The sequence below is a fragment of the Sesamum indicum genome, linkage group LG6 (genome assembly GCF_026168435.1).
Source record: "Sesamum indicum cultivar Baizhima isolate 11 linkage group LG6, ASM2616843v1, whole genome shotgun sequence".
NCBI lineage: Eukaryota > Viridiplantae > Streptophyta > Magnoliopsida > Lamiales > Pedaliaceae > Sesamum > Sesamum indicum.
In genome coordinates, this window is record NC_142662.1 from 16873890 (window position 1) to 17162247 (window position 288358).

Consider the following 288358-nt stretch of genomic DNA (forward strand, 5'->3'; position numbering starts at 1 on the left):
GTAAATATCAATTTCATTCAAAGCCAACCCATATATCACGGGAGGTGAAGGCCGGGAGGAGGAAGTGCGGGTGGCTGACGATTTGGGGAAGACGACCCTTTTTTTCTTTTTCTTTTATTTTTTATTTATTATATTGTTTGTTTGTAAATTTTAATGTAATAAATTGATTTAGTTATGTACTTTTTATGCCTAAATATATTGTACTAAAAAAATTAAATTGTATTTACTGTAATTTATATAGTAATATAATTTCAAATAATATACAACACAAATTAAATTAACAAAAAAAAATATATCTTTTAATTTTTAAAACTTATAAATAATATTAAAAATTTGATACTTCCATGTGTAAAATATGTAGAATAATTTCATTTTGATGTAATAATATTTTCTACATATAAACATTGAACTAAAAATATTTTAGAAATAAAATTATATATTTTGATTTTAAAAACTTATAAATAACATCAAATAATCTTAAAATTTGATATTTTCATATTTAAAATATGTATAACAATTGAATTTGAGGTAATAATATTTTTTACATATAAACATTGATAAATACTATTTTTTTAGTACTTATCATACTTTTTTCAACAAAAAAATGGCAAATATAAACAATTAACCAAAAATAATAAAGAGGTAATTTAATCAGTTAAAAAAGGGATAAAAGCTGAAAATGCATTAAAAAGTTATCCCATTCGCATGTCAGACGTGCGTAAATAACTCTACATTTTTTTTTTACAGAGATGGTCTTTTGTGCAGAATTTATAATTATATGGGATTTTTTTTTACTATTTAATTAACACAGGTAAGTATTTAACAATTCTTTCATTTTACACGACGCAATATGCAATTCTCCTTAAATTTAATTATAAATCGTAGTTCATAAGAAATTTCAATAACCAATGCAATAAACATGAAATTGAGAATACAAAAAATAATTTAAATTGATATTAAGATCTAAAAAGAAATGTAATATTTTAAATAATATATACTATAAAGAAAAAATAAAAAAGTAAACCTAGTTTAGACCAATGGCCTCTTGACAGTCATCATCGGGAGACTGTCGTTTTGGGCCCTTTGCAGGGTTTTAACAAAGCATCAATTGGCGGCTCGTCCACCGCTCGGTGGTGCTAAAGTGGTGGTCGATGGTTGTGGGTCACGTCACCGTTTTTCAATTTAAGGGCCTCATTTAACTAACAATGTTGTGAATACGGAGTATCAATAGGGAGGATGTGTTGCACATAAAATTTTGGTATATGAACATTACGGTAAATATTATATTTGGTCTCTTAATTTTTTGTTTAAAATTATTTTAATTTTTTAAAGTCATTTTTTGACTTTAGCATTCTTAAACTTTAATTTTTGTCTCAGTTTGGTCCCGCTGACCATTTTTCGATAAAAATATGGCTGGAATTTGACTTTTTGGAGGGTAAAATGGTCAAATTAAGTTTAATTTTATCACTTTAGTCCCTTAAATTTATAAAATTATCAAATTAGTTCATTTAACAATTTTACATGTAAGAAAAGATTAATTTAACAATTCTGTTTTTTTTTTAACATATTCAAATCTAGGTAGTACTATTCATTACACAAGTAAAATTTGACTATGACACGTAGTCCATATTGACTTTCCGTATATTGGTACTAAGTAAAGAGCGTTTATCATACAAAACTCGTTAATAATGCAGAGTTATTCCTAGAAAATATTTAAAATTAAAAATAAAAGTGCATGAACCACAAATAGAGAGAAATGGACTCTCCACCACTTATACTTAACCTCCACTTGTCACACACTCACTTTCACTCCCCTCCCCTTACTCTTCAACTAATTCTCCCCCTCCCTCAGTCCAATCCCTCTCATCCACAAGCAACATATTTCAACTAAAAACTAGGACTTCCCCCCAACTCCCATTCTTACAAAGTACCCTGAAAACCCCCACATTACACTCACTACTGTCACACACTCTTTTATATAACCATCTCAACATAAATTATATATATTACACACATCAAACAATATGAAATTGTAGTAATTAAACAAAGTTTTTGTCTGAATTTTAAAATTATCTGTGGGATCCTGAGAGTGCAGAAAAACACACAGTAATGGGTGTGGAAGTGGTGGAGAATGGAGGAAAGGACAAGCCAGAAATGAGTCAAGTGATAAGACACTATTGCAAGGTATGTAATAGGGGTTTTAATTGTGCAGGAGCATTAGGGGGCCACATGAGAGCCCATGTCATAGGGGATGTTAGTCATCATAATAATGTTATTCCTCCACATGGTGATGAACACTTGAGGGGCAACAACAAGCACTCGTATTTTCTTCGGGCGAAAACGACTCGTTTCGTGGGCTATCATCAGCCAAGTAACGATGAGGATGGGGAGTTGAAGAAACCGTCATCGTTTGGTAGATTTGGTGTGGAGAAGGAGAGGGTGTTGCCGATGTTGTCGTCTCAGGGATCCAAATCCGAGCTTTTTGATCATGAGTACTCGGCTTCAAGCGAGGAAGAAGATCTGGCTAATTGTCTGGTCATGTTGTCCAACAAATCTTATGCCTTGTCTAGTGATAATAAGGAGGAAAACAAGGCTAAAGAAGTGGCTGAAAAGGGCCTGTTCCAATGCAAAGCTTGTAAGAAAGTGTTCAACTCCCACCAGGCTTTGGGGGGGCATAGAGCGAGTCACAAGAAGGTTAAGGGTTGTTTTGCAGCCAAATCGGATGGCCTAAACGAAGAGGAAAGCAGCAACAACAACAACAATAACAACAACAACGTCGATGAAGATTCGATCCAAGAAGATCATGAGTCGTTTACACAAACCGAGTCGGATGCAACCCGGCCAATGTCCACTCTTTCCTCCTCACGTAAACGGCCTAAAATGCATGAGTGCTCCGTCTGTCGACGTGTTTTCTCATCCGGACAGGCCTTGGGCGGGCATAAGCGGTGCCATTGGCTCACCACTTCGACAGACAATGCTTTCATCCCAAATTTCCAAGATTTTCAATATGATCATCAGAGCCAGCGACTCTACAAGAAGCCCATGCTCACAAAACCTCACCATGATCATCATGATCAAGATCAAGATCAAGACCATGATCACGACCACAATCACCAACTCGATCTCAATCTCAACCTGCCTGCTCCAGGGGATTCCGATCAGAACACAAGTAGGTTTCCGGCATCAACAAGATTGTATCTGAAACAATTGGCAGCCAGTGCCAATCACAGCTGCCAGCAGAAAATCGAAACCACGGTAGTCGTAGAAAAAGGTGACAAGCTAAGAAAGCTGAGTGATCTAAGAGATGTGAGCTTGGATGGAGGGTGGTTGCAGATGGGGATTGCTTCAACCACTGACATATACTAATCAAAGGTGATGCTGGCTTACAAGTTCGACGAAAATCATGAATCAATGTTACTTGATATACAAACTAATGAATTCATTGTAACTATACATATACACACTTTTATTACTCATTCATATAAAATGTCACTGTCAAAATCATAGCTTGTTTTACTTATACATCATATACAGGGTTATATACTTCTACATAAGTGTATGCAACAACATGAATAAGAGAGAGAATTTATATGGATTTCGTTTTGTATCTACGGATGTCGGATACTTATTTTCCACTTTCAGTTAGTTGATATATGTATACATATATTTTGATTCTGGGTGATAGCAATTCACCCCTGTGATTACGAAGAAAAAAGATAGCAATTTATCCCACCGTACGCTATAGATGCTTAATTCAATTGGGTTTGAACCCGGCTCGCCTTATGCGTGGACTTAATAATTGGTTCTACTGAATAATAGATATTGATTAGATTTCGTTTATTTGATATTATTGATCAAAGTATGATTGGTGTAATGATTGATATGCGACATGAATAATTGTAATCATTTTGTTTTAATTGATAATAGTTCACCGCTCTTATTTCAAAAAAAACATTTACTCCCCGTGCTTTTTAAAATGAAGCAGATATGGAGGAAAATTGTTTCATTTTAAAAAAGGGTTAAATGCAATTTAACCCCCTGTGATATGTGAAATGAGCATATAACTCCCTATGAAAAAAAAATTAACAAATTATCTCCCTGTGTTTCAAAAATAAAGCAAATTACCCCCTATTTATGCTTTATATAGGGGGTAATTTGCTTATTTTTTTAAAACACAGGGAGTAATTTGCTATTTTATTTTTCACAAGAGTTCTTTTTTCTGATTTCTCAAATCACAAGGAGGTAAATTGCAATTTTCCCTTTTAAAAAATATAGGGAGGTAAATTATGTATTTTAAAAAATACAGAGAGATAAATTTACTATTTTTTTATAGGAGAATTTATTCATTTGTGATATTACATGATCATCAAATTATAGATTATGGGTTATTAACAGTTCTTAAATATTAAGAAAAAAATACTGGAGCTCCCTTAAAATACTTTTTTATATCTATAAAATCTATAAAAACACTTTTAAAATGAAACTCATGCCATCAACTTTTTATTTTAATAGATCGAACTACTAATTTTACCCTAATTATTAATAAAATTACTCCTGATCTAATTCCATTATGAGGTATTTAACTTCTTGTATTCGATTTAAATCTTTTTTTTTTCGTTTAATTATCTCTATTTATTTTTTAAAACTTTTTCAAAATATTATTTTGAACATTGAGATTTTTCAATCTTTTTGGTCAGTTAATTGGTTTCAAATTTTAAAATTGTTTGTACTGAATTTATGCTCCAAATTATGCAAAGAAGTAACTTTTTTTTTTTCCATAATTTTTGTTTAGGCAGTTGAAATTGGTTTTGATTTTTCTTGAAATAGTTAACATTTTTTCAAAAATAAAATTAAATTTCGTATTAATATTGACAATAAATATTAAATTTTTAACTGAATTATGACACCCCCTATTTTTGAGACATTGGCAGCCCAAGACCCATTGTCACGTCTTTCCAGATGTGTCCCAGGAGGGCAAGATCAGGCCCACTATAAGGTCCAGTAGCAGGAAGGGGTCATGTTTTTCCATAGGAATATTACATAGTGTTTGGATTTATTTTTTGAGTGTTTTGTGGAGATAGAAAAAGAAAAATAAAAATAAATAAGTGTGTGTTAGAGGTAGTATGTATGTTTGAATTTTTTTTGGAGATAATTTAAAATAAGTATTGTATGTTTAATATTGCGTTTTGGGACAAGAATTACTGTTCATTATCAAGTCATGTCTTTTTAATATATATTTATATATATGTGTGTAATATATGTGTATGTATTTATACTCAAACAACTAAAAACACCTAGATAAGGTATTTCTATATGATGGCAAACACTGACATATATTTTGACTCATCTAGGAGATTACTTGAAAATGAAAACAAACATAGCATTAGTACTTTGTAACTTGGCAAGGGGTTTAACTTTAGCCCGCCTGTTGAAATAGTCCACGCTATCAGTAAGAATTTGCGTTGTCCTTGTACGGCTGAAAAATGGACCTGTTATGTCAATCCCCACTCAGCAAAGGGACAAGTGTTGAAAGTTCCTGGAAGAGTTCAACAGGTACATGGATGAGTGGGCACTAGAAGAATTATAATATTTAACTACGATTAGTTGTCATGATTAATAACAAATAGTTATTTACCACAATCATGCAACGGCTGTTGGTCGAGATTTTTGCGAGGGTCTCTAAAACATTTGTCATGGCTAAAAAGCCATGACAAATATTTTGATCATAGCTCTTAGCCGTGCCAAATATTTTTTTCATGGTAGAAAAATTAGTTTTTTGCATTGATTTTATTTAACCATAATTAATAATAGTCATTTACCAAAATTTTTAGCCATAACCACTAATATCGTAGTCAATAGTAATTCTTTTTCTAGTCGGAGCATACTTCTCGTATTTCTTGCATTTTCTTTCCCAGTCTATTGCATCTTTCTTGAGAGTATGTAAGAAATATCCTACTCGTAAAGCTTTGCCAGCAAGACCATCCTTTAAATAGAAGTGGAGTCCTACTTAGGAGTTGGGAAAAGAGTTGGAATTATGTTCCCACTTCGACTCCTTTCCTAACTCTAAATTAACGTCTATTAATTTATTTCTCTCAAATATATTTTCCAAAATAATAATATTTTGTCCTATAAAATATATAGAGTTTGGTATATAGAAATATTAAATCTCATTTAATTTATTGTAATCGAGTTTCAAAAACTTTACTAATTAATTTTGTCCTACAAAATTAATCAACGATCAAATTAATTAAAAAAATACTATGTTGGTCCCTATACTTAATTACTTATGTTGTTTTAGTCTGCAAACTTTTTTGATTAACACTTTTAGTCCTCATATATTTATTGTCCGTGCATCTAATATATAGGTTGTTAGAGTTGATGGTTATGCACTTGAGGCATCAATGTAGGCCAAAAATCTCCGTTTCTCGCCTTGAACTTGGTCTTCTTCAATTATCGGTTGGAAAATCCATTTCCATCAGTTTCTTCAAGCTCCGATTGTTTATTTGAGAAAGAATTGACCAAAAATAAGTTCAAGCTCTAAGAACAAATTTCCTTCTCAGTCTCAAGCAAATTCAGAAGCTCATTCTCTGTTCTTCCGCAATCGTGGATTTGAGCTTCCATTGTTAACCTCGTAGATTCTTCGCAACCCGAATAGAAGATATCATGTTGGAGAATGGAGGGTTTTTTTTTTTTTTTTCCCCTCCATTGCTGCCTCACGTGCTCTAGAAATGAGGTCTTCCGTCAACTCAAGGCCCAATAGATGGCAAGAACCACAACTTTAAAAAAGTTGACAGTTTAAGGATTAAAAGTGTTAAACCGAAAAGTTTGAGAACCAAAACTGTCTAAGTGGTTAAGTATAGGAAACAAACTCGTAATTCTTAAAATTAATTGATCCTATTAATTAATTTTACACTCCTTATTGAGCTTGTTTAATCCAATTAAACATGTCCGATCGAATTTAATCTAGTTAAATTCTTCAACAATTATTTTAATCCTATTAAATTAATTGAGTTCAAGAACTATGAACTACTTTAGTTAATTTTCTACAACTTTAATTCAACACTGAATTAGTTGGTTTTAGAATTAATTCAAAATTAATTAGACCAATGAATTAATCGAAATTAAGAAGGTGAGTTTTTCTAAATAAATGTGTAACCCCTTAGATTCACCCTAGTGATAGTCATGAGCTCACAACTATTACGACTTATCAAATTCAATTAATCTTTTTAATCAAATAGTCATGGAATTAACTTCTTAATTCCAAAAATCCATTAATCATGATTAACATCTAACTAAAAGCCATGAAGCTCTATCTTTAAATAAAGGTGGCGAACCTTTAGATAGTGAGTAACATGCAAGTAAGGTCCCATTATTAATTATCTCCTAATTGAGTCCAAGACATGAATAATGAGTCCAGACCATGTTGACTTAATAGCTATACGCCAATTCCTTCTAGTTCTTGATTAAGAACGATCAACCTAGGAAATCCTCCTCCTAGTTGCCATAATACCTTGACCAAGAGTTTTATTTAATAAAAATAGTAAAGAGCACATGAAATCTCCTACCTTAAAGGTCAGGTTTTTGATTTCTTGACGTGCCACTCATTACCCTTCATATTAGATGGATTTGTGGCCAAAATATCTCCTTTATGATCACCTAGATGACAATAAAATAAATTAAAGTATAAGTTATCTAATATAAGGTCACTACGGTGCCTTAGGTCATAAAGACTAAGTTTACATTGTCATGTGAGGAAATTATAAGTTTGAGTATTGTCAATCGAATGAATAATTTTCGACTGAGCCATTTAGTGCACTAGTTCCCTAAAGAGCACCCTCTCACACACACATTAGTATCTCCTTACCAATGTTCATAAAACTAGACCTATCCTTCAAAGAGCATGTGTCATGTGAACAAGCCTTTACGGAATCAATAATGTCCTAATCTCGTTGATCCTTGCTTAGAACTTTTAAAGTTAAGACCTTGGACCCATAGTTCATGATTACCATCAAATGCACAACCATACGCCATAGATATATAGATGGCCTAAGGACTTCATTTTTCATGCATATAATTAAATTGACAAATGTCTATTGAAGAATGCCTATGTTATTATTTATGTGAAATAAAAAAGACTATCTTATAAAATTTATCAGCTAGATAGAGATAGGGATAGAAGAGAATCTAGGTTTCCCTCTAGATTTAAAGATTTTCATCTTGCTTTAAATACTAAAAGTTTTGAACCTAATTCTTATAAAGAAGCTTTAAAATATGTTAATTTAAACTATTGTCACTCCAAGCTAACAAAACTTGGATTCTTGTCCCAAAATCAAGTGGTTGTTTTGTTGTTGATTGCAAATGAGTTTTCAAAACAAAACAAGAAAATGATTCAAATCGTTTTAAAGCAAGATTAGTAGCCAAAGGCTTTACTCAAAAAGAAAGAACTAATTATACAGAAAATTTCTTTTCTATTGTGAAATATGCTACTATTAGAATTATGCTCTTGCCGCTCATTATGATTGGGAATTAAAACAAATAGATGTTAAAACTGTTTTTCTTGCATGATGACCTAGGTAAACATATTTATATGAAACAACCTAGTGGTTTTGTTAATAAACAAAAATCTTATTGTGTTTGTTTGCTAAATAATTTTTTGTATGGGCTAAAACAATCACCTAGGCAATAGAACAAAAAATTTGATCTGTTCATGCATTCTTTAAATTTTAAAATAAGTGACTATGATCATTGTGTTGGGAGGTGAGCCCTATTTACTATTACAAACCAAATAGGGTATTGAATCCTTTAATACAGAAATAATATAAGAATTAAAAGCTTTTAAGCAAAAATTACAGCAATATTAAAAGCGACAAAAGTAATCGGTCAAACGAAGGCTCAGAGAGCCAGATCCGTTTCTTGACTTTACTCACGATCACTTAGATCGGCAGCCTTAAGAAACTATCCACGGCTGCACACAGTTTTGGCACAAAGCCCTTGCCATAAAAGGCTATATCTCTAGATCACACGGATCCTCACTGTTAGGTTCACAAAGAACCGAATAGTATGCTCGGATTTAGAAGAGAGGAAGAGAGAAGCACTTTTTCGATAACCCACAACCAAGGATCGACCACCATTATATAGATGGCTTCTTGGAAGTAGAATGGAAGAAGGCGGCCAAGGCAAAGTTCCAAGACCATGGGAAAACCGCATCCATTAATGAGATGAAGAAGAGGTGGAGAAGAAGAGCTTTAATCGGCTGCAATAGAGAGAGAGAGAGAGAGAGAGAGAGAGAAGAGAGAGATATGATATATGAGATATGAGAGATTGAGGGTTTGGTAGAAAATAAGTAATCAATCCGGGTAGGGTCGGGTCGGGTTGTGGGTCGATGGGTCATGGGCTTGGGCCAAAACAATTGCCATCCAAGTGAGCAAAAAGCCTACCATTATTATTATTGGTCATGGGCCAAATAATTATCCAACACATTGCTTGTATTTTAAATATGATCATTATGTTCCTGTGTTTCATCTGTTATATATTGATGATATGCTAATTGCTAGCCCTATTTTAAAATTAATTAAAGAACTACAATATAACTTAAGTAGAAAATTTGAAATGAAAGATTTGGGTCATGCCAAGAAAATATTAGGAATGTCTATTGATAGAAATAGGAATAATTTCATAATTTATCTGAATAAAAAATCCTATGTTAAATCTCTATTGGAAAAAATCTCAATGATTGATTCAAAACCCTCCTTTGTTCATTTGGCTGCACATTTTCAGTTAAATAAACACCAGAGCCCTAATATTGAATCTGAAAAAGAACAAATAAAAAAGGTTTCATACTCCAGTGCGATAGGATCTGTTATGTATCTTATGGTTAGCACTCGCCCAAACATAGCTTATGCTGTAAGTTGCCTTAGTAGATACATGTATAATGTTGGGTTACCTCATTAGGATGCTCTTAAATGGTTACTAAGGTACTTAAATGATTCTATGAATACCGGTATAACATTCTCTAAGTGTGGTAATGGTGCTAATTTAGTAGGATATGTGGATTTTAACTATGCTAATGATAGAGATAGTAAGAAATCAACTATATTTTATGTGTTCACTTTGTGTGGTGCTTGCATAAACTGGAATTCACAACTCCAGCACATTGTTGCCTTGTCTACAATTGAAGCTTTGCAACTACCAAAGCTTTTAAAGAAGTAATTTGGCTAGAAAGATTGTGAAAAGAAATTGGTTTCTAAAAGACAAAGTCATAGTATTTTCTGTCAGTCAATCTGGAATTCAACTTTGCAAAAATCCCGACTTTCATGTAAAACTAAACACATCGATGTTAGGTATCATTCTATCAGAAACATAGTTGGAAAGAAAATTATTAATTTGAAAAAAATTGATTCTGAATCTAATCCTGCAAATATGGAAACTAAGTGCTTACAAATAGAAAAATTTAAGGCTTGCTTTAAAATCTTGAACTTAGGATAATAAAATTTCTTCAATATTCTTTGCACTTCTAACCCAAATATACAAGTGTCTTTATCTGTTTTGCAGGAACTATCTTGGTACCTAAGCGAATGGCGATGATGAAGTTAGTTTCGGATCCTGAATTGAGTCCTTTTAGGATCCATGGTCCAAGGTGGAAGCCCATGACCTAAAAGGTAGGCCCAGCCCAAATCCGCCCCAAATCCTTACTAGAAGGCTTGGCCATACCCATCACCCAGCCCACTCCTCTCCCGACCCGGTTTTCTATAAATAAAAAGCTCTCTCTTTTTCTTTCTGCAGATCAAACTCTAAACCTAATTTCTCTCTCGTCTCCTCGTCTCTCCCTTCTTCTTCTCTTTGGTTTCTCCAAAGTTGTCTTCCTCTCTCCCCAATATCAATCTCTCTCTCTCTCTCTCTCTCTCTCTCTCTCATATCAATGTTTTACCCTCTATTTAAGTTGCTGAAGTTTTCTGGTGTTGTACGACAGAACAGGGAAAAACTTCTGTCCCCCCCTCTCTCTCTCACTTTCGATTAAAAGTTCTTTGTGAATAGTTTTCTTAGTGAAAATTTTGAGTGGTCCTTTGTGGTGTAAGCCAAGCAACCGTAAGTAGTTTTCGAAGTTTGGTGGGTTTGGACTCCCCTTTACCGGATGTGACCCTGAGCCAATTTTCTTTTTGTTCTTGTTGCTTTTTTACTGTTTTCTTCAGATCTGTCTTTTATTCATTGATTAATTTCTCTTTTATAATATTAGTTTGCGTAAGGATTTTCCAAACCTATAATATTTTGTAATAGCTAAATAGGTTTTATATTTTCTAGGCTCACTACTGTGGGCTACATCCAACATAACACGCTTTCTAATTTATTTCTATCAATTAGTTGGCATGCGGGACAGTACCCTAATAGTATTAACACCTGATTTGATACCACTATATGGATAACCAATTATCTTGTCAATCTGTAAAATGCAAAACTACACCAATGCACACAATACAAAGATCCTCGTCAACAACATTACTTCACTTCCATGTTTGTCACCGTCAAATCAAAAAAATAAAAAAGAAAATCATTTTGGTTCCACAAAAAAAGTCACTGTAGCAGACAATTATTACCACAAATGCTTAAATACAAAACAATTACGTATCAACCCAACACTTATACACACGACGTCTCATAAACAGGCGGCGCAAAAAAATAGAAAAAAAAAAGAGTGTTAGGCCAAAATATTACTATTGTAATAATAAATTTAAAGTTAAAATTTCAGAAGAGTTTATAAGAAAGGGATAAAAAAAAAAAGTGTACTTCTCCATTACACAAGCAAAGCACAACAATTAAAAAGGATTATTACTTTTATAAAGTCTACATGTTTTTCCATTTTTATCTTTTATTCAAGAAATATACCATAAACTTTAGGAATAATTATACTTTCCTCCCCTAAAGTTTGGTATAATTACATCTAAACCTTCTATAGTTTAAAAAATTATATTTAGCACTCATAAGGTTTGATTCCATCTAAAAAATAAGTCCATCGTTAGTCAAACATCACTAAATTTGTTGACCTTAACAAAAAAAGAAGAACAAAAATTGATATTTGTTATTAATTGACTTAAAACTTTCTTATTACAGGTTAAACAATTCTTTGGATTAAAAAGACCCCTTTTAACGATAAAGATATACCTCCTCACATGAATTAATGCATGAAGATGTATGAAGGTAATTTGGTCATAAAAATATTTATTTGACCTGCTATAAGTCAGTAATAAGTCAATCTAGAGTAAATACATATATTCTTTTTTTAAGTTTTTTGTTAATATCAGCAAATTCGATGAATTTTGGCTAATGGGGGACTTATTTATGAGACAGAAGCAAACATTTAGGATGTTAGATGTAATTTCTCAAACTATAAAGGGTTTACACATAATTACATCAAACATCATAGGAGGGGAGTGTAATCATCCCTAAACTTTATTTAAGTTTTACTAGAATCTTAACTTAGAGATAATTATGAAATATATTTAAAAGATAATGGATTATAACTTACAGTAAAGATGAAAATAAATAATAAAAGTAATAACTAAATGGTTTGGCCTAAATTCCTCATTGTAAATGACAAAGACTAGCATGTGCTTATCCTCTTTTCACAATACAAACACAACCCTGAATTTAATTTCTGCTTCACTTCAATTCCAATTTCAGCTGCTAATAAATGAAAACCATTAAATCTATGTATTTTTTCTTCAAATTTGATATACAATACAAATAGATATTACAAAAATACATTTAAAATTTTTGTACTGTGAGATCACATTTTTGGCGCAGTCGCCAGTCAGTTCCTTTCGGTGGAGGAATTCTTGTCACCCACACCTCTCCTTTACTGCCCTCGCTTCCTCCCCTCTCTCACCTATATATCCCCATCGAAGCTTTCTTCTTGAGAGAGAAACACAACAGCAAACAACCCCCATTTATATGGGCTGCGTATATATATCGGTAAAAGTAACGTTTGGATCTTGATTTGCTTTTGCCTGGTTAATGGCGGGCATGGAGTGCAAGCTTTGTTCCAAGAGATTCTCCAATGGCAAGGCTTTGGGTGGTCACATGAGGTCCCATTACGCCGCATTGCCGCTCCCACCCAAGACACCCCAGAGACAAGAAGAGGAACCCAGTGATCCGCCCACCGAGTCGACTTCCTCGTTCTTCTCTTGTGATGAGCGAGAAGGTGATGAGAGAGAAAGAGAAAGCAGCGCCGAGAAATCCTCTCTCTCTTTTGGGTTGAGAGAGGATCCGAAGAAGCGGTTGCGGTTGGTAGATCCCGAGTTCTTCGAGACAGAGTCTAGATTCAAGAGGGCGAAGGGTGTGGATGACGGAGAGCCATTAATGGAAGAAGATGTTGCTTTGTGCCTGGTTATGCTTTCACGGGATGTGTGGAGAATTTCAGAGGATTCGAGAACGAGTGAGAAAGTCTACAAATGTGAGAGATGCGACAAGGTTTTCAAGTCATCTCAGGGGCTGGGCAGCCACAGGGCTAGTCATTTTAAGAAAATCAAGAGTTCATTTGATGGGTTCTCCGACACCGATCAGTTCTTCAGAAAACCAAAGGAGATTGTGGTTAAAGAGCAAGTTCATGAGTGCCCATTATGCGGTAAAATCTTCAGGTCAGCTCAGGCTCTTGGAGGGCACAAGAGATCACATCTTCTGGCCTCAAAATTTGTGGGCACAAACGTTTCTGATAAGCTTGAAGATGACGCCTCCATAGATCTTAATCTGCCTGCGGCTGCTGCTGCTGCAATCGAAGATGAGGATGAGGATCCTGAGGAGTTTGTTAGTGAAGAAAGATGTTTCGGTTTCTGATGCTGAATTTGTCAATCACATCAAATGCACAGCCACAGAAGTTGTTAAGAGGTTGAGACTCGTGACCCCATCTTGGTACCTTTTTCAATCCAAGACTCATTTCAGGCTCTGTTTTTGTATATTTTGTCAAATGGGGTTCACACAAAACTCAATCAAACTCTCATTTCACTTTATTGCATAAAGCCATCCATGGTTTCAGCCGCTTTTCTGCTATTTCCTGCTCTGGGTAGTTGATATCTCGCTTTAATTAGGATCTTGGAATGCAAAATGTTGAGGTTACTGTTCTTGTATTTTGACTCAATAACTGCAAACTTTCTGCAGGGATGGAGTGCGTGTTGTGTGTGTGTTTTACATGCATATGACTGATAACTGGCTTGAGGCACAAGAATCTTGAGTGTCCAGTTCTGCAAGCTTGTTCTGTTCCTGTTTCCAGCTGTTAATTGTTTGTGTTTCTGATCTGTTTTTGTGCTTTCTAATATTTGCGTTCAGTCTGCAAAAAAGAGCAGTAAAAGCTGCACTTGTTTTCTCTCTCATCACTCTCTACTGTGGCTTTGTCCCTTCACCTATACACAACTCTTTCTTGACACAGTCGAAACTTTTAGATGGATCAAGACTTGTTTATCATAATGTTTTTATTTAATTTTTTAATTGATATTTCAATTTGCACTATATTTTGTATACTATTTGTTAGTTGTATCAATTTGACTATTTCTTTTAGAGGGTATAAATCTCATTATCACGTATTTAATCAGACGAAAATTTTACTTTAGAGGTCATATCTCGTCACGGTGAAAGAAAGCGATAATTCATTTCAAAATTTTAAGTTCTATTTAATATATACTTGAAAATAAATTATACTTTAACATAGCAATACTTATTAAATATTATAATCAATAATCTTATATTTTTCTAAAAAGTATATTAATTAATTAAAAAATTAGTAGGTGAGTTCCGGGTCCAACTATGACAAAGGTGGACCGAGCCCGCTCGTGTTAGAGTGGATCACTGGTCTTTAAAATAAAGGGACGAGTACTGGTTCGATCAAATTCGCCTCGAACTCATCACACTCCGCTCCCTAGAAATATTAGACTGTGTTGGGATATATATCACTATATTAAGCTTATTATGTAATTGATTATTACATCCGTTATCAATAATTTTGTAATTATCACTATGTCCATCAATATATATCTAAAAAAATATTGATATATAAATTGTGTTATACTCGAATTCTTAATCACTCTTTTTTTTTTTTGAGATAATTTTAGGTAGCAATTCATTTGGTCATAATTGAGGAATATTGGAAGTTGAACCCTATGGAAAAGTAATGTGGGTACAATGAATAAGCTGTAGTAGAGGTTGGTACAGTCAACAACTAGTTTAACTTCCCTCCCATAGTTAATTAAGATCAAAGTTTTTGCACTTAGAAATTTCAACTTACTTCAATCTGTCAAAGTTTGATTTCAAGATTGTTCAACTTTTTTCAAATTCGTCCTGCAGACGTCTCGACTCAGCTAATAGTTTGGAATTATTCCAACATATTATAATTTGCGTGTTTTTATTCAATTTAAGTCGATTTGATGTATTAATATATTTATTTGATCGTCAATCTGTATTTACAGGCCTCATTCTTCACATTGCTTGATATGAGTGGTTCGAGTTTGAATATCAATTTAAATATTTGAATGGTAATGATCAAGCGTAGACTTTTTAGGTAAAAGAAAGAAAGAAAGGAATCACGAAGAAGCATGAGACTCTTATTGAATTTTCTAAAATAGTATTTAAACTCCATTGTTTTTTAATATAATAGAGGTAGGGAGTCGGAAAAGAAAACACGAGATTGAACTTAGGATTCTTTTTTTCGTTGAGTGGAGTGATGTTAATTCAATCAATTGGTTGTTAATTTGATTTTTGCATGGTCAATTCAAATGAGCTCTGAATGTGTATTGTGATTAGGGTTGGCAGCCGGGTGGGTTGGAGTTCCCAGGACTTGCCTTGCTAACTCCAGTTCGGACCCAAAATTTGTCCCACCCTAGCATTTTTTGGGCCCTTTCCCGCCCCACGTTGCTCCGCTGTCCAAAACTTGTTAGGGGCATGCTTGATCCGTGAATCAAATATTTTATAGTTGAACAGTAAAAATTATAAATTATGTAATTATTTTTTGAATCACCCAAATATGTTATTATTCATATGCTGCACAAACTATTTTAAAACAAGTTATTGATTCACCAGTTATAAATTCAAACAAAATTGATATTTCTGAACTATTGGGCACTAATAAGCAAATATAATTGAAGTGAAGCAAATATCATCTATACTTAAATTAAAATATTATTTTCAAATAAGTGAAGTGGGCAAAAAAAACTCAAAATTCAAAATTTTGAAACTTAAAAAATAGATTAATTATTATTGTGTCTGGTTCGAATTCGAGTCCCTAGAGGTTTGGGTTGGGGGCTGCAAAACTTGGGACTCACTCGAGACCTTGACGGATTCAACAAAATTTAATTCAAATCTATTTTAACACCAATTTAATTGGGTTCAAACTCGCTCCATTCGAGCGTGGCATCGATTTATCTCGACACAATACGTAATTGTGATTGCAAATCATAAGCTCTTTAGTCTTAGAGATGACGTCAAGAGAAATATTAGAGATATCATGCAATCAATTATCGGCCAGTATCACTTAACTATAATATAATTATTTCTGTTTATATGACTTGGGTGGTATTATCTTACATGGCTTGATTGAAATTCAAATAAATGAATAAGATTTACTTAGATTAAAGGACTGAATTTTAACCACAAAAAATTTACTGAAAGTAGGGACTGGATTGCAAAAAGAAGATTGTGTGGAAATTTTAACAAAACCCCTCAGGCTCAGACATAGTATCACCCATCATGTATGGCATTAGAGAGGCACAACAAGGTCCAGGAGTTTGTTGACTTCACCTTGAGTGGCCCCTCCTAGACACATTCCTTTTGCAATGAATATATTGGCGAAGCCCTTCCTATAAGAATAAAAATTTCCCACTTGTTTTAGTACAATAAGATGGAAGATCCACAGGATCACTTGGATAAGTTTCACGCAACTTATAGCATCTCTGATGAGGATTGCCCTTATTTTAGGATAAAAGAATAAAAAATGCCCTCTTTTAAGGGTAAAATGGACAAAATATAGCAGGACCTGCGTATCAGCTCGTGGGTCGGGTCGCTAGAGCTCCAACCCATAAACTGACCCGGAATGGCAGGATGGATTGTCCACCGTACAATGAAAAGTAAGGAATATCCAGATTACGACACGTGACGCTGTCAACAGTGTACATTTGGACCCTATAAATACCCGAACACAAATCATTTGAGGTAACTTGTATTTTTTACCTTTGATCATACGCCTTCTAATCGCATATTTCTATCTCGACTTGAACTAACTTGAGTGTCAGAGGGTTTTAGTTGGGGCCAAATCCGACGAGCCTAATGTGCTTGTTTCAATCCTCAGAGCCCATTAAGAGATTTGGGAAGATTACGTAGTTGATTTGGGTCCCCAAAAGGAGGCCGCATATTTCGAGCCAGATCAACCTCCTACAGCACTATACTTTAATACCACTAATTGTAATACACCCTCCGTAATTATAACCCATTTTATAAAAAATTTTTACTAAACCCAATCAAATAAATCCTATTTTTCTTTTACCAATATATTATATGGACGTCAGACAATTAAATACTTTGTTATAATTTGGTATTTAATACTCTACTATAGCATTTATGAACATATGAAAAGAAAAAAAGTGTAGTTCCAAATATTACAAAACTTAAAATACAAATTCACTGAAAATTTAGTGTCTAAGCAATTATAGCTAAAACTCCCAACTCAAAATGACACTGCTGACCCACCTAATAAAACTCGAAATATGAGTTATGATCCAATTCAATTAGTTACTGTGATTTATCTCCTGAAAAATGTGGGGCAAGGAGTGAGTTGTTTGCTCAATAAATATAGCTAATTAGCTTATATATATATATATATATATATATATAATCCATTGCAGTCAGACAAATTTTATGTAATGACACCAACTAGCAGATATCTGTTATGCAATTACAAGAAATTCATGAAGTAACCCACATCCACAATCATGCAACATTCCACAACATGTCCATGAGGTTATTGTTCATTTTCTTAGGGACAAGCTTACCCAAGTTAGAGTGCATCATTCAATGGTCTTTGTCGATTATTATCATCTCAATTATAATTTTTTTTTTGTTTTTTTATTGATATAACACAAAACACAGTTCGTATAATATCTCATTATCAATCATATCATATTACACACAACTCGTATGATATCACATTACCTCTGTGGTTCAATTGGTATTATTTCAATTTAAAACTTAACCTTTTATAAATAAAACACTTATATTAACGTTTATGATGCAGCGTTTTATTTTGAAGCACTTAGCCAAGGATTTTAAACTTTTATTTTTACTCATTTATTTATTATATTTATTATTTCTATATTAATGTATTTAACATTAATGAATTTTCTAATTGATTCAATTTTCTTATGTGCCATTATTAAAAAAAAAAATTCTAATATATAAATGTTACAAAAATTAAAATATATTTATAATTATTATATTTATATATAATAGCTATCACAAAAAATAATTTGCTAGCAATTTCAATAGTCAATAAAAGGTAATACAATTAATACCTTAATTCTTTTTTTTTTGAAGTAAAAGCAATGAACTATTATTTTTTTTTATAAATCGATTACAATAATCAATATCATATAATTCTATCTTATCAGTAACTACTATTCGGCCTCCTTTGCTTCGGGTGAGTTGATTAAATAATGATAGATTAGAATATGATTACCATTGTGGTAAATAAATTTATGCTAATTTTATTTATTTTTTACTTTTTGTTATTTTAAACCGTACGCTCCCTGATTGGTGTTGTCTTTTATTACCTAGTACGGTTAAATTGGATGACTAAACAGGAAAATGTCCTAAATAACCCCCTGATAGTCAATGTGGGGTTTGCATTCATGGCCTTATATCCATTGGGCCTCAACTTGGCTGATTGAGCTAGACTTTATCGGCGATATGTTACTATTAATTAGTTCGAACAAACTTAAATAGTCAGCTACGAAACTATTTTGTCAAGGTATTTCCATAACTTGCATAGGCTCTTCCTACAAGTATTAATTATTTACCTACTTGTAATAATTGACAAAGAAATTATTTAGTTAGTCTATAAAATAAAATTTATAAAATTCAAATATGTTATTTTTATAGTTGGTAAAGATTTAAATTAATTGTTTTATATTATTGAAAGTAAATAAAATTTTGGGCTTTCAATATTCTTTATAAAGTATAGTAAATGATGGGTAAAATTGAAATAAAAATTGTTACAAACTAATCAAGCATATAGTTGGAGGAAGTAAATTGAATCGCCTATTTATTCAATATATTATATATCTATTTTGTGTAAGTTTCATTATGACATTTTAATGATATATTTTTTTTTTGAAATGAGTCTATAAAGAAAAATGTAAATACATATTATTTTAAAGATAATAATGTAAAATTTATATATATATATATTTAATTTCTATCTGAATTTTCAATAAGATAGAAATTTCAATCACGTAAAATTATTAACAGGGTAAGAGTATGAACTCAGAAACATTGATGATCTCCGCGACAATCTTCTTGCATTTGCCTTGAAAACCATTGATCTCCTCGAATTTGGCTAAAAAGGATTTGTCTTGTACATCAGGACATTCTTGAATGCGGCTAAAGAGGATTTTGATTTTTTTCTCTTTGCCTTTATTTTCATTTGCTGAAAAATCCTTTGTAGGATGAAAAACTTTGTCATATTTATTTGACGAAGTGACACAATTTAATCAGTCCTTCATAATTGAATTCGCATTTCTTTCCGACAATGTATGATGTAATTATCAATTTTGGTCGAAGGGATCAAATTGAGATAAAAATTAAAGTTTAAGAATATCGAAGTAAAAAACTGAACTTGAGAGATTAAAGTAATTTTAAATAAAAATTTAAGGGACTAAATATAGTGTTTATATTGAAAAGATTTATTAGAATTAAAAATGATTTAAAATGAATTTTTTTTTCTTTGAAAGGGATTTAAAATGAATTTCTGGTAATATATGTATTGGGGGGTCGAAAACAAGTTTTCGGTGGGTAGTTGAGACCCTCCGGAGTGAGATCGAGGCCTTGTTTTTTGTTCTTACTGCTCACAGTCTCCCTCTCCCGCTCTCTCGATGTACGTACAAAAAGATGTAAGTTAAAGATTTTTCTGTATGAATCCTGAATTGATCTAAGGTGATATGTGTTGAATTAAATTACAAAATTGCAGAATTTTTAGGTGTTTGTGTTCTTGTTTTGGTTTTCAAATTGGGGTGAAGTCGTAAAACCCTTGATCTTGCTCGATTTGGTTTGTCTAGGGTCTTGTTGTTGAATTAGGTGGGTTTTAACCTTGGATCTGCGTGTTGTTAGCACGAATCAATTAGGGTTTTGAATTTCGCGGCTTTGGAAATTGTGGTGGAATGGCTTCGAATCCTCCTCCATTCGAGGTGGAGGATAATACGGATGAGGATTTTTTTGACAAATTAGTAAATGATGATGACGATATGGACTTTAAAGTCGCCAACTCCTCGGCATCTGGTGGCCCTAATTTGACGGATGGGAATGAATCCGACGAGGCTAAGGCCTTTGCGAATTTGAGTATCAATGAGCTTGAGAATAATGGTGAGGTTAATTTTGATAATATTAGCGGTAGTAACAATAAGAGAGTTGATGATCTAAGTGCGGAAGCGAAGACGGTTGAACAGATAAATGAAGTGAAAACCGTGGAGGAGATTGGAAAACCATTAGTGCCATCCAATTCATCTGACTTTGATAACTTGATTCTAAAACCGGGAGATGCCAATGCTAGTGGTGCTGAAGTTTTGTTTGACGGGGCAGTGGTGAGTACGAGTACCAGGGAGGGTTTCTCTGATGGGACTACTGAGAGTAAGAGTAGTGGTGGATCAAGGGCTCCTGGAGTTAAGGAAGTTGAATGGAATGCATTTCATGCTGATTTAGCTCAGAATGATAGCAATGGATTTGGATCATACTCAGACTTTCTCAGCGAATTTGGAGGGGACAATGCTGGTGATGCATCAGGGATTATGGCGGGGGAAAGTTTGAATAATGGGCCAGAGGTTGCTATTGGGAATGATGTACATGTATCCACTTCCCTGGGCAACTCGAACAACTATTGGCTGTACAGCGAGGCATATAATGATGGTATTGCAGCAGATCAGAGCTCAAATGTGCAGGATCTGAATAGCATTGAGTATTGGGAAAACCAGTACCCAGGTTGGAAGTATGATCCAAATACTGGAGAGTGGTATCAGGTTGATGGTTATGATGCAGCTGCAAGTGTGCAAGCAAATGTTGACTCTAATATAAATTCTACTTGGGGAGTGATAGACGGGCAGGCCGAGTTGTCTTATATGCAGCAAACTGCTCAATCCGTCGCTGGGTCTGTGGCTCAGGCTGGTAGAACAGGGAGTGTTACGAATTTGAATCAAGCGTCTCAGACGAGTTATGCTACAGAATCCGCTATTAACTGGAACCTGGTTTCAGAAATGAGTGGCGACAGCAATGCGATTCCATCAGACTGGAATCAAGCTTCTCATGACAATAATGGTTACCCACCTCATATGGTGTTTGATCCTCAGTACCCTGGCTGGTATTATGATACCATTGCCCAGGAATGGCGCCCTTTGGAGTCATACCCTGCATCCGACCAGTCTAACGCCCAAGTTCAGGACCAGATTAACCAGGATGGATATACATCACCTGATATATTTTCTGGGAACAATGATCAGAGAATATACAGTACACATAATCAAGGTAACAATTACATTCCTCAAGGCTTTGGTAGCCAAGGCCAAGATAAGAATGTCGGATCAGTCAGCAACTACAATCAACAGAGCTCAAGAATGTGGCTACCAGAAACTGTTTCCAGAAGTGATGCTACTTTACCATACAGTGAAAACCACGTAACGGAAAAACACTATGGAGAGAATGTTTCTGTTAGTGCTCATGGAAGTCAACAGAGTTCTGGAGTAAAAGGTTCATATTATGAGAATCTAAGTCAAGGTCAGAACAACTTTTCCGTGGCTTCACATTTGGTTGGTCAGAACCTGGGTCCACATTTTGGTGATTCCAAAACCAATCAAAATGACCAAAACCATTTTCTGAATGACTACTACAGCAATCAAAATCCGCTCAACTTTTCACAGATTCAGAGTGCTGAAATCTCCTATGCTGCTGCGTCTGCTTCTGGAAGGTCGTCTGCCGGTCGTCCTTCACATGCTTTAGTTGCTTTTGGTTTTGGTGGGAAGCTCATTGTGATGAAACACTATAACTCTTCTGAAAATTCGAATTTTGGAAGTCAGGTCAGTGTCTGAACCTTGTCTTGTAGGTTTCTTTATCAACTTTGCTTATACCACCTGCCTAAAATTTTCTGGTTTTTGTGAAGAATCCCGTCGGAGGCTCAATATCTGTCCTAAACTTAGTAGAAGTCATGAATGCCAAAATTGGTACTTCAACCCATGGAATGCGTGTCAGCAATTATTTCCAGGCTCTCTGTAGGCAATCCCTTCCAGGTCCTCTTACCAGTGGAAGTGTTGGCAGTAAGGAGTTGAACAAATGGATTGATGAGAGAATGACAGATCTCGAGTCTGCTGATATGGACTACAGAAAAGCTGAAGTTTTGAGATTGCTCCTTTCGCTGCTTAAAATAGCCTGTCAGTATTATGGGAAACTTCGATCTCCTTACGGCACGGATGCTGTTTTGAAGGTAGATCTTATATTTTTGGTGAATGAAGGATTTGTTCTTTATTATTTGGATTGTATCCCCTAGTGCATATTTCATAATAAGTTTCTGTTTTCTAGTTGTGCTTGTTTCTTTGCATATTCTCATGGTTACTTACAAGCAAGAAACTTGATTAACTGCTAATCTTGTGTAATTGTTATTGCAAGTTTATTATGTCATTTACTGTTTACAACTTTTGGCATGTGATCCGTCTGATCTTCTAATTTGAAATATGTTTTACGTGGAACAACACTGCAGGGAAAAAACATAAAAGATTTATCATGATCTTTAGCCTCTGCACTGACAACTACCATAACAGAACAACTATTGTTTTCCCTTTATTCCTCTACTGCTTTCGACAATGCAGTTTTAGGGAATGACCACTCTTGTGCATCCAAATGAACTTCAATGTGGGCAGTTCCCTAGACATGAAAATATTAGTGCAGTAATGTTCCTTTAGGTTGTAAAAAAATTATAGCGATTGGAAAAAGTCACCTTATACTTGCATGGTTTGAGGACTGGGTATATCACTTTCTTACAACTATTATGCCTTTTGTGAAATTGGGTGCTTATACAATTGCTGTCTTGGTCTAGGCCTGACAGATCTGGTTCTGTTTTTTCCTCATTTGTCATTCCAACAGGAAAGCGATGCTCCAGAATCAGCAGTTGCTAAACTGTTTGCATCTGCTAAAGGGAAAGGTTTGCAGTTTAGTCAGTATGGTGCTGTTGCCCAATGCTTGCAGCACCTGCCATCTGAAGAGCAAATGCGGGTATTCGATGGCGTACCCTACCAATTTATCGCAATTCTTATTGGCAACTTCTATCTATAAGAATGCATTTCATATTTTAGGTCACTGCTATGGAGGTCCAAAATCTTCTGGTTTCTGGAAGAAAGAAAGATGCCTTACAGTGTGCACAGGATGGTCAGTTGTGGGGTCCTGCCCTTGTCCTTGCTGCACAACTTGGCGATCAAGTTAGTTGCTAAAATGCCTCACCTCTCTGGTTAATGAAACAGATAGAGCCTTCTCATCACCTATTATATGCCTTTGTTATAACATTTTGCTAAAACAAACATATGCAGTTCTATGTTGAAACTGTCAAGCAAATGGCACTTCGCCAGTTGGTAGCAGGATCACCTTTGCGAACATTATGCCTTCTAATTGCTGGTCAACCAGCTGATGTGTTTTCAGCAGATAGCACGGCTATAACTAGCATGCCTGGTGCTTTAAATATGCCTCAGCAACCAGCGCAGGTATGAAGTTAATGTTTATTTGCAATAAAGGTCTTGCACTGCTACTGTACCTTTTAGTAAGCAAGCAATTGTCCCCTATAATACTTGTTCCTAAGAGGGTTTTAGTGAGTTTGTTGTGTTACATATCAGTAGAGGATTTACTTGGAAATTTTTTCCATGTATCTTCCTCTGTTCCCATTACTCTATGTTTTATGAAGGTTCTGCTGAAATTTTATTAGCTGCTATGTTTTTGTTGGTGATTTGCAGTTTGGTGCCAATGGTATGCTGGACGACTGGGAAGAAAATTTGGCGGTGATAACTGCAAATAGAACAAAGGATGATGAACTTGTGCTTATCCATCTTGGAGATTGTTTGTGGAAGGAAAGAAGTGATGTATGTTCTGGTTTATTCTTAGAAGTATTTCTTCCCTTATTCTTGTAAGTTCTTTCAATACTTACTAGCTTTTAAGTTTTTGGATATTCGGATGGTGGTTGTCAGATAATTGCTGCTCACATCTGCTATTTGGTTGCGGAAGCTAGCTTTGAGCCATATTCCGACACTGCAAGATTGTGTCTTGTTGGTGCAGATCACTGGAAATATCCACGGACTTATGCAAGTCCCGAAGCAATTCAGGTTTGGGCTAAGTTATCAATTTTTCAAGCATTCGTTTCTTCTAGTTTCTGAAACATCTAATCCACTTCCTAGGGCACTGGGATGTCACCCTGGCAGGAACTCTACATAATAAGGAAAGGGAAAAGAAGAACAAAATCTTATAAAGGCATAACGATAAGAATTATAAGTGTTTTCTCATGCTCTCTTTGACTCTCTATTTCACATCCTCTCTTGTTTCTGTTGAGTGCTTAGCATTACTCTTTAAGCATTCTCTGTTGCGCATCGCTTGTAATTTTAATGCTTCATAGGCAATAATTCTCCCTACAATTTTAGTACTTCTAGACTTGTATGCCTTAGTGCGTGAATTAAGTTTGCAGAGTGCTTGTTCTACTGAGTAATTGAGAACATTTGGAGAATATACTTTCTATCTGAGACTTTGAGTTAGTTTTGGTCCATGGACTGGGCTCAAGCCATTGTCCTTGGTAGGTGCCTCTGGCTACAGTTTCACTTTCAAAAGCATAAGATTGAAGCCTATAATTATTTGTATTAGTACACTGGTATCTGCGCCCAAGCACAAATCTGTTATAGTTCTATGTTGTATTCTGGTATGAGCCCAATCACATGATTGACCATTGTATATTTCGACAGAGGACGGAGATATATGAGTATTCAAAAACCCTTGGAAACTCTCAGTTTGTGCTGCTCCCGTTCCAACCATATAAGTTTGTATATGCACTCATGTTGGCAGAAGTTGGGAGGATGGCTGAGGCGTTAAAGTACTTATCCTCTACCTTGATTGTCTTTTTATGAATGCTAGAACTTTGTTTCCTGCTGAGCATAATAATTTGATGTAGGTACTGTCAAGCAGTATCAAAATCTCTTAAAGCTGGTCGAAAGCCAGAGATGGAGACTCTCAGACATTTAGTTTCATCTCTTGAGGAAAGGATCAAAGCTCATCAACAGGTATCTGTCTGTCTTCAGTTGAGTCTCTCTGATGATTCAGAGATTCCTGTAACTAAACTTCTCGCTATGCAGGGAGGATTCTCCACAAACTTAGCACCCAAGGAATTTATCGGTAAACTGCTCAACCTTTTCGACAGCACTGCACATCGTGTTGTCGGGGCCCTTCCACCACCTGTACCAACAGCAGGTGGCTCTTTGCATGGTAATGAGAATAATCACCAATCAATTGGACCTAGAGTATCAACTAGTCAATCAACAATGGCTATGTCGTCATTAGTGCCTTCTCAATCCATGGAGCCTATAACTGCGTGGTCGGCTGATGGCAACAGAATGGCTATGCATAGTAGAAGCGTTTCAGAACCCGACTTTGGAAGAAGTCCAATGCAGGTTTGCTTCAACCTATATGCTTCATTGCCTGAGAAGGAGACCTGTTTGTATTAGTTTATTAATGTTTCACGCTACCACAAACACTACATGTAGGCTCAGCCTGAGTTATTGAAGGAATCAAGTTCCACAGGCAAGCAAGAGAAAGCATCAGCAGGCAGTACATCCAGTATATCTCGCTTCGGTCGCCTTAGTTTTGGATCACAGCTATTTCAGAAGACTGTTGGTTTAGTACTCAAACCCCGTCAAGGGCGCCAGGTAATTTGATAAGCACCTTGTTTGACCCAAATATGACTTAATTATGCTTTGTAATTTGAATTTAGAAGTTTATTTGCTTGGTTGCTCATGGTTGCACTTTCTCTAGGCAAAACTGGGTGAAACAAATAAGTTTTACTACGATGAGAAGCTTAAGAGATGGGTGGAGGAAGGTGCTGAACCTCCAGCAGAAGAAGCAGCCCTTCCACCACCTCCGACGACTGGCGTTTTTCAGAATGGAACTTCAGATTACCACTTAAAGAGTGCATTGCAAAGTGAAGCTTCTCATAGCAATGGAAGTCCAGAATTCAAAACCCCAAGTTCTCAGGATAATAATTCAGGAATGCCACCCCTTCCTCCCATGACCAATCAATACTCAGCGCGTGGAAGGATGGGTGTCCGATCTAGGTAAATTCTAAATATCTCCTTTATGATTTATGGTCCCTGGCTAATGACATTTGCTGGCTAGATTTTGACATGATTATTGTATAATGATGCTGAAGTAAGAAGGGTTTATTTGGTACCTGACTTCGGGGATCCAACTATATTTTGTTTCACCTTTTGCCCTCTTTACTTTCGGCATTATTGGTGTAGTTTTGGCACGGGGGTCAGTTATTAGTGATCTTACAACCACATGGACCAGGATGATGTATTTCGGCATCCTTTCAAATTATTACGGTTTCAGGTGGCTTCCTGTGGAAATTGATCTACGGTTGTCTGATACAAAATGCAAAAGCATGATTTTGTACTGATACTTGCTGCACATCACATAGCACAACAAGCCATTTAATTTCCCTGTTTTTTGTGGCAGGTATGTTGATACCTTTAACCAAGGCAGTCGGAACACAACAACTGCATTCCAGTCACCTTCCGTTCCTTCCGTTAAACCAGCAACTGGAGTCAACCCAAAATTCTTTGTGCCCGCACCAATATCTACTGTCGAGCAGCCGGTTGACAGTCCTGTAAATAGCATGCAGAACACTCTGTCTAATAATGAAAATCCTTCTACCTCTCCTCAACATGATTCATTTGAGTCGTCTGCTCCTCCATCTTCCGTGACCATGCAAAGATTTGGGAGCATGAAAAATCTCTCGCATAAGGGGGTGGCAGATAGTGGTTCATTTCCTATACATTCCCGGCGCACTGCGTCATGGAGTGGAAGCTTTACTGATTCTTTAAGCCATCCTCCAAGTACAGCTGAATTAAAACCTCTGGGAGAGTTATTGAGTAGACAGCCCTCACCATCCGCGCCAAGTGACCCTTCTTCAGTTCACTCAGCAATGAATGGTGGCAGTTTTGGAGATGATCTACATGAAGTGGAACTGTGATATCCCGTGGGTTGTAAATAGCAAATTTTGCCATACTTCCACAATCCTGCTCTAATCTCAAAAATTGTCTGCAAGGAGAAAGGATATCCAGATCGTCTTTTCAGCTATTATCTTGTTCGTCCTGATTTGTCCCTTACATATAATTTTTCTCTTTTTACATTTGTACTTTAAATATCAGTTGGTACTTAGTATGCTGTATTTTATATAGGGATGCTTGGTCATCGTGCAAAATGAACAGCATTCTGATCGCTTAAAAGACGATAGTGCAAACTGTACAGTTAATTCGTTTATTTATTGAGAAACAGAATCAGAACATTACTGATAGAATAATGGTTGAATTAGAAGGTTTTCTCTTTTGGAATTGATTGAGAGATTGTGCGAGCAGATGGGTGAGGGCAATTCTCTTAGTTTGGCCAGCACCAGTTGCTGATTTGTGCCTTATCTTTATGGATTTTGTTGGGAATTGGGTAGGTAAACGAATTTGTGCTTTTGTGTGTCTATGTGAGAGTCAGGAAAGAATTCCATGTTTCCTCACGTGAGGTGAACAAACATCTGGTTGTTAGATTTCTGCTTGTTAATAAAAAAGGGATTTTAATGTGAAAAAGATGAAAGGGTGATTAACGAATTGAAGTATTATGATGTATTACTGATCCTAGGCTCATAATACAAAGATAATGGCTATAATAATTGATATTTAGTGAGGTGTGAAGCTGCCATTACATTTCCCCATCATAAAACCTGAAGAAGGAAATTTGCATCCTTGTACAAATAATTGATTTAGTATGTTAACTCTCTATTTTCTTGAAATTGTTTGCAGATTTGTAAGGTGATGGGAATCCTGGGAAAAGAAAATTGGTACCATTTTCATATGCTTCTGAGGCAAATATGGGACTTGAGAGGAAGTGTTGCAGAAATAATCGATGGTAGCTGTGCTGTAGAAAAAAACCATTGTCCTAAAAGCAGAATTTCAGTATGATCGTGATGCAATCATCACAACTAATTTGCTCCTTCAAGGTTAACACAACACTCTCTAACACGTTCTCTTGCGGTATAGAGTTGGAACAACTTAATAAACACTCAAAGAAGACTAGAATAGAAGCAGAGAAGAGAAAAAAGAGAGATTTCCATTTCTGTAGTGTGTAAAATAAAGAAGGAAAATTGGCTATTTATAGAGAAGAACCCCTCGGTTTTCAGCTTCTACTTGCTCTGATTTTCTCAACAACATTTAGCCAGGTTTTCCTCAACAAACATCCGATATTTAAAGCATATGGAAGATTTACAGTTGGGCTTGGTCAAAAGAGAACTCAGAAAGATTTCAAGAAAAATTCGTATAGGTAGTGGATTTTGATGGTGATTTTCTGCATAAAAATTATAACCGAGTGATTTTGTGATTTTTTCGCCAAAATCCACATTCCCACACTTCTTAACTCAAAGGCAATACGAGGACGAATATGAATAAGTTAAAAGTTTCATATGGAAGCAATGCGTGATAAGAAAAAATACTAGTTAGCTAGTCATTCCCGACATTCCCCTACAAATGTCCAACTAGTAGAAAAAATAAGTTTCCTGAGTGAAAGAATATACTTAAGTATTAACATCTTAAGATTTGATTAATGCATAGCAAGGTGAGGCAGCAACTCAGTGAATAAAAAGTGAAATAAATCTTTAACTTTCGATAGTTCAAATTGAGGCTCACATGAAGTTTGTTGTTCCGCGATATAACTTTAAGCGCTATTAATGGCCCTCCACTAGTATCTTGATTTCTGATGAGTGCTTTAGGAAGAACTCATTTTCTTTCATAGAAGGCGACCCCACCTTCACACTCATCTACATAGTTTTATCAAGTTCATATTACAATTGATCATTCAACAACTGAGCTATGAAACTAGTTTCCGAACCCAAACTTTGTCATGGACTATTGTTAGACAGTCACTCATGGTAATTAGCAATTTTAGCTATAGGATAATCGAAAATAATTAATTAAATTAGATTTATTAATTATGTTGGTCACACACTCAAGTCTTGCTGAGGTGGACCTAAAGAGTCACACAAATTATGAAAAGTGGTGGAATTTATTTGGAATTAGTTTCGAAAGAGGTGGATTAATTTAATTGGATTAAATTAATTCGAGAGCATAAATAATTAGATCATTTATGAGGAATAATCCATTGGATGGATAGTTCAAAATTTAATTAACTAGATTAATTGAATTTTGGGACTTAACTTTTAAATTAATTTGATTAATTTAAATGAGGCTTGAACTAATTAACTAGTTGGACTAATTAATTAGCAGGCTTGTCTAATTAATAAATTGGATTCATTAATTAGTAGATATGGGCTAGAAATAATTTATTAGATTAATTATGCTTTGGGTTTAATTAATTAAGTGGATTAGATTCATTAATTAACTAAGTTTATTTGGGCTTAAGAATATTCAATTGGATTTAATATTTACTTGAATTTCTTCTGTTGGGTATTTTATTTAATTAGATTACATAATAAGTGCAACAGGCCAAGGAGTTGGACTCTATTTGAATGCATTGAAGCCCTAACCCCACGCTGACTTTTTTAGGTCAAATGTTGAATTTTTTTTTTTCCATTGTAGGGAGGGGCTCAAATTCAGCCAATGAGGATTGAAAAGGGACAAAAGTTGTCCACATTCAATGAATGTAGTGGTGGAGAAATTGTGTTAAGTTATTGGAAGACATGGAATAAGTGGTTTAGAAGATTAGGTTTTCCTTCATGTGATCTATGTTCTCTGTTGTTAAATGGTTGTTTAACTCCTGGAGGGAAAGATATGATTATGGTATTCACTTTGGATAGGAAAATTTTTTCCAAAAGTACATTTGCTTGCAGAATTTCACACATTTTCGTACTTTCACTTAGCACGTCTACTTCCAAGTCTCGTATTCATGGACTTGGTCCATTATTGACTTGTCACCAACCATTTTGAATTGGAGCCATTTGTCAACTACGCACTTCTTTCTGCCTGCATCATCGCCTCCATACCTTGTCTCTAACATATCCCAAATTTCTTTTGCACTCTTTTGATTGACAAGTAATAAAACAAATGGTTGGTTATATATGATTAAGTAGGTGACCTCTAATCATTTTGTTGTCATTGTCATATTTTAGCTTGGCTTCCTCGCCTTTTGGTTTGAGGAGTTGTGACTGGTGTTATGGCCCCGATAGAGATCTCTTGAAGCACTTTAGGTTCTGGTGGATTCATGAATAGCACGTAGTCAACACCTAGTTGTTCAAAGAAGATAAGGAGCATCTATGACCAACCTTTATAATTGGTCCCGTCGAGTGGTGCAAATTTTGAGTGATGGGGCAATGCTCTAGGAACAGAAACAACCATTAGTATATTAGCATTTTATTTTTGCTTTCAGATTGTTAGAAAAATAATCGATGTAGTTGTGCCGTGAAAAAGAACCACTGGTTTAAAAAGAAAAATTCCAGTACGATTGTGGTGCAATCATCACAATCAATTTGCTTCCTAAGGTTAACACAATCTCCCTAACATGTGCGCTCATAGTAGAGAGCTGAAACAACTACTTAGAGGATGTGTGGCTAAGCTTATAAGCTTTTCAAAACATCTTATAAGATGTTTCAGAGCTTATAAGCACAATAAATATATTTGACAAGTTTTTTTTTAAAGAGCTTATAAGATCTCAAAATAAGATATTTTAGATCTTATAAACTCTTTTAAAAAGAGATACATTTTCTAACTTTTTTTCAGAATATCTTATAAGCTCTATAAGATTAATATGTAATTAGACAAAAATATCATTACACATACAACCACTCTCTCTCTCTCTCGCACACAAATGAGTTATAAGATAAGAAATATTTACAAATGAATCAAATCAACTTTGATTATATAGTTTTGTGGGTACAAAATCTTTAGTTGAAATCTCTTATGTTTGACTACAAGTATGCAATTTTTGATTTTGATAACTTCAAAAGCGAGTAACTTGACATTTTAATTTATTTCAAAGTTGACTTGTGCCTTTAGTAATATTGCTTCTTCAAGGGTCTTTCGACTTATTCTCAAATTAAACGTTGTAAACTTGCAAAATGATAACTTTTGATTGAGATTTTTTTGTGGAATTAATACTTCGATCTTTGGCAAAGATTGACTTGCACTTCAATAGTTTGTGAGTTTCGCACCACAATCACCAATTAAACATTGAAATTTGATGATCTCCATGACGGTCCTCTTGTATTTGCCTTGGAAACTGTTGATCTCCTCGAATTTGGCTAAAATGGATTTGTCTTGAACATCGGGATATCCTTGAATTCGGCTAAAAAGGATCTTGAAATTTTTTCTGATTGTATCTTAGTTTGTGTCTTTTTTCGCTTGTCGAAAACTCCTCATATTTATAGTTGTACGACAGAAGACTTTATCATATTTATTTGGAGTGGAACAATTTGATTGGCCCTTCATAATTTATTTGACATTTATTTTCTTTACAATGTATAATGTAATTACTAAATCACAAACTTGCACTTGCTTAATTTGAAATATATGATTTTACTTGGCAAAAATATAATAATTTGATGGAAAAATTGCATAACACCCCCCTATGTTATGCTAAAATTGTACAAAACTTAGCTATGCTAAATCAATCACCATAAAAGACCACGTGAATTTTGAAACCTTGCAAAAAGTACCCCCTCAGCCAAGCCTGATAGAAGTGTTACACATGCGATTGAATTGAGAAGATGGATGTTTCTTTACCCACTTTCAGTTTTAACCATTATTTGTTGGTCTCATTACATATATCACTTAACATCCTCCCACAAATACATTACACCAAAATAGGGTCGAGCTGCTGCAAAATTAATTTTTTCTTTCAGGTGAAAGATGCTTCAAATTAATTATTTAATATTTTTTTATTTCGTTCAATAGTCGTTTATGATTTTATTTGCAGTTACTTTTGTAGGATGTCATTTGATTCTAGAAAATTCGCCTCTAAAGATGAAAAAATTGATTTACGATATAGAAATCCAAAGTGTTACTGTCAAAACAATGCCGCAATTAGAGTTGCAGGTCTAAGCAAAGAAAGTGAAGAAAAATTGCTTTATAATTATAGAACAAACGAATGTAACTTGTTTTTGTTAGTTGGATCCTGTTAGTATTTCTGAAAAATTCTCACAGCCAATGTCAATGCAGTTTGCTAAATTCAAAGAAGAGTTTCAATCCAGGCAGGTGAAAATGGAGGACAATTTTGCATAAGTACTATCTACATACAAGGATTTGGCATCTAATATCAAGAGACTTGAAGCAAATGAAAGAATGATGGAGGCATTTTTTTATAGTTCTTGTTGTTTTGCTTGTTGCAGTATTATTGAAGTAGTAACCTGTTGTATCTACTAATATGTTGCAATTCCGATGTTCTATTTTATAGTTGATTCACTGTAATATATTTAAAAAACACAGAAGTAGAAAAACAATAAAAATCAATCATTTAATTCATCCAAAATGTCAAATATGACAGCTGCAGTTTGTTAATAATTTCCTCATACAAAAGACAAAAATACTACATAAAATCCTTCACTGTAACATATCCTCAGTAATGCTAAAAGACTTGTGAGCACGTTAGCTTACAAAACACTTAAATAATGCCATATCATTTACAAAAGCTTTTGCTAAAAAAAAAAAAAAAGAACACAACCCTAAATATCAATCTCTCTTCCATGATGTATCTTATGTCTTGGATGACTTGACACTGGGCCCAACCTATACGAGGCAGAAATGCTCTTTAACTGGGAAGTCAAAGTTGGCTTGGTGGATAAGCAATATTCTCTTTGGAAACTGCTACTTTTGCTTGAACATTCCATCATATTTTGCATTTTTGTTGTTTTAGAAACTAGGGCTGGTTGTTTTCTTGTTCTTGGAGCCTGAAGCACTGACCTCTGTGAAAGCTGTAGACTCTGATGCATCTATAGAGGGGTCTGCGACTAGGAGTTTTGCAATGAGGGAAATTTTACATACTGTGAAAAAATCATTAAATAAGAAATAATTTTCAATACTTGTGCATTGTTGGTGGATGGTAGTTGTGTAGCTGCAAGCCTTTGTGCAGGTCATAGGGGCATCTGAATCCACAAGGGTTGATTAATTAACCTGAAATGGACATCCGAATCCACAAAGGAAAAGTATTATACATTCACCTACCTAAAATGCTGAAGTGAACTGTGTAGACTTTGGTGGCACAAAACATGGCCTTGATGTTATTGGTTGAGTAAAGAAGATTTTCTTAACTTGTGAAAAATTAAAGGCATCTGCAATAAGATGAATTAGTAGTATGACTACATCTTTTGATACATGATAAATGTATTAACCTATTTCATTCGTCCTTTATTGGGAACCTTGACTTGATGTCATGAACTAAGAGACTTGTGGCATTTGCAATAAGATAAGTTAGTAGTTTGACTACAGTTTTTAATACATGATAAATGTAACTGATCTACCTCATTTGTTCATGATTGAGAACCTTGAGTTGATGCCATGAAATGAGAGACTTGTGGTATCTGCAGGAAATGAATTTCAATCACATGTGCAAATTGAAAGTATTGTTTACATGAATACATACCGCATCTAGGGGATATATGCTCATTTTGTGACAATCCAGTTTGACTATTGGGACCAGGGATTTACACAAAAGAAACTTGTTAAAACCAAATTCAATTTGTATAAATTTAGATTAAAAACTCTGAAAAATTACCTCATTCAGGTTAATGGCAACACTTGGTTGAGTACATAGTGGGAATTTCTGTTGCATGTAATATTCCTGCTCCATCAGTTGGAACATTTTAATGCTGAAAAAAGATATAAAACTATATTCAGTGTCCATACATGTGAGAATATAGTTATTAACTTAATATATAACATGTCAATACCTGTGTTTCTCTTGAATTTGGATGGGGGAGGAGGGGTTTGCACAGCTTCTTTTTGTTGTGCCTTTTTCTGAGATAGATGCCACATATGTGTCTCAAGCCTTTCCTCGACACTCTTTCAATTTCTCTGATATCATTTGAATCCCTTCTTCTGACTTTTTTGGGTTTACCAACCTTTGACTTCACTGAAGGAGGAACCACTTTTCCAAGTGTTGATTCCTCAAAATCATGCGAACCAGGTACGAGTTTTATCATGTGAATGTAAACTGCTAAGTATGCCTCCTTTTTAGAGAATGTGTTTCACATAGTCTTCTATATTGAGTGTGTGGTAGCTGATTGCTGCAATTGCATGACAGCATGGATGTCCCACCACTTGGCTTTATTATTTTTAGGTTCAGGGTTAAGTGATCAAATTCTTCATTATAAGGGAAATATTGAATATGTTCATCTTGAGAGAATATATTAACCTGTATATCAACAACTAATAATGGGCCATGTTTCTCTTCAAAGTAAATTGGAATTACACTCAGGCCCTTAAAAGTCATTAGTAATTCTCTGATACTCACTTCCCCTTTCAATATCCTAATCCCATTATCTAAAGTGTATCTAGATAAACAATGATATGCTATAACATACATATTCAATAAATCCCTAAAATACAATCTTTCTCTATATACATTAGGGAACCACACTCTAATACCGCCTACATACTTAATTCTAGGCACCCATTCAATGGCTCCATCAACCCACACATCAAAATTAGCAAAATCAGCCCACACCATTTTTATAATTAAATATATCAAACAAAAAATATTTCCAACATACACAACTGGGTACAAAAATATAACCAGTACCATATCTATTCATATTTAAATCAAAACATAATAACTTTACAAAACATTGGGTCTTATTATATTTACAAGGTGTGGGGACAGAAGAACAACCTGCCCCACACCCTTTATCACATACAAAAATAATAAATTATTTAAATAATACAATTGAAAACATGCTGTTAAATAACAAATAAGAAAAGGGGTTGGGTGTAGGGACCAACACTGAAAGAATCCACTGTTCTAGGCATTCACTACATATTTATCAAATAATAATCAGTTGTTTGACATACACTGTGTACAAAAGTAATATACATAATCAATTATTTAATCAATAGCACCATTCAATACACTTTAAAATAACAAATAACAAAAGAGATTGGGTGTGGGGACCAACAGTGACACAAACCACTGTTCTAGGCTTTCACTACGCATTTACCAAACAACAATCCGTTGTTCAATACACAATAACGGGGTTGGGGTGTGGGGACCAATTGAGAAAGAATTCACTATTTTAGGCAAGAATACACATTTTACAAAATAGATTAAATCAACAAAATTGAAAAACATACCTTTTTGTACTCTTGTATTGTCCCACTTGTTCTTGTCGCCTCACTTTCAAAGCCAAAACTACTTCTATTCGTTGATTTTCTCCAAGAACAAACAGAACCATATTAGGCAAACTTTTGTAAAAAAATAACAAAAAAAAAGAAAAAAAGATTCTTACCATATTATAACGCAGGTTCTCACACTATTTTCTTCAACAAACTGCTTCGCATCATTCAATAGAATTCATTCTTCATCCTTAACTATTTAAAACATTGAAACAATAAGGATTTTGCAAGAAGAAAATCAAGAACGAACAGAGCCTAATCGCCTAAACCATAATCTGAATTCTCTCTCTCTCTCTCTCTCTCTCTTTTCTTTTTCAGTCAAAGTGGAAGTTCACCCTTTGTTTTTTACAACAGTTAGCCATAAGTGTAAAATTGGGCTTTTTATTATAAGTTAACGCCATTAAATTGGTCTAACGACAGTGGAAAATGAGCAAAGTTTAAAATTTCACAGAGTTTTTTTACCTATTTAATTAATAAGGATTTTTTGCCGAGTTTCGAGAACATGAGCTGTTTTTCTTAATTTGACATTTGATTGATAAAAAAATATATATTAATAAGAATTAGTTAACTGTTTACTTTATAAATTAAATTTGATTATATTCCAAAACATATATAGAAATTGATTATTTAATATGATATTATTCATGTGTCATAATTTGATTGCGTATAAAATTTAATTTGTACTAATATTAAAAAAATATGTTTGGTTTCACCTCGTAAACTAATCAGATTAAGTTAACATACAATTTTAAATGTGATGACGAATTTAAAATTAATTCGAATAGTAATTTATTTATTTGGTAAATTAGAACTAAAAATAATTTAAAATGAATTTCTGGTAATATTTATATTGGGGTTGGAAAACAAGTTTTCTGTGGGTAGTTGAGAGCCTCCGGAGCGAAATCGAGGCCTTGTCTTGTGTTCTTAGTGCTCACTCTCTCTCTCTCTCTCCCCCCGGCTCTGTCTCTTCTCTCTTTCAATCTACATACAAAAAGATGTAAGTTAAGGATTCTTCTGTATGAATCCTGGATCGTTTTAAGGTCCTCTGTGTTGAATTAAAGTACAATTTTGCAGAATCATCGATGTCTGTGTTCTTGTCGTGGTTTGCAGATTGGGTAGAGTCGTAAAACCCTTGATGTTGCTCGATTTGGACTGTTGAGGGTCTCGTTGTTGAATTAGGTGAGTTTTATCCTTGGATCTGGGTGTTATTAGCACGAATCGATTAGGGTTTTGAATTTCGCGGCTTTCGGGTGGAAGTTTTATTAGAATTGAAAAGTTAGGGTTTGGGTGAATGGCTTCGAATCCTCTTCCATTCCAGGTGGAGGATAACACTGATGAGGATTTTTTTGACAAATTAGTGAATGATGATGATGATGATGTGGACTTTAAAGTCGCCAACTCATTGGCATCTTCTGGCCCTAATTTGACGGATGGGAATGAATCCGATGAGGTTAAGGCCTTTGCAAATTTGAGTATCAATGAGTTTGAGAATAATGGTGAAGTTAATTTTGACGATATCAGCGGTAGTAACAAGAGAGTTGATGATTTAAGTGCGGAAGTGGAAACGGTTGCACAGATTAATAAAGTGAAAACCGTGGAGGAGATTGGAAAACCATTAGTTCCATCCAATTCGTCCGGCTTCGATAATTTGACTCTAAAACCAGGAAATGCCAATCCCAATGGTGCTGAAGTTTTGTCTGAGGGGGCAGTCGTGAGTAAAAGTACCGGTGAGGGTTTGTCTGATGTGACTAGTGGTGGATCAATTGCTCCTGGAGTTAAGGAAGTTGAATGGAGTGCATTTCATGCTGATTCAGCTCAGAATGATAGCAATGGATTTGGATCATATTCAGACTTTCTCAGCGAATTTGGAGGGGACAATGCTGGTGATGCATCAGGGATTATGGTGAGGGGAAGTTTGAATAATGGGCCAGAGGTTTCTATTGGGAATGATGTATATGGATCCACTTCCGCTGGCTACTCGAACAACTATGGGCTGTATAATGAGGCATATAATGATATTGCAGCAGATCAGAGCTCAAATATGCAGGATCTGAATAGCACTCAGTATTGGGAGAACCAGTATCCGGGTTGGAAGTATGATCCAAATACTGGAGAGTGGTATCAGGTTGATGGTTATGATGCAGCTGCAAGTGTGCAAGCAAATGTTGACTCTAATATATCTTCTACTTGGGGAGTGACAGACGGGCAGGCCGAGTTGTCTTATATGCAGCAAACTGCACAATCTGTCGTTGGGTCTGTGGCTAAGGCTGGTACAACAGAGAGTGTCACTAATTTGAATCAAGCGTCTCAGGCGAGTGATGCTACAGAATCCGCGACTAACTGGAACCTGGTTTCAGAAATGAGTAGCAACAGCAATGCGGTTCCATCAGACTGGAATCAAGCTTCTCATGACAATAATGGTTACCCACCTCATATGGTTTTTGATCCTCAGTATCCTGGCTGGTATTATGATACCATTGCCCAGGAATGGCGCACTTTGGAGTCATACCCTGCATCAGATCAGTCTACTGCCCAAGTTCAGGACCAAATTAACCAGGATGGATATGGAACATCGGATATGTTTTCTGCGAACAATGATCAGAGAACATACAGTGCACATAATCAAGGTAATAATTACGTTTCTCAAGGCTTTGGTAGCCAAGGTCAAGATATGAATGCCGGATCAGTCAGCAACTACAATCAACAGAGCTCCAGAATGTGGCTACCAGAAACTGTTGCCAGTAGTGAAGCTACTTTACCATACAGTGAAAACCACATAACCGAAAATCACTATGGCGAAAATGTTTCTGTGAGTGCTCATGGAAGTCAACAGATATCTGGGGTAAAAGGTTCATATTATGAGAATCTAAGTCGAGGTCAGAACGACTTTTCCATGGCTTCACATTCGGTTGGTCGGAACTTGGGTCCACATTTCAGCGATTCACAAATCAATCAAAATGACCAAAACCATTTTCTGAATGACTACTACAGCAATCAAAATCCACTCAACTTTTCACAGATTCAGAGTGCTCAAATCTCCTATGCTTCTGCTTCTGGAAGGTCGTCTGCTGGTCGTCCTGCACATGCTTTAGCTGCTTTTGGTTTTGGTGGGAAGCTCATTGTGATGAAACACAATAACACTTCTGAAAATATGAATTTTGGAAGTCAGGTCAGTGTCTGCACCTTGTCTTGTAGGTTTCTTTATAAACTTTGCCTATATCACATGCTTAAAATTTTCTGTTCTTTTGTGAAGAATCATGGCGGAGGCTCAATATCTGTCCTAAACCTAGTAGAAGTCATGAATACCAATATTGATACTTCAAACCATGGAATGGGTGTCAGCAATTATTTCCAGGCTCTGTGTCGGCAATCCCTTCCTGGTCCTCTTACCAGTGGAAGTGTTGGCAGTAAGGAGTTGAACAAATGGATTGATGAGAAAATGACAAATCTCGAGTCTGCTGATATGGACTACAGAAAAGCTGAAATTTTGAGATTGCTCCTATCGCTGCTTAAAATAGCCTGTCAGTATTATGGAAAACTTCGATCTCCTTATGGCACAGATGATGTATTGAAGGTAGACTTATTTTTTAGGTGAATGTAGTATTGGTTTACTTTATTACATAGAACTATTTGGACCGTATCCTCTTGTGCATATTTCATAATAAGTTTTCTGCTTCATAGTTGTGCTTGTTTCTTTGCATATTCTCATGGTTACTTACAAGCACAAACTTGTTTAACTGCTAATCTTGTGTAATTGTTATTGCAAGTTTATTATGTCATTTAGTGTTTACAACTTTTGGCATGTGATCTATCTTCTAATTTGAAATATGTTTTCCATGGAACAACACTGCAGAGAAAAAAACATAAAAGATTTATCATGATCTTTAGCGTCTGCACTGACAACTATCATAACAGACCAACTATTGTTTTCGCTTTATTCCTCTACTAATTTCGACAATGCAGTTTTGCGGAATGACCACTGTTGTGCATCAAAATGAACTTTCCATGGGGGCAGTTCCCTAGACAATCTGAAAATTTTATTGCCTGATCCTTGAGGTTGTAAAAGAATATTGCTATTAGAAAAAGTCACCGTATACTTGCACAATTTCAGGAGTGGGTATCACTCTGTTCCTACAACTATTATGCTTTTTGTGGAATTGGGTGCTTATACAATTGCTGCTTGGTTTAGATGATTGACGGATCTGGTTCTGTGTTTCTTCATTTGTTGTTCCACCAGGAAAGCGATGCTCCAGAATCAGCAGTTGCTAAACTGTTTGCATCTGCTAAAGGGAAAGGTTCGCAGTTTAGTCAATATGATGCTGTTGCCCAATGCTTGCAGCACCTGCCATCCGAAGAACAAATGCGGGTATTTGATGGTGTACCCTACAAATTTATTGCAGTTCTTTTGGCAATGTATCCATCTATAAGAAATGCATTTCATATTTTAGGTCACTGCTGCGGAGGTCCAAAATCTTCTTGTTTCTGGAAGAAAGAAAGATGCCTTACAGTGTGCGCAGGATGGTCAGTTGTGGGGTCCTGCCCTTGTTCTTGCTGCACAACTTGGTGATCAAGTTAGTTCCTAAAAAATGCCTCACCTCTCTGGTTGATGAAACAGATAGAGCCTTCTCTTCACCTATTTATATGCCTTTGTTATAACATTTTGCTAAAACAAACATATGCAGTTCTATGTTGAAACTGTCAAGCAAATGGCACTTCGCCAGTTGGTAGCAGGATCACCTTTGCGAACATTATGCCTTCTAATTGCTGGTCAACCAGCTGATGTGTTTTCAGCAGATAGCACAGCTATAAGCAGCATGCCTGGTGCTTTAAATATGCCTCAGCAACCAGCGCAGGTATGAAGTTAATGTTCATTCTCAATAAAAGCCTCTTGTGCTGCTGCTGTGTCCTTTTCTATAAGCAAGCAATTGTCCTATAATACTTGTTCCTAAGAGGGTTTCAGTGAGTTTGTTTTGTTATATATCAGTAGAGGATTTACTTGGAAGTTTTTTTCCATGTATATTTCTCTGTTCCCAGTTTCTATGTTTTATGAAGGTGCTGCTGAAAGTTTTATTAAGCTTGACGTCACTAGCTGTATATGTTTTTGTTGCTGTTTCACAGTTTAGTGCCAATTGTATGCTGGACGACTGGGAAGAAAATTTGGCGGTGATAACTGCAAATAGAACAAAGGATGATGAACTTGTGCTTATCCATCTTGGAGATTGTTTGTGGAAGGAAAGAAGTGATGTATGTTCTGGTTTATTTTTAGAAGTATTTCTTCCCTTACTCTTGGAAGTTCTTTCAATACTTACTAGCTTTTAAGTTGTTGGATTTCTGCATGGTGGTTGTCAGATAATTGCTGCTCACATATGCTATTTGGTTGCGGAAGCTACCTTTGAGCCATATTCAGACACTGCAAGATTGTGTCTTGTTGGTGCAGATCACTGGAAATACCCACGGACTTATGCAAGTCCAGAAGCAATTCAGGTTTGGGCCGAGTTATCACTTTGTCAAGCATTCGTTCTTCTAGTTTTCAAAACATCTAATCCACTTCCTAGGGCACTGGACAGTCACCCTGGAGGGACTCTACATAAATAAGGAAAGGGAAATAGAAGAACCATTTCATATAAGGGGATGATATGAGAATTAGAAATGTTTTCTCATGCACTGTCCGACTCTGTATTTCACATTCTCTCTTGCTTTCTGTTGAGTGCTTAGTATTACTCTTTCAGCATTCTCTCTTATGCATCACTTGTAAATTTAATGCTTCAAAGGCAATAATTCTCACTATAACTTTTGTACTCTGTATGCCTTAGTGTGTGAATATATTTTCTGTTAATTTTGGTCCATGGACTGGGCTCAAGTCCATTGTCCTTGGTAGCTGCCTCTGGCTACAGTTTCACTTTCAGAGGCATAAGATTGAAGCCTGTCATTCGGTGGGCCGAGCTGGGCTAGCCCGGCCCAGGATTGGGTTGAACCAATTAATGAATGGGCTGGGTTGGCCCAGGCTTGCTTGGGACTAGGCCGGTCCCAGGAATTTGGGGACCAACCCAGCCTAGGCCCATGACCACCTGGTCCTGAGCTGGTCTTGCTGGGCCATTTTTGAAATAAAAATAATGCATGACATATAAGTTTCATATATTCTCCAAAACTAACTAATTTAGTAGCTTTTTTATACTATTGAAACTCTAAAAATTATTATCATTATTGTTCTTGTTTTGCTTCTCAATTTTCAGTACTTAAATTTATTAAAAAGTCTTTGTTTATTTTTTTTCAAAGTTTATTTTGAATCCTTTTTGAATTCATCAATCTCTAAGTTTATTATTGTAAGCTTATTCGTCAAATTATTATTTGAGTTCATTATATAACTTAACTATTATTTTTTCTAGTTATGATTTTTGGGTGATTTAATTTAATTTTATTTCATGATACAACCATAAAGTTAAGCAATTGTTCAAAAGAAAACCTCTATTTTTCATTAAAAAAAATTAAATGAAATAGGCTCATTCGGGCCTGGATCGAGCCTCAACCAAGCCGGTTCATGGGCTGGGCTTGGGTCCATTTTCAAGGCCCAGGACCATCCCAGGACAGGTCATGAACAGTAGTGGGTTGATCTTGGCTTGACTTTTTCGGGCTGGTCTGTGCCAGTCCTGAGCCGGTCTGGCCCATTGTGCAGCCGGCCCATTGTGCACCTTGACCTGTAATAATTTCTTTTTAGTACACTGGTATGCACTCCCAACCACAAGTCAGTCATAGTTTTATGTTGTACTCTCGTATGAGCCTAAGCACATGATTGACCGTTGTATATTTTGACAGAGGACGGAGCTATACGAGTACTCGAAAGTGCTTGGAAACTCTCAGTTTGTGCTGCTCCCATTTCAACCATATAAGTTTGTATATGCACTCATGTTGGCAGAAGTTGGGAGGATGTCTGAGGCGTTAAAGTACTTATATTTGACCTTGATTATCCTTTTATGAATGTCAGAACATTGTTTCCTGCTGAGCATAATATTTTGATGTAGGTACTGTCAGGCAGTATCAAAATCTCTTAAAACCGGTCGAACGCCGGAAGTTGAGACTCTCAGACATTTAGCTTCATCTCTTGAGGAAAGGATCAAAGCTCATCAACAGGTATCTGTCTGTCTTCAGTTGAGTTTCTCTGGTGATTCAAAGATTCCTGTGACTAAACTTCTTGCTATGCAGGGAGGATTCTCCACAAACTTAGCACCCAAGGAATTTATTGGCAAACTGCTCAACCTTTTCGATAGCACTGCACATCGTGTTGTTGGGGGCCTGCCACCATCTGTACCAACAGCTGGTGGCACTTTGCATGGTAATGAGAATAATCACCAATCAGTTGGGCCTAGAGTATCAACTAGTCAATCAACAATGGCTATGTCATCATTAGTGCCTTCTCAATCCATGGAGCCTATAAGTGCGTGGTCAGCTGATGGCAACAGAATGGCTATGCATAGTAGAAGCGTTTCAGAACCCGACTTTGGAAGAAGTCCAATGCAGGTTTGCTTCAACCTAAATGCTTCATTGCCTGAGAAGGAGACCTGTTTGTAATGGTTTATTAATGTTTCATGCTACCACAAACAAATAACTAAGGTTTTTAACACGTGTAGGCTCAGCCTGAGTCATTGAGGGAATCAAGTTCCACAGGAAAGCAAGAGAAAGCATCAGCAGGCAGTACATCTCGCTTTGGTCGTCTTAGTTTTGGATCGCAACTGTTTCAGAAGACTGTTGGTTTAGTACTCAAACCCCGTCAAGGGCGCCAGGTAATTTGATAAGCACCTTGTTTTGACCCAAATATGACTTAATTGTGCTTTGTAATTTGAATTTAAAAGTTTTATTGCTTGGTTTCTCTTGGTTGCACTTTCATCTAGGCAAAACTGGGTGAAACAAATAAGTTTTACTACGATGAGAAACTCAAGAGATGGGTGGAGGAGGGTGCTGAACCTCCAGCAGAAGAAGCAGCTCTTCCACCACCTCCGACAACCGGCGTCTTTCAGAATGGAACTTCAGATTACAACCTAAAGAGCGCATTGCAAAGTGAAGCTTCTCATAGCAATGGAAGTCCCGAGTTCAAAACCCCAAGTTCGCAGGATAATAATTCCGGAATGCCACCCCTTCCTCCCATGACCAATCAATACTCAGCGCGTGGAAGGATGGGTGTCCGGTCTAGGTAAATTCAAGTATCACCTTTATGATTTCATGGTCCCTGACTGGATCATCTTTAATTTACATTGGCTGGTTAGAATTGACATGATTATTATATAATGATTCTTAAGTAAGAAGGGTCTGTGGGATCCTACTATATTTTTTTTTTCACCTTTTGCACTATTTACTTTCGGCATTACTGGTGTAGTTTGGGGGGTCAGTTATTTGTGATATTACTAACGCATGGACCAGGAATGCATTTCGACATCCTTTCAAACTATTACTCTGTCAAATGGCTTCCTGTGCTAATTGATTTTTGGTTGTCTGATACAGAATGCAAAAGCATGATTTGGTGCGGATACTTGCTGCACATTACATAGCACTAGCCATTTAGAATTTCCCTGTTTTCTGTGGCAGGTATGTTGATACCTTTAACCAAGGTGGTCGGAACACAGCAACAGCATTCCAGTCGCCTTCTGTTCCTTCCGTTAAAACAGCAAGTGGAGTCAACCCAAAATTCTTTGTGCCCACACCAGTATCTACTATCGAGCAGCCGGTTGACGGTCCTGTAAATAGCATGCAGAACACTTCGTCTAGTAATGAAAATCCTTCTATCTCTCCTCTACATGATTCATTTGAGTCGCCTGCTCCTCCATCTTCCACGACCATGCAAAGATTTGGGAGCATGAACAATCTCTCGCACAAGGAGGTGACTGATAGTGGTTCATTTCCTATACATTCCCGGCGCACTGCGTCATGGAGTGGAAGCTTGACTGATTCTTTGAGCCATCGTCCAAATAAAGCTGAATTAAAACCTCTGGGAGAGTTATTGAGTAGACAGCCATTGTCATCCACGCTAAACAACCCTTCCTTAGTTCACTCGGCAATGAATGGTGGCAGTTTTGGAGATGATCTACATGAAGTGGAACTGTGATATCCCGTGGGATGTAAATAACAAATTTTGCCGTACTTCCATAATCCTGCTCTAATCTCACAAATTGTCTGCATGGAGAAAGGATATCCAGATCTTTTCCTCTATTATCTTCTTCGTCCTAATGTGTCCCTTACATATAATTTTTCTCTTTTTACATTTGTACTTTAAATCTCAGCTGGTACTTAGTATACTGTATTTTATATAGAGATGCTCTGGTCATTGTGCAAAATGAACAGCATTCTGATCGCTTAAATGACGATAGTGCAAACTGTACAGTTCATTTGTTTATTTATTGAGGAACAGAATCAGAACATTACTGATAGAATAACGGTTGAATAAGAAATTTCTCTTTTGGGATTGAATTGAGAGATTGTGCGAGCAGATGGGTGATGGCGATACTCTTCTGTTTCTGCCTTATTTTCAGTCTTTATGGATTTGAGAAAAACAACTGTTGAGGGTGGGTTTGGTAAAACTGGTGTTGGTGTGGTGCAGAAAAGATTGTGTGCTTGTGCGTGTGTATGTGCGACTCAGGAAATAATTGCATGTTTCCTCACGTGCAGGTAGCCATGCTGCTGTGTGCAGTGAGCTGAAGAATGATACATGTGATATGTTAGATTTCCTCGTCAATAAAAGGGATTTCAATGTGAAAAGAGGAAACAGCGACCAAAGGGTTCAACTATTATGTTGTACAACTGATCCTAGGCCGATTAGTGAGGGATGAAGCTGCCATTACATTCCCCATCATACATGCTGAAAAAACCTGAAGAAGGAAATTTGAATCCTCGTATAAATAAATGATTCAGTATGTCAACTCTCTAATTTCTTGGAATTCTTTGCAGACTTATAAGGTGATGGGAGTCCTGGGAAACCCAAGACCTAAAGAGGCTATCTCATTCGATGCAATGATGGATGTGTTTATAAAAAACTAAATTGATTAATATAGAGGAAATCGAAAAATAGCATTTCTCTTCAGCGACCACTCTTGAGGGGTTCAACTGTTGAACTCTCTCTGCCTCTGATTTGACAACAGGGGAAGTGGAGCGTCCAATCATGTATGATACAAATAATAATCAGAAAAAATTGAACTTTCTGTTCTTACATTGCATCTAGTTCCATGGTATACTGCATCCATAACATTATGAAAAAATGAACCACCACTCTTTATCCCGAATTCCAGTACGGAACTAATATGGTCCTCAAAGGCAAACCTTGCTTTTTCGCTTCTATAAAAAGGAACCACCTCTCTTTATCCCGAATTCTAAGTGTCTGAATTTTTAAGCAGAATAGGAATATCCAGTTAGGAAACGTAATTATCATATAAGTCGTTCTACTTGCACCTTGTCCTCTTCTGGAAGTCTACCATCAAAATTCAGCTGAGCCAGGTGCCCGAGGAAAAGGAATGGCGTCCCTTATATTATCTATTCCAGTTGCAAACTGTACAAGCCTTTCAAAGCCTAATCCAAATCCAGCGTGGGGAACTGGAAGAAAGAAAGTAAAGAGAAGTTGTTCAATTTTGACAAAAAGTTAATAATAACAAAAACAAATACAAATAAATGTTTTGGATGAGAAAACTTTCAACTTGTGTTTGGGACTCTATTTTGCAGGTTTCTACGTTTATTGTAAACAGTGAATAGAGGCAATATGAACACATTCAACAGCGCGTAAATAAAATGCACAATTGCGATGAGAGCAATTTTGAAACACTTGCATACATCTGCGACAAGTGAAAATTTGAATAAAGCAAATCCGTTACCTGAACCATATCGCCGCAGGTCAAGGTACCACCAATAGCTCTCTTTATTGAGCTTCAAATCATCCAAGCGTTGTTCCAAATATTCAAGGCGCTCTTCCCTTTGGCTTCCGCCAATAAGTTCACCAACCTTGACAAATAAAGCATGTTGAGTAGCCCAGAAAAGAAAAAAAAAACAGAGAATACTTACAATGTAGTAAAGGTGTCTGAGATCTGAAACAAAACTGATAATCAACCAAATCATAACCGAAAAGCAGAAAAAAGAATTAGTCCTTGCATGCAGTGTGATGACAACAAACCAGATTGAGGGAAAGATCAAACGTTAAAAACACATCATCTATTAAACAAGATTCTCATGATCCAATAAGCCCAATTGGAGCACACTAGATGCGTGCTAATGCCTTATTCCTGTATAAAGTAGACCTTGGAACTGTATTATAGCACACAATGGAAGACGAGAACCTAGCACAGAGCAACAACAATCAGGTTAACAAATTCTTTAAGGCTGAAGCAACCTAGATGCTATAGATTCATGCAAAACATCTCCCACTCTGCTTGCTAAATAGGTTTCAAGTTCAGGTACAGAATCTGATGTAAGAGAAAATCTAGAGGCAACTAGAGATGTACCCGAGGAACCAACATATCCATGGCTGCGACAGTCTTTCCATCATCATTTTGTCGCATGTAAAATGCTTTGATGTCCTGAGAGTTAATTAAGAAAGCAGATATTCAACAATCAGTTACGTAACAGTTTACAACAAATGTTACCCAGGAAACAGTAATCTTGCCTTCGGATAATCTCTTATGATTACAGGGCATCCACTGAACACCTCTTCAGTTATATAACGCTCATGCTCACTTTGCAAATCACATCCCCATGTTACCTATTAGAAAAGCATACACTGATAATAACTGGACTGGGTTCAATCTCCATATGGAGCAAATTTAGCAAATACTTGCAATCAATCTCCTAGATAATCTACTTATTGGAAGGCACTGAAGAATAGGAATAATCAGCAAATGATAAGAACTGATGCGGAAAATGACATAGACCAGTAAAGTTGTACTCTGTAATCTCTCACACTAGTTTTAGATGAGCATCCCAATCACCAATCCTAGTTTGGAAGCTAGAAAATACTAAAACAAAGTTTGAGGCAAGTGTACATCAATCGAGAGATTAGATTAGGTTTGATTATGTTCTTTTTCTCCTTTAATACTTATCTCTACTTTCCCAAGTGGAAACAGTTTATAATCCAATTAATCCAAAGTAGAGCTACTCAGATACTTGTTGGGCCGAGATTTTTTCATCTCTGCCCATCCCTCCTAATCAGGTTTGACTTATGAAAATTTTCAGAAAGAGATCTAGTAATAATATGCAAATGGAGATAAAGATCCACCCAAAGGGAGATATACTGCAAACACACTCTCTTTCAACTGTATAAACATTACAAATTCCTGTAAGATTATAAATAAACCAAGATATCTAAGGTCAGATGACCATTGAGTAAATTCACTATTTAACTATTTTTAACTTTAAACAAGGGAAAATTACCAGCTTACAAGTTCCCCTTGCATTTACTAGCATTTATTTCCATAGGGGCTGCAGCTGGATTTTGGAAGTTTGAGATTAGAGGTGTAATTAGCATCTTTGGGGGAGTGTAAGTGTAGTTAACTCTGTCAAGTTATCAAAGTAATATCCCGAAAAGACAATTAATGTAAGTATATCAAGACAGGAAAAATACCGGAAATTCAAATGTCTTCTTTGCTTTCAAGAGAATTTCAACTGCATCAGTGTATGACAATTGCACAAATCTTTTCTCAACAACATCCTGTGAAGAAAATGATTGAAGAAGAAACCAACATTCAGCTACATGCCCAAGCTTATGTGATATGAAGTAAGTCCTCAAGAATGACAGAGCTTAACATTTTTCTTTTCTTTTTAAAAGGACAAAAGGAAAGCCTGGTAAAATTATCAATGATGAAATATGGACCAATGCATGTCAAACATGAGCCAATAAATTCATACACTTAGTCGGGCAATGATTCCTTTCTCAATCCAAGTATTGAAGAAATCCATATCTTCCTTGCAGTTCTCCAGAATGTATTCTACCTTTCATTCAACAATTAGAAATCAAGTCAGCAGCCTAACAATCCAAATAGAGAGGCTAAGAAAAACATATTCAACAACACAATAAATGGATAGGTCTGCATAACATACTACATACTGGAGATAAGCAGTTGCACAAGCCATGTCGTCTTCCAAATCAGCAAACGCAAGTTCTGGTTCTATCATCTTGGAGAAAGAGAACTAGAAGTTAAGGGTTTTTCCATGCATCATAAAGCACTGTTCAAGACAACTGAAGAAAATTGTAAAAAGAAATGCCAACATATTGATGCAAGTTACTAGCTGTTTTACCCAAAATTCAGCTAAGTGTCGAGAAGTGTTGGAATTTTCTGCTCTGAATGTTGGACCAAAAGTATATACCTAGCAGAGAGCAAATAACTATAGAAGATCATGAAAAGAAAGAAACTGCAAGATAACTGTATGAGTTCTCATGAATAGTTTGGAACTAGCAAGCATATGCTAGAAAAGGCAAGCGCATATTAGATTGACAGGTACGAGAGAAGCACAATACATCAGTAAGAGCAGTAGCATATGTTTCAGCATTAAGCTGCCCAGATACTGTCAGAAATGCTGGTTTTCCAAAAAAGTCCTGCCAAATAAAACATGAACAAAGAAAACATCAATCACAATTCGTAACTACAAAACTGGCTCCATTTACAGAAAGCTACAGGCAGGATTTAAGCAATTTTTTTTCTGTCAGTAATGATTCAAGGCATCAAAGACAACACGTCATATAAATATGATATCCACTTTAAGAATGAAGAAAATGAAAATAGCCTTGATTGTTCTCAAATATGGCTGGCTAAAAGAGGCACATAGCTTTTCTGCATAGCACTATTTTAAGAAACTGTTTAAATTACTCTAACCCCACACACCAGCCCCACAGAAACCTAGCAGCTAACTCCATCTCCCTGAGAGAATTAAACATAACAAACATAAAATGGACCAGCAGAAACAAGCATTTACTCGGCTATTGATTAGAAGAAAGTTGTGCCAACAGTCATTGCAAATTATACAAGATGATTCCTACGAATAGCAAGGGCGACTCTGTCTCTCAACTGCTTCATATATTACACCAGACTGTGCATTGCATGAAGGTAGATGAAATGACAAGCATAGGTGTTTCTTCAACAAGTTTTTCCACTTTTTCCATCATCCTCCCTTTGGTTCTTTCCTTCCAACTCCAGTGGTTTATACTGTTATCAAATATTTGAATATTGAGTTCGCATGTCGACGGACAGTGGTGAAGATAGGATTTACTATATGGGGCAAGCTTAAGTTAAACCCAGAAATAGAAAAATTTCGAGAATTATTATACAGAATTAAACAAAAAAAAGGCATCTTGTTGAAAAAATTGGAGAAGTTATCATATACACTTGGAAGTCCTACCAAAAAAACGCAAAATGTGAAAAACATTAACGTTATGCATCAAATGACTTCTCTTAGTTAATCTCAGGCATACAGATTCTCATTGATTATGTGGTTTCCTAGGCTCAATGCGCAATTATTCAAACAACTCATGTTAAAGAGACACCATAAATCATTAAAAATCTAGATTTTGATTTTTAAAGTTGTAAAAACCTGCACCAAATTTTACAAATTTCATTTATAATCATGAAAGGATAAAAGAAGAAAAGTTAATTTGCTTATTATATCTTAACCCAAATGTTGCAAACAATAAGTATCCAGCTAATAAGCCGGAATCAAATTGATAAATAAAATCAAATAATGGGGTTAGCAAGAGAGGGCTCCACATTGGTTATTGATTCACATGTAAATATATATCACTTCCAAAAGCATTGTGAAGATCTACATAAATGATGAACAAGATCATACTAAACACCAGTATTAAAGTAATGAAAGTTGGGGTCTACACGTTTTTCTTTAACATTACTTGTTTGTAGCATTGTATATACAGAAGATACATACACAGAAAAGTACATGTACACATCTTATTAAAGATGGGATTGCTGCAATTCCCCCCCCACCCTTCCCTCAGTTCACAATTGTTGAAGGACACCTTTCAGGTGCCATTAGAACCCCAAAAGTTTTCACTTGCCCCTGATATTTCATCCAATTCAGAGAAAAACATCTTTGGGCCTACACATCTTTTGTATTCTAATTTTGCATCTATTTCCCAGTGCAGACCTAAGAGCTTTGAAGTTTTCTATGAAATCATGTGTTAAGAAATAATTGAGAACCAGGGGTTCTCAACCAGTACAAAAGGCTTCAGTTCGAATCACATGCAAAAGAATTCAGCATAATTCAAATAACTGTATACTGATTGCAAAGTATTACTCGTAGAGAAAGAACTCTTAAGGTGCTCGACAATAGACAAAATGGAAAACATGCTAATAATTAGTGATGCAAAATTGCATTACGAGGTAGTTAGCCCATTGAGACATCAGGCGGCAAGCTTGCACACTAGACTCGACAGCAGATATCACCAAGGTGTGGCACAGTCTTGGGGTGCGCTGTTGGTCCCATGACAGGGGCTGCTTGGCAGCACATGGCACACTGATTCAGAAACGTCACCCAGTCAAATTGCTCGGTAACCATAGCTTAGCCTACCATGCGGATAGTTTTGGCCTCACGTGGGCATTGTTAGCTTGATGCCTTGACAGCTCAAGGCATTTACACGGAAACGAAAACAGTATGCGCATGATGCAGGCGACGGTGGAAGGTGGCGATGCTGGACATCTATGTGCAAGCAGTTTGGTGCTGTACGTGCAGGTAGTACCTGATGTGCGGGATCTCTCGGCAGGACGCTAGGTGGTGCGCATGCTATGGGCACTTTCTGACATGTTGGCAAGGACAAGGCCTAGTGCTCAGCTTCGGGCTACGGCAAAAGAGTTTGACAGAGGCATGTATACACAGTTGATGCTGTCTAACCTAAGAAAATTCCTGTCACATGGCAGCCTATGGCTGCACACTGCTGCAAGAAAGTCTATAGCAGTTATAGTCAGTTTACTTGGCAGTTGGTGACGTCAACTGCTGCTTTTGTATTTAAGGCTCCGACTTGGACATTTTGTTATAGTTTGGACTGAATTGTGTGCAAGCTGTGCACCCTTGTATTTGGAATTAAGTAATAAAATGTAAGGTTTGGTGTTTGGTCGGTAAATTGTGTTCCTATTTCCATTTCAGTATTATATGCCTTAATTGCATGTTTTGTGGGATGAACTTCACGCAAACTCGTTAATTCAGAAGTGTGTATGTGTCCTGTGGAAAGGCTAATTCGTGTGCAGGAACGAGGCCATACAGCATGCAATAACTCTTTTTGCTGTGCAAGCCCCTGTGACAGTAGTCAAACTAACAGCAATTTCACACATGAAGTTGAATTATTGCATTAGAAGGAATAAGAGAAAGAGATTAAAACATATTTGTGAATAATTGTACAAGTATCATCAAGAGCTCTTGGAATATAGATGGACAAATAATAAAAAAGATGCTGCACCAGAGTATGCATAACTTCAGTTGGCTGACAGGCATGCATAATGGTTGGTTCTAGACAAAAGAAAAAATAGAGGGCGACAAATTACCTGGGACCAATCAATTAAACCATCCTTTGTTCTGGGGATGGCATTCACTGGAGAATCCGTAGCTTCCCTGGAGGTTGGAACCTGTTCTAGGGGCAACTTTGATCAGATGCACCAACATAAAAACAGAATATATTCACAATTCCATATTATCCAATGTAATCAGTAGAAGTTGTCTTGCAAAAATTAGCAGAGACCAAACCTGCAGTAGACCATTTATGACTCAGGCAAATAGGTTAAAAGATTGAGTACAAACAGCACATAAAAGGGATTAGCAATCATTTTACAGGAGAAAATTTTCATGACCATGTTTTGTATCTACCTCAGTATACCATATATGGTAGGGGCAAATTTCAGACTGTTAAAAAACTACGGATTAAAGGCAATTTTAGTCCCTTAACTTCAGGGAATTCTCATTTTAGTCCTGTAACTCACTAGGGTTCCATTTTAGTCCTTTATAACTTAAAAAAGCTCAATTTTGGTACATATTTGATTGGAAATTTGCCTCAATCACCGGAAAAAGTCACATGGCCTAACAGATTAAAGGCAATTTTAGTCCCCTAACTTCAGGCAATTCTCATTTTAGTCCCGTTACTTACTAGGGTTCCATTTTAGTCCTCTATAACTTAAAAAAGCTCAATTTTGGTACACGTTTTTTTTCCCACGTTGTCGCCACGTGAGCTTTTTAAGCCAATAAAAATGAAACCCCCAATTTAAAAAGTCACGTGAAGGCCATGTGACCTTTTCCGGTACAGAGGCAAATTTCCAACCAAATGTGTACCAAAATTGAGCTTTTTTAAGCGGAAATTATTTAAAAAATGTAGGAAAAAAAAATTAAGAAAGTGAGGTTTTTTTAAAACCTTTAGAAAAGTAAGTGGCACCGCGGTGATTAACCGCGGTGCCACAATTTTTATTTTAAAAAAAAAAAATTCTATGTCACCGCGGTTACATTGTTTTTTAAAAAAAAAAAATTTAATGAGCCACCGCGGTGGCTCAATATATTTAAAAAAAAAAAATTAATGAGCCACCGCGGTGACTGACCGCGATGGCTCCTATATTACCAAAACAGAAAAATTGTTTAGTTGTTAATTGCCAATTCACATTGAATTAAATGTGAATTGGCAATTAACATTTGTGAATTGGGCCAATTGGCCCAATTCACAAATGATTTATTATTTATTTTTCATAAATTAATTATATTTAATTAATTTTTAAAATTATATTAATTTTAAAAATATAATGAAACATAGAAATATAATAGTGTATATTTTTTTATACAATTTTAAAAAAATACAATGAACCATACTGATAAGTTTGTGACAGTGTTGGAACCCTTCGATTGAAACCCGAGGCGAGATTCAAAATTTAGAAAAAATGCAAGTAATTCTTGTGATACTCTAAATGTATAAATTATTATCTTATTAAAAAAATTAGTAATTTACTTGTAATTTATAAAGTAATAAATAAAGTAATTTATTTTATATTTAAAAATTAAATTATTTTATTTTAATAAATACAAAGAGATAAATAAATTGCTTCATGAATTGTTGTATTTTAAAAAATGAATGAAATAAAATAAATAAAAAAATGAGCAATTTACTTTCATTCATTTTTTAAAATACAACAATTCATGAAGCAATTTATTTTATTTATCTCTTTGTATTTTTTAAAATAAAATAATTTATTTTTTAAATATAAAATAAATTACTTTATTTATTACTTTATAAATTACAAGTAAATTGCTCATTTTTTTATTCATTTTATTTCATTCATCTTACTTTCGTTCATTTTTTGAAATACAACAATTCATGAAGCAATTTATTTTATATTTAAAATAAAAAAATTTTATTTATATCTTTGTATTTTTTAAAATAAAACAATTTATTTTTTAAATATAAAATAAATTACTTTATTTATTACTTTATAAATTACAAGTAAATTGCTAATTTTTTTAATAAGATAATAATTTATACATTTAGAGTATCACAAGAATTACTTGCATTTTTTCTAAATTTTGAATCTGGCCTTAGGTTTCAATCGAAGGGTTCCAACACTGTCGCAAACTTATCAGTATGGTTCATTGTATTTTTTTAAAATTGTATAAAAAAATATATACACTATTACATTTGTATGTTTCATTATATTTTTAAAATTAATATAATTTTAAAAATTAATTAAATATAATTAATTTATAAAAAATAAATAATAAATCATTTGTGAATTGGGCCAACAAATGTTAATTGCCAATTCACATTCAATTCAATGTGAATTGGCAATTAACAACTAAACAATTTTTTTGTTTTGGTAATATAGGAGCCACCGCGGTCAGTCACCGCGGTGGCTCATTAAATTTTTTTTTTTTTTTAAATATATTGAGCCACCGCGGTCATCCACCGCGGTGGCTCATTAAAAAAAATTTTTTTTTTAAAAACAATGTCACCCCGGTTAGCCAACCCGGTTAATCACCACGGTGCCACTTACTTTTCTAAAGGTTTTAAAAGAACCTCACTTTCTTAATTTTTTTTCCTACATTTTTTAAATAATTTCCCCCTTTTTTAAGTTATAGAGGACTAAAATGGAACCCTAGTAAGTTACGGGACTAAAATGAGAATTACCTGAAGTTAGGGGACCAAAATTGCCTTTAATCCAAAAACTACTCAAGTTCAAGTTATTGCAACTAAATGGGGTAGAGTTGCACGAGGTAGTGGAAATGGGAGTTGATGCATATAGGATGATTTGCAAAAGCTTCTATTGGGGCTATAGTGTTATAGACCTTATCTACGAACAACAGAAAATTCAAAATTATTGGGAAGAATGAAATGGAGCCATCATGAAAAAATTTAGCAATTAACAAATCTAAACATTCTAAAAGACGGCCATGGAATATGGATGTATTTTGGAAAATCACTGCACCCCTTCTCCACCTACACCTGATATAAAAATTAATTGAAGTGAAAGAACGAGATGGAAAAACAAGTGTTATATGATGATGCTTCGACAGGGAAGGGATACGGAGGAGGCAAATAATTCAAGTATGCAGCATCACAAGGTGGAGCACTTATAAGCATCAAATGCAAGCTTAAGAAAGAAACTTTTTTGAAAACTTGCTCTTCATAAACAACATACCAAGGTTGTTACGCAAAATTGTTCACCAGCTCCTTCACAATCTGAAGCAGTAATTATTGGGCTTGAGAGCCAAACGAAGCCATTTTCTTGAAAAAATTTGTGTGTTGCATATGCCAAAGCGTTCCTCACCCTTGAAACCTAAGCCAAATGTGGAAATAAATATCTATTAATTACTGACTAAAAGAAAGAACATCTTGAGGACAAATAGTGTCCATAGCAATGGAAGAAGAAAATTAATGTAAAAAGTTGGATAAATAGAGCAAGAAAAATAATACATATCAGAAAAAGGAGGATGTAAAATAAAAATATCATCTCACCTAGAGAATGAGGTTCACCAAGGTAATGTAAGTCAAAATTAACTGTCTACTAAGTATACCATAATGAACAAGTGATTAACAGCAAAATCTGTAGTGTCGAGGGTAAATTTTGAGAAGAGAAAAAGAAAGCACAAGCAGCCATACATTAGTAATTCCCTACATTTGAAGGGATATCATAAGTTTTCTGGAGTTGGGAGCTGAAGTTTGAAGGCTGGTACAGTAAAAAAGCGCAGATGATCTCACAAATATTTCAACTTTTCAACTGACAATCTTTCCCAGCCTAATGCAAATACAGCACCATAATTTACTACGTCAATTCTGACAAAGCCTGGGCTAATAGAAAAGGTCAAACATGGGGCTAGTAGTCTGGTTCCATTCTCAAAACACATTGATACTTAGAGGAACCGATGCATGAAGAGAGTTATATATTGGGAAGGGCCCAGAAAAAAAGAAAGATAAGAAATAATAAGAAAAAGAATCTATCATTCTCGATCCCCAATATGGATTCTTCATTTGTCCCCTTTAAAAGTGAAGATGTGTCCTACCGCACCAAAGGTATTTGTTCTTGGACGAAGATGAGCCTTAGTTCTTAGAAACTCTCTGCTGACCCTTTTCTTCTGGATAGGGAAAGAAGGATCACTTGTACCAACCTACATGAAAATGAATTAGTGAAACAAATAGTTCTATGATCATTAAAGATGTCGAAGGAAAGCAACAATACTGAACAATATATGACAAACTTTAAGGTAACTTGTACTTCACATAACCAGGTAGGATTACGCCTGTGTTAAATCTTGTGTTATGCACTTCCAGGGCACTTATAGAAGATTTGCTGGAAGTTTTTGCCTTATTTGTTAGACCATCTTGAATCTAGAATAATATTAGGTGATCTTAAGGTGTTCGTTTTTTTTTTCTTTTCACACATACCAATCAAAACAGCCAACAAAAATTGCTCAGAGAATTCTAGCTAACTTTGTTTATATACTTACTGATAGTCAATTTCTTCTTAAGAGTACAATGTTTCTACAAAATCATACTAAACAAGTTTCCAACCAACTGATAGAAACCATAATAAAAAAGAGAAGCAACTAAATGTTATGTTTGGTTTCAAATTTAGCACTTCAAGATGATATTAAAGAAAAAGGAATTACACAATAGTTGAAATTGTCTTGTATGTACGGTATTTAGGGGTTTAGTAAGTCCATAAACCCACAAACAACAAGGTAGAAACCCAAAACCCAATGTACACGCACAATATGCCAGGATCAGCCCCTACATCTTTATCAGAATAATATGTATTCTGAAGCCAAAAAATTTAGGTTACTTTGTCTAATCTTATAATATGCCATCGAAACAATGAACTTTGCTTTACAAATTAGCTATGTGCATTGACATGCAAAGCTAGATAAACAGCAAGCATAGCTATGCCTGTTGTCAGACATGGAAAGCTTGGTGATTTCCTTCCTGCACCAATATGAAAAGAATCTTGATGAAAGAACCTTTACAATTTCAAAACTGTGCAAAAGATGTTTGACTACATTACTATTATGATTCAGCTAAATCAAGAAATCAGAAATCGAGTATAAGAATTATTGCAAAGTGTAATTTAATGAAGAAAGAAGTTTTTACCGTTACAAGTTTGTCAACATTCAATTCTACTTTTTGCTTTGACCCTTGGCTGGCTACTATAGTACCTTGTACCCATACTGCGGCACCAGTTGAAATCAGACCACTCTCCACCTTAAGAGGGATTGACAGTTAGAATGATCAACTCCATTCATTATTATTTCAGACAGGAAAGTGGAAAAAAACAAATTAATAGTAGAAACCTAGAAGTAAGCAACCAGAACTAGGCATAACAATGAATGCCAAATACAAAATGTAGATCTCAAAGTAAGGCATACATCCAAGAGCAAATCGACAAGCGAAGTATGTTCACCAGACCTTGCATAATATTGCCAGTGTTCAGAATTGTATCAACAGGGGCAGAGAGGGCTAGTGCACAGTGGTCAATTGACCGGACCTGGGATGAAAGACTTCCACTAGTATGTGCTTTTATTTATTTTGAAAGGGAAATTTTACTCTTGCGACTAAAAAAGATTAAAAAAGAAAAGGAAAATAGCCTATTGATATCTTGCCTTAGAGAAATTAATAGCATAACTTATCTATACAATATCCAAAAGACTACTAGGGTGCTCCCAGTCCAAAATAATACTAGTTTTGTATACTTCAGTACTACCATCCAAGTCTTTTGAAGAAAAGAGACAAACTGATCCTTTACTCAAGAACAGCTCCACTTGCTTTAAAGGAAAGAGATAGCCTGCTCCTACACACACAGGTCAATCATAAGAACAGAACTCAAGCCAGTGTCTTTTGTAACATCACAGGATGTCAGAGGAAAAAAGAACTACATTTAGACCATTGTTCAAAGTCGCAGTCTCAGTGATAATCTCATTGGGGGTGTCACTCCAAACTGATCTCAGTGTATGTTGATATTTTCATTGCAAATAAATGCATTATAATACTCAAAAAAGTTCTTAAAAGTTAGTAAAGCTAAGCTAAAATAAACAACACAAATTATTACTTATTACTACATTTTAAACACATTACATAACTTTTTATCAAACATTTGCAATAGCAGTAATATGAACTCATTGTCCCTAAATCATTTACAACAGCAAGTACTCAGAAAGAAGCGTAAACTCCATTATGTGATGATCATCCAAGACAATCCAAACTTTACATAATTGATGATATTGTAATATCATGGTACTGACGATACATCAGAGTTACCGAATGTTATTGTTAATGTATTAAAACTTAGAAAATAATAAGTGTCGTCCAATATTGTGTTGCTGGCATACATATTGGTTAATACCTTGGACTATAATTTACAGACCATTGCTGAAGAAAATCTGCAGCACATATTGAACAATTAGCAGTACTAGTAACCAGCCTTATTTCAATTTTAAAAGGTAAGGCTTTGCACCAATTCGTTTCAATTATTGAAGAACAGCACAACGCAATAAATGGTAAGTTGCACCAAAAATTGCACAACAACAAAGAATGTAAATAAATTTTCTAGGACCATGAATAAATTTGTGGAAATGAATAGCAGTACCTGATCATAGCCTTCGGCATCAGAACTAATTACACATTGCATGTTTGAAAGGCAAGAACCATCGTTAACCTGCTCACCACACAAGAAACCTCCAGTCACCATAACTTTTTTTGTTTCTAAAACCTCAAAAAAGGTACGATCTTTCCGAGCCAACATACACTCAATAACCCACAAAAAAAGGAAAAAAAAAAAAAAAGTTTTACCTCAATAAACGTGACACTGCTCTGAACTCTAAGTGTCCTAACCCATCCCCTAACCACAAGATTCTCCCCCAATCTATTCAACCCCTGATCAGGCCCACCTTTGATGTCCGCAATCTTCAATTTCTTGCGAAACTCGCGGATTCTCACGCCTTTCTCCAGCTCAACAGGTTCGGGCTTCGTAGCCTCGCCAGATGCGACTGCCCCAGACACTACAGAGCAGAAGGCACGTTGTTGGGGGGAGAAACCAGCAGAAGAGAAGAAAAGCAATGGAGCGACGGAGCGAGTGAGCCTCGGATTGTTGAAGAGAGAGAAGAGAGGTGGGGAAGCGCCCGAGAAGGATTTAAGGAAGCGGAGAGCAGTGCCGGCGGCGGGCGGAGAGAAAGCAGCCGCCATTATAGTCCTGTCAGTGTGTGTTGTGTATGAGTGGGAAATTGGTAAGGTTTGGATATGAACCCCGAGAACTTGGCCACTCTCTTTTACTCCCTCTTTCGAAAGCCACCACTTTAAATATTCTCACTACTCATAGTTTCCTTTTATATTTTTAAAACTCAAGCAAACAAATTTATTTATATATATATTGAAAAAGGTAAACTGCATTGGGCAAAACATATGTATATATAGAGAACAGCTTTACAGCTCGTCAACCAATTCTTTAAATTCCATAGACTGCTGAAGTCAAGCAATACTCCAAATTCTATAGAGTACAAAAGATTGCAAGTTCTCTTGTAATTCTTTACTAAGGAATCTAATCAATAACAACTCTTGTTGTGGATAACGACATTGTGAACCTCAACTTATTCCTAGCTTGCTAGATATGGTAAAGAATGGTTGCAAGTGTGGCTCTATGTGAAATGCCTTCCTCTTCTCAACCTTCTCTTGCCTATGCAAATGAGGTAATTTGAATTGAATTTCCCGTTGAAGTACAACCAAACACCTATTGGAGTACCTACATTGGAAGAACAGGTGTTCGTGCATCACCAATTCATGTCCATCACAAATAACGTAGTCTTTAAAAGTGGTTTGCATCCAAGGTTTGTCTCCAATTGAGAGTTTCTAAATAATAAACATCCACAAGATAAACATGTTCCATGCATTTTTAACTAATGAATACCATTGCATTTTGCCTACTAAAGGTGGAAACATTGCATACATAGTAGTAGAGAAATGTCATGATGGTCGATCCTCTCCTCCATGAATACTTGGAAGAGAATATGCTATCTCTTCCACAAATGTCGCAAGCCATTGCCACTCCCCTTCAGCAATTATCGATCCAAAGCTGCATCCTCTAAAAGTTCTAAAGCTTGCGCTATTGGATAATGTTAAATTAATGACACCATAAGGTGCCATGAATCGTGCCATAGCCAAACAAAATCTCCATCACCAATCATGCATTCCACCATATTAATAAACATAACTCTAAGCTTGAGCAGCTTTCTCCAATCCTAAGAGCCCATACTACCACTCACCGTCCAAATTGACATGTTACGCAATTTATATTACATAATCCACTATATCTAGATTGAGCAACAATTAAGATGGATGATCTCCCACAAGTGCTTGCTCATGTGGGCCGCATTCATTGTTGAAACACATTGAATCCCCAGTCCTCCTTCTTCCTTGCAGGGGCAGGTTTGCTTCCAAAAAACCTTAAAGATAACACAAATTTTATCAACTAGGCCCTTGCCACATAAGACAAGCTCATGCACCCCCATCCACTAATTCTCTAATCGATCTTTCACAATAATGTTGCACAAGATGACTTTGTTAGTATGGAAGAACAAGTGGTATACCCAAGTACTTAAAAGGAAGACCTCTTGGAATCCAATATTTGTAATAGGGCATTCTTAACAAATATTACCGACCTTGAAAAAGATCACTTGACTCTTTAAAAGATTAGTTTGAAGGCCCCCACTGGTTTGAAAATTCAGCCAGCACTTCCTTCAAAAGGAGCACAAATTCAACATGTATTTTACAAAAGAAAAGCAAATCATGTGCAAAGCAAAGCATGACAAGCTGAAGTTCCTTACATTGCCAATGAAATTAAAATCCTTGTTTAAACAAAATTTGCGCGTTGACAGAAAGGTGAAGCACCTCCATCATCAACACAAAAAGGTAAGGGGATAAAGGGTCCCCTTGTCCTAACCTTTCGAACCCCTGTTAAAACTTATGTTGCTGCCCATTTATACATCGAGAGAATGAGGGTGTGGTCATACACTCCATGATCCAACTAATAAACTTGTCACAAATCTGAACAAACCCAAAGTTTCACGAAAGAAGTCCCACTCTACCAAATCACAAGTCTTCTTAAGGTCAATCTTAGTTACACATTGATGGATGATGATTCTAATTATAACCATGCAATAATTTTTTAGCCAATATAATATTATCGCTTATCATGCACCTGGGTACGAATGCATTTTGCATTGTATCCACTAGTTTATCCAAATTTCTCTTCATCATCCAAGCCGAAATCTTAGATATGGCTTTGTATGGGACATTGAAACAGGTTATAGGTCTCATTTCCACCATAGTGCTAGGGAGTTGTACCTTAAGGATTAATATCATCAACATTGTATTCACTTGCTTTACTAACCTCGTTTAGTGAAAAAATTCCTGGATAGCACCAATCACTTCGTCCCCTATAATTAGCCATGCTATTTTTAGAAATCCTGTAGAGTATCCATCCTAGGTATCTTAATCTCATCAATCCAAAAAAATGGCCTCTTTCACTTCATGCCTCTCAACCGGTGCGATTAGCTGCACTGCCTCATTACCGTCAATTACCAAGTTTAGCGCAGGGCTAAGGTGATTCAAAGAAATATCTCTTTGCATTATATTTTCCCCACATCCCCACCCCAATAACTTGCAAAAGAAATTCACAAACTCCTAGGTAATATGTGCATACTTTGTCAATTGGATGCCAAGTTCTGAATTAATCTAAACAATTTTTTGGAAGCCCTCCTTGCTACTACCTTCTTGAAGAAGATTTGAGTAAATTGATCTCTCTCCTTCAACCATTGAAGTTTGGCTTAAAGGTAATTTTCGTCCCCTAACTTTAGGCCATTCTCGAAGTTAGGGGACGAAAATTGCCTTTAATCCTTGAAGTTTTGCTCTTTGTTTTAATATCTGTTGATCTTGTTTAACAGCTAATGTATAGATTCCTTTACAAATTTTTTCTAGATCATGTAGAAACCCGTTATGCTTATATTGTTGGACGGACTCTTGTATTCTAGCAAGAAAACCTGTCACATTCTCAACATTTATAGCTAGATCATCCTTTTGCTTCCTCAACTCCCTAGATACCGGCTTGAGCAATTTAAGTTTGCGTACTAGAACATATAATTTTGTTCCATAGATATAATGTCTCTATTTATCCATCACATGACGTATGAATCTTAGGGCCTTAGCTAGAAAATTATCGACACGAAATATAGTGCACCACCTCATTGACCTCTCCCCTATAGACTATCATTGGACAGTGATCCAAAACATTCTTGGTGTGGTGCATTAATAGTATTTGTTTGTCCATTATGCAAGCTACACCTCCTTAGCTAAGGTCCTATCCTGTCTCTTACAAGGCCGCGTTCATCGTGACTACAATTGTGCCACAAAAAGAGAGACCATTACATTGAAAGTTTGCATAGTTCAATATGCAATATACATTCATTAAACTCTTCCATAACAGGCGCGTTCCCACTGTTTACCCGCTCACGTCACTTTGATAAAGCTTCTGTTAAAATCTCCCAATAAGCCACAAACTATCACTAAGCATTGGAGCTAGTCGCCGAATAATCCCCCACAACTCTTTTCTCTCAATTAACTCATTGCCCAGTAAATAAAAGAGATTGTACAAGTGTTGTATTCCCTCTTCAGTTCAACCCTACAATGAATCATCTGTCTGGAGACTTCAAACACCTCCACGCCAATCTACGTGTCATCCACAATAACCAGATTCTATTACTCGGACCATTATAATCCACAAACCCATTCCATCTACGATGAAAAATCGATTGGATGCTCGCAACATTTCTAATTGCTACCATCGTCTCTAATAGACCAACAAGTGATAATTTAAATTCAGTAATAAGTGTTGCAAAATCACATCGTTAAGACCCTAAAAAAACTTTGATTTTCTTCTTCACACATCCTGTGAAGAACGTCAAAATGATTATATATGCCAATCTCTTTTTCTTTACTCACTCTAGGAATATCAAATAATAAGGGACAACCAACTCCAGTCTACTAACTTTACACAGGAACTACATGTTCAGTAACAAGCCATTCAAGGCCGGCGCTAAGTCTTCTCCTTAGTATACTCTTGTGTATTTTTTGAATGAAAACATGTACACGTGGTGGCTGTTTTCTAATTGTTTTCTTCTTGGCAGGATAATTTTCCACCATGTGTCCGAGAGCTTGACAACTGGGGCTCGATTAGGCAACCACTCATACTCGACATCGATTGTGCACGGCTCTCCATGCCCTCCCTTCAATGTAGAAAATATTATGTTAAGATGTTTGGGCAGGATTGAGGAATAATTAAGCAACACACAAACCCTAGCATAGTCAAGGCCGGCACAGGACCTCGTTATCATGTCTTGATACATAGGGTTTCATACTCCATTACCGATGACACTAAGTCCATCCTCAGTCCAGTATTCAATAGGCAAGTGATGTAGTCGAATCCAAATCGATACCTCTGTATAAGTTGTTTCTTGAGTACCATGTTCCCACTTTTGCAATATGATCGGTTGCCCTTGTAAGAGCAACGCATCCCCCTTCGATCACCTCCTCCATTGAAGCAGTGGACTGGAACTTGAGAAAATAAAATCCATTAGTCCTATCATTGACATCTTGCACCCCTTGCCAATTATAACATACAAAAGCGTTAGTATGGTGGAAAAAGGGTTTTTTTTTTCCTAGAAAATACCCTACAGCCGTTGAATGCTACTTCCTTGTCCTCGTCTCCTCCATTATTTGCATTGCTCAAACACCTATTTCCCCATTATACTCAGACGAAACCAATCTTAGAGTTTTACGTATAGACTTGTTGAAACCCTCGACAGACCAATATACATGCATGTTAGCGTTCGGATTTGTATAACCCCAACATATACCTTAGGCTGACTCGTCTCCTTTGACTTGACCTCTCTTGTTGATCAATGAGGCTTACTTTCACTAAATCAAGATCAGGAACAATTCTTCTCGCCATTATATCCTACCAGGCTAAATTGCATTTATTGCCCCGTATATTGGGGGGGTAGCATTTCAGGGACTGTAGTTAAGGGTGTAGCAAATAACATCCCAAAATTAAATTTTTTTTGGCAATTTAAGGACTCCGGCAATCGGATTTTATAAATTTGCCGAAAACTGCTTACCTGGACACAAATTAGGGTTCCAATTTGGGGCTTTTGTTGACGTGGCCGGGGGTTAAAAAATTATTGCCAACTAAGCTAAAAAATTATTTCCAATTTGGGGCTTCATCATCTTCATCATCACCATCATCATCTTCATCATCACCATCATCATTTTCGTCTCTCTCTCTCTCTCCTCCCTTTCTTTCTTTACATTTCTTAGTTCTTGTTCTTCTTTCTCCAAAAAATCATGAAATTTTCTCATGAAATGCAACTCCTCTGATCTCCTTTTCACATATTTTGGAACCCCAACTTGCCCCCCCCTCTCTCTCTCAGCATATACATACAGCCCTTGTATCTATTCCCACAACCCACCTTCTCCCTCAACTTTTGTGTGCGGGTTCTTGTTCTTGGGTTTAAGTGTATAGATATATACACATATGCCGTTTTCTCAGTCGACTCAACTTCCTGCGACAATGAAGCCGACCGCCGCAACACGGGCACACGCCTTTATGGTGTTGACTGGGGCTCCGTCGACCTCTCCATCGTCGACACAGAGAACGAGGAGTCTCAGCAAAAGCTGGAAGATGATTTCGACACCTTCACCACTACGAAGGCATCCGATCTGGGGCAGTCGCTTGTGATTGCCAAATCCCCTTCAAAATCCACATCGTGAAGGATCGGGATATGAAGGAGCAGCATTTTGTTTTTGTTTTGGTTTTTGTTTTTTTTTCTTTTTGTTTTATGTTCTTTTCCACATCAACGAGGGACTTGGCAATTTTATCCTACACCACAGCCACATCAGCAGCTTAGTAGGCACTAATTTATAACCTCACGGCCACATCAGCAAAAATCCCAAATTTGAACCCTAATTTGTGTCCAGGTAAGCAGTTTCCGGCGCATTTGAAAAATTCGATTGCCGGAGTCCTTAAATTGCCAAAAAAAATTTAATTCTGGGATGTTATTTGCTACACCCTTAACTACAGTCCCTGAAATGCTACCCCCCCTAATATACGGGGCAGTAAATGCAATTTAGCCTATCCTACCATGTGCCGCCACAGTAATATTGTGCTTTACGTCGTCATCCTAAGTTCTGATCATGGAGCGGTGCGATAGGTCCACTTCCATACTTCTCATCCCATCTTAGTTTTAGGGTTTGTAATAGAGAACTAGATGGTACATCTCCATGTCCAAAACACATTCAGCTAATTGTAGGAATTCTGATAAGCAAAACAACTATTTAATCATCTCCACTTTCTCCTGATCTGCCTCATCAACCACCTCCTCCTCCTGGCCTTCGACACCAGGGTTCCGAAAAGAGAGAGGAGATAGGAAGGAGAGACACCATTGCTATACTAAGTTTTGGTTCTTGTCAAACAAATGCAAAATAATTCCATTTGATGTAACATTTTATTTTTATATAGTAAATCGATCTCAATTATATCATGAACGTTAGTTATTAACTTCAATTATTAACAATTAATATATCAATTATTAATATTAATTATTTTGAATTAATCAATAACTATTATTATAGTAAACTAACAACTACGGCTAAAACCAACACCCCCATATATACTGATGGAACTCGACACTGGAACTTCAATTTTCATCAACTAAACTAGCATCACATTTGATGTAATATTCACCTAATTTTAACTTTAAAATTTTGATCCATCAACTTAATACTTATCTAATAAAAAAAATATACATTTCATAGAAATTATTTGACAATAAAAATTCTTTTAATTCTCGTACATTCATTTTTCACCTGAAGCTTACATTCTCTAAACATCAGTTGATTTATGTTTATTGACTAATCTTCCTCAATAAAAAGAAATACTGTAGTTCACCAAGGATTTTGACCCCCAAAAAATATTAAAAATTAAAATAAATAGATAAATAAAATCTCAACTTCCTTTATATTAAAAATAAACAAAATATTTTTTTCCCTTATCTCTCACAATATAACAAAGATGCATTTGGGTTGACATATTTAAAATTATAAATTACAGATCCATAGAATCAAATCATTTAACTTAAGTTTGTTTGACTTATTCTGAATTTTGAAACATTTCAACCTTCCTCTTTTAATTTTGAATTATATTTTATTAAATACTTATGAATTTTAAATTCGCATTATATAGTCATTTGAAATCAAATTCAATCCCATTTATCCTAAAAAATCGAAATTTTCAATATATATATAGATACACATTGTTCCCCAGAATTTGCTATCCCTCTTCGTAACAACTCAACCGAGAAAACCACAATATTTTTCCTTACCAATAATATTTTTTTCGTTTCCTCACAAATAATGTGATGACAGAACCCCCATCTTCCAATTTGTGGACAATGATAAATGTAAAAACGTGAACCTCCCTCCCACGATTTTATTTGATTGTTATCTCCGATCACAAGACAATTTTCTTTGCCTCATTTAAGTATGAAGAAGAGCAAATGTTGCACAGTACCAGAACTAAATTCGTATTAAGAAAAATCTTCAAATCGTATACTTCCTCCGGGTTTTGGTGTAAACTGAAAGAAATTGCTTTCAATGATACTAACTCATTGCAAAATCGTTGCCAGAGAAGTACATGGCGATGCTGGGTACAATGATACAAGCATTATGGGTGCTAATATCTAACAAACTGTTGTATGTTGTCTTCGCCTTTCCTCCCGTAAGGGTGACTCTCACTGAACCCATGCCGACTTCCTTCAATTTTCCGTGTTTTCTTCCTGAACTTGGACGCATTGCTGTCTATGTTTAGGTTTACTTTGGGAGGAGAAGTAAAACAGAATGAAGCCGCCACAGCCTGCCAAACAATACAGATCAGTATCACCATAGAAAATGATGGAAAGTGAACAAAATTAATTGTATTTGTCAAGGATTTGTGGATAAACTAATAAAAGAGAAGGCGAATTAGGTTCAAGATGACTGTTTGTTAGGCACGGCAAACATTCATGATTTCATCACAATGTAAAGATTTGAGACGTGAAACTATTCTGGGTACGTCAGATAATTTGTGGAACTGCAAACACAAACACGGATAGATGCAACCTGAGCTACGCATGGGGCTAAAATGAAAGCAAATAATTAACCAAGTGGTTACAATCTCCATTGAAGATGCATACTTCACAGAATGTGCAAATCTTTGTGCTCAAGGGGGAAAAGTGATTCAACATGCTTAACTGTTTCCCCAGTGATGCAGGAAGTGTCAGAAGGGAGCAGAATTGAGGGAGAAGCAAAACCATCATCAATCAATTGCAGGTTACCGCATTTGATTTGATAGTGCTTCCATTACCCCCACTGATGTACACTTGCCTTTCAACTTGCTCTAATCTGGCTCAAGATTGTGGTATGTTTGATTAGAAAAGTAATTTCCAAAGGTTCACATTTCAAAGTGATTGGTCTACCCAAGTTTTTATTATTTTTTTCTCAACTGTCTTCGCTGTATAAAAGTTTGCATTATCTGGGAAAAGTTCAGGCTTCAGATTGTCAGTTGTGAGTCACATGCTTAACTATCTATCTATTTCTTTTAGCCTATCATCTGTGAAGGCGGCTTTTACTAGCTATCCTAGCACTACAGATTATATTCAAAAGAATAACTTCAGTCTTAGCTCAATAGAGGTGAGATAAAATAGATCAATAAAAGTAATTTAAAACAAGAATAGATATGTAAAATATTTAGGGATATAATTGGCCATCTCTATTGCCAAGCACGCCACTGGATTTGCCGATTTCTATCAGATTTCCTCAGCAAATTGTTATTGTACTTCACGCCTAATGGGAACGAGCCTCCAGCAAGATTCTAGTGCAACAGACTCAGCTAGCAACTATTTCCAGTTTTCATTTTTACCTTCTGATAATAGTTTTGCCAAGTTGCTAGAGAAGTCTGCTGCTCTCGTTGATAAAAAAAAATAAACAAATCAAATTATATCTCATAACCTATGTGGGATATTACAGAAATCTTTGATTAGACAGACCATGCACTTTATCACTCCAATTTAACATTTAGTAGAAGATACACTACTTTGGCTGGGAAATATAAAAGTTGAATGATGATATGTTACAGAACAACTAACATAAATACCTGGAGGTCAAGCCGGTGAACATTGAAGATGTCCTTCATAGAGTGCGAATTGTATGCTAGGATGTAAGATCTGTAAGCATCTTTAGCGGACTTATTCAAATAATAGTTGTTGGAAACCAACTTTTCCTGTATCATGTGAATAGTGAAAATTATGAGTTTCCTTCTAACTAAAGGACAATCAGATACCGGAGCACCACAGTATCTCAAGAAATGATGAGATTAAAGCCTTTCGAGCAAGAATTTACCAAGTGAGATTGAACATTTGCCAGCTTCTTCTGATCAAATTCATACTCTTTGACGGGCACTTTTGCAGCCTGAATTTTCAGTGAACATACTTTCAGGTAATAACAGAAAAAAAACCCAGCAAGATTTGTCAAGTGAAATAGCTAAAAAAGATTTTATTTTGTCTCTAATGCTACCAACACAAATCATATATCACATTCTAATAAGAGGACCCTCAACAAAATTTTCTCTATTAACTAATACACATTGAGAGATCTTCAGCCATATGAGACGTTAACTGCAATTGATTGAGGAAAGAAAACAGCAATTCCAGCTTCATCAACATAACAGTATTGCGACTGACAATGAGGTGGACAAATAGAACACAACTAGTGAGTGGTGACCTTACAAGGGTTCATGCCAACAAAATCAAAGACTTTCCTCAGTTTAAGGATTTCCAGCATCAAATAGAACCACAACAAAAACAGAGTAAAGATGCAAAAAATACCAAATTAGTTCTGTTATGACCAAACTTAAATCTGCGATTTGCTATTTCATGGAAACCAAGTAATTCAGACCTTAAGGTACTTTAGAAACTGTAACTCTTCTGGAATCAAGAAAAGCAGCGCATTTCCTTTTGCACCTTCCCCACGGGCTGTTCGACCAACTCTATGAATATATTCCTGAATGTATGGACATAAAACCACAGGTGAGGGAGCTCAGAAGTATATAGAATATGCAGCAAACTACTCCATCAAGAAAGTTGTCAATCACCTTAGGCTCATCTGGGGGGTCATATTGCACAATCCAATCCTAGAAAAACAGAAGAGATAAATCAATCAGTGCAAGCCCTATATGTGACACAAATCAAAGAAAGTGCAGATCTGTTGGATCTCACTTATTTCAGGAACAAGCAATCAACCATTTAGTGTTGGTCGTCAGTGAACTCAATAAATCGCGGTAAAGATTCCCAAATTATTTTGCATGGAAGAATCATTCAGAAAACACTGCAATAGGCCATGGAGAAACAGCGAGAAAAAGAGCAGCATATATGATAATGTAAGGAAACTGTCAAGCACCAGAAAAACCTTATGCAGCTCTCAGTGCAGTGGTTGCTTTCTACCTATTTCTCATCACACAATGTACACAATTCCTGTATTTCTGTAAAGATATATGAAAACACAAACCATTCACCATTTGGACCCGTAAGATGATCCAGTAAACAAGTGAACAAAAGGGTGGCCAGTTCACAGTCTTCAAGCTCATCTGAGTAAAGACTCTATCCACATTTTTAGAGCATGAATGTAGGCAATCCCTAAAGCCCCTTCCCCCCTTTGAAGTTAAATTCTTCCCATTCTCATTTACACATTAGGGCTGCATGTTAATCGTTTCTTCTGTATTCTTGTTCCTCGTCAGCTTCTTTTCCCTATCTGAGTCCTCTTTCCTTCTTTTTAAAATTTTTCTTATGAATTTGGGGGTTGTAAGGAAAGGGAGGTCGATGAAAGTGAAAAACCTACCACTGCCGGAATATCAAGACCACGTGCAGCTACATCTGTACATAACAAGATACCCTTCTCTGCTTTGCAGAAATCAAAGAAGGTAGAGGTTCGTTTCTGCTGCTTTTGCTTTCCGTGGATATCGAGACAATCAATCTGAATGTATCTAAGAAGTTCTGAATGGAATTTGACAGAATTGCAAGATGAGAAGAAAACCATCACTTTCTTTGACAGATTCCGTTTCAAGAAGGAATAGAGAAGAACAAATCTCTTGGCACTAGGTACAACGCAGTAGCCTTGCTGCAGTCCTTCATTTGTGACCTACATGGTTCAATCACAGGAATTAGAATTAGTATAAAAGAAATAGTTCTGGATACTAAATACCAACTAGGGAAAAAAAAACCAAATGGTTCTCATACCCTCTTTCTTCCATCATCCACATCAATATAGACAGGAGTTGTCTGAAATGATAAGCGAGCAAGATCTTCAACCTGAAATTGATAAATAGACATTCCTCTTGAGTTCTTCAATTAGCAATTAAAATCCTTTTGTTCGGTCCCAAAAGTCAAAGATCACTTTTGCCACCATACAACAAGATTCCAGAGTATAGGAGCATAACTTTCCAAGCTGAAAAGTCCTTTAAATACTGAAACTTCAGTAACATATTGATAATGTAATCTCATTATTTCTTTTGTTGTATTTTCTTTTCAATTTTTTCTTGTCTTTATTCCCAAAGACAACAGCAAATTTCTTCCCCATGCAGAGAGAAGTGTCAATACCTTTTTGGTTTGGGTAGCAGAGAAAAGAGCAGTTTGCCTCACCTGCATGATAGGTAGCATAGTCAGATAATTCAAAGATGAGTTGATATAGCTATATGTTTCACTAATAAGTTAATTGTATTTCTCACCAGGGCAATCGCATTAAGACAATTAAACCCACCAATTATCGCTTAATATAAAATCTAACACAAATTGTGTAACAACTACAGCAGCAGACACAGTTTTGGAACATCATTATTATTACTCCAATGATATTAAAACAGATTAAGACATAAATAAGTCTGCTTTGAGAAGTTAATTCTTTGCTAGAAGAACCACCAAGAGTATATAAATACAGCAATGCACTAGTTCTCAACAATAACGAGACGGGAGGGGCTGGTTTGAAATGCTTGAAACAATAACTGACACAGAAAAGCAATTTAACAACCAATCAAACCTTAGCTCTGGCTGTGCATACCTTAGGCAAGATTTTAATGATTTGCTTCATTTCTTCTTCAAAATTAGCTTCCAAGATCCTATCAGCTTCATCAATCATGAGGCACTGCACAAACAGTGAATGTAAAAGTTAACACAAGAGTCTCTCTGTGAACAAAGTTCTTGTTTCCAATAAAGGAAAAGGATGAAGATGTCTGGGTCTAACTCTGCATAAAAATTAAGTAATTTGAGAAGGGAATTATAACAAGACATAACTGTACAGAAAGAGCCTTGTGGAAAAGTTTTTATCACCTGGGGTGAATACAAGCTTGACATACTCCTTTCTCTCCTTCTAACCACTTAGTTTGATATAAATCAATTTTAAGGTCCATTACAACTGAAGATCTGATGGACAATGTTTAGGCTTGAAATTGTAAAATAGTGTCTGATTATCAACCCAAACCAGTCTCATTTGAAAAGAGAAAGATCTTGGTCTCAATTCACTAGTTCAAAGTGAAAAAAATATTAAACAAAAGAGTCCAATTTAAGCTAAGCCCATGAACTCAAGCAAAGAAAATGAATAAAAATATAAACCATATTGCTCTTAGCAGTTAACCGTTGAGAGTGTAGTTCCTTTTTCAGTAGAACCCTGAATTTGGAGACAAAACTTGGTCACTGTTATATTATGGGTTAGTAAGTCTATTGCTCTTTTCGCTCAAAATACCACTGTTGAGAAAGCAGGTATAATTCATTTCAACGATATTTTTTCCTAATCCCAGTTTATAGAATGATTATTTAAAGTTAGAGGCTCTACACAGGAAAGTCCTCATAATTTACAAGTTTTACAAGACATTTGAATTGTGAAATAGACAAGATCAAATCCAATGCTTAAACTTATTTAGAGTATGTGAAAGCTTCCCAGCTTTCGAGAGAATAAGGACACCAAAAAATGAACTTTGATGTGCTTGTAGCAGAAATATAGTTAACCATCATTAGGATAAATAATAATCAAATCAAAAAACTTAGGGGAAAAAGGTCATACTTTTAGGTTTTTATATATGAAGCCCTTAGTGTTCTGAAGATGGTCAAGAAGTCGACCAGGGGTTGCCACTAAAAGATTTACGCCTTTGGCAATTCGCTCAGCTTCTCCTCTTCGTGCCGCACCACCAATTACTAGTCCCAGTGTCTGTGAATGATACTTCAGAAGGTCCTTTGCCACAGCATGTGTCTGTTTGATTAAGTTGAAAATCAGTCTAAGAAATGCAAATATACATACATCCTAGCATACATAGTGGCACTGTCAACCAAAAGATGGTATATTCATCTGTTTTGGCTCAAGCTCGAATACACTGCAAATATATGTTGGCAAAATGTTTGTTATAATGGAAGCAATATCTAATATGAACACCTCTGTTCACTCTTCAATGTTGTACTGGAGATGGACAGGGACAATACATTCCATCATTTTTCTGCTATATTAGTAAACAGCTCAACACGAGAAGATTATGTTTTAAAGGAGGTGGCCAGGTATTCGAGCCAGGTCTATGATTTTCTGGAGTAATTATGGTTACTGTAAAAGAACGGAGTAAACATATCAAAATAAAATCAAAATAGAAGAATTAAAATACCTGTATGGCCAACTCCCTTGTTGGACAAATGACGATAACACCAGTCCCATTTCTAGGCGTAAAACGGATGTGATACAACAATTCCACCGCAGGTATCAAAAAAGCAAGGGTTTTTCCTGACCCCGTCCTTGCAGCTCCTAGAACATCTTTGCCTTCCAGAAGTGGTGGAATCGCTCTAGCTTGGATCTTCATCACCCAACACAAGAAAACATAAGTTTACTGATAAATGAACAAGTTTCAATCTTCAATTATCTCAGCTCAAGGTAAGCAGAAAACTTGGAGCTAACAAAAATGCTTCCAAATAATTTGGATACCCTTCAAAGAATTAAACATTCTAAACAATCCAAACCAAGCTTCCCAAAATAATACAAGGACAATCAATCAACACTATATGGATGAACTAAATAACATTATATTGTGTCATCTCCAGAACATGCACCAATCAACACCACGGAAATCATCAGTAACAACTTGTGTAATTACCAATATAAGATATTACCTGCGTCATGTACTGAAAACCCATGTCTTTGATGGCATTCATAGTGGGCTCGGATATCGGGAGCGCTGCAAAGGCTTCACTGCTCATAATCCCAGACTCAACCCTCTTCATCTCCTTCTTCAAGACAACCTTCTCCTCGTCCTCTCGCTCTTCTTCTTCCTCTTTTCCCTCCTCTTCGGCTGTCTTCTTCTTCTTCTTCTTCTTCCTCCCTACTTTCTCCTCCACATTTGAGACTTTCCCTTCTTCCTCTTCCTCTCCTTCGTGTTCTTCTCGTTTCAACTCTTCTCCTTTCTCTTCTTCCTCTTCTTCATGACGTCGTTGTGTCGTCTTCGTGTTCTTCCTGTCTCTCTTTCTCTTGCGCTTCTTCTTTGCGGACTCCATAGCCCCATTCTCACCGGATTCAAGATGTGGGTTATCTTCAATGACGGCCATCTCGGAGGCGGCGGAGGCAGAGAGTTATGGTGGAGAGGTCTTGCAGCAGAGAGTTGCGGCGGGGAGGTTTTGGAGAGCTCTGATTTGGGCCGCCTATTCTTATGCATGTTTGTCCCTTGTCTGGTGCATAACTGGGCCTGTTAATTCGGGTCACGACCCGATTCAAACCCACCAGCCAATTCTTGGATCATGACCCGATTCAAACCCATGAACCAATTCTAGGACAAGGGCCAAATTTTAATCTGAATTCATATGGATCTACCGGCATTAGCTTAAATTTATTCGAAACATCTTATAATTTTTTATATTTAAAAAAACATTTAAAGAATTTAAAAATATTAAATTATTATTTTAAGAATAAGTTCTGAAAACATTTGAATAAATAAAAATTAACTTATAAAATATTAAAGTATTTTGCATAATAATAAAAAAATAATTAAATTATTAGAATTTAAAATTATATAAATTAAAATTTTTGTTTCGGAACGGAAAACATCAAATATATGAAAGTTAAAGGTGAAACATTATCAAAATTGTGCGAGTATTTGATAAGATTAAAGAGTTTAAAATATACTGATAATTTGTGGCACATGTTTATGTTCGTGAAAATTCTATAGACTATTTGAAATAAAATATTATAAGATATTTATTATTTAATAAATTATATATAAAATAATAATTTAATATTAAATTTATAAGAACATTGCAAAGGAAAAGTGCAGGAAGATTTTAAAAAAAGTGTGAGATAAAGTTGAGATCTGACAATTCTACAACTATATATGAGATCATAAATTTTAATATCACAATATATAAATGTGTTTGTCTAATTTTTGTAAGTTTGTCATCATTTATTATTTTAATCATTATTTATTATGTGATAGTTTTTAAAAACATATATTAAATTATTAATTAATATCTTTTAAATATAGTGATTAATTTATAATAAATGGATTTTATAAAATTAAAAAAAAATCTTACAAGCTACATAAAATATTCTAGCTATGTTCCCTAACAAATATGTTGTTTTTATTTAGCATGTTGTTCTTGAATATAGTTATATGAAAATTTTACTATAAGTAGTAGTTTTTAATATTTATTTAAAACTATAAGTAGTAGTTTATAATTTTACTATATTTATTTTTTTCAGTATTTTGTAATTTTGATTTGACACATAAAAATCTATCAAATAATGACTTAATTTACGACCTATTGGAAAATTACTAGATTCCATTATAATCACTTTACTTTAAACTTAGCTTATTAATTTTTTATAATAGGTTAATTATAATGAGCTCTCTTCAGATTAGATATAATTATAAATATTTCTCATTATTTGAAAAATTACTAATGCTCCTGATTTTAATGACGGTCTAAAAATTAGCATAATCCATCAGTCCCCGTTAGGTTTTTATTTATTTTTAATGGTAAACTGACTTAAATGCTCTTGTCGGCTATAAATTATAAATTTATTTATTTTTTGAAATTTTTTTATAGATTAAGTGGATAATTTTTTTATAATTTTTTCAAACTTTTCCATCCATCTTTTCCAATTATTATACAATTTTTTTTTTTTTAACTTCGTACTCCCACCAATAGTATGCTTCTTTAAGCTCCTCACCCCCTACTCCCTATATCTATACATGTAGTCTGATTAGGACAATCCTTACATGTGTCATCTACCTCCATAGTTATACAAATCCTAGGTATAGTACTGAGTCCCCAACATAGTCCCAAATGTTGCCTCCCACAAGTAGAACAATTCAATGTGAAGGCTAACCTCCTACCATAACTTTATCAACTCCCCTACGTGATCTAATGGAGGGCAAACTAGATGAATTGCGTTCTATTGACTCTTTATTAAAGCCTATTGATCTCATAAACCTCGATCCACAACTTCCTCGAAGAGCATAACCACCATGTGAAAAACTTCCACATCCTATTGAAATGAACAGTTGATTCCTCTCTTAATCGGTTTACTTGACTCCCTTATTGCATACGTTAACTTTATCTTCTTTTCCCCCTTCTTCTTGTCTTCAGTTACTGTCTTTTCATCCTAACCGTTGAACTAATGAGGGTTTTAAAATTCGTAATTCTGACCACAAGGCCCCTTTTGATCTTAGATCATAACCCCTACTCAAATCGGTAACATTGATCCTCTTATGTCGCTACTGCTTCTGGTGCATACTTAGCAAATGTAGCAAAATGAATACTCTGTTACTGTTTGATCATCTTCTTGAACTAAGTTTAGAAACTTCAACTCTCTTGTTTAGTACATCTTAGGTCTATATTTATTATCAAACTCCTTTAGAATTCGGCCCAAGTCATCTCATGTGTCTCAGCTCTTTACCAACCTCAACTGAGTCAGTACATTACCTGTAAATAAAAAACAACATACTTAAGTTGATTTTCTGAAGTACAGTTCACCAAATTTATCATATCTTTGGGTTTTCCAACATTTTGTTGCGACGTCAAAATCTAAAGTACCTTCAAAGTCTATAGCTCTCATTTTTCTAATCTCTCATAGTTACAAGCAATTGTAGCCACCACTGGTGTTTGCGTTGGGACCAGCGCATGTGCCTGTGTAAGAATTGCGCTTGGGCCTGAAATGCCATTTGGAGAATCTGAGCATACTTTGTTGGTAAACTTGCAGGTAGAGCACCATCAGGAGGAATTGGAGCATCAACACTAACACCCCTTTAACCTATCCCAACTCCACCTGCACTTATAGGTGCAACTGAGCCTTCTACTGTCTCCACGGACTCTTTCCTACTAGCTGCTGGGTCAGCAAGTGTATCATGAGAAGCCATCTTAGAAATGTAAACGCCCTCTAATACCACCCAATGTAGCACCCTTACGGCACTTTGCTTTGTTACTGCTAATTATACACGCTCTCTTTAATCTGAACTCGTCTTATAAGAAACTTTAATTTCAAAACGATAAGAGAGATCTTATTTTTATCAACACAATAGATATATCTTATGTAATGATAGATGCCGTCAACAATTTATATTTACTTTTCCACCAACGTATTCATGTACAGAACTCAAAAGGATAGGGAAGTTCTTAGTTATAAAATTTGAAATGCAAACCCCTTAAGAGACTAATGTATCTACAGAATTACTCAGATGCATATCATGTTTTAACTCAACAAACTACTTTGCCAAATTTGATCCTGACATTCTCATTCATCTTGCTGAGATTTATTCTAATGATGTTTCTTCTTGTAATATTGTTTACCGAAAGACCAGCTCGAAATATATATTTCGAGAAGAGCTGAAGTTTTGAATTTTTAAATTGTCATGATCTTTCAAGTCTTGCTATCAAGATGGTTGAAACTAAAAAACATGTGATATTTCCATTGGTGTGTATTGCTTTATTGCATGATGTTGATATCATCAGTGGTAACATCTGTTGAGAGCGTTTTCAACAATAATGATGATACTCCCTCAATCATTTTTCCTAAAGTTCAAAGTAAAGGGAGTAGGCCCCCATAAGTAGTCCAGTAGGTCCAATCGGTGGCTCATGAGTAAGGTGTCAAGTCCATAATTTTTGTTTTTACCTTAACCTTGCAGGTAAAAAAGTAAATCCGATTTGGCAAGATGACTCATAGACAGCCAGGATTCCACATCACATATACTCCTATCAACATGGGACAAATCATACTGAAAAATCTCCAATAAATTATTCTTAGTTTGTGATGGCCGATCTGGCAACAACATGTAAAACATAATTCATAGGACTAGGACTAGCTGGGCATGACTTCTTCAAGCAGTCATATCTTCATCCTGATAAGTCCAAATCGCAATCCATTTTCTTTATTAGTTAAATAACTTGGATGATTTCCAAATTGTGTATCATACACTACAGCCACTTTTGAATTTTGCTCTCGGTCGACCTATAAATAGAGGTCATTGTGCAACTATAAGGTAACAAGTATCACTCACTATTTTCTCTTGGTTTTCAGCAAGCTTCTTGCACATTTCCGCACTCCACGTTATTATTATCATTTTATCATAATATTTTATCAATTCACATTGATTATTACACCATTATTCTTACATTATTTCAAATTTTTTGATTATCTCTTCATCAATTTAAATATTGACTTAAGCATCAAAATGCTAATCCCTGTTTTATAGGTTAGTTCTTATTTGATCTTAGAATTTTCATAAAGATCAATGGATCGTTGTGGTGTTGCCAGACTCCTGTATGCATCAAATGAATATCATCAAAACCACATTGTGAATAAGATAGGTGATATCTGGCTGAATGACTTGATGATTTTTTATATTGAGCGACATATATTTGCTGATATCAATAATGAAGTGATTTTGTAATATTTTTAGAACATGCAGACTAGCAAATTTCAATTAGCCCCTTATTGTCGGAGTCATATTTTTAAAAAAATAGATGTATTTATATCATTGTACATATTTAATTTACAATAATAAATTATAGTAATTTAAATTTTTTGATAAATTTATACTAATTATTAAATTTTAATAGGATTAAACCAAATTCCTTACTTTACCACCGTCCATTATTGTGTTCCAGACCTATATTGGCATCAATACAAATAACATGACAGAAGCTTGGTCCTAAAAAATGATATCATCCTTGCAGAAAAATTAACATTGCAAAACTAAATTATTGAAATAGATTTTAAATTCCTTTTCATTTTCTAGGAAGGAGGAAAAGCCCTCCCACCATATACACCCCCTTATTGTGGGACTTCTGGAGGAGCTTTATGAGACTCCAGAATCTACAGTTTCTCCTATGCTTTCCAGAACCTAACATAGTGTTTGGATTTATGTTTTGAATATTTTATTTTGATATTTTCGAAATAGAGAGAGAAAGTTATGGATAAATAAATATGTGTTGGAGATAAATAATATGTTTGAATTTGTGTTTTGAGGTAATTTAAAATATTTTAAAATAAGTGCTGTAGATTTGATATTAAAATTTGGAAGACAAAAACCATTGTTCATTGTCAAATCATATCTCTTATATATATTTTATATATAAATATTGTATGCTTAATGTTGTATTTTTGAGAGACACTAATACACTATTCATTATCAAATTATGTCTCTTTTATATAAATAAGATGTAAAAACACAAAAATAAATATTGAGTGCGTCTTATCTTATCTTAAAAAATGCCCAAACATAAAACCAAACATAGTTTAATAATCTAGTAGACTTTTTGGCTAATCGCACAACTATAATGAATTCTGAATCCATCGTCCATGGAACTGGGAAATAGTGCTTCTGTTAGAAAACTTCTCATATAACTGTACCGTATGTTATTTTGATGTAGTAAACAAGCATTTTATTAGGGGAAAAATAAACGTATTATACCAAATGTCAAACATGTGACCGTTTATTTAAAATTAAATAAGATTTGAGAATTGATTTTATTATCAAAATTTAAACTATTAAAAACAATAATACGAGACCCCCTTATCTTCTGCATCCATTACAAATACCCACTTACATCCAGAAAGTATTTCATCATGCAGACATAACATTCTCTTTTTAAACTTCATAAGGACATTTTTGTCCTTACAAGTCCATGTTGCATGTCTGCAAATGCTAAAAATATACTCATTTGTCTATCCAATAATTATGACAAACTTGAGAAGCGTAGGTACAACTTTGTCCAAGTAACTACGAAATCATTCAGTTGCTATAATGAAATTATCAAGATTATAACATAATGATATTTGAGCTCTTTTATGAGAAAAATTTATAAAACACCCAAACACCACTCATTCATATCACTTGTTTTAAAGAATTTAACAGACAACTGAGGTCTCCACCATTCTCAAGAACCAACAGTGTTGTGCAGCCAATTCACTTCGAACCTCACAAATTTGAAGATGAATAGGATTTCAACCTATCCAGCAACTTCCCCATTTAACCTGTAGATTCTTTATGTTCATTTACATTCACCACAATAAACACTTCTTCCCAAAAACTTAGCATCCCACGGCAGAACAACACGATTCATGATTGGTTAAACAAAACAAGTAGATATCCACGAGTTCATTTTTATAGATCAGTGCAAACTTTTGCCTAAGATCAGACTAGGACTCTAATCACGTTATCAAGGAGAGGGAACACAAAAACATTATCAAGGAAAGAAAGGAAAAAAAACCCAATAGGTTCGCGGAAGTAGCAAACAGATGTTCGTTGGCTTTGAGAAAACAGATAAAAAAATATGGTTCAGATTGCTTCTGCCATCAATACGACCAAGAACTCCTGCTTTGCCAGTCCAAATAAACAGCATACCTCCAGCCAACATCCAAAATTTTGTAGTTACAAGCCAGAAAACAGTACACGTTTTGGATTACAAAGGTGGTCCTATGAAGTCCGAAAGTAACGAATGGAAGTTTCACCATAGAGAAACTAATGCCTTCATCTAAGAGTCGACAACATGTCAACATGATAACAATGCATACTTACCTAGACACAGTGCTCCCAGTGCAATACTTGTAGGCAAGCAACAATGGCATCCTGAAAATTTTTGAAGCGATAATTCAGCTTACAGTTGCAGTTGAAGCAAAAGCAATATACAAACCACATTTACAAAATCGGCATCTGCTGCTCTAACGACTTGGAATCCTATTATTCACAAAACCTTCCTATCCATATACCGCAAAGCTACAACAGTACTCGCAGGACTCCTGTACTTTGGTATGCTATCTGATTCACATCTGAGGGAATTGGATTCTCAAGATATACACCCTACCCCAAATCTTGCCTAAATCGTTACGCATAGGCAGAAGTAAGTGAAGGGTAGACAACTCACCAAATTTAAATTCCTCCAACCAATTTAGTATCGATTATATGGTTTCCCAAAATCATCACGCCTGTGTCGCTGGAAGTCATCATAGTCACTGGGCCTAGAAGAAGGATAACTATCCATGGCATTTGGATACCTTCCCCTTGAGTGTATACTGGTTCCAGAATGATGAAAGTTGCCAGAAGAACTATCAAACTCTGGATAACTTGGTTGTTTATAATTTCCAAACCCAGATGCGGAAATGTGCTGACGTGCTTGTTGCCTCCTTTGGCCCTCTAGTTGAAGAAACTCTTCCCACATATTTGCATGCACACCCTTCAGCATAGCCACTTTTTTCATGTAATTCTCCCTTATTTCTCTGACAGCCTAAAATTAAAAGAATCCCAACATACAATTAGCCAGTAATTCTATGCTTATTCTCTAAAGACAGCTGAAAACAGGATAAAGCAGGTAGCATGACCGCATTCAAGCTGCAGCCTCTGAAATGCACAAAATCAAGTTCAACAGGGATTTCAATGGTAAAGGCATTTTGTTCTTTAATATGTTAAGACAGACAATAAATAATTGAACTTAAACTGAAATAGCCTATTGAAGCATGACAAGACCTCGCGATGCTTGTCGTTTTCCTCATCTTCTTCTCTGTCTCGAATTCTTGCAAGTTCCATTGCCTCCCTTTTATATTGCAACTCCAATTCCTCCAATGTCTGGGGAAAGGAAGGGAAGTCAAAGTTACGGCCAGATTGCATGTTAGAAACACCTCTTTCAGCATTCCATCCATCAGTTCTGATGCCACCTCTATTCTGAGTATGACCTTCATATGAATTATAGGAATTTCCTGCATAGGAGGAAGGTGCTGGAGACTTTGAGTGGCTTGATCGACCTCTACCTCCATCACTACCATAAGCTTCAAGAAAGGAAGATTTTGTTAAACACTTCCATTCAAGATCCCTAACATGGGTTGCAGCTTATCATGACACACTATCTTAAATCTTCTTAGTGAATCCATCTGGAGCACATGAGACTTGATATGCTTTCAATAAAAAAATTCATTCCGGGGACCAACCTTTTTTATTTCAGAACCACCACGAAAGTAATATCAGAATCGAACATAACGCTTGAGCCTAAGAACTTACCTCTTGCTGCAAAAAAAAAATGATGAGAAACAAGCAACATTACTTAAATTAGATGCACCAGCCAAAAGAACAGCACAACCATTAAGCTTAGAGGAGCCTATATAAAGCAGAAATTAATGATGCACCTACCATGAGGAGAGCCTCCTGACAATTTTTGTAGATCTTCACGAACACGGTCTTCCACACCTTTCTCGTGTCTGCCATACCTACGTGGGTTGTGTGCAGGGTTGTGAGGGCTGTGATTGGACCTTTGGGAATCTGATCGTCCCAACCGAGATGTAAGAGGACTTTTACGTTCAAACGACCTGGACTGGGAAACGGGGGAGCCGGCAGAACTTTTGTGCTCGCCCTCATCCGAGAACTTATTAACACCCTTATTCTCACCCCCTTCTTTAATTTTGTGAACAGCGTCAACACCTTTTTTCAGGATCAGCCTATCCTTGCCACTGACAATGATAAATTTTTCCTCAATTTTGATTTTACAACCAATATCATTCTCAATTTTGTTTACCACATCTTCCGAGAATAAAGCTTTCACGTGAGGATCTCTTGCAGGCACCCTTTCAAAGAAATCTTGCGACTTGCGATTAGCTCCAAGAGTAGATGGGCAACCCTACAAGTAAAATATTTTAGCGAACAGAAAATATAAGTGCTGCGCCCATATTGACATAAATACGCAAGCACACAATAACTCTTAAGTGACAGGTGAAACATCTATAGAGAGAGCATGACATTACATTTGTTGAGATCCAATATCTGAACATAATGTTCTCTAGCCTGAGAATAAACATTGTGGAAGACCATTTTTATTTAGGTTGGAGTGGAGAAGATCTTCAAGATGTCAAATTAGAATGCGGTACAGTGAACAACCTATAACATGGACTAGGATCCTTAAACTATCAACAAGGTAAGGGATCACCCTCTTAGCTATTATATTATTGTCCATTCTTTTCTCTTTTCCAAACGTTGTTACTTAAGAAGAGCCATAGCTGTTCTTCAGTAATTGATTTCACTGCAGTTTAGCAAAGTGGTTCCAAGAAGCATAACTGCTCTTGCATATGAAGAAATTTCTCCCCCAATGAACTACTCTAGACTCGTACGTAGCATAATATATAAAATCCGTCCCGGTCATCATGATACACAAAAGAATTAAGAAAAACAACTACAATCAAGTAATAAAGTTGAAAAAGTACCTGTGTAAAGTGACCAGATTCACCACATATTTTACAGATCATTTCCTCTTCTTTCCTCTTCTTCCAGTTCCTCTCTGTAGCTTTAGATTTAGCTTCCCAAACTTTAGCTTCTCGGCTAGTAAAATCTGTTGGGACGGCATTAGGATCACGGGTTTCCTCTTCTTCATCCGAAGCTGCACGAGGTCTTTTATTTGTTGTTGCTCTTTCTTGTTCATTTGTCGCATTAGAACCCAGAGGGCCAGTGTATGCCTTGTAGATTTCACTAAAATCATCATCATCAACATCCAAATCTTCTCTACTTGTCATCTCAGATAAGTAAAACAAACTCCTGACTTCTGCTCTGATTAACCAATGGAGTAAAGTAAGAGAAAATCAATCAATATGAGGAGAAGAATGAGTTGATAATATAAGAAACCATTATGATAACTAAAAAGAGAAAGTGAGATATTCCCCGTATCTCCGACCCATTTGATAAAACATTCTTTATTTCATCTTAAAGATTTTTCTTCAGAAAATATTATCTTATGAAGAAAGCAAAAGGAATGCAAGATCCCACCCTAAAAGAAAGATCCAGGGAGGATACAAATCACATCCTCTATGAAAAGATGCAATGAGCGTTCATCAAATATATAAAAATTGCACAAAAGTGGGCACACCCGCTAGAACTTTGAAACTTACACATGTTATCATCTTCGAATAACAATTTTAATTAAAAGAACACACTCAACCATAAAAAGAAAAACTTGCAAGAACTAAACAGAATGCAAAAGGCCTAGTTATTTAGCCTCCAAGATCAAAAAGGCCACCTTTCAAGATTTAAATGCAGATTTCATAATATAGTCATGATATGACAAAGGTTAAGATCTTCTGTCCATCCTTTCACGTTATGTTCAAACTCTTTAAAAGAATCCACAAAAATTCATTGCATGCAGCTCATGCATTGAGTTTGCTTGCCAAAATATGTTCTTTTAGTAAGATTACGTTTCTGATTTCCAGTAAAAAAAAATACATGGAAATACAGTTATCTTGAGATGGATTTGCACTTTTCAAGGGACAACAATCCAGATATACCTCACTTGATCTATTTTAGATTTCCAAAAGAACAAGAGAAAACAAAGTAGACGAATCAATTAACATTGACATTGGACTGACAAAAATCATCAAAAGACTAAAACAAAATTACGACACTTTTGTCAGCATGACATTATAGCCCGATAACTACAGAAAAAATAAATTCTTACTTCAACACAATCATACGAGTACCCAACCCATGTTCCATACTTAGCCCGAGAATTCGTCTCATAGCATAAACTCAAGTTGAAGCCCAAAACGCCAAGATAAAGAAAGTCGACAGACAACTATCTTGCAGTTAAATAAGAGAGATAAAAAACAGTCCGTAAAACAGAAACGTGGAAATACAACGCAGTGTAAAACCTTTTCACCTTCATACCTACGCAACATTTGGACTAAAGCATCAAATCTTTTACGATTAAATTCAACTTTAGGCTTTTGCACGTACACAATACATAGAAGAATGTAGAAAAGGATTAGCAAAACGATAAAGCAAATCTCCCCGGCATTTCAAAAAAAAAAAAAAAAAAAAACACCACAAATTCAGGCGTATCAAATGGCTCGAAGCCGTAAATGCGTTGGAAGGAGCAGTAGATAAGTAATCGATAACAAAAACAAGAGAATTGGATTGTCACCTGAAAGGAGAGGAGTGAGAGAGCGGCGAGCTGGAGAGAGTGAGGGGGAGAAGATGACCAACAGCTAGGGCTCGTTTACTATTCTCTGGTTTCCCTTTTTCCTCTTCTACTACTCTTCCCTTTATGCAATCCCAAAATATATCAATATAACCATATTAATTATATTCTTTAATTATTTGTACAAATAGCACAAAATAAATATTGGGATAATTACATTTACACTTTTAATTTATAGTCTGTTTATATAAATTATTTATATTTTTTTTGAATAATTACACATATACTCATTAAAATGTCAATATTACTTACGCAAATGGTTTAATGCAATTAACCCATGTAATATTGTAAATGAGTAAATTACTCCCTATGAAAAAAAATATAGCAATTTACTTCCCTGTGTTTCTTAAAATGTAAACTGTTTCATTTTAGAAAACACAGGGAGGTAAAGTGCTGCAAAAAACACAGGAGGACAAATTGCTATCTTTTCTCATATGGAGTTAATTTGCTCATTTGCAATATCACAGGAGTTGCTTGCATTTTTTTCTTTACACAAATCATCTTTTGGATAATTACACATATAAATGAAAAAAATGAGAATTTTTATTTTTGTTGATTACTTATACATTTATAAACAAGAAAGAATGTTGTTCAATCCATCTAATCATCAAATAATAAAATGTGATGCACATCGGGGTCCAGCTAGAGGTGATAAAAAAAAGTTTTAAAATTGCTCAAACCGTCCAGATCAAATCAAGTCGAACCATTTATTATGATTTGTTCAACAAATCGTAATTAAAAACGCATCACATTTATTGGTTTGGTTTTGGTTTAGTACTAAAAAAGATTGCAAAAAATCAAACCGCTAAATATATATTATTTAATTTTGACATATATACAATAATTTAATAAAATCTCTATTTCTCCCTTTGAAAAATAGAAAAATAAAAAGAAAACAAAAATTGGACTTCTCAAGACAAGTCATTCTTTACTTTTATTTTTCAATTCCAAGTTCTGGTTCTTCAGGTAATTTGTTTTTCTCTCATTTTTGTTTTTTTGTTCATTCTTCTGTTTTTCTTTCATCTTTCGTAGTGTAACAAATTTTGCTCAAAGATAAGAATTTGTAAGATTAATTTGATAGGAACTTTCATTAGGTTTGAATCTATATGTATGAATAAATATATCTTCTATGATTTTTTATTATTTTGATTTTGCTAACATTAAGTTTTCTATTTCTCTTGCAAATTCATTTTTGTATATCGGATATTTATTAGTTGAAAATTGACCTTCAAGATGGCCGAATAGACTTTTAATTGTATTATGTCTTAATTATTATGTATTTCACTTTAATTATTTCAAAAACTTGTTACTCTTTGTCACTTAAAGACTTTCAGTTATTTACGTCTTAAGTTATTATATATTTAACTTTAACTATTGCAATATTCTGTCGCTTTTTGTCAATAAAGAGTTTTAACTATATATAGCAGGTCATGCTCTTCTTTGTTGTTCGAGAGTGAAAATGTGCTTTGTAAAGGATCATTTACCTTACTGACTTACCTTAGACCTTTATTTGTAGATGAGTTTGGGAGGAATTTTGGATTTGTTAGCTGCAGTTGAGATATCCTAGAAATCTTTAGGGTATCAACTTTGTAGGGATAGTGTTTACCTGTTGTTTCCATCAGCTATATCTAGTTGATACAAGGTCCTTAATGGGGCCCTTTTAGGGCGATGCATATAATGCAATTAATATGGCTGCCTTGCTATTTTGTAATTGGGCTTGCTGATTGGATTATGTTTATGGACTTTGCTACATTAGCAGGGCGGCAGAACTGGGGAGGCCCTTGTTGCTTGGAAACTCCATTTGGGCTAGCAGAGTTTAGGCTTGTTGGGCTGGGGGAATGGGGGTCTGTTCACTTGCCTCAGATTTTGGCTGGATTTAGTCATTGTGCTTGAAAAAATAATTGTGGTAGGCATCATCACCCCCTACTCAAGTAGTCCAAGATTTGTGTTCGACTGTTGGAGTAGAATTTGTAGTCCTTGTTGCGTCACCCTCTTTCCTATTTCAAGAAAAAAAGTTTATACCTTGGTACCTCCCAGCCGTTCTACTACAAGGAGGTATGACGTCTTGAGTTGAGAAGGTCACCAACCATGCTATACAGATAAGATGAAGATCAATCTCGTCCAATTGGTTTCATTCAACACGTTAAAACATGTTGTGCCGCAGTCCGTCTGAGGATAGAAAATCTGAAGTAAATTGAACACTCGTTTTCGAAGAGGTATGTGAAGTTTTCCTTAGTTAAGAATTCCTAAGCGGTAGCCTAACGATGGTCACATACACTATTACATTGCTGATAAGCGGTAAAAGATATAATCTATTGGAGGCATTTTATTTAGTAAGACAGGCTTGAGCTCGGAGCCCATCCTTAGGGATACAAAACGAGCCTGTCAGCAAGATTATAGAATAGAGCCCATAAGTAGGAATACACATCAGAGTCTGTTAGGAAGGTAACATATTGAAATCGTTAGTAAGGGCATAGGTCCAAACCAGTTAATAAGATCACATGTTGAAGCCTATTAGCAAAGACAAAAGCTGGAGACTATCAACAAGATCACCGGTTGGAGCTCATCAAAAGGGCCGAACTATCAGCAGTGGAGAAGGAAACAAGAGTACACCGAAAAAAGACAGACTTATCACCAGCGACAGAGGTAATGGGCACAGACCAAAGTCCGTTAGCAAGATCATAGGTCATAGCCTGTTAGCTATAGGCTAGAGCCTATTAGTAGAGTCACAAGTCAGAGCACGTTTGGAAGATCACAAGTTGGAGCCTGTCTGCAAGATCATAGATCGAAGCCAGTCAGCAGGGGTACAGGGTGGAGCCCAGCATGAGGATCACAGGCCATAGCCCATCAGCAAGATCACAGGATGGAGCTTGTAATAGTAGCAAGTAATAGAAGTTCAAAGATCATAACAATGAAGTTTATCATTAAAAAAAATGAAAATGAAAATGTTTGTCATAAGCTTAGTTTTAAGCATGGGCACCAGTACTATTGTAGTATGGAATTCCGAATAATCATATTTTATTTAAAAATTTAAAGAACTTATTTTTTTTTAAATAAAATCTAACATCATATAAGTTTAAATAAATACTTTATAAGGTGTAATAACTTATAAGATAGTTGAAATAAATGTAGCCAAAGACCTCATTCTTTACCAATATGATTGTTTCTGAAACCATAGTAACAATTACGCAGCACTGAGTGCACAAAGGGGCTTATATATGTGAGCAGAAAGGGATTGTTTTGTTCTTCCTTTTAAAGAATTTTACAGAAGAGAATCAATCAGTCAGTGATGACTTGATCAATTCTTCATTTGTGTACAAAGAGCTGCACCAAGAGCTGGTTCAAGAAGCCAAAAATGGGGCTGATCAAAACAACAATCTCTATCTCTCTCACATCCACGGCGATACCGTATCCACGCAGCCCGCACGACGACGACATTCCACCGATCAACTTTCCTCTTTGCCTAGCAACGAATCAAGCTTCCGTTTTCAGTACAACTTGTTGAAACCGGAGGGCGATGCATTCTCCCCTAATCTAGGCAAGAATGCTTCCCTTTCGAGGGAAACGTGAAGGGACGACATGATCTTAACAAACGACACCCAGAGAAACGGTGAGCAGCAAAACGCATATCCAAACACAGAAAGGGCCCTCACAACGCCGTCAGGGTACCAAGGGTAGGCCATCACCAATAGGGTCCCCAAGATCCCGGCCCATGGCACTAAAACAGGCAGCATCGGTAGAAGGAAGGCGTTAACCGCAATGCAGGAAAGCGAAAAAGCCCCGAGCAAATAAAGACTCCAGCCTATCAGCGGATGAACTGTGTGGGGAATGAGGAAGAAGGGGACTACATAGGCAGCAAGAATGGACCATATGGCTATCAATTTGAAGCCAGTTTGTATGCAAAAGATGCTCTTTTCTTCTCGACGATAGCATAGTTTGGATAGATTGGGACGTGCTAGACGCGCCACAGCCATTATTCCTATGTAGAATATAGCTTGAATCAATACAATTGGCATTTCTGCTCCGTACCTGTTAGAAAGTAAGACTTGAACCGATTAGACCATGGACGAACTCACAACGATTGCATGGTGTGTAAATGTATTGCATGATTGGTATACAATTTCAAAAGAGTGATCAATCATGGCAATGCAATAACACTTGCTATGCGATTGTTCCAGGGCATTGTCAATCGGACTTTGGACAAGAATTTTGCATAATGTAAAGGTTGGCCTCAAAAGTAGCAAAGTTTTGACGCATCAACAGAGCGTAAAAGAAATGTTAGACAAATTAACCGGCATCATTCCATTACAATATCGATGGCAAGAAAAAATATTCACTCGATTTATGAGAAAACTTACCCCAAAGTTTGAAGCCTTTGTTTATGCCATTGGATGCCTAACGGGAGGACGGGCCACGACCACCAATACCACGGTTTTAACCACGGAGCGCCAGGGAATGTGATGACCTTATTAGGCCCACAAGGTACACTCCAACGAAGCCTGAGATCTAGAGCCAAAATACAGAAACCGGCTTGGTAAATTTACCAAAAACATGACCAAGATTGAGTATACTAAGGTGTAAAAAGTCTATATATGCTTACAATAGTAAGAAGCATCCATTTGGTAGCCAAGAGGAAGTCTATAGCTTCCATCAAGCTTTGTGCCGTTTGGAGGAGGATGAAACATCGGCCGGTCAAGTAAATCCGGGAAATAACTCCCAATAAATCCCTGATCTGCCCCGTCAGGATTACTTCTCCCAATCTCCAGTTCATGCATCATATCATCGAACACCTCCAATGACGGCTGCAAATCAAAACGTTCAAGGTTACCGACACAGACAAGACGACACAAAGTATTTATGCAGAGTCTAAGACGTATACATTAAATCTTGTACCTGCAACACAAAAAGGCCAGTATGGAAGATGCAGGGATTGATGAAGACAGCACAAAACTGGCCACATTGGAAGAGCTCGTCGGTCTTGTGGAGGAAGAGGTTGTCGGCATCAAGCATGACCACACGCTCGTAGTCCACGAGCTTCCATGCATAGAGTTTGTTCAACGTTAGCTTAAATCTCCAATCAAACCCTGATTGGCTTCTATACGGATTGTTTACGTTTTTGACTCTCATGACCTTCGCCCCGTCTTCTTGCTCACTAAAAATAAAAAAAAAAAAAAAAGAAAATCATGAATCCGTATTTTCAAAGATAAAAAAATATGCTTTAGCACTTGTTCTTCTATACAGACACATGGACAAGAACAAGAGATCATAAACAACATTTGATCCAATCGAAATTGCTTTCAGCAGATAAAATAAATTCCCAAGACTTATCTCTTGTCTTGTTGGTGATGAATTGCCGGCGGATAACTTAAAATAGACACAATATAAAGATTGCGTAGATCACTCCATAAACTACTTTACTTACATAAGCAAAAGTTTTTAGTGTCCGACGCAAACTCTAAAACGATTATCTCGTTTAAAAGTTTATACTATTAGAATGAAGAATCGTTTAATATTTTTATCGCGCCTACACGTCGATATTATTCTATTCGTCCTCTTTTTTTCATAAATGGACGGCAATAGGATGCAAACCCTTAGCTCGTACCAAATTAATCGATTATCTCATCAAAAAGTTTAAACTATTTTAACAAAAAAATATTTAATATTTAATATCTCTAACACATAGGTGAAATATTCCATACATTAAGACAGAACATGTTGAACGAATCTTTCAACCATAACTTTGTCAATATTAATAAGTGGTAAAAGGAGGATTATAAAAGCCATAATCTCTCCCCTACAACATAAAATAATTCAAAAATTCAGATATTCACGTCCTCGATCAGTTCTATATCTGACTTATAATACCAACCACATCAAAGATATTTGGGTAAATTTACGAATATTTTCTTATTGTTTAAAAAATTATCAATACCTTCTTGATTTTATCAGTAGTGTAACAATTAGTTCAAGTTCGTTTTTTCATCCATTTTTTTTCTGTGGTGAATCGACAAATTGTCCTTGTGAACTATGGACTATAATTTTACTAATTTTTTAGAATTTTTAAATTTATTTTATGGACTAAGTGGATAATTTTTTTTAAAATTTTTAAAATTCTTCCATCCATCAAAGAATTACACAATTTCATCAAAGATAGAAAAGAAATTTATAATTTTTTGAATAAATAAAAAATATTTATAATTATGTCAAATTTCAGAAAAACTCGTTATAATTACTCAAGATATTTTGGAGATAAGAAAGTATGAGGAGAAAATAAAATATCCCTTCCTCCTTATTCAAGATAGAATATACCTCCTTAGAAGAGCATATTTCATAGCTATACAGTAATTCCTTTTTATCTAGAAGAAATATTCCAAAGTTTTGATAACAAGAGCATATATATATATATATATTTATAAAAAATAATAATAATAAGAAAAGATCAATGATTCCTTGCATGGAAGATGGTGAATCTTAATTTATGTCAAATGGAGCACATGCACCGACCAATTATCTTTTTTCTTTTTCTAAAGTAATATTTTGTAAATATTAATAAAGAAATAGAAATAAAAAAAATGATATATTTATTTCTTAATTAAATGAAATTAATGTATAGATATTTGTGTAGATATTTGTGCTGATATGACCAAGATTGCACTTAAAATAGGATTAGGATTTAATACTTTTTTGACTGACACAAAAGTAGTGGTGGGGTTGGAGAGCTTCCTAGAACTATCTCAACACCAAAACAAATCTATATAATAATAATAATAATAAGAGGTAATTACACTTATACCTCGCTAAAAATACTAAATTACATTTTCTCACAAAAAAAATTTAAAATTATATTTACACCCCTTTTGAAAGTTTACTACCTACACCTGAACCATTTCGTTAGAGTTTGAACGAAAATAATGATATAAGCAAAAATCTTATATCAGTTTTTAATTTTACCTCTCATACAATAATTTTGTACTTATAAAAAAATTATAATAATATTATTCTCACTCCACATATATATATATTATGTTTATTCATTTATAAGTACAAAATATGTATAAAACTATTAAATGTAATAATTATTAATTTTTTTCATTGACATTTTTCATTTATGCAAAAAGGACACAATAAAAAATTATATTAAATTTAAATTTAATTATTAAAAAAATCTATACTACTTACGTAGTTATTATTTGTGCGTGAAATAAAAAAAATATTATTATTGGTTATTGAAAATATTATGTAAAAAAAAAATTAATTAATTAAAGTTTAGTGGAGCAAATTAAATAAAATAATTAGGACACTTGTAACAAAACATGGGACGGTGAACACTAGAAAGAGTTAGGCCAATTATGTGCCGTCAATGTCCGTCGGAAATCCCGTCCCAAAATATTTATATTTATATATTAAAGTCGAAAATATATATTTATTTTTATTCTTAATAAGTCCACTTGTGAAAGTTTGACCTAATCTTTATATTCCTTTTTTCTCCCACTATCCTTTTCTTCTTTAGGAAAAAGGCCAAAACAGGCATTCTTTTGGAATACACCACCCTTCTTCCAAGGGGTAATTTTGTCTTTTTCCTACTTTTTTAATTATCAAGAGAAATAATAGTTATAATAGTATAAAAATTGAAAATTATGTAAATATTACATAGGATTATTACATGCATAAATTTCCTAAATTCAATTACAATTTATATATATATATATATATATATTACAAAAAGTCAATGAAAAATGACTTATTCATGCGATCACTCGACCGGCTGACATTTGCAGATTGAATTTTTTATTACAATTATCATCTGCATACTTACTATGTGTATGAATGTAACGTTATTTAGTTCATATAAAAGAATTATATATATATAATTAGTATATATTAAATGTAATAAAAGACACAATCAACAAAATTTGGCCGTCTTCATGATATTAATGTCGTAATTCATCAAAGATTATATGCGATGTAATTTTATATTACAAACACGATATTAATTACTATTTGGGAAAAATAATTATAGTCATAAATTAATTGCCCGAAACAAATCAAATCGCTCCACCTCATTCAAAATCGAAATAAATTCAAATAATTTGTTTTCTATTTTTGAAAATGCAGAAAATGTTTTCCACAAGGGGACATGTGAATTTACCATTTTGTCCTCTGGGGACAAGCAGATGAGCCAAAAAAAAGTCAAGGGCAAAATGGGAAGAAAAAGGCGGGGGGGAATACTTACAGAGCTTGTATCCAATGGAGGGGGACATCGATGGAGGCAATGACGACAAGATCAGCGTCAACCTTAAGGTCTCGGAGGGACCTGAGCATGACACGTGTGGCGACGTAGAACTCGTAGTCCCTGGGAGTTCCCATGTACATCATCGTAGCGTAGGCGTTCCTCTTCGACCCTGCCCCTTCACACACCACCACCGCAACACTCAGAATCCACAGCCCAACCAAACTCACACCCTTCCTCCCCATCTTCTCCTGCGGCCACCCCCAATACACCACAAATCTCACCTTTTCTCTTCTTTTTTTTATTTTTATTTTTCTTTAAACGAGGGTTTTTTTTTTTTGGAAAACAATGGTTGTAGCAGTGCGTGTTCTGCGTGAAATAGAACGAAGAAACACAGAGCGCTCTCTCTCTCTCTATATATATAGATACGTAAAAATGTATGTATAAGAGGTGGGGTGGAGAGAGGAAGGCACAATGGGGGCTGGGGCAGGGGTGTATATATATATAGAGAGAGAGAGAGATGAAGACCTGTCCTTTTTTGAAATACTTTTTTTTTCGGGGGGGGTGTTTGAAATAATTAGTGGAAATTAATATTAAATTGAATATTGAAGGTGGGTAGGGTTTTGGGTGGGGGGTTGGGGGGGGGGGGGGGGGGGGTATGTCGTAAGTGGGCTGTGATTTGTAAAATAGGGTGAGAACTGTGAAGGAAGTTTGACTATTGGAATTGGGGGGAGTTCAGTGGTCTGGGGTCTTTTGCACTTCCCGCGCCAGATATTTTCTCTTCTCGCCCTTCCTCCCTCCTGCACCATTTCCCTACCCATAGTAAAACTAACACGGGATCAGATAATTGTACAAATTTATATTCTCCATTTATAGTTTATTTATATAAATTATTATTATTTTTATATAATTACTGAAATATTTTTTTACAGTAAAAAAATAAAAATCGTTTGTATAATGATGGCAACGTTTTTTAAGAACATATATTTTATTTTTCAAAAGTATGAATGATGTGGATGTTTTATGTGAGCATGTGTAATTATTCAACAATAATGAGTGGTCTGTGTAAATAGATTATAAGTCAGGGAGTATAAATATAATTATCCTATTAAGGCATAATATTAAGGTGCGGAAATAATTTTCGGTTGCACGTATAATTATTTGTGAGGAGCTTTTTAAATATATATAAAATAAATCATATTTTCTCAAAAAAAAAAATTGATCATCTATAATTATTATAATATATATATATATATATATCCAACACATCTTACATATTACATCAATTGTTATCATAGTTACATTTGAAAAATTGAGATAAAATTAAGAAAAACATTTAAAATTAAAACCAAACATCAATATACCATGGTAAATATAATTATGTGATCGATTTAGCTCGACTAAATTTATGTTATTATTATGCGTGCATGTTAACGGGAATTTTTACTAACAAATTATTGGTATAATAATAAATGAGTTAGATTTTTTGGAGAATTATATTTATAGTCATACTTGTTAGGAGAAATTTAACTCTTTTGCTCCCGACCCATGTTAAAAAACCAAAAAAGATATATATGTTAGAATAACTTTTAAAAAATGGGATAATTGCACTCTCTTTCCCTGAGGTTTGGTGTAACTATATGTAGATCTTTTGTGGTTTGAAAAATTATATTTAATACCCTTGAGATTTGCTTCTGTATAACAAATAAGTCTATTCATTAGTCAAAATTCACTGAATTTGTTGATATTAACAAAAACACTGAATAAAGACTGATATTTACCTCGATTGACTTATTACTGACTTGTTGCAGGCAAAACAAGTTTTTCTGACTAAACTACCCTTTATCATGGTGAATATATACACTCTCATATGCGTTAAGGTGTGAAAATGTAATAAGGACAATCTAATCATAAAAAAATTTATTTGATCTGTAATTAATCAGTAATAAGTCAATCAATATAAATATAGATTTTTATTCAATTTTTTTTTTATAAATATCAGCAAATTCGGTGAATTTTTACTAACAACTGAACTTATTTATATTAACGAAAGCAAATATAAGGAGTGCTAGATGTATGTTTTCGAACCGCATATAATTTATATGTAATTATATTAAACTTGGTGGGAAAGGAGTGCAATTATACTTTGAAAAATTCCAACAAGTGTCTTGAAAGACTATTTCAAAATTGAGTCATAGGCCGGACATGTTGTGTATATAGAGCTAAGGAAGAACAAGTGGAAATGTTAGATACGCTTGACATGAAATGTTTAGTCAAAAGTTTTCTCAATTTCTTGAGATTGCAACTGATTTTAATCCTTTTATTTTAATTTTTGACTGTATCATTTATAAAATTTCATATTTTATTTCGTTCAAGTTACTCGATTAAAATTTCGATGAAAAAGTCACCAAATTCTTAATCTTTTGAGAATAAAAGGGCGGATTTTAAATTTGAAATGACGATTTTACCCTCTGATCATATTTAGTATAATTGTTTCAGTCAGGAACTAATTGATCACCGTGACTTTTTTCGCTGTAAAATTAATTAAAGGATTGAACTGAACAAACTATGAACTTTAGAAATAATAAGATCGGAAAATAAAAGTGAGAAATTAAAATAATTTTAGATATAAATTTAAAGAATTCTTTTATGACATACACCCCATAAACATTTATATGAACTTTGTATGAGAAAAATAAATAATTGTTTTTTCTTATAAAGTCTATTTCTCAAGATAGGATGAAGCAATAGTTGAATATGTCTTGCTTTGTGCATTGAATATGTATGTAGAATTAATGTATATGTACTTTTTATACTTCAATTTTGTTTTGGGAGTACATCTGAATTTCATTTTTGTTTTTATTTTGTTGTTATATTAATCAAAATTAGAACGCACCAACATTTCAAAATACTATACGTGTACGTATCTAGTGCCCATCGAATACTGTGCAGACATCGTATCCACCATCCAACATGCCAAACGGTATATAATGAAATGTTTTCGAGCATGTCTGACAGTGTAATTTAAATTTTTAATGATATATTTCTGCATAGGAATGATAGTGGGGCAAGTTTGGCACGACTCAAGATTCGTGCTACACTTAGTTTTAATTGGACCCTGAACCCCTCCCCTGTTGTGGTTCAACCTGAAACCTATACGAGTCTAACTAATAAAACCATATTAATTATTTTAATAATAAATCTATTTTATTTAAGAAATAAAATTATTGCTTATAAATATTATTATGTTAAAAATATAATATATATTAAATAAGATTAAATAACTTAAATATATTTACGAATATTATTTTATGATGGTTTTGAATAAGGACTTGAGGCATGTTCTTGAGCTCGCACTTGATAAGTCGGATCCGAATCCATCCCGAATCAGGGCTCCCACCTACTCGCTCCATTACGATCTCTAGTTCACATATTTGACAGCGTATCAGACATATCATCAAATTTAGTACCAAATATATCATCAAATTTAGTATCGGACATATCATCAAATTCGATAACGTATTTTATAATACATTTGAGAGATTTTTATTTCATAATTCCATAATATATCATACATTTAGCATTACGGTTTTGGACATAATTAATTATGCTGCCGAATAGAACACACAAATTACAAGGAAAAAGTCACTACAGCAACAAGAAATGAAGAGGAAATGCATTGATATGTCCTAAAATCTCAATCTTGTATATATACATTGGATACTATCCACCTAAATTATCACGAAGTATATATTTCCGAGACACTATGAAGGATATTCTTATTGCAATTAAATAATTAATTTTTGAAGTATATTATATTGTTTTTCGTTAAGTAACAAAGCGTATTTAATCAAATCGTGAACGTATGCGGAAAAATATGGAAAAAAAATATAAGTACAAGACACAAAATTTTATCTATTTCGGAGAAATTCTTGCACGTATAGGTACGATTGTGCAAAATCAGTTTGTACTAATCAAGATGATTTCGTGCGAATTATAATAAAAAGGACATCCATTAACTATTTGTACTAAGACTCTTGTAGAATCAGTTGTAAAACTACAATTTTACCCCTAGTATGGAGTTGGATCCACGAAAACTGGATCTATTACAAAGAAAGATTGATGTTTCATACGCTGTATATCACTGTCGGTAAATCAATACAATCTACCAGCACGATCAGACAAAATTTATACGAAACTTTAAGTATTAATCATGGTTAATCAGCATCCATTATGGTTAATTTTACCTATGAACAAAATATTTGCTATATTTTCAAAAAAACAACGGCTGATAACAGTTGTAGAATCGTGGCTAGTTAGAATCTGCCACGATTTTCTTACTTTTAATCAAGATAATTAACTATAGCCAAAAGCCATATTTCTTCTAGTGGTTTGAACGTAATCTTGCGGTAAACTCTAATCAACTAAAATGGATTGAAATTTGAAATTTCATATTAAAAAAAATAAAAATCTTCTCATAATTAATTTTGAAATTTGTTGAAACTGAATTAGGTTGTCCGTAAAAGGACAGGAGCTTAATTTAGCCTAAATAGATAGGGAAATGGTAGATTGCCAACCATCCATGAAAGCCACCCATAACGTTTTGAAATCTTTGTGAGACGTGGGCCGTACTTGACTGTCCTGAGACGCAAAAATAACTAAAAACAAAGTACATCCTCCAACACCTAACCACCACTAGTTAGCTGCCACCGAGGTTTTGTGCCTCGATGGCGATAAGGTTGAGGTTTCAAAACTCTTTTTCTTTAGATAAAAAATTTGTATTTAAATTTTATGTTTGTGGGTGTTGGTCGATTATATGGTAATTTGTAGTTTATTATTTTGTTGCTTTATTTATTATAAAATAATTGATATATTTAATAAAGGGTTAATTATATTTTGTTATTCGAATTATGATTATTTTTATGATTTGGTATTTACTTTTTTTTTTATTAATATACCATATCAACTTTATGAAATTTTGTACTTTGTTATTTATAATTGTTTTTCTCAATCAATTTTTTTGTTGAAAAAACACCACATGCAATGCATATGTGATATTTAAGGGTTATATGATGTGATATATGCCAACATGTGATGTTTTGCTAGCAGAAAAATGAATAAAAAGACGGTCACATATGTATAAATATAAGTTTTGTAGAATTGAGAAGGTAAATAGACACAAAAAACAGTTTCAATAGCAAAGTGTAAAAATGGGTATATTTTGAATGGCAAGATGTAATTTACCCTTTAATAAAATTGAGTATTGTGATGTATTTTTATTTATACTAATATATACGTAGACTTTTTTTTATTAACAAACGGCGGTCTGTGACATCACGACATCAACTTTTTTGTATTATCGATACTACCCCTAAGTTAGTTTTCTTTTGTTTGTGAAATGTGATGTGTGATTTACTATAATGCACGGACACTCCACAAAAGTATCGGATGCAATGTCGAACACGTATCAGACATAAACATGACATCCACGTGTCCAAAAATATAAAATAAAAAGGAAAAAAGAATACGACATCAACGTTTTGAACACGTTTAGATATTTTTTTAAAATTTCAAAAAATATTGGGTTGTCTTTAAAAACAGAGTTTTAGGCTTAATAAAAAGAAAAAAAATTAATTCCCTTCTCTTAAATTACAATTTTAGGGATGAAAGTACTAAAAATTCGAGAGATTGGGTTTAACTAATTTGAATTATTAGAAATTTTTCATTACGCGCTTCTTAAAATAAAATAATTATTTATATTTTTGAAATCATATTTGATTAAAAATTTAGATGTAAAACATACTTATTAAATATTTTATCTTGATATTTTTCAAATTATGAATATAATTAATATAGCAAAAAACAATAAAATCGGTACTTTTTGATATTTTTTAGTCTTATACTTCTACCTGCCGCTCAATTTTCGACAGAAGAAAAATTAAACTTTGGAAATTTTTTATATATATTTAGTTTTACCTTCCCTTTATTTACTAACCCAAACTAAACATATATGTAATTATTTGTATTTCTATAAATAGTTAGGTTTAAATATTATTCAAAATTGTGAAATTAAATATAAGTGGTTCTTGTGCTAAAAACATTGTCTATGCACATGATTGCCTCTCATCTATGTATCTTGTAATCCTCAAATGGAAATGGACATACATATGTTCAACATTCCTTTTCACTTATACTCTTTATTCTATGATTAGTGTTGTGTTCAATCATTTGGATATATTTTTGGATAATTACATATACACACCTAATTTATAATTTATTTATACAAATTATTCTTACCTTAATTTGTAAATTACAGAAATTATCTATGGCAGTCGAAAAACAAGAGTAGTTTGTGTAATAATGTTGAAATTTTTGGAGGGTGTATGTGTAATTTTTCAGAAAATATGGGTGGTTTCTATTAATAATATTGATGTTTATGATGGGCGTATTTGTAATTTTTTAAAAGATATAGGTGATTTGTGTAAATGATATTAATGTTCTGGTGGATGCATACATAAATTTTTCCAAAAAATAGGGGTGAATTGATAAATATACCATAGATCATGGGATGTAAATATAATATTCCCTATATTTTTCTTTGGTTACATTAAGTTTGGATAGGTTTAGTTTCGATTACCACTGCAAGTCCGAAGATGGTCTGAATCATAGGTCGCTTGTAAAACTACTTGTAAGTTACCACCAATACATCACTTACTCTATACTAATATAAAAAAAGAAAAGTATTTTCCATCCAAATAATGGTTTGTGATACTGTTGCACTATTTTTTTTTTATTGTGTCAATAATATCCTTAAGTTGAATTTTTTTTCTTAAAAAAAAGAAAGTGCTGGTTTATATTTTTTATTTTTATTTATAATATATTTTAAAGTATGAAATGTTATTTATTGTATGCACGTAGAAACAACATGCTATAATGACTACTAATAAAACAAAAAATTGTTGGCCCAATCAGTAAGAATCGGCCACCTCTATGCAAAGGCTATAGGTTTCCATATTGACGTAAAGATTACATTAGTGGATAATCTATAAATATTTGTATAGACAACGACCTATGAGCATGTTCTAATACGTAGTGATGATCAAGGTTGAAATCGTCCAAAATTTTTATATAGAATTTATATATATACTCGTCTAGAAATGCAATCTTCGTTCAAGTGGATTCACATCGTCCTCGACAGTCAAAACCAACGCACGACAAAACCCATGTCTTATTCGATACACTTTTCCTCTTCTTTCCGGGGAAGGTCCAAAGATACTTTGGAAATTCAAATAAACATGTCTTAGTTTTTCAACTATTTCCTAATCATAACTAAATAGGAATGATTAAATTTTTTTGTTTTTTTCTAACATTTGGTGTAATGACGTGAATTTTTTGTAGTTTGAGAAATTACACCTAATACTTATGAGGTTTGTTTTCGTCTAACAAATTAAGTCTCTTCTTTAGTCAAAATTCATGGAATTTATTGATATTAACAAAAAAAATTGAATTTTTTTTTATATTACCACTGATTGACTTGTTATCTGAATTATTACATATCAAGTAAATCTTTTTATGATCAAATTACCCTTATACGGTTTCACGTGTTAATATGTACATGTAAGGAGGTATATTTTCATTGTTATAAGGAGGTATATACTATTGATGTAGACAAGTGTTTTAAATTAATTGCAGATAAAGGATTTGCATGAGCCTTCTTATTAGCGGGACACATTTCAGAATAAAATCGTAAGATTCATATAAAGTAAAAACGAATAATATCGCATGTAATAAAATACTGATCGCATCGCACACCATGTCGACCATTGAAAGAGATACAAATATATACCAACTAATCTGCAGACCTGATAATCTAAACTAACTATTGTGTAGGCATTAAACGACGACCATTTTACTATGTACTTAAAATTAAAATTATAGATGAAATCACTCAAAAAAGTCCAAATATATTTTAATCCTCACCTTCATTTGTTGAGACTATTGGAAATAATAATACGTCATGGCTATATTTTGATAACGGAATATTTGAACATAAAAAATTTAATATTTCAAATATCGCAATTAAATAGTTCGCAAACAAAAATAATTAGAAAAAAAAACAAAAAATTTAGGTACGTTGTTTATAATGAAAAAATAAAGCATTTACGAGTTGTACAGAAACAACTTATGTGCATCAATCGAATCGTTGAGTAATTTGTTTGGCTTGAAGAGATTCGATGTTCCGTTTCCAAGTGCACTGGGTAGCTACGCTACTTTTTACAAAATAATATGATACAGGACTACAATGGCTCACTAGGTCAGAATCCTCCTCGATCAATAACTCTGGATGGGAAACGAGACTTGGCAACGCCAACTTATGAACAACCTTAATAATCAACACGCAAACTTCCTCGTCCAACTATTGCAACCGCGTACGAGTGCGAGATGCGGGAGGGGTGGGTGGGTGGGTGGCTTACAAGCAAGTTAGATAAGTTGTACGTACGTAGCGTCAAATTTGGGGTTTGTCTTTTTAGGTACTGACATGCATGTGGGATGTGGCAGTGTTGTAATTGAGACATGAATTTTTCACTAACTGGAAATTACAATTGATTTTTTAAATTTGATGTAATTATATATATATATTTTTATTATTAAATAAATTATTAATATTTTTTAATTTTGACGATGGTTCATTAATCATTTCAATTTATTAGTTCTATCAGGGTTTTATTTATTTTTTTGTGGTGGACTAATTAAAATGCTTTTATGAACTATAAATTATAATCGTATTTCTTTTTTAAAAATTTTCAAAACTTATTTTATGGACTAAGCGGACAATGTTGTCTTTTTTTTTTTAAGTTTTAAAATTTTTCTATCCACTTTGTCCCGTTTTGTTTTATAATTTTTTCTAAATTTTTAAACAAATAAAACAATGCAGCAAGGGCAAAATCAACAATTATTTCAAATCTCACCCAATAATTATATAATGTCGTCAAACATCCAGTGCATTGACAATTTTCCAAAAACGGCAGCATATTTATTATTATGTCAAAATTCGGGATAGGTCGTTATAATTTGGTCTAATTATAAATATATATATAAGAAGTGTTCTAAGAAGAGAAAGAGTCAAACAGTGTGAGATTGAGTTCCTGTGTATAAATTCTTTAATTATTTAGATAGAAAAAATACATTATTATAATTAAAAGAATACGAGACGTGGTCCATTTTTCGTTAGCTCTTCCAAGAAAGGACACTTTTAAATTAAGGGATAATTACATTTTCATCCCTTAATTTATGATTTGTTTATACAAATTATTCATATTTTTTTAAATAATTATACATATACCCTTCATTGTTACACCAGAGTAAATATCTCAACATAAGTAAATAATAGATCTATCATTGTTCATTTGTTCCAATTATTATTAAGGATAATTAAACCTCCACCCATCAGATTTGATATAATAATACTCAAATTTTATATAATTTAGAAAAATACATTTATTAGTACCCCTGATATTATTTTCGTCTAACAAATCGATCTCCCGTTAGTCAAAATTCATTGAATTTCCTAATATCAGCAAAATAATTGAACGAAAATCCATATCTAGCCCTAATTGACTTATTACAGATTTATTATAGGTCAAACGAATATTTTTCTGTTCAAACTATCCTTATGCATCTTCACAAGCAATCAGAGGTAAATATGATTTTTTTCATTAAATAATTTTGCTTATATCAGTAAATTCAGTAAATTTTAACTAATAGAATGATCTATTTGTTAAACGAAAACAATATCAGGTGTATCAGATGTAATTTTCTAAACTATAAAAAATTTATGCGTAATTATGTCAGATCTGAGGACATAAATATTCCTTATTATTAATTATTACAAACATACACTTAAGGATAACTTAAATAATATGGAATTTTATCCTAAAACGGCCGTTGAGGATGTGTAGCACATCACCTATACTTTAATTCTTCAATGACCACTCGATTTTTTATTCTAAATCTTATTATTTTTTATTTAATATATATATTATAATTTTTGTTCTTAAATAATATACATGACATAATTTTTGTGCACGTGATTATGGGTGGGCCGTTTGGATTGAGTTGTTCGGTTTCCAACCCGGCCATAACGAGCTTAGATAGAGCTGATCGGGTAATTTTTGAGTTTTGGGGTTACATCGAACTTGATTTTAGATCAACTAGGTTGGTTATTGAGTGGAGAAATACTCGGTCAGGTTAACTGGATAGAGAAAGATTCCCCGAACTAATCGTGTGCCGCTGGCATTTTATTTAAATAGTAATAAAATTTCAAAACTAAAAATAAATAAAAGAAAAAAATAATGATTTGTTGTTACTAATTAAATAGTAAAGTACGGTGGCGAATGATTTATGAATCGGTTGGTCTACTTGTCAAGTTATTAATATTATGAATTGAATGATTTTATCTGTTATTCCGAATTACTGCATGATATTTGAAATGAAATACAAACCACACCATGTGTACAAATCCTCTAACTTTCATTTCCATCACCTTTACAGGTCAGAATACGCACCCAAAATCATAGATCGCTTGTAAGGGTACTTATAGGTTACCCACCAACACATACCTCGTATTGGTACACTAGGCCCCATTTACTTTTGACTATTAAATTGTATAAACAATCCTGTATATCCAAGTAAGGTGTTTACTTTACATTATGGATACTCGTTTTTAATCCAAGAATCCCGTACTAATTACTATTTGGGTTAAATAACTTTACTTATCTATTTAGATGGGATGAGTTACTCACTCAAATAGAATAAGTAATCATAGTATAATTAATACAATTTTTTTTTTTATCCTGTCATTCAAATAACTCATATCACTAAGTACACGGGAGAATATGATTTTTAACTATAGTTCATTACTATGTTGAAAAGAAAAAAAAATCATAGTGAATATAAATTAAGCAGGGCTCCACAACAATCATTTGCAGTTGTTTTTACAAGTGAGGTCAAAATATTAGTCATAGCTAAAATCACGACAAATGTTTTTGCCGTAACTAAAAATCATGGTAAATATTGATTAACCATGGTAAAAATTTAAATTTTCACAATAATTTTATTTGACCATAGTTAATAATATTGAATTATCATGATTTTTTTGTTGTCATAATAGTGTAAGGAATTATTTTTAGATGTAAATACTTCAGTTGGTAAAAACCGGCCACTTCCTGACAAAAGTTATGGGTTAACTTCCTTTGTCGACATAAGAGTTGTATTGGTGGATAATTTTCCGAAATTCATATGGACCACGGCCTATGATTTTGGAAGCATACATTAATTAATACGTAGTATTATTGGGGTCAAATTGTCCAAATATTTTTATATAAAATTATATATATATACATATATACATATATATATATACTCTTCTATAAATTCAGTCTTTGGTCAAGTGGATTCATAGTGTCTTTCAATGTCAAAAGGTTTCTTGCAAGACAAAACCCATGGATTGTTCGATACACTTTTCCTCATTTTTTCCGAGAAGGTCCAACATACTTTGAAAATTAAAATAAACATGTCTTATTTTTTCAAATAAATTTTACCAAATACTATAGAAAAATCTCAAAATTGACTATATATAAACATATATATATATATATTTCTTAATATATATTCTTATACATATCTAAATTATTAGGCCAATTTAAATATGAAAAAAATCATACCTTTGATAGTTATTAACGAGTTTGATATATATGATATTATTAATTAATTAAAAATATCTCTAACATATTAGCAACTCAAAATGTCATAACACATTCTCCAATGCTGATCTCGTAATATTAATCTTATTGCAAAAAATATTTAAAAATTTGTGCCAAACATAGCCGTAAGCAACCTCAAGTCTAAGATATTTCAGGTGGGGTTTGGTCGGCGAACAAACATCTTATATATTAAGTTATATTTAACTTTAAATAGTTGCTCATTTGAATGAGTCTAAAATAATGTGGCGTGATCACACCATAAAAAACGATAATTGATGGAGTGCAAGATTAATTACATATATTATTATTGATGTAGACATGCGTCTTGTATCGGTTTGGATGGATAATGCAAAGTCTTATAAGTACCAAGTCTTCATCTCATCAATTAGCGAGATGTATTTTCATAATAAACTTATAAAGTTCATATGGTGTATAACTTTACTGATATTTATAGGAGTAATCATGTGCCGGACATGTACGCATGCACGCGTCTGCATTTGATCGATAGAGTGATTTTGTAATCGACAGCTGATAAATAAGGTTGTCAGTTTGAGCCAAGCCGAATAAAAAATTAGACATGGGCTTTCGTCCTATTTGGTCATATTCATGTTTTTTTAAGGTGTAATATAATCTTAATCTTTATACTGTTTATTTAAGGTATAATCTCTATTAATATAAGAGGCTTGGTCGAACGGCCAATATATATCGTCAAATACAATCTCACATGCATTCCCATTGTTGATGTGATAACAAGAAACAAGTTAACACGTGTTACTGGGTAATTCACAATGATGCCCCTTAAAATGATTGGACCAAGTCCACAAGTTAGGTATACTAGCCCAATCGGCTAAAGTCCAGCTGGCTCATCAGCAGGATGGGTAAAGCCCATCAATAGGGAAGAAAGACCAACAAGCTTACCTGCTACTTTACTAAACTGACAGGCATAAGAAATAAGCCTATTTCAGCCGGACACATCATCATACAACTAGGAGGACACGTCATATAGCTTGCCTACACATTTATACACGTCCCCCTAGAATATCTCCAAGTGTTTCTAGGTAAATCGGGCATAAATGAGCTGGAAGGTTTATGAGTAACTAATTCCCGAGAAAATAGACAGATCTGATAGGATTTCATCCAGCTCACGTATCTCAACCAATACTTATTAAAATCACCAACAGTTTGTTGAGTATGATAGCCAACTCAAATAGCTTTTTAATGGCGTATGGAACTCGGTATTTGACTTTGTATCCAACTTTGTACACGTCTATAGGTAGGTGCCTTATGCAGTCATTTGGAAAAATCAAACAACATCACACTTATTCTTAAACTCACTTTTTTGCACTACTCTCTCTCAGTTCTTATGCTATTTTAGGCTTACAAATTGCACTCCACCCCAATATTCACCATTTTGAATCATATATTATCATTATTCTCATTTTATTACAAGTTTTTTCCTTTTATTTCTTCTTTAATCAGTTACTGACTTAAACATCGAGGCTAACCTCTGTTTTGCAGTGTTAGTCTTGTGATATTTTAGGATTTTTTTGAAGATCATTCGACCCTTGTAATGTGGCCAAATTTTTTGTACGCTTCACATGATTATTCCAATAAGCGACTTACAATCTTGAAAGCATATATGTACTCTGATTTATGATGGTGATTGAAGTCGAAATTACTCAAATATTTTATAATAAGAAAAGAGATATGACAAGTGGTACATGTTATCATCCAATTAACTTGGATATGAAAGTAGGATGGGAAGCAAGACTTGGGAACGCCAACTTATGAAACAACAATAATAATCAACACGCAATCTTCTTCGTCCAACTATTGCAACCGCGTACGAGTGCGAGATGCGGGAGGGTTGGGTGGGAGGGTTTCTTCCAAGCTAGTGGGATAAGTTGTACGTACATAGGAGTCAAATTTGGGGCTAGGTACTTATAGGCATGTGGCATGTGGGGTTGGGACAAGAATATCTCACATCTTTTCTCTTCCTATATATATCATTATAATGGTGTGTGTATATATATATATATATATATATATGAGTGAGAGAGAGAGAGAGAGAGAGAGAGAGAGTTTTCGGATTAAAGTTGAAAATAGTTGAAAGAAGAAGAGAAAAGTCAAACATTGTGAGAAGTTTTTGTGTACAAATTCTTTTATTTTGATAAGAATACATTATTATGGAAAGAATACAAGACTTGGTCCATTTTTCGCTAGCTCTTCCAAGAAGGGACATTTAAATTCATTCTAATAATACTTAGTTTAATATTCTCAATACACACATATATATAAATGTATGAAAAGGAAATGTAATGAAAATTCCACTAAATATCCATCCCTCTATTCGAAATAGAATTTAGAAAAAGGGAAAAATGCAAGCAACCCCTGCAAATGAGTAAATTACTCCCTTATTAAAAAATAAATAATGATTTACCTTCCTGTATTTTTTAAAATACAATAATTTACACCCTTATGATTTCTAAAATGAAGCAATTTTACCTTCCCGTATAAGGAGGTAAATTGCTTCATTTTAAAAAGTACGGGGGGAGTAAATTGCTATATTTTTTTTCACAGGGGATAATGCGTTCATTTTCAATATCACACGGGGATAAATTGCTATTCACCCTTTAAAAAAAACATGCATATATATTCTATTTAACCTTTAGGACTGTTTGTGTAGTGGAAATGAAATCTGACATAAAAAAGCTAATCATGGAATTTGATCGCTGGCTTCTTATTCTATTTCAAGTTTTTGGACAGTGAAGGCATTTCAATACAAATTCTTACAAATATTTGGTATGCTACATGCAACCTAGGAATGAAAATTACATTTAAAAAACTTGACAAAGAAGTTCATTACGAAACAGAAGCCCTCTTAGGGATGGAATTGCGACGCCATTTTTGATGAATTTTTGGTGATCTTTTAGTTTGTTACGACTGATGAGAGACCTCCTCAAAAATTAAAGTCGAAAAATATTTTCAATGGAAGAAGATGTCCATTGGAATATTTGCAACGGTATTCTGAAGGAATTACATAAGCAGTCGGAATTTCGATCGGGGGATGGGAAGTTAGACACTTATTTTTCAACGAATTTATGGATGAAATTTGGGACGCATTGTTTAAGTAATAATGTAACCTTTTGTGTCTGATGTTTTGACAGACACTGTGGTATTTTTTTTAACGTGGTTTTCTTACGGCAATATTGTCGGTAAGCCAAAACGTATTTCTAGCGTGTGCGTTTCACGCTGAATTTATTAAAACATGAAAATTTTTAGCCTATCTTAAAACACAGGAGAGGTTTTAGCTATTTCACAAAAATACAATAGGAAAAAAAACAAAAACATCATTCTCAATAGATTAGAAATGATGAATGTCATATATTGGGAATCGAACGAGTAATCTTCTACTTTGGAGAACAATATGATAAATTATACCAATCATATATGTAACAATGAATTGGAAAATACCCATTTCATTCACACTCTATTCCAATGTACCGATAAAATTTTAAACTTTCAGAAGTATCGGCATCTGAAGTGAGAGTTGCTAAAAGACATATTGAAATATGCTCTTTTTTTTTAAAAAAAAAAATCGATTTATTATTGCATCATCCATCACGTTCAAATTCAAATATTAATTCAATATATCGATATTTTTAAATCAATAAATATATTTAAAATAAACAAAAACAAGACACTATTATAAAAAGAAAAAGACTATACATCCACATTCATAGAGTCGAATACACAACTTCTTGATTGTTACAAGTAAATGAATAGTTTGACATAAAAAAATGATGGATCTATCATTGTTCAAATTATTATTATTTTAATTATTATAAAAATAAACTTGAGGATAATTAAATAATTGGAATTTTATCCTAAAACGGCCGTTGAGGATGTGTGGAGATGATTATATTATATTTAGCATTTCTTGAACTTAACCCCATTGCTTCACAAATGACACAAAAAAATAGCTATACTTTAATTTCTTCCGGCGGCCAAACGCATGCCTTATGCATCGGTTATTTCAACTCACTAGAGTTTTTATTCTAAATTGTTGGAACACAATGGATAATAATAAATAAATAATTTTGTTTATATAAATAATATATATGTACATAGATTAGTTAATAACAAAGGCACATAATGGCGGAGTAAGTTAACTTTTAGCAGCCGCAAGTGTAACAATTCACAGTTTAATTTTGGCTCGTCAATAATCCCATATTTAATTTGAATTATGAGCACGTATATTTTTTCTTGTCTTGAAGATCACCTGATAAATATTTTCTAGATCATCCCACGCGGAGGTAAGCCCAAGCCCTGTCAAGCCCATGCAGCTGACAGGGCTTGGCTTTGGGCTACCTTTTGGACTATATGCCGATTAATTTTTTTTTATACGTAAAATGGGCTTATTTGACATGACTTAGCTTCGGCTAAGCCCTTGAACTCTTTTTCTTTTTAACACATCAATTCTTGTAGGCTTTTAGCCGATTAATTAATGTTGTAATAAATAAATAAAGAAGAAAAAATAGGTTGTTCATGAGGAGAAAAATTAAATAAATCATGACTATATTAAATATGTAATCCTACAGAGATATCCTCTCAGTAGAAGATGCTTAACTATACATGGATAGTAAAGGTTAATTCTTTGTAGCCCAAGCTCATACAAAGGAGATATAAATTTTCATCTAATCTTTCTCATCAATATAAATTGTCATCCAATCTTCCTCATCAACAAGTGAGCAACTGCTATACAAAGAAAAGAAAATTACAATTTCTCTTGTACAAGAAAAGTTTGTTCCATCTCGTAATTTTTTCAACATCAAGTAATAATTCTTACCAAAGTTTCTATTACTTTTATATTTATGTTTTCTTTATGTTATTTTATCTAAATCTCTTAGAATAAATAAACAAGTTTAGATAAAAATTATTTAAGAAATTTGTGATTATAATATACATAAATATAGCTTTGATTTTTCAGGGAATGGATAAATTAGTTATTAAGAGACCACGAAATCTAGTGGAATCTTTTATTACATGGTCTGTAGAAGCAAACCAAATGTGGAAATAAAAGCACATATTTCTAGTTCTTCTAAAAGTACTAGTACACAAAAAAGAAGTCGTGATGAGTTTAATTCAGATGATATTGTTGTTGATCATGGTCTTAGAAAACCAATTGATGATATTGATGTTGCAATTAGAGATAGGGTTAGGAGAGAGTATTTGCTAAAAGGTGTTTATCTACCAATTGGACAAAATTTTTCCCAAAAAAATATGAAAATAAATGGAGGAGACTAGGCAAATTTATTTAAATAATGCAGAAAAAAAAAATTTAGAGATTTGGTGTGGTTCTGAAACACCACGGTGCCACAATTTAAAATTAAAAAAAAATGTTTTGCCTTTGTCACCGCGGTAACTTACCGCGGTGACAAAGATTTAAATATATATATTTTAATAAGCCACCGCGGTGATGAATCGCGGTGGCAATAAAAAAAATTATATTTTCGTGGTGACACAGAATTATTAAAAAAAATTATTTTTTAATATGCCACCGCGGTAATGAACCGCGGTGGCATACAATATTTTTTTTAAAAAAAATTAAGAATGAGCCACCGCGGTAAGGTACCGCGGTGGCTCATTCTTCACATTGTCCTTCCGGTACCTGACACCGCGCTAAAATAGCGCGGTGACTATCAACTTTTCTGCTATGCTTTTCCAGTCTCTGACACCGCGTTAAGATAGCGCGGTGATAAATAATTTTTCTGCGTTATTGTTTGTGACACCGCGGTTGTTTATCGCGGTTTTTTTAGCTATATATATCACACTCCATTCCCTCAGTCATTCACATTAAAAAATTGAACGCCAACTTCAAAAAATTCAACATTCATTTCTTATCCCTTACACTCTAAAAAGCAGTCATCGAAAATTTCATACTCCACCATACCGCGCAATTCTTCTCAAATTTGTTCGCTTTTTATTTGAAGATTTACAATTGAAAAGGCATCTAGTAAGTTATTTATTAAATTTTTTTGTTATATGTTCCTTTTAAATATCTTCTTATATTAGAAATTTTTTTTTATTGATGTGTATTTTATTTTATTTTGAAGATATGGCGGAGCAAAATACCGTTGATATTGTTATATATTTTGGAGGTCAATAAATTAATTCGAATGGTTCTGTAAGTTATGATCGTCCTCCACTCGGATTCATGCAGATTTCTCGTAGTACTACATTTGCTGAGTTAGAGTTAATTTTGTATGAAGAAATTGGTATGGATAGGAATAATGTTAAATTGAATATATTCTTAGGAAATTGAATATATGTTGGACCACATACATGTCTGATGAATGAAATTTCTATTGACCATGGTAACTTAGGAAAGGGTATGATCGCAACACATCTGCTGAGTATGGTACGTCACCATGGTAACTTAGGAAAGGGTATGATCGCAACACATCTGCTGAGTATGGTACGTCAAGACCCATCTTGTGATATAATACATGTCCAGCAGATTGTGAAAGATAAATTTAGTTTTGAAATCCCATATCATAAGGCCTGACATGCTTTGAAAGCCGCTAGAGAACAGGTGTACGGCACGTGGGAGAGTTCTGTTCAGAAGTTGCCCAAAAATATATGGCGGCATTGAAAAAATGGAATCCTGGGGCAGTTGTGGAGTGGTTGCATTTGGAAACAGACATCCCGGGCAGGTACATGTTGAATTATGTTTTCTGGGCTTTCAGACCATGTATTGAGGGTTATCATTATTGTCGTGACGTTATAAGCGTGGATGGAACACATTTGTACACGAAGTACAAACATAAAATGTTGGTAGCAGTAACTTTAGATGCAAATCAGCAGGTGCTGCCGTTAGTGTTTGCACTCGTAGACGAAGAATCGCTTGAGTCATGGCGTTGGTTCCTTCGAATGCTTTCCAAATATTTGTTGCCGTCAGAGGATGATCGAGTTTGTTTGATTTCAGATAGGCATGCTGGTTTGATCAATGCTATAAATTATGTACCCGCATTCAAATTTCCCCGCGGAGTATATCGATTTTGTTTACGGTATGTCTGCTCAAATTTTAACACAAAATTCAAGAAAATCCAGTTGAAGGATATGTGCTGGAGAGCAGGGGCAGAAGGCAATCCTCGAAAATTTGATAGAATCATGGAAGAGATCAAATCATTGAACGAGGAAGCATACGACTGGCTTGGGAGAATTGACAAGGCTCAATGGACGTTGGTGCATGATGGTGGTTGGAGAACGGGTATCCTCACTACAAACATGTCTGAGTGCATAAATGAAGTATTAAAAGGTGTGAGACGCTTACCAATTATGGCTATTGTGCAAATAACGTTATCCCGCTCTGTACAGTATTTCTTGCAGCGCTCTACACGGTGTAATCGTATGATCAATGCAAATCAACAATGGGCTGATTTTGCGTTCAAGTTGTTTGAAGCCCGACAGGCAGAGACAGTACGTCACATCGTTCAGAAATTTGACTATAACCAACAATCTGCCTCAGTGGTGACATTGAGCTTGACCGGGCAGGGTTCCCGTACTTATGTCGTCAAATTGAAGCATCGTATGTGTTCTTGTGGCAAGTGGGGTGCAATTGGAATTCCATGTTCACATGCCATTCAGGCATGTCGGCATTTTGGGGTTAATGCGTCAAATTTTATTCCTCACTATTACAGTGTACAATCATACAAGAACACATATCAAGGGAGGTTTGAGCCTGTATACGGTGAAGAATATTGGGATCCGGTGGATTTTGAACTTGTACATAATCCCGCATTGCGAGCTCGTCGAGGCCCGGTTAGACAAGTATCTACTAGAATACCGAACGAAATGGATAGACCACAAGTACGTGCTCGCCAACAATATCAGGCTCGTCAAGCTCGTGGATGATAATATCTTGTTAAATGCAACTTTGTATCATGCTACATATGGTGAAACGCAACTTTGTAATTGCAAATCTTGTCAAATTTTTATAGACATTTCAATTTTATATTTATAATATGTAATTGCAAATGATAAAATGGGAACTGAAATGAACCTACCTAATAATTATATTTTTTATTTAATAATCATATTTGATATTTAATAATCATACTTTACATTAAATTGAATATATACACGTATATATATTTAATAATCATATTTTATATTTAATTATCATACTTTACATTAAATTGAATATATACACGTATATATATATTTAATAATCATATTTTATATTTAATAATCATACTTTACATTGAATTGAATATATACACGTATATATATTTAATAATCATATTTTATATTTAATAATCATACTTTACATTAAATTGAATATATACACGTATATATATTTAATAATCATATTTAATATTTAATAATCATATTTTATATTTAATTATCATACTAAACATTAAATTGAATGTAAATTGCTCTTGTGGAAAATAAAATAAAATCACATTAAATAAAATAGAAATTTTATAGACATCTCAATTTACATATGCAATATTCTTATGATTTTCGTATGTAATACACAAATCTAATAATGCCCTCCAGTGCCACAACGTGGACGTCTTCTGTTTCTTCGGGGAGGATTATCATCTCTTTGGTCACCGGGTGTGTTCACATCGGTATTTTCGAATGGAACTGGTGATACATCATATTGTCTTCGAAATTGCGGGTTAAAATTATGTGTAAATGTACCATCAAATAATGATAGATATGGAGCATATGGAGTGTAAGCAGTCGATGGACCTGTTTCCGGGTAAAAGCTCGATGGACCAGCCTCTGGAAAAACAGTAGATGGCCCGGCCTCGGCATGCCCACTTGACGGACCAGTCTCTGTGAATGCGTTGCCACGAGCTGTGTCTGCTGGTCTAACTCGAACATTTGGATACCGTGAACTAGAAAAGTTCATAATTTCACGTCCGATCGTACGCGCTCGCGCTCGAGTATCTCTTAATGACTGTTCATCATCTCCGGCATTTTCACAATCAATTACTAACTGCTTCATTCTATTATACTGGTAAACAAAATCAAATTAGCAGCAGAATTAACTGGCTAAAATAAATTAATATAAAAAAAATACAAGGTGTTTACCACAAATTCCCAATCACGGGTGTCAGTCGGTCGTGGGCCCGGCGTGTTCGTAGACAATATATTATGTGAAATCTGAACCCGAGTAATTTGATGATACCAGTTCATATAGTCAGGAACGGTATCACGACCACCTTCAATAATGGGTTCTTCCACCACCATTGATTGCACATCGTTCCATTTCGCAATGTACTCTGCGTGAAACGTTGCCCAGTCCATGTCCTGACGTCCCCGCCTATCTACTGTGTGTAAACGACGTTCACTGATTAATGGATTTGGGGGGATGTCTTGCACATAGCCAAATTGGCGGAGAACCCTCTCCGGGTGATGCTTCTCCACCAATGAATAATTGATCAATGGGCAGCGTATATTCCACATTGTGCGTATTGCATAATAGGGCAATGCCTCAAGCTCGACGGCAATATTATTATACGGAGTCCAAATAAACTAAAATACCATATAACTCCAATTAATATACTTGGAACAAATGCATCAATTATATTACTAAAAGTAAAAAATAAATCACAACAATATACCTTATTTAATTGCATACGATCTAACACGTCCCTTATTATACGTAGAGCATTGTGCGCCGTATGAGTACGGGATATATGATACGACCACCTAAAATCAAAATTAAGAAAAGTTAGTGAAATCAAAATTTTTTATAACTATATAAATAAATAAAAATGTCCATACCGTGTAGCATATGGAGGGCTAGGCAGAATGTTGTCAGGGTCAATAATGGTCGGCACTAGAGATGAAGCTTCACTCGAGGGAATGGGTGCAAGTGTTATTATGCGAGACCATGCCCATATCTGTAATAATTGCATGACACCGTCAATATTATTTTTCCCTCTTTGTGATGCTGTACATAGCTCCCGGTAGAGATATGCCAACACTGCAGAACCCCAATTTGAAACATAATACTCGTCTATATTTTTCATATGCCGTAAATATAACAATGACACGGTGTTCCCCGTAGCATCAGGGCACAACACCCCACCAAGAATACACATGGCACATATCCGTGCCTCTTGTAACACAGCCTCAAACGGGCTATCATCATCACATGTATTTTCTAATAAATACTCATATAACACTGTCAGTTTTATTCTCGACCATCTAAAAGCATCTTCATTTGGAATAAAACCCAACTGTTGATGACAATAATTTTGCCACTGTTGGGTATTATACCTTCTATCTACCCCGATAATAAGATTACCTTCCACCGGGAGTGCCCAGATGACGGCGATATCCTGCAGTGTCACGGTTGCTTCGCCCACCGAAAAATGAAATGTGTGTGTCTTGGGGCGCCATCTCTCTACTAATGCAGTGATTAAGTGGGTGTCAATTTCAACATGCCCACACTGCAAAACACCAAGAAACCCCATATTTTGGAGTACTTACAAAACACGAATATGACGTGGTGCTAGTTGGAGGACACGAAAAAAGGCTATATCACCACGTCGCACGGATAATGTTGTATCCGAATTTTTGGATACATCCTCAGACCGATGATTTAATTGCCCGTACAGAACACTGGTATCGATAGGGCCAAAATGAGACATATTGATTTCAAATATTTTTCAAAATTAACTGAGAGGAAGAACAAGAAAAAACTGCCCAAGAGGAATAACAAAAAAAATTGCCGAGAAGAGGAAGATGAAGAAGGAAGTATTTGCCGAGAGGAGGAGGAAGATGAAGAACAATGTAGGCAGCTGCTTTGCTTTGCTTTGTGGAGTGAAATTTTACATTGCAGCTCACACTTAAAATAGTGTGAGCTGCAATGTGAGGACATGCATGGCATGCATTATTGCTGAGCCACCGCACTGCGTGAGTACGGTGGCTCAGCACCTGGTTGCTGCAGCCTGCAATTTTGCAGGCTGCAGTTTGACCAAATTTTTTTTTTCGGTTTTGGTGAAGAACCGCTATCTCAGATAGCGGTTCTTTACCTGTTTGTTTTTTTTAATATTTTATTCGTTGACCGCGGTGGCATATTATATATATATATATTTTAATTTTCTGTGTCACCGCGGTGACACTTGAATTTTTTTTTTTTAATTGCAAATGTTGGCACCGCGGTGACGCTCAATTTTTTAACAGTTTCAGAACCACACCAAATCTCTAAATTTTTTTTCTACATTATTTAAATAAATTTGCCGACTTAGAGCTGCGTGATTAAAAAACAATGATTGGTTGGATTGTGTAGCAAAAGATGCAGCGTGTTGTTTATAGTGCTATCTTTTTAAACAACCAGTAAAAGTGCAAAACATGGGGTGATCCTTTTCAAAGACTGGCTTTAGCCATTGGAAGAGGGCAATCGATGCATTTAAAGAACATGTTGATGGGGTTGGTAGTGCTCATAATTATATAAGGCGACAAGTAGAGGATTTTATGAACTAAAGGCAGAGTGTATCTCATGTATTTTCATCTCAAGATCGAAAGACGGAAGAAGCTTATCGTACTTGAATTACAATTGTTATACATGTTGTGAGACTTTTATTAATAAAGGTCTTGCTTTTTTGGAGATATTTAATTGGTATGGGTAGAGAGTTGAAAGTGTGCTAATGAAAATGCATCCGGAAATAATTAAATGACTTCTTCACAGATATAAAAGATTTGGTGAGGGCTTGTGCAGCAGAGACAACGTTAGATATTATCAGTGAAATTGGAGATAGTTATTTTTCTTTTCTTGTTGATGAATCCCATGATAAATCTGTAAAAAGGAATAGATGGCTGTGATTGTGAGGTTTGTGAATGAAAAGGGACAAGTTAGTGAAAGATTTATTGGTGTTGAACATGTTAGCCATACTTCAGCTCCTTCTCCAAGAGCAGCGCTAGACAATATGTTTGCTCGTTATGGTTTATCTATTTCTATATTAAGATGGCAAGAATATGATGGTGCATCAAATATGAGAGGTCAATTTCATAGTTTGCAGACACTAATTCAGAAGAAAAATCTATTTACTTTTTGTATTCATTGCTTTGCCCAACAATTGCAAATTGGTGGTTGTTTCTGTTGCAAAAAAAAAATTCTCAGTTATTTATAACTTTTTCAATTATATTAGTATAATTGTGAATATTGTGGGTGCTTCATGTAAAAGAAGAGATGCATTGCTTCCAAATCATCATGAGAAGATTGTAGATAAATTAGAAAAAGGGTGAGATATTTTCATAAAGAGACAAACATCAAGAAACCACTATTGCTAGACCAGGTGATACACGTTGGGGTTCTCATCATATAACTCTAGTTTGTCTCCTTAGTATATGGGATTCAATGTTAGAGATACTGTAGTATGTGTGTTATGATGAAAATATTGTGGAACAAAGAGGAAGGGTATCGAGCTTGATTGAGAAAATGGAAAGTTTTGATTTGTATTTATCTTGCATTTAATGATAAGAGTGTTAGGAATAACAAATGAATTATCTTAGGCTTTGCAACAAAAAGATCAAAACACTAATAATGCAATGCGGTTGATTGTCACCGTAAAAGATCGCTTACAACACTTGAGAGATAATGGATGGGAGGCATTCTTGAAAGAAGTTGAGATGTTTTATGGTAAAAAGTCTATTCTAGTTTCAAGAATGGAGGATACTATACCTATCCGAGGTCGTTCAAGGCACGAGAGGTAAAGGGTAACTTTTTATCACCATTATCATGCTGAGATTTTTCTTGCAGTTATTGATTTAATTGTTGTTGAAATCAATAACCGATTTTGTGAGGGATCTATAAAACTACTCATATGCATATCATGTCTTGATTCGAGAAATTCCTTTGCCAAATTCAACAGTGACATGCTCATTCGTCTCGCTGAGATTTATTCTGATGATTTCTCTTCTTGTGATATTGTTTTATTGAAAGATCAGCTTGAAACATATAGTTTCAATATGAGGCAAAGTTATGAGTTTTTCAGTTGTTATGATCTTTCAAGTCTTGCTATCAAGATGGTTGCAACTAGAAAACATGTGATTTTCTGTTGGTGTATCACCTTATTGAACTGACATTGATATTACCCGTAGCAACAACATCTGTAGAAAGAGCTTTTTCAGTAATGAATATCGTCAAAACCGAATTGGAAAATAAGATAGATAATGAATGGCTGAATGACTTGATTATTTGTTATATTGAGCGGGAGATAGTTCCTAATATCGAAGATGAAGTGATTTTGCAACATTTTCAAAACATGCAAATTCGTAGATTTCAACTTGCCTCTCATTCTCGGAGTAGTGATAGGAATTAGTTGTATTTATATCATGAAATGTATTTAACTTGCAATGATAAATTATAGTAATTTAATTTTTTGGATGAATTTGCAATAATTATAAAATTTTGACTCGGGTAAACCAAATTTCTGGCTTCGCCATTTATCCCACGAACATCTTCAAGATACTTCATATTGAATCTTGCTCCAATTGTTGTGCAAACCACGAAAACACCTTGCTCATGTTTGTGGATTACTACCAGTAAACCACTTATTTACACACATTAAATCCAAATAGTCTATGGTGATGCTCCAAGAAAAATATAGAGAGAAATATAGAGAATATTCGGGAGAGTTTGTGTTGTGATCAACACATTTATATCGCACTTGTATTTTTGTGTATCTTTGTCACAATTATGTACCTTATTTATAGGTGTACTCAATCCTCAAGATGAACAGTGAGTCGGGCTAAGCTACCCCACAAAGAACCAGATTGAACTAATAAAAAAATGGGCTGGTTCGACCCAGGCCCGCTTGGGACCGGGGTAGTCTTGGGCCGAATCCTAGGAATATTAGGGCCTAGTCTAGCCTAATGGCCCAGGATCATCTGGTCCTAGAATGGGCCTAGGCCAGGTTTATTGGGCATTTTTTTTTTAAATAATGCATGACATATAATTTTTACTTTATTCTTTTAAGTTGACTATTCTACTAATTTTTTATACTTTTGAAACTAAAAAAAAAATTATTGTTCTATTTCTAAATATTTTATACTATTATTTTTTGTTTTTATTCAAAATTTATTTTAATTTATTTTAATTTATTATCATCTAAGTTTATTATTGTAAGCTTGTTAGTCAAATTATTATATAAATTCATTATACATTCATAACTATTATTTTTCTATATATAAATTTTTGTGTGATTTAATTTATTATTTATTTATTCCATAAGAGAATTATAAATTTAAGTAATTATTTATAAGAAGACTTCCATATCATAGAAAATAAAATAAAACAAGCACATCCAAACTTGGTTCGGGCCTTAGTTGAGTTGGTCCATAGTTGGCTTGGATTTAATAGAGCCAATTGGGGCTCATTCGGAGGCCTAGATCACCCTAAGACCGACCATGTACAATAGTGGCTTGGTCCTAGACTGGGTTTTTTCGAGCTGATCTGTGTTGATCCTGGGCCGACCTGATTCATTGTACACTTTGATTTAACCCTAAGCAAATGAGTTGATCACGACTTTTAAGTTAAAATTTCAGTAAACGTTAATTGATAATCATTAAAAATTAAATGATTAATTTTATTTAAAAAAATTCACTAATTAATGACTCCCCTGAGTATTTTCCTATGTTTCATTAGATTTATGATCTTCAATTTTTTTATAAGAAGGTAGGTATTTTTTTTTACATGTCACATCTTTTCCTCTTCCAGACTTAGATTTTACAATTAATTCTCTCCATGATCCTTATCTTTCATCTCTATATTTGTGATGAGAAACTCACCATTATTTCATATGAAAACATTGATAATTAATATTTTTGTTATTTTACCTTCTATTGAAATTTTATGTCTTATATCTCTATAATATTAACTTTTCATCCTTAAATTTATTTCACTTATAACATATTACTTTTACAGCTTTTTACATCCTTATATTTGTAATAAAATGTTATCATTTAAGTTAATTCATACTTTAAATTTGCTTCACGAATCAAATAAGATTTTAAATTTTTCCTAGTTGTGCAAACGAAGAAAAAAATTAAATAATAACTTTTTATTTTTATTTTTTAACTCTTGTACTAACTAGTAATAAAATCATTCACACTTTTATAATATACATAGACATAGACAATATTTATCTATGATCATGAGCCCATTTACAACTTTGCAAGGTTCAAATTCTGTCATACATTGTTGTAAAGACCAAAACTTGTACACTCACATTATGTTCTATTGTATTAAATATGATTAAAGAATCATATAAATAACCCTGTAATTACACCTCAAAACCTCAAATTACATTTTAGTATATCACACTTTCCATGATGAGTGATTTAATTAATTCTCATTTTTTTTTAATCTATGTTACTCTTTAAAATATTTGCTTTACATGACAATTCATTTAATTAATTTTCATTTATCGTCTAACTTATAATTTTTAATATGTCAAGTGATTTAATTAATTCTCATTTACATATATGCTACGGAATTTCTCGACGCTAAATCCTTTCAATTTTCATGATTTTCATTTTATGTTATACGGTAGGGCATTTTTATCTAGTAAGTGTATTTTACTACAAAATATAGTATATAATAAAATGATATGAATAAATAAGTATAATTAATAGGAATAAATATGAATAATTTAAAACTAATTAATAAGAGTCAATATGTGTAATTAAAAAGCAATTAATAGTACTTAATGAGTATATTATTTTACATTTTTATCTTTAAAAAGATAATATTACAAGATTAGTTTAGCCCAATCAAAAACAGAAAAACAACCTTTTAAATGATTCATACTTTTATAAATATATAGATATAGATATTCAAGAACTTTCTTTTTTGCCTTTTACTTATATTTCAAGATGCCAATCCTTTTTTGCAAGTACCATTTTTCTTCTTACGCAAGGGCTTTATTCCCTTGCAGCAATTTGTCTTGCAAGAAGATTTGGCAACAATGTAGGGGACGCGTCATATGAATTTGTACTTACATAAACTCTCTCGATTGTTAGATCACATGTGATATCATCGTTATAACCATGTCAAAAAATTTTACTGCACTTGAACCTTTTTGTTTATAGGAACACCCACTGAATTTCGGGCTAACGGGGATTACGTTGAATTGTAAGTCGAAAAGACATACAATTTCACCAAAAGGCAATTTCGAGTTCTCTCTCGCAGTAGCTTTATCTTCTTTTGACATACAACAGTGGGGTTGAAGAAACCTACTAGATTGGAACCTATGGCCTCTTGAGGAGAAATGATGTCAATTCAACTAATTGATTAGTTCCTGGCAACAAAAGCTTTATCTGGAAATACACGAACGAATGACCCACAAATCAAGACTTGCTTCGCAATATTTCATGGTTAAGGGACAAAGTAGAAAATAGACCATTCATAGAAGGACAGGCCGTAATCATGTTTGAAGCTGTTTATTGAGTACTTCGGGAACCTACAAACTAAATCTAAATATGGGAAATGGTACAGAAAAAAGCAGTTTAAGACTCTTGAAAGAAGCAGGTATCACAAGCTATCTTTGATTTGCGACGAAGGCATGTTTTAGAGTGAGCTCACCGTTGGATGGATCAAAGCATGCTTCAATTTCTGTTGAAGGGAAATGGGCGTCTCCAACCTCTACAGGCTCATTTAGAAGCTTTACAGCTTGCTTCCAGTGTCGTTTATCTGAAACATTCAGCAAAGAGCATTACTGGAGTCGGGAAAAATAAGTGTATGCATGAACCGGATCAGCAACGAGGATATAAATTGATTCCTCCAGACGGACGAACCTGGTCCCGTTGACAAGACAGTATTATCCTCTGCATCCAGCACCCAATCAATCCAAAGCACAAATCCATGGCACATCCCGGATTCTCTAAATCGAACCTGTAAATAAGCCAGTGAGATGCGACTCCCATAAAGAAAGTTAAGAACCTCGTTTAGTATTTTTAGTATAAGAGAGAGATTTGTACCTGAGTTTTCCCAGAACATGGGCTCATCAGCTTTGAGAAATCAAACTCCAAGATAGTTGTCGTTTCACTTAGTACCTGAAATAAAAATTACAATGATATCAATAGAAATTCACAGATGTAAGGTCGTTATGATAAAAATACACAAGAATACCTTGGTGTCTCCACACTGCCAAATAAAGAAAGGCAGAAAAGGACCTTCTTCTGTATTGGGTAAACCTCCACATCCTCCTAATGTCATGTTGACAGCTGAATGATCAAATCCTTCAACTTCTTTCAGGCAACAACGGCTTCGCCAGAGGTCCTACAGAACGTCATGGGATACCGTCTCTTGATTTGACTCAAGTGTAGAAATTATTCAAGAAATGAATATAAGTTACCAACTTACAGGGAGGTACATTGCACAAACCCTCAACAAACCTCTGCAAGGCATTATTAGCACATCTTTTGAAAGAACAGAATCGAGCAAAGTTCTGTCCTTCCTACAAAAGGTCAGAGTAAGAAAGGTGAGCAGTTCCTAATATTTCTGCACTGGAAAAGCCAAGAAGCAATAAAATAAAATTAGGCATTTTATTGCCAAAAGCTAATCAGGGAACGAATTTGTTTCAGAAACAGGGTACAATGACCGTAGCCAAATACTGGAGAAACTTTTGGGATTGTATGGGCTCAAATCAGTTGCATAGAGCACAATAAGTTCTAATAATTCTGACATAAGAAAATAGAAGAACTAAAAGAACATAAGGGCCATAGATTATAAAAGAACAAGGGAACTTCAAGGCATTGTTTTGCAACAGCAGATCAGAGATTTCAGTGCAAATAAGCTGAACTGAGTATTGTCAGGCTTGTGCTTGAGCTCAAGCTCAGATAAAACATAGGTTTTATCTGTAGCTCCACAAGCAAACTGATATTATTCTCAAGCTAAGTTTAGAACACAGGTCAAATTAGTAGCAAACAATCAAGCTTGAGCTGTACATGAGTAGCTTGGTTTTTTTAACTATTCTAAATGCAAACTAGAAATACACAGCAAATTGAAATTGTTAATTAGAAATAGCAATTTATAGGATAGCAAAAACAGCAGCGATGACTATTCACGACCAAAAGATTAGAAACTAAAAAGAAGTGGAGCTTGAATGGAGAAACTCAAAACATCATGATCTTCAACAGGAAACCAAAGACTATAGCTTCCCTTAAACAATATTAAGCTGGAAAATTAGAATTAGAAGAGAATCATTTCCATGGAAGCTATAATTAAAGCTTTCTTATTTCTTGTGATTTCTGGACTCTCACTTAATTGAATGAACTACCATTGCCATTTTCCGCAGCAATATGCATTGATCTCTGATTTTCAGGAAAAACCAAAACGAGTGGACATAACCCACCTCCTGGGTTTTACTTGGAGAAGTAACGAACATTTGTTGATTAACTTTTAGAGGTCAGAAACTGGATGGAATTTTGTCTGCTGGTGCATGAAATCTTTAACTGTTGATGGGTGCCGGAATGGAGAGAAGAGAGCAATGGTTCAAATATAGAGCAACACTGAGGATGAGGTGGTTAGGAAGATAGCGGAAAAGAAGAATTGGTGGCTCATACAAAGTCAAATAATGAGATTGAATCTCACATCATCCTAAAAGGGATCCAATCATCTTTCTGATCTTATTTTTCTCAGGGCTAGACACTATGCTGCTTTAGTAATCATAAAAGCTACCAATGAAAGTCAGCTGTAAGACCTACCAAAATCGCAGATTTTGCCAGGGAAGCACGCTATCATTTCCATAGTAAAATGGCTCCGCGACAAACAAGCTAATCTGCAGAATAGATATGCCATTCAAGTATTTAAAGCAGATTAGCAACAGCCATTAGATCAGGAAAGAGATAATTCATGATAAATGGCCAAGAAGATATGTTAAAGTACCACAAGTTAGCTCGTCAATGGATCATTCTCAAACCCAGAAATTTTTTATGTGAAAGATCTAAATATGAATTTGTTTACCTTTCTCTGATTTGAATCTTGTAGAGTAGATTGCAGGTCCTTCTTCTTTAGAATTTCTATGCGATCCATGGTATAGTTATTGGCTGCAGCAACTCTTTGCAGATATTCTGAACCCTTATTCCCAAGTCCAGGAAACAAGGGAATCACATGTGAACTCTTACAAAGATGAGCAACAGCAATTGCCAAGAAAATGCTATCATCTGCAACTAAACACAACTGATGTACACTCTGACGCAACTGAAAAATGAAAAGAAAATAGAAGAAAAGTTTAAGTCAAATAATAGATGAAAACATGAGGTAAGGAATAGAAAGAATAATGAAATTCCTTATAGATCTGAGCAACAATAATCAGAAATTTCTGCTCATGCATTCCAACATGTTGAGGTAAATACTTTGCAGAAAGTTTACAGGCAAACCCAATGAAAATTTTGAATTACTTCAACAGCAAAGCTGGATAGGTAATAGGTATAAGCATGTCTGCAACTATGGAGAGCTACGAATAGATTGACATAAATGAGAGCACCACAAAGCCTCAGTGTAGACTATGCAGGGTATTGTCTGAATTGTTACCACTAGAATTGGAACTAATACAAGAGGCAAAAAATTGGGTCTAGGGGAATGAAATAACAATTAGATACCATTCACATCACATCATATATTTAGAAAAGTAAACTCCACTTCACCATTAATGGGAAAAAACATACACATTCAAAAAAACTAAGAAAGAGAACACTCAACCAAATGCAACGGTAAGAAACTTCTTTGGCCAAAACTCATTTTGTTCATTATTGCACATCTTGATGTGTTTCAATTAGGGAGCAAGCGTTTCATGTTCATGAAGCGTCCCCGGTCTTGGTCCAGAAACAGGAGTATTAGATGGAAATGAATAACTACTGAGGGTCAACATAAAGAGCAAAAAGCAGAGAATAAATCAAACTGCAAAATAAGAAATGACTAAACTCAAGGCAAAACAACCTCTAACACGTCTAAGCCATATATTCACTTTTGGAGGTCAGATCAGTGGTAGAATTAAGCATTTTTGAATAATTATACTCTGTCAAGGATGAAACAATCTTACAGCTTTCCGGAGGGCATTAAGCATTAAACATCTCCAACAGTTATCTCCATATAAAGCAATTCTTTCTGGTGGCAGAACAATCTGACAATCCGGAATACAGAAATCATGCAGTGTGACACTTTTCTTGTCTTGTGAAGTCTCGAATTGATATGAGATGCTCGTTTCAGTATGAACAGCATGTAACAAAACCTCTTCATCTTTAAACACGTGGAGACCTGAGCTTGAGGTGAACCAAACACTTTGTTTCCAATGGTCACACCAATTCCCAGAGCCTAGTGAAGCACAATATATAGGCACATCTTCACAGTGGATTACTTTATTGCATAAACCTTAATTTCAAAAGGCGTAAATTACAAACAAAAAGTATTGCCTCTACCTTCTGAAGTCAGTTTTGCAAAGGTTGACCAGTACCACAATTTAATTACATCAAGAATACTTCCTGATTTGATAAATGCATGTTTAAGAATACTAACGACTGGCTTAACTTACTTGGGAAGGATGAATTTAACTCTTTCAAATCAGAAGGGCAGTGTACCCAATCTGGCCCTGTAGAGTAGAAGATTGTTCCTTCACTGTCAAGCTGAAGCAACCACCTGCATTAGGACAACTTTTTCATAATTGAGCCTGGGTAATACATGTAAGAAATTACCTACTTGCAAAATCATGTACCATGAGATGATAGCATGAACAGTACCATCATTGGTAGCCTTTATTTGCAGCTCAGTTTCACGAGAACTGTCCGGCCTTCTCCAGAAGTCAAAATCAAAAACTTTGAAGGGCTCTGATAGCTGGACAAAAGTACCAGATTGGACAGAATGCATGTTAATATAAATTTGATAGGATAACAAACATTTATTTACGCAAAGGAAGAATCCCCCATTAGGCATATAATCATTACCAGTTTGATTCCTTCTTTCATTGAATTACAATGCATTGCGTATTGTTGTCTTTTGATGCCTAAAAGGTCAAACATCCCATTTGGAACAAGACGAATGCCATCTGATACTGCTGCCTCTCTATTAACTAGATCATGCATCTCCCATAGATATGGGCATTCAACCAGCTGTAAGGAATAATGAAAATCACATACACAGGAATTTTACATATATGTTTATATGCACCAGCAAAGTCAGACCCAAACTCTAGCACGACACTAAAACAGTAGAAAATATTATCTAATGCAACATACAGAATATGTAGAAGAGACTCAGTCAGCCAAATTTCCTCATTAAAAGAATGGAGGAGGTGTCTTGAGCCACAAAAGATAGATGAAAATCGACCAGCTGAGGTCAGTTAGCAAATATGTAACTTGTTGGAGAACAGAGTAGCTTTTATCAATTACCTGACCATAAATTGTTGCACGGTAAGGTACTGTTTGGGGATATTCTATTAATAGTTTGTCATGTGCATGCTGTAGAGTTGGAATTAGCCCTTCACCTAATAACTCCGAGTCTAGGATCTCACTAACCTGCATCATAATAACATACAACCACAGAGAAGATTAATGTCACAACTACACTCATAAATGCACCGAAAGAATTCTGCCATACGAGTTCTTTTATCAAAACTAAATGGCATATAGTCAGGTAATGATGCACAGCACTGAGTTGAACAGCATCATGGAAGACACCTGAAAATTGGAATTATTCTACTTATGCAGTTCAATAACATTAAAGAAATGTGTGGAGAGGACATTCTGAATAATAGACAATTGAAGTACACATCAAAGTAAGTACAGATGCTCGCACATTTTTGGTGGTGACTTAGCCAGCATGCCAGTTACTCAAAGGACATCATACAGGGAAATAATGCATTCAAACAGAGACGCATAACCTCTGCTCTTAAGTTCAAGGAAGGGAGAAAAGCAGAAAGTGCTTCTTGTGCTTTTGCTTAAGAACAGTTCATCATAATCTACACGAAGATGTTTGTATCAATCATGATCTTCTTCTTTCAAGAGATCGGATGACGATCCATAGGCAACAACCATCTTATCCACAATTACAAGTACATTTATAGTTACACTACAGAGTCCAAACTTATGCTTAACGCCAAGGATTATTACCAGCAGAGTTTCATAGGTATCATTAACTTTGTACTCACAAGAACATCAGCACGTGAAGGGATATCGACTCCGATGTCCAGCTCATCTGACCTCTTGTTTATGATGCGTATTTTTCCATCCATGCCATTGGCCCGGAGAACCTTCTTCATTAATTTTACCATGGGAAGGTATGACTCGCAAGCTGTCACCATCCCATTTAAACCGGAGCTCCCCTTTGAATCAGAAAGGCCCATGGCCTGAGCTGCCATCATTGACAGCAATCCTGTTCCTGCACTGTCCAAAATATACCCATACCTAAGTCTTACCCATAAAAAAACTCGCATCACAACCACTTATCAAGGAATTTAGCTGATCTCAGCAGCATTAAAGGTTATGCCAGGTCTGGATTTCCAAGCATAAATTTCAAACATTTTTTCCAACACAGGCTATTAAATCTGGTTTATGAGCAGTAATTGTGAAAACTCAAAATTCATTTTCCATCTTTCTAGTTTCTTTTAACCAAAAAGAACACATAAAAGGATAATAAGATATATTGAAAATGAGCTTGATTAATCATATAATAGCACTCTACTCCTTGCTATACAATAATCTAAATTCAGTCCTATTCCCATTTACACAAAGTTCCAAGAATACCGAGCAAAATGAGTGAACATTACTATTGCTAACAAAATTATCTTTCTTTTTTTAATTTTAAATTATAAATCTTCTCCAAGTGTACCCAATATCAAGAACATGGCAGGGTCCAGTGACGGTCTTGTCAATGGCCTGACGGAAGGCTCTGTTGCGGCGGGAATCATTAAGCATGTCAAGATACGACGTAGCAGCAAGAAGGGCTTTTGGAGTAGTTTGGTTCCCAATATCTTCTTCCTCTTCTTCAATAACGACCCATTCTGATCTTCCAGTGAGAGGGTCGACCTTGAGCTGAAACATTCGCTGGGTCAAGCCCCCGGAGTCGAGGGAAGAGCTCATGCCCCTAACAGCGGCGGCGGCGGCAGCGGTGGCGGTGGCGGTGGCAGAGCGACGGGGAAATGTGAAGTGCAGAGGTTTAAGCAGGATAGAGAGCATCACACAATAGAGGGTTTAGGAACTGGGACCTTCCAAATTTCACCCAATTCAAAGTCTCAACTAATGTTAAAATTTGTCTTTTTTTTAGGGCTAATTTACTTTAAGTGAAGTCTCGAAGCAAGAAAAAACACTCGAGTCGAGCCGATTGTGTATGATTTTTTTGGAGAAATTATTTTAATAATATTAAAAAAAAAATTACAAAATTAGTGTTGTTTTGAAATTTTTAAAGATATAGACGACACCGCAATTTTTAATCACGGTGCTTCCATTTTTATTTATTTTCTTATTTAAAAGAAAAAAAAAAAAGAAAAACTCAGTGGCACCGCGAAATCAATTCACGGTGCCATTTTCTATATAAAAAAAATATAGATGTTTTTGTCCTAAGGATTGTGTCTATTTCGTCTTTAAATTAATAATATACATAGTTTATTAATTAATATGATACGGATGGTTTATCAATTTAGAAATCAATTTAGATGGTTAATAATATGAGTAAACTACATTAATATTTTTTTAGGTTAAATCAAATTACACAAACACCATCTGTGATTTATATTAAATTAAAATTATTTTTGCATGTAAAAATATATTCTACTAATAATAATTTTTTTGCTCGGTATCATTACTTCAATTAAGTCACGTGATATAATTGTTGTCAGTTTTAATTTTATTTCTTTTAAAATATAAATTACGAATAAATTGGCTCCTAAATGTTTTAATTGGTCATTTATCTTCTTATTATATTACGTACTTTCGAAAACTAATTAATTGAGCTAATTGTTAGATGGTTGTTAAGATCAGGGGGTATTGATGACAATTTTCAAACAATAAAAAAATATTTATAATTATACCAAATTTTAATAGAAATCATTGTAATTTACTTAAAAAAAAAAAGGGAAGAAGAAATTAAAGATGATAATATACATACACAATTAAATATTATTCGAAACGACATAATATAATAAGAAGGTAAATAACTAATTAAAATATTTAAGAGCAAATTTATTCGTAACTTATATTTTAAAAGAAATAAAATCAAAATTGACATCAATTATATCGCGTAACTTAATTGAAGTAACGATATCGAGCAAAAAATTATTTTTTTTTATTATTATTATTAGAATATATTTTTATAGAAAAATAATTTTAATTTAATATAAAACACAGACGGTGTTTGTGTAATTTGATCTAATCTCAAAAAATATTAATGTAGTATACCCATATTATTAACCATCTAAATTGATTTCTAAATTGATAAACCATCCGCATCATATTAATTGATAAACCATGTGTAGTATTAATTTGAAGATGAAATAGGCACAATCCTTAGGGACAAAAATATCTATTTTTTTTTAAATAGAAAATGGCACTGGGAATTAATATCGCGGTGGCACTAAATTTTTGTTTTTTTTTAAATAAGAAAAGGCATCGCGATTTCTTCTATTTTTTTTAAAATAAAAATGGTAGCACCGCGATTAAAAATCACGGTGCCGCCTGTATTTTTGAAAAATTCAGAACAACACTACTTGTGTAATTTTTTTTTCTGATATTATTAAAATAATTACACCGATTTTTTTGGACTTTTCCAAGCTTTAATAATTAGACTTTGTAAAAAATATATTAAAACCTTCAAAACTCAAATTAGTGACGAATTAATAAAAGTAGCCCGAGTGTAGTTCAAAGGAAGAAAAAAATCATACGAGCTCAAAGAATGCAGGACTCAAGGTGCCCTCAGCCGAATTAGTTCAAGTATGTAAAAATGGGCTGAGCTAAAAAGACCCAAGCAATTCAAAGGAAGAAAGAAATTGTAAGAGCCCAAAAAATGCAAGACTCAAGATGCCCTCAAGGCCTAGTTCGTGTAAAGGCCCAAGGTTCCATAAAAAAAAGCCAGAACCTCCATGGAGTCCGACAGAAGGTGTCGAGAAGAAGTAAATTGACCCCAAAAGGCCCAAATGATCCAAATTCGAGGAGGCTCAGATCCAAGAGTGCCTCACAGACTCACAAGAAAACTTAGGGATTTAGAATTCCCTGACCAAAGTAGAACCCCATATCACGTAGTGCCCATGGGTTTTCTAGGTGGCATCCAAATAGGATATCTGAAAACATATCCTACAGAATCAAATAAGTATCAGCCGCTTCCGTGGGAGATGTTGCACACCCAATCAAAGCCCCTAAATCGTTAAAGTTTGGGCTTCGACTGGGGAAAAGCGTCGCCTTAGCCACCTCTCTGAAACTCCATGTTGGCATCCTTATCACCAGAAGACATCCTCATCCGTAGCTGACTCCAACCATCCCCGAGGATCGTGGATCCTTCTACCGCTGAGGGATAATCATCCATCAAATTCGTAGAGAAACTTCAATCGCTTGGAAATGACCGTCAACCGAATTTATCGTGGATTTTGACTTATCTAACCACTTGAGATAATATTTTACCAACTTCATGGGAATCCTCTAACAAATTCGTGAGATATTCGATTTTATCTAACCGAATGAATTCTACCTCCAATTTCTTATTTGTATACAATTAACGAGTAATATCAGTTTCATTTATTCACTTGTACTCTACCATTTTATTTCATTGCTGTGAGCTTCAACTAGACAAGAGTACCAATTTTTGCTTGCATCAAATATATTTTTCATAATAACTCTCACATTTCTATAGAATGACATTTTAATGTTTATATATATTTATATGAATTTATTATATAATTTAATTCAAAATAAAAACTTTCCCTATATAAATATACTCTTAAAATTCTCTAAGAATATTGAACTTTTTCATAATTCAATGATATTTTTTAAATTAATAAATGTAACTATAGTAATCTATGTGTAAGTGTTTAGATAATTTCATATATTCTATATCTTTACTAATTATGTTACTATTAATATAATTTTAGATCTATAATATAAATATTATGAAGTTATTTATTCATAACATTAAATTAAATTAATGTATTTATACTTTGTAACACTCTAAAAATGTTGGTAGATGTGTTGGTGCTATGAAATCGGCAGGATGTTCTTGAGCCATCATCCCTTTGCTGAAGGGGATTCCTTGCTTTAGGTGAGGAATCTCCTTTCTTACCTACTGACGAAGTTCTAGGATCAACAAGGTGAAGTCCATAGTGTTGGAGCAGAGCAGGGGTTGTCTTTTTGTCCTTCTTAGGCGTTGAGTTTCTCCAAGTATGGCGTCTACCCTACTCCTCTATCGACAATAAGAGTAGGAGATCATCGAAGGGTAAGTTGGCCTCAATGGCAATGAGCCTGTTGAGTTGTTCACAAAAAAGAGAGTTGCCAACAACAGGTAGAGGCGTTTGACCTACTCTCGTGCTTGTAGTAGGAGCAAGAAGGTCAAGGAAGGTTGTGTTGAAAACAGCATCAATGAACCTGCTAGTTATTCATAAAAGAATAGAGCAAAGACAGATGGTAAGACCAATGAATTGATAGTGGGAGCAGGAACATTGGACTCCCCCAAGGTCTGATCCTAAGGTGGTGCGTTATATCCCGCTACAACAGAGAAGAAGTGTTTCCCACAAAGGAGCCATTGTTACATGCATTATTAGAATTGTCCATTTCTCACGCCTTTAGTTCAAGCGTTCCAATAGACAGTGTCAATAGCGTGTACTAGAGTCTAGTAGCACCACGATAGTCGAAGGATCTTCACAAATATTTCTAACATCAAAGAAGGACTAATCTACAAAATAGAGGTTAACACTACGATACTTAAATTAGCAAATTGATTTAAAGGATAAATATCATAAAACTTGATGCAATATGAGAATAATGGTATAATAATAGTTGAGAGACGTTGAAATACTGAAATGATATAATAAAGAGTGTGTGGAGTATAAAATATGCCAAGAACTTGGTAAAAACAAGAGAGAATAGTGCATAAGAATGAGTTATACTTGTCACCCTTATGGCTGCATAATGACCTCTATTTATAAGCCAGATGAGAGCGAAATTTGGAAGTAGTTGCAACATAAGATACACCGTGTGAAAGATGAGTTAGTTAACTAACAAAAAAAATGGATGAAAATTTTGACTTATCTGAAAGGAGATATGACCATTGGAATGAGTCATTCCCAGTCAGCCTTAGTTCAGCGAGTTTGTATAATTTATTTTTACCAAGTCGGCCACTGCAGATCTAAGAAGAGTTTGTTAAAAAATTTCAATATGACGTGTCCCAAGACTTTAAAAATCCTTGTGATGTGGAATCTTTGTAATCCGCTGAGTCACCTTGCTATATCGGGCTCATTTTTTGGCCTGTTAAGTTAGTTGTAAAGATTTGAGCTATGGGCTTAATACTTTGTTCATGGGTCATCATGGTTAGTCCAACTGGTTTGTGTAACTAAAGCCCTACATCCCTTGTTTTGTGCTTTAGAAAAAATAATTGAGGGGATATCATTTATATAAAAAATATATATGTATTGATATGAGTAACTTTTAATTGATAAAATAAATATATTATCGAAAATATATGACATGATTACAAGAAAAGGGAATAAGGCAGAAGTTGTGTGATTCCCATACTATATATAGGGTTGTAAATGACCTGAACCGAGTCGTATATATAATTATCTAAGTTTATCTAAACTTAATCTAATTATTACTCTAATTAGCTCAAACGAATTTTAGTTGGATCAAATACGAATTGAGCTTGAATAATCTAATATTTTAATTATATATTTTATTATTTTGCATTAATCGAATAGAACTCGTGTCGAATTTAAAAGTTTATCAAATAAAAAATTTTGTTCAAGATTATTTTCCTAAACTTAACAAATCGAATTAATACCAGCTTTTAATGATTAACTTCAATCAAATATCGAACAATTTAATTTAATTTAATTCTCAACCATTAATTGCATATCATTACAGAACAAAGTCTTCCAGCAATATATAATTCAAAATCTTATTTCCAATTATTGAGCTCAGTACTGTTTTTAATCCAAAACCTAACCAAACATGGAATCTACTTGATGCCCTAAACCAAACACACCAGTAAAATATAAGATTTCTGGTCTTGTTGCCTTGTTGGACTACATTCGAGCTTTTACGTAAATTAGCCAGCGTGGCACACAGAATTTATGTACACATATTCAGATAGATATAGTATAAATTTTAAAATTAAAAATTAATATAAAATTAGAAGTTGGTTAAGTGATTAAATGAGTAAACTCGGAGGATAAATATAATAGTATATCGACAATTGAAAAATAATGTGAACTATTCCAATAAATAAGTAGTTATATTGGTATGAATATTTAATGATATTATTCATATTTAAAATTTAGTGTTGTAGTGTCGCAAACCGTTAGTTGTGAGTGAAATGTGACTTTCTATTTTATATTAATTAGTATGGATTCACCAATCTATGTCTGTACATCCAGAACCAGATTAATTTGCAAACTCATGTCGAATCAATTTAATAAAAATAACTTATTTTCTATTAAAAGATTGTGTTTGTTTTTGTTCTGATGTTGTGATTGCATTTGCTGATAATTTATAAGTACCCTTGTAAGCGACTTATAATTTTGAAGGTGTACCTTGGTCCATGATAGTAATCGAAGTTGGAGCTATCCGACTTTTTTTTTTAGAAAAAAAAAAAGAAAAAACTTATTCATCTAGCGTTGTGTTTGGATAGTCGGATTTGAAGGTAAGGATTTCAGATTCTTCGACTTTCATTTTGAACTATATTTTATGAAATATTGCTCGATTTATTTTCTCAAATCCAAATCATTCCATGCAAATATAACCTAAATTTTCTGGACGATCCGTTTTAGGTTTTCTACTTTTAAAATTAGAGTAAATTACGGACGAGCTCACCTAAAATTTGTTACAATTATAAATACTTTTTCATTATTCAAAAAATTATCAATATCTCTCGAACTACAAATACCCTAACAAATACTCTATTGTGGCAGTCTATTATTGAGAGTATATGTTAGAATATTTATAATTTCATGAAGGTATTTGTAATTTTTCAAATAAGAAGAAGATATTTATAATTATAATAAATTTCAGGAGAGCCCTTTTCAATTCACTTGGCAATGCAATGACGAACCCCCGTTGCCAAAATTTGTTATTCATATCGAATGATATGGATTGAACCAATCATATAATAAGTGTAGTATATTTATTATGGGGTGAATAACAATTTATCCCCCTGTGATATTAAAAATGAGCACATTACCCCACTATGAAAAAAATATAGCAATTTACCTCCCTATACTTTTTTAAATAAAGCAATTTACCTCCTTATATAGGGAGGTAGATTGCTTCATTTTAAAAATCATAGGGGGATAAATTGTTGTATTTTAAAAAATATAGGGAGGTAAATCGCTATTTATTTTTTCACAAGGGGATAATTTACTCATTTGGGATATCACAAGGGGGTTGCTTGCATTTTTCCTATTTATTATGTAATTTATCAATCTATTTAAATTGTATATCAATTATATAATAAATATATCATATTTATCATATAATTAATTAAAATCTGACCACACCCGATTTGAATTAAAATTTCCCGTGCAATCATACCTTGTCATCTAGTCTATGTCTTGTTGACAAATAATACAAAATAAAAGATGGCCAAAAAACATGGGAGTAGGTTGTCCTCCATTGCTTAACTCTATATATTTATTTATTTTTTGGTAGCTTCTTATTATATTCAAATTAATCATAACATACCCCTATATAATATTATTTAACATTATTTTAAATATTTTTTAAATAAATTAATTAAATTATTTTTTGTATTATTATAAATTAGTCAATTTTTCGGTAGACAAAATATGCATTGACTAAAATACCCTTGATTATATTTATTTCTTTCATGAATTACAATCTTCTCAAATAATTATTTATATATAAAAAATTATTTGTGTGCATTCAGAGTGAAATTATTTTATCGATTTTAATCAGTTATCTATTTTATTTAATTAAATAAATATAATAAAAGTAATAAATTTATGCTCTCACGTCAAGTGTGCTTCGATAGCTGATATTTAATTACATATATATATATATGTATTTGATATCTAAGTTGCAAAAAATAATTAAAAGAAGAATTAAATATAACAATATAGGTCATGATGATGACTACATATAATAATTGAGTGGATATATATATAATTATTTATACATAATCTAAATTAATTAGGGGCCCTCTACCTTCCTTCTTATTTAATTGACCAGGAATGTAGCAGGCAGTAGGTAGCTTAAATAGGAAATTATTTTATTAAAAGCGGGTTTGGTACTTTACTCATAAGCGTGTTTGTTAAAGCTTATTATTCTAATTAATTAACAACTTAGGATAATTAGGTATGACCACACTTTCCCTATTCCAAGTTGAAAAGAACACCAATTATTGATATGGATTCATGTTTATCTTATGAAAAAAATACTTATTAATTATTTTTCTTCTTTTCTTTTTGGATTTTTTTCTTAATTTTTTCTATCGAGACGGAACGATACCTTTCGAAACTAATTATTTATTGATTAAGAAAAAAAAATAAAAAGTGGAGTACTATTTGTGATTCTTTTATTATTATTTTTAGATGAAAGCGATAATTGTTATTATTTAAAAATAATTTGATTACAATCATTGATGTCGAATATCTAATATTGCAGTATTGGTGGAGTTCGAACCTATGACCTTAAATGTCATGGAACCTCAACTTCGCCAACTAAACTAAACTTCATTAGCATAGTTTTTTTATTAATTCCTTGTAAATGTTTACAAAAATATATACTCTTTATAATTATTAACCGATAGTTAATTACAATTCGATTTTTTTCTTATTGGTTTCTGAATTAGGGCTTTTAAATAAAAAAAAAGTTCTGAATACCCTTCAAATTAATAAAAATAAAATAAAATATTAATAAGATGGTATATATGGTATCAAATAATTCTAATTTTAGATAATAAAATAATTATTTTGCAAGATCCAAAAAAAAGTCTTTTGTAAAAAAAAAAAAGGATTTGTAGACATATAGGTGAGATTTAGATATGTGGGCATAAAAAGAATTGCAAGCTACAAATATATTTATATATATATATATATATATAAATTAAATTGTGGACCATATTCTCTTTAATGGTCACAAATATATAGAAAAATAAAATGTGATTTGTCACATTCTACTTTGGAAGTATTGAAATTATTAATTACCATTATATATACAATTGTAGCTCATAATTTATAGATAGTGATGATTAAAGTTTGGTGAGCACCAAACACAAGTAGGTAGAGGCTAAAATAAGCATGGTGGATAGGTTAAGGATGTGGACTCCTCCAATCTTTGTATTTTTCTTTGGTGTTCAAACTTTCAAATCAAACACTTCCATATCTATACCATATCCTATACTTGGTCTTATTTTGCCATGGTGGGTGTGTCGTTTTATGCAGTCATGTTGTCGTTTGGTGCAAATAGGATTTTCCTCTAGGCATGGCTCCAATAATAGTGTCAAACAAGTAAAAGTAAGGTAGGATCGACAAATGGGAAGTTTGTCCCAACGTTACATTCAAATCCATCAACCATTTATCTGAATTCACTTTTGAGTTTCTGGGGATTGTGGGCTCCATGCATCGCCCGCTGCTTGGAGGAATAATTCTGCATGCCAAGGGTAAAATTGTAATTTCATAATATTTTTCACGTACCTTAGTGTGAATAGTATGTACGAAACCTTATCCACACCTGACTATCCTGATAGAACCGATTTGAGCAACTGTAAACATATGATATCTTTCGAGGCCACACCAATCTTTATGTGTACGGTCATCGCTAAATCAACTGTACTTGTTCAATCATATAAATTATTCATTTCTATAAATAACATAGGCTGCAAACACCAAATATGTTCTTTTATCATATGTATTCTCAAACTATTTTTCATAATGATTTCATTGATTTAAGTATAAAAAAAATTATAATTAAAGCTCTATCCAATATTATCCTCACCAACTTTTTATGAGTGCAAATATTTGGACTGCAATAATGATAATATAGTGGCTTTCACTTACTATTATTTTGTCGCCTAATCCTCCAAAAATGATTTTGAGGGATAATTACATTATTATTATTTTTTAAATATAGATATAATTATACATAAATATTTTGTGATTTGAAAAATTACATTTAGTACTTTTTGCGTCTGTTTTCGTCAAATAAATAGATCCATCTCTTAGTCAAAATTTATGAAATATACTGGTATATGAGAAATGAATAAAAACCCATATTTAGCTCTGATTGACTTGCGACTGATTTATTGCAAGTCCAACAAATCTTTTCTGACCAAATGGTAAGTCAATCGGAATAAATATGAATTTTTATTCAATCTTTTTTCTAATATCAACAAATTTCATGAATCTAACTAACACGATGATTTATTTGTTGGGCGAAAATAAATACTAAGAGTACTAAATGTAATTTTTCAAATCACAAGAAATTAAGTATATATACATCAAATTTAGAGTATCTCTTAATTTTACCATAAATTGCATATAGCATTTGGAGTTGTTTGCAAATTAAATTAAGCTTGGCTATGATTTTTCTTCCATAATGATGATTAAAGATATTCTTACAAAGTTCTTGACTGATTTTTGAAATACATAAAATTTAAGTAATAATATTAACAATATGGTTATTATGATCTAACTTTTGGCTTAATTATTTTTTATTATATAAAAAGAAAATCATTTTTAATATATTTAAATTAATATAATAATAATAATAATAATGGAAGTTGCGGACTTGCATTATTATTCTATTAATTAATTTAAATATATTAAAATAATTTTCTTTTTTTATATAATAAAAAAATAAATAAGTCTCTAACTTTTACCATAAATTAATATGATAACTCAACTCTAGATACTTAAAAAAAACAGTTCAAATGGTATTTAAATTGATGGATTCTCGACTAAATATATTAAATTAATAATAATAAATTGGGTAAAATATACTTTGATCCCTGAACTATTCCTGGTGTAACATTTACCCCCATAAATTAACAAATGTAACATTTGCCCTCTTAATTGGATAAAAATACCCCTTATACTTTGAATAATTATATTATTCTCAATATATATTAGTAATTTTTTACAATAAATCATCACCAAATTATTTTTTAATTAAAATTTTTAATAAAGAAATAAATTAAATTGAAAATAGAGTATAAATTAATTTATATAGTAGTTACACAACAAATATAATATAACCAACATTTCATATATGCTTGTCAAAAGAAATTGACAAATATATATGATTAATCAAAAGTTAAATATTTTTAGAAAAAGGGAATAAATATAAATATTCATCATATTTTTCAAAGAAAATATATTCAGAAAATTAATTAAATACTCATTTTTATCTAAAAGAATAAATAGCTAATTACTTAATTTTATTACCAAATTAATAAAATCTTGTCATGAAGGGTATTTATTGTACTCATTTATTACTTAATTTTCAGTCTGTAAAATATAATAAAATTCACTAACTATATATAATTTGTTATAATTAAAAGATACTTTTCTTTATAAAAAAAAAACATTAAACTTAAAATGCATAATTGTTAGAAAAAGAAATTCTTTGAACTATATATATAATATAAGGACAATATTGTCTAAAAATTTAATTATAGAGGGTAAGCGTCACATTGTTAATTTAGAGAGGTAAATATTACATCAAGAATAGTTTAGGGAGGGCAAAATTGTATTTTTTCCTAATAAATTTTCTCGTCTTACAATAATTATATGTTTCAACAAAATTCAAACGAAAACTACATATTTAGCAATTCTTGTATATTATAACGATTTTAAATTCCAATTAATATGAAGTTATTTCACTACAAGAAAATTGTTCAATAGCAACAAAAAAAAAAATTAACGTCGAGATAATAAGCAAGTAAAACTTCATTGCTAATCTATATTATTTAATAATAAATTTAGCAAGAAAAATTAACTTGCTAGAAATTTAGCAACGGATTATTTAAAAGATTTTAAATAATATAGATTAACAACGAAAGTTTTACTCACTAATTAGCTTAACGCTGATTTTAGCATCAAATTTTTTTCGCAGTTATTAATCATTTTTCTTATAGTGTTTGAATAAACTAATTTCAAATTTACAATAACAAATTCATTAAATTTATTTGAATAATTTATATATATTGCAAATAAATTTACATCCTTTGGTGATAATTTTTTAGCCATCTTTTGAATTATTATGAGGTATTTTAAAATCCATTTTGTATTGGAAATCATTTTTTAATTTCTAATTCCAAATTATTTTTTCAGATTCAAATATTTTCATATTCTTAAGTAATTTAAATTACAATTTTTGAAATTCAAATTGTTTCATAGAAAGCAACCCTTGTGGAAATGCAACGTTTAAACTACCGCCAGATGTAAATGTTGGGGATATTTGCGTATAGGTCCCCAGTTCCAGTTGAGATTTCTTCCTACTGTCCAAACACACCAGCTGTCCAATTTCTCCCCACATTCAACCTTTATCTCCTCAAACACTTACGGTTTTTTTTTTTTTTTCCGAACAACTCCTTTTTCAAAAATATTTAAAGATCCAATTAAACAATCGTCATAGTTAATTATTATGGTTGAAAATTTAAAAAAATATTATGATAAAAAAAAAAATAATTCCTTGACATTAAAGGCATTGGGCGTTCATGTCAAAAGTTCAGAGGGTCACATTGTTTTTTTTTTTTTTTTAATTAGGAAGGTTTCGTAATTATTTGTATTTTTGCTTTTTTTTGTTCTTTTTCTAAACGACTCTTTTTAAAAAAAATAAAAAAACTCAGTACACAATTAAATCATCATCATATCTAATTATTATGGTAAAACATAAAAAAGTCATGATAACAAAACGACCTCCTGACGTCAAAGGCATCGACTGTCGATTTCAAAACTTCAGGGGGCCAGATTGTGATTTCTTCGTTTTATTAAAGGGGGGTTTGTAGTTACTTGTATTTTTACATTTTTGTTCGTTTCTAAACGATCCCTTTTCTAAAATAATTGAAAATTCAGTACGTGCATAAATCTCGTCATAACTAATTATTATGATCAAAAGTATAAAATCATGACAAAAGAATTCCGCAAGATCTCCGAGCATCGAAGGGGCACATAATTGATTCTTTTTTGTTAAGGGGTTTTTTTGCAATTATTTGTATTTTTAGAAGAGGTGAACAAAATGAATCTAATTTTTGCAAGTATATTGCACCTTGTGCCCCTACTTTAATGAAGGCGTACTTGCTTGCTTCATGTACCCGCAGATATATAGAAACGCGAGCACGCTTTCGCTCATTTATTTTCTCTTCGGTACAAAGTACGTATTTTCGGAAAATATTCTGTCTTACATAAATTATACAGACGTCAGAGTTAAAGACGGCCCGTACACAACTTCATAAATCAAAGTTGAAAGAAACAAAAAATTCTTTGGTCAAACCTAAGATATTTATTTTTCCACCTTATACTATTTAAGACTATTAAATTGAATAATTAATTTGGTTGGTGAGGTGGGAGATGGGCCCCACTTGCTGCAGTAGTGTGTCGAAGATGTTTGATGAAATTTATTTAAGGTTGTATTTGGATCGATGGATTTAAGAAGAAAAAAAAAGTATTTCAAACAACTTTTTTTTAGAAGAATTTGGAATATACCGTATTTTATGGAATACAGTTTGAAATCTGGGTTGTGGGATTTGAAATCCATTCTAACGCGGAGTTATTCAAACGAGTTCAAAGGATTTGTAATTCCTATTTTTGAATTCATCAATTCGAATACAATGTAAAATATTTCTATAATTTATAAAATATTGACTTTTATTATGAAAATAAGTTTTTGAAGAATTTAGATAAGAATAAATGAATTTACTTATGAAATGTGAATAATGATGATTTTTTTAATTAATTTGGAGGGGGTTCGTTGAGATTTTAAAAATAAGTTACGAACTTCCTATTTTTTTTAAGAAAAGAGCTTTATTATATATAGGCTCTTAACATATTATTTTTAAATTTTAAAAACTCTTTTGTAAAATAATTCGTTAAAAACTTTAAAGTATTTTTTTAAACTATTAACAATTAATCTTATAAGATATTTTGAAAAGTATATAAACTCAGCCAAAAATCCTCGAAGAATTAAGAGAGAACATTTTAATGACTTATGATGACGAACTCACAATTTAGAGGGTGTTTGGCTAAATTTTTTTAAAATATCTTATAAGCTCCTACATTTTATAAGATGTTTTAGAAGCTTATAAGATGTTGGATCTTATTATAAAAATAAGCTGTTAAAGTGTTTGGATAAAATAAGATGTTAAAACTTATAAGATGCGAATCATCTTATAAGATATTATGGTGTTTGGCTTAATAAGGTTTTTTATTAGTGAAACGACTAAAATGAACACGATACCGTTAGAATCAAATAAGTTGTTATTTCTTAACATATTTTGCTTTAAAAAATTTTAAAACGCTTTTATAAGTAGTACACATTGTTTAATTTCAAATAAAAATTTAATAGCTAATCTTTTTACTATAACAAAAAGAAAATAACAAATTATTACCTAAACTTTTGACAAAAATAATATATATATATATATATACATTTTATGCTAGTCGAATATTAATATTGATATATAATTGATATTTTCTTTGTTAATGCAATGATATTTCTAGTCGTATAATTTATAATGTCTTGGATTTATAGTTTTCAGTAAATATAATATCAATATCAATCCTATTTTTATTTAACTATAATAATTTATTATTAAATAATGAAGTATTTTCACCTTTTCAAATGTTAGAAAAATTAAATAGTAAAAAATATCTTTTAAATCCTAGAGAGAGAAAGAGAGAGAGAGTGTGTGTGTGTGTGAGAGAGAGAGAGAGAGAGAAGAGTGTGTGTGGGTGTGTGTTTAATTGTATGAATGGGGATATTTTTGTCTTATGACATGTTAATTTTATCTAGTTTATAAGATCTTATAAAGAAAATTAGGAAAGTTAACTTTGTTTAGAGAGCTTATAAGATCCAAAACATCTTATTTTAAGATCTTATAAGCTTTTTAAAAGAAATTCTCAAACACTTTATTAGATCTTATAAGCTCTCTAACATCTTATAAGACGTTTTGAGGAGTTTATAAATTTAGCCAAACACCCTCTTAGAATAACTACATTATGAGAAGACGAGTGTGATAAAAGCCTCAAAATAAAATTAAGATTATATTTATATTGAGAGATTTGGAGTTAGATATTTTAAATCCCTAGTGATAAATCCTTTGGAGTTGTTTGGATAACTCTATATTAGTAAATATTTCAAAATTATAGTCATTTTAAATTATTTTTTCCAAAATCTTTCATTGCATTCTGTTCAGAGTTAATCCCTTCAGCAATAGCTTAGAAAAATGCCCTAACCAACTATTATAATGATTGTGGGGTTTTGGACCCTTATAATATACAAACATATTAAAAAATAAATACAAGAATAAAGAGAACTACACAATAACAAAATAAAAATAAAACGGTAAATAGGCTTGGGGAGCCGGATCTAAAGAGGCAAGCACACGGCCATAAAAAGCTAGCAACCTTACTCACGGTTGCTCAACAATCCCACCAAGGGATCACCAAGATTTGTTCACAGAGAACAATATCAGCCACAAAGGTAAAATATCACTGAGATCTTAGCAAGTTTTTTTGGGTATTTCTCGTAGGTAAGTTATCTCTTAATTTCAGATCAAGGAGGTATCTTATAGATGGTAAGATATATGTGAAAGAGGGGGGTTTGGGTGGTGGAATGAGTTTCCAAAGCCATTGGAAACTGAAAAATGGAGAAGAAACAGAGATGGGGAGAATATTAAGAATCGACCGCAGCCAAGGAGGAAGAGAGGGGAGAGAGCGGGCTGAAAATGAGAGTTAGGGTTAGGGTAGAACCTTTTAAATTAAATTACCGGGTCGGGTAGGGTAGGTCTTGGATCGGGTCGGATAATGGGCCGAGCAGCTTGGGGAATAGGAGCCATCCAAGTGAGGGTTGATTTGTGGGCTTGGGCCTTCCATAATAGTCATAGGCCACATAATTTTAACATTCTCCACCTCAGACCTGGACCCATAAAGGAAACCAAGCCCAAGGTCGGGTCTCGACTATCATCATAGCCATTGTTCTCCATAGGAGGTACTTGCAAAACAAAGAGATATACAAGCATAGATATGGGTTAAAAGTTTATCCTAAGTTTAGGACTTGAAGAATTTGGTTCCCATATCTTCAGGGTTTAACTCAGTGTTTATCTTTTCTAAGTAGATTATTTCTTTTCCAACTATATCCCTTATAAAGTGGTACATCAATATGCTTTGGTCTATCATGAAAGACTGAGATTTTACAAAGTTGAATTCCTGATTGACTGTCAGAAAATACTATTACTTTTTCCTATAGAAAACCTATTTCATCTAATAATCATTTTAAACAAATTACTTCTTTAAAAGCTTCTATAATAGCAACATATTTAGCCTCAGTAGTAGATAATGCAACAACATGTTGGAGTTGGGATTTTCAACTTATGCATGAGCCACATAGAGTAAATACATATAAAGTTGTTGATTTTCTATTATTTCTGTCATTAGCATAATTAGACTCCACGTATCCAATTCATTTAACACCATCATTACATTTAGAGAATCTTATACCATAATCCATAGACCCATTCAAGTATCTAAATAGCCACTTAAGAGCATTCCAATGAGGTAAACCAGCATTAGACATATACTTACTTAAACAACTTACAACATAAGCTATGTCAGACCTAGTACTTACCATCAAGAACATAACAGAGCAATTGCATTTCAATAGGGAAATTTTTTTCATTTTTTTTATCACTTTCAGACTTAAAACTTTGTTCTTTACTTAACCGAAAGTTTGTTGCTAAGGGAACAGAGGTGGGTCTAGAGTTTGACATTGAATTTTTTTTTTTTAACACTGAATTGACATAAGATTCTAGATTTAAGAAAATTGTTGAATCAATTCTATTTCTATTAATGGACATTCCTAAAATTTTCTTAATATTACCCAGGTTTTTCATTTTAAAATTTTTGTACAAGTTACTTTGCAAATCCTTGATTATTTTAAACTAGGACTAACAATTAACATGTCATCTACATAAAAAACAAGGAATATAGGAACATATTGGTCATATTTGTAATACAAGCAATGATCAAAAGCACTTCTATTAAAATTCAAAGATTGCATGAACTCATCAAATTTTTTATTCCATTGCCTAGGTGATTGTTTTAGACAATACAAAGATTTTTTAAGTAAACACACATAATCAGGATTTTGTTTATCTATAAAACCACACGGTTGATGCACATAAATAGTTTCTTCTAATTTTTCATACAAAAAAGCAGTTTTGACATCCATTTGTTTTAATTACCAATCAAATTGAACAACAAGAGTAAGAATAATTCTAACAGTGGTGTATTTAAAAACAGGAGAAAAAATTTCAATATAATCTACACCTTCTTTTTGAGTAAAATCTTTAGCAACCAATCTAACTTTAAAACATGTTAAGTTATTGTCTTGTTTAACATTATACACCCATTTACAGTCAACAACAGTACAATCACTAGGTTTAGGGACAAGAACTCATGTTTTATTATCATTTAAGGATTTCATTTCTTCATTCATGGCTTTTACCCAATTTTCTAAATTTACAGAGCTTAATGCTTCTTCATAAGTATTAGGTTTAAAATTTTCAACAGCATTCGTAACAAGATGAAAATCTTTTAGTATAGAGAGAAGTCTATGTTCTCTTCTTTCTCTATCCATAGCAAGTTGATAATTTTGTAGACTAGGTTCATTAAGATTTTCATTAATCTGTTGATTTTCTTCCCCATATTCTTCCATTTGTTGGTTATCCTCTAAAGGAATCTCCACCTTATTAGAGATGGATTCTATATCTACATCTTTAGAAGTCCTAAGTGTATTAGTAAGACATGGCATTTCTAATTCATTAAAGGTTACTTCTCTAATTATAACTTTAAAACCAGGTTGATTAACACATTTTTGGAAGCGAGGTTCAATTTTATAACCAAGTTGTAAAGCAAATGCAGAAAATCCAAAAGTGCGTAAGTTAGAAAAATCAACAGGTTTATCAGACCATAAACATTCAGGAATTTTTCCTAGTAAGGGAACAGAAGGAGACCTATTTATTAAATAAGCAGCAGTCATAACAACTTCACCCTAAAAAAATTTTGACAGGCCAGAACTAATAAGCATACATCTAACTTTATTTACTAAAGTCCTATTCATTCTTTCAGCCACATCATTCTGTTGAGGGGTGTAGGGGGTGGTTTTATGTCTTTTTATTCTATATTCATTACATAAATCAATAAATTATTGATTACAAAATTTCGAACTATTATCAGTTCTTAATGCCTTTAATTTATTGTCTGTTTGATTTTTCACTAAGGTTTTTCAATTTTTAAATTTCTCAAAAATTTCAGATTTTTGTTTCATTAAAAAAATAATTTTTTTTTTTGAGAAATTATCAATAATAGACAAGAAATATTCATTCCATGAGTAGCAGTATTTGCAAGTCCCCACCCATCAGCATGCACATAATCAAGAATACTTGATGAAGATGAGGGATTTGGGTGGTGATGTAGGAAAGTACCATGTTATTCATAATTTTAGCATATGAAAAATAAAATGTAAGACATATTCTTAATTATTTTTGTATATATTTAAGCTTAGGCAAATAAGGCCCACATAAATATAGTACTAATGCACTGGTTCTGATGTGGGCTACTTCACAACCTTCATTGTCCCTCCTACCATCTTGCTGGCTCAAGTATTCGGGATACAATCAAGGTATTTTTGGTATGATTTTATAATTTCTTACCTTGCAGGTCAAGTTGCAAGATTCATAACTTGTTTAAGTATATTCAGAAATTTTCTTATTAGGATTAGATTGCTGTGGACTTTCTAAATTGAAACCCACATTAAATTAATATTTAGTTAAATTTAAATGAATTATACAACCAGTGTTGTTGTTTCAAAAAACAACAATAAAGTATTTAAGATATTTGGATAAGTGTTTAAGGTCTTCGCTACTCCAAAGGCTTTGGATAATCTCTTAAACATGTAGTAAATTCTGAAAACAAAACTGCTTTAGGGCCAAGCCAGAAGGGGTACCGGTGATGGCTTTTCGACGCTCAGGTCAGTGTAGAATTTAAGGTCTTTAAGAGAAAGAGTATGAATAGTTGAGGTAGCACAACTTGTACTTGAGCATGAACAGCTAATATATATAGTTGCCGGTCTGAATATACGATCACAAGTACACCCTGATCCAAGATATGGTTTACAGTGTGAAGTGGTCCGTACATATCAGGATATAACAGTGACAGTGGTGGTCCAACAAATAAGGACGTATGTCCTTTTCACTAAGTACGGAGGTCTCGTGAATATCTTGAATATTTAAAGAAATATTAATAGCTCAAAGACCCTTTCTGCAGTATCTTGAGTGTACGGTTCCAGAAGATCTCTTCAGAATTCCTCTGCGATGATACCATTATAATGAAGGTATCAGTTACTCTTAAAGGCCTCTAATATATTGTTCTAAATATTATAATATCAAACGTATTATACTTATCATATGATGTAATTCAAAAATAAAAATCCATCATAAAATAAGTACAATTATACGTATTGTATAATTAATTCCATCCAATCAAATTTAACTTAAAAAAAACAAGGATCACAATATTATATATATATACACAATATAAAAGACAAATGTGTTGATCATTTCCAAACATCATATTCACGAAGTAACAAAGTGGAGCATCCACTTTTAAATTGCGGAGCAGAGTCTCACACTTGTCGTCTCGCCAATCGTTTATAAACTATCAGTCTCAACCCACAATCCCTCACACATTAAGCAATTTAATTATTTATTCATGACAAATAATTAATATTATATATTTATAATTTATAAAAAATATTATACCTACATCCCATAAGTTAAGATTTATTTACATAAAATTACTTTCGATTAATATTATACAACTATTATATCATATTTTAATAGTTTATAATTATTAATAAAATTTAAAATATAACTATAATTGATTGACTTAAAAAAATACTCACAAATCCTCCACCATGTTGTTAACAAATCAAATCGAGTTGAACCCATTATTATCAAGTTTATTTAAATCATTATCAAACTTGAAAATTTACGTTTAGGTTTGATTTTAATAATAATTTAATCGAGTTGGAACGAATTTGTTTTGACATAAATTGAGTTCAAATAATTTAATATTTTTAAATGTATTTATATTTTTATAATTGAACGAACTTAGGTTGAGTTTGAAAAATTATCAAATTAAAAAATAAATTCAATTTTATTTATTAAATAAAGGAATGAAATATAAATACTTATTAATAAATTTGAAAGAGAACATCAAATAATTTGATTAGTTTTCCAAGCCCCCCATCCCCCCACCCCACCAGTCAAGAATCCTACGAGAAACTTCATCGTCCTCTACTCCTTTGTTCTCCCTTTTAAAGACTTCCTCCCTCCCTCACACTCCACCTCTCTCTCTCTCTCGCTCGCTCGCTCTCTCTCTCTCTCTCTCTCTCTCTCTCTATATATATATATATTAATACACATACACAATATATATACACACAGTCATACAGAGAGTTCAATAAGTACATAAAACTAAGACTGATACTCTGTTTTTCCTCCAAATGGCTTCCCCTGTTTTCTTCTTTTTCCTCTCAGCTCTCTTCTTTCTCCTTTCTTCTCTCTCTAACTCCTCTCTCATCCTTCCCTTATCCCACTCCCTCTCCACCACCCTCTTCAACACCACCCACCACCTCCTCAAATCCACCGCCTCCCACTCCGCCGCCCGTTTCCGCCGCCACCGTCGCCAGGTCTCCCTTCCCCTTGCTCCCGGCAGCGATTACACCCTCTCCTTCTCACTGGGTGCCCAGACCGTCTCCCTCTATATGGACACCGGCAGCGACGTCGTTTGGCTCCCCTGCCACCCCTTCGAGTGCATCCTCTGTGAAGGCAAGTACTCCCCCTCCTCCATCCCCCATCCCGGCCCCCTCAACCTCAGCTCCGCCGCCCGCCGCAGCACTTGCAAATCTGCCGCCTGCTCCTCCGTTCATTCATCCTTACCATCGTCCGACCTCTGCGCCATGGCCAAATGCCCCCTCGAGTCCATCGAAATCAGCGACTGCAAATCCTTCCCCTGCCCCCCTTTCTACTACGCCTACGGCGACGGAAGCTTCATCGCGAAGCTTTACGAAGACACTCTGTCGATTCCGATGTCGACGCCGTCGTTGAAACTCCCCAATTTCACCTTCGGCTGCGCCAACACCGCTCTCGGAGAGCCGATTGGCGTCGCTGGATTTGGGCGCGGCGTGCTATCTCTACCGGCTCAGCTCGCCACCAGCTCGCCCGAAATCGGTAACTACTTTTCTTACTGTTTGATTTCGCACTCATTTGATATGACTCGAGTTCGCAAGCCGAGTCCACTCATTCTGGGTCGGTATGAGAATAAGGAGAAAAAATTGAGGAATGAAGTTAGCGAGAGGGAAGATGTCTATTACAGCTACACGCCGATGCTGGATAATCCCAAGCACTCGTATTTTTATTGCGTGGGATTAGAGGCCATAACGGTCGGAAAAAGGATCATTCCGGCGCCGGAGAGCTTGAGGAGAGTCGACCGGAGAGGTAATGGTGGGATGGTGGTGGATTCAGGGACTACATTCACCATGCTGCCGAGAAAGTTCTACGAATCGGTGGTGGGAGAGTTTGACCACCGCGTCGGTGCAGTTTACCGGCGGGCGAGTTCGGTGGAGGAGCGGACTGGGCTCAGCCCGTGTTACTACGGGAATGAGGAGGAGAAGTTCTTCGCTAGTGTGCCCAAATTGGCGTTACATTTTGGGGGGAATTCGACTGTGGTGATGCCGAGGAGGAATTACTTTTACGAGTTTTTTGACGGCGGAGCGAAGCGGAAGGTGGGGTGCATGATGCTGATAGACGGCGGCGATGAGGAGGAGTCTGGTGGCGGGCCGGCGGGGCTGCTGGGGAACTACCAGCAGCAGGGGTTTGAGGTGGTTTATGACTTGGAGGCGAAGCGGGTCGGATTTGCGAAGCGGAAGTGCGCATCTTTGTGGGATATTTTGAAATAGAGCTAACGTGCGCGCTTAGTACGGGAAGTCAACTGTGGGCTGACTTTTGGTACTAGTCAAACAGGTCGGGTGTTTGAGTTTTGGCGGGTTGTCGGATCCTCTTTGAATTGCAATTCTTGCTTCTGATTTTTGGGTTCTGATGAAATTATGAGATGAGAAGCAAAAATTGGAGGGCAAAAATGGGGATGATAAAAAAAGATGTAAATTTGTGAATTCTTTCATAATTTGTTGTATTTATGTATATATTTTCTAATTTATGTTTTTGAAAAATAAAATTATTTTCAATTAGGTTTTTAAATATTTTATCTCTGAACTAAGATTAAATGTTCATAGATTAATTGGCTTGACTATTTCAAATTTTACTAGTAGTTACTGCATGCCGTCCCTTCAAGAATATAAAAAGAAGTTGAGTTGAAGAATTAAAGGTAAATCACAATCACATCTTTTAAAATTTGATATAATTATAAAATACCTCTTTATTTTTTAAAAAATTATAAATATTCTTTAACTTTAACGTCCGTCGTTTCGTTAGATGTTCATTCAATTTTTATGATAAACTGGTCGAAATGTCATATCAGATTATAAATTATAATTATATATATTTTTTGAATCTTTTGAAATATTTTTATGGACTAATAATATTGTCTATCGATTATTTACTTTACCCAGTCTCAGTAGTTTTTATATTTTTTTAGAAAGAAAATTCAGTAGGGTAAATTAGTAATTTTTATATCACCATTTAAGAGCTACATAGACCTCTGAAAGAGGCGGCGAGAACTGATTCGAAGAAGCAGCTCGAAGCTAACATCTTGAGGAGTCAAGTCCGACCTGCGTTATTCTGACTGCAAGGAAGAATAGAGTAAGCGGGTCTACTGCTCTAATCCCTAGCCGACCATTCCTGAGTTTATGAAAGAATGGAATAAGGCTCTACCTATTTTACCCCCGGCTCTCTGGGATTTGTAGCTAGATGTTCCTTGTTGAGTTAATTATTTTTTATTTAAAGGATGTATTCGTAATTTTTTAAATAATAAAAAATATTTATAATTATATCAAATTTAATAAAATGAATATAATTTACCTTTTAATTAAATATACTTGATCATCTATGGTAAAGTAATAAGTTGTTCAAGATTTAAGAACTAATAGCTTATATCATTCAGAGTAATTTTCGTGGTATATAGTTAGTTATATTTTTCATGAGCTTTGTGTCCTCACAAACTTAGCTATAAAAAATAAGGGGTAAATCCACAAACTTAGCTATAAGAAAAATAAAAATAAATAATAGGTACGCTTTATTAATATTTTCTTAAATTATATCTAATTATACAAATACCTCTTATTTTCTTTGTAAAATTATAAGTAGATTTCATAAAATTGTAATGATAATTATAAATAGACTTCCTATTTCGAAGCGAACGTTTACAAGTATATTCACTGATGTTAATTTTATTGGCACATTCTCAAGGGACGTACTTATAATTTTATAAAAAATAAAAAGTTTTTATGTAATTAGATCAGGATAATTGCATTTCTGGTCCCTCAAATTAGTCACTGAATCACTTTTAGTATCCCATTTACACTTTCTCAGTTCATAATGAATAACTTCACGACCTTATTTAAATCTCAATTAAACTATAAAAGTTAATCCTGGTCTTAGTTGTCGATATTTCTGGTCAATTAATGATCACGACTAACCTTGATTATTTTCAGAAAATATGGGTCCAAAATTGATAAGGCTGGAATATAGGGTATCAAATGTGATTCAGTGACTAACTTAAGTGAGTCTATCTCAATTTTGTCTATTTTCACCCAAAATGCTCAAGTTATTAATCACTCTTTCTATATTTCAATCAAGAAGATTTTTTCTTCTAGATAAATGTATAAAATATTTTTCTTAAATTTTGTTGTAATTATACGTAAACCTCTTGTGGTTTAAAAAATTACATTTAATTAGTATTTCTGAGATTTGCTTCCATCAACAAAAAAGTCCCTATGTTAGTCAATTTTGATGTATTAACAAAACAAAAACAGATAAAAATGCATAGTTACTCCCGATTGACTTATTACTGATTTGTTGCAGGTCAAATAAATCTTTTTATGATCAAATTATCCTTATACATATTTACACATTAATGCATGTGGGGAGGTATATCTTCAACCATTCTAAGGATAGTTTAGTAAAAAAAAATTAACCTGCAGTAAACCAATAATAAGTCAATTTAGGGTAAATATTATTTTTTATTCATTTTTTTTGTTAATAATAATAAATTCAGTGAATTTTGATTAACGGGTGGATTTATTTATTGGACAACATACCTCAGGGGTATGAGATATAATTTTTTAAATCACAGAAAATCTATAATAGTTACAAGAATCCTCAAGGATGAGAAATGTAATTACCCCTATAAATTTATACTATGTGCATAAGGGACGTTTTTGTCCTAATAATTAAATTAAGGGATAATTACACTCCTCTCCCTTGAAGTTTGGTGTAATTACACGTAGACTTCCTGTGGTTTTGAAAAATTACATCTAGCACTCCCTGTAATAATTTTCTCTGTTAGTCAAAATTCACCAAATTTACTGATATTAACAAAAAATAGCAAAAAGATATATTTACCCCTAATTGATTTATTACTGACTTGCTATATTTTATGATCAAGTTACCTTCATACATTTTCACACGTTAATGCATGTGAGGAGTTATATCTTCACTGTTATAATGGTAGTTTAGTTTGAAAAAATTATTTGACCTGCAAGAATTCAATTTCATTGAACTTTGACTAACGGGGGAACTTGTTTATTAGACGGAAGCAAAACTCAAGGATGTTAAATATAATTTTTTCAAACCATAGGGAATTTACTTTAGGTATAATTACACTAAACCTCAGGAGAGATAAGTGTAATTATTACTTAAATCAAATGAATAAATATTACATTTATTAATTTAGAGGATTTAGAAGTAGAGTGGAGGGGGCAAAGTGTAATTAGGCCTTGTAATTAAGGGAATTAAGTGTGGTGATAATGAGAATTAATGATTTTAATTAGTAGGGGTTTGAGTGGGGAGATGCGATGAACGTTGGGGAATGTCAAATCAATTGAACAACTGTAGACATTGGAGTTGATGAGATTCATCTGCTGTAATATCTTTATTTTCAAGTATCCATACACTACTTTGTATCCTTTTTTGCTCTTTCCAAACACCTTCTCTTCACATTTTTCATAAACTAATATTCATATGATCTAATTTCAATACCCCTTCCATAAAATTAAATTTAATTCATGGATAATTGTCAAGAATTTAAATGCTTATTTTTATTTTCGTCCCTATATTTTCAATCATTTTCAAAATTGTTTGATATTTTTTCAATTTATTCAGTGCTGTCCTTCTAATGGAATTCCGATAATTTTTTAGGGCCAAAATTGGCTGAAAGTTAATTTTTGTAGAAAATACCCTTCAAAATATAGTCGAATATACACAATTATAAATGTATCTTTTTGTTTTTATATTCAATTTCATTTTAATCCTTCATAAACGTTTTCGGTTCTTCACCATTCGAATTTGGCTGTTTGAAGGCCACCATAATGCCCAACAATGTTCGCTAATTATAAGTAGGGTAAATTATATTGACCTCTTCTGAGGTTTGACATAATTATGAATATTTCTTTATTGTTTGAAAAATTATCAATACCCCTTTGATTTTAACGGTCGTCTAACAATTAACCCAATCCATTAGATTTCCATATATTCTTATGGCGAACTGACCAAAATGCCATTGTGGATTAAAAACTATAAATTTATTTATTTTTTAAAAAAAAAATTTTATGGACTAAGTGGATAATTTTTTTTATAATTTTTAAATTTTTTTTGATCCATCCCATTCGATTTTTTTTATAAGTTTTTATTTTTCATTAAAAAACAAAAAAAAATACAGAAAGAGTAAAGTTGACAATTTCATACCTCCATCCAAAGATTTAATAATTTCACCAACGTCAGGAGGGGGACATTTATAATTTTTCAAACAACAAATGGTACTCATAATTTTACCAAACTTCAAAAAGATTATCGTAATTTACCCTTATAAAATATATGCTGCAACTAGAAATGAAATGCATAGATCAAATTTGCCAAATGTAAGAAAAAATATCAGCAAAAATGTACTCAATAGCAATCATCCTAATCTTTTCCAGTTATTTCACATTTCACATAAAAACAAACATATCACTTTTAACCAATTACGGCTTATAAATTGATCATATTAGCCGTTTTTGTGAAAGGAAAGGAGTCGTAAAGATTTTTGAATCAAGGGATAATCTACACACTCTTTTTCATTGTTACATAAATATGAACATATTTTGAAAGTGAGATGAAGATGAAATACATATGGAGATATTTCAATCTCGAGCACAATGTACGATTATGTGCAGCAACCGAGCAACTAAAAAAAATAGGGTGAACAGCAATTTACCCCATGTGATATTGAAAATGAGCACATTACTTTCCCTATAGAAAAAATATAGCAATTTACTCCCTTGTACTTTTTACAATAAATTACTTCATTTTAAAAATCATAAGGGGGGTAAGTTGTTGTATTTTAAAAAATATAGGGAGTTAAGTCGCTATTTGTTTTTTTATACGGGATAATTTGCTCATTTGCGATATCACAAGGGAGTTGCTTGTATTTTTTTCAAAAAAAATACGTGCAACTACTAGGCAAGCTAGTGCGTCAAGTATGTTCGTTTATTTTTAAGATGCACGGCGTTTAATATGTATTTATTTGTGCTTTTAGTAGTTATACTTCTAACTATTTTTTCGTGTATAAGGTTTAATCAAATTATTGTCGATTGTATGACAATTTTTATAATAAAATCTTCCTAATTTCAAGTAAGAGCACTATGCAAAAGAGGGGATCATTTTACGTTTTTGATAAAGATTATCCAGCTTGATTAAAGTTCAAAATAAAAATTGAAAGAAATAATTAAGAAAAAAAGGGATTATATATATAATATTTGATGTATATATATATATAAATTTTAGAATGATTTTACTCTTTTATAAGAGTTTCAAATAATTAATAGTAATTTATGAAAGGAAAGCTTTTCTAATTAAAACATTTTTCTTTTGCTGTATACAGAAGCATCCGATCAGAAAAGGATATTTTGGAAGGCCGCAATTTTTCAGTTAAGAGGTTTTTAGTTCTTCTAGTTCATATTGATTGAAAGATTTTTTAGTTACTATTGAAAGAAGACTTTCGAAATTGCTGTTCGGCAAGTCTCGATTAGTTTTATTATATCGTAAAAATGAATTTTCTTTTACTCAACAATATCTATAACAAATTTCACTTTAAAAAAAGTGAAATTACACTTATTCCTATATCCCCAACAATAATTGGAATAATATGAAAACAGTGGGATACATGTCCAGCAACAAGAACGATAATTGATATTGAAAATTAGCTTTAATTTTTTTTATTTAAAAATTTATTTTCAACATTCTATTTTTATTTAATGTGCCGATTTAATTCTATATTATTTGATGTTTATGACCCATTATTATAGTGATTTAATTGCTGTTTTAAGATATTTAATATATATTTGATCGTTATATTTCATTTTTGTTGGCCTATTTTGGGTTTATTATAATATTATGAGCTTATACTAGGCCACTTAATTTTATAACGGTCAATTTTTGAAACTATTTAAAGGGTCATTAGTTATTTCATTTGGCACATTGACGTATTAATTTTACTTTGAGAAATCTCATCTGAAAATATACATTTGAGTTTGAGAAACATTTTTATATTCCCCCAAGTTTTCGGGAGTTTTAATAACGTGACTGAAAACAGATTTATGATGTTGTCGTGATGGTGCACAAGACAAGAAATATTATTGAGAGCGGATTTTATCTTGAAATTATAGTCAATTTTTAATACATAAATGCACGTAAGGAAATAATCATGACTTTAGAACAACGACATGTATTGATAACTCTGCAATTATAATGATTTTATAGTAATTTAATCTTCCTTTTTAAGCCAAAATATTCCTAATTATGTGATTTTATTGCATATTCAGCAAAAAGGAAGATTACAAGGACGTTTCTGCAAAATTGACAAAGTGTGCCCACGCTTAATGGAGTAGTCAACTCGGGATAAGGATAAGCACGAGCGATTTCCCCATGAGATAAAGGAATCAAGTGTTTAGATTTAGAAAGGATTCTTTAAAGCTTATCTTTTGTAATTTATTTACCTTTTTAGAGTTTATCACGTATCTATCCCCCCACTACGTCTAGATTCGTAGGGGACTTTTATTATAAATAGGGGGGATCTCTTCATTAGAAGACGATTCAGTTTTTATCTTAGAACTCTATAGAATTCTCTATTCATCTCTTCTCTTTTATTTTATTTTACTACCGGAATTAATGGAATTCCACTTTATAGTGTGTTCTTCTATTAATATGTCCGGCTAAATTCCTTATTTTCTGGTTAAGATATGGTGATTGCTTGATTCCCGTTATGTTGTGAGATCTAATCTGCATTCTACACTTGTCAAACAAATATTCATGTTATTCTCTGTGCTTTAATTACAAACGTCTGATTTATGAATGATTCGGCCGGTTGTTCATTATCAAGAAGGTTTGCTTAGCTAATTGAACTTTATAAATCCGTGTAATTGTTTATTTAGTTCAATACTTAGTGGCAACATAGCATGATTAGTTATGTCATAGTATTTAATTATGTTATGGGGAATGCATGATCTAGTTTAAACGAATTGTCCTCGTAGGAGTTTGTTGATTAGAATCAGGCCTTTCTAATTCTTAATGCTGTTAATAGATTAAATCTTGTGGACGTTCCTAAGGTTGTCTGTTAATTAGAGATCTAGCCAACGGTCGTACCTTGGCTAACGAAAAGGTAAGGAAGGTGAGGTTGTTAGGTCGTACCAACGACCATAACTGGTTTATTTGTCCATACATGTGTTATTCTTGCATCAATGATCAACTCACGAGAATCAAGCATAATCCTAGCCTTAACCGGGAAATCTCTCTTTCATATCTCTATCAGGTATTTTTAATTATTTAGTTTTTGATCATATCTTTTTATCAACATCCTTCCCCCATTATTTTCCATTTTTCTAAAAGAAATTAACTTAAAACCAATCCCTATGGATCGACCCTACTCCCACTTTCACAAGTGTAGTAGGAATTATTTTTGGTGACTTCGACACTCATCAAATTTTGGCGCCGTTGCCGGGGATTGGCGTTTTTAAGTATATTTCTTTATTTTTAGTTACTTGATTTTTATCACCATTAATGCCAAGGTCTTCTTGTACAGGTAAATTGGTATACGACCCCGAAATCAAAAAGACCGCACGAAGACTTCGTCAGGAGACTAAGCAACAATTGGAAGAAACATCCGCTCCATACGAAGACAAAGAAGACCCAACTTTTGAGTTTGAGGAATCCCTAAGCGAATCCGAAGAAGAAATAATGGCTTTAATCCTTGAAAGATCGATCAATGACATGACGTCGCCCGATCTGAACCAGCAGCCACTGTGCATTGAATACCCCGATCTAGAGGTAGATTTTAAACTGAAATCTGGATTAATTCATTTACTTCCTACCTTCCGTGGTCTCGCAGGTGAAGATCCACATAAGCATCTGAAGGAATTCCATGTGGTATGCTTCGGAATGCGACCACAAGGCATAAGCGAGGAACAAGTCAAATTGAGAGCATTCCCCTTCTCTCTCGCCGATCAAGCGAAAGATTGGTTGTACTTTCTACCTTCAGGATCCATTACAAGATGGAATGATCTCAAGAGGCAGTTTCTTGAGAAATATTTCCCTGCCTCAAGAGCCACAACGATCCGGAAGGAGATCAGCGCGATTCGACAATTCGCGGGAGAAAGTCTTTTCGAATATTGGGAAAGATTCAATCGGCTAGTGGAAAGTTTCCCCCATCATCAAATCCCGAACCACTTGTTGATCCAGTATTTCTACGAAGGTCTATCAAATATGGATAGGAAACTAGTAGATGCGGCAAGTGGCGGAGCATTGTTCGACAAAACCCCCACCGAAGCGCGTAAACTAATCTCGATTATGGCGTCTAACACGCAACAATTTGGGGTTAGACACGATGATCCACCTAGAAAAAGCAACGAGGTAAGTAATCTTGAAGAACGTTTAAATCAACTCACCACTGTTGTTGAAAAAGTTGTTGCAGATACTTATCAACAAGTCAAAGCGTGTGGTATCTGCACCTTAACGGGGCACGCTACCGACATGTGCCCAACTCTTCAAGAATCAACTACCGAACATGCCGACGCCGTAGGAGGATTCGCCGGACAACAACAGAGAAGATATGATCCTTTCTCCAACACATACAACCCCGGATGGAGGGACCACCCGAATCTGAATTACGGCAACCAACACTTTCAAAAACCCCAATACCGACCACCTCAACAACCTAACCCCACGCCTAACACATCCCTCGAAGACATGATGAAAGCACTAGTGACCAACACACAACAATTCCAGCAACAGACCCAGGCGAGCTTCCAACAATTCCAACAACAGACCCAGCAGTTCCAGCAACAAACCCAGATGAGCATTCAAAATCTAGAGTCTCAAATCAGTCAACTGGCGTCATCTGTTGGTAAGCTCGAGTCCCAAGAATTGCAGGAATATGTGAACGAAGATGACACCAAATGTGGGCTCGTTGTGAAAAGAAAGTCGGAAAAAGAAATTGAGGTCCAACAAGAACAAACCAAACACGAAGTGGACCATCCGCAGCCTTTGGTAACTAGACCACCATTCCCAGAGAGATTCACCAAAGCGAAGAAGGAAGAGGAGGAAAAAGAGATCCTTGAAACGTTCCGCAAAGTGGAGATAAACATCCCGCTGCTCGATGCCATCAAGCAAATACCTCGATACGCGAAATTTCTCAAAGAATTATGCACTAACAAGGGTAAACTCAAGGGAAACGAACGGGTAAGTATGGGGGAGAACGTCTCCGCAATTCTCCAATGAAAATTACCCCCAAAATGCAATGATCCAGGTACGTTTTCTATCCCTTGCAAAATTGGAAAAATTGGAATAGAAAAAGCAATGTGTGATTTAGGTGCTTCTATCAATATTATGCCTCTTACTATATATGAATCTTTGACTGTTGGCCCATTGAAAGAAACGGGGGTTATTCTTCAACTTGCCAATCGTTCTGTAGTTTACCCCAAAGGAGTTCTTGAGGATGTACTTGTGCAAGTTAATGAATTGGTTTTTCCTGCTGATTTTTATGTGCTTGATATGAGGGGGGATATTTCTCCCCATTCTACATCCATCTTGCTAGGAAGACCATTCCTTAAAACCTCAAAAACCAAAATTGATGTTGATGCCGGAATTCTCTCTATGGAATTTGATAATGAGGTTATGAGTTTTAAAATTGATGGTGCCATGAAATATTCTAACGATGTGCATTCTATTTTTTCATTGATTCTATTGATCCTTTATCGCAAAAAATTGCTATGTTCAATGGTAGAGGAGCATTCAAGACAACAATTGTCAAAAGATCGAGTCGAAAAACTTACAAGAAAAAAGTCTTTCATGACAAAATAAGTTCAAGGAAGAAGTCATCCATGGACTACCAAGTTCCCCTAAATCCACACCATCACCGGGTGCATTACATAGAAGAAGTGGATTTAGAGTGTCCAACTTATTCAAGTTGAGGCACAACAATGTCTAGCCAAAGACATTAAAGAAAGGCGCTGCATGGGAGGCAACCCATGAAATCTCTATCCTTTCCTTTCATCTTTCGTTTAATTTTAGTTTTTGCAAATTTTACTCAAAACTGTTTCACCTCACCTCACAAAAACAGATTTGGAGATCCCACTAAGCGTGCCCACGCTTAGTCGATCTTTCAAAACTGTTTCACCTCACCTCACAAAAATAGATTTGGAGATGCCACTAAGCGTGCCCACGCTTAGTCGCACTTCGTAGGCTGTTATTTACGTTCATCTATCTTCATCTATTTATTTATTTTTATTTCTTCATTTTCAAAAAAAAAAAATTAGAAAATCGAAAAAAATCAAAAGAAAATCTTTCCACTTTTATTCATATATTTTACCAAGATTTTCTTTGACTTCATCTTTATCTTCATTAACTCTCTCTCTCACTTTCTCTCACAGCAACTTCACCTACCACCAAGATCTCTCTCCCTCTCAATTCATATGAAGTTGCCGCCACCATTTGCCACCAACCCAACCACGCCATGAACTCTTCGCTGCATGCACTCAGGGATGCTTCCTTAAACTCTCTCATTTTAATTTTTAATCCTTGAGTTGCATGTCAATGTCCACATTGAGGACAATGTGAATTTTAAGTGTGGGGGTGTGGTTCTTGAGCTTATACATGATAATTTTGGTTGATGTGCTTGGTGGTAGATTTTCTTTGTGCCTAGCGAAAATTTTTGCTTTTTCTTTTTCAAGTTGACTTGAAAAGAGAAACTTTTTGGCAAATTTTGGTGGAAAAACTTTGGCATGATAAAACCCTTTCAATTTTAGATGACTCTTGGCTTGATAGTGCTATGTGCAAAAAATTACATGTTTTATGTTTGAGGATAGTTCATAAGTTGAAAACTTGTCTTCACCAAAATGACTTGAGTTAAAATCTTTTGATATAGATTAGTGGACTAAAACATACCTCGTGAGATTTTGAGCTTGATATGTCCATAAAAAAATCTTCATTCTTTCTTGAGAGAATAACACTTCTATGACTTTGTCTTCCTAGAACTTGCCTTGAACCACATCGAGGCCACACAAATGTGCATTTATTTAGATATGATAAAGGCACTAGAAATCACTTTCAGCCTTCTTTAACCACCCAACACATTTTAACTTTAGAGAACCCCTTTGAGCTTTTCGACCTATTTTGTTGAATAACCCGTCATATGCGAACCTATCCCGTCGTTTGTTTAAAACTTTAATTTTGATCCCTCTAAGAACTATTAGAGCATCAAGGGAAATGGGTTTATGTTCAAAAGAACAAATTCTCAAAACGGGAGATTTTCAAAACCTTTGTGATTTATATGCTTAAAAGATGTACCTCAAAATGAGTGTGGGGGTTCCAATATTATATTCTTCTTTACTTTGTGGGAACCGACATCAATTTTCTTGGTCTATGCCTATCACAAAAATGGAGAGGAGAAAAAGAAAACAAAAATGAAAAAAAAAAGAAAAAAAAAGAAAAAAGAAGAAAAAATCAAAAAAATGTATGAACTCTCCAAAAGGAATAAGAAAGGCATAGTTCAAGGAATTGTCGAAAGATTTTGAAGGGAGATGAGTAAACTTTGAGAGCTTCGAATTATTGTTCACTCAAATTCTTTTGGTGCTCTAATTAGTTTCTTGGAATTTAACCTTATTATCCTTTTATCCTACCCCAAACCAAAGCCCCATTACAACCAATATAAAAGACCTTTTGATCCATATATGTGCATATTTCAAAAGTGGTGGAGATGTGGTGTATAGGCAAGCCTATGGTGAAGCACTGCATAGTAAGTGTCGAGAGATACACTTGAGCCATATATACACTTGAGAGAATGGAAAGTAGAGAGAAAATAGTCCACTAGTTTTATGCGATTGGTTTTGATAATGGTCATCATGTGAAAACTTGTTTGATACATGTTGAATTATCTCCTTCATAAAATATGTCATTTACTTTGCACATGATTACAAATTGCCTTGAGTAGTTTAAAATTTGGAGGGATTTTTGAATGCATCTTGATTTTGCTTGAGGACAAGCGAATGGCTAAGTGTGGGGGTATTTGATAACTCTGCAATTATAATGATTTTATAGTAATTTAATCTTCCTTTTTAAGCCAAAATATTCCTAATTATGTGATTTTATTGCATATTCAGCAAAAAGGAAGATTACAAGGACGTTTCTGCAAAATTGACAAAGTGTGCCCACGCTTAATGGAGTAGTCAACTCGGGATAAGGATAAGCACGAGCGATTTCCCCATGAGATAAAGGAATCAAGTGTTTAGATTTAGAAAGGATTCTTTAAAGCTTATCTTTTGTAATTTATTTACCTTTTTAGAGTTTATCACGTATCTATCCCCCCACTACGTCTAGATTCGTAGGGGACTTTTATTATAAATAGGGGGGATCTCTTCATTAGAAGACGATTCAGTTTTTATCTTAGAACTCTATAGAATTCTCTATTCATCTCTTCTCTTTTATTTTATTTTACTACCGGAATTAATGGAATTCCACTTTATAGTGTGTTCTTCTATTAATATGTCCGGCTAAATTCCTTATTTTCTGGTTAAGATATGGTGATTGCTTGATTCCCGTTATGTTGTGAGATCTAATCTGCATTCTACACTTGTCAAACAAATATTCATATTATTCTCTGTGCTTTAATTACAAACGTCTGATTTATGAATGATTCGGCCGGTTGTTCATTATCAAGAAGGTTTGCTTAGCTAATTGAACTTTATAAATCCGTGTAATTGTTTATTTAGTTCAATACTTAGTGGCAACGTAGCATGATTAGTTATGTCACAGTATTTAATTATGTTATGGGGAATGCATGATCTAGTTTAAACGAATTGTCCTCGTAGGAGTTTGTTGATTAGAATCAGACCTTTCTAATTCTTAATGCTGTTAATAGATTAAATCTTGTGGACGTTCCCAAGGTTGTCTGTTAATTAGAGATCTAGCCAACGGTCGTACCTTGGCTAACGAAAAGGTACGGAAAGGTGAGGTTGTTAGGTCGTACCAACGACCATAACTGGTTTATTTGTCCATACATGTGTTATTCTTGCATCAATGATCAACTCACAAGAATCAAGCATAATCCTAGCCTTAACCGGAAAATCTCTCTTTCATATCTCTATCAGGTATTTTTAATTATTTAGTTTTTGATCATATCTTTTTATCAACATCCTTCCCCCATTATTTTCCATTTTTCTAAAAGAAATTAACTTAAAACCAATCCCTGTGGATCGACCCTACTCCCACTTTCACAAGTGTAGTAGGAATTATTTTTGGTGACTTCGACACTCATCATGTATCGTGACTTTTTATCGGTACAATATTCTAATTTCTTAAATTTTATTTAGTTTATGTCATTACAACAAAATATTATATCGATATTTTATTTGTATAATTATTTTGAAATATAATTATAAACACAAATCACATAATATTTTCAAAAGTTAACAACTGGCCAACTTTTTGAGAAGACACCAATTACACTAGAATAAAAAATGATTATTGGCTATAATTTTAATAGCCATGGACTAAGAATCGTAGTAAATTATTTTTATTCACCATAGTGATAAAACCAATATGGAAACATAGATTTTTCACCAAAAAAGTTATTTGCCATGACTAAAACTGTCGTAAAAATATTTGCAATAATTTTTAGCCATGACAAAAATTTTAGCCACCATCACAGATACCACAACCATAAACAGTTACATGGTCCGTAATCAATGACTATTTACTATTATTATTTTATTTTTAATCATGACAATTAACCATGTCAAATATCGCCACGTTGCAAACACACCCTTCACTTATAAAAACGTTCAAAAAAAAAAAAACACCTCTATAAAATAGGGCCAAATTGGAGTTAGATCAACATAATTTTCTCAGCTAGATTTATAATGAAACTATGCTTTTGAATTGATTTCATTTTTCTTACCCTTAAACTAAAAAGGACTTTTAACAAAAAGATATTTAAAATTGCTTTATTATTTAAAAAAGAATTAGATATTGAATTATGTAACAAGAATTGTATTTCTCTAATTAAAATGAAAATACTCATGAATAAATAAAAATAATTATTGTACCTTTTTTTTTCTTTTAACATGAATCAATTATAACTCCATTATAAGTTTCGATATTAATAATTAATATATGTCAATTATCAATCCCAAATATTTATATTTAATTAGTAATTATTTTTACATTAAACCAATAACTATTAGGGTAAATAAAACGAGCTTTACTGAAATTTAATATAATTATAAATACCACTTACGCATTGTTTTGAGAAATTATCAATACCTTCTATTTTAACAGATATCTAACAACTAGTCCAATTTACTAATCTTCATTATGTTTCTATCTAATTTTTATGATGAGTTGACCAAAATGCCATTTTAAACTTGAAATATAATTTTTTTACTTATTTTTTGAAAAAGTATTAAACTTTTTTGGATCAAGTAGATAATTTTTTAATATATTTTTTAAAAATTTTCGTCCACTTTGTCAATTTTTGTATGGTTTTTTTTATTTTTTATTTTAAATACAATAAGGCAGGGTTGACAATTTCGAACTCTCATAATTTTATCAAATATCAGGGAGTATTCATAATTTTTTTAAATAATAATAAAATATTTATAATAATAATAAATTTTAAAGTAGCTCGTTGTGCTCTAATTATTATTAAGAATAATTACACTTCCTTCTTCTGAGAGTTGGTATCATTACATATAAATCCTCATGTGATTTGAAAAATTACATCTACTATCCAAATGTTTGTTTTCATCTAACAAAAAAGTCTCTTCATTTCTCAAAATTCACCGAATTTGATGATATTAAAAACAAAATCTGATAAAAATTTATATTTACCCTAATTGACTTATAACTAATTTATCACAGGTCAAATAAATTTTTTTATGATCAAATTACTTTTATATATATCCATACATTAATACATGTGAGGGGTATATTTTTACGGTTGTAAGGGTGTCTAGTTACAATGTTTAACACGTAATAAGTTTATAATGAATCAATCAATAATAAATATCAATCTTTATTCAAATTTTTTTGTTAATATCAATAAATTTCTGTAAATTTTAATTAATGAAGGGATATATTTGTCAGACACAAGCAAGTACCAAAGGTATTAGATAAATTATTCAAATTATAAAAAATTTACGTATAATCACATTAAATCTTAAAAAAAAATTATATTTTATTATTATAATTAACTAATAATATTCAAATAATATTATATATGGTAGGATTTGAACACAATAACCTTTCAAACAAATCACAAAAAGGGAATGAGAATGGGAATGGGAATGGGGGCAGAAAAGGACAAAAGGCGCCGCCAGTAGGTGTCCTGGTTGTCTGAAGCTGACATCAAGCGAGAGAAAGAATTTTATATAGAGAAGCGTGTGTCTGCTCATATCCAGCTGTCTCTCGGGCTTCCACACGTGTGCTTCTAGATGCTTCTTCCTCCAACCACCGCACGTGTGCTTTGTGAGTCCATAATCTTACTGCTGTTCATTTTGATTTCCATCCCCACTGCCCATTGGATAGGAGCAGCAGCCAGCTGGCAACAGTTATGTGCTTAAAACCCTACTTTATATTTAGGGATAATTTATATTCCCAGTTTTTAAAATTTAATATAATTTTATATAAATTTTTTATAATTTAAAAAATTATATTTAATACTCATGAGGATTGCTTCCGTCTAACAAATAAGTCACTTTATTAGTCAGAACCTACTGATTTGTTGATATTAACAAAAAAACTGAATGAAAATTGATATTTCCACTCAATTGATTGATTACTGATTTATTATAGGTCAAATAAATCTTTTCATGACCAAATTACACTCGTATGTTTTCACGCGTTAATGCATGTGAGGATGTATATCTCCACTGTTATAAGAGTAGTATGGTCCGAAAAAAATTGTTTGATCTACAATAAGACTGTAATAAGTTAATCGAGGGTAAATACCATTTTTTATTCAATTTTTTTTATTAATATCAATAAATTCAGTGAATTTTAACTAATAAGGAACCTATTTGTTAGATGGAAGCAAACCTTAGGATTACTAGAGGTAATTTTTCAAATCACAGAATATCTACGTGTAATGACCTCAAATTTCAAAAGGGGGGGGGGGGGGTAATTATCCTTTGTATATTAATCCATAACAATTTTTGCATTGAACCTACAATTCCCTATAGATTTGAGTTGTATCGAGATCATTAGACCTTTCTCCAAGAGTTAAATTACTACTCCTCGCGTGGGTTTCTATGCTGGACCTCCCTCTATCACTACTAGTTCTATGTTTACAAAAACGCACCTAAAAGTGTAATTATCCCTACTATCACTTACAATGGACGTTCTTTTAATTAAAGAACAAACCTGGTGTTGAAGGTGAGGTTGTAAATAGACGTAAAAAGGAATGGCGGGTCTCGTCCTCCCAGTGTAGCTTGAACGTGGATTGTTCTTGTTGAAGTGTGAAGTGTGTTGACAGTGACTTGAGGAGTACGCCATAAGATCCAAATACCTCCCAGAAAGGCGAATTGAAGAGACAATTGTTGAGCCATCAAATTGCAACCTCCTAATTATCGATTGAGCTAACTCAGCCTGAATTCGTGTGTCTGTTACCGCAAAAATAGTAGGGTATATTTGTGGACCAAAAAGCGAGCAACAATGACAAACTTGGGATGTGCAACTCCTCTGCCATTCCACTCTAAGGGTGTGATTAGTATGTAAGAATGGAGTGAGAATGAAATGGGCATTCCTAAGTTCATTCCCATATCTTAATTGGTATGCTTTAAGTTTGAGAATAGCTATTCCCATGAAAATTTTTATTCCCTTAGATAAGGAATTAACCATTTCCTTCCCTAAACATGGTATTAACTATTCCCAATATTTTTTTTCCTTGTATTTGTTTTAATTATTGTTAAATTTAAGTACTTTTTGTATCGAGTATTGAGAAATAATTGTGTATGTATGGTAAGAACAAAATAATTATTTTGATATTTAATTGTTTTTATTAATTCAAAAAAATTCTTTAACTAAGTACTGAATAAATAACGATAAATGTACTGATTAAATACATAAATCCATTTGATTGTTCGAATTAATTTTTTTTATTTTGGTAGAAGAATATATATTCTACATAATTAACGAGTCAATAAATCATTTATTATACATTTTCAATAATATATGAGATGTTTTATAAATTGTTTATAACATTCTGTAAGCAATTTTGAAAATACTATTGTTATACAAATGAATTCCACATTTCTAATAAAATATAAATAAATAATTCTTTTAAAATATTACTAAAGAGAAAATTTATCATAAAAATAGTTTTATTTTATTACTAATCATTATTTTTTAATTATTAATTATGTTAATGGAATCAATTAAAGAATTTCAACTACCTTTTAATTTATTGAGTATACTCAAGGTGCAAAAGTAGGCTGAGCTGGCTCAGGACAGCACGGAGTAGCCGAAAAAGTTCGATTGAGGACTAGCCCACTACTATTTATGACCAGTCTAGGAATGGTCCTGAGTCTTTAAATGGCCTAAATTGAGTTTATTTATGTACCCAGGCCCTGCGCATGAACTGGTTGAGACCCGACCAAGACAAGACCAAACCCGAATGAGGCCCGAATATGCCTATATTTTTATTTTTATTTTTTATGGAATAGAAGTTTTCTTTTGAACAATTACTTAAATTTATGGTAGTACTATGAAATAAAATAAGTAATAAATTAAATCATACAACAAATCGTAACTAGAAAAAATAAGAATTAAGATTATGTAATGAACTTAGATGATAATAAATTAAAAAATAATTCATAATAAACTTTAAAAAAATAATATTAATGAATTAAAGTACTAAAAATTTAAAAATAAAACAATAATGATAATAATTTTTAGAGATCCAAAAGTATAGAAAAGCTATTAAAATAGTTAATTTAGGAGAATAAAATAAAATTTATATGCCATGTATTATTATTATTAAAAAAAGGCCCAATAGACCCAGTCCAGGCTCAGCTTAGGACCAGGTGGTCTTGGGCCATTGGGCTGACTGGTCCTAAGTTTCAATAGTTGGGATTGACACAGGACCGGTCCGCTCCCAAGTAGACCTGGACCAATTCAGCCCATTTTTAATTAGTTCAATTCTATTTTGGGCCGAACTAGCCCAACTCGACCCACTCTGTATTTTGAAGTATACCAAATTATAGGAATGCTATTCAATGTCATTTCTTTCCCTTCTTTATTTCATTCATCAATTCATTCCATTCCCACTTAATTCCTTTCCTGCATAGAACTCTGTATCTTGAAGTATACCAAATTATAGGAATGCTATTCAATGTCATTTCTTTCCCTTCTTTATTTCATTCATCAATTCATTCCATTCCCACTTAATTCCTTTCTTGCATAGAAATCACGCCCCAAGATCTTCACAAGTGGTGTAATCCGTCGTGAGACAACGGGCCAGAAACCGTTCTGCACGACTTTATTTCGTAGAGCAAATTCATTTTGGTACATTGCACTGCGTTAGTTTGGCTGATGGGCGTTAATTTTGTAAAGAACATGCGGTGTTTATGTAATTGAATCTAATTTTAGGTGGTGATAATTTAATTTACAGTAAAGTTAAACTATGCAGTACAGTTTTCATTAATAATTTTCAGCAAGTATTTTTCTTACAGTCACAAGTAAAAAGCAACTAAATCTAATTTAAAGCATCCTAAAATTTTTTTACGGATCACAAGTAAAAAGCAACTAATTCTCTTCACAAGCACCCTTCGTTTTCTGCTAAGTCTAATTTGAAGCATTAACGCTGTTGAATGCTTGTTATGAAATAGTGTAAAAGTAATGTGCAGTAACAAAATTATTGCACAATTTTCTAAAATGAAATACAGGGTAATAGCTCTCACAGTTTATAAACAGACATTTGCTACTGATCACACTACAATCCCCGAAAACTAATCAATTTTTCTCTATTAACAAACCTTTTATAGGTATCGGCATCTTCAAACGACCGTCTGAGGAGTATATGGATTCAGCGGGGACAACAATCAGGGAACTTGACTACCAAGTGATTGCAGTTGAACTTTTTCCTATACCTGGAATTGTATTTGCTGTGATATGATAGAGAAACTCTAAGTTAAGAAAGAATCAAAGAATTAAACGTCGACTACTTAAGAAAGATCAACGGATGGTGCTGAAGCTCTCTATTGGTTCAGATTCTTGGAGCATGTAAGCTGCCTGGAAACAGTCCACAGCATCAGCTATCCGTCCGTCCTCCTTGTGAACCGTCCCTAAATGGTACCATGCCATAGAATTGGTAGGTTCAATCCTTAATGCATCTGAAAGTAGAGTTCTAGCCACTGGCAACATCTTGCTTCCGATCTTAGACAACACAGCGCCAAGTAAAATCTTGCAAGGTACATATCTTGGTTCCAACAGAAGGCCATTGATATAAGAAGCCAAAGCCTCGCTTGTATGTCCTTGTTTTTCATGGATAACGCCTAGTAATATGACAAGGAAAATAAGCCAGTTTTGTTAATGTACATTCCTCAAGGCTGTAAGTAGTAACAATTGAAAAGCTTTATCAAAAGTACCAAAACCAACATTTTTCATTTTTTCAACTACTAGCTTGCTCATAGTTGTGCATATCAAGATTCAAGCAAATCTGCCAATACTGTTTTATCCTACCAAAGAAAACTTTCCCAATGAAGAAAGCATATATAGAAATGCATGATCAGAAAGCTCACTGTTTGACAAGCCAACCAGATATGTTACCCTTGTTCAAATGCGGAATTTTATTTTATTTTCTCATATTTAATAAACTAAACTTGTTTATCCTGTCATTGGTAATACATACAATTTCTATTACATGGGGCCATCGGTTTTTTTTATATGTTCGTCGACATGGTTATACCAGCTACTGTAAGCTTATGGAAATTCTGCATTCAAACAGATCCTAATTGCTGTGCGTTTCCACAAAATTTGGAGGCGGACAGATCTTGGAACTTCTATAGTCGTGTTAAATTCAAAGAATAGTTAAGTAACCTCTAGTTCAAGTTGTAATTCTCTACCTAATAATGTCCTCCCTCCCCCCCACCCTGCCAAGAAAAAAAAAAGGAACATTGTTTGGTGTAATTACATGTAGCCCTCTTGTGGTTCGAAAATTACACCTACTACCCGACGTTTGTTTTCATCCAAATAGATCCATCCGTTAATAAAATTTGCTTATATCAACAAAAAGTGAATGGAAATCCATTTTTAACCCCAATTAACTTACAAACTTATTGTAGGTCAAACAAATATTTTCTAACCAAATTACCTTTATAAGGGTGAAGATATTACTCTTGACATGTACTTGCGTGTGAAGATGTATAAGGATAATTTGGTTAGAAAAAGATTTGTTTAAGCTGCAATAAGTCATTAATAAATCAATCTCCGGTATATATGAATTATCTTTTCGTAAATTTTGACTAACGAATGGACGTATTTGTTGGATGTAAACAAACATTAGGGAGGGTTACTACATGTAATTTTTCAAACTATGGGAGCCTACGTGTAATTACACCAAACCTCAAGCGAGGGCTGTGTGATTATCCCCCCAAAACATTCTCTTGCTAGTGTACTCCAGTTTCAAATATCACAGCCCAGATTGTCTAAGACGAAAGTTCCAAGATGATGTCAATACATAATAATCGGAGAACTTCAATTTTATGTTTTTAATATAAAAAAGTTTGAGTTCTTACCTTCTGTGTGCAGTGTTTCTGCTGAATACTCTTTCAGTTTTCTAGCTTTTCCCAAACATACCTCTGCATCCTTCCAATGAGAAAGGCTAGAGTATAATTTTGCTAGTCCATGCCAAACTTCATACTCATTTATGTTATCTTCCTCCATCTATAAAACAAACAAGATTATAAGTCATTACAAATGTAAGTATCTTAAAACAAGGTAGACAGCTAATACACAAGTTACTTGTTATCAATTCCACATCACTGAGAAAGATGCAAAAATTTCAACTAGCTGAGCATACAGAATCCAGAAATCAACCTGAGATCCAGTTGCAAGAGGTCCAGAAGATTTTCGTTGGGCTTGTACCAACGCAAGAAGATAACGGTAAGTCTCGATGGCATCCTTGTGTTGGGACTGAGAAACTTTTAGCTTTGCTTTCATCCTGAGGAGGGGTCCTTGATCCCATTTTGAAGTTTCATCTAAAGCGGCATCAGTAACCACTTCAGCCTCGGAAAAGCGTTGCTGGGCAGATAAAACTAAAGCAAGCAGTCTCCAACCTCTTATCATGGATCCTCCTGTTGCATCCAAGTACTGCTTTGCGTACCGCAAAGCTGCATCCAGATTTCGATGCTCAGCATATTGAAGTCCTAACTCAAATATCAGATTTGAATTTTTAGGCTCCAGGGCTAATGCACTGTCTAATGATTTTAGAGCCTCTGACTGAAGACGAGATCTCTCAAAATCTGAGGACGAGGTTTTGGCTTGCTTTCCCAAGCAAAGGCCTAACATACGGAGGCCAACCCCTTTTAAATGTGCATTTGATCCATGTGCATTAGCAATTACCCTGTTAGCATATTTTACTCCCTCAGCAGCAAGAAACACATTCTCACTGCATATTTTGGCTGCCAGCAGTGATGACATGATGTCATCGGGTTCCTCATGCTGGTGTAGAGACTTCCTCAGAAGATCTAAGGCAGAATTATTCTGTCCAGCTCCACTAAAGGACAATGCCATAGTTTTCCATCGCTCAGCACGATGTATCAACCCTGGCATTACCTCTTCAAGTTGTTTTGCTAAAACTGAAGTTTGACTGCATATAGATAGAGCAAAAGTAAGGTGCTCTCGTACCGATGGGTCCCATTTGATCTTACCTAGGTAACACTTTCGCATAAGAACCATCAAAAGTAAAATAGCCTCTTCCAAATTATTTTTAGGTACATAAGAACCTTCAGTTTGTACAGCTAAATTGGGCGGGCCAACCTCTATCCCACTATACAGCAAGAAAACTGCAAATGCTTTTTGAATCCTTGCACAACATTCATTGTCAACATTCCACTGACTTAGTAACGCTCGGCGGTATGCAGACACCGCTTCAGAATAGCATCCAGCAAGCTTCCATAACTCAGGGAGAAGCTCAACAGCACGGCTGACGGTTTCTTGAAGCTTATTTTCTACCCACACATCAGGTATACCATCAGAGAATATCTTTTCTACTGCATCAAGCACACGTTTGCACTCCTCAGCAGCCTCTAGAATATGAAGCAAATATTTTAATCTAATCAGATGCATATCAGAAGTATTAAAGTTTTACTAGGAGTCGGTAAAGAAAGAGGAGCGTGGTAATAAGATGAATTAATGATCAACCAATCTCGTAACTCTTGAAAGTTGTTTGAACAGAATAGTACCACTTAATTTTCCCAGCTTCTGAAGAGACTTGGCTTTTAGATATATTGCCTCAAGCACAACACTAGAGGCATTCTGTGGCACAGCAGTTATTGATTCAGTCCGAGAGCGACCCTTTTTGGGAGCCTGCTTATCACTTATTGAAGGTTGCATCCGTTGTATGGCTTCTTGAAGGTCAATGCCATCAAATACCCGTAAAGCACCCTCAACATTTCCTCGCTGATACTCTAATTTTCCAAGAAGAGCTCTTGCTTCCTGAAAATAATTTGATGAAGTGTCAGATTTTAAACTTATCTTCAATCCAATCATGAAACAAATAGTAAAGTTGCAGCCAAGAAGATTCACAGAAAATGAGAGTTAATAAGCATGACACTAAGAAAAATAAACTGCCATTTATCTTACCAACCTACACTGGCACGCAATAACTCAACAAGTTAGAAACAAACCCAAAAAAGATACATTTATTTCAGAGATCAATCAAGACCCCAAGAGATAACTAGCTATTTTTATGGCATTTGAGACCTGCTTAAAAATGAAGAGTGGAGCTGCAAAAGTAACAGCCATTACGGTAAAAAACCTGCTGTTTGATTGTAAAGTTGCAATTTATCTGTCTCCACACTTCATAGTTACCCTTGGTTAACAAATGACAAGGATCTTTACTTGTTACTTGTGGGGCGAAAGTGTTATCAAATGAAGATGTATAAGCATAAACAGCAGGAGTGATACCTATGGTTATTTTGATACTGCTAAAAAGTGCATTAAACACATAAGCAGACAGGCCCAAATGCACACGCTCTGTTATATATACATAGTATGGAGGTTGTGAAAATATAGGCATTTGGGGTTGGACACAGTTCATTTTTTGGCTCACATCTTTCTTGCTGGCTTTTTCCCCAGGTTCAAGGTTGCCTTCTTTTAGATTAGGCATTTCCAGGTTGCATATAAAACTTTTTACTAGATCACTTTCTCGGGAGTTAGATCCCCAGTCTGACAAGATCTCAGAATGTTGGAATGGCTTCCAAGAAAACACTATTCTGACTCTAGTGTACTAAAACCTCGCTGGTTGTTCTTACAATCCGTTGGCTAGGATATAAGATCTAAGTAATAAAAGTTAAAGGATTAGATGTTAAACTATTTTCAGGCAGTATTATCATATCCACTTCTCTTTTTCAATAAAAATCTACGATGAACTTTCATTCCAACTAGTTCCAGAAGAAGGTCTGCCTTTTTGTTTCAAAGGCAATACCAATAGTTTTTAATTCATCCTGTTAAAGATTTATCTTATGGTCGCTTTTGGCAAACAGAATTACCAGCCAATTATCTGGAAAACCATACCCAATATGTTTATATTTACTGCAAAATCAAGTAAAATTAGTGCCATTAGAATAAGATACTTGGACGTGTCTCCCGTTTGGAATCTACAGAAACAATTACAAAGAGCAAATATAAAAGAATAAGAGGCCAGCCAGCGCCTTGAAAGAAAGCAATCCTGAGCTTCCAGCAGCTCAAAAAGTTTATTTCTTTGCTATATAGGAGGCTTACTTAGCTCCAAAATATGAGAGCCCTGCCATACGTAACTTGAATTTACTCTTTGAAAATTAAATGGAATTAATGAGGACTTCAATTTTACTCTCATGCTGCAATTTCTCTTGTGCAGAAACCTACTACTGGTCGTCCAGTTCCAGGTACTCACAGTTTAGCCAGAATTTATGGGCAAACTTTCTTGCAGCACCAGCTTCACTTTCAACTATTTTAAACAGCACTTCACATTCTTGAGGCATGATGGCAAGTCAGCGTCAATGACATCTTACTCAACAGCCAGCCCATAATAATGTAATGAATGAAAACATAATGGTCGAATGATTTAAAGCAGGAAGCAAGACATATGACATGACGACAACCAAACCATATCTGCAAACATTTTAGTAACATGGAGCATGAATGGGTGGCTTTTCCTTCTTATATATTGTTCTTACCCATAAGTAAGCCTTGTCAAATGTTCAGATCCATATAAAATAATAATTTGGAAGCAAAACCAATTTAGGTGACTAAAGGAAAATTGTAAAGGTTATGAATGTCCCAAGACTTAATGACTCTATGTCGGTGTGGGTGTAACAATTGTATAAAACACACACTTGGAAAGATGCGTCTTTTCTACTTCCAGCTGAAATACAAATTAGTAAGAAAATCCATGACTGGTCTTCAAAGAACTAACGTAAATGTTTGAGAGCGCAAACGAGAACTCCAACTCTAAGCAATTCAATCTCCAAAAGAATAATACACCCAGATTTCCTTATATTAACTGAACCCATTCCTTAAGCAATTTTATCTCATTTTCTACATCATATAAGTAAAGTTCTTCCAGTGAGAGATAACCTTAGCATAAAATTGTGTTAGAAAAAGAGAAAAAGAAAGAAGGAAAAAGAAAGGCCTGTTTGACAGTAACCAACCATTTCCCTGGGCTTAAAACTCAAACTCAAATAATGAAGAAAAGCCTGTTTGTATCCCTTCGAGGGGCATTGAAACTAACATAATTCTATTAGAGATCAATCTTTAATGATAGAACAACCTTTTGCTTTGTCATTAAAAAGTGAACAGTAAGTTCCCTACATACAACAAAAACATTAGCCAATGTCATCCAGAATGGAATAAGTTTCAAATGCAACTTAAGAGATTACAGGGGCCATGTTTTATGAACCAAACCTCAAAATTGAGTGATAAGCCTTCTCGCAATGCAGATTCAGCCTCTTGAATGTTTCCCTCGTCGAGCTTTGCTTCGACCACATTTGTTCTCATGCGAGCCCCATTTGCAACAACTTGGCGGACAGATGGATCATTCTCCAACTGAGCCAAGTCTGCTGATTCACCTTCTGCCATCTTAAATCTCAACCTATCCTCACTAGAAGGCACGAAAACAACAACATCCCATCACTTTGAGCTTCCTGCATTTCACCATATCAATATCATGACAATAATAAACTGAATTGAAGTTCTAAAATGCCAAAACGAACAACATTAACAAGAGAAAAGCCCGTGATTCATGAAATTAACCCCACCCCACATAACCATATATTGTTATGGGGCAGAATCTCAACGATTTACCACATACTTATACGCAATCGCAAATGCCAATATCTCCGCAAACTAAAGAACAAGAACAAAAAAAGTATGCAATCAATCTATGAATAAAAAGGATAATTTAAGAAGGATCTGCCTACGCATTTCGATCACAAACAAACCTATTCAAATTAACATTAAACAAGTAGGGGAAAAAACAAAGCTACAGGAAGTTAAATTCATGTTGACCTTAATGTAGGTCAAATCAAAGACCAACAGATCAGAACAACGAGCCATATCATACAAAACATAAAGTACCTAAAGATTTAGCATTGATGAAATTGATTCGCATAATCAGAAAACGTAGTCCAGATTACCTTGCGCGTAATATACAACGAACAATTACGAAGAAAAACTACAATGGACTAGAGAGAGAGAGAGAGAGATTAATATAGTAATAAATGTATATGGATCAGAAGAAATAATGGATCAAATGAAAACTTGTGAAATTGTGCCACTTGTTCATACTTCAATTCCCACACTCGGATGACTTTGATTTTCTTATGACTTTCTTTCGTTAGTAATTGACATAGCTATTGGCTAAAAATTAGGGTTAAATATTTACATTTATCCGCCTCTAACAAATATAATATTCACCTCTCTGGTCGATCAAAATTACTCCTTATGTCTTGAATAATTATATTATTTTTAATATATTTTAATATTTTATACATTAAATCATCACAAAATTATTTTCTAATTAATTTTTTTTTAATAAGTGAAGAATTTAAATTAAGAGTGGAGTGATGAGTTAATATATTTATAGATACACAACAAATATAATATCCCAATAACTTCTATATATACTTTTGGGAGAAATTGACAATATATATATATATATATATATATATGCTTACCCAAACATTAATCACTTTTAGGAAAAAAGATTAGTAAATATATTTTGTCATTTTTAAAAAATATATATATAATTACTCATTTTTATCTAAAAAATTAAATAGTTAATAACTTAATTCGCACGGTCTGTTGGAGTAAGTGCAACCGCTTGATCCAAGTACGAAGCATGGAACCGACCAGCAAATTGGACAAGCTGATCAGGTTCATGGCCATCGTCATGCGGGTTTAATATAATTTATCTCCCTGTGATATTGCAAATAAGCATATTACCCACTTATGAAAAAAAAAATAGCAATTTACCTATCTGTGTTAATTAAAATGAAGCAATCCACCCCCTGTTTAGGAATGTAAATTGTTTCATTTTAAAAAACACAGGAGTTTTAAAAAACACAAGAGAGTAAATTGCTGAAAAAGAATTTTATAAGAAGATAATTTACTTATTTACAATATCACATAAGGGTTCAATACATGATCATAAACCAACCAAATCATCCTACGATAAGGAACGAGAGACAGCCAATATCCGTTCGAGACAGACACCAACAACTGCCTACAACCAAAATATGGGTATACGAAATAATTATGTACAGCAAAAACGGTCTTGAAAGATCAGTGCAAGTACTCTTCATCAACTATCCGCTAGAAACAGGACTAACGTTGAACTTATATGTGATTATTATAGTCACTCCGGTCTCAATTTTTAACACCAATTAAGATGATCATAAACTTATAATCTTAGTATTTAATGTAACTAAGACGAGCATAACATATGATCTCACGCTTTAATTTTGATTGACTGGCTTTTAGTTTATCTTCTCAATCTTTAGCCCCAACTGAGAGGGCTTCAATATATGTGCTCAATCTTTAACCTGACGAGAAAGAACTCTAATTTTTTAGTTAACATTGGATTTCGTTATAAAATTTTGGGTTTAAATACATTTTGCACCCGTAAATTATAAAATATAATAAAATGTCCCCCCCTCAAGATATGGATCAATATTTTATGACGAAAACGACCTCATTATTTACACCCTCTAAAATATGGCTATTACAGCCATTCCCTTGAAACATAATTTAGAATTATTATAAAATTTTTATTGAAAATAAATACTACAAAAAATTTATGTTTTTATAATTAGTATAGAATTTTTATAAACTCTATAAATTTATCAGTCCTTATAATTTTTACAAAATTGTCCAAAAGTTTAAATAGTTTGATTTTTTAAAAAAAATAAATTATTGATACAATTTTAAAATATTTCATCCAACATATATTTATATTTTAAAATATTCAATCTATAATATTCTATATTTATTTGAGTAATGATATGATTTACTTTAATCACGTGGACACGTAATTGAATAAAAATTTATAAGTTATATAACATAATTTTTTGGGATAATTGCAGTTTTGGTCCTCAGATATTGCCACTAATTTATTTTCAGTTTTAAACATATTAAAATTCTATTTTAGTCCCTCAACTTTTAAAATACAAACATAGGGAAAGAGAAACGTTAAGCATTATACTAAAGGTGCTTTTTCCCGCCCATGCCACGCGAGATGCCATGTGTTTAAGTTTGGACCACGTGGCCATCAGAACTCTAAGTCTCAATTTGTCCTCGAGTTTTTGGGCAATTTTAATGGAAAGGACCAAAATTATCATAAAATTAAAACATATAGAACTGAATTGTTAGTTTAGTAGTTACAGGACTAATTTTGCGACTCTCTATACTTACAGGACCAATTTTGCTATTTTGTCAATTTTTTATTTGGCACAAAATTCTATTTTGCGACGGATTTCCATGAAAATCGGTCGCAAAAATCCTCCCTAACAGATTGTTTTGTTTAGAGTTTTGTGGTTTAATCGCTTTTGTCTTTCATTCATCATTATAGTTGTTAATGTGCAAAATTTCAAAAAGCCAACTTTAAATATAGTTTTATTAATTTTCTTTTCCTTTAAATTTATAATTAAAATAAAATAAAATTATATTTACATAGAAGTGGTAGGCCTGCAGTTGCTTGAACAGTTGAAATTTTAAAGGGTTTCATTGGCGTTTCTTGGCATTGAAATATTCCCTACTTATATATTCCATTCCACCCTACGTAAGCAAAAGGCAAAAGGGCATGTAATTTAGGGTTCATTTCATTTAAACCCCTTTTAAAAATATAAAATTATATTTTTTCTTAAAAAAATTTTAAAATTATATTTATACCCATTTTGAAAATTTATTATTTACACTAATTAACCCCTCTTTCGGGTATTATTTGGATAAAAAATGCAGACATTAGTAAAAAAAATTACATAAATTTTTTATTTTACACCTTATTTAATATTTTCATATAATAAATTTGTACTTACAAGGGAAGAAGTATAATAATGTCAACCTCACTCCATATATGTACTACAATTATCCTTTATAAGTACAAAAAATATACATGAGAATATTAAATGAGGGGGCAAAATGAAAAATTTTACGTAATGTTTTTTTTAACGTCAGCATTTTTAATCCAAATCCTAATGGAATGAGGTCAGATATAAATAGAGAATTTTTGAAAAATGTGTAAGTATAATTTTAAATTTTTTTTGAAAGAAAATATAATTTTATATTTTTAAAATAAATTTAAGTGTAATTTAATATCCAAAGTCCTTCAATTTGCTCCCATTTCCTCATTCCTTGTTTGCCTTTCTTTTTGTCTCCTTATCTCCCTATATTTTACCTTCTCAGCCTGCAGCTTTGCTATGCACAATGCACATTCAAATTGTTCAATCTTTTCTCTTCTTTTATTTCTTGAAATATTTATATATACTAAATGCTGTCCTAGTTCGATGGGTTTCCTTTTTCCTTGTCTCTGATTTATGGAGCATCTTCTTGTAATAGTGGGCAACGTAAAGCCCCCACCTGAAAATTATAATAAATCAAAAACTCCATGCATTAAAAAATAAAAAAAATAACATGACCCCCAAAAACTTATAGAGAAAAGGCAGCACAAATCCCCAATGTGGGAGACAGTGAAAAGTTAGGGAGGTTGCATGTTTTTCTTAAATAATTAGACATTTTTTTTCATAAATTATTATTTTTACAAGTGTTGGAATACAATTACGTACACCCTGAGTAATTCTAGTCTGGACTTGGCTTGTCAAATTTGAATTAATTGTATGGCAAGTGTAATATATTTATCGTGTAATTAATGTACAATTCAAGAAAATAAACCAATTACAGAGCAAGTGTGAGTTGGACCAAATTTAATTCGAGTAAGAATTTTCCATTAACCGTGGTGAATCTCATGTTGCTATACCCTTCTTTCCAAAGAATGTTCTTTGAGTTGTGGCTGAGTAAAGTGTTTCTTGTCTCTTTCCAAATAACTGTGAAGTAGTCGTCAAGAAAAAAACCCTCCTAGGTTGCCACATATTATATCACCATTCATGTTTCTTGTACTTGGAGATTTTCAATGTTCACATGTTATTTAGAGACCGACTCATCTCTTTAATCTATTGATGCATAGTTTTGGTGATCAGACAGACAGTTCTGATTTGGACAATGGTACTAGGTAGCAAACATGCAGAAAACAAAGGAACTGCTGAAAGAAATACGTATTTCGTCGAATGTTGGAGGGAGCAAGCAGTCGCCAACTCCAAGTGCTAAAGAAACACCAAACACAAGAAAGAAGAAAGCACCTCTGCATCCTCCCATCGAAACCAACTGGCTGTTACCGCCTGTTGAAGAGCGACAGAAACCCTACCGCAGTTTCATGTCGTTCCTGTCGTTCAGGAACATGGGGAGGACCCAAAGCGCAGAAATGGTTCTTGAAGGACAACATAATCCCAAGGACGAAAAATTAGTCGAGTCGTTCCGAGAATTGCTCTTTCTTGAGGGCCATCTGCCGGTGAAACACTTTGATTATCATACTCTTTTGAGGTAAATTCCTTTATGACAAACTATAATATTTTTCGTCCTGCAACATGGGGTGAAATTTTTAGGATACACAAATATTTAGGTGACATTTCCTACATGTCACGAGGGGGAAATTTGCATTTAATGTCCCACAAGTTAGTCACTTTGCGTTTTCGATTCTATTATTTTTAAACGAAAAATTATTTATTTAGTCTATTAATTTTAGTTCTTTAAATTTACCGGTTTTAGTTTTAGTCCAATAATCTTTAAAATTACTTAATTTTAGTTATTTGATCAAATTTCGGATAATTTTACCCCTGCACAGCTTTTCAAAAGCAATTTTTTAATCCATATATATCCATTCATTTAAATGTCCTAAGAACGACAACCCGGTTATTACTTATAGGATCAAAATTACAATTTAGCCTTCCTTTCTAGTGTAAGGTTGAGAATGTGGTCTGTCTATTACAAGGTTGTAAGAGCTAGAGATTTTAACTTGGCATGAATGCATATTATTGTTAAGGTATTTACTGTGATTGCAGATTTCTTAGAATGAGAGACTTTGATGTAATGAAAGCAAGAGATATGTTTGTGCAGTACATTAAGTGGCGTGACGAATTTGGTGTTGACACAATCTGTACGGTAAATTCTTTCTACATGCTTAGTTTAATTATAGTAGTTGTTGTACCCTATCTCTGCGAGTAAATAAAAAAAATTATAATTTGGATTATGTACTTGACGTGGTTACTATGGTTACAATAGATTTGGCTAAAACACAATGTATGCAGGAATTTAAGTTTGAGGAACATGAAGAAGTTAAAAGATGCTACCCTCACGGATACCATGGAGTTGACAGAGACGGCCGCCCAGTTTACATCGAACGACTTGGAATGGTCGATCTCAACACGTTTCTTCTAGTAACTACCATTGACAGATTCGTGAAGTATCATATTTGCGAACAAGAAAAGACCCTCAATTGGAGGTATCCCGCATGTTCACTTGCTGCAAAGAAACACATAGCTTCAACCTTAAGTATCTTGGATGTGAAGAATGTGGTAAGAGTTCCTACTTTACCATTGAGCACGAACATATATATATATATATATATGAATGTTTTGATATTCTTGGATTAAACAGATATTGTTTACATTTGAATGGGGAAAAATGCAATTTACCATAGATGAAATATCATTTGGATCCTATAAATTAGGCTCGTTTGACTTTTGGTCCCATTTATTGCGGGATTAGCTCTTTAGTCCCGTAATTTAAAAAATTAGCATTTTTTGTCCTCATCCACTTTTCCGTCTATAATTTAACAATTTAGATCATGTGGCTAGCACGTGGATGTTAAGTATTTTTGGTGGCCCTTCTTCGAGCAGTAGCATATGAATGCTCCATTTAGCCTACTTGGTTCACTTGTGGAAGATATAATTCTCTATTTTGCTTCTAGTTGGCTTCAACTTATAGAAATATGGGAAGAATGAAATTCAATTTTAATTCCCCTTTCTTTGCTCTAATTTTTTTCAAGATTTGTTTTTCCCCCTCAAATGTAGTTATATTTGTCTCAAAAGTGGTCTCAAGTTGGAAAGTGTTTTCCTCCAACCTAAAATCCTTAATAGCCACATGCCTAGCTGTTAAATTCGAGACAACAATATGAATTATGAAAAGAAATGCTGATTTATCCAATTATGAGACCAAAAGTGCTAATCCCGTATCGAATGGGACCAAAAGTGAAATCGGTATAACTTATAGGACCAAAAATGCTATTTTCCCCCTGTAATATGATAAATGAGTGTAAAACCCTTTGTGAAGGAAAAAAATAGCAAGTTACTCACGTATTTTGAAAACGAAGCAGATTACCCCTTATTTGAACCATTGATGGGGGTAATATTGCTTTATTTTTTAAAATTTTTTTCCATAATTTTTTTTTCTCATTTCACATATCATAAGGGTAAATTGCATTTAACCCCATTTGAACTGTATTACAAAGTTTGGGTTTTATCTAAGAAGCCCTGTAAGTTTCTAAGTTGTTTGGAGTCTATTTGCTCAATAAAAGAGTTGTTGTATTCAAGAAGATAGATACAATATAAATTGCTTCTGTTGGCAGCTGGTTACTATTAATATAGGGATAATTATATTTTCTTCCTTTGAGATTTGGTGTAACTACACATAAATTCTCTATAATTTAAAAAATTACATTTAATATTCTTAAAGTTTGCATCCGTCTAACAAATAGGTATCTCCGTTAATCAAACTTCATAGAATTGTTGATATTAAGGAGGAAAAAATAAATGAATGAAAATTGATACTTAATTACCCTCGATTGACTTACTACGACTTATTATAGGTCAAAGAAATTTAATCTGACTAAACTACCTTATAACACATGGAGATATACCTCCTCACACGCATTGACGCGTGAAGATATATAAGGTAAATTGGTCATAAAAATATTAATTTGACCTATAATAAATCAATAATAAATGAATTGAGGACAAATATGAATTGTTATCCCCTTTTTTGGTTAATATCAACAAATTCGGTGAATTTTGACTAACGACTGGACTTATTTGTTAGACGGAAGCAAACTCAAGGATAATAAATATAATTTTTCATACCACAAAGGGTCTACGTGAAATTACACCAAATTTGAGAGAAGAGAGTATAATTATCCCGTTAATATAACATTGCACGACAAAAAATTATCTAATGCGACTGTAATTTGCGACGGATAACCAAAAATTCCGTTGCAAAGATGAAGTTGTGATGGAAATTTGTATGGCCACGAGACGAAAGTTGAAAAATCTGTAGCGAATATGTCTAAACCTGTCGCAAAACATTTCACTTGTATATATCCCATCATTTTCCTGCGGAGCAAATTTTATATGTAGACTTGTGGACAAAGAAATAAAAGTTTCATGAAACATCACAATTTATCCTCAAAATTTTCACTTTTCATTAAACATTCAGAACTGTTTGACAGGGAATGTCTCGATTCTCAAAGCCTGCTAGACATCTCTTCATGGAAATTCAAAAAATTGATAGCAACTACTATCCTGAGGTATGCTTTTACACCAACTCTTGTTTTCTTCTTTTTCTTCAATGGGAAACTATCTTCAAGTGTTATCCTTTTTCTTTTTGAGGTAAATTTTTTATTAATGTAAAATAAAGTTGTACAAATACAACATCACTCCAGCCGAGAATTACGACAGCACGGCTATGTGTCTGGCCGTGTAAGACACGGGTGCTCCGGACACGATCGTGTTTGAAGTGCTGTCTTCAGACAAATAAATTAAAGGGTTAATTACACTTAAATCCACTTTTAAAAATACAAAATTATACTTACACTTCATACGAAAATTGTCATTAACCACGGCCATGCAATGGTTGTTGGCCTTGATATCTACTGAAACATTTATCGTGGTTAAAAGTCATGGCAAATAACTTTTTCTTGATGAAAAATCTATATTTTTGTATCGATTTTATTTAACCATGGACAATAAAAATTATTTACCATAGTTATTAAAATTATAGCCAATAGTCAATTTTTTCTAGTGTCCGGTGCGCAATTTTGCAAAAATTGCCGGAATAATTCATTTAAATTGGGACTTTTGTTCTGATTGGTTCATTTTTACCAACATGAACGAAAACTTTTAAAAAAATAAAGCGACACACAATTTATTTCAACAATTTTTGCAAAATCCAGCACCAGAAGAATCAAAATTGTAAAATGTCAAAAAATTACAAGACCCTTTTGCAATAAAGCATAAAAATGCCAAAGTTGCGAGGGACACCTGATTTACTCCAGCAATTTTCACAAAATCTAACACCGGAAAGATCACAATCGCAAAGTATCAAAAAGTTATAATACTTTTTTACAATCCTAGAAAAATAAAAGATCAAAATACCAAAGTAACAAAATTAGAGGAGCAAAAATATATTTAACCCTTCCATATTACAAAGGATCATTAATTTTTCAACTTGTAATTTGATGTCGCTTAAAAACTCTATCCTTAATTAGTATATGACAATTATGAAGGTTTTTCGTGTTAAAGATATTAAATATTAAATATTTTTTTTCTCAATTATCTTAAACTTTTTTGGAAAATGGTCATTAATTTGATAATGCATGTACTTGTTGCAGACACTGCATCAGCTTTACATTGTAAATGCTGGATCTGGATTTAAGGTGCTCTGGAAAGCAATCAGAGCATTTCTTGACGCACGCACCTTGGCCAAGATCCGAGTACTTACTCATGTTCTTTAACGTCCTCTTTTTCTTCTCCATCATATTATTCTCGATAAATTATAACGAAATCTCCTGATATTTGTTTTAATTATAAATACACTTTTGTTATTTAAAAAATTATAAATACTTTATGAAATTATAAGTACCTTAACAAATAGAGTATATTATATTGATAGTTCCTGAGGTTATGCCAAAATATACAATTAAACATCGCATACTTTTTGTGAAATTACAGCTACGTCCCCTGGGTTATAGTTGTAATTTCAATTATGCCCCTGTACAAATACAAAACTTACATAAACACCCCCACTGACACCACGCAGGGGGTGTAGCTGCAATTTTGTAAAATATAGGGGTATTTGTGTAATTTGACCTAATCTTAGGAGGTGTCAATGTAATTTACCCTAACAAATACCTCCTCTGTGACTGCTCATTGTAGGGGGTATTTATTAAGATATTTATAATTTTAAGAAAGTATTTATATTTTTTTAAATAATAAAAAAATATTTATAATTAATGCAAACTTTAAAAGAGCTTATTATAATTTACGGTACTACTTTTATCCTATTGAACTCTCCCCGAATGTGTTTTAGGTTTTGGGAACTGACTACAGAAGTAGCCTAATCGAAGCAATCGATCCAAGGTAACAAATCCTTTTGCATTTACACTTTTTTGCGGAGAAAATTTATGTCTTTTTCTTCCATGATATCTTCCTTTGAATCCAAGCATTTCATTTTAACTAATTATTTGCCAAATTAATAGACATAATTAAGAAAAATCATATGTGTTTATGGAGAGACATAATGGTATAAATCATCTGCGTTTTGATAGTTATATTCTTATAAGGTCTAAATATATTTATGGTCTTGTAACACTTTGGCATTTTTAATTGTCCTTTACCTTTTTGAGATTGCAAAAGAGTCGTTGACATTCGTGATTCTGGTAGTTCTGGTGTCGAATTTTGCTAAGGTCGTCGAATGCATCATGTACGCCTCATATGATTTGTTTAAATTGGGATTTTTGTTTTGAGTGGTTCACTTTTGTCAACATGGACGAAAAATATAAGATTTATTCTAGGATTTTTTATAAAATCCGGCATCGAAATGACCAAAATTGTGAAATGTTAATAAGTTAGGGGACTCTTGAACCTCCTAGAATGATACAGAATAAAAATGGCAAAATCGTAAGGGGCACATGATTTATTTCGGGTAAATTATATTTTTGGTCCCATAAGTGGACCTGTTTCTAATTTTAGTCCCACACTCAGGCCAATTCGCACATTTAGTCCCATATGTGGATTTTTTTTTTCAATTTCAAGATCAAAGGGGGGATTCCTTTAAAAACTTAACGCCAGCCTCAATTTTTTAACGGAATCCCCCCTTTGATCCTGTAATTGAAAAAAAATCCACATGTGGGACTAAATGTGCGAATTGGCCTGAGTGTAGGACTAAAATTCAAAACAGGTCCACTTATGGGGCCAAAAATATAATTTATATACTTTTTCAATTATACATATTTTAAAAATATAATATAAAACATATAATTCAATTTATATATAAAAATAAACCACAAAATAAAAATAAAAAAGGAGGATGTTGAAAGACGGTGGAACGATGGACCGGAAAAGGAGGAGAAGTCACCGGAGGAGGGGAGATTGAAGGTGGGTGATGGTGCAGAATGACCACCTGAAGTTGGCTTTCAAAAGAGGTCAACTAGGAGCTAAAGTACGGTGGCTGCAACAGAGACAAAAAAGTAGTTGAAGACCGGAGCACAAGTTAGGAGATTGGTGAAAGAAAAAATAAAGAAAACTCGCTGAATGCTAGATGGTGGCGGGTGGGCTGTTAAAATACTCGTCATTGGACGGACTTTCCAATAATCGTAGACCAACATCGAGAGGTGATCAAACGGTGGAGAAAAAGGCGACAGAAGATCGAGGCGCTGGTTAGGATTTTTTGAACAAAGCAAAAATAGAGATGACTCGTCGATGTCTAGGAGATTGGCAGTGGGTGGGGTATTAAAATACTCGTTGTTAGATGGGTTTTTCAATGGAGTTATGTTGGCGTCGAGAGGTGATCAAACGATGGAGATATGAGAAGAGAGGGAAACTTAGAAATATAAATATGGATACAATATATATATATATATATATATATATATATATTAAAACAATATATAATTTTTTTTATATATTAAAATAATATATTTTTATTTTCTATAAACATGAATAGATCTGAGTCATACATTTAAATCAAATTAAATATATATGATGATTTAAAAGGGTCAATTTTATCATTATACCTTAAGACTCACATTCAATGCACCAGGGGCAGTGTGCTCTTTTTAAAAAAACACAGAAGGTAAAATGATATTTTATTTTTTACAAGGGCTTATATGAATATTTTGAATAACATTGAAGGTAATTTGTAATTTACCCCTATTTTAAGCACTTTTTGTTTATTGATATTTCTAGTTCCTTCTTTTAAAAAAATCTATAATAAATAAATCATAATTTTCAATATTTAATTATATACTAATATGTTTTTGCAGTTATCCAAAAATATCCATATACTCGACGGATAGGGCATTTGACAATGGGGTAAATCACATTTTTTATCCCATAAGTAGACATATTTTCAATTTTAGTCCCACACTAGGTCAATTCACACATTTAGTCCCATATGTAGATTTTTTTTCAATTTCAAGACCAAAGGGGGGATTCTGTTAAAAAATTGAGGCTGGCGTTAAGTTTTTAACAGAATCCCCCCTTTGGTCCTGAATTGATAAAAAAGTCCACATATGGAACTATATGTGCGAATTGACCTGAGTGTGGGACTAAAATTGGAAACATGTCCACATATGGGACAAAAAATGTAATTTACCCATTTATTCCGACAACTTTTTGTAAAATCCAACACCGAAGAACTAGAATCGCGAAATGTCAAAAAATGGCAAAACTATTTTGTAACTTTAAAAAAAATAAAAGATTGTCAAAACACCATAAACACAGGATTAAAAATATATTTAAGCCTATTTACAAGATTCTTCCATTTGCTGCTCTCAAAAAGTTGACAAAATTTGTAGTTCAGACCACTCCAGCTCAACTTATAAGCTATGCTCATTTAAAACATCAACACTGTATTTGCTTTCATTTTCAAATTATTCTTAAAATGAGTCAAAACATATTCAATATTTGACATCATACATAAATATTTTATCTATGTGTTTTTAACTGTTTTGATATAAATACACACATATACATATATATATATATATATATATATATAAAGACATGATTTGACAATAAACAATAATTTTTGTCTCTTAAAACACAACATAAATAAATAATACTTATTTAAAATTATCTCCAAAATAAATCCAAACATATATACTATCTCTAACGCACATTTATTTATTTTTAATTTTTTTTCTCTATCTCCACAAGATCTAAAAAAAACTCGAAAAATAAATCAAAACACCATACAAGTTTTTGGATGTTTGGAGTAACGAATTGTACTGATCTCATAGTAACCTTCCGAGTTTCTTGGGCGGCGAGTGCACGTCGTGTGCTGAATGCGGAGGTTGCCTTTTTAGCGATAAAGGGCCTTGGAATGATCCTGAAATCACAGACATGCTTCAGGTCCTTAAATTCCCAACTCATCATTCACCTGCACTGCGTGCTATGCATTTCTTTTGAAGGCAAATCTCAAAGGCTTTTTCTCTTTTAGGGAATGCTTTGCACTGAGGAGGAACAAGAGTTTAGCCTAACAAATGCTTCCGATGATCAGAAGACTGCCTTTTCTGCTGATACTGTAAGTATTTTTGTGGATTAAATGCAACATATCTCCCTGTCAAAATAAGGAAAAAATGCGAACAAACACATGTGACATTGCAAATGAGCAAATTATCCCCTTATGAAATAAAAATAGTAATTAACCCCCTGTATTTTTTAAAATACAACAATTTACCCCACCAATATTTTGTAAAATGAAGCGATTTACCTACCTGTCTGATGAGGTAAATTGCTTCATTTTATAAAATATAGGGGGATAAATTGTTATTTTTTTTAGAAGGGTAATTTGCTCATTTGTGATATTATAGGAGGATAAATTACATTAAATCCATAAAAATAATAACACGCGAAATACCTCTCTTGGAAAAGAGAGGGCAACGGCTGCCCTCCAAACTTATAAAAAAGAGCAGCAAATTGCGAGTTTCGTCTTCAAAAGTTCAGAGGCCATTTATAATTTTAGTTTTGTAAGTTAGAGGATTGATAATTTTGGTCCTATTCAAATTAAAATTTATAATTTGGATCTGTATCTACAAAAATTATGGCAATTTTAGTCCTTCTTTTGTCAATTCGATCGAAAATTTCGCGTCTATCAATCATGTCAACATTTAAATTGGGGTATTCAATAAATTTGATAATACGACAGTCCAATATATATTTTTTTAAATGACTTGAGAAAACTAAAATTACATATTTGCTGGAAATTCTAATCTAAATATTGACATGATTGATAATATAGAATATTTCAATTAAATTGGCCATTTGAGTGAGGGGGTGTAAAATACATCCGGCCGGCGTTTTTATGACGAAAACTTCTTTTAATGTTTAAACTTATTATCATCAGTCAGTAATTTATAGGAGTTAAGTTTATGAAGTGTTAAGTGTCGGGTTACTTATTAAGTTTTAGTCCTAAACTTTTGGACATAACAATATTAATTTTTAAATCGACATTTTGTTAATAGTTTTGGTCCCTACCGTTAGGAGAATATCATGTAAAGTGCACGTGAGGCAGAAATGATAGGGAAAAACTCGGGAAAATTATAATGTTGGTCCCTAAACTTAACCACTTATTCAGTTCTGATCCTCAGACTTTTTGAGTTTGACAATACTCAAACTGACACTTTTTTGACAATTTATATCTCTACTGTTAGACTTGCCGGAGGCAGCAGTGGGGTGAAAAAAATCTCATTTTCCCACCTTGGAGCTTCGATGCTACATGAAATTGTTTAAAAATCTATTTCCACTATTTTCGTTCAAGCTTTACAGTTTACATGAGATAATTGGGAAAAAAATGAGTGCAAGCAGTAACACTAAATTTTCTTCTCTTTCTCAAAACTCCTCATAAGCCTAGTTACCATTCTTCTGCAATTGCGGATTTAAGCTTCTATTTTTTAGTATCATGGACTCCTTGCAATTCGGATAAAAAAAATTCATGCTTGCCCAAATTATGATTAGGGTTTGAGGGTCCCATACTCTGGGAATTTGGGGATTTCAGCTTAAAAGCTCAAAAATTTCAAATGATTTTGAAGGAAATGAGGGAAATTGGTTTAATTTAGTGCGTAACAAAAGATTATCAGTGAATTTCAAAAAATCGAGCTAGGATTCCTTTGGGGAAGATCGAGGGAGTTGGAAAAAATGAGATAATGAAGCACAAGTTGTTAGAAAATAGTCAGTTTGAGGACCAATATTGTCAAGCCCGATAGTTTGAGGACTAAACTTGAGTAAGTGGTTAAGTTTAGGGACCAACAATGGTAATTCTCCCAGCTTTTTCCTATCATTTCTGCCTCACGTGCACATCACATGCAGGACATTCTCCATCAATTTTAACACCAAATTTAACTGTAGGGATCAGAACTGTTAAAAAAGTATCAGTTTGAGGACTAATATTGTCAAGTCCAAAAATTTAGAAACCAAAACTGAATAAATGACTAAATATAGGAGCTAAAATCATAATTGTGCCGCTAAGTGTCCAAGTCCAACCAAACTCGTATTTTCCTTGGGAGATAACAAACAATTGACAACAAAATGTCTTTGATCATGTCACGTAAATTATAACTACATTTCTTGAGAATGAAAATTATTACTGTTAATGAAATCTTTTAAAAAATAAAAAAAGTATTAGAAAAAATAAAAAAAAATTGAGGGTGGGTAAAATAAATAATCAATAAAAATATTAGTCCATAAAAATATTTCAGAAAATTCCAAAAAAAATTATATGAAAATCTTAATTTATAATCCAAAAGTGTATTTTGATCAGTTCAGCACAAAAATTGAATGGAACACTAACGAAAGCTAACTGAATGGGTTCTTCATTAGATAGACGTTAAAATAAGGGGGTATTTGTAATTTTTCAAACAACGAGAAGGTATTTGTAACTATTCCAAATTTCAAGAAATACGACTGTAATTTACCCTTCTTTGTATTTAATTAGAAAATTATTTGACTTTCATATCATGAAATTTCTATACATATTCTCTCATGTTTATAATTATGAAATCTATTAAGATCCCATGTAGTACGTACTTCCCCCCAGAATTTGCTAAATGCAGGAGAATGTTGGATGTGAAGATAATACAATGGATGAGAGTTTTAAGGTTGCTCAGGAAAGAAAACATGTGGATAAGCCGTTGCTACAGAAGATCCAAGCACTCAAGCCTGTGCTTCAACATACAAAACAAGTGAGTTTTGCTTTCCAACTATTAGGTTTTCTATTGTTAGGGTTTTGTGGATATTTTATAATACTTTACACGCCTCTTGCTATGTTGTTTTTATTTTAGGATTTATTATGCTTAGACGTCCTCCAAAAATGTGAAATTATACTTTTCTCCAAATATATTTTAAAATTATACTTAAACCCCATGTGAAAATTCACTGTTGATACATGATCCTCTTTTTTAGGATTTAGATGAATTACATAAATTTTTAATTTTACCTCTCATTTTAACGTTTTTATCTAATATTTTTGTACTTATGAGGGAAAAAATGTAATGATGTTAACCTCACTCCATATATATATATTATATTTATCTCTTTATAAGTATAAAAATATACATGTGACGTTAAATGAGAGGTTAAATTAAAATTTTATGTAATTTTTGTTTTGCTTACATCAACATTTTCCTTTCAAATCCTAGCGAAAATGGATCAGGTATATATCGACAATTTTCGAAAGAGGTGTAAATATAATTTTAAAACTTTTTAAAAAAAAGTGTTTTAAAACTCCTTACACAAAGTACGATTTGCTAGGCACAAACTCGAATAGTACTTTAAGTTACTTTTTATGATTATATGCCATTAATTTCCAAATATAATATGTATTTGTAATACTTATTTTTTGCACACACATTGAGTGTGTTCTTATAGCTAGTATAAATAAATTCGAAAAAAAATTACTATTAGCTATAACATTAATGTTTATGACTAAAATTTATGGTAAATAACTATTATTAATCACAGTTAATAAAGCCGATGTAAAAAACCTAGTTTTTCCAGCGTAAAAAAAATTATTTACCACACTAAGGGTCATGGTAAAAAAGCCATAGCAAATGTTTGAGTCACTCTCGTACAAATTACGGCCAACAACTCTGCGTGGCCATAACCAATGACTATTTGTTATGATAATTCATTATTAACTATGATAATTTTTTATGATTAAATGTTATATTTCTTGTAGCGATAGCTGATGAGGTTTGACATGGATTGTCCTTTTTCTGCAGAAGATCAGGACATTGGAAACTGCACTTGAAAATATAAAGTTGGTGAGTAAATTAGAATTATGAATATGGTTCAGAAAATATGATTGAAACTAAGTACTGTCATATATTTGGTTGGTTTCTGGGTTGTTTTTTCACCTTGCAGGTTTTACAAGAACTTGAACAACATATAGAAGACCTCAAGGGATGATGAATATGGTTAAGCACTTGAATTAGGGGGAAAAATGCAATTTACCCGTTTGTGATTTGAAAAATGACAAAAAAAACCCTTGTGAAAAACAAAATAATAAATTGTCTCTTGTATTTTGGAAAATAAACAAATTACCCTCCTATTTGAACCATAGATAAGGGTAATTTGTTTCATTTTTCAAAATACAGGGGGTAATTTGCTAATTCTTTTTTCATAGGGGGTATTTGCTCATTTCATATATAATAGGGGGTTAAATTGCATTTAACCCGTGAATTAGATTAGCAAATTTTTTTATTCTTTCTAGTCTAATTACTTGCATCATTAATTATTAGTACCATAATGTGTAGGTAATTTATTTGATGTAATTTCAAAAAATAGAAGAGGCATTAATTGTCAGGTTAATTCTTTCTCACTGTCATTGCATGGTGTTAATTGAAAAAGGATTTGGTAATTGCATGGCGTTAATTGAAAAAAACAAGTGATGTGGCATTAGTAGCCACGTGGCATTAAGTTATATTATTTGCCAAGATTACTATTATTTATATTTAAAATAAAAAATTGATACTTTTTTTATTATTTTTATATTTTTGAAAAAGTAAATTATTTTTAAAAAGTTTAAAACTAATTATATTTTCTTTTCTTCTTCCAAGTTGAAAATAAATAGTTTTTTCCTCTTCCAATTACATAGTATTAACTGATCCGGGTCGAAATCTACGCGACCTCCTTAGTCGAGCGAGCTGGTCCTCCAAGTGGTTTGAGGTCGCTACCTTTCCCAAACTAGTGATTGGGCACTGAGAAAAGAAGCAGATCGTTAGACTTGCTGGGGTGACCTCCAGCTAAAACCCTACGATGCTTAAATCAGTGTTTGGTTCTGAGGTCGTAAAAGTAGATCGCTTAACGAGCAGGAAAGCTGAAGTGACCAGAAAGCAAAAAGTGGTGAAGTCAACATACTATTATTGCACTGACTCTGGAATATTTATAGAGAGAAACTGGGGGTCCAGCCAGTCCACTGTGCGTCTTCCACGTATTTCGGCTACGGTCAAAAGTGCGCGGATCCTGCCAGTAAACTTGTAATTTTATGCCCGTTCGAAGGCAAAATTGTCTTTTGTTGATAAATTAGAGTTTTACCCACATCATAATTAATTCATATTTTACTTAGTAAGTAACAAATTTTCAGGAAACATATGTAAATGAGGTGGTATTATGACGTGCAACTATTTGTTTGTGAAACCGCATGCAATAGAGATATAAATAGACAGGATGATAATCCTATAAATCACTTGAAAGTTAATTTATTTAGGATATGTTTGCATAATGTATTTGGATTTAATGGGAAAAATTCGATAAAAAAATTTAAATTACTTTATATTAGAGGAATTTGAAAATTCATTCATGTTCAATAAAAAATAATTTAAATTTAGAATCAAATGATTAAAATATTATAAATTTTAATTATTTAAATGAATTTTGAAGAATTTGAAATCCGTAATTTCAACTTCATCAATCCAAATATAGTCTTAATAAAGTAAGAAATAAAATTAGAGGTTCAATTACTTTATTTTTTAATGTAGAGAGTCTAAAGTACCATTGTAATTATCCATCTAGTACTTTTTTTATTAATTGAGAGCATCTTTTTAGTGTTTAAAAAATTTTGTTCGTTTTTTCTTCTTTATCTTAGCCGTCATACACGGCATGTTGCCCCTGGATGCAGATAATACATAATCTTTCATATTTTAAAATATTATAAACATAAATTATACTATTTTTTATGTAATTTTAATACTAGCCGTCGTGGCATGCGTCCCTATATGCACATAATAACAATAATCTTTCATATTATAAAATATATTATACATAAGAATAAAATATATAAACCAACACATAAAATTTAAAAATAAATACAAAAAGATAGAAAGAAAGAAAAAAGAAAATCAACTTAAGGGTATTATTAACATAATAATAAGATTGGTGTTGTTGTATCACAAACCGCTATTTATGAGTGTACATGGCCCTTTTTCCTTTTTATACTAGTGGTCGTGGTACGTCATCCATGTGTACATATAATAATATCTTTCACGTTTTAAAATATATTATAAATAAGAATAAAATATATCACCAATAAATCACATCTCAAAAGAAAAGAAAAGAAAAGAAATAAGAAAGAATCAATTTAAGGTATTATTTACATAATAAAAGAATCGATGCAGTGGTGTTACAACTACGTGGAATCACTTTTGTGAGGAAAAAAGTAATTACAATTAATTTTTAAAATTATTAAATTATGTGTATAATTGTCCCATTTAAAAATTAGTGTGGTTGTGTTCCTAACCGCTATTTGTGGGTGTAGGATGACTTTCTATTTTATGAGTTTAGAAGATATTTGATTACGGAGCGACCGCCGAATATAATAGCCACCATTATTGTGGAAGATATTAGACAGAGGATTATCAGTGTTAATTTATCTCGTTCTGTTAGTTCATGTGCGTTATATAGATTATGGCGTATCCCTTGGCCTGTTGAGGGAGAAACCACCAGTTGAGCACTGTTGTACTGTATGATCTTATTTTATTAATGAAACTTACATTTATCCAAAAAAAAAGAAGATATTTGATGCCTCCTAAAGCCTTTCATGAGTGCACAAGCAATGTACATTAACCCAGCTAACCCATCAGTGCGGATAAGACCCTATAAGTTCTCCTTTTCATTTTATTGAATTTGCAGGTCCAACAATCAAGTCCATTATAATCGGACACGTCTTCATACAATTAGGCGGACGCGACATATAATTTTCCAATATATCAAAACACATCATTCTAAAATATCTCTAGATGGACCCTAGTAGATTGATGACAAACGAGTTGGTAATCTATACATAACAAACTTCTGGATCTTCAAACATATTTGGCTCTACATAGTCAATCTGGTGTATTTCAATGAATTCAAGTCCAAATTGTACACGGATATTTCGGTTAGCTAGCTGAATCAAAGAGCTTTCAAATGGTGTAGGACTCTGTACAACAAACTCCCATATTATGCTTTGTACGCGCTTATAAATAGAGGCTTTGTGAAATCATTTGGAAGATCAATTCTCATTCCAAACTCTTACTTATTTTCTCAACTTTATCTCGTTTTTAAGTTATTTTAACCTTACATTTTCTACTCCGCACAAATATATACTACTTTATTATCACTTTACACTATTATTGTCACTTAGATCAAAGTTACCTTTCATCTTTTTCAAAATTATATTACTAACTTAAGTATCAAAATACTAATCTTTATTTTATAGGGTCAGTCTCCATTGATGTTAGGAATTTCCTTAAAGCTTCTTCGACCCTTGTGGTAAAGCCAAAATTTGATACGCATCAATATTATATCATTATTTTTCTTTTTATAATTTTTTTATAAATCTAATATTAATTTATTATTTTGTACATAATTTATTAAATAATAAAAAATTCTAAGTAATATTAAAAAATTATATATAGACTATCCCACAAATTACTAATTATAACGAAACGATTGATGAAAATTTTATTCTTTCATTAATCTAAGAATGTTTTCTTGATCATTGATAGAAATTATTTAATTTGAGGAAGTATTTGAACATTTTGTTAACAAAGGTACCAAAGAAGAAAGGTTAAGTAATTAAACCATTAAATTTATATAACTCATTCTTTTTTAATTTATTGATTCAAAGCTGAAAAAACCATCACTCTGGTTTCCCTCCCTCCAATTCACATTCAGCATTTTTCGGATCACCTCCAAAATTTTCCCCCAAAAAAGTAACATTTTTATATAGGAATTATAACTGTTATCTTCTCTTCATTTCATTTCAATTCAATTTTTTCGGTCAATTAATCTTGAAAAGTAGAAAAAATGAGTTCCGGTGAGCTTCTCAACGTTGAGCCTTTGGAAATGAAGTTCCCATGTGAGTATTTTCTCCACTGATCTCAATTTGTATTCTTGTTTTAGAACCCTTTTGATTTTGTCAGTTGTTCTTCATGATTGTTTTCTTGGGTTGATTAGTTGAGTTGAAGAAACAGATCTCTTGCTCTCTACAAGTATCAAATAAGACCGAAAACTATGTTGCTTTCAAGGTAAAAATATTACTTGATCTGGATTTCTGGTGATTTTTTAGGTTCTTAGCTTCTTGGAATTGGTAAAATAGTTTTTTCTATTGTTTCTTATTTCCAGTTACTTTTCATGTTTAGGTTAAGACGACAAATCCCAAGAAGTATTGTGTTCGGCCAAACACTGGGATTGTTTTGCCTCGTTCAACCTGTGATATTGTTGGTAATTTATTGGATCATTTCTTTATTTCCGTACTTATAAAGGTGTCAATGAATCTAGTGAGGTCGAAGGACGCATTATCAAGCATTATCTAGTCTAAATTTCTTGCATGAAGCATGGTATTGTGAGCTTGGTGGTTATTTCCGAAGAAAGCTTTAATAATATGATTCAAGTTTGAGTAGCATGACATTTTCTATGTATTTTAATATTCTTTGCCTGTCGAGCTCTGCATGTGTTGAGTTTCAGAATTTGAATTGGTGTTCCTATGATCTGTGTACTAATTGAGCTCAAAGAGGTTCTTTTATGAATTGATCTTGAGGAATTAGGAGCAATTTCTTTCTTTTCTTAACATTATTTATTCACATATGATTTCATTGATATGTGTGGCCAAATGAATTAGTTGAAGTAATATTTTGAACCAAATTAATGTATATCGCGGCACAAAGTATTTAGAGGTGTGAGTATTATGACCATGAGATGTTTAAGGCATATTGTTACCCCACATTAATATTTTAAGGGTATAAATCTAATTACACACCCACTTCTGCCTTTGTAAAAGTACAAGTACACCCTTTGAGATTGTAGTTGCAATTTTAAGTGCGCCCCTTATTCAACGGTGAAATTTTACACAAACACCTCCTTTGGCGCATTACACTAGGACCCCCTCAATGGGTGCGCCAGTAATTTTATGAAAAACTGGGCTGGTCATGTAGTTATGCTTCACTTTAGGGAGTGTCGATATAATCTATTCATATTTTAAAGTTCCAAATGGTTAGTAGTAATATTTTTGAATCAAATTGATCTATAATCAGGTACAAAGCATTTAGAGGTGTGAGTATTCTAACCATGAAATGTTTAACTTAAGGAACATTGTTCCCCCCACATTAATGTTTTAAAGTTCTTGCATCTGCAATACAACCAGATTGTATATAGTTGCTCCATGAAAAGCTCAAGTTTCAACAAAAATATGGACGGCAGTGCTTGGATAGCGTCAAGAAATAATTTAAAGTTTATGATAGTGAAATCCAATACTGGAAATGGGTATATGTTATTGAAGACCAATCCTGTTATAAATTGGAGGAATTTAGTGGAAATGCTTGATTTGTTTTCTTTGTATAATTTGAATATTATCTTATTTTATTTTTCTGTTTTTAGTTATTTTCTTACAAAATATGTTTGACAAAATTTCATTTCTCAGACCTTAATTTGTTCTGTTTGCTATTGTTTTTGGATGCAAATTAATGGTTTTTGGTGTCTATGTCTATTGTTGTAGTCACAATGCAAGCGCAGAAGGAGGCTCCTGTAGATATGCAATGCAAAGACAAGTTTTTACTTCAGAGTGTAGTTGCAAGTCCTGGTGCAACTGCAAAAGACATCACTGCAGAAATGGTCACTCTCTTATTAATTACCAATTTAACATTCATATTCAACTATTATGTAATGATTGAAATACTGATTAGAATCCATCAGTGGATGAAAACATTTGGAAAATGCATTTGTGAAAAGATGGAAATGAAATTAATATCACCATATTATTTAGGGATGTTTACTTCATAGGTCTGATAGCACTGGCACCTGTGAAAAAATGAAGGGGTTAGTTCAAACACAGATGTTGGCATTTGTAGCTAAAGGCATAAGCAAATTACTAATGGAATTGCGAATCATTTGCCAACATTTATTTGTATGCTCCTTACTGATTGAGAAAGGCTAAATTAGGCATCATTTCAATTCAGAGTTCAAGGAGAAAAGTTAAGGAATAATTTAGAAGCTGAAAAATATTTGAGAAGAATCAAATGTAGAACCTACAAATAAACTTTAATATTGGGAAAAAGGGTGATGAATATTGATGTATTACATACAATTAAACGGTTTCATGAATGCTGTAATAAGTATAGATGGGACTGAGGGAAGTTAAAAGGCTATATTATGACATTGTTCTCACGGACATGCCGAGTTTGTGTATGGTTCATGATGAACCTCAGTTACAAACAATTAGTGAAATAACTTTCTTTTAGTGGAAGATAGATCAAGGAAGAATTGGGTGCTGCACAGAATTTCTTTGAAAATTATAGTTAATGATATTGATCTTCACACTGATTGTAGTTTAATAAGGAGCAAGGACAAGTTGAAGAGTGCAAGTTGAAAGTGGTTTATGTTGCACCACCTCAGCCACCATCTCCAGTTGCAGAGGGATCAGAAGAGGGTTTCTCACCAAGGACCATTGGAATGGAGAATGGCACTGAGGTTCCCATAAGAAATGCTTTAGTTTTCGTTTAACAATTCATTTTTCATCTTTTCACATTAACTTATGGAGCCTTGTTTCTCTGGGACATCTGTCATCCTTTTTTATTTTTTGGTTGCCTACAGGTTTCAAGGATGTTTGTTGATAGTCATGACAAATTACCAGAGGTAAACGTGCTTTCTCACTCTTCGTTCACATTCATAGTCCTGAGTGGTTACTTTAATGCATATGTTTAGACGATTTTGCATTGTTTTGTCTTGATTTTGGGTTTTCCTTTTCGTTTTTTTTTTTTAAAATTGTTGAATGATTTTATAGTAGCTACTATAACCTTTAATGCCTCGGAATTTTAAAAGAAGAAATTGCTTTATGTCCACTTTGCTTTGTTTTAGTGCGATACAATACGTCTATTCTGATTCAACGGTGAAACCTATACGAAATTATACTTGCCTCAAGAATAGGTTTTTAGAGAATATGGAGAGGAGGTGATATCAATTCATGATATTTTATCTGTTGATATTGTTCCATTCAAAGTGTTTTTCTACTAAGGATGAGACTAGATTTAATGTCATATTTGAAGTATTTTATTTAGAAAGTATATGGTGACATTTATTCAGCATAGATATATCTTTGTTTTGTATTCACACCTGACGTTTCCAAGCTTTCAAGATCTCCTCGCAATATACGATGTATCCTTTTTCATGTGATGCACAGGAATGAGATTGCAGCCTAAATAGAGTTTATCTACCAAAGGGCTATTTTATACTTAATTAATAAATCTATGTAGAGATTTATGACTTACAAATAAGATATTTCTGGTTGAAATGTTTGGGCCTTAAGGATCATGCAATGAAATCTTGCACTTTTGACGAAGACTTACATCAGTAAGGTTTTTGCACTATAGTGTTCTTTTAAGATTTCCACGGATGTTTGCCAAACACAAGGTAGATAAAACATACATATCAATAATATGCTTAGGGATGCACTTCAAGTTACGGATCTCAGGGTCATGCTAGGAAAGTGTACTTTTGCACTGAGTATTTACGTAAGAAATAATGAGCATCAAATCTTATGGAAATTTGTTGACTTTTGTGGCAAGAGCCCTTGTAGTCAAGGCCCTAAGTGTTACCCCAGAACTCACAATTCAAACATGGCACTTAGGCTACTTTGAAGGTGTAAAGCTGGAATTACACTCTTGCTATTAGCTATAATTCTAGAAAAGCAACAGGGGCTCGGCCTAATATATAGTTGGTATAAGAGCAAATGTCATACCTAGAGTAGGCAAGCTTTGTTGATGAGATTTGCTGGCATGTGTACCAGTAATTTTTCACATGGCATAGGTGAAGTGTGCGCTTTGGATTGCTTGAGGTTTTTTCTCCCAGATTACTTGTTTGAGTTGAGATCCTCTTGAGAACTGGAACTCTTCTGGTATACCACTTCACTGTCCTATTCCAATCTATCCTCAATGCTCTGGATGACATGGCCTCACATAGTTTGATGTGGAGTTATCAATATTTAATTTTGGCTACGATGACAAGTATGAGCTTTTCATTATTTTGATTATCAGGCAAGATCTATTGTTTCAAAGTTGACAGAGGAAAAAGCTGCTGCAATTCAACGCGGCAACAAACTTCGCCAAGAATTGGTGAGAGATTCGTGCTCTTGTAATGCTTTCTTATAATACTTCATGCAAGTCATACTGCCATGGAGCAAATAGATTTATCAAACAAATAATTATTTCAGCTTGTTTAAGTGGTTTAATATATAATCCAGATCTCCAATGCACTTTCCCTCATCAAATTATCTAGTGATGAAAAGAATGCCTGACGACCAGTGATGTAGCTTACTGACTCACTCATGGTCCGTCTTTATTTGGAAATTGCTCATCTGATAACATTCTGTTGTATAGGAACTGTTGAAGCGTGAAAGCAATAGAAGTGGAGGAGTATCAATCACCTTCGTCATCATCATTGGCTTGCTGGGTATAGTTTTGGGGTACCTCATGAAGAGGACATAATTGTTTATGCAACACTTCCATTTTCACATCTCTCTCTATACCTATGCAAAATCTTTAGGTCATACTTATGTCTTAGCTAGCTTTGTAGTAGCTAATGTTTCCTATTGAGGTATATTATACATCTTGTTCAGCATGAGCATTATTATGTTTCTTTATTAACATTCTTTTGTAACTAAGATTAAATATTTTGTATGTGTTATATACATATATAACATCTTTTTATAGTAAATATTCGTTTGCCCGTTGGTTGAGCCGTTAAATTGTCGAATCTTGTAAGTGTCATGAGCAGTCACTCTTCTTGAGTTATATATATAACGTTACATAGTAAGTGTAATTTGTTCGTCCTGTGATTAGCTTAAATGATATGGCATAAAATTACCATTTGTGTTTTGAAAAATAATGCAAATTACCTTTGTAAGCATGCAAAATTTATTGTCAATTATATATTGATATGTGCAATATATTTTTCCATCAATTTTATATTTTTTATAAAATAAAATATTGACGGATGGATAAAATCTAATATTGTCATGTATAGAATTGAAGTATTCAAGCAATTTAAATATTTTCTTGCCAACAAATGAATCAAATATCAATGATTTGATAATTTTATATCACATCGTGTGATTACGAAAGCAAATCATTAAGGGCCAATTATATTGCGCCACGTCATCAAATAAATATGGCAAAGTCTTCTACTCAACAATTATAAATAGGGGTGTTTTTCACCACTCAACAAACACAACTGAAGACAAACAAGACACAAGTGAAGACGAGTCAAGAGGTCACTCAAGATAGAATTGAACAGACAATTGAAGAAAGAAGCAAGAAAGCGTTCAAGCAGTCTCAAAATCATTTCAAGCACAAATCAAGGAAAATCCATGGCATTCAAAGAAAAAATCAAGGATTTCGTCGCAGACACCATCCAAAGTCAACATCTAATTCATCCAGAAGTCAAAAGACCCGCAAAATAATATTGTCAAGACACAAGTCTATCTTGTCGAAAGATCAAAGTGTCAAATCCACCAAGAGATATTCAAGTTGAAGCCAAGTTCTCCAAGTTTATAGTATTTAATTTGAGAATAAGTTAAAAGACCTGTAAATTAACATTATTAGAGACCTAAGTCAACATCGAGGCGATCAAAGCATCAAGCTCCAACTCCAAAATTGCCAAAATCAAAGATCGTATTTGTGAAGTGAAGAATAAGAGGTTCCAAATAGAGATTTTGTATTTAAAAAAAGTACAATTATATTAAAAAAATATTTGTAATAATTTTCTTATTTCAATAAATTCAGAAACATGAAATTTGCATTACAAATTTCTAGCACGACTGGTGGGACAATCTCTACCTCTTATCTCTTCACCAAAAATCTAAAGTATGGCAATGATTGCTAACAAGATTCCGCCACTCAAAGTCAATGCTTCAAGTTCAAATGAAATAATTCGAGTCCTTGCAAGACGTATGTCCAAGAAAACATTCCCTGAGGTGACTTTCATGAAACTGTTGAGAAAGATCTACTCCATCTTGGTGAGACTAACGAAGATGATAGAGGTTTGAAGGATAATTCTTCTTCATCCACTCCTCGCTCAATATCAAGTATAGCTTCCGTCATGGTGACAAATGCTACAACCTTGGAAGAGCAAATTGCATGTTTAATGAGAGCCATAGAAGATCTAGCAAAACATATTCAAGAGCAAGATTCTCAAATCAGCAAAATGATGAACACGATCGACAATTCTGATGCTAGTCACGTGGCCAAAACACAAGTTCAGAGGCATGAAGAAGAAGAGACGTCCTTAAACCAACAATCTAGTGAGATCGAGAAGTGATCAACCAAAGACTTGCAAGTCTCATCAGAAGGGTTGATTCCCATCGACCAATTGAAAGAATTCATCATGGGGAATATTGAGGATAAAGTCGATAGAAGCTCAAAGTCATCAATGACTTACACCATGACATATACTCAACGAATTGATAATTTGAAGATGCTAGTTAGCTACCAACCCCCAAATTTTCAACAATTTGATGGCAAGGAGAACCGAAAGCAGTACATTTCTCATTTCATTGAGATGTGCAACAATGCAAGGACCTACAGATTTTAGCTCGTAAAATAATTTGTCCGATCTTTGAAGGGAAATGAATTTGACTGGTATAACAACTTAGAAACCAACTCAGTTCATAGTTGGGGGCAATTAGAACAAGAGTTTCTCAATCGCTTTTGTAGTACCAGAAGGACAATCAACAAGATCGAGCTTACAAACTCCCACTAGTGGGAGGAAGAGCTTGTTATTGATTATATCAACCGCTTGAAAATTTTCAGCCTCAATTGCAAGGATAGATTATTCGAGACCTCAGCAATTGAGATTAGCATCCAAGGAATGCATTGGGGTCTTTGCTATGTACTTCAAGGATTCAAACAAAAAACTTTTGAAGAATTAGCAACTCGTGTACATGCCATATAAATAACCATGGATCTTCATGAATGGGAATATTTAAGTGCCGACACTTATGAAGATGGACAAGAAAATGACGAAGAATATGTCGGATCACACTGAAAACTTTGGAAGGCTCCTTGATAAGAGCTTAAACTGCATTAACTCTTCTTAATAAGAGTCTAAACTTTCAATAATGCTCCTAGATATGACGTTAAACTATCTAAACTCTTAAACTGATTTTCCTTCAAGTACTCATTAATACGAGTTTAAACTTTCTATCAAATTCAAATGCAAGTAAAGACTCCCTGATACGAGTATAAACTATCCCTCAACTTCAAATTCAAATGAAGAGTTGAAAACTCCTTGATATGAGTATAAACTATATACCAAATTCAAATGACGACTCTGTGATATGATTATAAATTGCCAACAGATTCAAATTGAAGACTCTTTGATATGAGTGTACACTATCTATCAAATTTCAGTGAAGATTCCTTGATATGAGTATACACTATTTTTCAAATTCAAATGAAGACTCCCTTACATGAGTATAAATTATCTACAAGTTCAAATTGAAGACTCTTTGATATGAGTATAAACTATGTACAAATTCAAATTGAAGGCTCCTTGATACGAGTATAAACTATCTACCAAATTCAAGTTAAGACTCCCCGATATGAATATAAACTATTTACAAATTCAAATTGAAGGCTCTTTGATATGTATAAACAATTTATCAAATTCAAATGAAGACTCCCAGATTTGAATATGAACTATCTACAAATTTAAATTGAAGGCTGCGAGTTTAAACTATCTACAAATTATCAAATATAGATAACTTGCAATTTTATTTTCAAGTTCAATACAAAAAAAGTGAAGAAGAAGAAAAAGGAAGCGGAGGAATGCGAGGAAATAATTTCGAGACATGTTCACACATCCACTTTGGTGCAACTAATGAACAAATCTCGAGCGGGCATTTGTAAGCATACAAAAATTTATTGCCAATTATATATTGATATGTGCAATATATTTTTCCATTAATTTTATATTTTTTATAAAATAGAATATTATTTTATGGATAAAATCAAATATTGTCATGTATGGAATTGAAGTATTCATCAAGGCAATTTAAATATTTTCTTGGCAACAAAAGAAACAAATATCAATAATTTGATAATTTTATATCACATCTTGTGATTAAGAAAATAAATCATGATGGGCCAATCATATCGCGCCACATCATAAAATAAATATGGCAAAGTCTTTCATCCTGCAACTATAAATAGGGTGACTTCACCACTCAACAGACGCAACTCGAAGCACAAGACAAGATACAAGTGAAGACGGGTCAAGAGGTCACTCAAGACAAAATTGAAGAGAGAATCGAGGAAAAAAGCTAGAGAGCGTTGAAGCAGACTCAAAATTCTTACAAGCACAAATCAAAGAAGATCTACGGCATTTGTCGCAAACACTATCCAAAGTCAACATTGGATTCTAAGAAGTTAGAAAACCTGCGAATTAATGTTGTCAAGACACAAGTCTATCTTGGCAAAAGAGCAAAGCATCAAATCCACCAAGAGATATTCAAGTTGAAGTCAAGTTCTCCAAGTTTATAGCGTTTAATTTGAGAATAAGTCAAAAGATCCGCAAATTAACGTTATTAGAGACCTAAGTCAACATCGAGGTGATCAAAGCATCAAGCTCCACCTCCACCTCCAAAGTTGCCAAAATCAAATATCACATTTGTGAAGTGAAGAATCAGAGATTCCAAATAGAGATTTTGTATTCACAAAAAGTACAATTACATTGAAAAATTATTTGTAATATTTTTCTTGTTTCAATAAATTGATAAACACAAAATTTGTGCTACAACCTCCTATTTAAACCATTGTTAGAGGATAGTTTGCTTTATTTTTTAAAACACAAGAAAATAATTTATTAATTCTTTTTTCATTAGATTTTTTTAATATTTCACCTATCTTAATGATAAATCGCATTTAATTCGTAATCATTTTAGTGCACTAGGAGAAAATTATTATTAACTTTTTTTTTTGTCTAAATTGGATAAATCTCCTCTGTTTTAATAACTCAGCAAAACTCCTCTTTTAATTTAAAAATAGGCAAAACATCTCTTGTATTTTAAAAACTCAATTCAATCCGCCCCTCTCCGTTAAATATAACTAGCGGCATTAACTTTTTAATAAAATGATCATTATGACCTTACTTAATACATATTATTTTTTATTTTATTGATCGTTTAATTTGTATTGATTATACCAGAGCCATCATATTTGATCAATTAACCTTAGTCCTTTACCACCCACCCACTCTCGCTGCCTACCCCACTAGCCTCCCCCCCTATCGCCTTCTCCCGCTATCCACCCCAAATTTGGGGGACGGCGAGGGGAAAGAGGGCGATGACGACTTGTGACGGGGAGGTTGCCGTTCCCATCAGCCCCATTTTTTATATTTTTAATTAATTTAATTTTATTAATCAAATATATTTTAATAATTTTAGATAATTATAAAAATTAAGTATATATTCTAGTTAATTAATGATAATTTTAAATAATTATTGTACTTAAATTAAAATAAATATATAATGTAGTTAATTAAAAGTAATTTTAAATAATTATAATAATCATTATTTTAAAGTAATTTATAACTTATAATTATTATAATTGCTTATTATTTATATTAATGTAGATATCCAAATTTGAAAAATAAAATTTAATATATTAGTTTTCATAATGTATTTTTTTATTTTGTTGTATATTGATATTTAATATAAATATGTTTAAGAATAAAAAAAATTATAGTTTTAAAAGAGAGAAAAAATACAAAAAAATTCAATAAAAGGTTAATGTGACTTTATTAATTTCACATACAATATAAGCATACTTTGGTCTATTAAAGTATATGGGTACTTTTAGCCTATTTTAAAATATAAAGGAATTTAGCTATTTTTTCTTGGTAGTGGTATCCTGTAGTTTCAATATTCTGTCCGTTGTAGATCAATATTGATATGAGAGCATGCAATACAATAATCGTGCGTGTAAATCACTAATATCTGACAATAATTTTTGTTCTCTGAAAATTTATTCACGCAATGTGTAAATTAGGAGTGGCAAATGAGTCGAGCCGGCTCAGGAGCTTTGCGAGCCTACTTGATTTTGAGCTCGACTCAAGCTCAAGTGTTTCTGTTCATGAGCTCGTGAATTTTTGAATTCGAGTCGAGCTCGTGATATAAGTATAGAATAAGGAATATTATCCTTCACGTTAATTAATTTATTTGCATGACATCTTATGAAGCTTCAATACATGACACGAAAATGACGAAACATTTACACTATTACTATAGAACAAATTTTCCGGCCCACTTCCGATGTCCCAAATTTAAGCAAACACAAAGCTCGCATATTATTGATAAAACATATTAAACAGTAAATCAAATTAGAACAGCAAGACGACCCTCGAACGACTTATTTATTTTAATCATATTACAAGCCAACTATAAGGCAAGTGAAGTAATGAAGAATCGTCTCCATCCGCTTAGTTTAACCAATCGTAGGCACGCGTATAACAATGCCTTTCTCATCGACGGCAACAACTACTCGGGCGCAACTGAAAATTAAAATGATCCCTGGTTGGGATGGTGTAACAATGAGGGCAGAGACGAAGGAGTTCTCCTTCTCGATGGTTTTTGCTGCTACTTCTCCACACGTCCCAACTAGCTCAGGCCATTCGCTCTTACCTATATATATAAGCACGAAAAGGAGTCAAAGAATGGAAGTGGCGTTGAATAATTAATTCTATAGACAATTTATATATTGAAAATTACTTCTACTTTCATTTAGTTGTTGGGACTTGGTGCTAGAGTTATGATTTTAGGATTTATGTTTTCCCTCTGCAAGTTGTGTCGAGGCAGTCGATGAAATTTACCCAAAGATGGAAACATGTTTGCAGTTAACTAAAAACCAATTTCATTTCCGTACCTTGACAAATTGACGCCATCCTTAGCTTTTGCTCCTCCTTTGCTCTTGTAGTAATCTTTGATTGAGTAAATGTCTGTGTGTGGTTTCTCAGAGTTCTGCAGAATGGGTATTTATAGGAGATTCTTGTAGTTGTGTTTGTGTTTTTCATTCTTGGGTTAATGAGATTTGTGTGATTTTTTTTTTTGACACATTAAATGTGTGAAAGAATATTTACGCTGGTCAGAAAATGAATTGCTTTGTCCTATTTTTAGATTCTATTTCATTTGTTCCATGAATTAATTTATCATTCGCCCAACTTCAGCTTTGAATTTATTGTTGTAAATATAATTTCGGATTTATAATGTTGAGATAGCAACCAATGAGCGTCATACTTTGAAGTCCCAAATATAAAATAAAGGTTAAATTACAGTCACATCTTTTGAAGTTTGATAGTTATAAATATATCTTTTCATTATTTAAAAAATTATAAATATCTTTCTCATTTTGACGTCCGTCTAGCAACAAGCCCATTTCTTTGAACTTCCATGTATTGATCATATTTTATAGAGTGAAGAGTAAATAAGAGAAATTAATTAATTAGCATAAATAGATGGCCAAACAAAATTTAGATGACACGAATTTGATCAGTCTGTAACCATCACCAAGACAAAAAATAATATTATTGAAAATATTAAATGAAAATTTTGAAATTATTACGAAGATATGTAATTAAGTGAACATAATTTTAATCTCATTACAATTTAATTATTATCAAATAGAATTATATAAAAAAAAGTATCATCATGAACAATTAGTCACACACTATAATGACATCAATCATTTGACACTAATTATTTCTATTTAGAAATTTATATCTAACATTTTGTCATAAATTACTATTGAAAACTTTCACAAGATAATTTCTGCTATTAAAATTAAGAAAGTCATTATTGTGAGAAAATATGAATTCTTAGCACTTAATATATACATATAAATATATATATATACACTAATATGGATACGTTTTTTTTGAAATATTAAATGTGTAAAATTATATGTATTGCGCTGATAAATCCTCGTCACAGTGTCAGAGGTGAGAAAAATGTGTTTGTATTTTTCCTAAAGTGTGGACCCTTTTTTATGATATGTTCAAAACTTGAGTGATAGTTAAAGGACCACTTCCATTTAAAACGTGCAATTTTACCTATAACAAAAATATGTTTTAATTAATAATAAAAAAAGGAATTGTAGAATGCTCTAAACTTTAAAACTAAAAAATTCACTTGCTCTCGTCTTGTTATTTTTTTAAAAGTTTAGGAAGTGTTTGCATTACCTTTTGTGTTTTGTTTCTTAATTGGTGTTGGTATTTTATAGTAATAATTTTTGTAACGATCAATATAATAATTTATAAAAAATCAAAATAAAAGCCGTTATAATGACACCTCCTGAAAGTTCTAAGTGAACCGTGGGTCTAGTGTAATTGGTTTTTTGTATACATTAAAAATTTTTCAGGAATTCTTTTCAACAAATTTTCATAAAATATAAACTTTTAGAATTATTTAAAAAAAAAGTAAAACTTCAGAAGATAGATATTTTTAAAAATTATTATTTTTAATATTTGCATTAAATTCGGTAATTTTTTTGAAAATTGCACTAGAGTCCATAATTTTCCTAAAAGTCCATAATTTTTTTAATTTTTCATTGAATTCGCTAATTTTTTTAAAATTTGCCTAAAATGTGTAATATTAGAAAATTACATTAAAAATACTCAAAAAAATTGCATACATACAAATACATACTTTCAGAAAGAATACAGCATACATACAAAATAATTTCATAGGTATATTTATAATATTTAACAATCATCTTGATACAGCATACCTAGAAACAATTTCAGAAATACAACAAAATATACCAAACAATTAAAAAAACACAACAAATAATTCTAACAATTAACAATTGCATAAATATACCCAACAAAAAATATATTTCAGAAAAATAGAAAAAAATAGAAAATTGAAAGCAAGAAACAGAAAAATATTTCAAATATTTCTGAAAAATACCGATAATCTCAGAAAAACATGAAAAAATTTCAAAAATTTCAGAAAAAATCCAATAATTTAGAAAAATATATTAACATTTTAGAAAATATTTTAAGATTTCAAAAAATTTCAGAATATTAAGTAAAAAATATTTCAAAAAATAATTTAATATTTATGTAAATTTTAAAAAATCTTTAAAAAGCATAAAATAAAAAAAAAATAAAAAATTGCATTTCGAAAATGCCAAGGCAGAGGGGAGCCTACCTAATTTAAAGGCCGAGGAGGAGGGATGGGAGAGGTAACTCCAGCAGCAATCCTGGGGCGGACGGCGAGCTTGAGAGTGAGAGAGGTGGTGGAGGGAGACGGTACTTGGGGGAGAAGGTGGTGGCGACGTTGGTGGTGGCACGGCGAGGGGGGAGGAGGGAGATAAAATCTGCTAAGTGTGACTATTAAAGTTTTGGAACAACTATGATCGTTCCAAAATCGGTACAAAAATAGTTCTAATATTTAAATATTTTTTTCATAAACAAAAAAGACATCGTATCAATTAAGCCATTCATCACTTTATTTTGTTTTGAACATTTGTTAAAAGTGTAACTTTTAATTGTTCACTTTAATTTTTATTATGCCTAAATAATTTAAAAATATATCATTGAAGGGATTAAAATGAAAAAGTTTCAAGTGAGGTACAAAAAGAGTTAAGAAATGAAGAAGATGCTCATAAAAAAATTAATATAATTATAAAATTTCTCGTTATGAATCTTCTATAATTTATGTGGTACTTTTTTAATTAATTTTTTCTTGACCTAATTATATCTTAGTAATAATCACTACTTAAAAATAACATGGAATTAAAGAAAATGTAAATAATAGAATCACCTTTTTTAATTTTTTCTATTTTCTTCTTCCAAAGATAAATATAGAAAAATATTTTTTATTCCAGAATTATCATTCTGATCAATTTATTTATTTTTTAACTATAAATATTCTTTTCAATTTAGTTTTTCTCTCTGTCAACATCTTCTTTATTATCATTCCTTATTTTTTATAATATTAAGTTCAAAAAGATACGTTCATGCATAATCTTGATATTTTTTTTTTTTATAGTGTCATGCCAATAAAAAATCTATCATGCGATGATAAATATTACATAAACCAAACTAAAGATTCACAACCAATTAATGCATACATTATTTTGATACTTTGTAAATCATTATCTGTAAATAAATAACACTTTTAGCTTTCAGTTGGATCGTATTTCAAAGAATAATCAAAATATATAGCAAAAAAGTATGCATAGTAGGTGAATGTACAGCTACTGTATATCTGTATACTCAAGAGTATTAGAACATATAAAGTCTTGAAAGCTAGAAGGTCTAGAAGTTACTCTAGAAGACCTCCTCAGCATCTCATTTTCCCTTGCTTGGAGATGAGCGAATCAAACAAGCATGCTTTTCTATTGCCCTTGTATAGAGGGGCTCTCAAGTATGTGACTGGGAGATATTTTAGCTGGTAACCCATAACGTGCTGTACCTCTTGCAACTGACATGAGTAGGATGAAGGGTCCTACAGTAGCAGTCATGCAAGAAATCCGACCACAAGGATGATTTCAGCCGAGCGGCACCAAAACTTCATAGAAAAAGTCCGAACATAATCCGCCAAATTCCGAATACCCAAACCACCTTCTGCTACTGGGCTACACATTTTATCCCATAAATCTCATTTTTCCTCGCCTGTATATCTATATTTCCTTCTTGAAGTAAGTTTCCAGCAGCTTCTGCATTATTAATGTTTTGATCCATTTCTGTTGTATGTTCAAAGTTATCAGGGAAATTTTGATCCATTTCAGGAGCTATTTGTGGTATAGAGCATGTGGTAGGATCAACTTGTTGTCCTACATAAGGAAAGACATCTTCTTGAAATGTTACATCTATTGAGACTAAGACAGTCCTCTTATTTAAGTCATATAATTTATATCCCTTTTGATTTAAGGCATATCCTACGAAAATATATTTTTTAAAACCCTTGGATCAAATTTAAATTTATTTGGTAATGTATTTGCTGCAAAACATAAGCATTCAAAGGTTTTAGATTGAGTATTGTTTACAGGCTTATCATATAGTATTTCATAAGGAGTATTTCACTTTAAGATTGGTGTAGGTATTCTATTTATTATATAGGTTGCTGTCAAGATTGCTATCTGTCCAAAATATTTTGGCAAATTAGATTGAAACATCAATGATTTAGCTACCTACAAAAGATGTTTATGCTTTCACTCTGCAACGCTATTTTATTTGTGGTGTGTATGCACAAATTGTTTGATGTATTATTCCTTCTTCTCTAATTTTTTTTTACATTGTTCTACTAGGAATTCAGACCGATTGCCAGTTCTTATTACTTTAATTCTCTTATCAAATTAAGTCAATATCATCTTATGAAAATTAACTAGCAAACTTGCAGTTTGTGATTTTTATTGCATTAAAAAAGTCCAAGTACACCTATTGTGATCATCTGATATTGTTAACATGTATGTGCACTCAGAAATGAAATATTCATTATAAGGCCCCCATAAATTTATGTGCAGTATGTCAAAGCAATTTTGAGAAGATGAATTGCTTAAGGGAAAAAACAGCTTCTGTTGTTTAGCTTGAGGACAGATTTCACAGGATAAAGACTGAGTTTTGCTTTTTTTTATTAATCCTGTATGAATCATTACCTTATGAGGGATATGTCCTAGTATTTTATGCCAAGTTTCTGATGTAACAAGTGGTACACTAAGGCCACATTCTCTATTGGAATTCATGACTTCATCTATATGCTTCTTCTCAAAAGATTGTTTCTTGAGGATGTAAAGTTTTCCTAACTGATAGGATCGCATTTTATACTTATTTAATGCGATATTTTGACCTATTTTTTGACCAAAATTCTCCTAATTAAATATTATTTTACAGTATTAGGACAAATGAAATAGAAAATGAAGAAAAGAACTAAAATGGAAATTAAGACAAGACTCAAACTCAACTTTTGGTGATAATTTGGAGCTGCTTGGACTACCTTTTGATGAATGAGGAGCTTGACTAGGATTATAATTTTATTTCCATTAGTCTTTTAATTCAATTAGGAATCTATCTTTAATCCTAGTAGAATTAGGTATCTAGTTGCTGTATATGTGATTAATTCACTTTAAGAGACAACTTTTGAAGTCTTGAGAATTTCAGACCTTGAATTCTCGTTTCTATTTCTCTACGTTTTAATGATATTTTCTTACTTTGCTTTTCATGGATTCTTCCATGAGCATGTCTAGCTAGTTCTCTCATTCCGGTTGAAGACTTGGTGAATGCTTAAATTCAACAAGTTGTGAGATCTAATTTATATTTTATACTTTTATTCCTATTGGTATTTGTGTTGTTCTCTGTGCTTTTATTACAAATAATCTGATTTATAAATGATATCATTGTCAAGAATATTTGCCTAGCCAATTGAACTTGCAAATCCGTAATTGTTTGTTTAGTTCAATAACTAGTGGTACTAAAGCATAATTGATTATGCAGAAGTTTTCGATTCTATTATGGGGAATACACAATCTAACTTAAATAAATCATCGTAGGAATTTATTGGTTAGAATTGGGTCTTTTTAGTTCTTAATGTTGTCGGTAAATTAAATATTACGAATATTCCCAAGGTTGTTTACTGATTAGGGGTTTAGTCAATGAACGTTCCTTGACTATCCACAAGGTAAGAAAAGGTGAGGTCGTTAGGTCGTATCAAAGGCCATAACCAATTTATCTATCATGAATAGTTGTTATCTTTGCATCTATGACTGACCGTGGAATAAGCATGATCATATCTTTAACTGGAATACTTTTATCTTATATTTATCTCTTCTAATCTTATTAGCTATTTAGTTTAATTTAGTTTTTATTTTTAATTTTCTTCAAAATAAAAAATCCCCCTGATTATTTTTATTTTTGAAGGAATTAATTTAAAATCAATCCCTGTGGATTCGACCCTACTCATACTTCTACACAAGTGTTCGTAGGAATTATTTTTGGTGGATTCAATACCCATCAATAACAAGCATCCTACTAGAACCACTTCTTTAGTCTGGTGTCCTGTATAGCACGATAGGATTGAAAGAATTTAAATCTAATAGAGGAGGTATTACACATCTTGCTTACAGATAGTAAGTTGAACTTTAGATCTGACACAAACAATACATTTTGCAGATAAACTTTGTCAGAAGGTGTTATGTTTCCTGAATATTTAATAGAATGCTTTGTGCCATCTGCGAGATGTATGAATGCATTGGAGACACTGGCTTTTGGCTCATCGGAGTGAAGCATTATTACACATATGAGTTGTGGCTCCACTATCTAAAATCCAGATAATTAGATGACCAATTATCCAAGACTGAGTTTTCAAGGAACTTACCTAAGAACTCACCATTGTCTTCGTTTGCTAAGGCTAGTACTTGAGTTTCTAATCTTCCAAAGTATGTGTAATTCAGCCCCTATGATCTCAGTCACTTATCTTCCATCTACAACATTGTACACAAATTCTTCAGTCTCAGTAGCAACTCCAACCTTATTGTTTACTGCTTCTTCCTCTGTTCCACTAGTGTTTTATACCATTCTGGGTATCCATATATCTTGAAGCACACCTCCTTTAGATGACCTGTCTTTCCACACTCCTTGCATACTTGAGTTCTTTTAATATGTAAAAGTTCTTTTCCTTTGAAAAAATTTCTCAATTTCAAGCCTTTTAAAAGCTTGCATAGCCATGTTCTGTGTAGTGTATGGATGTCTTGAATTGACTTCCATTTACTTTTCAGTCCTTACTATTATAGAATAGGCTCTGCTGACATTGGACAAGGGGTCCATCATGAGGATATGGTTCCTCATACGACTATAACCCATCAGAAATTCATCAGTTGGTCTGCCATCTTGAGATCTGCAACTTCCTTAATAGCTCCACAAGTGCATTGTGGAGTAGGTGTAATACAAGTCAGTTCATCCCATACCCTTTTCAGTTTTGAGAAGTATGCTGACACCATCCAAAGTCAACATCTGATTCGTGAAGAAGTCAAAAGACTCGTGAATTAATATTGTTAAGACACAAGTTTATCTTGGAGGAAGATCAAAAGGTCAAATCCACCAAGAGATATTCAAGTTCAAGTCAAGTTCTCCAAGTCTATAGTGTTTAATTTGAGAATAAGTCAAAAGACCCGTGAATTAATGTTATTAGAGACCTAAATCAACATTGAGGCAATCAAAGCATCAAGCTCCACCTCCAAAGTTGCCAAAATCAAAGAGTGCATTTGTGAAGTGAAGAATCAATGGTTCCAATAGAGATTTTGTATTCGCAAAAAGTACAATTAAATAAAAAAATATTTTGTAATATTTTTCTTGTTTCAATAAATCCAAAACACAAAATTTGTGTTACAACCTCCTATTTAAACTGTTGATAGGGGGTAGTTTGCTTCATTTTTCAAAATACAAGAAAATAATTTATTAATTCTTTTTTCATTAGATTTTTTGCTTATTTTACATATCATAAGGATAAATTGTATTTAATCCGTAATTATTTATAGTGCACTAGGGGAAAATTATTATTATTTTTTTTTGGCTAAATTACATAAAACTCCCGTGTTTTAAAACTCAGCAAAAAATCCTCCTTTAATTTAGAAATAGGCAAAACACATCCCGTGTTTTAAAAACTCAGCTTAATCGCCCACCTCTATTAAATATGATTAACGGCGTTAACTTTTTGATAAAATGACCGTTATTCCCTTACTTAATATACATTATTTTTTATTTTATTGACCGTTGAATTTATATTGATTATACTAGAGTCGCCTTGCCGCCTCCCCACTGTTGCCCCCAAATTTGGGCGACGAAGAGGAGAAAGAGGGCGATGGAGACCTGTGAGGGAGTGGCTGCCGTCTTCGTCGGCCCTATTTTTTAATTTATTAATCAAATATATTCAAAAATTTTTAAGTGATTATAATAATTAAATATATATTCTAGTTAATTATTGATAATATTAAATAATTATTGTACTTAAATTAATTTAAATATATAATTTAGTTAATTAAAAGTAATTTCAAATAATTATAATAATTATTATTTTAAAGTAATTTATAACTTATAGTTATTATAATTGCTTATTATTTATATTAATGTAGATATCCAAATTTGAAAAATAAAATTTAATATATTAGTTTTTGTAATGTATTTTTTTATTTTGTTGTATATTGATATTTAATATAAATATGTTTAAGAGTAAAAAAAATTATATTTTTAAAAGAGAGAAAAATACAAAAAAAAATTCAATAAAAGGTTAATGTGACTTTAGTAATTTCACATACAATATAAGGATATTTTGGTCAATTAAAATACATGGATACTTTCAGCTTATTTTAAAATATAAAGAAATTTAGCTATTTTTTTGGTAGTGGTATCCTATAGTTTCAATATTGATATGAGTGCATGCAATACAATAATCGTGCGTGTAAATCACTAATATCTGACAATAATTTTTATTCTCTGAAAATTTATTCACCCAATGTGTAAACATCAGGGACCACAACCCTCATTTTTCATTTTGACCTTATAAAACATTGAAAGAATATTTATTTATTTATTTAAAAAAATCATTTTTAATTTAATTCAAGTGGCTGTTCTGACCTTATAAAATCATTCTGACCTTATAAAATTAATTTATTTATTTAAAAAAACATTGAAACAATATCTCGCACAACGAACGCCCATCGAACATTGCTCTCAATCCACTTTTCTCAATTTGGTCTCTTTAATTATCTTTCCGTCCTGGATTTTGACTTTTTGGAGGTAAAATTGGTCAATTTAGGTTTGTTTTCGTCACTTTAATCCATTAAATTTGTAGAATTATCAAATTAGTCCTTTTTATATAGAAAAAATACTTTTTATATTGTTGCATGCTTAACAATATCTAATTATCTTATGTGAATAATGAAAACTTTGAACTTTTTGTGAATATAGTAGTAACATTTCAAATAGTAACTTATGTTTCAAATGGCGTAATCTTTTCTGATTTAGATCATGAACAGTTCATATTAAAATCACTGATTAGATTTACACAAATTATATAAATAAATTTATAAAATATACAAATATAAAAAAATTACAAGAAGTAAGTTATTAAATTATACATACATTGATAAATATACATATATTATTAATTGAAAAAAAATAGTAGAAGCATGGGGAAGGCGACCATCGCTCTAAAAGGGGAGCGGGAGAAGATGAGGCGGCAACGAGGGGGCGAAGGAGGTGGCACTCAGATGGGAAAGGGGGTGCGCCCCGACAACAATGGGGAACCAGGTGGGCATGGACGACAGGAGATTAGGGAAGGGGGCTGATGACGATAGGAGGACAACAATGTCCATTTTGTCTCTTTTATTTGAATATAAATAAAAATCACTTATAATATATATATATATATTATTAATTAAATTAAATTATTATTTAATTTAAATATATTTCAATATTTATTTACAAGATATACTAAATCAATATAACTAAAACTTATATCAACTATTTTAACTTATATAAAATGTTATATTAAAAGTATTAATATATATTTAAATTAAATATTTAATATTTTTTATTATTTTTAAATTTTGTTAAATTAATAATTTTATTTGAATATAGGCTCCTGGTAAGACCCCGGTCATAGCCGTGTTAAAGACGCTTTTAGGGGCAGTTTGGAGTATTATATTTGAATATAAATTTTATGAAAGGTTGCCGGTTATTCATTATCTTGTAAAATTATCCTATCCTTGCCTGATGATCCTGGTTGCAATGGTATCAGAGCCATGGTAGTAGTAATTAATATGTTATGGATCAACACATGACTTTATTCATGCATCACATGAACATACTTAATAAGAATTCTAATATTAAAAATATTAAAAATGAGGAATATGATATACCTCAGAATTTGGATTTATTAAATAGATGGACAATTCCAAAAGTTGAACCGAGATTAATATTCAATTAAGAACTTTTGAAAAGTTAGGATTAAAACAAGTAGTAAAAACTACTGAAGAATCTATCTCATTAAATAATGATGAAATGATAATAAGATTATTATTCGAAAAGGACATTAGTCATTATAGACAAACACATAAATTTCTACATATAGGACTTGTACAAATTGCATTTAAACCTTTGACTTTAGAAAGTTTACCGGAAAGCTTTATTGCAGCTTTAAGAGATGGTAGAAATTTAAATTGGAAACAATCCCTTATGGGCATAATACAGTCTAGTCTGGCACATGGACCAGTTTATTTTAATGTATATCCAAATTTACAATTATCTTTATCTGATATTAATATATTAGATGCCTTAACATTAAATATTAAAACTCATGGTCATGATTATATGCCTGGAACAGAAGTAATATGTATCTATTATAGAATATATTATAAGCCTTTATTTACATTAAATCCACAATGTAAAAGGATTGATAAATCAAAAAATGAAACTATACTAATTGAAACAAACTTTAGTAATTCAAATATTACTACAAGAAGACCTATTAAATAGGAAGAAATAACTTTTCCAGAAAACTGGATAATTGAACAAGCTGTACCTAAAAGGTCACAAATACATGATCATAATAAGATTATAGATATTCTTCAAAATAATGAAGGAACTGTAAATATTAAATTTGAAACAAACTCTAAATCATTACTATTTCAGAAATGTAACTCATTAAGATCTTACATATCACCTATAGATTATAGGGTAGAATCTCCTATGCCTTCTAGAGTCTCTACTTCTCAAATAAGAGAAACAGAAATATTTACGCCTGTTACAGAAAAATTATATATTAACAGACAAAATATTGTAAGAGAAGCTAATAATCAAACTCAGGATAATAATGAGTTAGAACCGACTATGTCAGAAATGGGGTTTAATATTTAATGGATTATAGTTCTATTATAGATTTTAGTCCTGGCTCTCCAGCCAGAAAAATTATTTCAGAAGAATTTAAAGACGCAGGTTATAGCCAATTCAGAGAATGGTTTTTCCAAAGCTTTGATAAGCAAGAAATGTTATATTTTCAAGATGAATTTTATAAGGTTTGCAAAGAAAAAAATGCTTTAATTCCTTTTGTGACATGGTTTATTGATACATATGTCAAAAACTATATTTCTGTTATAGAAAGAAATTATAGACTAGAATCAGGGAAAGTTTATCAAGGTCTTTACCCTCCACAACAGTCTTTTCATATTGAAAAGAATGGCAAAATTCATAATTTTCAGCCTTTTCTAAATTAATAGAAACAGACACTCTTACAGTAACTTGTAAACATATTAATAATATGTTTGAACAACAAAATTATACAAATTTATTCCTTAATATTTTAGGAGAACAAATTCAATCACTTCATAATAAAATTGAAATGATTATTAAAGCTATAAATAATATACAACCGGTCATAATAAAAACAAAATCTGAGGAAAAAGAAGCATCTCCTAGCTTTCAGCCTCCTCCAGTGATATCTGATTTCAAAATAAGACCAATACATGAATTAGAAAAAATGCTTGAAGAAAAATTCAGTAAATTAAGTATAAAAACTCTTGATAAGGAGTTACAGTATGAATTGATAGAAAATACTAATCATAAACAAGTTTTTAAAAACCAAATCAATAAAATTACTAATAAATGGGCTGATAAACCTATTCAAAGTAAATTCTATTATAATAGACCAACACCTATGGATGTTTTACATGAAGAATATACTGATACAATAGATATTAGTTATTCAGGTAATAAGATTTATGAATGGAACATAGATGGATATTCTAATAAACAGATTTATAACACGGTACATAGAATGCTGATGTATTCCACTATTTGTAAAAATAGTAATAATTCAGATAAAACTATTGCAGCAATGATTGTTGCTGGATTTACTGGACAACTTAAAGGTTGGTGGGATAATTATCTATCTCAACAAGATAAAGATAGTATTATCAATACTGTTAAACAAGAAAATAATAATTTAGTTGAAAATGCAGTTTATACACTTGCTGTTAATATTATTGAACACTTTACAGGAAGATTTAGTGATACTATTAGAACTTTATTACAAAATTTAAGGTGTAAAACACTTTCAAATTTTAGATGGTATAAAGATACTTTCTTAAGTCGAGTAATGGAATTACCAGAATGTAATAATATACACTGGAAATCAAAATTTATTGATGGTCTACCTAGTCTATTTGCAGAAAGGATTAGGAAAAAATTAAGAAAAGACCAGATTAATATTCCATATGAAAGTTATACTTACGGAGCTCTAATAGATACTTATATACAAGAAGGATTAGCTTTGTGTAATGAAATAAAGCTTAGTCAACAAATTAAAAAATAAAACCTTGATGAAAGGAAACAATTAGGACAATTTTGTCAACAATTTGGTTTAGAAAATCCTACTACTAGTAAGGACTATAAAATTAATAAGCCTTATAAATCAAAACATAGAAAATATTCTCAGAAACATATAGAGAAAAAGAATAAAAGAAAAGAAGAAAAATCTCAAAGAAAACCGAAATATTCGAAATATAAAAATAGATATTGTAAGATTTGCAAAAAATTAGGTCATACTGCAAAATACTGTTGGACTAAAAAGAAGATTAATAATCTTGAAATATCAGATGATATAAAAAATATAATAATACAAACTTTACAAGAATCAGAATTTGAAAATACAGAAACAGAATCAATAAGTATTTCTGAATCAGAAGAAGAAGAAATATTAAATGTATTAGAAAATGAAAATATTTCAGAATCAAGTTCAGAATGTGAACCTTGTAGCCTAGGACTAGCCTGTCCTAAAGAACTAAATAATATTAATAGTAAAAATGATATTGAAAAATCTGAATTGTATAAAATACTCCCAATTCTCAGAAATGAATATTAATGTTCTTACTTCAAATCATGCTTTTGAATTATTAAAAGCAATTAAAGATCCGAAATTAAGAATGCAAATTATTGATAAGATTAATACTGAATCCAGTACTTCTACTTCTTATAATACAGAAGAAGACTTAAATGGAACAATTATAAACACAAAAAGATCATACAATATGAATGAGGTAATGAACCAACTTAGAAGTAAATATCAATATAAAGAAGATAATATATCTCTTCAAAATTTATATAAAGAAATAAACAATCTAAAAGAAGAAATTAAAATATTGAAAGATAAAAATACTATTCAGGAATCTAGAATTTCTGACTTAGAAAATATTTCTAGATTAGAAAATAGATCTCAAAATGATAATAAACTAAAAATAGATGAGCATAGCATTTTCTCTGAAAACTTTTTATCAACCATAGAAATGGTTATATCCCAAAAATGGTATATAAAAATATCTCTTTTGATTGATAATCATTATACAAAATCATTTACAGCTCTTATTGATAGTGGTGCTGATTTGAATGTTATTCAGGAAGGATTAATACCAACTAGATATTTTCATAAAACTAGTCATACTTTATGGCATGCTGGAGGTGATAAATTCCAAATACAGTATAAAATTCCTAAAGCTTTTGTCTGCATTGATAATAAATGTATTTCTCAAAGTTTTATTCTTGCTAAGAATATAACTAACCAAGTAATACTTGGGACTCCATTCTTACATAATATTTATCCAATAAAAAAGATTGATAGTAAAGGAATTATAGGAACTTTCCAGAATGATGATATATTTCTTGAATTTATTATTGAACCATTTAGTAAAATGTTGCATAATATTTATGATAATATTAAAGCAAAACAGAATCAAATTAATTTCTTAAAACAAGAAATAAACATTATAACAATCGAAGAGCAATTGAAGAATCCTAAATTACAGGATAAAATTAGTCTATTAAAAAATCAATTCTCTTTAGAAATTTGTAATGATCATCCTAATGCTTTTTGGGATAGAAAGAAACATATAGTTTCTTTACCTTATGAAGATTCTTTTGATGAAAAGAATATACCTACTAAGGCGAGGCCTTGTCAAATGAATTCTGAATACTTAGAATTATGCAAAAAAGAAATTGAATCCCTTTTACAAAAAGGATTAATAAGTCCTTCTCAATCTTCATGGTCATGTACTCCTTTTTATGTTAATAAACATTCTGAAATTGAAAGAGGTATTCCAAGATTAGTTATAAATTATAAACCTCTTAATAAGGCATTAAAATGGATTAGGCATCCTATTCCTAATAAAAAAGATCTACTTGATAGACTTTATGATAGTTTAGTATTTTCTAAATTTGACTTAAAATCAGGATATTGGCAAATACAAATTAATAAATCTGATAGATATAAAACAACATTTAATGTTCCTATTGGACATTATGAATGGAATGTTATGCCATTTGGTTTGAAAAATGCTCCTTCTGAATTCCAGAAAATTATGAATGATATTTTTACTCCTTATAGTACTTTTATAATAGTATATATTGATGACATATTGGTCTATTAAAAAACTATTGAAATACATTTTAAACATTTAAATATATTTAAATGTTTAATTATACAAAATGGTTTAGTGATCTCTAAGTCAAAGATGGAATTATTCCAGACAAGAATAAGGTCTCTAGGTCATATCATTGAAAAAGGAAGTATTATTCCTATTAATAGAAGTATTGATTTTGCAGAAAAATTTTCAAATGAAATAACTGAAAAAACTCAGTTACAAAGATTTTTAGGAAGTCTAAATTATATTGCTCCTTATTACAAAACTTTAATAGAAGATACGGCTATCTTATATGATAGACTGAAAAAGAATCCTAAGCCATGGACAATTGCTCATACAGAAGCTATAAAAAGAATAAGACTAAAGTTAAAACACTTCCTTGTTTAATGTTAAGTAATCCAGATTGGAAAAAGATCATAGAAACTGATGCATCTGATATAGGGTTTGGAGGAATATTAACCCAGATAAATCCTGAAACAAAACAAGTATATCTTGTTAGATTCCACTCAAGAAAATGGAATGATTCTCAGAAAAATTATGCAACTATAGCAAAAGAGATTCTAGCTATAGTCAAATGTGTTTTGAAATTTCAAAATGATTTATATAATAAAAAATTTGTGATTATGACAGACTGCAAAGCAGCCAAATTTATGTTTCAAAAGGATTTTAAACATGATGTTTCTAAACAATTGTTTGCAAGATGGCAGGCTCAATTAGCCCCATTTGATTTTGAAATATTCTATAAAAAGGGAGAAGATAATAGTCTTCCAGATTTCTTAACTCGGGAATATTTTCACAAATGACAGGTATGAACTCCCGAGGTCGGGGATCTTCCTCTTATAGAGGAAGAGGTGGTCGAGGCAAAGTATCTGAGATTATATCTCAGAATGGAAAACAAAAGCTCATAGCTATGGATTTATCACAAGATCCTGAATATCAGGCATTCTTGGAATATAAAAAAGGTCAGCAATCCCAAACTGAAGGGAATGATAGTCCCTCATATGCCAAAATAATTGGTGATGAAGAATCAGAATCCAATAATATTGGATTTTAAAAAACCCAACATAAAGAAATTATATTTCTTTTGGAAGAAAAAGATTTGAAATGGAAAAATGATTCATGGGTTTTAATGCAAAGATATTTGGATAATTCATCCTTACCAGCAAGGACTTATAAGTCCAGATACTTTTATGAATAAATACTTGTTCAAAATGGCTCATGTGAAATATCACATTTTACGAGCACTAATAAAGAAATTTATAATTTCAGCAAAATGATTATCAAAAAGGTTATACCTTTGGAAGATTGGGGAATTTCTCCTATGAAAGATAAAGAAATTTTGATTAATAAATCAACAGTAAAATATAATTACTGGGATTATTGCGATGCCTTTATGAAGGTATTAGATTATGAAAATGATAAGCACAAACATTCCTGGTTTATAAAGGTTTGTGCCAATGTTTATAACACTGATATCCCGCACTGGTTTATACACTGGTTTTACTATTTTGGTCCTACTCCAAATATTTTACCTGAGAAAATAAAATTCTTTTTTGATAAATGAGTGGATATTTCACCACAATTGATAAAGAAACAAGAAGCTAAACTATTTATAGAGGGAATAGCCTCATGTTTCTTCTTCATTGAATTTTCAATACCCTGGATCTGGAAATGGACGCCAGAAATTGGTCAGACAGATGCTGGAATTCCTTGCTTATACAGAATATCCCATATTAAATTTTGGGATAAAATGATGAAGACTGATCCTAATACAAAGAAAATATTTGGAAAAGAGACAATGGATCTCCTTCAGACGAAAATAAGCGTCTATGAAAATCAGAAGGAAGATATTGCTACCCCATCTCCTTTCGATCATATCTCAAGGAAATTCAAAATGAAGTCAGAATTTCTGACTAAAGATCAAATGGTTGCTGCATATGTGGAAGAAATGAAAAAGGACCTGATGGCACATTTTGGAGAGGATAATAAATCCACCAAATCTGACTCAACTATGGCATCTGAATTCATGCAAGATGCTCAAGATCCAAATGATGTGGAATTTGAGGATATTTTTGAAGCTATCAAGGAAACCTTGGTAGAAAAAATTCACAAGAAGGATATGGAAGAATCTTCCTCAAACCAGGCAAGAACTGGGAGAAAATCTGATTAAAGAAGGTATCAATGCATGATTATCAGTGTCAAATGACGCATTAATAAGCAATTAATAAGATGACGTAATCAATGACGTCAAAGCAGACAGAAGGCCGGGAATCTTGGCTTTTCTACTATTCATTTTTGACTTTTAGTTCAATTATTATTGTAACTGTAGCACTTTTTTCCGAAATATCGGTCTTATACTGTGTAATACATGGTTTCTACTGTAGTTTGTAGGGTTAGGCCCCTGTAGAATAGGATCCTCTGCATCCTATAAATGCAGATGTTTGGAAACGTTAAGGGCAGAACCTTAGAAGAAACCTCTCTTTTGTTTTCTCTCTTTCTCTTCTGCTCATGTGCTGAGCAATCCCTTCTCATTGTAAATCTATATATTGAAATAAAAAGTTTGCAACTACATAAGGACTACTGTAAGTTTTACTCGCTTTATTTTAATTTCTGTATTTTATTTATTATCTTATTTTATTGTTCATGGATAACCTTATAGGCTAACCGATTCATGTGTTGATTCCTAACTATTAATTACACTAGCATGAATTTGGCATCATGAATAATTAGGACTCATCAAATTTATAGGTTGGATAATAATAACTGGCCTTGACATAAAAATTATGTTCTAAATATATGGCTTCTGGTAAGACCCCGATCATAGCCGTGTTAAAGGCGCTTTTAGGGGCAGTTTGGAGTATTATATTTGATTATAAATTTTATGAAAGGTTGCCGGTTATTCATTATCTTGAAAAATTATCCTATCCCTACCTGATGATCCTGGTTGCAATGGATAAAAATCACTTATAACATTATATATTATTAATTAAATTAAATTATTATTTAATTTAAGTATATTTTAATATTTATTTATAAAATATACTAAATAAATATAAAAATATCTAAAAATTATATCATTTTTTTTAACTTATATAGTAAAACTTTAATATATATTTAAGTTAAACATTTAATATTTTTTTTATTATTTTAAATTTTATTAAGTTAAATACTTTTACTAAATTATTATTTAATTTAAATATATTTTAATATTTATTTATAAAATATAGTAAATAAATATAAAAGTACCTATAAATTAAATCAAAAAATTTTAACTTAAAAAATATTATATTTAAATTATTAATATATTTTTAATTTAATATTTAATATTTTTTTTTATTATTTTAAATTTTGTAAAATTAAATAATTTTACTTATTTCTTTTATCTCTCTTCTTCTCCATCGCCGACTGATGAAAATGGACAAGCTTGGTCTCGTTGGAATTGTTTGGACGAGAGGATTCGAATGGTGGTAGTCTCAAGCCGTGATTCGTCCAGATGGCGGTGAATCGATTGCAAGAAACTTCATGGCAGAAATGAATTTAAAATTTTTAGATCTTAGCAAAAAACTTGATGAAAATGAGCAAGGTTAGTCTCGTTCGAATCTTCTGGTCGAGGAGAGTCTAGTGGTGGTGGTCTCCGATCGGAATTCATCTCGATGGCAATAAATCGAAGCCAAGAAGCTTTGACGGTCGTGCCTGGGGCCCACTCTCTCTGGCCAATGAAAATTCAAATTGATGGTATAGATATGTACGCTTTAAGGAGAGGATTTGAATGGCTTAAGCCATGGTCAGAAATTGATTGAGACAATGCTGGAATCTTAGAAAGAAAATTTTGGACAAATAGTATATTACGTTATATATAATGTATATATAAATATATAAATAAAAAATACATTTAAATTACTTAAGATCTAGACCGTTTATTTTTTATATTAAAAATCAATGGTTGTTATAAGAAGGGTATAATGGTCAATTTAGCAAAAATTTTACGCCGTTAGGATTTACCGAAATGAAGGGGAGAGTATACAACATTTTGGAAAACACAGAGATTTTTTTACCTATTTTTTCAGCATAGGAGTTTTTTAGCTAACTCTTGAAAATATAGGGGTGTTTTATGCAATTTTCTCTTTATACAATTATATTATACATATATCTTATAATTTTTGTATATAAATTATATATATAATTGAATTTGGAGAAAAAAAGAATCAACTTTAGATTTAAGCAAGATTTTATTTGAATTGTAAAATGGATAAGATTAAATAGTTGTAAAATAAAAACAGAAATTAAAAATAAAACAAAATTGATCGTGACGGAGGAATCTTTCTCATATTTTACAAATTCATACGGAGCGTTTTATCATTCTCAACTTACATTGGAGGGGAGATTGCATTTTGCACTTCTAATTTGTATATCTGAGTTATATATATACTCTTAGAACTCAACTGCCCCAAAATTTGATTATTTCTTTATAGAAAAAATTCTAGCTCGGACTCGGTTCGTCTTTCTCAAAATTTATAATATTACTAATTTGAGATATAAGTCGTTGGAAGTCAAATTATCATTACCAATAACACTAAAATTGGACAATAATTATCTTAAAAATAAATAATCTAACTCGTCCCTCAACTTATAATACACAACTCCAGCATAACCAACAATAATTGGTTATCTTGTTGTGTCTTGAGTGTTTTTAGAATGTTTAGGTAGTATTTCCATTAGCTGTCTCTTTCCCCCATGCAGAACATGTTTTTGGTTCCTTACCTTTGGTTTCTATCAGAAAAAACAAAAGAGATACAAATCTGCCATATTATCATACTTTTATCCTTGGGACTTATAAAGATCGCATGCCGGGCCAACATTAATGTGCCAAAAATGATTTTTGTTATTTATTTGGACAGCTCATTTATGCTATGTTTTGGGACCGTTTTCTACTTGCATTCCTTTCGGGACCATATTGTAGGACAAATAGTTCGTCCATGACTAAATTTAATAAAGATTAATAGTTACAGTTAATAATATTTACATCTATATACATATGTTTATGTGTGGAATAATTACAGTTTTGATCCTCATATATTGCTACTAATTCGTTTTTAGTTCCTAAACATTATGAAGTTTTATTTTAGTCCTTCAACTTTTAAAATATTAATAGTTTCCGTCATTCTGCCAATTAATGATCATTTTGCACTTTTAATTGGATATTTTAGAGTGTGGGTATAATAATGAATCCTTCAAGAGAATTACAGTTTTAATTCTCAAACTATACTATTAATTATTTCATTTTTTATTCTCAAACAATTAATATAACAATTTAGTCCTCACAAAGTGCATTTTTTTGTGAAATTAGTCCTTTCTATCATCTGCCATCAAATATAAAAGATCACGTGCATGGCAAACATGTGAGGCTGTGCATATGACCCTTTTTTTACATATGACCCTTTTTTTACTGATTTTTTGTCGAAAATACATCATATGCTGTATATATATAAAAAATATCACATCATATAATACATAAGTATTATATGTGCACTGCATGTGATGTTTTTTTAACAAAAAAATTTGTGAAAAATAATTATAAATGACAAAGTGCAAAATTTAATAAAGTTGAGACGGTAAGTAGATACCATATAAAGTTTAAATGCCAAAATATAAAAACAGCAATAGTTCGGATGACAAAGTATAATTAACCCAAAATCAAAAGTATAATTATCTCTTAATCCTTAAATGTGCGAACAATGTTTTTTCTTATTACTTGGAAAGTTCATCCACGCAATGTTGTGGGGATTAGGGACCAGCTCTGAGATTGTATTCCATATCCTTTCAAAAGTCGAATATTCATCTGCTATGACAAGTAACACATGATTCAGCTCGTTTCTGTTTTACTTTTTAGTTATTTTGAAGTCAGAAGTTAAAAAAGTATTTTTTTAAAGTGTTTGCAAACACTCGTATAATATGGAAATACCATATCTAAGCGCTATATGAGCACTTATGTATCTTGCAAATTGTAGAAGACCTGATATATCTTTTGCAGTTAATTCAGTAGCAAGGTATAGTTCTAATCCTACTCGGAGATATGGGATCTACTTGGACGATTAATATGTGATTGCTCTACCCATATATATGGGTCAAATTCTTAGTTAATAGGATATGCAGATGCAGGATATCTTACTGATCCACATAAAAATCAAAAGCTGGTTATCTGTTTACATATGGAGATGTTGCGATCTCATGGAGATCAGTTAAACAGACAATGGTGGTTACATTTACAAATTATTTGGAAATAATTGCAGTTCAGAAGCAAGTAGATAATATATTTGGTTTAAATTAGTTATCAAACATATAAAAAAAAATATGGATTATTAATTAAAGATGATCCAACAGTACTCTATGAAGACAATGTTGTGCATCATCACTCAAATATTATATTAAATGAGGTAAAATGAAGTATATTTCACCGAAGTTCTTTTATACACATGAGCTTCAAAAGAAAAACGAAACCGATATCAAGAAGATAAGATCAACCGAAAATTTGGCAGATTTACTTTCCAAGGCCTTACCTGCAACATTTAAGAAAATCATACATAACATGAAGAATGTGTTGCCCCTAAGGGGTATCCATATAGAGTTGTTTCTTGTATCTATTATCATATTTTCCCCCTTGTTCACATATTTGGCAAAAAGCCCTTATATAAAATAAAAGCTTCGTTTGACTCCTTATATTTTTTTTAATGGTGTAACAGAACGCCTTCACGCGTTGGGTGGACTACATGGTTAATTTTAGTATTTCTTTTATTTTTTTATTTTTTTGTGTATCTTTATTTCATAATCATTAGATGGTATTTAAGTCAAATCAACTATTCCAATTTTATTAATAATCCACGCTTGGCATATTATGTTTTTTAAATCAATGACTTATATATAAAAATAAATATACTTATTAAAAATATATTTACCTATCTTTTTATCTTAATAATATATACAATATTGTTAATAAAAAATAATTGTGGAAATTTTTAAAAATATAATTATTTTTCAATTCTTCCAAATGTGATTAATTAAAGTCATATTCGTAATTGTATATATTACATTGTCTTTATTATCAAATACTTTAAAATAAGTTTATATTTGAATAATTACATTAATCAAGATACATGTAATCACCATTTCCTACTATATAACTAACATAACGACATTGGAAAAAATTATTGAAATAAAAAATAACTTGATATAAGTATAGGAAAAGGATTATTATCCTTCACATTAATTAACTTATTTGCATGACATCATATGAAGCGTCAATACATGACACAAAAGTGACAGAAACATTTACACCATTACTATAGCACAAATTTTCCGTCCCATTTTCGATGTCCCAAATTTAAGCAAACACAAACCTTGCATGTTATTGATAAGCACACTAAACATAAAACCATATAAGCACAGCAAGACGACCCTCAGACGACTTATTTATTTTAATCATATTACAAGTCAATTGAAGCAGCAAAGAATCATCTCCATCTGCTTAGTTTAACCGACCGTAGGCACTCTTGTAACAATGCCTTTCTCATCGACGAAAACAAATACTCGGCCGCAACTGAAATTACTAGGGATCCATGTTTGGGATGGTGGAACAATGATGGCAATGACGGAGTTCTCCTCCTGGATGGTTTTCGCTGCGATTTCTCCACACGTCCCCACTAGCTCAGGCCATTCGCTCTTACCTACATATATAAGCAACGAAAAGGAGTAAGGACGAAGCATGTTTGTAATAAAACTCGAGAGATTTCTATGATGTATCTTTGCAAGTGACATTCTTAACTTTTGCTTCTTAATTCTCTTCACTTGTCTGTGATTCTGTGTTTTTTGTGGAGTCTGAACAATGGGTATTTGTAGTACAATGCTTCTAGTACTGTTGTTTTTCATCCTAGACGCACCACAACAACATATAATATTATTGACAAATTATCTATTCATAATTTTAAAATTGTCCATAAAAATATATATTAAGTGACAATAATTTGGCTTCTCTCACATCCATTTTTGCCTTTTATCTTTTCGCCGAAGTTGTTTAATTCTGTTCTTACCATATCTTACAGATGAGGTGTATGAGGAGGGTGAGGAAGAGCTATATTGGGGTTTGTAGCTTATCAAAGGATGCAAGTGGCGTCGAATAATTGATTCTATAGATAATTTATTTATTGGAAATTACTTCTACTTTCATTTAGTTGTTAGGACTTGGTGCTAGAGTTATGATTTTAAGATTTATGTTTTTTCTCTGCAAATTGTGTCGAGGCAGTCGATGAAATTTACCCAAAGAAATTAAGCTGCATGAAGTCAAGATGGAAACATGTTTGCAATTAACTAAAAAACATTTTCATTTCAGTACCTTGACAAATGGATGCCATCCTTAGCTTTTGCTCCTCCTTTGCTCTTGTAGTAAATGTCTGTGTGGTTCTAAGAGTTCTGCTGAATGGGTATTTATAGGAGAATTCTTGTAGTTGTGTTTGTGTTTTTCATTCTTGGGGGTAATGAGATATGTGTCATTTTTTTTTTTTGACACATTAAATGCGTGAAAGAATATTTAGGCTGGTCAGAAAATGAATTGCTTTGTTCTATTTTTAGATTCTATTTCATTCGTTCCATGAATTAATTTATCATTTGCCCAACTTTAGCTTTCAATTTATTTTCGTAAATATAATTTCGAATTTATAATGTTGAGATAGCAACCAATGAGTGTCATATTTTGAAGTCCCAAATATAAAATAAAGGTTAAATTACAGTCACATCTTTTGAAGTTTGATATAGTTATAAATATCTTTTCATTGTTTAAAAAATTATAAATATCATTCTTATTTTGACGTCCGTCTAGCAACAGAACCCATTTCATTGGGCTTCCATGTATGATCATATTTTATAGAAGTGAGTAGTAAATAAGAGAAATTAATTAATTAGCGTAAATAGATGGTCAAATAAAATTTAGACGACATGAATTTGATCAGTCTTTAACCATCACCAAGACAAAAAATAATATTATTTAAAATATTAAATGAAAATTTTAGAATTAATACCAAGATATATAATTGAGAAAACATAATTTTAATCTCATTACAATTTAATTATTATCAATTAGAATTTATAAGAAAGAATGTCATCATTTGACACTAATTATTTCTATTTAGAAATTTATACTTAACATTTTGTCATAAAACTTGTGACAACTATTGTGATAATTGTTGCTATTAAAATTAAGAGTCACTATTGTGAGAAAATACGAATTCTTACCACTTAATATATACATATAAATATATATACACTAATATGACTAAATTATCACTTAATTTTCCTTTTGCTATTTTTTTTTATAATGGATATGTTACTTTTTTTTTTGAAATATTAAATGTGTAAAATTATATGTATGGTGGTCTAGAATTCTTTAACGCGATATCTGGAAACTTGATTCTCATCACTCTTAGCTATGTATTCTGGTGAGAAAAATGTGTTTGTATCTTTCCCAAAATGTCCAAAACTTGAATGATAGCTTTAAAGGACCACTTCCATTTAAAACATGCATTTTGAATTGATCGTAACAAAGTGTTCCACTTCAAAATTTTAATTATGTAAAAGTATAAAGTATTTCATAAATTAAGAAATATTATTTTAAAATTTAATAACTCGTACTTTATAAATGAAAAGATTTTATTCATTAATTTTAAAGAATTTAATCTTTTAAAAATTATTGTAAAAACTTTCTATTCAATGAAAATACAAAAGGTATATAAAAATATAACTAAATAATTGGAATTCTGTTGTTGTTTCATGAAATTTTTGGATTTTATCGATAATATTATTAGTTATCTCCTATTTGCTTGACATCTATCATATTTCTTATTATCGTTTAATATTTGACTACAAACAAAATGCTACATACAGCAACATATTTTTTAACAGAAATTAATTTGCCACGGACTATTCCACGACTTTGCAAACGGAATTCCAAAACTTAGATTTTCGTGGCAAATTTGTGGCAAAGCAATAATGAAATGTGACAATGGACTTTCCTTTACAAAATTCGTTGCAAAAATTGATCAACTTTCGGGTGACCCACATCTGTTACAAGTCTTTGCAAAAGTAGCGGCAAAATTGTTATGGAACACATCCATTGCAAATTTGCAACGATTTGTGCAACAATTAATGTCCGTGACACCATTTGCAATGGATTTTAAAATTATATACGTTGCTAATAATTTGCAACGAGTATTGCTTTGTATTTTATAAATTTTATTTTTATTTTTGTTTCCCTTTTCCCCCTTCTTTTTCCCCCCCTACTTTTGCGGCAATATCTCCCGTTTCTCTCTTATTTTTCTTTCATCTTCTCTTATTTCTCTTCCCCTCTTCTCTCAATCTTTCCACTTCTCACACCTACTACCACTCTTCTCTTGTCATTCGTTTGCCGTTGATGCCCCCCGGTAGATGGTTTATTAATCTTTTTGTTTCTTTCCTTAACAGATTTGAGTGAGCAATAAACTTTTTAGGTATTGATGTTAAAAAAAAATAATTTATTTTAGTATTGTGTTGTTGTAGATGTTGATTTGTTGTAGATGTTAAAGCTGATTTATTTTGACGGTGTATTATTGTACATTTTGGTGATATTGTGGTGTTAAAAATTGGGCAAAATTGCATTTTTGGTCCTGTTAGATAAAGCCGTTATCACTTCTAGTCCCACGCTTTTCATGGTCGACACTTGTGGTCCCATGGTTTTTAGATTTTAACACTATTGGTCCTTTAATCAAATCTCTTTGCAATTTTTAGAGAAACAACCCCTTATGCTCAGAAATAGGCCCAACATGCTTTCGAAATAAACTAAGACCCCATAAATTCATACCTTGCTTTGACCGCTTTGTTTCCAGGTATTTCAAGTCCTCAGGTTTACGGACTTCTTCCAACCACACTACCGTAGCAGATGGTTCGGAGGAACTTGGCTCCTTCAGCAACAAACAACACAACCCTATTTCGTTTCCTACCTTAGGGCATAAAAGGGACTCCAATATAGGGACTTAATAGAATTTTGGATAAACAGGTAGAACAGAAGCCTAACTTTTATTTAAGAAATATAGAGAATATTATATAGATATTATTCCTCCGTTGGAGGAGACAGCTGTTTAGCCTCTCATATTAGAGGACTTGACTCGTTGGGGAAACCCCCATAAACCGAAAGGTTAAAATACTACAAAATATTTGAAAAGACTAAAAACTCCAATGCTTTGAAGAGTAGGAGAAGTTTTCTAATGATCTCCTTCAGCTTCATTACCTCTTATTTATAGGCGTCCGCGGACTTCAAATTCGGACTCCAAATTTGTTTTTTGATGATGTCATTGTATTCGTCACCATCTTGTCTTCTTTTGAATAACGTCACTGCATTCATCATTGCCTCGTCCTTTTCAGCTGTTGGTCATAATGGCTTGTCGGTCATGTGATTTCCAACTGGCTTTCTTATTTTGCTGACTGTTGGCCTTTGTTATTTTCTACCGATAGTCTTATCCTTGCTTTTTTATATTTTCTAATTTTTACTTCTTTTTTTAAAAATTTTTCTTTTTCCGTTGTCCTGGTCTGGTTCGGGGTTATTTTGTGTGACCCAAAATTTTGTCCCGAACAGGGATTTCTCTTATTTCTCACAGCAAGCGCATAAATGGTTATGCCATTGCCTAACATGTAACATGTTGCACGTCTTCATCCTTGTTGCTTCGATCGCTGGCAGTTTATTTTGTCAAGTTAACATCCGCTTCTTTTCGAATAGCTTTCTGCGAACTCAGTGCTTTTTTCTGTCATGAAATTTAACAGGAACGATCCATTCACTTTATTTGAGAAAATCTTGAATGGATACTTGACTTTGTCCATCTCTGTGAGGCAAACCCATAATCCCCAAGCTCTCCTAGTAGAGATATTGTCTTCACTAATGGCTGATACCAAGGGAGCTTCTCCTGAGGCAACTTTGATCTTGTTGAAAGCTACCATATATGGCCTCTGCAGCTTCATAAAATGGAATGCTCGATGAGTCCCCTTTCCTGCAGTTTCTGGAGCTACTGATACAAATTTTATCTCCAGAACGTCGCCTCTCTTTAAGTGGGGGTTGTTTTGCCATGAATCAAAGACCGTCTCACTAATCCACTCCGGAAATTTTGAGATTTCAGGAAAATATGGTGACACAGTATGAATTGAAGCAAGAGCTCCAAAATGATACCATTCTGGTTTCGAACCCTTCTAATATCCAAACCCTGTTATATTTTTCGGATGTCTCGATAATGGTCTTGCCCGGGTTTATTCTTCTGCGAGATATTAATTTTTCCCACATATGCTGATAGCCAGGCCAGTCAGAAGAAGATATTAACTCGTTAGTATTAACCGTAAAAGTTCCTACTATCGGCTTAAGGCCAATCTCCCCCTCTTTTACCCCAAAGGTGTTGGGTTGACTTGAATCTATGGGAGTTTTCACTTTCTGTGACTCAATTGTTGCCGTTTCACCAGAGTCTGGTGATGGCGTCGTGCAATTGGTACTTGAATCCAAGGCTACAGGTCTAGAGCACTGTACTCTAAGGGCATGTTTAGGATCATGCTCCCTCAACTCGTGAGTCTTCCCCGAAGGTGACGCCTTCCAAATTGGTTCTCGTAAGTCGTTCCATAGCGCGGTGGATGCTAATAAGAAACTCCTTATTGCGACCTAGACAGTGTCTAGATCAGCTCTTTAGATTTGTCCGGCAACTTGGGCATTAACCACTAGTTGTCCGAACTTTCTGTCAAGCTCCTCGAGATTTTTCTGGAGGTGCCTGAGTCTCAACATGATGGAGTTTGCTTTAGATGCCTCCATCTCTCGTCAGGAAATCTGCAATAACATTCTCATGAGATTTTATAACGACAATATTATAACAATAATATTGGCATTCTGCTTGCCATATGATAATACGAGCTTTCTCTATTTTTTATTCTAATTTATTTTTTAAGAAAGCCTTGACATTAGTATTAAAAAATTTTAAAATAAATTATTTAGCAAGTAAAAATAAAGGCCATTTTTTAAAAGCCTTCCAAACCTCAAAGAATTATTTCTCGTTAATATGCCAAACTTTGGCTTGTTGTTCTGAGAACAATCCTCATGTGTATCTACAAGGTTCTTTCCATGTAGTTTTTTTCTTCATGAGCACTGCTGCCCATCTGTAGTCATTAGCGTCTGTGTAGACTACCAATTCATCATCATCTTGTGGTATAGCAAACTTTGACAGGTTACTACAAACCTGTTTAAGCTCACGAACCCTTTTTGGTGTGGATTTCTTTCCATTTTCACTTTGAACTCTCCGTTTCTTTGAGAAGTGGTCGGAAATCCTTTCTATATCTTGCAAGATCCTTAATCAAGATTCCTGCAAAATTAACAACTCTCAAGAAGTTCTGTAAATGCTTCTTGTCGTTGAGTACATCTGGAAAATTGTAGATTTTTTCTATAATATGGTCCTGTAACTCAATTTCTGTTTCGTCAAGAAGGATTCCCAAAAATTCTATCTTATTGAAACCAATAGTTGCTATCTTTTCAGAAAGTACTAAAGCTTCTCTATAGCATGCATCAGAAAATATTTTAAGATATTTAATATGTTCCTTCATATTATTTGATGCAATTAATATGTCGTCAAATAGACAAATATGAATTCAAAGTAACCTTTAAAAAGATTATCCATTTTTCTTTGAAATATCTGGGGTGCGTTAGCTAAACCCATTGGAAGCACATTCCAGATATATTGTCCCTGTGGTGTGGAGAATGCAGTAAGTTTCTTTGATCTTAATCTGATAAAAATCAGATTTGCAGTCGAATTTAGAAAATACTTTTGCTCCTTTAATACAATCAATTAAGTATTCTCTATTAGGAATGTAATAACTATCAAACTCTAATATTTTATTAATGCCTTGATAGTTAATTACCAACCTGGGTTTACCTCTCTTAATCTCACCATGGTTTCTTACCAGAAATCTAGGGCTGCTGTAGGTAGAGATTCCAGGCTTGATGAGTCCAAGATTGATATGCTCTTTGATAATCATCTGCATATCTTTTTTGTCTTCTATGTTCATCTCGATAGGTTTGCATTGAACGTACTCGTACTTGCATTCTTCCTTGGACTTTAGAGTAGCTTCGATCTTGTTCCTATCCCACCATGCCAGAGGGTTTTCACTGAAGTTTATCTAGATGAGCCTCTTGACATTCTCAAGAGAAAGCCTGCTTTCTTCGCTGATATTTAGCGACTTCATTCCCAGTAGTGCTTCTTTAAGGTTCATAATTTCCTCTTCGAACTCTTTATAGAAGCTATCGCAGTTTATGAGTCCTTGTTGCCTGAAAAACAAAAGAACCTTACCAAATTTTCTCTTATCCTGCATTTTTGGATGAGTTAATCTGGCATCAAAATCACCACGTTTGCTGCAAAAGTTTATTGGCATTATCCTGTTAAATGTCTTTTCTCTTTGCAATACCTGTATCTCACTACCACAGTTAGTAGTAAAGATTAACAGATTCTTTTGATTATCCTGCATATATCTTGCAAATGTGGATAAAATTATTACCTAACAAGATATCAGCACATGTATCATGAAAGTAAATAGGAGGTGTTTTTACCCTAAACCAGAGTGATCCAAATGCTCCTCCAATCATGATTTTGACTTTTTGTATTCCTTTATAGAGTATCACGATTTATTGTGAAAAATTCTTTCTACAATAATGGGTAAGGTTTCCCTTGCTTACTTAGGAAAAACTCCAGGTTTTGCCCTGCAAATTCCTAATCCTGAATCAATATAAGTTGCAAAATACTCTGTCTTATATTGATCATACAATATACAAACAAATATGTATATAGAAAAGGGACTCGTCATTCAATCCTTATGGTAACACCATCAAGACTGAATTCTATTCCGTTACTTTTTCTTCCCCATGGTTTATGATCTTCGAGGAAACTTAACCCTAAAGTAATACTCCCGTTTTCTCGTCCTGCAGCACCTGTCACTAAAATCTCATGGCCTGCTATTTCTAACATGCTTTTCATATTTTCCAACAACAGGTTGCTGCAAATGATATAAGTCATCACAAGGAAAAAAAATTTCTTTCTTAGTGATGTCAAATAATACTTGTATTTCTTTCCATCCTTCAGGGCATCTAAGTTTTATGTTATCTACTCTAATCTCTTGAGAAGTTCAAGTCTTTAATAACTTTTTCTCCTTTCTTTTGTAGCCTGTAATTCTATCTTCCGAAAAGGACATTCGACTACTAAACTCAGTTCTAGAGCTAAGTGTATCTAAAACTGGGTGATCTTTTATGATGATATCAACACCACCTATTCTAGGTATCCTAATAGGATCTGGTGTCATTACCTTAGCGAATTCCTTGAAAATTCCAGGAATTTCAATATACTCTTTCCTAAGAAACAAATCTGAATGATGCTTGTTGGAAAGGCAATATGCAATTCTATAAGTTTTAGAATATGGTCTATTTCCTTCTTTGATTAGATCTTTTCTTTTAAAATCTTGATGAAGGGTTAATACTCTATTGAAATCTTGGTCTGTTAGGTTGTATGCAATCCTAGAATGAACGTCGAACATTAATTTTTCTTCATACAAATTACCTATAATTGTTCCAAGACAATCATCTGTTATTGATTCTTCTATCAATTATAGATAAATGTATTTCTGAATCAATTCCTTCTTTAAAAATTTCTTTTATTACTACTTCAATAGTTCCTATGTGAATCCATTTCATAGTAACAACTACTTCTTCTCTAAGCTTATTTAATTCTTCAAGAATCTCTTTTTTAGGAATTTATTGCATCTCCATCACATTACCAGTAAGTTCCATAGGTATAGCAAACTCAAATGAACTTACTTTGTAGATTATGTGATGCTTTTTTGATTCAGTCCTATTTGGTTTAGGGCTTTCCCAATTCCTCCAATCCTAAATCCATCGTATGGGTTGAGGTTGGAATCTTGTGTCATGATTCTTTTAATAGTTTTGTTGGACACTGTCATTCTGGAAAAGAATCCTGACAGGCTTTTGGAAGTTTGAAGCCTATCTCCTTCCTTAAATTATTCTGACTCGGTTGAAGATCCATCTGAATCCGTTTCTATCTCTTCTTCATAGACGCTTTCGTTTGACGAAAGATCTTCGAATTGGTAAATAGGTACCAAATTGCCATAGTAGACTGCATCCAGGATGTCATCCATGGCTTTAAATTTTCGTAATTCACCACGTTTCTGCGGGCAGTCAAGGGATATATGTCTTTTTGCTCCGCAGATCCAGCAATTGCAATCTTTGAAACTTTCATTGGCTCGGGTATGTGGTCGTTGAAAGTTCTTGTTGTAGGAGTTCTTCCAATGGATCTTCTATCTGTTCGTCTAGGTCCTTGGGATGAAGCCCTTGTTGGTCCTATTTTGGTCCAGATTTATATCTTCTGACTTTGGATATGGACCACCATGATCTCTGCCGGAAAAAAGGTTCTTCTTGAACTCTTGGGGTAGGAGTCACTACTTTGCTTCCTCCTTTTCCTTAGCTCGCTTGATTCTCCTATAATAGTTGGAAAATTATTGTTATCACAACAGAGAAGAGTTTGTTTGATTGTACCTCTCAGTCTTTTCATGTTCTTCTGGATGGATGCTTGATAACACCAATCATTTAGTTTGTCTTTAAGGAAAGACATTCTTCGCGCCACTAAATCTAGCTATCCTTCAGGTACTTGGTATGACTGGATCAACATTTTCCTCCATGGACTGCATATGTTTGCAAAGAACATTGGAGCTGCTACTTCTATTGCTATTCCACTCTGGAAAAAGTATTTGCGGAACCAATAGATATATTTATTTACTGCGCAAATACTTCTTAATTTAAAGCTGAAAAGAGCCTGTGCGTATTCTCTAGTCTTTTCTGCTCTACTTCCTTCGAAATATCCATCTCCGATGAAGTGTATCTTGATAAGCCTTCCTAGTCAGTCTGCTATTGCGCCTTTCAAATCTCCGGCAAGAATGCTGGCTTTGGTATCTTCTGGGGTATTATCGCATCTGATCTTCACAGATCCCTCCAAGCTTAACTCTACAAGTTTTATGAAGTTTTCCTTGTCGAGCTCTAGGGTAGTTGCTGCTATCTTGATTGCTGCAACCCATTTGTCTATCAATTTCTCGGTATTTTGAAAATCGATAATATCCAGGTTTAGTATAGCGCCATATGAATGTAAGGTCTGGAGCATGGTCCTCCCCCAAGGTGTATTCTCTGGCACTCTTTTCGGATTTCTCTCTAGATTCTCCTTTAGCTTGGTTCCTACAAACGTTGGAATGACATTAGTGTAGAAATCCGCACTTTCTCTCATCACTTGATCTTGTGGAGGATCATTAGAAGATGTACTTCCCTTCGGCGGTGGTAGTGCTAGAGTGATTTTATTTGTTTGGATATTGACCAAATCCACGATCCCAAGTTGGGAAAAGGTTTCTGCCAATTCTTGTACATCTGATAGATCCGCTCTTGTTACCTCCATTATTTTATAGATTTGATAGATGCTAAATTCAGATCTTCTCTGGGTTTTGGCTTTGGAATCTCCATGGCCTTCCCCTTCTTCGATCTATTCGGCTCAAGTTCTTTCCAATCAGTTATAATTTTTAGAACTGAAATTATGTAGGAATTTACTTGTTCTGCTTCTCCTGGCTGGGATTCTACCATGGACTTCAGTGGAGTGTAGACGTCTCACAGCATTTTCTTGTAGTACTGGTCGAACCTCAAAATTTCTCAGCCACTCCTGTTCTTTCTCTGGCGTGAGAAGTTTTGGATCAATCCTCTTGGGACCGTTGTAACACTTTTCAAGAATTTTCATGAGAAATTATCTTCTTTGTATTTTCAAAATCTGGAAATATTCTCTGCTTTTAGAATAACTCGAACTTTTGTTCGGTTCCATTTTCTCTTGAAGAGTCTCCTCCATTAGTGGATAAATAATATCAAAATGTAATATAATTATATTTTTTCAATAAACCTAGGTTCTAATACCATTTTTCGCGAGCTGGGTATTATCATGCCATTTAGAGATGAAATGGGACGAAATTTGTCAATTTCATAAAACTAATGGAGTAAAAGTGTTGACTCCGAAAAGTAAGGGACCGAAAGTGAGAACTACCCTATCCTACGGGACTAAATCTATCATTTCCCCTAAAAATTGAGTAATGATGTATATAATGGTGTATGTAATGATATTAAAAAGTATCCTTTTTGTTTTTTTTTTTTTTTTTGAAATTTCATATTTATACAATGGTTGTTAAAAGTTTCTATTTTGATTTTTGTAATGGTGTGTATATTATTGTCTATATTGTTTGGCATATATTGTAATAGTGAGAATATATTGTTGTGTTTGGTATATATTTTAATGTTGTTAAAAGTTGACTAATGGTGTATGTAATGGTTTTTGAATATATTGTCTCTATAGTAATGGTGGATGAATATATTGTTTAGTATATTGAGGTGAACGGGATGTGATAAATATATAGTTCGGTATATTGTTTGATATATTGAGTTAAATGAGATATTGCCTTATATATTATTTGAGGAGAATTTTTTGTTTAATCTTTTAAGTTTGTCTGCTATTAATTTTAATTCTTTAAATTTATACTTTTTTGTTTTCGTACAATGACTTTTAAAACTGCTTAATTTTAGTTATTTGACTCAATTTCGAATAATTCTACCCCTACACAGTTTTTCAAGAGCAATTTTAATTCATATACATCCATTTATTTTGTATCTCGTAGCTAAAGCAAGCCTAGAATGGTATAAGAATTTAGATTTATTGAAAAGAATATTTGTTTATATTACACTTAGAGCATTAGGATGGACTATTAGTTTTTATTATCAAAAAGACAAAAGAGTCATAAATTAGACTAAATGTAGCACCCCCTTCGCTACAAGGGCTATATCTACTCTAAACGTCATGTTTATAGTAATTCCTGTGTTCATATATATACATTTGCACATAATCATCTAATCAATTCGCATACGTAATCCCAACACGTCATAATACGTATTATCAACCCACAACATTATATATATACATATCACACATCACAAAGTGATTCGTCACAGGTAATCTGTACGCTTATACTCTCTCTGTACAAACAAATGTGGTTTGTACTCTAACTGACAAAGAGGAGAAAACTGCATACTGGCCCGACCTGCCTGAGTATAACATGTAGACCTAGTCTTCAACAGTCAGACACCTTAAAGTCTACTCCTGAAAGAAAATATCAGCAGAGGGATGAGCCTGCTACTCAGTAAGTAAATAACCAGCCCGATCTATATATGTATATCAAACACAGCCCAAACAAAAGGAACAGGCAACACGCATGGAATACAGTCAATTTTACTCCAACATAATCAGCTTTATTACAACACATGACTATCTCATAACAAGACAATCAATCAAACTCCATTTTCCCTAGGTTGCTTACCAGAAGGTGATATTGTGTTTTTCCCGCCAACTCAATCTCACCGTTATATAAATTTAAGTGAACCCCCTTGACAGCCGGCTCATCAATCTCATTCCGCACATAGCATTTTCTTTTCGCACATAGCTGTTTCATTTCGCACATAGCATTTTCTTTTCGCACATAGCACTTTCTTTTCGCACATAGCACTTTCATTTCGCACATAGCACTTTTCATATCGCTTTATAGTCTTTTCAACACATCAAGGGGTATTCACACCACAATTATATTCAGTTTTCACCACTCCCTCATTTCCACATATCACCATTCTTGTAAGCAACTACTAACGTAAAATAATATATCAACATATTCTCATTTCAGATATCCACAGTACATCAAACAACAAACATAATATCTCATTGCATTTCCTCATTCTACGTACACAATACTGTCAATCAAATCAAATCATCCATCACTCATATACTTTCAAATAAATGCATGTCAGTATGAAACACAAATTCAAATAACAGTAAAATCACAAATAAAGATACATATATAGATAATACTAATTATTTACTTACCTCGACTTTACAACGGTTATCTATCCAATAGGTAGTGGTTCGATCTTTTCACTCTACTCCCGTATCCTATAATGAGTAATACCACATACAGTTAATATATCGAGAATATTGTAATTTCTTTTAAATATAATATTAAATATCATTCGTACAATTTCTAATAATTCTTCAATATTACATTTTTATCGAAGTACAAATCTTCATTTTTTCTCTTTAATAACATAATATTTCCTAAATATAATTTTCAAATCATTTCTATGAATTTTCTACCAATTTATCGTTGCTATATAATTTAATTAAGCAACAATACATAGAATTACATATTTCGTTAATCAATCCGATGGAATTGTGTAAATTAGCTATAGTAATATTCAAATCTAATAAATTTAATAATCTACTTAATCAACGATATCATTTTTATATCCAATTTGATATTTAATTCGACACTATTTTAAATAGTCAAACTCGTAAAATACTGCGATTAAATAGTACATCACTTAATATAAACAATATTTAATAAATGAACTAATTAAATAATATTATTATATAAATTAATAAGAATTAAAATCATAATCTTCGTACCTCTGTTTCTTCTTTTTCCTTTCAGCCGAAATGGTGTGTGTGTGTGTTGGCAATGTGTGTGTGTGTTATGTGTGTGTGTCTTCATTAAAAAAAACAACAAAATAAAAGAAAGAAGAGAGGCGGTGGGCATGTGGGCCACCCTCAATATTTCTTCTTTGTCTCATATTTATGTGTGTATACATATTATTTACTAATATATATATATATATATATAATTTACATATATATTTACTAATATATATCATTAACATATATATATATATAATATTATTATTTTATTTATTTAATTAGACTTTTATCAAAATACCTATCACGTCCCTCCTAAATTTCCTTAGTTAATATAAGTTGCTCTAAAATATTATAACGAGCTCCAATTTAACCCGTTCAGTTTTATTATATTCCAATTATGGCCCATTAATTTATTTACCAATTAACTAAGTTTCATAAAAATTTACCAATTAATCTCCCAATAATATATTATAATTTTTGGGGTGTCACACTAAATGACCTAATCTACACAAAATTGATAGATAAAGGACCAAATCTGATATTGCAAAATGTATAGAACCAAAATGAATTCAGACCAAAGTTATAGGACGAAAATTTTCTTTTTTCCTATTATTTGATATAATCTTTAGCTTCTATAATGGGATGATTGTGTTGATGAGGTGAATGGGATGATTGTTTTCTTGAGGTAAATGATTGTTGTTGTTGATGGTTGTAGATTAATTAACTCAAACATAAAAGTTTCAAGTAAACTAATTTAACTAAGTTAATTATAAACTTAAAAGGTTCTTTTAAATTAATTTAACCAAGTTAACTATGCTTAAAAACTTAAACTAAACTATTTCAACTTAGTTAACTCAAATTTAAAAATTTCAACTTGATGGGTGCGGCCCAAAGAAGTTTGGCCCAAGAACGAGCGAGAAGGCCCGACGCGCTTCCATAAATATGACAGCTCAGGTGGAGGAGGCCAGCTTAGCATAGCCAATATTATGGCCCAAACACCAAATAACTAGCCCAACACTCGGGTCCATATACTTCTATAGAGCACACGTGGCATGTACCTAGACCCTAGGCGTGTCCCTTTTGTCCAGCGTGCATGACGAGTATTGAGGGAGGCTCTCTCAAGAGCTCGAACTCTTGAGTCAATTAGACTCCCTCAGGACCAGGAGTCCTCCTTAACTAAGGACTCTCTCCCTTATCCGAATGACGATCCTTACTGCAAGATTACTAAAAGATAGGGGCAGATCATGGTTCATCTCAAGCAACTCTATACATTTACCCTAGAAATAGGAAGCACATTGGGTTCCTTGACAGAGAGGGACACTCTGCGATAAATAGAGGCTCTATCTCCAGGCGGGGGGAAACCCTCAACGCCTGAATTCTAGCCACTGACTATCAAGCATGATTTTTACTTCTATTTTACATCGTTACACTTTTGTATGTTAATGCATTTCACTATTTCAAATTATTATTTCTTAAATTCAATACTAACTTGAGCGTTGAAGTGCTAACGTTTTGTTTTGCAGGTCCTTTTCTTTCAAATCCTTTGTTGCTCGATCTGGGCTCATCACTCGAAGTCCAAGTCTGTTGGGTCCGTGCTAAATCGCACACATCATAACAAAATTTACTTAACTAAGTTAACTATGAACTTAAAAGTTTCAACCAAGCTATTTCAACTTAGTTAACTATGAACTTTAATTAGAATAAGTTAACTATGAATGTAAACACTTAAGCTAAACTATTTCAACTTAGTTAGCTCAAATTTAAAAGTTTCAACTAAACTAATTGAACTAAGTTAATTATGAACTTAAAAAACTTTAACTAAACTTTTTCAACTTAAATAATTCAAACATAAAAGTTTCAACTAAATAAATATAACTATGACCTTAAAAAGTTCTAATAGACTAATTTAACTATGAACTTAAAAGTTTCTACTAAACTAATTTAATTAACTATTAACTTAAAAATTTCAATTAAATTATTTCAACTTAGTTAACTCAAAGTTAAGAGCTTCAAGTAAACTAATTTAACTATGACCTTAAAAGGTTGTATTAAACTAATTTAACTATGAAGTAAAAGGTTTCTATTAAACTATTTAACTAAGTTAATTAAGAACATAACAACTTCAACTAAACTTTTTCAACTTAGGTAACTCAAACTTAAAAGTTTCAACCAAATTAATTTAACTATAAATTTAAAAGGTTTTAGTAAACCGACTTAACTAAGTTAATAATGAACTTGAAAGTTTCAACTAAACTATTTCAGCTCAGTTAACTGAAACTTAAAAGTTTCAACTAGACTAATTTAACTAAAATAACTACCAACTTAAAAAGTTCTATTAAACTAATTTAACTAAGAAGTTTATGTGGATATCGTACGAGAAGGATCGAGGGGAGGTCGGCGGAAAATCAAGCACACAAAGAAACAAATGCAAATGTTAAGGGTAAATTTGATATGGTGTTGGATGATGCGAGTGAAACAGAAGACTGACAATGATATATCACCCCAATCTGGCCAACTACGTTTGGATAATTGTGAAAATGTATTGGATATTTGAGGTTTTAGATTTTTGTTTATTGGACATGCATTGACATGTATTGCATTATCTTTCTATATTTTATTTTCAAATAAATTTTGTTGTCTTTGAATTTTTTTACAAATTTTTAGTTGTAACTTAAAATGTCGCTTTAATTTTGAAAAGTAATATATCAAAATTTGCAACAAAAATATTATAAAACAAAAATTATGAATTTTATTACAAAATTTTGCAGTGGAGTTTAGAAAAAAAAATTCGTTGCAAAATATCTTGTAAAATTTGTAACGGATTGAAAAGTGTCGCAAATTTGTCATGAATTTTTCTTACTATTTCGATTCCCAAATTAAATGGCTGCACCAAATACAGATAGTTAAAAAATCCGCTTTTAGGAATTATTAAATCCTATAAATGATTGTTTTGGTCTATCATGGAAATCTTTGTAAGAAAACAAGCAAATAATTTTATGTGGTGAAACAAAATATCTCTCTTTTCCCCATCAAATAGATTGTTTTTTTTTTTTTTTTTTGCATTGCACATGTCGTTGAAAAATTTGAAGTAACTGTGATTGAAAATTTTGCAACCAAATTTTCGTTGCAAATGTCCATTGCAATGAAATTGCCACAAATTTTGTAATAAAAATATTGTCACAAAATCGTTGCAAAAATGCAACAAAAAAATTGCCACAAAAAGTTAAGTTTTGGCAACATAATTTGCAACCAATTTTTTGAAATGGGCAATTATCTGTGGCAAAATTTGTCACAGACGAAGAAACCAATGAAACTATAGCAATAGTACCTACAACAACTGAAAATTTTCCATTGCAAATTTTTATGGCAACACTATTTTGCAATGAATTTTATGCAAAATTCATGGCAAAAATCCGTTGCTATAGCAATTTCTTTTGTAGTATTTCCATCGCCTTCTCAAGATACTGTCTCATATGTTTTTATCAATTTGATGTATTGACTTTATTAATATCTCTTAGAGTTTTAAACCAATAAGATTAAGTAAATTAATTTATGTTTTACTTTTCATTTCCTAATTTAATAGGGAACACATCCTTATTTGAAGTTAGTAGCATGAATTTGGTATATGTTTACAGGATTATGTCTCTATAATATTTGAAGTTATGTTATACATTAAAAAAATTGTAATTTTGAGAAACAAAATACAAAAAAATGGCCAAATTAAAACTTTTTTATAAGTAAAAGATAAGAATTGGTAAATTATATATATCATTGCGCTAAAGCCTACATTTCTGTACTTAAAAAAGAAAATTATAGATATAGAAGAATATTATTTTCTTGCTAAAAAGTATAACACAAATAAAATTAAAATTGATATCAAATTTGAAATATGATAAAAAAAAAAATTAGTGGCTGAAATGCTTTTAATCTAATTTTTTATAAACTAGACTGCTGAATTTTAATCATCTAAAGATAAACTTTTTTAATATTTCTGTTTTATGATAGTCTTATATTTCTATCCTAATATATCTTGTTGTTTTTCACGTCTTTATTGTTGATAAATTTTATTTTAAAGTAATTTGATTTTTGCAAAGTGACTCAAGTTGTCCTGCCTGAAGTTTGTTTGGAAGTGTATTTTAATCTAAAGAAATGGTCAAAGTACAGATAAAACTTTGTAAAAGATATTTTTAGAATACTACACATAATATTTATTTTTAAATTAAATATAAGACGAAATACATCTCAGGTGGGATAACTGTAACTTCCAACCCAATAAAATATTATTTGTAAGGCCAAACCTATCGAGGTGTGGATGCTGGGATAATTACACTTTTTGTCCCAAACAATACCACTTATTCGATTTTGATTCTTTAACATAGGTCCGTTATAATTTTGTTTTCCAGGTTTTTACATACAGGAATATTGTTAATATGAATAACAATTGATGTTTTGGATAGATAAATGGTACATTCAACTAATGGATTAGATCTGGCAGATGAGTCGAGAGCTAGCAAGCCGGCTCGATTTTAAGCTCGAGTGGAGTGTAACGAGCTCGAGCTCGAGTTCAATTCTCTCTATTCATCAGCTCGTGAGCCAGCTCGCGAGCTTTTTCTATTATTTTTATATATTTTTTATTTATAAAATTTTTATATATTTAATTTTATATTCAATAGTTTATCATTTTTATACTCAAAATTGACTATATATTATCATTATTAATCAATATCATATAATTTATTTTGGATAATAATAAATTGTGGTACTTTTATTTATACATTTAATCTTTATACACAAATAAATTTAATTAACAACTTAGTAAATTATAATATTTTTTATAATTAAAAATTATTATTTAATATGGCACATATAAACTTTATGTTATATTTTAATATATATTCGTATTGTGTTATATATTTTTTTAAATTGATAAGTAATTCACTTATGATATTTTTATGTGTTTTTGATTTTATATTTATATCAAGATATATATCATGCATTATGCAATTTGTTTGATTACTTATAAATTTATGTCGAAATTTAGTGATTCCTATGAATTAATCTAAAAATAATGATAATGATAATAATAGTGATGGTTAAATGATTTTAATTATTTTTATTATTATTTTATTATATATATAATGCAATCAATAAGTTTAATCAATAATTACGATATCTTAAAATTCGGACGGTCGATTCATACTAAATTTAAATATATATGAGACTGTGTCCATTAGATCATATTTGACGGTCTGATTTAAAATCTCATGTCCTGATTCAACGATACACCGATTTGAATGTATATTCTTAGGTTTAATATCTTGACATTCGTATATCTAATAAGTCTAAAACTTTAGCAAATATTTTTTCTATAAGTTTGATCAAACCTAACGGTTTGATCTTAATTTTGATGGTCCGATTAACTCATATTGTTGAACAATGTAAGATGATAGTTACAATTTATTGCAAATTGTGAACATTTACTAATCTCAACTATAAAATATTTTGGCAAAATATCACTTTTGGTCCCATTAGATAGGGCCCTTCTCACTTGCAGTCGCACGCTTTACGTGTTCAACACCTTTAGTCCCAAAAATTCTATTTTTTTAACAGAAATGGTCCTATTCCGTTAACAACTAACGGAAACGGCACGTGACAACAAGGGCAAAATATCACTTTTGGTCCCACTAGATAGGGCCCTTCTCACTTGCAGTCCTACCCTTTAAGTGTTCAACACCTTTAGTCCCAAAACTCTATTTTTTATCAGAAATGGTCCTGTTCCGTTAACAACTAATGAAAACGGCACGTAGTTAGTCAACTGGCAGCTAGCGAAAAAAATGGAAGACCATGCTTGTATTTAGTTTTTGGAGGGAAAAAAATGTGCCAAAAAAATATTTTTTTGCTATTTATATATGTAAATAACTCATAAACACCACACAACATTCTTATGATTTTTTCATCACTTAATCTTGAGAGCAATAGGCTAAGGCCACGTTTACCCCTCGGTATTAGGCAGTATATACGGTGTAATCCAGTGCAGAGTCCGTTTACCTGCGAATCGGCGGCCCGTTACTAGCGATCCAATCCCGGTACATTGGTGGATTATTCGCCTGATATGAATCTGGGCAATGGGGGTGGGATTCGCATCTGGACCATCTACCCCAGCATTTGAGTTGTGTTACTTTCACTATAATACCCTCAAATAAGTTGTTGAAATGATGGAGTTGGCCTTGTACACACACCTACCGCCTATACTTCACTCTCGCCTTTTCCATTTCAAACCATCATCTTCTCCACTTGTGCAAAACCCGCGTGAAAGGGAACGTCTTCTAAGTAGCTACCGTCCTCATCGCCTCGAGGTGAGTTCATCTTCGCCGTTTACTTTGATGTCGGTTAGGACATTATTGTGTACGCACGTATCTTACTCTGAAACACTGGGTTGTAACCTGTATCATCGTCAATGTCAACTTTTCCTGTAATATATATAATTTATATTGTTATGTTTTTTTTTTTTTGTCTTTTTTGGAGTGGTGCAGGAATCATCGTCGGAGGTGCACTTGATGCTGTCCCGTGAGATTTGTTCGCATTCATCGGTGTTGTTTTAAGGAACAAGATGTTGCAAGCTACTGTAGGACTTTTGGGGGATGTTTTCGCACATTTTGGGTTTGTAAAGTGGTAATATTTGGCAGATTTTAAACATGCAAAGTTGCACTTTACAACACATTTTATTAACGATCAAAATTAGTGGATTTCAGTATATTTTCTGTATTTTTGCAATTTAGTGCTTTTGTGCAATTTTAGTTTTCATTTTTATTGCTCAGGATTTATGCTTGCACATTTAAACACAACATAAACTATAATTACTTGCAAAAAAGGCATATCAATTAGTCCTTTTACACATAATTCACCATTACTAAAAGGTCATCTAGTAATACATAAGAACATCCTTTTATACATAATTCACCATTACAATAGCATTTAATATTTGAAGTATTTTGAGATGTTTGTGGCATCTTTTGGCCTATTGCTCTCAAGATTCAGTGATGAAAAAAAGGTGAAAATGTTGTGTGGTGTTTACGGGTTATTTACATATATAAATAGTAAAAGAAGATTTTTTTGGCGCCTTCTTTTTTCCTCCAAAAGCTGAACACAAGCCTGGTCTTTGTTTTTTTTGCCAGTTGCCAGTTGACTAACAACACTGACAACTCACATGCCGTTTTTGTTAGTTGTTAACAGTACATGACTATTTCTGTTAAAAAAATGGGGTTTTGGAACTAAAGGTGTTGAACACGTAAAGCGTGGGACTGGAAGTGAGAAGGGCCCTATCTAGTGGGACCAAAAGTGATATTTTGCCCACTTGACTAACGGCATGTGACTTGTCACGTGCCGTTTCCGTTAGTTGTTAAAGGAATAGGACCATTTCTGTTAAAAAAAATAGGATTTCGGGATTAAAAGTGTTGAACACGTAAAGCGTGGGAGTGCAAGTCAGAAGAGCCCTAGCTAGTGGGACCAAAAGTGATATTTTGCCAAATATTTTTTATGTATTTCAATTGCATTATTTCAGATAATAGATACTTTTCTATAATTTTAAATTGTTCAGTATGATTTTATTTTTTGTACATTTTACTAATTATATTACTATTAAACTAATCAGTAGTTTATATCTATAACAATAAATTAAAATTTCATATAGTATATATTATGCAATCTATTTTATTACTTATAAATTTATATAAAAATTTGGTGATTCCCTTGATTTAAATCTAATAACAGTAATAATAAAAAAAAAAAAAATTTAAACTCGAGCTTATCATATAGAAGTCGAGCTCGAGCCAAAAAACTCAAAATCGACCCATTGACACGCCTACAATAGATAAGATAAAATAGTTGTAAAATAAAGACAGAAATTAAAAATAAAAATAAAAATTGATGGTGATGGAGGCATCTTTCTTATATTTTAAAAATTCAAGGGGGTAAATTGAGGAAAAAAAAATTGATCGTGACGGGGCATTTTATCATTCTCAACTTACATTGGAGGGAAGGTTGCATTTTGAACTTCTAATTTGTATATCTGAGTTATGTATATACTCTTAGAACTCAACTCTCCCAAAATTTTACTATTTTTTTATAGAAAAAATTTCTAGCTCGGAGTGGGGTCGTCTTTCTCAAAGTTCATAGTATTACTAGCTAATTTGAGATATAAGTCGTTGGAAGTCAAATTATCGTTACCAATAGCACTAAAACGGGACAATAATTATCTTAAAGATAAATAATCTAACTCTTCCCTCAACTTATAATACACAACTCCAGCATAACCCCACAATAATTGGTTGTGTTGTTGTGTCTTGAGTGTTTTTAGAATGTTTAGGTAGTATTTCCATTTAGCTGTCTCTTTCCCCCATGCAGAACATGTTTTTGGTAAAAAACAAAAGAGATCCAAATCTGCCATATCATCATACTTTTATCCTTGGGACTTACAAAAGATCGCATGCCGGGCCAACATTAATCTGCCAAAAGTGACTTTTCATAGAGGGAATTGTAGGACAAATAGTTCGTCCATGGCAATCTTAAACGTGTGGGAAATACTTTTGCACAGAGGGAATTGCATTTTTTGTTACATATATTACAAATATTGGATTTTATAAGTTGAATTTTTTTTTAATTTAAATCTTCACGTATATTTTTTGTCGAATAATTAATGGGGCTGTGACATGTGTATTAATAGGACCACATTTTTTTTTATTTCAATATATATTTAACATTGTAAAATCTTGTATTTATAATCTGTTGATGGTCTGATTAACTCATGTTGTTCAACAATGTAAGATGATAATTACATCAATGTAATATTAACATTTATAAGTATATAAATTTATTGCAGATTGTGAACATATATTAATCTCAACTATAAAATACTCTTATGTATTTCAATTGCATTATTCCAGATAATAGATACTTTTCTATAATTTTAAATTGTTCAGTATGATTTTTTTTATACATTTTACTAATTATATTACTACTAAACTAATTAGTAGTTTATAATTATAACAATAAATTAGAATTTCATACTATATTTTGGTATATTTATAATATAGTGTATATTATGCAATCTATTTTATTACTTATAAATTTATGTAAAAATTTGGTGATTTTCATGATTTAATTTAATAATAATAATAAAAAAAATTCAACTTGAGCTCGAGCTAAATAACTCAAAATTGAGCTCGAACTCGAGCTCGCCAAAAAAGGTCGATATGCTAAAAAATTAACTCACAAATAATACAAATACCATTCTAAAATTTTAATTAAATATCATAACTAACCATTCCAGACCGTTCCAAATGCTAAATTAATAACTTTTTTGCCTAAATCAATATTAGGAACGAGTTTCAATAATCGATACAGTTACCATCCCAATCTGGAATGGTTTTTCGTAAACCATTCCTACATTTTTATAACGCCAACTGTAGAGACGGATTTCAATCGGTACCACATCCGTTCCAAGGACCACTCCAAATAAATTCAGTGTTCATCTAACCATTCCCGTTCCAAATACCACATTTTTTTGTTATGATATAACAAACTCGTTATATGCGGATGATTGGCGGTATCCAATCATCATCCAGCCGTGTCTAGTCAACCGAATAAGTGTGTTCTTTGATTGAAATGATATGCCCAATACGCTTTGAATGAAATTATATGTGCTTTAAGTAAAATGATTGGACAATTTGAAGGCAAAGTCACTGCCTTTCAAATGCATCCTTTCTAAATATTGGACATGTTCATCCCATTATACATTTCCAATTTCAACAAATATCCCCCTTATTCACTTTATTTTCACCAATTTATTAACTTAACTCGAAAATATTTTAGAGCATTTAAAAAATGTGTCAAAAATGATTTTTGTTATTTAAAAACTGGACAGCTAATTTATGCTATGTTTTGGGACCATTTTTTGCATTCTTTTCGGAATTATAGTGTAGGACAAATAGTTCTGTCAAATAATTAATGGAGCCGTGACATGTCTATTAATAGGACCATAAAAGTCTTGGACCACATTTTTTTTTATTTCAGTATACATTTAGTATTATAAAATCTTCTACTCTATAATATATAAGCTATGATAATTTGTTCATGATATTTTTAGCCTGAAGTTGTAAATAATTTGTTAGTATTCTGAACAATGCGTGAAATTCTTCTTTACTAGTTTCGGCTGATTTTATCATTAATGTAATAATTTATTTAAAAATTATAAGGTTTAATTATTAAATTAAATTTTAGTAAAATTAAAGCTGTCACCCCTATTATGACATACGGGAGCAAAATTGCAATTTTCCCTCACCCGTTAATTGTTTTCATTAAACAAAATTGCAATTTTCCTTCACACGTTAATTTTTTTCATTAACTTTTTCTTTGAGAATAAGTTTTGGCACGGTGATCATAAAAAAAATTGTCCGAACACTATAAAAATATTACATTTAATTATAACTAATGGCTATGATTAATAATAAATAGTCGTAGCAAAATTTATTGATTAGGGCCCGGCAACGGTTGCTAGTCGTAGTTTTTGCGAGGGTGGCTAAAATATTTGTTATAACTAAAAGTCATGACAAATACTTTTACCACAGCTAAGAATTTTTTTAAGATGAAATTTTTGCATTGATTTTATTTGCTATGATATTTAGCCATAGCCATTAATGTTGTAGCCAATAACATTTTTTTTTCTAGTAGATCATGTCCATACAAAAACAAATAACAACCGTTGGAAAAGTGCGACAGAAACTTCGTGGTTCGATCGCAAATGTCGACAAAAGTTCCATTGCAGAACACCGTTGGAAAGGGTGATTAAAATATTTAGTCATATTAAATATTTTTGTTATAGATGTAGCAAATAATTTTTCATAGTGAAAAAACTAAATTTTTGATCTTTTTATTTAACTGCGAGTAATAATAGTTATTTATTATGGTTTTTAGCTATAACCATTAATATTATAGCCAATAGTAACTCTTTTTCCTAGCGTATCATTTTCTTTGTTTGTTCGTATGCGTTTTAGCCTAACCACTCCATATTAAAAAACATACATTTCAATGTGTTTATTTATTTGAATTATTAATATATTGAATTTATCTTTAAATTCAATGTATTAACCAATGTAATGAACACTTTATTATAAAAAAACATATATGAGTTTACGGGCAAATTTGCACTCATTTGTTAAAAAAGTTTTAATTAACAAATAAAAAAACTATGAATTTTTTGATTTCAGTGAGATTCTTAGTACACAGGGCATTTTGTTGTAAAATATGTTCATTATTGAATATGTAAGGACACATAAAACCCAAAAACTTTTCTCCAAAACAAAATATGCAATAATTTCGTTAATCGGAATGAAAAGAATTTGGAATTTACTTATATACGTCTACCTTTTTCTTTTACAGACAAATTAGCCAAAAAACTTTTAACACAATATAAAAAAAGTTTAAAATAAAAAATTACAATTTTAGTCTTGTAAATATAGGCGATGGTAATTTTAGTTATGTATGAATCTATTTTGGCATTTTATCAGATAATTTTAAGAATTTCGCCCATAAATGGCAAAAATGATTGGAATTCGCAAAAATGGTCAGAAACTTTACGTGAATACTTGCACATAACTAGCTCAATTGAATGCACTTTTTCAATTATTTTATCAACTGTTGGTCATTTTGTTCTCTATTAGAAAAATTTAAAATTATAAGACAAAATTATCAAAATAAATTTGTATAGAAGTAAGATTGCTATCGTTCCATACTTATAAAACTAAAATCGCAAATTTTTTATTCAAAATATTACTTGCATATTATAGCATAGGTAATAATTATTATATGCCTAGTGAGTGGCACTATTAGATTATTTAAACTGTGAAATGTAAAATACGTATATATAGTTGGAATATAAAAATGCTCCGACTTGATCCGAATACCGTCACATCAAGGGCATATACAAGCTAATGAGCTTCCGAAGAAAATATCCCTTGCATTCAGTTCCCACTTTTCACATTGTTTACACTATTCACATGGCATTGACATGAATTTGGAGATCAAAAGATTCGATTGATCAACAGGATATACACCACAAAAAAAATCTACTATTCGCTATAAATTTATATTTATGATTTAAATTCATGATAAATTGCTATATTTAATCACCATTAATAAAAGTTAATGTAAAAATTCAAATTATCATCCACCATGAAAATTATTTTTACCATGGTTATGAGTCATGACAAATGTTTCAGCTATGGTTTTTTAGCCGTAACAATGTTTTAGCTCCACTTCAAAAAACCACGGCCAATAGCCGTTGCGTGCCTGTGGTAAAAAATTATTTAGTACTTAGTTCCGTAGAATATGATATGGGGATCAACACTTTTTAATTATCTATTGTATGAGATTTTAAATATGGTCTCAATATTAAGAAACTCGACACTATGCTTTAAGAAATTTTCAAAATAGTCCAAAAATTGAAAAAACTCAACACGTTGAGTCTCTTGTCCAAATTTTCATAGAAAAAGTAAAAGGCAAGGGCACGTACAACATGCGTGTCCGTTAGTTGTGTGAGTAGTCAATCTAACGAACACGCTCAGTGCACATGTCTTTGTCGTTTATTTTTTATGGAAACTTGGACGTGAGATTAAAATTTGGTTAAGTATAAAACTGAATGTGTTGACTTTTCTCAATTTTAAAAATATTTAAAAAATTTCATAAAATAAAAAAATAAAAATGTTGAAATCTCTATCCCATGAGAATAAAAATATAATTTTGCGGGATATGGCGTGACACTTCTCAGTGGTTCAATGCTTGAAAAAGAAGTTTTGTTAGTGAAGTCAAAAAGATAAAAATACGACTGGAAAATTCAAATTTGATTCTACTGACTACTATATATAGACATCAAGCCTCTTAAGTAGTTCAGACAGGAAAAGGAGAAAGCAAAAGCATTCCCATATGCCAAAGATGGCTAATTTCATGTCTTTTATCACCCTTATTTGCATTCTTTCTCTCAGTCCACGCCCTGCATTTGCAGCTGATACACCAGAAGCAAGCAGTTTACGAACATATATTGTTCATGTCGAGAGACCTGATGGAGAAGAACTTACCGCTGATCGATCGGAAGATTTGGAGAGCTGGTATCGTTCGTTTCTCCCCCAGTCCGCGAGAAGCAGCAATCGTATGATTTTCTCATATCGTGAGGTGTTTATAGGATTTGCTGCTAGATTATCACCAGACGAGGTGAAAGACATGGAAAAGAAGGAGGGATTCGTTTATGCAAGACCTGATGAAATGCTGTCCTTGCACACAACTCATTCTCCCAGTTTTTTGGGATTGAATCAGAACACAGGTTTTTGGAAGGAGTCCAATTACGGTAGAGGTGTGATTATTGGAGTCTTGGATACTGGAATATTTCCTCAACACCCGTCCTTTAGCGACGTTGGGATGCCGAGGCCACCGGCTAAATGGAAGGGGAGGTGCGAGAGGAATACCATAACATGCAACAATAAGATCATTGGAGCTAGGTACTTTGTACAGTCTGATGACCAAAATGCTGGCCATGGCACTCACTGTGCCGGAACTGCTGCAGGGAACTTTGTGAGAGGTGCAAACATTTTCGGCCTTGCTAACGGGACAGCAGCCGGCATTGCACCATATGCTCACCTAGCCATTTACAAAGTATGTGATGTAACATGTCCAACAAGCAGCATACTTGCTGGAATTGACGCTGCTGTGGCGGATGGTGTGGATGTGCTCTCCATTTCTCTTTCTTCAGCTGGAAATAATTTCGCCCAGGATCTTACAGCAGTAGGTGCCTTCGGTGCTATGGAGAAGGGCGTATTCGTTAGCTGCTCAGCAGGAAACCGCGGTCCATTTAGCTACACTCTATCCAACCCCGCACCTTGGGTCCTCACTGTTGGTGCAAGTACCACGGATAGAAAAACAAGAGCCACGGCAGTGCTTGGAGACTCCCAACTGTTCCATGGTGTATCTGCTTTTCAGCCAAACAATTTTCCCACAACAATGTTGCCTCTTTTGTATGCAGGAACGCTCAATCCTAGTGATCCAATGGCTCGATTCTGCAGCAGATCCTCATTGAACAGTATGGACCTTCGAGGGAAAATAGTATTGTGTGATATTGGCGGAGTAACAGCAGTTGAAAAAGGACAGGCAATAAGAAGTGCTGGTGGTGCCGCCATGATTCTGGTAAACGATGAATCTTATGCAAACACAATCTTGGCAGATCCCCATGTCCTTCCTGCAACACATGTTAGTCATGCAGATGGATTAAGGATTAAAGCTTACATAAACTCAGCGAGAGCACCAGTTGCCACAATTCGTTTTAGTGGTACTTTGTTAGGTGATAATCGTGCACCCGTTGTTGCTGCCTTCTCCTCTAGAGGACCAAACTCTCTAAGCCCTGGCATCCTCAAGCCCGACATTTTAGGCCCTGGAGTTGACATTCTTGGACCATGGAATATTGCTCTTGAAAATAATCCAAACACAAATTTCAGATTCAACATGGTTTCAGGTACCTCAATGGCATGTCCACACCTTAGTGGCGTGGCAGCACTACTCAAAAGTGCGCATCCTAACTGGTCTCCAGCTGCAATTAAGTCAGCAATCATGACCACTGCAGATGTCGTAAATCATGCAGGGGGCGCAATCCAGGACGAAAGGTTCCTTCCAGCCGGCATCTTTGCCACTGGGTCCGGCCATGTGAATCCATCCAGAGCAAATGATCCAGGACTAGTCTACGACATTCAACCCCAAGATTACATTCCTTATTTGTGTGGTTTAAACTACACAAACAGCCAAGTCAGCAGTATTGTAGGGCGCCGGGTGAATTGCTTAGAGGAGTCACACATACCAGAAGCCCAACTCAACTATCCTTCTTTCGCCCTCACTTTCGCGCCTTCATCGACTACTCAGGTGTATACCAGGACCGTAACAAACGTTGGCGATCCTATCTCATCTTACAATGTGGAAATTTTCCCACCATCAGGGATTGATGTTCGTGTCTTTCCCACTACACTCAACTTCACACGGGTAAACCAACAAATGCATTATCTGGTCACATTCAGCAGATTGACATCTACACTGAATGGCGTAGTTGTTCGAGGTTTCTTGAGATGGACTTCTTCCAAGCATTCTGTTAGGAGCCCTATTGCAGTTATACTGCAGTGATATCCCTGAAAGTATTACTTGATCAAATATTGGAATAAGTTATATATAACAATAATGAGGTGTTATAAATAAGGATCAATATAAACACCTTGGAATAAAAGTCTGGCCTGATCTTGCCCTTTTATCTGAAATGTCCTATTGTCTCCCAGTTTCCTATTTGAACTTGTAATTATATTAATTACTGCATGGGCTTCTAATCTTACGCAAAAAAACATTGATGGTTTCTGTAATTACGTAAAAAATACGAGTGATTTGTGCTAATAGACCATGGATAATAAGTGTAATATAATCATCCTTTTATAAAATTATAAACACCAGCCTCAAACTCTGGTTGGTATGTCCTTGTTCTCAATTGTCCTAATATTGTTAGCTAAATTACATCCACATAGAAACATAATTTAAATAAAGTACCTACATTTTCCTACATTGACATAACTATTTCTTTTTATTAATATCAAACACGGTGCACAATTTTAGGAACAATTATCACTTACTTTAATGCAACAAATGAATCTAAATAAAGACAATATATATTACAATTTGAAGAAAAAAATTAATTATAAAAAGGAATTTAATATTATATATAGGAATCGCTTAGTCAGCTTCAGGTTTATGTGGCTGTACACATGGCTGTACACGTGGATAAATGGCCCGACACATTAGCAAGAAAATGACACGTATGCAATTTTCGGCTAATATTCAAAAGTTGGCCGAAAGAACATGGATAAACCTAAACTGAACTAAATTTCATCAATTTTAGAATTTAAAAGACTTAAAAAAAAAAGTTGTAGGATTAAAATTAATATTAGATATATGTAGCAGACTAAAAAAATAATTTTTCCTTTTATATTATGTTGTAATGTAAATTATTATGTTTTAGCATAAATAGTTTGATATTTTATATTATTTCTATATTTGAAAAAGGTAAATTAATTTCTTTATTTTTAAAAATATTTTTAATATTTTTAATTATTTTTAATTAAATTAATTAAAAAAATAATTATTTTAAATAATCGCCCCCTTCTTGTTAAGTTGTGAAGATTGATTTGAAAAAGAAGAATAACCCGATTCAACTTAGAAATCCCAAGTTGAGTTGGAGAAGGATGGCCCGATTCAACTTAGAAATCCCAAGTTGAGTTGGAAAAGGATAAGTCATGGCTATAAATACTACTCTTATTAGCATTGTTTTGTAGAGTAGAATAGAGTAGAGTAGAGAGAAAAAGAAAGAGTTGAGACGAGAGTGAGTGTTGTCTTTCACGTGTGGTGAAGACTTACATATAAGTGTGTGTGTGTGTTGTACTCCTCAATTTTCCTCCTCTTTGAGTGTTTTCTCCTGGCTTAGTATTGCCCACAGACGTAGGATTTATATCCGAACGGGGTTAACAATTCGTGTGTCTTTTATCGCCTTCATATTCCAGCTGTTGTCTATCTTAACCCGATCCATTTCCTAATAACTGGTATCAAGAGCCTCTAGTCGAACGGTTCAATGGTTCCGACTTTGGGTTTTGGCGTATGCAGATGGAGGCCTACCTGTACGGGAAGGACCTGTACGAACTACTTGTAGAGAAGCCCTAGAAGATGAGTGATGAAGAATGGAAGGTGCTCGATCGAAAGGCGATGAGCGCAAAAAATCCTGTCGCTCTCTCGGAATATCGCCTATCATGTGAAGGGAGCGAATAGCACGAAGGAAGTCCTACAGACTCTTGCCGAAATGTACGAGAAACCCTCAGCAATGAACAAGGTCATGCTGATGAAGAAACTATTCAGGTTGCAGATGGAGGAGAGGAAGTCGGTGGTCGATCACCTCAATAACTTCAACCAACTCACGACACAGCTGGCATCTGTGGATATCGTGTTTGACGATAAGGTAAAAGCGTTAATTTTACTCTCATCTTTACCTAACAGTTGGGATGTAGTTGTTACTTCGGTGAGCCCTTCGTCTGGGAAGGAGAAGATGAAGTTCAACAACATCAAGGACATGATGTTGAATGAGGAAACCCGTAGAAAGCAAACGGGTGGATCATCTGGCTCTGTACTACATACAGAGTCCAGAGGGAGACCTGACACACGGGGTAAATACCGTGGAAGATCAAGGTCCAGGGGGAAAAACAAGGGCAAGAAGGAGATGGTGTGCTGGAACTGCGAGAAGCCCGGACACATGAAAAGCGAATGCCGGGCGCCAAAGAAGGAAAAGGAGGGCCGGACAGCGAATGCTGCAACGGAAGAGATCACGGATGCACTCTTGTTGAGTGTGAGCAGTTCTTCTGATGATTGGGTCGTGGATTCAGGGGCCTCATTCCACTCATGCAGCAACAAAGACATCATGGAGCCATACACCTCAGGTGATTTTGGCTTAGTTTATCTTGCAGATAACAAACCCCTCAAGATTGTAGGAAAGGGAGATGTGCGGATCAAATCAACGAATGGGTCATGCTGGACCCTACATGATGTGAGACACATACCAGGACTGAAGAGGAACTTGATCTCAGTCGGACAGCTGGACAGTGATGGATTCCACACGACGTTTGGAGACGCGAAGTGGAAGATCAGTCGGGGAGCAATGACTTTGGCACGAGGACTAAAGTCGGGAACGCTCTACATGGCGGGAGGATCCAGTTCAAACATCACCTTTGCAGGAACTGTATCGCAGGCTAACCTATGGCACAATCGCTTGGGCCACATGAGCGAGAAAGGAATGAACGTACTGAAGTCAAAAAGACGGTTGCCCGAGATAAAATCGGTAGAGGTGGGTCATTGTGAACACTGCGTGTTCAGAAAGCAGAAGCGGGTGAGCTTCTTGACCACAGGAAGAACTCTGAGGAAAGAAAAGCTGGAGCTTGTTCACACCGATTTGTGGGGGCCAGCACCAGTGTCATCTCTTGGTGGATCAACGTACTACATGACATTCGTCGATGACTCCACTAGAAAGGTATGGGTGTATTTCTTAAAAAGAAAATCTGATGCCTTTGACACATTCAAGAGATGGAGGGCACTAGTGGAAAATGAGACAGGTCTAAGTGAAATGTCTCAGATCGGCTAACGGTGGCAAGTACAGCAGTGAAGGTATCAAGAATTACTGTGCCGACCATGGAATCCGAATGCAGAAAACAATCCCGGGGACACCTCAGCAAAATGGCGTTGCTGAGAGGATGAACAGAACACTGAATGAGCGTGCGAGATGCATGCGATTGAAGAGCGGACTGCCAAAGATGTTTTGGGCAGATGCAGTCAACACGGCTGCTTTCTTGATCAATCGAAAGCCTTCTGTCCCTTGAACAACAAGAAACCAGAAGAGGTATGGAGTGGTAAGAAAGTGGATCTTTCTTTCTTACGTACTTTTGGTTGTTCAGCCTATATTTTGAACGATGATCGGACTAAGCTGGATGCTGAGTCGATTAAATGTACATTCATTGGGTATGGGACTGACGAATTTGGGTATAGATTCTGGGATGATCAAAACTGAAAAATAATTCGCAGCAGGAATGTTATATTCAATGAGGATGTAATGTACAACGACAGGAAGGTAAGCCCGAGACGATGACAAGAAGGAAAGGGAATTTGTTGATCTCGACATTTCAAATTCCGGGATCATGAGACCAGCAGATACAGATTCAGTGGGAGTTTAAACGGACGAAATCGAACAGACGGAGATAGAGCCAGAACCAGCATCGGAGGAACCGATTGCTGAAAATAGCACACCCTTGGCACTAGGTTGAGAACCGAGGCTGAGAAGGGCCCCAGATAGGTACTCCCCTTCTCTTTATTACTTGCTTTTGTCTGATTGTGGGGAACCCGAATGTTACGCAGAGGCAGTCAACGATGCCCACAAGAGCAAGTGGGAGCTTGCGATGAACGACGAGATGAACTCGTTGAAGAAAAATGATACATGGGAATTGTGTCAGCTCCCAAAAGGAAAGAAGGCCCTACAGAACAGATGGGTCTATCGGATTAAGGAAGATCAGAAGGGAAGAAGCGGTACAAGGCAAGACTCGTAGTAAAGAGATTCCAACAAAGATATGGGATTGACTTTACTGATGTTTTTACACCTGTTGTCAAGTTAACTACTATTCGTCTTGTGTTGAGCATGGTAGCGGCAGAGAACTTGGAGTTACAACAGATGGATGTGAAGACAGCCTTCCTACACGGGGATCTTGAGGAGGAGATATACATGGTACAACCAGAGGGGTATAATGGAGATGATCAGCAGGTGTGTCGCCTGAAGAAAAGCCTGTATGGATTGAAACAAGCTCCGCGGCAGTGGTACAGGAAGTTTGACAACTTCATGCTAGAGATAGATTTCTCTAGATGCAACGCTGATCATTGCTGCCACGTAAAGAGGTTCGATGAGTTTTTTATCATTCTATTCCTGTATGTTGATGACATGTTGATAGCAGGATCAAATGTCAAGGAGATCAATAGGCTCAAGAATCAGTTGTCGAGAAAGTTTGACATGAAAGATCTTGGCGAAGCAAGGCAGATATTGAGCATGAAAATCACAAGGGACAAAGGTACTGGTAAATTGTGGTTATCTCAATCTGATTATATTGAGAAGGTATTATGCAGATTCAAGATGGAAAAAGCAAAACCGGTTGGAACGCCATTGGGAAATCAGTTCAAACTATCCAACAGTGATTCGCCCCAGACTGACTCTGAACGTGCAAAGATGAGAGTCACACCGTATGCCTCAGCAATTGGGAGCCTGATGTATGCTATGATCTGTACTCGACCGGATATAGCACATGCAGTAGGAGTAGTTAGCCGTTTTATGAGCAATCCAGGAGTGATGCACTGGGAAGCTGTGAAATAGATTCTTAGGTACCTAAGGGGTACTAAGGACCGAGCATTGGTATTTGGTAAGGGCAAGCTTACCTTGTTTGGGTTTGTTGACGTTGATTTTGCAGGGAGTGACTATGACAAATGGAGGAGCACTACAGGATACGTGTTCACATATGGTGGTACAACCGTATCCTGGGTCTCAAAGCTGCAGAAGGTTGTCACACTGTCCATGACGGAAGCTGAGTACGTGACAGTTACTGAGGCGGCTAAGGAGCTCATTTGGCTGCAACACTTCTTGGGTGAATTTGGGAAATCTCAGGCAGATGTGATTCTTCATAGCGATAGCCAGAGTGCGATCCATCTGGCAAAGAATCCCGCGTTCCATTCGCGGACAAAGCACATCGAGATCAAGTACCATTTCATCCGAAAACTTCTGGAGAAGAAGGCACTGCAGTTGGAGAAGATCCAAGGAGAAAAGAACCCTGCGGATATGCTGACCAAGGCGGTTGCGATGGAGAAGTTGAAGCTGTGTACGGCTTCGAATGGCCTTGATGACTAGAGTGGACAAACCCGGCGGTACCAAGAAAGAAGTGGAGAAAAGCTAATCAATCTTCAAGTGGGAGATTGTTAAGTTGTGAAGATTGATTTGAAGAAGAAGGATAACCCGATTCAACTTAGAAATCCCAAGTTGAGTTGGAGAAGGATAACCCGATTCAACTTAGAAATCCCAAGTTGAGTTGGAGAAGGATGACCCGATTCAATTTAGAAATCCCAAGTTGAGTTGGAAAATGATAAGTCATGGCTATAAATACTACTCTTATTAGCATTATTTTGTAGAGTAGAATAGAGTAGAGTAGAGAGAAAAAGAAAGAGTTGAGACGAGAGTGAGTGTTGTCTTTCACGTGTGGTGAAGACTTACATATAAGTGTGTGTGTGTTGTACTCCTCAATTTTCCTCCTTTTTGAGTGTTTTCTCCTGGCTTGGTATTGCCCCCAGACGTAGGATTTACATCCGAACTGGGTTAACAATTCGTATGTCTTTTATCACCTTCATATTCCAACTGTTGTCCATCTTAACCCGATCCATTTTCTAACACTTCTCACCACCATATTTGGGAGACACCGCTCATCACATCGGAGGGTGACCTTGCCGTCGCGGTCGCCCACTACAGAGGAAACATCGCTGGTGCAATTGCCCTCCACCTCTGGTCGACCCCATAGCCCAAATCTATTTGCGGTCTAGGAGACGCCATGAGGGGCGACAGTGTCGCCGCTTGCCCCTTCTGTGGGGAGCAGCTTAGGGGGAGGGGGGGATTGGGTGGGCGTTTTTCAAATAATAATTTATTTTTTTATATATTATAATTATATCAAACATGTAAGAATACAAATTCGTGATGCACCACCAACTTTAGTTTATGTATGATACCTTGATTAAAATGTACCGTTGCAAATTTGATGAAGATATACCAAAAAAAAAAAAAAAGAAAAGAAATTTGATGCTTAATCAATATAGATGTTGTATGGGTTGTGATATTGTAATGCTGTAGAAATACAAATAAAAGGATGCTTTCAATATGTATAGATTTTGGATTTAGAGACGTAATCGTGACAAGAAAATAGGTGTTGGAATATAGCCTTCAAAATTTGGAAGTTTGGGACTGACTTTGAGACTAACAAAACTATTAAATTTACTATACATTTGTGACAGATTTTGATAATCACACAAATCTCATTACCCCAAGAATGAAAAACACAAACACAACTACAAGAATTCTCCTATAAATATCCCATTCTGCAGAGCTCTGAGAAACCACACAGATATTTACTCAATCATAGATTACTACAAGAGCGAAGGAGGAGCAAAAGCTAAGGATGCCGTTAATTAGTGAAGGTACTGAAATGAAATTATTTTTTAGTTAATTGCGAACATGTTTCCATCTTGACTTCATATGCAGCTTAATTTCTTTGGGTAAATTTCTTTGAGAGTACATATCAATAAAATTACAATTCTAAAAGGTCCATTTGTAACTTTATGAAAAAAATCAAATATTTGTATAATTAGACCTAATCAGGGTGTAACTCAATATATTTATCCTAATTCTTTGGTCCATGCAGGTAAGAGCTCGTGCCTGAGTTAGTTGGGGTGTGTGGAGAGATCGCAGTAAAGACAATTGAGAAAGAGAACTGTTTGGTCACTGCTCTTCTTGTTCCCCCGGCAATAACAACTAAAGATTTCAGATGTGATCGAGTATTTGTTCACATTGATAAAAAAGGCATCGTTGAACTGGCGCCTGTTATCGGTTAAAACAAATGGATGATCAAATCCTCACTAATTCAAACATATTAGTTTGGATTCGAATAAGTTTGGTCCAAGTTAAAATAGGTCCAATTAATACGTTATTTATGAATGCTGATTGTGGTTTCTATGTAATGTGTGTGTCAATAAATAGTGTGGCAGGTTTCATCTTTGTTCACATTTGGGACATCTAAAGTGTTATGAGAAACTTGTCCCTCGTAATAAATGGTGTCAAATTTCGGGTCATGTATTGGAGCATGAAAACATGTTCATGCCAATAAATGTCGTTTTATTCCTTTTCTATAGTTGCTTTGTTATTCTTTAATTGTACTTTTTTCGCCACCCAATTAAAGAGGTTACTGAGACTACAAAGAAAAAGTGATCGTATTAAAATTATTATTAATTAAACGTATTAAACAACAAGAATTTTTATTTTGCCAACTATCATGATTTGCATTGTTGAAATGATGACATTTCTAGAAAAAATGTCACTGGAAATAATGAATAACAAAAATTTATACATAAAATTATCATTGTAAATAACTAAGTGATACATGTATACAATTAACATTATATTTGTGTTACCATTAAGTTGTTACTGTAGACACGCCCCTATCAAAAAATGGTAACAATTTTGTGCATAATTCTTGTTATTAATAATTATATTTTGATAAAAATAAAATTATTGTGATTACTTATTTTATGTACATCTCTTGTTGTCATTTCAAATTTTGTCAACAATACTATGTCAAGATTTTAATGGTAAAAAGTAGTAAAGAAATATATAATAATTAAAAGAAATTTTTTCATAAATTTATTGGCAACGAAATTTTAGCAAAGAAAAATATTTGGTTGTTAAAAGTATTAATGTTAAAGTGCAAACAATCCCTGATCCTCCGTGGCAAATTTTGTTGAAAATTGCTAAAGACTAACTTTTAGCAAATTTTGCTGTGGACTTTATAATATTTCCAACGAGATTTGTGATAATATATTTTTGTGACAACTTCGTTAAAAAATCTTATTTCATTTGCAATGAGTGAAATTACATCGCATTGTTTGCAACGAAAATTTTTGCTATAATCGGTAGCAAAATTTGCTATAAGAAAAACGGTTATCATAGTTTTCACAATACTTCCAAGTTTTCAAAATTCTAAAGAATTGGAAAAAAAATTCAAAAATGGAAGGAAAAGGGTAGATTGTTCATAAATCTGAGCATATGTCAGGGGTTTGGAGATGCCGATTGATGGAACAATTCATAGTTGACTTATCTACGTTGTGCACCTCAGTATAAAAAATATAACCATTTACGAAATAGCACGGAATGTTGTGACCTCAGCTGTAGGATCCCTAGGATCCCAATAATGCAAGTTCAAAATCTCATTGTCCGTGTAATCCAATTGGAATTTAACCTGTGTTGCAAATATTAGAGAAACCTTATATTGACAAATCACAATTGTAACACAATTTAAAAGACACAACTTACACGACGTTTGAACCAATCCTTGAATTAAGTAGCTATTAGCTCATTAATAATAGGGTCCTTCGCATGATGGTACGTGTAAAGCTCATCCAAAAGACCATGTTCACATGCATATCAATACATAGGTTAAAAGTCCAAAATAACAATATGAATACACTATAATGGTATTTTTACAATTACTCGTAGTATGGCCTGACTACTTCACAATTGGTCAATATGTACGTCTCAATTATGTGGCGTTATAATCCACTAAGCCATCTCTTCTTCGATGCATCGCTACCTCGCCTAGGGTAGTTGAAAATAAACTATTGGATATGAGTGCCGTTCATACAGAGATCGTCATTTCTGTGTGGTCTCTTTCGTTTCCAAAGAATCTGGGACTCAAAGTAACGAGAAGTGAAGAGACCGATTTCTTCGACAAGGTAAGCCTCTACCATTGACGCCTTGACATGTGTTTTGTTTTTCACCTTCATTTTCAAGTCTCCAAGAAATGTAATAGCCGAATATTTATTAAAAACATAATGACACTAGAACTATTTCAAAAAACTAGAATAACTCATGTGTAATTATCTCTCATTGGATATATCTACCTGTATTGGACAGGCCCTTCCACGCACTCTTCATACGACAAGTGAACAATTAGGTGCTCCATTGAGTTGAAGAAAGCTGACGAAAATATTTTGATCAGGATTTTTTTTATTTGTAACGATACAAAATAAAAATATATATTTTTTATAATTATTTTTATTTTTTGTACTTAAATTATTTTTATTGAGGTAGGAGGTGCTGTTGTAACGGCCTTTATAATTTTAATTTTCTATAAATTATTATCTTGATCGTTATAAAAATTATTACCATGAAATAAATGTCTTTTAGTATTTTAAAATGCACGTTTTAAATGGAGGGGTCCTTTAAATTTATCATTCAAGTTATGAACATATCATAAAAAAGGATGTGTTACGTTACAATATTGCTGCTACTTTTGCAAACACTTGAAATGAAAGTGGGTTTTCTAAAAGTTGATCGATTTTTGTAATGGATTTTGTAACCGAAAGTCAATTGTAAATTTTGCAATGGATTTTTGTCACAAAAATCTAAATTTTAAAATTTCGTTGCAAAGTCCAACACAAATTAATTTCTGTTACAAAAAATCTGTTGATATAGCATTTTGTTTGTAGTCAAATATTAAACGATTAATAAGAAATGTGATAGATGTCAAGCAAATAGGAGATAATGTATAATTTTATCGATAAAATCCAAAAATTTCATGAAACAACAACAGAATTCCACTTATTTTTACATAATTAAAATTTTAAAGTGGAACACTTTGCTACAATCAATTCAAAATGCACGTTTTAAATGGAAACTGTGAAGAATACAAAATGTTTTGGACATATCATAGAAAAGGGTCCACACTTAGGGAAAAATACAAACACATTTTTCTCACCTCTGTCACTGTGACGAGGATTTCTCATCACAATACATATAATTTTACACATTTAATATTTCAAAAAAAAAAAAAAAACGTATCCACTATTAAAAAATAGAAAAATTAAAATTAAGTGATAATTTAGTCATATTAGTGTATATGTAGATTTATATATATATTAGTGCTAAGAATTCATACTTTCTCAGAATAATGACTTTCTTAATTTTAAAAGCAGCAATTATCTTGTGAAAGTTTTCACTAGTAATATATGACAAAATGTTAAATATAAATTCCTAAATAGAAATAATTAGTATCAAATGATTGATGTCATTATAGTGTGTGACTAATTGTTTGTGATGACATTTTTTTATATAATTTTAATCGATAATAATTAAATTGTATAATGAGATTAAAATTATGTTCACTTAATTTCATATCTTCGTAATAATTCCAAAATTTTCATTTAATGTTGTCAATAATATGATTTTTTGTCTTGGTGATGGTTACAGATTGATCAAATTCGTGTCATCTAAATTTTATTTGACTATTTATCTACATTAATTAATTAATTTCTCTTATTTACCATTCACTTCTATAAAATATGATCATACATGGAATGGGTTTGTTGTTAGACAGACGTCAAAATAAGGAAGGTATTTATAATTTTTTAAACAATGAAAAAATATTTATAGTTATATCAAACTTAAAAAAATGTGACTATAATTTAACCTTTATTTTATATTTGGGACTTCAAAATATGCCGCTCATTGGTTGCTATCTCAATATTATAAATCCAAAATTATATTTACGACAATTAAATCATGGAACGAATAAAATCAAATCTAAAAATAGGACAAAGCGTAAATATTCTCACACATTTAATATGTCAAAAAGAAAAAATCACACAAATCTCATTACCCCCAAGAATGAAAAACACAAAACACGACTACAAGAATTCTCCTATAAATACCCCATTCTGCAGAACTCTTAGAAACCACATACAGACATTTACTCATTCAAAGATTACAACAAGAGCAAAGGAGCAAAAGCTAAGGATGGAATTCTTGTGCCAAGGTACTGAAATGACAATGTTTTTGAGTTAATTGCAAACATGTTTCCATCTTGACTTCATGCAGCTTAATTTCTTTGGGTAAATTTCATCGACTGCCTCGACACAATTTGCAGAGGAAAAACATAAATCTTAAAATCATAACTCTAGCACAAAATCCTAACAACTAAATGAAAGTAGAAGTAATTTCCAATAAATAAATTGTCTATAGAATTAATTATTCGACGCCACTTGCATCCTTTGACTTCTTTTCGTGCTTATATATGTAGGTAAGAGCTCATGGCCTGAGCTAGTCGGGACTTGTGGAGAATTAGCAGCAAAAACCATCGAGGAGGAGAACCCCTTCGTCTCTGCCCTCATTGCTAGACCACACCAACCTGTCTCTACTATTTTCAGTTGCGCCCGAGTAGTTGTTTGGGTTGATGAGAAAGGCATTGTTGGAATTATGCCTGTCATCGGTTAAACTAAGTCAATGGAGACGATTCTTCGTAACTTCACTTGCCTTGTAGTTGGCCTGTAATATGATTAAAATAAATAAGTCGTTCGAGGGTGGTCTTGCTGTCTAATTTGATTTACTGTTTAATGTGTTTATCAATAAAATGTGAGCTTTGTGTTTGCTTAAATTTGGGACATCAGAAGTGGGACGAAAAATTTGTTCTATAGTAAAGGTGTAAATGTTTCGTCACTTTTGTGTCACGTATTGAAGCTTCATAAGATGTCATGCAAATAAATTAATTAATGTGAAGGATAATATTCCTTATTCTATACTTATATCCAGTTTTTTTCATTTTAATAATTTTTCCAATGTTGTTATGTTAGTTTTATATTATAGGAAATGGTAAACACATGTATCTGGATTAATGTAATTATTCAAATATAAACTTATTTTAAAGTATTATATAATGAAGACAATGTATTCTATACAATTACAAATACGACTTTAATTAATAAACATTTCAAAGAATCGACAAATAATTATATTTTTTTAAATTTCCACAATTATTTTCTATTAACAACATTGTATATATTATTAAGATAAAGAGATGGATAAATATATTTTTAGTAGATATATTTATTCTTATATATAAGTCATTGATTTAAAAAAGATAATATGCCAAGTGTGGATTATTAATAAAATTTTGAATAGTTGATTTCACTTAAATACGATCCAATGGTTATGAAATAAAGATACATAAAAAAATAAAAAAATAATAAAATGCTAAAATTAACCATATAGTCTACCCATCGAGTGAATGCGTTCTGTTACACCATTCAAAAAAAATATAAGGAGTCAAACGAAGCTTTTTTTTTTATATAAGGGCTTTTGCCAAATATGTGAACAACTCTATATCGATACCCCTTATATAGGATTTGCTTAAATGTTGCATGTGAGGTCTTGGTAAGTAAATCTGCCAAATATTCGCTTGACCTTATCTTTTTTATACCAGTTTCACTTTTCTTTTGGAGCTGGTGTGTATAAACGAACTTTGGTGAATTATACTTCATCTTACCTCATTTAATATAACCTTCGTAATTGGGTGATGCACCATAACCTTGTGTGACGCCCCAAAAATAATAATATATAATTGGGGGATTAATTGATAAATTTTTATGAAATTTAGTTAATTAGTAAATAAATTATGGGCCATAATTGGAATACAATAACACTTGAATGAATTAAATTGGAGTTCGTTATAATATTTTGGGACAATTTATATTAATTAAGAAATTAGGAAGGACGTAATGGGTATTTTGAGAAAAGTTAAATTAAATAAATAAAATAATAAAATAATAATATTATATATGTATGTGTGTTAGTAAATATATATATATATATAAAAGTAGAGAGAGAGAGAATTGAGAGTGGAGGTGGGGCCACAACACCCACCACCTCACTCTCTCTCTTTCTCTTTAAATTTGTTGTTCTTGGCACATAAGACACAACACACACACACACACAACACACACACTTTGGGCAAGAAGAAGAGAAAGAAACAGAGGTATGATTTTATCATTTTAATTTTTATTAATTTATATAAATATATTATTTAATTAGTTCGTTTATTAAATATTGATTATACTAAGTGGTGTACTATTTAATCGGAATATTTTATGAGTTTGATTATTAAAAATAATGTCGAATTAAATATCAAATTAGATATAAAAATGATATCGTTGGTTAATTAGATTATTAAATTAATTAGATTTGAATATTACTATAGCTAATTTATACAATTCCATCAAAATTGTTAACCAAATACGCAATTATATGTATTATTGTTCAATTAAAGAATATAATAGCGAGGAATTGATAGAAAATTCATAGAAATATTCTGAAAATTATATTTAATAAATGATATGTTAATAAAGAGGAAAAAATGAAGATTTGTACTTCGATAGAAATGAAATATTAAAGAATTATTAGAAATTGTACAAATGATATTCAATATTATATTTAAAAGAAATTACGATATTCTCGATATATTAACTATATGTGGTATAACTCATTATAGGATACGGGGTGAGGTGAAAGGACTGACAATTAACGATTGAGTAGAAAGAAACGTTGTAAGGTCGAGGTAAGTAAATAATTAGTATTATCTATATATGTATCTTTATTTATGATTTTACTGTTATCTGAATTTGTGGTTCATGCTGACATTGATTTGTCTGAAAGTATATGAGTGGTGAATGATTTAATTTGATTGACGATATTGTGTATGTGAAATGCGAAGACACGTTGAAATATCATGTTTGCTGTATGTTGTGTTGTGGGTGTCTGGAATGAGAATATGTTGATATATTGTTTTACGTTACTAGTTGCTTACAAGAATGATGATATGTGGAAATGAGGGAGTGGTGGAAATTGAATATAATTGTGGTGTGAATACCCCTTGATGTGTTGAAAAGCCTATAAGGGGAAAAGAAAGTGCTATGTACGAAAAGAAAATGCTATGTGCAAAATGAGATTGATGAGCCGGCTGTCAAGGGGGTTCACTTAAATTTAATAATGATGAGATTGAGTTGGCCGAAAAAACACAATATCACCTTCTGTTAAGCAAACTAGGGAAAAATGGAGTTTGATTGATTGTCTTATTATGAGATAGTCATGTGGTGTAGTAAAAGTAATTATGTTAGAATTTAATTGATTGTATTCCATGCATGTTGCCTACTTATCTTATTTGGGCTGTGTTTGATATACTTATATAGATAGGGCTGGTTATTTACTTACTGAGTGGCAGGCTCATTTCCCTGCTGGCATTTTTTTTCAGGGATAGACTTTGGGATGTTTGACTGTTGAAGGCTAGGTCTACGTGTTATACTCAGGCAGCTCGGGCCAGTATGCAGTTTTCTCCTTTTTGTCAGTTAGAGTACAAATCACATTTTGTCTGTACAGGGAAAGTATAAGTGTATGGATTACTTGTGACGAATCATATTGTGACTTGTGATATGTATATATATATAATGTTGTGGGCTGATAATACCAATTATGACTTGTTGGGATTACGTATGCAAATTAATTAGATGATTATGTGCATTTATATATATAAACACAGGAATTATTATAAGTATGACATTTAGGGTAGATATAGCCCTTGTAGCGAAGGGGGTGCTACACCTTGTCTTCATAGAGTATTGTTGGATCATCTTTAATTAATAATCCATATTTTTTTATATATGTTTGATAACTAATCTCAACCAAATATATTATCTACTTGCTTCTTAACTGCAATTATTTCCAAATGATATGTAAATGTAATCACCATTATCTGTTTAACTGATATCCATGAGATCGCAATATCTGCGTAGGTAAACAGATAACCAGCTTGTGATGTTTAAGTGGATCAATAAGATATCTTGCGTCTGCATATTCTATTAATTGAGAACTTGACCCATAGAATATGTTATATCGCATTCCAATACTTAAAAAAGAAAACTATAGATATAAAAGAATATTATTTTTTTCTAATAACTATTACACAAATAACATTAAAAATTCACATCAAATTTGAAAAAGATCGTCCAAAAAGCCGTTACCAAAACAGTAACAAAGGCAGTTGCAATAACCATTACAACATAACGCATGGCCATTACGAAAAGCATTCCAAATACCGCTCCTATATTTATGTACAACCATACCTATATGTGTTACAAATGTAATTTCAATAATAATTAAATCTAATTTAATTTGACCGTTCAAAAACTAAGCCCGAACGCATTTTTTTCAATAGAACTACTATTGTAACGGTCTTCCATTCATAACGTCTGATACAAATTATAACAGCTTTCAAGCAAGTCTTTACAAAGATTTTGTAACGCCCGAAAAAAAATGAGATAGGAGGTGCCGTTACAATGGCGTTTACAATTTTAATATTACCTTGATCGTTACAAAAACCGTTGCTATAAAATAACTTTTTTTTAGTATAGTAGAAACTAAACTTAATATGTTATAATGATCAAGTTTAATTATTTAAATATTTATAATTCATGTACCCTTAATATTATTCATGCAATATTCAAAATGTATTATAGAAAATATAAGACATCATAAAACAAAATATTATGGAGTGTAAATTATACATATGATATTGTTTCTAAAAAACAAGAGAAACCAACTTATAAAAAGTTTGATAACTATCCCAACAATTTTACCAAGTTTTAATTGATATATAATGTTAACACTTGAACAATAATTTCACCATATTTAGTAGAAATATATTAGTTGAAATGTACCATCTATATATCAAAAACATCAATTGTTATTCATATTAACCATACTCCTATATATAAATTCATGGAAAACAAAACTAATAATCATAAATTACTAAAAATTATGAGTTATATTGCTACGTCATATTTGATTAGTTCTGCTCAACATGTTACTATAATTTAAATTTGTTAAAAAACTTTATGTTTAGATGATTAAAAGCATTTCAGCAGTCCAGTTTATAAAAAATTAAATTCCTCAACTATATATGTGTTCCATAAACTAAGAATTTTTTTTTTTTTATCATATTTCAAAAATTTGATATCAGTTTTAAGTACAGAAATTTAGCCTTTAGCGCAATAAAATATATAATTTACCAATTCTTATCTTTTACTTAATTTACTTAATCTTATTGGTTTAAAACTCTATGTGACATTGATAAAGTCAATACATCAAATTGATTAAAAAAAAAATATGAGGCAGTATCTTGAGAAGCTGATGGAAACACTACAAAAGAAATTGCTATAGCAACGGATTTTTGCCATGAGTTTTGCATAAAATTCATTGCAAAACAGTGTTGCCACAAAAATTTGCAATAGAAAATTTTCCGTTGCTGTAGGTACTATCTATAGTTGCATTGATTTTTCCATCTGTGGCAAATTTTGCCACGGATAATTGCCCATTTCAAAAAATCGGTTGCAAATTATGTTGCCAAAACTTTAACTTTTAACGAATCTTACAATGGATTTTGCAACGACATTTGCAACATTTTTGCAACAAGTTTTTGATAATATTTCCGTTGCAAAATTTTTGGCAATTTTATTGCAATATTTTATTTCATTGCAATGGACATTTGCAACAAAAATTTGGTTGCAAATTTTGCAATGACAGTTACTTCAAATTTTGCAACGACATGTGCAATAAAAATTCATGGCAAATTTGCAACACATTCAATCCGTTACAAATTTTACAAGAGATTTTGCAATGAATTTTTTTTTTTTTTTCTGAACTCCACTGCAAAATTTTCTAATAAAATTTATAATTTTTGTTTTATAATAATTTTGATATGAATTTTGATATATTACTTTTTAAATTAAAGTGACATTTAAGCTATAACTAAAAATTTATAAAATTCAAAGATAGCAAAATTTATTCAAAAATAAAATATAGAAACATAATTCAATACATGTCCACTAAATAAAAATTTAAAACTTCAAATATCCATTACATTTTCACAATCATCTAAACCTAGTTGGCCAAATCGGCATGACGTATCATTGTCACTCTTTTGTTTAGTTTGAGTTACCTAAGTTGAAAAAGTTTAATTTAAGTTGTTAAGTTCACAATTAACTTAGTTAAATAGTTTAGTAGAAAACTATAACTTCATAGTTAAATTAATTTAATAGAACCTTTTAAGGTCATAGTTACATTGATTTACTTGAAGCTCTTAAGTGAGTTAACTAAATTAAAATAAGTTAATTGAAGTTTTTAAGTTAATAGTTAACTTAATTAAATTAGTTTAGTCGAAACTTTTAACTTCATAGTTAAATTAGTCTATTAGAACTTTTTAAGGTCATAGTTAAATTAGTTTAGTTGAAACTTTTATCTTTGAATCAACTAAGTTGAAAAAGTTTAGTTGAAGTTTTTTAAGTTGATAATTAGCTTAGTTAAATTAGTTTGGTTGAAACTTTTAAATTTGAGCTAACTAAGTTGAAATAGTTTAGTTCAAGTTTCTACATTCATAGTTATCTTATTTAAATTATTTTAGAAGAAACTTTTAAGTTCATAGTTAACTAAATTGAAATAGTTTAGTTGAAGTTTTTAAGTTCATTGTTAACTTAGTTAAGTAAATTTTGTTGTGATGCGTGTGATTTAGCACGAAACCAACAGACTTGGACTTCAAGCGATGAGCCTAGACTGAACAACAAAGGATTCGAAAGAAAAGGACCTACGAAACAAAACATTATCACTCCGATACCCGAGTTAATATTAGATTTCAAAAATAATAATTCAAAATAGTGAAGGACATAATGAAGTGTAATGATGAAAAATAGAAGTAAAACTAGAATTTAGGCATTGAGAGTATCCCCCGCATGGAGATAGAGCCTCTATTTATAGCGGAGTGTCCCTCTTCGTCGAGGAACCCAACGTGCTCCATTTTTCTGGGGTAAATGGATAGAGTTGCTTGAGATGAGCCATGATCCGTCCCTATCTTTTAGTAATCTTACAATTAGAATCATCATTCAGATGATGGAGAGAGAACTTGGCTGAGGAGGACTCCTGGTCTGCAGGGAGTCTAGCTGACTCAAAAGTCCGAGCTCTTGAGGGAACCTCCCCTAATACGTGTCGTCCATGCTAGACAAAAGTGACACGCTGAGTGACTAGGTACAGGCCACGTGTGCTCTGCAGAAGGACATCGACCCGGGTGTTGGGCCGATTATTTAGTGTTTGGGCCATTATATTGGGCAATGCTAAGATGGCCTCCTCCACCTAAGTTGTCGTATTTATGTAAGTGCGTATTGGGCCTTCTCGCTCGTTCTTGGGCGCAGGTTCCTTGGGATGCACCCATCAAGTTGAAATTTTTAAATTTGAGTTAATTAAGTTGAAATAGTTTAGTTTAAGTTTTTAAGTTCATGATTGACTTGGTTAAATTAATTTATAGAAATCTTTTAAGTTTATAATTAACTTAGTTAAATTAATTTACTTGAAACTTTTAAATTTGAGTTAACTAATCTACAACATCAACGACAACAGTCATTCACCTCAAAAAAACAATCATCCCATTCATCTCATCACACAATCATTTCGTTACAGAAGCTAAAGATTTTATCAAATAATAGGAAAAAAAAATTTATACCATTTTAGGCGAGCATTAGCTACGAGATGCAAAATAAATCGATGTGTATGGACTAAAATTGCTCTTGAAAAGCTGTATAGAGATAAAATTGTTCGTAACTATTCACATGACTAAAATCAAGCAGTTTTGAAAGTTACCGTACTAAACCTAAAAACGATAAATTTAAAGAATTAAAATCAATAGCATACAAACATAAAGGACTCAACAAATAATTTTTTCCAAATAATATATAAGGAAACATCTCATTTGACTCAATATATCAAAGAATATACCAAACAATATATTTATCACATCCCGTTCACCTCAATATACTAAACAATATATTCATCCACCATTACAATACAGACAATATATTCATAAACCATCACATGCACCATTAGTCAACTTTTAACACCATTACAATATATACCAAACATAACAATATATTCTCACCATTATGATATATACCAAACAATATAGACAATAATATACACACCATTACATAAATCAAAATAGAAACTTTTAGCACCATTGTCTAAATATGAAATTTCAAAAGAAAAAAATATACACCACTATATCACTAAACTTTTAACATCATTACTCAATTTTTAACACCACTATATCACCAAAATATACAATAATACACCACCAAAATAAATTATCTTTAACATCTACACCAACACAATATAAAATAAATTATTTTTTTTTAACATCAATACCTAAAAATTATATTTCTCACTCAAATCTGTTAAAGAAAGAAACAAAAATATTAATAACCCATCTACCAGTAGAAAACAATATATAGCTTAGAAAATTACAAAAAGAATAAGAGAGGAAGTTGTGGAGTCAACGGTGGTGGGGGGGGGGGGGGGATAAGCGGCAGACGAATGACAAGAGAAGAGTGGTAGAGAAATGAGAGAAGATGAAGAGAAAAATAAGAGAGAAATGAGAGATATTGCTGCAAAATAAGGGGCGAAAAAAGAGGGGGGAAAAGGAAAAGAAAAATAAAAATAAAATTTATAAAATACAATGCAATACTCGTTGAAAATTATTAGTAACCGATATAATTTTAAAATCGATTCCAAATTGTGTCACGGACATTAATTGCTGCACAAATCTTTGCAAATTTGCAACTGATGTGTTCCATGACAATTTTGCCGTTACTTTTGCAAAGACTTGTAACGAAAGTGTGACGCCCAAATATTATAATACATAATTGTAGGATTAATTGATAAATTTTCATGAAATTTAGTTAACTAGCTAATAAATTATGGGTCATAATTGGAGTATAATAACACTTGAATGAATTAAATTGGAGTTCGTTATAATATTTTGGGACAATTTATATTAATTAAAGAAATTATCTATATATATGTATTAGTAAATAATACATATATATTAGTATATATATTAATGAATAATATATACATATATATAAGTAGAGAGAGAGAGACTTGAGAGTGGGAAGTGGGGGCCACCTCCCACCGCCTCACTCTCTTTGTTTTTTTTTTCTTTTCCTTTCCTTGTTCTTTAAACATATAAATACACATGACACACACAATGCAATTGTGTAAATTTGCAACTCTCGGCCGAAAGCGAAATAAAGAAACAGAGGTACGAATAATGTGATTTTAATTCCTATTAAATTATGTAATTATATTATTTAATTAGTTCATTTAGTAAATGTTATTTATACTAAGTGATGTACTATTTAATCGGAGTATTTTACGAATTTGGCTATTTAAAATAGTGTCGAATTAAATATCAAATTGAATATAAAAATGATATCGTTGGTTAATTAGATTATTAAATTTATTATATTTGAATGTTGCTATAATCAAATTATATAATTCCATCGGAATTGTTAACCGAATACGCAATTCTACGTATTGTTATTTAATTAAATTATATAATAGCAAGAAATTGATAACAAATTCATAAGAATATTCCAAAAATTAAAATTAAGATATAATATATCGTTAAAGAGGAAGAATGATGTTTTAATGATAATTTAATTTAAGAATGTTATTAAAAATGATAGTTATAAATGTATAAGGGGGTTAGTTAAATAAATTCCTATGAATCACTTGATAAATTATAAATATCTTTATGAAGCCTATAGTGTCTAGTTATTGAAAAGAACTAGAATGAAGGTTTATATTTCGATAGAAGTGGAGTATTAAAAAATTATTGGAAATCTTACGAAAGAGATTTAATATTATATTTAAAAGAAATTATGATATTTTCGATATATTAATTGTATGCGGTATAACTCATTATAGGATACGTGGGTGAGGTGAAAGGACTGACAATTAGCGGTTGAGTAGAAAGAAACGTTGTAGGGTTGAGGTAAGTAAATAATTAGTATTATCTATATATGTTCTATTTATTTGTGATATTACTGTTATATACATTTGTGGTTCATGCTGATGTTGGTTTATTTGAAAATATATGAATAGTGAATGATTTAATTTGATTGACGATATTGTGTACGTGGAATGCGAAGACGTTGAAATATTATGTTTGTTGTTTAATGTGTTGTGGATGTCTGAAAATGAGAATATGTTGATATATTATTTTACGTTATTAGTTGCTTACAAGAATGGTGATATGTGGATATGAGGGAGTGGTGGAAATTGAATATAAATGTGGTGTGAATACCCCTTGATATGTTGAAAAGCCTATAAGGCGAAATGATATGAAAAAGATGTGAAATGAAAAGAGCGATGCTGCGATATGAAAAAGATGTGAAATGAAAAGAGCGATGCTGCGATATGAAAAAAAATATATATATATGATATGAAAAGAGCGATGCTGCGAAATGAAAGAGCTATGATGCGAAATGAGATTGATGAGCCGGCTGTCAAGGGTATTCACTTGAATTTATATAATGGTGAGATTGAGTTGATGGGAAAAACACAATATCACCTTCTGGTAAGCAAACTAGGAAAAATGGAGTTTGATTGATTGTTTTACTATGAGATAATCATATGGTGTAATAGAGCTGATTATGTTGGAATTTAATTGACTGTAATCGATGCATGTTGCCTACTTGTCCTGTTTGGGCTGTGTTTGATATACATATATAGATAGGGCTGATTATTTACTTACTGAGTGGCAGACTCATCCCTCTGTTGACATTTTCTTTCAGGAGTAGACTTTGAGGTGTCTGCATGTTGAAGAATAGGTCTACGCACTATACTCAGGCAGGTCGAGCCAGTATGCTGTTTTCTCCTCGTTGTCAGTTAGAGTACAGATCATATTTTGTTGTATAGAGAGAACGTAAGCATGGAGATTACTTGTGGTGTTTGATATGTATATATATAATGTTGTGGGTTGATAATACTTATTATGACGTGTTGGGATTACGTATGCAAATTGATTAGATGATTATGTGCATTTATGTATATAAACACAGGGATTACTATAAGTATGACGTTCTAAATATAGCCCTTGTAGCGAAGGGGGTGCTACAGAAAGTCCATCGTATCATTTCATTATTGTTTTGCCACAGAATTTGCCATGAAAATCTAAATTTTGGAATTCCGTTGCAAAGTCGTGGAATAGTCCGTTGCTATAGCATTTTGTTTGTAGTCAAATATTAAACTATTAGTAAGAAACATGATAGATGTCAAGTAAATAGAAGATAATTAATAATTTTATTGATAAAATCCAAAATTTTCATGAAACAACAAGAGAATTCCACTTATTTAATCATATTTTTATATACCTTTTGTATTTTCATTGAATAGAAAGTTTTTACAATAATTTTTAAAAGATTAAATTGATTAAATTAATGAATAAAAGCTTTTCATTTATAAAGTACGAGTTATTAAATTTTGAAATAATATTTGTTAATTTATAAAATACTTTGCTACAATCAATTGAAAATGCACGTTTTAAATGGAAGTGGTCCTTTAAAGCTATCATTCAAGTTTTGGACATATCACTAAAAATACAAACACATTTTTCTCATCTATAGTGGATTTCTCAGCACAATAGCTAAGAGTGATGAGGATCAAGTTTCCAGATATCGCGTTAAAGAATTCTACACCACCATACATATAATTTTACACATTCAATATTTAATTGATGACTTTCTCAATTTTAATAGCAAACAATTAAGTATATGTTAAGTAAAAGTGTCACAAGTTTTATGACAAAATGTTAAGTATAAATTTCTAAATAGAAATAATTAGTGTCAAACGATTGATGTCATTATAGTGTGTGACTAATTGTTCATGATGACATTTTTTTTATATAATTATAATTGATAATGATAGTAAAATTATGTTCACTTAATTATATATCTTTGAATGTTTTTATTTAATATTTTCAATAATATTATTTTTTGACTTGGTAATGGTTACAGACTCATCAAATCTGTGTCATTTAAATTTTATTTGACCATCTATCTACCCTAATTAATTAATTTCACTTATTTACTATTCAGTTCTATAAAATATGATCATACATGGAAGCCCAATGGGATGGGCTTGTTGCTAGACAGGCGTCAAAATAAGAATGGTATTTATAATTTTTTAAACCACAAAAAGATAATTATAACTATATGAAATTTCAAAAGATGTGATTGTAATTTAACTTTTATTTTATATTTGAGACTTCAAAAGATAACGCTCATTGGTTGCTATCTCAACATTATAAATCCAAAATTATATTTACGACAATAAATTCAAAGCTAAAGTTGGGCGAATGATTAATTAATTCATGAAACGAATGAAATATAATCTAAAAATAGGACAAAGCAATTCATTTTCTGAACTAGCGTAAATATTCTCACACATTTAATGTGTCAAAAAAAAAATTAGACATTTACCCCTAAGAATGAAAAACACAAACACAACTACAAGAATTCTCCTATAAATACCCCATTCTGCAGAACTCATAGAACCACACAGACATTTACTCAATCAAAGATTACTACAAGAGCAAAGGAGGTGCAAAAGCTAAGGATGGCGTCGATTTGTCAAGGTACTGAAATGAAATTGTTTTTTAGTTAATTGCAAATACCCATCTTGACTTCATGCAGCTTAATTTCTTTGGGTAAATTTGCAGAGGAAAAACATAAATCTTAAAATCATAACTCTAGCACCAAATCCTAACAACTAAATGAAAGTAGAAATAATTTCCAATATATAAATTGTCTATAGAATTAATTATTCAACGCCACTTAAACAATGTAGTATATACAGTTACGAATACGACTTTAATTAATAACATTTCAAAGAATCAAAAAATAATTATATTTTAAAATTTCTGCAATTATTTCTATTAACAACATTTGCTTAAATGGTGCAGGTAAGACCTTGGTAAATAAATCCGCCAAATTTTCACTTGACCTTATCTTCTTGATATCAGTTTCGCTTTTCTTTTGGTGCTCGTGTGTATAAAAGAATTTTGGTGAAATATACTTCATCTTACCTAATTTAATATAACCTTCTCGTATTTGAGTACTGCTTAATTAATAATCCATATTTTTTTTGATATGTTTGATAACTAATCTCAACCAAATATATTATCTACTTGCTTTTGAACTGCAATTATTTCTAAATAATTTGTAAATGTAACCACCATTGTCTGTTTAACTGATCTCCATGAGATCGCAGTATCTCCATATGTAAATAGATAACTAGCTTGTGATCTCTAGGTGGATTAGTAACATATCCTGCGTCTGCATATTCTATTAACTGAAAACTTGACCCATATGGGCAGCGCGATCACATATTAATTGTCCAAATAGATCACATATCTCCGAGTAGGATTGGAACTATACCTTGCCAGTGAATTAACTGCAAAAGATATATCATGTCTTCTACAGTTTGCAAGATACATAAGTGCTCGTATAGCACTTAGATATGGTATTTCCATATTAAAGGATTGTTTTCGAGCACTTTAAAAAAGTAATTTTTAACTTCTGACTTCAAAATGACTAAAAAGTATAACACAAACGAGCTGAATCATGTGTTATTTGTCGTAGCAGATGAATATTCGACTTTTGAAAGGATATATATGGAATACAATCTCAGAGCTGGTCCCTAATCCCCACAACATTGCGTGGATGAACTTTCCCAATAATAAGAAAAAACATTGTTCGCACATTTATTAATGTCCTGCATGCCATCTTTTCAAGAAGCATCTTATATTTTTTATTTTTGGTTTTGGGTTAACTACATTTTGTCATCCGAACTATTATTATTTTTATATTTTGGCATCTAAACTTTATAGGGTGTCTATTTACCGTCTCAACTTTATTAAATTTTGCACTTTGCCATTTATAATTATTTTTTACAAGTTTTTTGTTAAAAAAACATCACATGCAGTGCACATATAATATTTATGGGTTATATGATGTAATATTTTGGACATATGCATAACATATGATGTGTTTACGGCAAAAAAAGGTAAAAAAAAGGATCATATGCATTAAAGTGTAAATTTTTCAAAATTGAAATAGCAAGTTGACACAAAATAAGGTCTAGTCAAAAAATAAAAACAGACAAAATTCGAACGGCAAATATTATCCTTTAGTTTTCAAACTATATCATTAATTCATTTCTGTCCTCGAACAATTAAGAGCGACAGTTTTTGTTCTTAAACAGTGCATTTTTTTTTTTTTTGACAAAATTCATTATTTTCATTATCTTGCTGTCAAATATAATGAAAAAATTCATCTGAGGCTGCTTTGAGGGTGGGAAAGAAAAACTATCATTTCCTCCCTGAAATTTAATTTTTTGAATATTTAATCATATTCGGACAGGTGATATTTTCACATAAAAGCAATTGTGGATCAGAGCTAACTAGCAATTGAAACCCTACAGCGAATAATTGTTTTGAGCTTGATAACATCTCTAATTGTCTTAGTTATTATTTTTGAAGACATGAAATATGATTCAACAGAAAAGTCACATTTTGCTTTATATGGTTTAATGACCGTTGGGTCGTTTTTATTCCTTTTTATGGTGTTTTTATATTACTTTGCAAATAAAGTTTGTATTTAAGTAACGAATATCATGTCCTAATTATCTACTCTCTTATGTGATAAGATTATTGGGCACGAAGGGCTAGCATAAGGTTGTCAGTAGAGATTCCATCATCCACTTCTAATTTAGGTGTCTCATCACAAACAGGTCGGAGGTTGTCAGTGGTTGTGATTGGCACCTAGTGATGGCAACGGGGCGAGTCTGGAGTGGGTTTGCCTGGACAGGAGACTCGCCCCGCTTCGTGAACCTCAGCCCATTTCCATGCCCGCCAATACCCTGCCCCGTATTGCCCCGTTCCTGCAAACACAACCCCTCCATCCTATTTAAAATTTTTATTGTTTTAATTAAGTAAGATCAATTTATATTTAATAATTTAACATAGTTGGTCCAGTTCTTTTATGATCCTATTAATAGACATGTCACGGATCCATTAATTATTCGACAAAAAAATACAATATTTATAATATATGGAGCCAAAAATGCAATTCCCTCTGTGCAAAAGCATTTCCCACACGCTTAAGATTGCCATGGACGAACTATTTGTCCTACAATATGGTCCCGAAAGGAATGCAAATAGAAAACGGTCCCAAAACATAGCATAAATGAGCTATCCAAATAAATAACAAAAATCATTTTTGGCACATTAATGTTGGCCCGGCATGCGATCTCTATCAGTCCCAAGGATAAAAGTATGATGATATGGCAGATTTGGATCTCTTTTGTTTTTTTACCAAAAACATGTTCTGCATGGGGGGAAAGAGACAGCTAAATGGAAATACTACCTAAACATTCTAAAAACACTGAAGGCACGACAAGATAAACCAATTATCGTCGGTTATGCTGGTTTTAATACAAAAAATAAACGGTCTAGATCTGAAGGAACAAGATTATATATCAATGATGCCTTATATTCTAGTAAATCACAAAGGAAGTTATTAAGTTTCAAGGACATTCAACAAAATGGTTTTCATATTGAAACCATGAATGAAAATGGTATCGAATATTTGTACCTTACAACATATAAAACTGTCAGAAGCAAGTTTTAGAAAGAATGAGAACATATACTTCTGATTTATATGGCCCAAAGTTAGTTGATCAAAATATTTTTACTTTGTGGCATGATAGACTTGGCCATCCAAGTAAAACAATGATGTATAGAATTATTGAAAATTCACATAGACACCCACTAAAGGACCTGAAGTTCCTTGTTAAAAGTAATTTTATATATTCGGCTTGTTCTCTTGAAAATTTAATTATAAGACCATCTATGACGAAAGTGAATGTAGAATCTCCTATGTTTCTTGAACGAATTCAAAGAGACATATGCGGGCCAATAACATCGTCATGTGGGCCATTTAAATACTTTATAGTGTTAATTGACGCATCAACACATTGGTCATATGTAAGTTTGTTGTCAACACGAAATGTTGCTTTTGCAAGAGCGCAGGCCGAAATTAATAAATTAAGGGCTCATTTTCTTGATTATCCTATAATAAGGATAAGGTTAGATAATGCGGGAGAATTTACTTCTAAATCTTTCAATGATTATTGTAAATCAATTGGGATAGTTGTGGAGCATCTAGTTGCTCATGTATATACTCAAAAACGGCCTAGCAGAGTCGTTAATTAAGCGGTTACAATTAATAGCTATACCCTTATTAATGAGGTCAAAATTGCGTTCAACGGCATGGGGGCATGCAATTTTGCATGCAGCAGCTCCAATTCGTCTTAGACCTACTGCTTATCATAAATTTTCTCCATTACAATTGGTCTCCGAAAGAGAACCAAATATTTCTCATTCAAAGGTATTTGGTTGTGCGATGTATGTCCTGATACCCCCTCCTCAACGAACTAAAATGGGGCAACAACAAAGACTGAGAATTTACGTTGGTCTTGAGTCTCCCTCAATTATTAAGTATCTTGAACCAATGACCGGTGATCAATTCACTGTTAGGTACTTGGATTGTCAATTTGATGAGATAATATTCCCAGCATTAGGGGGAGTAGATAAAGAGATTAAAAGGAAAAATATGCATGGAATGCAACATCTATGTCTTTTATGGATCTACAGCCAAACAATAGTGAACTTGAAGTTCAACGTATCATACATTTGCAAAGTGTTGCAAATAGGCTACTAAAAGCGTTGATAGATACCAAAAAGGTCACAAAATCACACATTCCGACTGAAAATGTTCCAGCTTGTTTAGAAGTCCCTGAAGTGATTCTTACTCAATCAAAGGCATCTGAATCAGAAATACGCCGGAAGCGTGGTAGACCACTTGACTCTAAAGATGCAAATTCTCGAAAGAGAAAAGAATATATCGTCTCAATTAATCACGATGCTGATGTGACCACTAGTATCGACTCTAAGGGTAAAATCCTTGAAGTGATTTTTTCTGAAGACTCTAAAAGTAATGAGCAAGATCTTGAGGACAACTACAAGATGTCTATTAATTATGCTCATAATAGTTTCGGTTGCTATCGAAAAAAATTGAAATGAATAATATTTTTGCCTATTCTATAGCGGTCAAAATCATGGATGAAGATGACAGTGATCCTCAAATTATGGAGGAATATCTACATCGAAATAATTGAAAAAGTTGAAAAAAGGCCAAACAAGATGAGCTAGACTCGCTAAATAAGCGAGAAGTATTTGGACCTATAACTCCAACACCAAAAGGTGTCAAACCAGTTGGTTATAAGTGGGTGTTTATACAAAAGAGAAATAAACGAGATGAAGTTGTAAGGTACAAAGCTAGACTTGTGGCCCAAGGCTTTACTCAAAAGTCCGGAATTGATTATACTGAAACATATTCACCTTTAGTAGATGCAACAATACTTATATTTTTAATCAATTTATCAATAGTTGAACAGGTGCAAATGTAGCTCATGGATGTGGTGGCTGCATATCTGTATGGGTCATTTGATACATATATATATATTGAGAATCCAAAAGGATTAAAAATGCCTGAAGCATTACAGGCAAAGCCTCGTCATATGTACTCCATCAAATTGAAAAGATCATTGTATGGACTTAAACAATCAGGACGTATGTGGTACAATCGTCTTAGTGATTAGTTAATAAAGAAATAACTTTTCCATAATCAAATAAGTCCATATTTATTCATAAAGATGACAGAGTCGGAATTTATAATCATAGCTGTGTATGTTGATGATTTGAATATTATTGGATCTCCTGAAAAGATTCGACAAGCAGTTGATTACTTAAAAAGTAAGTTTGAGATGAAAGATTTAGGTCCTACAAAGTATTGTCCCGGCCTGCAGTTCGAACATACTAAGGCTGGATTTTCATTCATCAATCGAACTCTATAGGAAAAGTCCTTAAGCGTTTTCATATGGACAAAACTCATCCATTGAGTACACCTATGGTAGTTCGACTGCTTGATGTTAATAAGGATCCGTTCCATCCTCCAGCACATAATGGTGAAATTTTGGGTCTAGAAGTACCGTATCTCAGTGCAATTGGTGCATTGATGTATCTTGCTAATAATACTCGATCAGATATAGCCTTTTCAGTTAATCTACTAGGAAGATACATTTCAACACCAACGAAGAGGCATTGGAATGGTATTAAATACATTCTACATTTACGTGGAACAAGTAACATGGGACTATATTTTGGACGGCATGATGATACCAAAACAAGCAAATTAGTTGGTTATTCAGATGCGTGTATTTGTCTGATCCACATAAAGCTATGTTTCAATCTTGATATGTATTATTGTATGGTGGAACTGCTATTTCATGGCGTTCAACCAAACAAACTTTGGTAGCCACCTCATCAAATCATGCAGAATTAATTCCATTATATGAGGCTGTGCGTGAATGTGTATGGCTTAGATCACTAATACATTATGTGCATGAATCATGTGGACTGGAGTCAATCGATAAAAGTCCCACAGTAATATATGAAGATAATGCGGCATGCATCGCCCAAATCAAGGATGGTTATATTAAAAGCGACAGAACCAAGCACATATAAGCAAAATTTTTCTCCACTCACGAGCTTGAAGTGGAAGGCAAAGTTGATGTTAAACAAATTTCAACAAGTCAGAACTTAGTAGATTTGTTTACGAAGGCATTACTAACATAGGTATTCAAACAACTCGTACGTAATATTGGCATGCGACACTTGAAAGATATCTACTTAAATTGAATGGGTATTTATACAACTGTACTCTTTTCCTTAGTCTTGGTTTTTATCCGATTGAGTTTTTTCAGGTAAGGTTTTAACGAGATAGGATATATATGATTAACGAGGTGTGCTTTCAAGGGGGAGTATTGTATAATATGTATATATGAATACATACACCTCTTGATATTCATTTTTAATACCCATTGTGTTATACCCTTTCACATCCCCCATTATGATTTGTAATTATAATAGCTATAGGTATTTTGTAACCACATTTTTTGTGGTCTATAAATACCACTATGTTTTTTATTTGTAAATGGACTTTTGGAGAGAATAAGAAAGTGATTTGGAGGAAATACATATATTGTTTTTTTTTTTGTATTATATTAGGAGTGATAGGCCAATAAACTTAGATATTCTCTAAGTTTATAACATATTTTAAAATATTTCATATTTTTCTAAATTATTGGATCTTTTTTTGAAATTTTTCATGTTTTTCTGAAATTATCGGTATTTTTCTAAAATTTTTCAGAAATATTTGAAATATTTTTCTGTTTCTTGTTTTCAATTTTCTATTTTTTTCTATTTTTCTGAAATATATTTTTTTTGGTTATATTTTATGCAATTTTTAATTGTTAGAAATATTGTGTTGTGGTTTTTTTAATTGTTAGGTATATTTGTTGTATTTCTGAAATTGTTTCTAGGTATGTTGTACTTTTCTGAAATTGTTTCTAGGTATGCTATATCAAGATGATAGTTAACTATTAGAAATATACCTATAAAATTATGTATGTTGTATTCTTTTTGAAAGTATGTATTTGTATGTATGCAAATTTTTTGAGTATTTTTATGTAATTTTCTAATATTACACATTTTAGGCAAATTTTAAAAAAAATTAACGAATTTCATGCAAAATTTTAAAAAAAATTATGGCATTTTAGGAAAATTATGGACTCTAATACGAATTTTATAAAAATTACCGCATTTAATGCAAATATTAAAAATAATAATTTTTTAAAATATCTATTTTCTGAAGTTTGTAATTTTTTTGAAAATAATTCTAAAAGTTTATATTTTATGAAACTTTGTTGAAAAGAATTCCTGAAAATTTTTAAAATTTTGAAATTTTTCTGAAAAATATTTCTGAAAATTGTAATTTCAAAAAATTTTAAACTTATTTTAACTTCTGTGAAATTTTTGAAAATTTTTAATTTCCACATTTTTGAAAATTCTTGTTAATTTTATTTCGAATATGTGTCAGTTGTTTTATTTTATGTAATTTGTGTTAAAATTTAAGAAAATATGTGTAATTTCTAAAAACAAAATTGAAAATATATTTTTTCTGAAAATTTTGATTTTTTTTAAAAATATTTCTTTAATATTTTCAGTAATTTCTAAAAATATATATTTATGTATTTTCTGAAATTTATTTCAATTTTATGTAATCTTATGAATATTAGAAAAAAAATTGGGATTTAATTTTATGCAATTTCTGAAAATATATATGTGTAATTTGTTTATTTTATGTAAGTTGTGTTAAGTTAATTTATGAATGTGTAATTTGATGTAATTTGTGTTAATTCAAGAAAATGTGTAATTTTTGCAATTCTTTTATTAATTTGTGTAATTTATGTAATCTGTGTTAATTTATGATAATATTCTTTAATATATTAGCTAATATAATTTTATACATAATATAATGCATTTGCCAAATTTATTATTTTCTTAGGTCCCGACCTTGATGATCGAGAAGCGAGGCTCGAGGAGTGGATGTGGCGGATGGATCCCACCTAGCTCGATCCTCCAGCGCCCCAGCCTCCAGATGATTTCCCGGCACCCGACGGCGACGACGAACACACAGCAGACGGGGATGTTAATTTAGATTAGGATTTTTT

The 288358-nt window shown here is 32.9% G+C and overlaps 16 protein-coding genes, 3 long non-coding RNA genes and 2 pseudogenes across 33 annotated transcripts; 13 read left to right on the forward strand and 8 right to left on the reverse strand.

Moving 5' to 3' along the window:
• The first annotated feature begins 2065 nt into the window (after positions 1–2065).
• On the forward strand, positions 2066–3466 carry LOC105164447 (zinc finger protein ZAT9). The gene has a single exon (XM_011083097.3). It carries the CDS (start codon positions 2110–2112, stop codon positions 3364–3366), a length of 1257 nt encoding a protein of 418 aa, XP_011081399.2. The 5' UTR covers positions 2066–2109; the 3' UTR covers positions 3367–3466.
• Positions 3467–12675: 9209 nt separating this feature from the next.
• On the forward strand, positions 12676–14496 carry LOC105164336 (zinc finger protein ZAT9). 2 transcript variants are annotated; one of them, XM_020694369.2, is made up of 2 exons: positions 12676–13878; positions 14149–14496. In XM_020694369.2, the coding sequence occupies exon 1, from the start codon at positions 13009–13011 to the stop codon at positions 13825–13827; it is 819 nt and encodes a 272-aa protein (XP_020550028.1). In that variant the 5' UTR covers positions 12676–13008; the 3' UTR covers positions 13828–13878; positions 14149–14496. The 2 variants fall into 2 exon arrangements, with proteins under 2 accessions (XP_020550028.1, XP_088737301.1); XM_088881175.1 differs by having other exon boundaries at positions 12677–13902.
• A 5506-nt stretch (positions 14497–20002) lies between these two features.
• Positions 20003–27860, forward strand: LOC105164335 (protein transport protein SEC16B homolog). Of its 4 annotated transcripts, none has more exons than XM_088881639.1 (14): positions 20003–20138; positions 20304–22307; positions 22391–22711; positions 23368–23496; positions 23577–23699; positions 23808–23978; positions 24225–24350; positions 24456–24590; positions 25218–25345; positions 25424–25532; positions 25605–25919; positions 26013–26174; positions 26281–26579; positions 26983–27860. In XM_088881639.1, exons 2-14 carry the CDS (start codon positions 20406–20408, stop codon positions 27497–27499), a joined length of 4437 nt encoding a protein of 1478 aa, XP_088737765.1. In that variant the 5' UTR covers positions 20003–20138; positions 20304–20405; the 3' UTR covers positions 27500–27860. The 4 variants fall into 4 exon arrangements, with proteins under 4 accessions (XP_088737765.1, XP_088737766.1, XP_088737767.1 ...); XM_088881640.1 differs by having other exon boundaries at positions 20356–22307; XM_088881641.1 differs by having other exon boundaries at positions 20014–20122.
• An 8844-nt stretch (positions 27861–36704) lies between these two features.
• On the forward strand, positions 36705–45302 carry LOC105164334 (protein transport protein SEC16B homolog). 2 transcript variants are annotated; one of them, XM_020694911.2, is made up of 14 exons: positions 36705–36843; positions 36957–39015; positions 39100–39420; positions 40084–40212; positions 40295–40417; positions 40529–40699; positions 40965–41090; positions 41196–41330; positions 42660–42787; positions 42866–42974; positions 43047–43361; positions 43472–43624; positions 43733–44031; positions 44424–45302. In XM_020694911.2, exons 2-14 carry the CDS (start codon positions 37138–37140, stop codon positions 44938–44940), a joined length of 4404 nt encoding a protein of 1467 aa, XP_020550570.1. In that variant the 5' UTR covers positions 36705–36843; positions 36957–37137; the 3' UTR covers positions 44941–45302. The 2 variants fall into 2 exon arrangements, with proteins under 2 accessions (XP_020550570.1, XP_011081258.1); XM_011082956.3 differs by having other exon boundaries at positions 36708–39015.
• A 674-nt stretch (positions 45303–45976) lies between these two features.
• NS1 (Class II aminoacyl-tRNA and biotin synthetases superfamily protein) lies at positions 45977–59621 on the reverse strand. 2 transcript variants are annotated; one of them, XM_088881947.1, is made up of 15 exons: positions 59119–59621; positions 58916–58984; positions 57424–57534; positions 56340–56444; positions 55478–55615; positions 52355–52450; positions 49327–49404; positions 49107–49175; positions 48909–48983; positions 48717–48800; positions 48433–48519; positions 47479–47574; positions 47318–47392; positions 46694–46820; positions 45977–46418 (listed from the first exon to the last, which is right to left on the reverse strand). In XM_088881947.1, exons 1-15 carry the CDS (start codon positions 59509–59511, stop codon positions 46303–46305), a joined length of 1719 nt encoding a protein of 572 aa, XP_088738073.1. In that variant the 5' UTR covers positions 59512–59621; the 3' UTR covers positions 45977–46302. The 2 variants fall into 2 exon arrangements, with proteins under 2 accessions (XP_088738073.1, XP_088738074.1); XM_088881948.1 differs by having other exon boundaries at positions 52355–52435; positions 59119–59620.
• Positions 59622–66932: 7311 nt separating this feature from the next.
• Positions 66933–74130, reverse strand: LOC105164333 (DEAD-box ATP-dependent RNA helicase 51). Its single transcript, XM_011082955.3, has 12 exons — positions 73602–74130; positions 73103–73288; positions 72517–72702; positions 71518–71601; positions 71061–71102; positions 70701–70772; positions 70303–70602; positions 69560–69598; positions 69364–69468; positions 68809–68877; positions 68564–68689; positions 66933–67285 (listed from the first exon to the last, which is right to left on the reverse strand). Exons 1-12 carry the CDS (start codon positions 74031–74033, stop codon positions 67106–67108), a joined length of 1821 nt encoding a protein of 606 aa, XP_011081257.1. The 5' UTR covers positions 74034–74130; the 3' UTR covers positions 66933–67105.
• Positions 74131–80246: 6116 nt separating this feature from the next.
• Positions 80247–85008, reverse strand: LOC105164331 (Zinc knuckle (CCHC-type) family protein). 2 transcript variants are annotated; one of them, XM_088882291.1, is made up of 6 exons: positions 84873–85008; positions 83167–83501; positions 82103–82586; positions 81446–81744; positions 80847–81206; positions 80247–80551 (listed from the first exon to the last, which is right to left on the reverse strand). In XM_088882291.1, the coding sequence occupies exons 2-5, from the start codon at positions 83470–83472 to the stop codon at positions 80871–80873; spliced, it is 1425 nt and encodes a 474-aa protein (XP_088738417.1). In that variant the 5' UTR covers positions 83473–83501; positions 84873–85008; the 3' UTR covers positions 80247–80551; positions 80847–80870. The 2 variants fall into 2 exon arrangements, with proteins under 2 accessions (XP_088738417.1, XP_011081256.1); XM_011082954.3 differs by having other exon boundaries at positions 83167–83506.
• Positions 85009–88056: 3048 nt separating this feature from the next.
• Positions 88057–93632, reverse strand: LOC105164330 (putative glucuronosyltransferase PGSIP8). The gene is made up of 5 exons (XM_011082952.3): positions 93163–93632; positions 89823–90081; positions 89530–89731; positions 89288–89435; positions 88057–88958 (listed from the first exon to the last, which is right to left on the reverse strand). Exons 1-5 carry the CDS (start codon positions 93402–93404, stop codon positions 88418–88420), a joined length of 1392 nt encoding a protein of 463 aa, XP_011081254.1. The 5' UTR covers positions 93405–93632; the 3' UTR covers positions 88057–88417.
• Positions 93633–111563: 17931 nt separating this feature from the next.
• Positions 111564–112838, forward strand: LOC105164445 (uncharacterized). Its single transcript, XM_011083095.1, has one exon. It carries the CDS (start codon positions 111564–111566, stop codon positions 112836–112838), a length of 1275 nt encoding a protein of 424 aa, XP_011081397.1.
• Positions 112839–113469: 631 nt separating this feature from the next.
• Positions 113470–115694, reverse strand: LOC148787861 (serine/threonine-protein phosphatase 7 long form homolog). Its single transcript, XM_088881421.1, has 4 exons — positions 114726–115694; positions 114563–114650; positions 114030–114473; positions 113470–113952 (listed from the first exon to the last, which is right to left on the reverse strand). The coding sequence occupies exons 1-4, from the start codon at positions 115418–115420 to the stop codon at positions 113470–113472; spliced, it is 1710 nt and encodes a 569-aa protein (XP_088737547.1). The 5' UTR covers positions 115421–115694.
• Positions 115695–116607: 913 nt separating this feature from the next.
• On the forward strand, positions 116608–118270 carry LOC105164443 (uncharacterized; annotated as a pseudogene).
• A 3017-nt stretch (positions 118271–121287) lies between these two features.
• On the reverse strand, positions 121288–128224 carry PRMT7 (protein arginine methyltransferase 7). Of its 2 annotated transcripts, none has more exons than XM_011082950.3 (14): positions 127774–128224; positions 127094–127328; positions 126336–126461; positions 125892–126056; positions 125663–125781; positions 125483–125586; positions 124994–125265; positions 123916–124152; positions 123657–123730; positions 122314–122407; positions 122080–122229; positions 121929–122003; positions 121746–121842; positions 121288–121641 (listed from the first exon to the last, which is right to left on the reverse strand). In XM_011082950.3, the coding sequence occupies exons 1-14, from the start codon at positions 128118–128120 to the stop codon at positions 121490–121492; spliced, it is 2247 nt and encodes a 748-aa protein (XP_011081252.1). In that variant the 5' UTR covers positions 128121–128224; the 3' UTR covers positions 121288–121489. The 2 variants fall into 2 exon arrangements, with proteins under 2 accessions (XP_011081252.1, XP_088738281.1); XM_088882155.1 differs by having other exon boundaries at positions 127094–127323; positions 127774–127995.
• A 19525-nt stretch (positions 128225–147749) lies between these two features.
• On the forward strand, positions 147750–149634 carry LOC105164328 (Eukaryotic aspartyl protease family protein). The gene has a single exon (XM_011082948.3). It carries the CDS (start codon positions 147882–147884, stop codon positions 149334–149336), a length of 1455 nt encoding a protein of 484 aa, XP_011081250.1. The 5' UTR covers positions 147750–147881; the 3' UTR covers positions 149337–149634.
• Positions 149635–156645: 7011 nt separating this feature from the next.
• LOC105164442 (uncharacterized) lies at positions 156646–158361 on the forward strand. The gene has a single exon (XM_088881422.1). The coding sequence runs from the start codon at positions 156646–156648 to the stop codon at positions 158359–158361; it is 1716 nt and encodes a 571-aa protein (XP_088737548.1).
• Positions 158362–167923: 9562 nt separating this feature from the next.
• LOC105164327 (protein NPG1) lies at positions 167924–175173 on the reverse strand. 4 transcript variants are annotated; one of them, XM_088881950.1, is made up of 6 exons: positions 174972–175173; positions 174241–174436; positions 171540–171792; positions 170173–171383; positions 169872–170019; positions 167924–168629 (listed from the first exon to the last, which is right to left on the reverse strand). In XM_088881950.1, the coding sequence occupies exons 2-6, from the start codon at positions 174412–174414 to the stop codon at positions 168310–168312; spliced, it is 2106 nt and encodes a 701-aa protein (XP_088738076.1). In that variant the 5' UTR covers positions 174415–174436; positions 174972–175173; the 3' UTR covers positions 167924–168309. The 4 variants fall into 4 exon arrangements, with proteins under 4 accessions (XP_088738076.1, XP_011081247.1, XP_011081249.1 ...); XM_011082945.3 differs by having other exon boundaries at positions 174241–174479; XM_011082947.3 differs by having other exon boundaries at positions 174241–174479; positions 174913–175173.
• A 3673-nt stretch (positions 175174–178846) lies between these two features.
• Positions 178847–192542, forward strand: LOC105164441 (Sec14p-like phosphatidylinositol transfer family protein). Of its 3 annotated transcripts, none has more exons than XR_016066022.1 (11): positions 178847–179427; positions 179946–180045; positions 180192–180458; positions 182387–182464; positions 183548–183649; positions 184246–184295; positions 187178–187289; positions 187378–187461; positions 189989–190117; positions 191113–191197; positions 191298–191317. XR_016066022.1 is itself a non-coding variant. In XM_011083093.3 (11 exons), the coding sequence occupies exons 1-11, from the start codon at positions 179069–179071 to the stop codon at positions 191340–191342; spliced, it is 1368 nt and encodes a 455-aa protein (XP_011081395.1). In that variant the 5' UTR covers positions 178850–179068; the 3' UTR covers positions 191343–192542. The 3 variants fall into 3 exon arrangements, 2 of the variants coding, with proteins under 2 accessions (XP_088738077.1, XP_011081395.1); XM_011083093.3 differs by having other exon boundaries at positions 178850–179427; positions 191156–191197; positions 191298–192542; XM_088881951.1 differs by lacking the exon at positions 183548–183649 and having other exon boundaries at positions 178849–179427; positions 191156–191197; positions 191298–192542.
• A 2505-nt stretch (positions 192543–195047) lies between these two features.
• LOC105164326 (vesicle-associated protein 1-2) lies at positions 195048–200120 on the forward strand. Its single transcript, XM_011082944.3, has 8 exons — positions 195048–195273; positions 195372–195442; positions 195557–195638; positions 196909–197024; positions 197739–197879; positions 198003–198044; positions 199442–199519; positions 199784–200120. Exons 1-8 carry the CDS (start codon positions 195222–195224, stop codon positions 199889–199891), a joined length of 690 nt encoding a protein of 229 aa, XP_011081246.1. The 5' UTR covers positions 195048–195221; the 3' UTR covers positions 199892–200120.
• Positions 200121–205723: 5603 nt separating this feature from the next.
• LOC110012178 (uncharacterized) lies at positions 205724–208627 on the reverse strand. 2 transcript variants are annotated; one of them, XR_016066079.1, is made up of 3 exons: positions 208609–208627; positions 206324–206418; positions 205724–206082 (listed from the first exon to the last, which is right to left on the reverse strand). It is a non-coding gene; the product is annotated as an uncharacterized LOC110012178 (long non-coding RNA). The 2 variants fall into 2 exon arrangements; XR_002287332.2 differs by lacking the exon at positions 208609–208627 and having other exon boundaries at positions 206324–207968.
• Positions 208628–254460: 45833 nt separating this feature from the next.
• Positions 254461–256844, forward strand: LOC105164325 (subtilisin-like protease pseudogene; annotated as a pseudogene).
• Positions 256845–276876: 20032 nt separating this feature from the next.
• Positions 276877–278768, forward strand: LOC148787862 (uncharacterized). Its single transcript, XR_016066206.1, has 3 exons — positions 276877–276920; positions 277589–277655; positions 278458–278768. It is a non-coding gene; the product is annotated as an uncharacterized LOC148787862 (long non-coding RNA).
• Positions 278769–280117: 1349 nt separating this feature from the next.
• Positions 280118–282706, forward strand: LOC148787863 (uncharacterized). Its single transcript, XR_016066106.1, has 2 exons — positions 280118–280298; positions 282371–282706. It is a non-coding gene; the product is annotated as an uncharacterized LOC148787863 (long non-coding RNA).
• The last annotated feature ends 5652 nt before the right edge of the window (positions 282707–288358 follow it).

Excerpts from the sequence above, each read along its gene's own strand:
- LOC105164442 (XM_088881422.1), top strand. The coding sequence starts at position 156,646 with ATGCCAAGGTCTTCTTGTACAGGTAAATTGGTATACGACCCCGAAATC.
- LOC105164441 (XM_011083093.3), top strand. The coding sequence starts at position 179,069 with ATGCAGAAAACAAAGGAACTGCTGAAAGAAATACGTATTTCGTCGAAT. Across the intron at positions 180,459-182,386 it reads TCTTGGATGTGAAGAATGTG|GGAATGTCTCGATTCTCAAA; the intron begins GTAAGAGTTCCT and ends ACTGTTTGACAG. Across the intron at positions 190,118-191,155 it reads TGCTTCAACATACAAAACAA|AAGATCAGGACATTGGAAAC; the intron begins GTGAGTTTTGCT and ends CTTTTTCTGCAG.
- LOC105164447 (XM_011083097.3), top strand. The coding sequence starts at position 2,110 with ATGGGTGTGGAAGTGGTGGAGAATGGAGGAAAGGACAAGCCAGAAATG.
- LOC105164335 (XM_088881639.1), top strand. The coding sequence starts at position 20,406 with ATGGCTTCGAATCCTCCTCCATTCGAGGTGGAGGATAATACGGATGAG. Across the intron at positions 22,308-22,390 it reads ATTCGAATTTTGGAAGTCAG|AATCCCGTCGGAGGCTCAAT; the intron begins GTCAGTGTCTGA and ends GTTTTTGTGAAG. Across the intron at positions 23,497-23,576 it reads CATCTGAAGAGCAAATGCGG|GTCACTGCTATGGAGGTCCA; the intron begins GTATTCGATGGC and ends TTCATATTTTAG.
- LOC105164327 (XM_088881950.1), bottom strand. The coding sequence starts at position 174,414 with ATGGCAGAAGGTGAATCAGCAGACTTGGCTCAGTTGGAGAATGATCCA. Across the intron at positions 170,020-170,172 it reads CTCTTGCAACTGGATCTCAG|ATGGAGGAAGATAACATAAA; the intron begins GTTGATTTCTGG and ends TTTGTTTTATAG. Across the intron at positions 168,630-169,871 it reads AGAAACACTGCACACAGAAG|GCGTTATCCATGAAAAACAA; the intron begins GTAAGAACTCAA and ends TCATATTACTAG.
- LOC105164334 (XM_020694911.2), top strand. The coding sequence starts at position 37,138 with ATGGCTTCGAATCCTCTTCCATTCCAGGTGGAGGATAACACTGATGAG. Across the intron at positions 40,213-40,294 it reads CATCCGAAGAACAAATGCGG|GTCACTGCTGCGGAGGTCCA; the intron begins GTATTTGATGGT and ends TTCATATTTTAG. Across the intron at positions 42,788-42,865 it reads AGGATGTCTGAGGCGTTAAA|GTACTGTCAGGCAGTATCAA; the intron begins GTACTTATATTT and ends ATTTTGATGTAG.
- LOC148787861 (XM_088881421.1), bottom strand. The coding sequence starts at position 115,420 with ATGGGGTTTCTTGGTGTTTTGCAGTGTGGGCATGTTGAAATTGACACC. Across the intron at positions 114,651-114,725 it reads AGCCCTCCATATGCTACACG|GTGGTCGTATCATATATCCC; the intron begins GTATGGACATTT and ends TTTTGATTTTAG. Across the intron at positions 114,474-114,562 it reads ATCGTATGCAATTAAATAAG|TTTATTTGGACTCCGTATAA; the intron begins GTATATTGTTGT and ends ATGGTATTTTAG.
- LOC105164333 (XM_011082955.3), bottom strand. The coding sequence starts at position 74,033 with ATGGCCGTCATTGAAGATAACCCACATCTTGAATCCGGTGAGAATGGG. Across the intron at positions 70,603-70,700 it reads TGGATGATGGAAGAAAGAGG|GTCACAAATGAAGGACTGCA; the intron begins GTATGAGAACCA and ends TGAACCATGTAG. Across the intron at positions 67,286-68,563 it reads TTCACCGGCTTGACCTCCAG|GCTGTGGCGGCTTCATTCTG; the intron begins GTATTTATGTTA and ends ATTGTTTGGCAG.
- LOC105164330 (XM_011082952.3), bottom strand. The coding sequence starts at position 93,404 with ATGGGGAGGAAGGGTGTGAGTTTGGTTGGGCTGTGGATTCTGAGTGTT. Across the intron at positions 90,082-93,162 it reads CTCCATTGGATACAAGCTCT|TGAGCAAGAAGACGGGGCGA; the intron begins GTAAGTATTCCC and ends TTTTATTTTTAG. Across the intron at positions 89,436-89,529 it reads AATGGATGCTTCTTACTATT|ATCTCAGGCTTCGTTGGAGT; the intron begins GTAAGCATATAT and ends TTTTGGCTCTAG.
- LOC105164328 (XM_011082948.3), top strand. The coding sequence starts at position 147,882 with ATGGCTTCCCCTGTTTTCTTCTTTTTCCTCTCAGCTCTCTTCTTTCTC.
- PRMT7 (XM_011082950.3), bottom strand. The coding sequence starts at position 128,120 with ATGCTCTCTATCCTGCTTAAACCTCTGCACTTCACATTTCCCCGTCGC. Across the intron at positions 124,153-124,993 it reads TTAATGCCCTCCGGAAAGCT|TTGCGTCAGAGTGTACATCA; the intron begins GTAAGATTGTTT and ends TTCATTTTTCAG. Across the intron at positions 121,843-121,928 it reads CATGTTCTGGGAAAACTCAG|GTTCGATTTAGAGAATCCGG; the intron begins GTACAAATCTCT and ends GCTTATTTACAG.
- LOC105164331 (XM_088882291.1), bottom strand. The coding sequence starts at position 83,472 with ATGACAAGTAGAGAAGATTTGGATGTTGATGATGATGATTTTAGTGAA. Across the intron at positions 82,587-83,166 it reads AATCTGGTCACTTTACACAG|GGTTGCCCATCTACTCTTGG; the intron begins GTACTTTTTCAA and ends TTTTACTTGTAG. Across the intron at positions 81,745-82,102 it reads GTCAGGAGGCTCTCCTCATG|CTTATGGTAGTGATGGAGGT; the intron begins GTAGGTGCATCA and ends CCTTTCTTGAAG.
- LOC105164326 (XM_011082944.3), top strand. The coding sequence starts at position 195,222 with ATGAGTTCCGGTGAGCTTCTCAACGTTGAGCCTTTGGAAATGAAGTTC. Across the intron at positions 195,443-195,556 it reads AAAACTATGTTGCTTTCAAG|GTTAAGACGACAAATCCCAA; the intron begins GTAAAAATATTA and ends TTTCATGTTTAG. Across the intron at positions 197,025-197,738 it reads AAGACATCACTGCAGAAATG|TTTAATAAGGAGCAAGGACA; the intron begins GTCACTCTCTTA and ends CACTGATTGTAG.
- NS1 (XM_088881947.1), bottom strand. The coding sequence starts at position 59,511 with ATGGCGGCTGCTTTCTCTCCGCCCGCCGCCGGCACTGCTCTCCGCTTC. Across the intron at positions 58,985-59,118 it reads GCAGTGTCACGTTTATTGAG|GTTAACGATGGTTCTTGCCT; the intron begins GTAAAACTTTTT and ends TGTGGTGAGCAG. Across the intron at positions 57,535-58,915 it reads ATGCCGAAGGCTATGATCAG|GTGGAGAGTGGTCTGATTTC; the intron begins GTACTGCTATTC and ends ATCCCTCTTAAG.
- LOC105164336 (XM_020694369.2), top strand. The coding sequence starts at position 13,009 with ATGGCGGGCATGGAGTGCAAGCTTTGTTCCAAGAGATTCTCCAATGGC.
- LOC105164445 (XM_011083095.1), top strand. The coding sequence starts at position 111,564 with ATGGCGGCATTGAAAAAATGGAATCCTGGGGCAGTTGTGGAGTGGTTG.